This window comes from Homo sapiens, chromosome 7 (assembly GCF_000001405.40).
Source record: "Homo sapiens chromosome 7, GRCh38.p14 Primary Assembly".
Taxonomy (NCBI): domain Eukaryota; kingdom Metazoa; phylum Chordata; class Mammalia; order Primates; family Hominidae; genus Homo; species Homo sapiens.
Window position 1 is genome coordinate 75,074,776 of NC_000007.14, and position 247,298 is coordinate 75,322,073.

Sequence of the window (247,298 nt, forward strand, 5' to 3'; positions counted from 1 at the left end):
TCTGAAAAAAAAAAAAATTAAATTAAATGTAAATATAAAAGTAAAAATAAATGTGTCTATGGACCCGCCTGGTAGTAAGTTCCCTGCCACCATTTGGGATAGATAAACTTAGCCATTCACATCGGTCCCCTTACCCTGTCTCGACCCAGCCAGTATTCAATCAGAACACACACTGTTTGCCACATGGAATTGTAGATGCTAGTGCCACCTTCAAAGATGTAAAAGATTCAGAGGGGTGGTGATTCCTATCCAATGGGTAGCTCCCCATTGAGTTCACCTGTTTGGCTCCTAAAAAAACTGATGGATTGGCCAGGCATAGTGGCTCACACCTGTAATCCCAGCATTTTGGGAGGGCAAGGCAGGCACATCACGAGGTCAAGAGATGGAGACCATCCTGGCCAACATAGTAAAACCCCATTTCTACTGAAAATACAAAAATTAGCTGGGCGTGGTGGAACGCACTGTAGTCTCAGCTACTTGGGAGGCTGAGGCAGGAGAATAGCTTGAACCCGGGAGGCGGAGGTTGCAGTGAGCCGAGATCGCACCACTGCACTCCAGCCTGGCGACAGAGCGAGGCTCCGTCTCAAAAAATAAAAAAAGATGGACTGTGGTAGGGGACAGGGGACCACCATACATTTAGGCAAGTGCATGGTCCAACTCATAGCTGCTGTGTCAAGCGTGCCGTCTGTTTTTTTGTTCGTTTGTTTGTTTTTTGAGACAGAGTCTCAGTCTATCACCCAGGCTTGAGTACGGTGACATGATCTCGACTCACTGCAACCTCCGCCTCCTGGGTTCAAGCAATTCTCCTGCCTCAGCCTCCCAAGTAGTTGGGATTACAGGCGTGCACAACCACACCCGGTTAATTTTTTGTATTTTTAGTAGAGACGGAATTTCACCATGGTGGCCATGACTGGTCCCCAACTCCTGACCTCAGGTGATCTGCCCGCCTCCACCTCCCAAAGTGCTGAGATTACAGGCCTGAGCCACCGCGCCCAGCCATGGCATCTGTTTTACCAGAAGAGATCAACACACCCTCTGAAACATGATACAGGACACTGATCTGGTGAGTGGGTTCTTTTCAATCCCTAACAGAAAAGAGGACCAAAAACAGTTTGCCTCTGCGTGAAGGAAAGCATTACTCATGAACTCTCCCACTGTCTCACTCCCGACACCACCCACATTAAGTATCTGTTACAAGACCTTGTCTCCAGCCGGGCGCGGTGGCTCATGCCTGTAATCCCAGCACTTTGGAAGGCTGAGGTGGGCGGATCACGAGGTCAGAAGTTTGAGACCAGTCTGGCCAACATAGTGAAACCCTGTCTCTACTAGAAATATGCAAAAAATTAGCTGGGTGTGGTGGTGTGTGCCTGTAATCCCAGCTACTCAGGAGGCTGAGGCAGGAAAATCATGTGAAACCGGGAGGCGGAGGTTGCAGTGAGCCGAGATCGTGCCCCTGCACTCCAGCCTGGGCGACAGAACGAGACTCCATCTCAAAACAAAAAAACAAAAAAAACTTATCTCCGTCTCTATTCCTTTATTCCTTATCTCTGTCTTTATTCCTTTATTTTTTATTTTTTTGAGACGGAGTTTCACTTTTGTTGCCCAGGCTGGAGTACAGTGGCGTGACCTCAGCTCACTGCATCCTCCACCTCCTGGCTCAAGCGATTCTCCTGCCTCAGCCTCCTGAGTAGCTGGAATTACAGGCGCCCACCACCACGCCCGGCTAATTTTGTTTTGTATTTTTAGTAGAGACGGGGCTCCACCCTATTGGCCAGGCTGGTCTCGAACTCCTGAACTCAGGTGATCCACCCGCCTCGGCCTCCCAAAGTGCTGGGATTACAGGCATGAGCCACCGTGCCCGGCCTATTTATTCATTTATTTACTCATTTTTTAGAGACAGAATTTGGCTGCACTTGAGTTGATAAATCTGAGACATATATTGATAAAGGACAATTATGTAAATATTATAAATATAGTTAATATTAATAGTTAATATAGGGAATATTTATATATTTACGAAATGCATACACAGTTCAGCTGGGTGGAGTGGCTCATGCCTATAATCCCAGCACTTTGGGAGGCTAAGGCAGGAGGACTGCTTGAGCCCAGGAGTTCGAGACCAGCCTGGGCAACATAACAAGACCTTGTCTGTATACAAAATTTAAGAATTAGCCTGGCATGTTGGAGCCCACCTGTGGTCCCAGCTACTTGGGAGACTGAGGTGGGAGGATTCTTGAGCCTGGGAGGTCGAGGCTGTAGTGAGCTGCATTTGCACCACTGCACTCCGGCCTGGGTGACAGAACAAACCCTGTCTCAAAAAAAAAAAAAAAAAGAAAGAAAGAAAAGAAAAATTTTGAACTGAACTTTCATAAGCAGGACTGTCCTTTTATCTGAGTTTGTGTCCTTTCTAGTTTTTTGGTTTTCAACATCTGATTTTTTTGTTTTTTCAAAGTCTGGCTTTTTCATCAAGGCTGGAGTGCAGTGGCACAGTCTCGGCTCACTACAACCTCCGCCTCCTGGGTTCTAAGTGATTCTCCTACCTCAGCCTCCCAAATAGCTAGGATTACAGGCACCCACCACAATGCCTGGCTAATTTTTGTATTTTTAGTAGAGACGGGGTTTCACTATATTGGCCCGGCTGGTCTCGAACTCCTGACCTCAGGTGATCCACCTCCTGACCTCAGGTGATCCACCTCCTGACCTCAGGTGATCCACCTGCCTTGGCCTCTGTAAGTGCTGGAATTACAGGCGTGAGCCATCCCACCTGGCTCAACGTCTGGTCTTTTACAAACTCATAATGACAATAGGATAGTAGGTTTTAAAATTTTTTTTACTTGTCAATATTTTAATAACCCTATGTGAGTTTCTCAAATTTCTAAAACATTTTACTATTAGGGGATATCCAAAGGACACAAGCCTTGGTTTAGTATTTTGAAGATAAAAGGACAAACTGCAATGTGAACCGCAGCCACGGGGTGGCAATACTTACCCACCAATTCTGTCTCCTATGAAAGGCTAAAACATCCTAAACGTCTATTTGGCCAATAAAGAGCTGGATTTGTAGCCACAACTGGGCTTTTCTATTTTGCTATCAAAACTTGGTTGGTTTTGTAGACTGCTTCTGTGCTAGAAAATACTTACTTTTCTGGCTTGGCGTGGTGGCTCACGCCTGTAATCCCAGCACTTTGGGAGGTCGAGGCAGGTAGATCACCTGAGGTCAGGAGTTCAAGACAAGCCTGGCCAACATGGTGAAATGCTATCTCTACTAAAAATACAAAAAAAAAATTAGCCGGTCGTGGTGGCAGGTGCCTTTAATCCTAGGTACACAGGAGGCTGAGGCATGAGAAATGCTTGAACCCAGGAGACAGAGGTTGCAGTGAGCCCAGATTGCGCCACTGCTCTCCAGCCTGGGCGACAGAGAGAGACTCTGGCTCAAAAACAAACAAACAAACAAACAAACATGAAAAAAACTTGGCTGGTTTTGTAGACTGGTTCTATGCTAGAAAATACTTACATTTCTGTCCAAATTTTTGCTTGGAAAAGATGGTACTACTGTCAAACTATCAGCTATCTCAGAGTATCCAAATGTCTGCTAACGTTAGCCAAGCTAATTTCTTCACCACCTATGATGACATTTTCCTGTACACATTCTAATTATTTTGACGTTTGATGTAGCTGAAATTCTCTAGTCTGGGAAAGAGTGAACTTAACTAACCTTACATTTGTTTGTTTGTCTGTTTTTGAGACAGAGTCTCACTCTGTTGCCAGGCTGGAGTGCGGTGGCAGGATCTTGGCTTACTGCAACTTCCTCCTCCCGGATTCAAGCAATTCTCCTGCCTCAGCCTCCCGAGTAGCTAGGATTACAGTGACCTGCCACCACGACCGGCTAATTTTTGTATTTTTAGTAGAGTCGGGGTTTCACCATGTTGGCCAGGGTAGTCTTGAACTCTTGACCTCAAGTGATCTACCCGCCTTGGCCTCCCAAAGTGCTGGGATAACAGGCATGAGCCACGGTGCCCAGACTAAACTTACATGTTTTTATTTGTATTATTATTAACTTTAATTATACAATTAATGTATCATGCAGTTCCTTGTTAAAAAATAATAATAAATCGGCCGGGAGCAGTGGCTTATGTCTGTAATCCCAACACTCTGGGAGGCTGAGGCGGGCAGATCACCCTACATCAGGAGTTCGAGACCCGCCTGGCCAACATGGTGAAACCCAGTCTCTAATAAAAATACAATAATTAGCTGGGCGTGGCGGTGGGCGCCTATAATCTCAGCTACTTGGGAGGCTGAGGCAGGAGAGTCACTTGAACCTGGGAGGTGGAGGTTGCAGTGAGCCAAGATTGTGCCACTGCACTCCAGCCTGGGTGACAGAGCAAGACTCCATCTCAAAAAATAATAATAATAAATTTAAAAATATTATATATGGGTATGGCTAAAGGCTCCTTTAACTACAGTCTCACATATACATCTTGCCATATAAAAAACATTATTTTGGCCAGGTGTCATGGCTCACATCTGTAATCCCAACACTTTGGGAGGTCAAGGCCGGAGGATTGCTTGAGGCCAGGAGTTTGAAACCAACCTGGGCAATAGTGAAACTCTGTCCCTAAAAAATTTTTTTAAAAATCAGCCGAGTGTGATGGTGTGTGCCAGTAGCTACTTGGGAAGCCCAGGCAGGAGGATTGCTTGAGCCTAGGAGTTCAAGACCAGCTTGGGCAACATAGCAAGACACCCATCTCAAAAAATAAAGTAAAATAAATAAAAAATTTTAAAAAATAATAATAAATAAACATGTTAATATACATATTCTAAGAGATGACCAAAAAATAAAAATAATTTTTAAAATGTTAATAGATGTTTTCCATTTGTTTTTCATAAGTTGTGCTTCAATATTATGAGTGGGATTTGCTTTTACGTATCCCCCTGCTACACGACTTGGTTTTTTTTTTCCCAGACAAGGTCTCACTCTATCAACCAGGCTGGAGTACAGTGGTGCCATCGTAGCTCACTGCAGCCTCTGCAGATTCAATCTTGCCAGCTCTCGTGATACTCCTACCTCAGCCTCCCAAGTAGCTAGGACTACAGGCACACCTCACCACACCTGGACATTTTTAAAATTTTTTGCAGAGACGGGGGTCTCTCTATGTTGCTCAGGCTGGACTCCAGCTCCTGGGCTCAAGCAATCCTCCTGCCTCAGCTTCCCCAAGTGCTGGGATTATAGGCATAAGCCACTGTGCCCCGCCCACGTTTTTTAAATGTTTGCCAATCTGCTACTTGAAACATATCTCATTTTTTATTTACTTTATATTTCTGTAATCTCTGGAAAAGTTGAACATCTTACAGTTTCACGTCTCCTCTACTGAGAATTGCAAATCTACTCATATCCTTGGTGACGTTTCTATTGGGTTGTCTCTTTTTTTTTTTTTTTTGAGACAGAGTCTCACTCTGTGGCCCAGCGCCCAGGCTGAAGTGCAGTGGTCCGATCTCGGCTCACCACAACCTCTGCCTGATGGGTTCAAGTGATTCTCATGTCCCAGTCTCCCAAGTACCTGAGACTGCAGGCGTGCACCACCATGCCTGGCTAATTTTAGTATTTTTAGCAGAGACGGGGTTTCACCATGTTGGCCAGGCTGGTCTCGAACTCCTGACCTCAGGTGATCCGCCCGTCTCAGCCTCCCAAAGTGCTGGGATTACAGGTGTGAGCCACCACCGCACCCATACTGGATTGTTTGTCTCTTATTACTTTGTAGGAGTACTTGATATATTTGCATAAAACCCTTCGTTACCTGTCTAAATATTTTCTCTTGTCTTTTTTTTTTTTTTTTTGAGACTGAGTTTTGCTCTTGTCCAGGCTGGAGTGCAATGGCGCGATCTTGGCCCACTGCAACCTCCACCTCCCAGATTGAAGCAATTCTCCTGCCTCAGCCTCCCGAGTAGCTGGGACCACAGGTATGCACCACCACGCCTAGCTAATTTTTTTTTTTTTTTTTTTTTTGTATTTTCAGTAGAGACGGGGTTTCTCCATGTTGAGGCTGGTCTTGAACTCCTGATCCCAGGTGATCCGCCCACCTTGGCCTCCCAAAGTGCTGGGACCACAGGCATGAGCCACTGCACCTGGCCTCTTGTCTTTTTTCTTAATTTTTTTTTTTTTTTTTGAGATGGAGTCTCACTCTGTTGCCCAGACTAGAGTGCAGTGGCTCAACCTCGGCTCACTGCAACCTCCGCCTTCCAGGTTCAAGTGATTCTCCTGCTTCAGCCTTCCAAGTAGCTGGGTTCACAGGCGCCTGCCACCACACCTGGCTAATTTTTTTGGTATTTTTAGTAGAGATGGGGTTTCACCATGTTGGCCAGGCTGGTTTTGAACTCCTGACCTCAAGTGATCTGCCCACCTTGGCCTCCCAAAGTGCTGGGATTACAGATGTAAGCCACTACGCCCAGCCCCTTTTACTTAATTCATGGTGTCTCTTGTCATAGAAAATTTTATCTTGATGTAGTCAGCGTTATTAATCCTATTCATTAGCGTTTTGGTTTTCTGTATCATGTTAACGAAGAATGTCTATTACCCAAGGTATAAAGATAATTTTTGTATTTTTTGTAGAGACAGGGTTTTGTCATGTTGTTCAGTCTGGTCTCAAACTCCTGGGCTCAAGCAATCCTCCCATCTTGGCCACCCAAAGTGTACAGGCCTGAGCCACTGTGGCTGACCTACTTTCATTTTTTATATTCAGGGTTTCATTTGTTTGTTTATTTTGAGACAGAGTCTCGCTTTGTCACCCAGGCTAGAGCACAATGGCGCGATCTTGGCTCACTGCAACCTCCGACGCCTGGGTTCAAGTGATTCTCATGCCTTAGCCTCCCGAGTAGCTGGAACTACAGGCGCCCACCACCACACCCAGCTAATTTTTGTAGTTTTAGTAGAGAAGGGGTTTCACCATGTTGGCCAGGCTGGTCTCGAACTCCTGACCTTGTGATCTGCCCGCGTCGGCTTCCCAAAGTGCTGGGATTACAGGCGTGAGCCACTGCACCCGGCTATATTCAGGTTTAGAGTTGACTTTTATGAATGGCATGATGCCAGGCAGCATACTTATTAATATTTTTTCCAAAGGCATGTCTGATTGTCCAAAATAATTTATTGGCTAGTAAGGGCTTTATCTGAAGATTCAAGATGCCATTTATAACATATGGTTAATTTCCAAAAATACATAGGTCAATTTTATGGAAACTATTTATTTCTACTGCTTTATTCTTATATTAATGTGACGAGGTTTCAATGGCTGCAACTTTATAATATGTTCTGGTTTTTATTTAGTCAAATGTCTTCTTTGTTCTTGTCTATTCTTTTACAAAAATGCCTTTGCTATTCATAACATTTACTTTCATATAAATTTTAAAATCATCTTGACAAGCTACATTAAAAATCCCACTAGGATTTTGGTTGAAATTACATTAAATTCCCAGGCTCATTGCGATAAATTAACTAGGAGATATCTCATTTTACAATCTTCAGTCTTCCTGTTCAGAAATGTGGTATCTACTGGCCCAGCGTGGTGGCTCTGCCTGTAATCCCAGCACTTTGGGAGGCCGAGGTGGGTGGACAACTTGAGATCAGGAGTTCGAGACCAGCCTGGCCAACATGGTGAAACCCTGTTTCTACTAAAAATACAAAAAAATTAGCCAGGCGTGGTGGGGCGCACCTGTAATCACAGCCACTCGGCAGGCTGAGGCAGGAGAATCACTTGAACCCGGAAGGAGGAGATTGCATGAGCCAAGATTGCGCCACTGCACTACAGCCTGGGTGACAGAGAGAGACTCTGACTCAAAAAAAAAAAAAAAAAAGAAAAGAAAAAAGAAACGTAACGTGGTACTACTCATGTTACGATTGGCTTCAGTCATCTACTTCAGTGGATTCAACTCTCTGCTTGTAGATAAATTACTTCCATTTCCTGAGAACATAATCTGCCTATTTTTTAGGCCAGTGGTCTCCAAATTATTTTGATTACACATTCCTGGCCAGGCGTGGTGGCTCACACTTGTAATCCCAGCACTTTGGGAGGCCAAGGCAGGTGGATACCTTGAACCCTGGAGTTTGAGGCTAGCCTGGGCAGCATAGCAAAATCCTGTCTCTACAGAAAAATACAAAAATTAGCCTATAATCCCAGGTACTCGGAAGGCTGAGGTGGGAGGATCGCTTGAGCCCAGGATGTGGAGGTTGCAGTGAGCCAAGATTGTGCCACTGCACTCCAGCCTGAGCAACAGAATGAGACCCTGTCTCAAAAAAAAAAAAAAAAAAAAAAGGAGCTTAAATTGATTTTTTTTTTCTTGAGATGGCGTCTCACTCTGTCACCCAGGCTGGAGTGCAGTGGTGCGATCTCCGCTCACTGCCACCTCTGCCTCCTGGGTTCAAGCAATTCTCCTGCCTCAACCTCCCAAGTAGCTGGGATTACAGGCACCTGCCACCACACCCAGCTAATTTTTTGTATTTGTAGTGGAGACAGCGTTTCACTATGTTGGCCAGGCTGGTCTTGAACTCCTGACCTTGTGATCCGCCTACCTCGGCCTCCCAAAGTGTTAGGATTACAGGCGTGAACCACTGTGCCTGGCCAAATTGATTCTTATGAGTAAAATTTGTGAGCATGAAAAAATACATATAAATTATTTACATATACTATTATACTAATATATACTTTATAAAATATACAAAGGAATATTTTAAATAAGATAAAGATTAAATAAATAATAGTTTTATTTTTTCTTTTAAAAGTATTTTTATTTTAAATGTTTATAGGAAACAACAGTTTTAAAGCAAATATTTTATTTTCATTTTTAATCCATTTGCTCTCATTAAGAACAGTAGCGGTGGCCGGGCATGGTGGCTCACGCCTGTAATCCCAGCACTTTGGAAGGCCAAGGCAGGTGGATCACCTGAGGTCAGGAGTTTGAGACCAGCCTGGCCAACATGGTGAAACCCTGTCTCTACTGAAAATATAGAACTATCTGAGTGTGGTGGCACATGCCTGTGGTCCCAGCTACTCAGGAGACTGAGACAGGAGAATGGCTTGAACCCAGGATGCAAAGGCTGCAGTGAGCCGAGTTCACGCCACTGCCCTCCAGCCTGAGCAAGACAGAGTGAGACTCCATCTCAGAAAAAAAGAAAAGAAAAGAAAACAATAGTTATAAAGCAAATATTTTCTTGTGGTTTTTAATCCATTTGCTCTCATTAAAAACAGTAGTGGTGGCCAGGTGCAGTGGCTCACACCTGTAATCTCAGCACTTTGGGAGGCTGAGGTGAGTGGATCTCTCGAGCCCAGGAGTTCGAGACCAGTTGGGGAAAAAAACCAAGCTAAAACTTTACTCCTAATAGAAACTCTGTATTCATTGAGCAACAATTCCCTTTCTCCTCTTCTACCCAGCTTTTGGTAACCTCTAATCTACTTTTTGTCTCTATGAATTTGCCTATTCTAAGTACTTCATATAAGTAAAATAACACTTTTTTTCTTTTTTTTTTTAAGAGGCAGGGTCTTGCTCTGTTGCTCAGGCAGTACAGTGGCACGATCATAGCTCACTGCAGTCTCAAATTCCTGGTCTCAAGGGATCCTCCCACCTCAGCCTCTCAAGTAGCTAGGACTATAGGCACACACCACTACACCCAGTTAACTTTAAAACTAAATTTTTTTGACTGGGCACAGTGGCTCACATCTGTAATCCCAGCACTTTGGGAGGCCAAGGAGAGCAGATCACCTGAGGTCAGGAGTTTGAGACTAGCCTGGCTGACATGGTGAAACCCCACGTCTACTAAAAATACAAACAATTATCCAGGCATGGTGGCGGGTGCCTGTAATCCCAGCTACTCGGGAGGCTGAGGCAGGAGAATTGCTTGAACCTGGGAAGTGGAGGCCTCAGTGAGCTGAAATCATGTTATTGCACTCCAGCCTGGGTAATAAAAGCGAAACTCCATCTCAAAAATATAAATAAATAGGGGCCGGGCGCAGTGGCTCATGCCTGTAATCCCAGCACTTTGGGAGGCCAAGGCAGGCAGATCACAAGGTCAGGAGATCGAGACCACTCTGGCTAACACGGTGAAACCCCATCTCTACTAAAAATACAAAAAATTAGCCGGGCGTGGTGGTGGGCGCCTGTAGTCCCAACTACTCGGGAGGCTGAGGCAGGAGAATGGTGTGAACCCAGGAGGCAGAGCTTGCAGTGAGCTGAGATCGCGCCACTGCACTCTAGCCTGGGTGACAGAGTGAGATTCTGCCTCAAAAAAAAAAAAAAAAGATAGATAGATAGATAGATAGAGATATATATGTAAATAAATAAACAAATACATAAATTTTGAGGGGAGTAAAGATGTTATCTCGCTATGTTGCCCACACTGATCTCAAACTCCTGGCCTCAAGCAATCCTCCCATCTCAGCCTCCCAAAGCAACATTTGTCCTTTTGTGTCTGTATTATTTCATGTGGCATAATGCTGTCAAGGCCCTTTCATGTTGTAAGATGTAGCAGAACTTCATTCCTTTTTTTTTTTTTAATTTCAGCTCACTGCAACTTCTGCCTCCCGGTCTCCTGCCACCACTCCCGGCCATCCTCCCACCTCAGCCTCCTGAGTAGCTGGGACTACAGGCACGCACCCCCATGCTAGGCTAATTTTGTATTTTTAAATAGAAACAGGATTTTGCCATGTTGCCCAGGCTGGTCTCGAATTCCTGAGCTCAGGTGATTCACCTGCCTCAAACTCCTGGGCTCAAGTGGTCTGCTCACCTCAGCTTCCCAAAGTGTGGGGATTACAGGAGTGAACCACCATGCCTGGCCCTTTGCCTATTTTATTTTATTTTATTTGAGACGGAATCTCGCTCTGTCATCCAGGCTGGAATGCAGTGGTGCAATTTCAGCTCGCTGCAACTTCCAACTTCCGCCTCCTGGGTTCAAGCGATTCTCCAGCCTCAGCCTCCCGAGTAGCTGGGATTACAGATGTGAGCCACCACACCAGGCTAATTTTTGTATTTTTAGTAGAGATGGGGTTTCACCATGTTGGCCAGGCTGGCCTTGAATTCCTGACCTCAGGTGACCCTCCTGCCTTGTCCTCCCAAAGTGTTGGGATTACAGGCATGAGCCACCGTGCCCAGCCCCTTTTCCCATTTTAGAATTGGGTCTTGTGGGGTATTGTTGTTTCTGCTATTGTTGTTGAGTTATAGGAGTTCTTTATATATACTAGATATTAATCCCTTATCAGATATATAATTGGCAGGTATTTTCTCACATCCTGTGGGACTCTGTTGATGGTGTCCTTTGATGCCTAAAAATTTTCCATTTTAATGAAGTTCAATATACCTGTACCAAATCTAATGTCATAAAATTTTCCCCCATTTGCTTTTAAGAGTTTTATAGTCTGGGCACGGTGGCTCAAGCTTGTAATTCCAGCACTTTGGGAGGCCAAGGTGGGCAGATCACTTGAGCCCAGGAGTTCAAGACCAATGTGGGCAACATGGTGAGATGCCATCTCTACAAAAAACAAAAACAAAAGTTAGCTGGGCATGGTGGCACACATCTATAGTCTCAGCTACTCAGGAGGCTGAGGTGGAAGGATTACTTGAACCTGGGAAATTGAGGCTGCAGTGAGCCATGATGGTGCCACTGTATTCCAGCCTGGGTGACAGAACAATACTTTGTCTCAAAAAAAAAAAAAAGAAAGAAAGAAAGAAAGAGGAAAAAAAGAATTTTGTAATTTTGGCTAATACATTTAGCTCTTTCATTCAGTTTGATTAATTTTTGTATATCATGCAAGGTAAGGTAAGGATGCCACTTCATTTTTTTGCATATGGCTATCCAGTTTTCCCAGCACCATTTATTGAAAAGACTGTCCTTTCCCTGTCGAATGGTCTTGGTACCCTTGTCAAAAATCATCTGACCATATGTGTGAGGGTTTATATCTGGGATTTCTATTCTATTCCATATGTCTGTCTTTATGCCAGTACCAAACTGTTTTGATTACAGTAACTTTGTAATAAGTTTTGAAATCAGGAACTGTGAATCATCCAATTTTGTTTTTCCTTTTAGAAATTATTTTGGCTATTCATCATCCCTTGAGATTCCATACACATTTTTTTATGAGACAGAGTCTCGCTCTTTCGCCCAGGCTGAAGTGCAGTGGCATGATCTTGGCTAACTGCAACCTCCGCCTTTTGGGTTCAAGCAATTCTTGTGCCTCAGCCTCCTGAGTAGCTGGGATTACAGGCAGCTGCCATGATGCCCGGCTAATTTTTGTTTTTGTGTTTTGTAGAGATGGGGGTCTCACCACATTGGCCAGTTTGGCCTCAAACTCCTGGCCTCAAGTGATCTGCCCAGCTTGGCCTCCCAAAAGTGCTGGGATTACAGGCATGAACCACGGCGCCTGACCTGTAGAAAGGTTTTAAACTATAATTTCAATGTCTTTAATAGTTATAGGGCTATTCAAGTTATCCTTTTCTTCTTGAGTGAGCTTTGGTAATTGGTGTCTTTCAAGAAATATGTCCGTTTCATCTAAGTTGTTGAATTTAGTGCCATAATCTTGCTTATAGTTTTCCCTTATTATCCTTTTAATGTCTGTAAAATCTGTATTGATTTCATCTCTTTAATTCCTAATATTGTTAAGTTGTGTCTTCATTTTTTTTCTGTCCAGTCTAGCTAGAAGTTTGTCAATTTCATACACCATCCCACAAAAGCAGCTTTGGGCTCACTGATTTTCTCTATTGTTTTTCTGTTTTCTGTTTCATTGATTTCAGATTTTACCCTTATTAGTCCTTCTCCTCTCTTCTGCTTAATTTGTATTTAATTTTCTCTTAATTTTCTTGTTTCTTAAGTAGTTGAATTTATTAATTCAAGGCATTTTCTTTTTCCTAATATAGGTGTTCTGTGCGGCATCTCACCAATTCTGATGTGGGTGTGTGTTTTTATTTTCATTTAGTTCAAAAGACTAATATCCCTTTTCATTTCTCCTTTATTCCATAGCTTATTTAGAAGTGTGTTATTTGGTCTCCAAATATTTGGGGATTTGTCAAGCATCTTTCTGTTATTAATGTCTTTTCTTTTCTTCTTTTTTTTTTGAGACAGGGTCTCACTCTGTTCCCCAGGCTGGAGTACAGTGGCGTGATCTTGGCTCATTGCAACCTCCACCTCCTGGGTTTCACAGCGATTCTCCCACCTCAGTCTCCCAAGTAGCTGGCACTATAGGCGCACGCCACCATGCCTGGTTTATTTTTTGTATTTTTAGTAGAGATGGGGTTTCACCATGTTGGCCAGGCTCGTCTCCAACTCCTGATCTCAAGTGATCTGCCTGCCTCGGCCCCCCAAGGTGCTGGGATTACAGGCGTGAGTCACTGCACCCGGCCTGGTTTATAGTTTTTATTTGTTCGGACAATTGTCTTTCCTCTCCTTTACAGATTTCAATTATTTGTATATTAGATTACTTGAAGTTGTCCCAAAGCTCATTAATGTTTCTTTTTCTAATTCTTTTTTCTCTGTGTGTTTTTCTCGTTGTGGTAGTTACTATTGCTGTGCCTTCAAATTCACTAACCTTTTCTTCTGCAATGTCTAATTTGTCATTAATCCCATCCAGTGTACTTTTTAGAAAAAAATCTCATTGTAGGCTGGGTGCAGTGGCTCACGCCTATTAATTCCAACACTTTGGGAGGCTGAGGTGGGAGGATCACTTGAGGTCAGGAGTTCGAAACCAGTCTAGCCAACATGGTGACATCCCATCTCTACTAAAAATACAAAAATTAGTTGGGCGTGGTGGCGTGACCTGTAATCCCAGCTACTTGGGAGGCTGAGGCAGGAGAATCACTTGAGCCTGGGAGACAGAGGATGCAGTGAGCCGAGACTGCATCACTGCACTCCACCCTGGGCAACAGAGCGAGACTCTGTTGCAAAAAAAAAACCTCATGTAGGTTTTATCTATAGAAGTTCAATTTGGAGGCCGGGCGCGGGTGGCTCACACCTGTAATCCCAATACTTTGGGAGGCCGAGGCAGGTGGATCATGAGGTCAGGAGATCGAGACCATCCTGGCTAACATGGTGAAACCCTGTCTCTACTAAAAAATACAAAAAAATTAACCGGGCATGGTGGCGGGCACCTGTAGTCCCAACTACTCGGGAGGCTGAGGCAGGAGAATGGCGTGAACCCAGGAGGCAGAGCTTGCAGTGAGCGGAGATCACGCCACTACACTCCAGCCTGGGTGACAGAGCGAGACTCCATCTCAAAAAAAAAAAAAAGAAGTTCAATTTGGGTCTTCTTAATATTTCCCACATCTCTAGTTAACGTCTGAGCATTTGAAATAGTTATAATAACTGTTTTAATGTCCTTTTCTGCTAATACTAATATCTGGGTGAGTTCTGGGTTGATTTACATTGTTTACTCTCCTCATTACCGGTCACATGTTCCTGTTTCTTTGTATGTCAGTAATCCTTGCTTGGACACCATACACTGTGAATTTTACCTTTCTTGAAGCTGGATATATTTGTATTACCAGAACTCTTCTTGAGCTGTGTTCTGGAATACAGTTAAGTTACTTGGAAACCACGCCGAGCACAGTGGCTCACGCCTGTAATCCCAGCACTTTGGGAGGCCAAGGCAGAAGGATCATTTGAGGTCAGGAGTTTGAGACCAGCCTGGCCAACATGGTGAAACCTCGTCTCTACTAAAAATACAAAAAAGTTAGCTGGCTTTGGGAGGCTAAGGCGGGCAGATCATGAGGTCAGGAGTTCGAGACCAGTCTGGCCAACATAGTGAAACCCCGTCTCTACTAAAAATACAAAAAATTAGCCGGGTGTGGTGGTGTGAGCCTGTAATCCCAGCTACTAGGGAGGCTGAGGCAGGAGAATCGCGTGAACCCAGGAGGCGGAGGTTGCAGTGAGCTGAGATTGAGCCACTGCACTCCAGCCCAGGCAACAGTGTAAGACTCTGTCTCCAAAAAAAAAATTAGCTGGGTATGGTGGTGCACACCTGTAATCCCAGCTACTAGGGAGGCTGAGGCAGGAGAATCATTTGAACCTGGGAAACAATGGTTGCAGTGAGCCGAGATTGTGCCACTGCACTCCAGCCCGGGAGACAGAGTGAGATTCCATCTCAAAAAAATAAAAAAAAAAAAAGCTACTTGGGAACCATTTGATGCATTCAAGTCTTGCTGTTATGCCCTGTTAGGTGGGTATTAGGCAGTGTGCAATCTAAGGCTAATTTTCCCCTCTAATGAGGCAAGACCTTGCTTAGTCCTCTACCCAATGACCTGTGAATTCTGAACAGGCATTGTTCTTGGCCCTGTCTGAGTGTCAAGCACTATTCCAATGCATTCAGATGGTTCTTTCCCTAGAAGCAAGTGATTATGTCACACGTGTATGCTGATGTACTCTGCTACATACTCCAGGGGTTCCTCTGCAGATCTCCGGGGTTCTCTCTCTGTGCAAAACTCTCTCTCTGGTACCCTTCCTTATAAGCTGCAGTTACCTTGTTCTTTCTGGACTTAGCTCTGTTACAACCAAGGAAGTCAGCTGGTCTCTTGTCTTAGTTCTCCTTCCCTGTGTGATGACCTGATAAACTCTCAAGTCTGTAAGCTAAGCAATTGCAGGGCTCACCTCACGTTTACCATCTCTCGAACACTATCTTTTGTCACCTGATGTCTAGTGTCTTGAAAAAAACATTGTTTCATGCATTTTTTTGTTTATTGTTGCAGCTGGGAGGGTATATCTGGTCTTTGTCACTTCGTCGTGGACAGAAGCGTAAATTAGGACCTTTACTCTGAAATGGACATTTTTGAGAAGAGTGAAATGAGTTACACTTTACAAGATTCTTTTTGTTGCTGTGTTAAGAATGGAAGAGGGTTAAGGGCAGAATTAGGGAGACAAATTAGGAGTCTACAGCAAGAGACAGTGTTGGCTTGGTAGTAGTGGGGGCCATTAGAAATTGGTAGAGGCCAGGCTCGGCTCGTGCCTGTATCCCAACAGTTTGGGAGGCTGAGGAAGGAGGCAGGAGGATCCCTTGAGAACAGCAATTTGAGACCAGCCTGGGCAACACAGGGAGACCTTGTCTCTACAAATAATTTTTTTTTTTTTTTTTTTTTTGGAGAGAGAGAGTCTTGCTCTGTCGTGCAGGCTGGAGTACAGTGGTGCGATATCGGCTCACTGCAACCTCCGCCTCCTGGGTTCAAGCAATTCTCCCGCCTTAGCCTCCCAAGTACCTGGGAATACAGGCGCGTGCCACCACTAATTTCTTTTGTATTTTAGTAGAGACGGGGTTTCACCGTGTTGCCCAGGCTGGTCTCGAACTCCTTAGCTCAGGCAATCCGACCGCCTTGGCCTCCCAAAGTTCTAGGAATATAGGCGTGAGCCACCGCACCCAGCCTCTACAAATAATTTTTTTTTTTTTTTTTGAGATGGAGTCTCGCTCTATCGCCCAGGCTGGAGTGCAGTGGCGTGATCTCGGCTCACTGCAACCTTCGCCTCCCAGGTTCCAGAGATTCTCCTGTCTCAGGCTCCCAAGTAGCTGGGATTACAGGAGTCCGCCACCACGCCCAGCTAATTTTTGTATTTTTAGTAGAGATGGGGTTTCATCATGTTGGCCAAGCTGGTCTTGAACTCCTGACCTTGTGATCTGCCCACCTTGGCCTCTCAAAGTGCTGGGATTACAAGCGTGAGCCACTGCGCCTGGCCAAATAATTTTTAAAATTTGCCGGGTGAGGTGATGTGCGCCTGTGATCCCACCTACTCGGGAGGCTGACGTGGGAGGCTTGCTTGAGTGCAGGAGGTTGAGGCTGCAGTGAGCTATGACTGTACCACTGCACTCCAACCTGGGTGACAGAGCAAGTCCATCTCCCCTCAACACACATAGCAAAAAAAAAAAAAAAAAAAAAAAAGAGAGAGAGAAAGTGGTAGAATCTGGGCAAAGTTAGAGCTGCCGGAGGAATCTGAAGGAATGGTGTGGAGCGTGGGAGGAATAAGATGCTTCCAAGGCTTCTGGCTTGAGTAAGTGGAGGAATGGAGTTTCATTCATTGAGCTGGAGAAGACTGCAGGAGAAGTGTGGGGAGCATGAGACATGTTCTTCTTGGGATGCCTATTCATTCTCCAAGATAAAAATTTTTTTTCTTAAGTCGCTGTACAAGTGGAGATTTCAAAGCAGGCAGTTGGCTATATAGATGTGGAGTTTAGGGGAATGGTCTGGGCTGGAGATGAATATTTGGGAGTCATAACCATATGAAAATGTAACCTGGCCGGCCGCGGTGGCTCACACCTGTAATCCCAGCACTTTGGGAGGCCGAGGCGGGCGGATCACGAGGTCAGGAGATCGAGACCATCCTGGCCAACACGGTGAAACCCCATCTCTACTAAAAAAAAAAATACAAAAAATTAGCCAGGCATGGTGGCGGGCGCCTGTAGTCCCAGCTACTCCGGAGGCTGAGGCAGGAGAATCGCTTGAACCTGGGAGGCTGAGGTTGCAGTGAGCCAAGATCGCGCCATTGCACTCCAGCCTCGACAACAAGAGCCAAACTCCGTCTCAAAAAAAAAAATTAAATAACAGCAAGCAACTGCATGCACGTCTGGGGGCGGTGTCCGGGGTGAGAAAGGCCCCGCCAGCAATCCATCCCACAATCAGCGATGGCTGAGGGGGTCTGGACCTCGCGGGACGGGGCTGCACGCCCCCAAGCAAATGCACAGCGCGGCTAAATTGGATTCGACAGCACCGGAAACGGCGACTCCCACTTGGGGCGCTGCGGACACACGAGTCGAGGCTGCCTTCCAGGAAGCAAACAAAAAAAGGGGGGAAAAGGGGGGGAAAGAAAGAAAGAGAAAAAGGAGGGCGAGTGGCGAGCAGGGGCCTCGGCCGCCACCCACACGCCCCGAAGCGTGCTCGTCCCCCGCGCGGGGCTCCCGGCCGCCGCCCTCGGCCATCGGCTGCTCCCCGGTGGCCCAGGCCTCGGACTCCGCGGCCGGCCCGGCGCGGCCCAGCGCCCTCAGGTGCGTACCCCGCCCCCGCCGCCGACGCCGCCGACGCCGCCATTAAGGGCGGGTTGCCTTTCGGAACGTCCTCCTCCTGAGGGCCTGGGGAAGGGAGGCCGCCCGGCCGCAGCGGGAGGTGGCCCCCCGGGACACCCCGGCGCCCCGAGGCGAGGCACCCCCGAACCCCGATCCCTGCTGGCAGGACCAGAGGTGTGAGGGTGGGGGCGGGGAAGCCTTGCCGCGGGGGCAATGGTCGTACGCACGGAGCGCACATCCCTCTCCTTCCTGATTGGCCGAGCGGGGGTGTGCGTGATGCCACGCTCCGCCCGTCGTACGTGGGGCGCTCGCGCTGCGTGCAGACGCGCTTGATTGGTTAGATAAGGGGGCGGGGGCCGCCGCTGTTACCAGGCAACTGCGCCCCGGATCCGCCCCCTGACGTCACGCGTTGCCTAGAGGCCCAGGTTGTGGGTTTTGTCCGTGGGTATGGTCCTCGCGACGGCCTCCGGGGATCTGTTTGTTGGCGGAAAACCAATCCAGACTCCCAAGGAAAAAGGCCGAGGCCCGGGAATTTCCCGTTGCAATTCTGGTTTCGAGTTCTAGGGGGAAAAAGGCTCGCAAGGCTGTATTCTCCATCCCTCAAGCCCAAGCTTTCTTGTTTCTTAATAACAGCTTCGTTGAGATCCATTGTAAAATTCACGTTTTAAGAGTGAATAATTCAGTGCACAGAGCTGTGCAACCTTTGCCACTAATTGCAGAACGCTTTCAGCACCCGAGGAGAAGAAACCCCAACCCCATTAGGCCGTCATTCCCCGGTCCCCACCCCGTCCCTATCCCCAGCCCCTGGCAATCACTTTTGTCTCCGTGGATTTGCCTATTCTGGACATTTCGTGTGGATAGAATCATCCCAAGAAGTTTTTTGTGTGTCTGGCTTCTTTCCTTCTTTATGGCTGAATAAAAATCCATGATATGAATACACAGCATTTTGATTTTCCATCCATTGATGGCTATTTGGGTAATTTCCACCTTTTGGCTGTTATGAATAATACTGCTATGAACATTGGTGTACACGTTTTTGTGCGGACATTTGTTTTCAATTCTCATAGGTGTATACCAAGGACTGGAATTGATGGGCCAAGCTTTGTGTTTTAAGGAAAAAAAAATCATGTTTTAGTTTCGTGCTGGTAATTTGAAGTAAGCAGATGTCTAGATATAAGCTTGGAAACTGGCCAGTTGGAGATTGCTCACGGCTGCAATTGAAGACTCCAGCAGCCTCTTCTCCTCTTTGCTTCCATTTGGAGAGGAAGGCGTCATAGGCTGTGTGACTTCCGTGGACGCGGGGCTTGGCACCGGCTTGCAGTTGGGATCAATCTTCAGTGGCGGTTTGGAGTGGGTCACGGTTCTTCCTGCTTGCCTTCCAGTTTAGTCCCTGACGTCTGCTCCCCAGGGCCCTGGCTCTTCCCCCACGCCTTCAGCCTGCACAGTCCCTTCTCTCATTCTCAGGCTGCAGAACCTGGAAGTACAGTTGTCCCCCCTTACCCGCTGTTTCAGTTACCTGAGGTCAACCGTGGTCTGAAAATACTACATGGAAAATTCCGGAAATAAACAATTCGTAAGTTTTAAATTGCACGCTGTGATGAAATCTCGCGCTGTGCAGCCTGGGCAGTGAATCGTCCCCTTTGTTCAGCGTCCCCACGCTGTGGACGCTCCACACCCATAGTCACTTAGTAGCTGGCTCGGTTATCAGATCGACCGTCACAGTGTCCCAGTGTATGTGTTCAAGTCACCCTTATTTTCCGTCATAATGGCCCCAAAGCACAAGAGTAGTGATGCTGGGAATTTGGATAGGCCAAAGAGAAGCCGTAAAGTGCTTCCTCTAAGTGAAAAGGTGAAAGTTCTCGACTTAATCAGGAAAGACAAAAAATCCTATGCTGAGGTTGCTAAGATCTACGGGAAGAATGAATCTTCCATCCGTGAAATTGTGAAGAAGGAAAAAGAAATTCGTGCTAGTTTTGCTGTCTCACCTCCAACTGCTAAAGTGACGGCCACAGTGCGTGATAAGTGCTTAGTTAAGATGGAACAGGCACTGCATTTGTGGGTGGAAGAGATGAACAGAAAACGTGTTCCCATTGACAGCAACATGTTGCGCCAGAAAGCTTTGAGCCTATACCAAGACTTCTGCAAGGGATGCTCTGAAACTGACACCAAGCCATTTACTGCGAGTAAGGGATGGTTACACAGATTCAGGCATAGATTCTCACATCATTACAAGAAGAAGAAGAAGGGTAAGTACGTTACAACAAGTTATACTGAGAGAGAGAGAGATCACATTCACATAACATTACAGTACTTGATATTCTATTTTATTATTGTTGTTGTTAATTTCTTACTGTGCCTAATTTATAAATTAAAATTCATCGTAGGTATGTATGTACAGGTTGAACATCTCTAATCCAAAAATCCAAAATTTGAACCGTTCCAAAATCCAAAACTTATTGAATGCCGCTGACCTGATGCAAGTTGAAAATTCCATACCTGTCACCTTTGCCTTTATTTTTTTTTTAAGACAGTCTCGCCCTGTCGCCCAGGCTGGAGTGCAGTGTTGCGATCTCGGCTCACTGTAAGCTCCATCTCCCGGATTCAAGCCATGCTTCTGCCTCAGCCTGCAGAGTAGCTGGGATGACAGGCGTGTACCACCACGCCCGGCTAATTTTTACGTTTTTAGTAGAGACGGGGTTTCACCATGTTGGCCAGGCTGGTCTCGAAATCTTGACGTCAGTTGATTCACCCATCTCAGCCTCCCAAAGTGCTGTGATTACAGGCATGAGTCACCACGCCCGGCAGGCCTTCTTTGTTTTTCTCTTGAGACAGAGTCCTACCCAGGGCCTCGCCCTGTTGAAATGGTGGGATCACAGCTCACTGCAGCCTTGACCTCCTGGGCTCAAGCAATCCTCCCATCTCAGCCTCCTGAGTAGCTGGGACCACAGGCATACACCCCCACACCTGGCTAATTTTTAATTTTTTTGTAGAGGTGAAGTCCCATTATGTTGCCAGGCTGGTCCCACTATGTTGCCCGGACTGGCCAACATGGCGAAACCCTGTCTCTACTAAAAATACAAAAATTAGCCAGACATGGTAGTGCACACCTGTAACCCCCAGCTACTTGGGAGGCTGAGGCAGGAAAATCACTTGAACCTGGGAGGCGGAGGTTGCAGTGAGCCAAGATCGCGTCACTGCACTCCAGCCTGGGCGACAGAGCGAGACTCCATCTCAAAAAAGAAAAAGAACATAATAGATTTAGGGTTTGGCACTATCTGCAGTTCCAGGCATCCGCTGAGGGTCTTGGAATGAGTCTGCTGAAGATAAGGGGGAGAATCCTGGCCCTTCATTTCTCTTGTCCTCCCAGTGGATTCATCTGCGTTCCTACATGCCCTGAGGCCATTTCATGGGTGTCTGGCTCCTTTTACTGTATTGCTTGTGATTCCCCTCCACTCCTTGCCATCAGTATACGTTTTTTTTTGGGGGGAAGGATACAGAGTCTTGCTCTGTCACCTAGGCTGAAGTGCAGTGGCACAATCACGTCCTGCTGCAACCTCCGCCTCCTGAGTTCAAGAGATTCTCCTGCCTCAGCCTCCTGAGTAGTTGGGATTACAGGTGCGTGCCACCATGCCCAGCTAATTTTTTTTTTTTTTTTTGAGATGGAGTTTCGTTCTTGTTGCCCAGGCTGGAGTGCAATGGCATGATCTTGGCTCACTGCAACCTCCGCCTCCCGGGTTCAAGCAATTCTCCCCGCCTCAGCCTCCCGAGTAGCTGGGATTACAGGCACCCACCACCACGCCTGTCCTTTTTTTTTGGATTTTTAGTAGAGACAGGGTTTCACCATGTTGGCCAGGCTGATATGGAACTCCTGACCTCAGGTGATCCACCTGCCTCAGCCTCCCAGAGTGCTGGGATTACAGGTGTGAGCCACCTCGCCTGGCTACTAGTATACATTTTTACATCGCAGGTGATCATTACATTTTTGTTGAATGGTGAAACATGTACTCTTGTGTTTGTACTTGTAGGCTGAGCTGTGAAGAAGGTAGAATTTATTAATTAAAACCAAGCCCTGCGGCTCAGTGTGGTGGCTCACGCCTATAATCCCAGCACTTTGGGAGGCTGAGGTGGGAGGATTGCTTGAGTCTAGGAGTTCAAGACTGGCCTGGGCAACATGGCAAAACTCTGTCTCTACAAAACAAACAAAAAACAACAACAAAAAATTAGCTGGGTACAGTGGTGTGCGCCTGTGCTCCCAGCTACTTGGGAGGCTAAGGTGGGAGGATCACTTAAGCTTGGGAGTCCCAGGCTGCAGGGAGCTATGATCATGCCACTACACTCCAGTCTGGGTGATAGAGCAAGACCCTATCTCAAAAGAAAAAAAGCAAAACAAAACAGAAAACAAGTCCCAGGTCTGGGCACAGTGTCTCATTCCTATAATTCCAGTATTTTGAGAGACTGAGGCAGGAGAATCGCTTGAGCCTAGGAGTTCAAGATCAGCCTGGGCAACATAGTGAAACTTTGTCTCTACAAAAAAAAAAAAAAAAAAAAAAGTCAAAATTAGCCAGGCGCATGGTAAGCTGTGATGATACCACTGCACTTCAATCTGGAGGACAGAGCAGACTCTGTCTCAAAACCAAACCAAAACAAAAAAACTAAGCCCTTTAAAACCTGAAAAATTAATCTTTGGAAGGGAAAATCTAGAAACAGTTTTTAAAAATAAACCAGTCCTCTATTTCAAGATTTCAGAGTTTTCATAAAGGAAGTGGATGACATTCCAAATGATGAAAGGTTGTAAGGGATAGATACAGATTCTAGATCAGTGATGGGCAAACTTTGTTTGTAAGGATAGTAAATATTTTTGGCTTTGGGGACATGGGGTCTTTGTCACATGCATGCAAACCTTCCTTTGCAGGAAAGCAGCTGTAGACAAGATGTCAACAAGTGAATGTGACTGTGTTCTGACAAAGCTTAATTTACAAAACTAGGCTGCGGTCTGGATTTGACCTGTAGGCTGGAGATTGTTCTAGGTATTTGCTTTTCGTTAGTAAAATATTACACTAGAAGGACAGAAACGCCTCCAGCATTGCTGGGAAGACAAAATGAGATTTGGAAGTTTTTGGAGTTTACATCTACAGTTTTAAAAGAGCAAAAAGGGCCAGGCACGGTGGCTCATGCCTGTAATCCCAGCACTTTGGGAGGCTGAGCGGGGCGGATCACCTTAGGTCAGGAGTTCGAGACCAGCCTGGCCAACATGGTGAAACCCAGTCTCTACTAAAAATACAAAAATTAGCCAGATGTGGTGGCACGCACCTGTAATTTCAACTACTCGGGAGGCAGAGTTTGCAGTGAGCTGAGATTGCACCACTGCGCTCCAGCCTGAGCCACAGAGCAAGACTCCATCTCAAAATAAAAGAGTAAAAAGTTAAGTACTATGTAAAAATCTGTGATCTCAGTAAATGGTGCTGGCACTTCAGATGTGAGTAAAAAAAGGGTTAATAACTATATCGGCTTTGGGAGATTTTATTCTGTGGTACAAGTTCTTATGGTGAAGGATTTTTGAGCTTTATTAGAGTGCAGTGAAATTTTCTCAGGAAAATGTACTTGGGACAGGAAACACAGTGTTGGCTTATAGTCACGTTTCATTATTTTCAATTTTCTATTAATGCATGCTGTGTTCCAAATCATAAAATATAAAAGACAACATTCCTGCCTCCATTTGTTGTTATGTACAAAATGCAAAGAAAGCACAATAATTATGAGACACTCAGCCCAGCGCGGTGGCTCACACCTGTAATCCCAGCACTTTGGGAGGATGAGGCAGGCAGATCACTTAAGCCCAGGAGTTCGAGACCAGCCTGGGCAACATGGCGAAACCCCCTCTCTACAAAAAATACAAAAATTAGCTGAACATGGTGGCGCATGCCTGGTATTCCAGCTACTCAGGAGGCTGAGGTGGGAAGATCATCCGAGCCCAGGGAGGCAGAGGCTGCAGTGAGCTGTGATTGCACCACTGCATTCCAGCCTGGGTGACGGAGTGAGACCCTGCCTCAAAAAAATGATAATAATTATTATGAAACACTTGTGTTTTAAATGATTACTGGTAGCATAGTTGACGCCAACTGATAGTATCTTTTTTTGAATTCCACGTGGTATCATCCTGCCTATTATTTTATTCTTCGGTTTTTTCAATTTTTTTATTTCTATTTTTGTTTGTGTTTTTATTTTTATTTTCTTTTTTGTAAAAAAGCAGACTTTTGACATCAGAGCTTGTTTAGGGATTATTGTGGTATAATATTCTGGGGATGACAGAACTGTTTTATACCTTAATTTTACCTATGTAACTTTATATATGTCAGAATTCACAGGGGCCAGGCAGGTGACTGACACCTGTAATCCCAACACTTTGGGAGGCCAAGGTGGCAGATCACCTGAGGTCAGGAGTTTGAGACCAGCCTGGGCAACATGGTGAAACCTCCTATTAAAAAAAAAAAAAATGCAGAAAATGAGCTGGGCATGATGGCACGTGCCTGTGGTCCCAGCTACTCAGGAGGCTGAGGCACGAGGATTGCTTGAGCCCGGGATGGGGAAGTTGCAGTGAGCTGAGAGTGCACCACTGCACTCCAGCCTGGGTGACAGAGTGAGACCTTGTCTCAAAAAAGAAAAAAAAAAAAATCGGCCAGGCACGGTGGCTAACGCCTGTGATCCCAGCACTTTGGGAGGCTGAGGCGGGTGGATCAGGAGGTCAAGAGATCGAGACCAGCCTGGCCAACATGGCAAAATCCCATCTCTACTAAAAATACAAAAATTAGTTGGGCGTGGTGGCGGGCGCCTGTAGTCCCAACTACTCAGGAGGCTGAGGCAGGATAGTCGCTTGACCAGGGAGGTGGAGATTGTAGTGAGCTGAGATCACGCCATTGCACTCCAGCCTGGGCAACAGAGCGAGACTCCGTCTCAAAATAAATAAATAAATAAATAAATAAATAAATAAATAAATAAATAAAACATAATCCTCATCTAGTCTAGTTTACATCAGGTAAAAGAATTTTCGGCCAGGCGTGGTAGATCATGCCTGTAATCCCAGCACTTTGGGAGGCTGAGGCAGGTGGATCACCTGAGGTCAGGGGTTCAAGACCAGCCTGACCAATATGGGGAAACCTCGTCTCTACTAAAAGTACAAAAATTCGCTGGGCATGCCAGGAGTGGTGGCTCACGCCTGTAATCCCAGCACTTTGGGTGACCAAGGCGGGTGGATCACAAGGTCAGGATATTAAGACCATCCTGGCTAACACGGTGAAACCCTGTCTCTACTAAAAATACAAAGAATTAGCTGGGCATGGTGGCACGGGCCTGTAGTCCCAGCTACTCAGGAGGCTGAGGCAGCAGAATCGCTTGAACCCGGGAGGCAGAGGTTGCAGTGAGCCAAGATCAAGCCACTGCACTCCAGCCTGGGCAGCAAGAGCAAAACTCTGTCTCAAAAAAAAAAAAAGAAGAATTTTTATTTAAAACTTTTTTTTTTATTTCACAGGAAATGGATTGCATGATTGTTTTGACCATTTTTCTTCATGCTAAATAAAGTATGCAGACTTAAGCATTGAGTTAAGAGATCGGTGTTTTGATTGCCTTTTGGTCGGCGTCAGGGAGAGACCTCTCTGAGTTTGGAGGTTGTTTTAAGGACGCGGGGTGCCATGATTCTAGTAATTTTGTGTGTGCATTTCACACACAACAACCCATACATAAATATCTTATAATTCATCTTCCAGGCACTTGAGAATGAAGGGAGCATTGTTAATAATTTCACTGGCAGGGTGGGTGTGGACTAGGACTGTCCCACCTGGGACATGTGGGTCACCCATCTTATTTTCCCCTCATGGGGCCTTTCTTCTGTTTGCCTTTCTGCTCCTCCACTGCGGTTGCAGCCTCTGCCATTCCTTAAACCATCTGCACACCCACCAGCAGGCTCCCATGCTCTCTGTGTCCTTTCACGGAAAATAATATTTCCCTTGGAGGGTGTGTAGGTTTTAAATTGGGTGATCGTAAAAGCATCGGCGCATAGAGTGTAGTTCAGTACATGTTAATTTTCTTTTTTTCCATCCAACCTCTCTTTGATTTTATTTGATTTTTAAAAATCTCTTTAGCTGGGCGCGGTGGCTCACGCCTGTCACCCACCACTTTGGGAGGCCAAGGAGGCCAGATCACTTGAGGTCAGGAGTTTGAGACTGGCCTGGCCAACGTGATGAAACCCTGTGTCTACTAAAAATACAAAAATTAGCCAGGCATGTTGACCCAAGCCTGTAATCTCAGCTACTTGGGAGGCTGAGGCAGGAGAATTGCTTGAACCCGGGAGGCGGAGGTTGCAGTGAGCTGAGATCGTGCCACTGCATTCCAGCCTGGGCCACAGAGTGAGACTCCGTCTCAAAAACAAATAAATAAATATGATAAAAACTGTTTTATTGAGATACAATTCATATACTTATACAGTTCACCCATTTGAAGTGTACAGTTCAGGCTGTACACGGAGGCTCATGCCTGTAATCCCAACACTCTGGGAGGCTGAGGTGGAAGGATTGTTTGAGCCCAGGAGTTTGAGACCAGCGTGGGCAACATAGTGAGACCTCTCTACAAAAATAGAAAATTAGCTGAGTGTCGTGGCACATGCCTGTCATCTTAGCTACTCTGGAGGCTGAGGCAGGAGCATTGCTTGAGCCCAGGAGGTCAAGGCTACAGTGATTGCACCACTGCACTCCAACTATGATCATGGCACTGCACTTCAGCCTGGGTGACAGAATGAGACCCTGTCAGAAAAAATAAATAAAAATTTAAAAAATAGGGGTGGGCATAGTGCCTCACACCTATAATCCCAGCACTTTGGGAGGCCAAGGAGGGTGGATCACCTGAGGTCAGGAGTTCAAGACCAGCCTGGGCAACATGGCAAAACCCCATCTCTACTACAAATACAAAAAATTAGCTGGGCATGGTGGTGCACGCCTGTAATCCTAGCTACTCAGGAGGCTGAGGCAGGAGAATCGCTTGAGCCCAGAAGGCAGAGGTTGCAGTGAACTGTGATTGTGCCACTGCACTCCAGCCTGGGAGACAGAGCAAGACCCCATCTCAAAAAAAAAAAAAAAAAAAAGAAAATTAAAAAAAATAAAGTGTACTGTTCAGTGGTTTCTTGAAATATATTCACAGAGTTGTACAACTATCATCACAGTCAATTTTTGTTTTGTTTTGTTTTTTTGTGAGACGGAGTCTCACTCTGTTGCCCAGGCTGGAGTGCAGTGGTGGGATCTCGGCTCACTGCAACCTCCGCCTCCCGGGTTCAAGAGATTCTCCTGCCTCAGCCTCCCGAGTAGCTGGGACTACAGGCGTGCGCCACCATGCCCGGCTAATTTTTGTATTTTTAGTAGAGACAAAGTTTCACCAAGTTGGCCAGGATGGTCTCGATCTCTTGACCTTGTGATCCGTCCGCCTCGGCCTCCCAAAGTGCTGGGATTACAGGCGTGAGCCACTGTGCCCGGCCATCACAGTCAATTTTTGAACATTTTCATCACTCTGAAACCTTTTACCCTTTAGCTATCAACCTGAAATAACCACTAATCTATTCTCAGTTCCTATAGATTTCCCTATTCTAGAAATTTAATATGAATGGAATTACATAATATGTGACTCCTTTGGATTTTAAGTTGAGGGGATTCATAAAAGGTCAGAAGTGAAACATTCATAGGAAGTAGTTGATTGAGCCAGGTGTAGTGGCTCGCAGCTGTAATCCCAGTGTGGATGAGGGGGAAGGATGGCTTGAGTCCAGGAGTTGGAGGCTGCAGGGAGCCATGATCGAGCCACTGCACTCCAGCCTGGGTGACATTGTGAGACTCTGACTCTTAGAAATAAAAAAGCTGACCAGGCTCAGTGGCTCATGGCTGTAATCACAGGGCTTCGGGAGGCCAAGGCAGGTAGATCACTTGAGGTCGGGAGTTCGAGACCAGCCTGGCCAACATGATGAAACCCCATCTCTACTAAAAACACAAAAAATTAGCCGGCCATGGTGGGAGCTGCCTGTAATCCCAGCTACTTGGGAGGCTGAGGCAGAAGAACTGCTTGAACCCCAGAGGCAGGGGTTGCAGTGAGCCAAGATCATGCCATTTCACTCCAGCCTGGGCAACAGAGTGAGACTCCATGTCAAAAAAAAAAAACAATACATACATATATATAAAATAAGGCTGGGCATGGTGGCTCACGCCTGTAGTCCCAGCACTCTGGGAGGCTGAGGCGTGTGGATCAACTGAGGTTAGGAGTTCAAGACCGGCCTGGCCAACATGGTGAAACCCCGTCTCTACTAAAAAAGAGAAAACTTAGCTGGGCCCGGTGGCGGGTGCCTATAATCCCGGCTACTCGGGAGGCTGAGGCAGGAGAATTGCTTGAACCTGGGAGGTAGAGGTTGCAGTGAGCCGAGATCGCACCACTGCACTCCAGCCTGGGTGACAGAGTAAGACCTTGTCTCAAAAAATACATATAAAAATAAATAAATAAGCAGTTGATTTAGTATCTTCTTCAATAGACAAGATGCCTGAGTACAGCCCGTGGTTCTCCTGGCATGTGGTCCCGTGGGGACCAGTGCATCAGGTGCTTCCTAAGCTGGCGTCACCTGCCTGGCCCGATGCCTCCTCTGGTGTTCATTGTTAATTAATGCCACCTCCTGATGGCAGTTTCTTTCTGGGAAGAGGAGAGAAGAGAGGGAGCCGTCCCCAAGTGAAGGGTGCAGGGAAGGCTCCATGAATAGTCTCAACTAAGGACTGTCCCAGGAAGGAACCTCGGGACAAGCAAAGAACAGTGAACTTCTGATGTGACCCGGATGCACCCATTTCCAGAGAGCAGGAAGCACAGAGAAGGCCCGTGGGTCGCCGTCCCCAGGGTGCCTTCCATCCTGCAAGGCTTGCTGCATGCCCTGAAAGTTATGATAAAGACATAGGACCGGCCGGGTGCGGTGGCTCACGCCTGTAATCCCAGCACTTTGGGAGGCCGAGGTGGGCAGATCACGAGGTCAGGAGATCGAGACCATCCTGGCTAACATGGTGAAACCCCGTCTCTACTAAAAATACAAAAAATTAGCTGGGCATGGTGGCACACGCGTATAGTCCCAGCTACTCGGGAGGCTGAGGCAGGAGAATGGCGTGAACCTGGGAGGCAGAGCTTGCAGTGCGCAGAGATCATGCCACTGGGTGCAGTGCGCAGAGATCATGCACTCCAGTCTGGGCGACAGAGCGAGACTCCGTCTCAAAAAAAAAAAAAAAAAAAGACATAGGACCTTCATCACCAGGGGTGCCCCTTGGGCTGTTGCTGTGGCATCTCCCTTTTTTTGTTTTTAGATGGAATCTTACTCTGTTGCCCCACCTGGAGGGCAGTGGCACAATCTTGGCTCACTGCAACCTCCGCCTCCTGGGTTCAAGCAATTCTCCTGCCTCAGCCTCCGGAGTAGCTGGGATTACAGGTGTCTGCCACCATGCCCAGCTAATTTTTAGTAGAGAAGGGGGGGGTCTCACCATGTTGGCCAGGCTGGTCTCGAACTCCTGACCTCAAGTGATCCGCTCGCCTCAGCCTCCAAAAGTGTTGGGATTATAGGCGTGAGCCACCACGCCGGCCCCATTTCTTAATACACATTGAGTGTGATGACATCATAGATCAATGGCAATTGGAGGTGTGAAGAAGTGGAAATAGCACTAGGCAAAAATTGTCCTGGTGTATGTTCTAGCTTTGCTTGGACAACTTGCTAAGTTGTAAAATGAGAATACTTCTACGCCCTTTTCTCTCCCGGGGATGCTAAAGACAAAATAAAGATTACGAATGGAAATTCTCTGAGCTTCCAAAAGAATCAGGATGGAGCATGATCTAAGGGAGTGTTCTGGTGAATGGGAACTTAACACGTCTTTGCCGTTACATATTCTTTGATGTGCATTTGCTTGGTGAGTGGAATCTAGAATGCTCAAGAAAAGACTTTCTAGGACCTACGCGTCTCATGGCTGGATGCCGCTTTTGCTACTCTTCATCTTAGCCAAAAAGCGGAGAGGCAATTGAGGCTGCTTTTTCTGACTCCAGCTCTGTTGCCAGAACAGAGTCTTTGCTATGAAAAACAATACCGGCTGGGCGCGGTGGCTCACACCTGTAATCCCAGCACTGGTGTGGGAGGCAGAAGCAGGAAGATCGCTTGAGCCCAGGAGTTGGAGACCAGTCTGGGCAACATAGTGAAACCCCGTCTCTACTAAAATGCAAAAGTTAGCCAGGTGTGGTGGCATGCACCTGTAGTCCCAGCCACCCGGGGGCTGAAATGGGAGGATCAACTGAGCCCAGAAGGTCGAGGCTACACTGAACTGTGGTAACACTCCAACCTGGGTGACAGAGCAAGATGCTGTCTCAAAACAAAAAACAAAAAACAAAAAAAAAACAACAGACCAGGCATGGTGGCTCTCACCTGTAATCCCAGCACTTTAGGAGGCCGAGGCGGGCGGATCACTTGAGGTCAAGGGTTCGAGACCAGCCTGGCCAACATGGTGTAACCCCGTCTCCACCAAAAATACAAAAATTAGCTGGGTGTGGTGGCTCACGCCTGCAATCCCAACTACTCGGGGGGTTGAGGCAGGAGAATCGCTCGAACCCAGGAGGCAGAGTTTGCAATGAGCTGAGATCGTGCCACTGCACTCTAGCCTGGGTGACAGAGTGATATTCCACCTCAAAAAACAAACAAACAGACAACCAAATCTTTCCCTATCCCTCCCTTCCCCCTACCATTCTGTTTAATAATAATAGAGATATAGAGATTTATAAAAATTTTTAACGATAACAATTTGCATCCTACTGGTTCAGCATAGCTAATGTTCTCAGAAAGATGATAACTCTAAGGGATCCTCGAGTGTCTTCAAAGAATTTTGGTAGATAGTTGCATTTTTAGAATTTCTTTTCAACCTTCTGTAACTGTCCAGACTGGCTAGGGTGTGCTGGGTTGCAAACGACACCAGACTTTGGAGGATTAAAGGAGCAAAGACTTATTTCTTGGTTGCACTAAAAGTCTGTTATGCGTTGGCTGTGAGTCTGTTTCACGTTGTCTGCGATCTGGAACCCAGGCTGCTGTGGTGGTTCCATATGGAAAGTTCCCGGTGACCACCGAGGAGGAAGAGAGTGTGGCAAAATGAAGTTACTTCCCTGACGTCCTCAGTCCACGAAAGTCATGTGGCCACACCACATTCAAGTGGGCAAGAAATCAAACCACATGATCTGAAAGAGACCTTTGTGAATATTTCCAAATAACCGCATGTGACCTCCACACTTAGCTCCCTTACATCTTCAGTTTTGGTCGGGCTCAGTGGCTCACGCCTGTAATCCCAGCACTTTGGGAGGCTGAGGCGGGCAGATCACCTGAGGTCAGGAGTTTGAGACCAGCCTGACCAATATGATGAAACCCCTTCTCTACTAAAAATACAAAAATTAGCCGAGCATGGTGGCGCCTGCCTGTAATCCCAGCTACTTGGGAGGCTGAGGCAGGAGAATCGCTTGAACCCGGGAGGCAGAGGTTGCAGTGAGCAGAGATCACACCACTTCACTCCAGCCTGGGTGACAAGAGTGAAACTCAATAGAAAAATCTTCTGTCTTCCTTCCGCATGCACACTCATGTTGATCTGTGTATCTTTTGCTTACAAATAGAATTAAGCCAAATATTGGAGGGATATGATGGTAGCTGACAGGTACTTAATTTGCATGTTCCATTTCAAAAAGTTGTTTTTAAGATTTCAGAGAATTTTTTTCAAAGAAATTTCTTAAAGCTAACTTCATTTAGAGCTTGGCAAAATGTATCAGCCAGGCACAGTAGCTCATGCCTGTCATCCCGGCACTTAAGGAGGCCGACACAGGAGGATGGCTTAAGCCCAGGAATTTGAGATCAGCCTTGGCGATAGAGCAAGACCCCATCTTTACAAAAAAATGTTTAAAAATTAGCTGAGCCTGGTAATACATGCCTGCAGTCCCATATGCAAAACATAGCTGGGGCTACACGGGAGGGTGAGGCAGGAAGATCACTTGAGCCTGAGAGTTGGAGGATGCAGTGAGCCATGATTGTGCCACTGCACTCCAGACTGGGTGACAGAGTGAGATCCTGTCTCTAAAAACAAAACAAACAAAAAGCTAAAAAAAAAAAAAAATCTTGGCAAAATTTAGAGTGAGCTTTTAGGAGACAGAAGTCCGAAGGGAAGTGGGAAAGAAGGAATTTTCTCTTCCTATCTTTAGCACACAAACCCATTATATCCTTTCTATGTGTAAGTGAAATAGTGTGGTAGCTGTCACAACCATGCTGAAATCTGACTAAACATCATTGGATCAATAAGGTACAAATCCTCCTCTCCTCATCTGGGAAACAGCATGCTCCTCTCACATAATACCTGAGTTTGTTTTACGGGGAGGCCATGTGTAGGTTTAGTGGAAAATATATTCTATAAAGTTAGCATAAAAATAAATGTAAAAGGCTGGGTGCGGGCCGGGCGCGGTGGCTCACGCCTGTAATCCCAGCACTTTGGGAGGCTGAGGTGGGCGGATCACGAGGTCAGGAGATCGAGACCATCCTGGCTAACATGGTGAAACCCCGTCTCTATTAAAAATACAAAAAATTAGCCAGGCGTGGTGGCAGGCGCCTGTAGTCCCAGCTACTCGGGAGGCTGAGGCAGGAGAATGGCGTGAACCTGGGAGGTGGAGCTTGCCGTGAGCGGAGATCGTGCCACTGCACTCCAGCCTGGGCGACAGAATGAGACTCTGTCTTAAAAAAAAAAAAGACTGGGTGCAGTGGCTCACGCCTGTAATCACAGCATTTTGGGAGGCCTAGGCAAGTGGATCACTTGAGGTCAGCAATTCGAGACTGGCCTGGTCCAACATGGTGAAACCCCATCTCTACTAAAAATACAAAAAGTAACCAGGCGTGGTGGTGGGAGCCTATAATCCCAGCTACTTGGGAGGCTGAGGCAGGAGAATCGCTTGAACCTGGGAGGCAGAGGTTGCAGTGAGCCAAGATCGCACCATTGCACTCCAGCCTGGGCGACAGAGCAAGACTCTGTTCCAGAAAAAAAGGCTGGGCATGGTGGCTCATGCCTATAATCCCAGCACTTTGGGAAGCCGAGGCAGGTGGATCACGTGAGACCAGGAGTTCAAGACCAGTATGGGCAACATGGCAAAACCCTGTTTCTACAAAATAAATAAATAAATAAATAAATCCAGGTTTGCTGGAGTGTGCTTGTAGTCCCAGCTGCTTCGGACCCTACAGTGAGTTGAGATTGCCCCACTGCACTCCAGCCTGAGTGACAGAGCAAGACCCTGTGTCTAAATAAATAAATAGTTTTTAAAAAAGAAAGTTGACTGGGCACGGTGGCTTACGCCTGTAATCCCAGCACTTTGGGAGGCCAAGGCGGACGGATCGCCTCAGGTCAGGAGTTCGAGACCAGCCTGGCCAACATGGCAAAACCTCATCTCCACTAAAAATACAAAAATTTGCTGGGTGTGGTGGCAGACACCTGTAATCCCAGCTACTCGGGAGACTGAGGCAGGAGAATCACTTGAACCCAGGAGGTGGTGGTTGCAGTGAGCTGAGATCGTGCCATTGCACCAGCCTGGGTAACAAGAGTGAAACTCAGTCTCAAAAAAAAAAGAAAGAAAGAAAGAGAGTTAGCAGGGTTGGGTGTGGTGGCTCACACCTATAATCCCAGCACTCTGGGAGGCCAAGGAAGGCAGATTGCTTGAGCTCAGGAGTTTGAGACCAGCCTAGGTAACGTGGCGAAACCCCGTCTTTACAAAAAATACAAAAATCAGCCAGGCGTGATGGCGCTCACTTGTAGTCCCAGCTGCTGGGGAGGCTGAGATGGGAGGACTGATTGAATCCAGGGGGCAGAGGTTACAGTAAGCTGTGATTGCGCCACTGCACTCCAGCCTGGGTGACAGAGCAAGATCCTGTCTCAAAATAAAACAAAATAAAATAAAATAAGTTAGCATTACTATTCAGGAGCTCATGGGCAAGTCACTAAATGCCTTTAAATTTCAGTTTCTTCATCTCAAGAGGAAAGTTTGAACTAGATCTTTGGTGAGCACCCTCACATCTCTAAATGTGGGTTTCAGACTCTGAATTTTTGCCACTTTCTTATTGCTTCTCTTGCACAGGGATCATGGCCCAGGTAGCAGTGTCCACCCTGCCTGTTGAAGAAGAGTCCTCCTCAGAGACCAGGATGGTGGTGACATTCCTCGTGTCTGCCCTCGAATCCATGGTGAGACAGCCGGACACTTGTCTGACATTCCATAGATGGATCATTGTCGAAATGACAGAATCATGAAACACTTCAGTATGCCTTTTGTTTTTTTTCTTTTCTTTTTTTTAAGACAGAGTCTCACTCTGTCGCCCAGGCTGGAGTGCAGTGGCACAATCTCAGCTCACGGCAACCTCTGCCTCCTGGGTTCAAGCAATTCTCCTGCGTTCAAGCAATTCTCCTGCCTCAGCCTCCTGGGTAGCTGGGATTATAGGCACCAGCCACCACATCCAGCTAATTTTTGTTTTTTTTTTGAGACAGAGTCTTGCTCTGCTGCCCAGGCTGGAGTGCAGTGGCATGATGTCGGCTCACTGCAACCTCCGCCTCCCGGGTTCAAGCAATTCTCCTGCCTCAGCCTCCCAAGTAGCTGGGATTACAGGCGCCGGCCACTACGCCCGGCTTATTTTTTGTATTTTTAATAGAGACGGGGTTTCACCACGTTGGCCAGGCTGGTCTCGAACTCCTTACTCTCAGGTGATCTGCCCACCTCGGCCTCCCAAAGTGGTGGGATTACAGGCGTGAGCCACCGTGTCTGGCTGCTTCAGTATCACTTTTGATGTTTGCCTGCTGCCTGACATCTATATAAGGGTATCCTTTATAGAGGGTAATGGGCTTGTCAGATTATTTATGTATTTGTATATTACATTATGGATGCAATTATATAAACTTAAGCTTCCCAGATCTGAAATGTAATGAATGGTAACCTTTGTTACCATGTTTGAGAATATTTTAAAAATCTAATTTCAAAAGTAAATAGGCCAGGTGCAGTGGCTCACGCCTGTAATCCCAGCACTTTGGGAGGCCAAGGTGTGTGGATGACTTGAGGTCAGGAGTTGGAGACCAGCCTGGCCAACATGGTGAAACCCCATTTCTACTAAAAATAGAAACATTAGCTGGACGTGGTGGCGGGCATCTGTATTCCCAGCTACTCAGGAGGCTGAGACACGAGAATCACTTGAACCCGGGAGGCGGAGGTTGTAGTGAGCTGAGATTGTGCCATTGCACTCCAGCCTGTGCAACAGAGCGAGACTCTGTCTCAAGAAAAAAAAAGTAAACAGCCTATTTATATATATCTATTTACATCCAAAAGGTAAACTTTACCTGGTGGGTGAAAATTTGATGAGAAATTTACATAACTCCAAAGTACCTGATCAGAAGATATTTATTGATTAAAAATGGAAAATCAGTAACTTTACAGTGCAGAAACCTGACAGACACCACCTCATTCAAGTGATCAAAATTAGCATAGTCAGACTGTAATCCCAGCGGTTTGGGAGTCGAGGTGGGAGGATGGCTTGAGGCCAGGAGTTGGAGACCAGCCTGGGCAGCATAGTGAGACCTTGTCTCTACAAGACTATTTTTAAAAAATTAGCTGGAGGGGATGGTGCTATAGTTCCAGCTAGTTGGGGTGCTGAGATGGAAAGATTGCTTGAGCCCAGGAGTTCAAGTCTGCAGTAAGCTATCATGAGCTATCATGACACTGCACTCCAGCCTGCACAGCACAAGACCCTGACTCTTAAAAAAAAAAAAAAAATAAGTTGGAATTAATTTTAGAAGAAAGCATTAGGGGTAGGCAGGGTGGCTCACGCCCGTAATCCCACCACTTCATGAGGCCAAGGCCAGAGGATCACTTGAGCTCAGGAGTTTTGAGACCAGCCTGGGTAACATAGCAAGACCTTCTGTCTACTAAAAACAATTTTTAGGCCGGGCGCGGTGGCTCACACCTGTAATCCCAGCACTTTGGGAGTTTGGGAGGCCGAGGCAGGCAGATCACAAGGTCAGGAGTTCGAGACCAGCCTGGCTAACATGGTGAAACCTCGTCTCTATTAAAGATACAAAAAATTAGCCAGGAGTGGTGACACATGCCTGTAATCCCAGCTACTTGGGAGGCTGAAGCAGGAGAATCGCTTGAACCTGGGAGGCAGAGGTTGCACTGAGTCGAGGTCACGCCATTGCACTCCAGCCTGGGCAACAGGGCAAGGCTCCGTCTCAAAAAAAAAAAAAAAGGAAAAATAAAAAATTTTAAAAATTAGCCAGGCGTGGTGACACATGCCTATAGTCCCAGCTACTAGAGAAGCTGAGGCAAGAGGATTGCTCCAGCCTAGGAGATCAAGGCTGCAGTGAGCTAGGATTGCACCACTGTACTTCAGCCTGGGTAACAGAACAAGACCCTCTCTCAAATAATAATAATAATAAAGCATTAGGATCTGTTTGAAGAAAACTCGAAATATCTTCCCCAGGGACATTGTTTAAGAACTGATCACATTCCTTTCATTTGACAAATATCCATGAAGCACTTCCTAAGCCAAGGCCCTCTTCTAGGAACTGGAGTCACAAGACCTGAGAAGGTCCGCCTTACAGAGATCTTATATCCTACTCGGGAGATAAACAATAAACAAATTCGGCTGGGCATGGGGACTCAACGCCTGTAATCCCAGCACTTTGGGAGGCCGAGGAGGGTGGATCACCTGAGGTCAGGAGTTGAAACCAGCCTGGTCAACTTGGTGAAACCCCGTCTTTACTAAAAATACAAATATATTAGCTGGGTGTGGTGGCAGGCACCTTTAATCCCAGCTAACATGGGAGGCTGAGGCGGAGGTTGTAATGAGGCGAAATCGCACCACTGCCCTCCAGTCTGGGTGACAGAGCAAGACTCCATCTCAAAAAAAAAGGTATATATGAAGAGGTAACCAGAAAGTCTGCAGCCAAAAATGTAGGGAAAAGGCATATTGGAAGATCCATGTCAGGCAGTCAATAAAAATATGTTCTTTGGGTTTTATGATGTTTATGGTGTTTGCTTGATAAATTTCTTTTGATTTCCTTTCTCAGTGATTTTTCTCATTCTAAATAAATATTCCTGGCCGGGCGCAGTGGCTCACACCTGTAATCCCAGCACTTTGGGAGGCCAAGGTGGGCGGATCACAAGGTCAGGAGATCGAGACCATCCTGGCTAACACGGTGAAACCCCGTCTCTACTAAAAATACACACACACACACACACACACACACACACACAAATTAGCCAGGCGTGGTTGCAGGCGCCTGTAGTCCCAGCTACTCAGGAGGCTGAGGCCGGAGAATGACATGAACCCGGGAGGCGGAGCTTGCAGTGAGCCGAGATTGCGCCACTGCACTCCAGCCTGGGTGACAGAGCGAGACTCCGTCTCAAAAATAAATAAATAAATAAATATTCCTTTTGCTACCTAATTTTGTATTCTTAAATCAGGCCTCCCAGGCCCCACAAACTTGGATCTGCCCTTGTAGATAATACATCGCTTTTTGTTTCTGTTTCAGTGTAAAGAACTGGCCAAGTCCAAGGCAGAAGTGGCCTGCATCGCAGTGTACGAAACAGACGTGTTTGTCGTCGGAACCGAGAGAGGATGCGCTTTTGTTAATGCCAGGACGGATTTTCAGAAAGATTTTGCAAAATACTGTAGGTGTTTTAATTTTATCCTTTGTATTCCCAATCTCAAAAGGATCGCAGGCAAGACTTCCACAGTATTTTCTTCTAAGCTATCATAAGCATTCTCCTAGAAACGATCCTAACACATCTTCTTGGATTCAGCTTACCAAATAAATACTGCCTAACACTGCAGAGTCCAAGACAAATGGTCATTTTATTTTATACTAGGTCCTCAGCGGTACTCTGGTTTATTAGAATAAATTTCAAGGACATAGAACAAATTATCTTTAATTCCTAAAATAAACACCATTTTACAAAATACTCTTTAGTCCTTTCCAAAGGAAGGGGGAAAAACTTTTTCAGAGCTTGTTGTGTATTACTGCCTATTAATAGCCATTATACAATTACTCCTTTTTTCTTTTTTTCTTTATTTTTTTGAGACAGAGTCTCACTGTGTCACCCAGGCTGGAGTGCAGTGGTGCGATCTTGGCTCACCGCAACCTCCGCCTCCCAGGTTTAAGCGATTCTCCTGCCTCAGCCTCCCGAGTAGCTGGGATTACAGGCACCTTCCACCATGCCCAGCTAATTTTTATATTTTTGGTAGAGAAAGGGTTTCACCCTGTTGGCCAGGCTGGTCTCAAACTCCTGACCACAAGTGATCTGCCCACCTCTGCCTCCCAAAGTACTGGAAAACTGCACCTGGCCGTTTTTTCCTTTTCTTAGTATGGCAATTTCAGAGCCTTCAATATGCCACGGTGTGCTGCAAGCATCCAGTGTGAGTGAGTATATGTGGCCATATGTCAAGGAACTACTCTACAGTGTTAAAAACTACACCTTCTGCCGGGCTCGGTGGCTCACTCCTGTAATCCCAAAATTTTGGGAGGCCAAGGCAGATGGATCACTTGAGCTCAGGAGTTTGAGGCCAAGCTGGGCAACATGGCAAGACTCCATCTCTACTAAAAAATACAAAAAAAAATTAGATGGGCGTGGTGGCACTCGCCTGTTGTCTTAGCTACTCAGGAGGCTCAGGTGAGAGGATCTCTTGAGCCCGGGAGGTCAAGGCTGCAGTGAGCCGTGATCACACCACTGCACTCCAGTCTGGACCATAGAGCGAGACCCGGTCTCAAGACAAAACAAAACTAGACAAAAAACTACACCTTTTATGGTGGTAATCTCTAACACTGTAGGTTATTTACCAAGTATTGATATAGCAATTTAATATTCCTTGTAACCATGAAAGGATAAAAATCAGAAAGGTTCGTCAGAGGGTATAAGGGTGTGTGTGTGTGTGTGTGTGTGTGTGTGTGTGTGTATGTACAGAGAGAGGGGTCTCTATGGATTGGCAGAGGGTATATAAAGTGTGTGTGTGTGTGTGTGTCTGTGTGTGTATAAGTAGATTAGATAGGTAGATAGATAAGAGAGAGGAATTATATACATATGTATATAGACAGATTAGATAAATGGATAGATGATAGATAAGAGAGAGGAATTATATATATATATGTATGTAGATAGCTTAGATGGATGGATAGATAAGGGAGACAGGAATTATATATATATATGTATATAGATAGATTAGATGAATGGATAGAGAGAGAGAGAGAGAGAGAGATGAGAGAGGGGAGAATTGAGTGATAGATTGATTCAAATTTACTTCCGAGATCCCAAATTAAGGTCTCCACTATCAAGAAGACAGATTAAAAAATGAAGCCATCTTTAAATAATACAGTATGTAACTGATACACAAGAAGGGTATTCTCAATTCATTAATGTCAGATGCCAGTTGAATTTCTAATCACTGGAATTTACTTGTAGATTTTTTTAAGATTCATAGTTGCATGTTAATTTTGTTGTCGCAAATATTTTCTCTAGTATTCATCTTGTAATGAAACTGTTCTGAAATTGGTGTGATAATCTTTTTATATTTTCTTTTCTTTTAATAATGTCAACTTTTAGTTTAGATTCGGGGGGCACACGTGTAGATTTGTTACATGGGTATATCGTGTGATGCTGTGGTTTGGGGTACAGTAGTGAGCATAGTACCCCGTAGTTCATTTTGCAACCCTTGCCCCCACTTCCCTCTTTCCTCTAGGAGCCACCAGTGTCTATTGTTCCCATCCCCATCTTTATGTCCATGTGTATCCAAGGTTTGGCTCCCACTTACAAGTGAGAACATGTGGTATTCAGTTTTCTGTCCCTGCATTAATTTACATAGGATAATGGCCTCCAGCTGCCTCCACATTGCTGCAAAGGATATGATTTCTTTCTTTTTTATGGCCGCAGGTTTTTCGTTTTTGTTTTTGTTTTTTGAGACAGAGTTTTGCCCTTTCGGACAGGCTGGAGTGCAATGGCATGATCTTGGCTCACTGAAACCTCCACCTTCTGAGTTCAAGCCATTCTCCTGCCTCAGCCTCCCAAATAGCTGAGATTACAGGCATCTGCTACCACAGCCGGCTAATTTTTGTATTTTTTAGTAGAGACAGGGTTTCCCCATGCTGTCCAGCCTGGTCTTAGACTCCTGACCTCAGGTGATCCGCCTGCCTCTGGCTCCCAAAGTGCTGGGATTACAGGCGTGAGTCATCGTGCCCAGCTTTTTTTTTTTTTTTTTTTTTTTTGAGACAGGGTTTTACTATATTACCCAGTCTGGTCATAAATTCCTGGGCTCAAGTGATCCTCCTGTCTTGGCCTCCCAAGTAGCTGAGATCTGCACCTGGCATGCATGCTAAATATTTGGTCAAGTGTTTATTTCTGGACTCCCTACTCTATTCCGTAGATCTATTTGTCTTTATGCCAGTATCATGCTGTTTTGATTACTTTATAATATGTTTTGAAATCAGGAAGTATGAGACCTCCAAATTTGCTCTTCTTCAAGATTATTTCTGTTATTCAGAGTCCCTTGGTGTTCCATATGAATTTTTTTTTATTTTTTTTTTTTTGAGACAGAATCTCGCTCTATCGCCCAGGCTGGAGTGCAGTGGAGAGATCTTGGCTGACCACAACCTCTGCCTCCTCGGTTCAAGCCATTCTCCTGCCTCAGCATCCCAAGTAGCTGGGATTACAGGCACATGCCACCATGCCCAGCTAATTTTTTTTTTTTTTTTTTTTTGTATTTTGAGATAGGGTTTCACCATGTTGGCCAGGATGGTCTTGAATTCCTGACCTCGTGATCCACCCTCCTCAGCCTCCCAAAAGTTCTGGGATTACAGGGTGAGCCACCGCGCCCAGCCCCATGTGAATTTTAGAGTGGATTTCTTAATTTGTACGAGAAATGCCCTTGAGATTTTGATGGGGATTGCAATAATTCTGTAGATGGCTTTTGGTAGTACAGATATCTTAGCAATATTAAGCCTGCCAATCCATGAACATGAGATGTCTTTCCATTTGTTTGTGTCTTCTTTAATTTCTTTTCTTTCTTTTTTTTTTTTTTTTTGAGAGACAGAGTCTTGCTCTGTTGCCCAGGCTGGAGTGCAGTGGCTTGATCTCGGATCACTGCAACCTCTGCCTCCCAGGTTCAAGCGATTCTACTGCCTCAGCTTCCCAAGTAGCTGGGACTACAGGCATGCACCACCACACCCAGCTAATTTTTGTATTTTTAGTAGAGACAGGGCTTCGCCATGTTGCCCAGGCTGATCTTGAACACCTAACCTCAAGTGATCTGCCTGCCTTGGCCTCCCAAAGTGCTGGGATTATAGGATTATAGGCGTGAGCCACCACGCCCAGCCTGTCTTCTTTAATTTTTTTCAGCAGTGTTTTATTGTTTTAGTATACAGATTTTTCCCTTCCTTGATTAGGTCTATCCCTAAGGATTTTATTCTTTTTGATGCTATTGTAAATGGAATTGTTTTATTTCCTTTGCAGATTGTTCATTGTTACTGTATAGAAATGCAGTTGATTTGGTGTGTTGATGTAGTATCCTGCAACTTTGCTGAATATGTTGGAGTTCGAATAGATTTTTGTGTGGAATTTTTAGGATTTTCTACATACAAAATCATGTATCATCTATGAACAGAGATAATTTTACTTCTTTCTTTCAAATTTGGAGGCCTTTTTTTTTCTTACCTAGTTTAATTGCTCGGCTAGGACTTCCAAAACTGTGTTGAACAGAAGTGGGGAGAGAGGGCATCTTTGCCATTTCTTTTTTTTTTTTTTTTCTTTGAGATGGAGTCTTGCTCTGTTGCCCAGGCTGGAGTGCACTGGCTTGATCTCTGCTCACTGCAACCTCCGGATCCCAGGTTCAAGTGATTCTCGTGCCTCAGCCTCCTGAGTAACTGGGATTACAGGTGCGTGCCACCACACCTGGCTAATTTTTGTATTTTTTTAGTAGAGGTGGGGTTTCACCACATTGGCCAGCATAGTCTCAAACTCCTGACCTCAAGTGATCTGCCTGCCTCCGCCTCCCAAAGTGCTGGGATTACAGGGGTGAGCCACTGCACCTGGCCCATCTTTGCTATTTCTGATCTTAGCTATCAGTCTTTCATTGTTGAGTGATATTAGCCATGGACTTTTTATAAATGGCCTTTATTACATTGGTCATTTCCTACCACTTCTAGTTGGTAGAGTGCTTTTATCATGAAAGGATGTTCAATCTTGTCAAATGCTTTTTCTGTGGCAATTGAGATGATCATGTGGCTTTTGTCCTTTATTCTGTCAATGTGGTATGTTACATTGATTGATTTAAATATGTTGAACCATCCTTGTATTTGAGGAATAAATTCCACTTGGGGCCAGGCACGCCTGTAATCCCAGCATTTTGGGAGGCCAAGGCGGGCAGATCACTTGAGGTTGGGAGTTCGAGACCAGCCTGGTCAACATGGGAAAACCCCGTCTCTACTAAAAATACAAAAATTTTAGTGGTGGCAGGAGCCTGTAATCCCAGCTACTCGGGAGGGAGAGGCAGGAGAATCGCTTGAACCCGGGAGGCGGAGGTTGCAGTGAGCTCTCACCTGCCTGTGATGACCAACAGCATTTGGGATACCCAGTGTGGCACTCATTCCAGTGAGTTTTAGTGACACCCCCACCACACACAGCTTCCCAGTCACTTCCACTAATACTCCAGCTGGCTTCCCAGCAAGTCTTATCGAAGTCCCAGAAAATTCCAGAAGGGGCCAGGTGCAGTGGCTCACATATGTAATCCCAGCACTTTGGGAGGCTGAGGTGGGAGGATCGCTGGAGCCCAGGCGTTTGAGACCTGCCTGGGCAACATGGCAAGACCCTGTCTCTACAAAATACATATATATATACATTTTTACATTGGCCTTTTTTCTTTTTTATTATTATTTTAAAAATATATATATCAGCTGGGTGTGGTGGCTCACACCTGTAATTCCAGCACTCTGGTAGGCTGAGGCTGGCGGATCACCTGAGGCCAGGAGTTTGAAACCAGCCTGGCCAACATGGCGAAACCCCATCTGTACTAAAAATACAAAAATTAGCTGGGTGTGGTGGCATGCACCTGTAATCCCAGCTACTCGGGAGGCTGAGGCAGGAGAATCACTTGAACCCAGGAGGTGGAGGTTGCAGTGAGCCAAGATCGTGCCATTGCACTCCAGCCTGGGTGACAGAGCAAGACAAAAAAAAAAAAAAAAAAGGGAAAGGAAAAAGGAAGAAAGAAAATTGCAGAAGGAGGTTTCGCAGTGAATTTCAGTGGCACCATACCCACAGGCAGTTTCCTAGGGAGTTCCACCAGTTCCCCAGAGCATGGCTTCCCAGCAAATTCTCTTGGCATCACCCTCCAGGTAGCTTCCAGAGAGTTCCACTAGCACACTAGAGGCCATCTTCCTTATAACGCCCAGAAAGTGTTGCAGGCACCCACAGGGTAACTGTCTAGTGATTTCCACCAGCACCCCCAGAAAGCAGGCCCCTGCTTGCCAGCCACCACATGGACAACCCCACAGGCTTCCCCACTATCCAGTGGGCCGTGACCAAATCCTGTTTAATGAGGTCTGGATCTCGGCCCTGGGGAGCCACCCCATTCCTGGATTTGCTCCCTCCTGGGTCCCCTGCCTTAGCCCAGCAGTTACAGATGCTCTTGCAATTTGCTGCTTATGTTCTCTTTAGAGTCCTCAGTCCCTCTAGCAGCTAATCCCATGTTACCAGTTGACGACTCTTCTAGGAAACTTCACCTGTTGGTGTAAATTAGTACAAGCTCTATGGAAAACAGTATGGAGATTTCTCAAAGAACTAAACATAAACCCCCATTCAATCCAGCAAGCCCACTACTTGGCATCTACCCAAAGGAAAATAAATCATTCTATCAAAAAGACACCTGCCTTGAACGTTTATCACAGCACTATTCACAATAGCAAAGATGTGCAAATCAAGCTAAGCATCCATCACCAGATGATGGGACAAAGAAAATGTGGTACGTACACTATGGGATACTATTCAGCCATAAAAAAGAATGAAATGGCCGGGCATGGTAGTGCATGCCTATAATCCAAGCACTTTGGGAGGCTGAGGCGATGGATCACTTGAGATCAGTAGTTCTAGACCAGCCTGGCCAACATGACGAAACCTCGTCTCTACTAAAATTATAAAAGTTAGCCGGGGGCGGTGGTGCATGCCTGTAATCCCAGCTACTCAGGTGGCTGAGGCACAAGAATTGCTTGAACCCGGGAGGCAGAGGTTGCAGTGAGCCGAGATCATGCCATTGCACTCCAGCTTAGGCGACAGAGTAAGACTCTCTCAAAAAAAAAAAAAAAAAAAAAAAAAAAAAAAAAAAAAAAAGAATGAAATGATGTCTTTTGCAGCAACATGGATGGGATTGGGGGCTATTGTCTTTATCATTTGACGTAAAAAGGCAAATGCGGCATGTCCTAACTTACAAGAGGGGCTAAATAATAGGTACACATGGACATAGAATGTGAGGCTAGGTGCAGTGGCTCACTCCTATAATCCCAGCACTTTGGAAGGCCGAGGTGGGCAGATCACTTGAGGCCAGGAGTTCGAGACCAGCCTGGCCAACATGGTGAAACCCTGTCTCTACTAAAAATACAAAAATGAGCCTGGTGTAGTGGCGGGTGCCTGTAATCCCAGTTACTAGGGAGGCTGAGGCACGAAAATCTCCTGAACCCAGGAGGCAGAGATTACTGTGAGCTGAGATTGCGCCACTGCACTCCAGCCTAGGTGACAGAGTGAGACTCTGTCTCAAAACAAACAAACAAAAACATGGTCATAGAGTGTGAAATAACAGACACTGGAGACTCAGGGGTGGGAGGCAGGAGGTGGGTAAGGGATGATAAATTACTTCATGGGTACAATGTACATTATTTGGGTGATGAGTACACTAAAACCCCAGACTTCACCAACAACACCGTATATCCATGCAAGAAAACTATACTTGGCGGGGTGTGGTGGCTCAGGCCTGTAATCCCAGCACTTTGGGAGGCCGAGGCAGGCGGATCACGAGGTCAGGAGATCGAGACCATTCTGGCTAACGTGGTGAAACCCCATCTCTACTAAAAAATACAAAAACTTAGCCGGGCGTGGTGGCAGGCACCTGTAGTCCCAGCTACTCAGGAGGCTGAGGCAGGAGAATGGCGTGAACCCGGGAGGCAGAACTTGCAGTGAGTGGAGAACATGCCACTGCACTCCAGCCTGGGTGTCACAGCGAGACTCTGTCTCAAAAAAAAAAAAGAAGAAAGAAAGAAAACTATACTTGTGCCCCTTACATTGATACAAAAAAAAAAAACAAAAACCTTTCTGTGTTCAAATTACTATGTGGTTTCTCTCTTCTGACTAGACTGATGAAAACAATCAGTTTTAAAACTTTTGGAGGAGCAATTGATTCTGGGGCTGGTCTTGAATGGGTTCAGGGGTATAGTCTTCCTATACAATTATTGCCACGTTTCAACTGTATAGCAAATCAAATTTCTGTTATAAAGATAATTTCTGGATGGGTGCAGTGCCTCACACCTGTAATCCCAACACTTTGGGAGGCTAAGATGGGAGGATCACTTGAGGCCAGGAGTTAGAGGCCAGCCTGGGCAACATAGTGAGATCCCATCTCTAAAAAAAATTTAAAAGTTAGCCAGGTGTGATGGGGCACTCCTGGAGGCTGAGGTGGGAGGACCGCTTAAGCCCAGAAATTTGAGGCTGCCGGGAACTTCGATCATCCCACTGCACTCCAGCCTGGGCAGCAGAGTGAAACCCTGTCTCTAAAAATAATAATTTCCTTAAACTACTACTATTTCTTTATATGTTGATTTTTTTATAGTTCATTAACCTGTTTATCATAAATACAATTTTTTCTTGTTTTTCTTTAAAAGATCTTGTTTTATATTTATTCACTTTTTTCCCTTTTTTCTTTCAATACCAGAAACAAAGTACGGAAGTGTACAGCACAAATGCTTAGAAACTGACCTAATGCCAATCATCCATTTGCAGGCGTTGCAGAGGGACTGTGTGAGGTGAAACCTCCCTGCCCTGTGAACGGGATGCAGGTCCACTCGGGCGAAACGGAAATACTCAGGAAGGCAGTGGAGGACTATTTCTGCTTTTGTTATGGTAACGTTCACTTTAAGCATTAATTCTATTTTTTTTTTTTTTTTGAGATGGAGTCTTGCTCTGCCACCCAGGCTAGAGTGCAGTGGTGCGATCTCGGCTCACTGCAACCTCCGCCTCCTGGGTTCAAGCAATTCTCCTGCCTTAGCCTCCCAAGTAGCTGGGATTACAGGCGCCCACCACCACACCCAGCTAATTTTTGTATTTTTAGTAGAGATGGGGTTTCACCATGTTGGCCAGGCTGGTCTCAAACTCCTCACCTTGTGATCCGCCTGCCTTGGCCTCCCAAAATGCTGGGATTATAGGCGTGAACCACCGCGCCCAGCCAAGCATGAATTCTCTAAGTGGTTCACCCAGGAGTAGGACAGTGTCACAGACAGTCTTATTGCCATGACTACTTAGAATGTTTGAACATTTCAAAACCCATATGCTTATCAAGCGAGGAGCTAGTTCTTTTTTTTTTTTTTTCTGAGAGGAGTCTTGCTCTGACACCCAGGCTGAAGTGCATTGGCACAATCTCAGCTCACTGTAAACTCTGCCTCCTGGGTTCAAGCGATTCTCCCACCCCAGCCTCCTAAGTAGCTGGGATTACAGGTGCCCACCACCTTGCCCAGCTAATTTTTGTATGTTTAGTAGAGATGGGGTTTTGCCATGTTGGCCAGGTTGGTCTCGAACTCCTGACCTCAGGTGATCCTCCTGCCTTGGCCTCCCAAAATGCTGAGATTACAGGTGTGAGCCGCCGTGCCTGGCCACCAGTTCTTTTTTTTTTTTGAGGCAGAGTCTCGCTCTGTTGCCCGGGCTGGAGTGCAGTGGCTCAATCTCGGCTCACTGCAAGCTCCGCCTCTCGGGTTCCTGCCATTTTCCTGCCTCAGTCTCCTGAGTAGCTGGGACTACAGGCACCCGCCACCGTGCCCGGCTAACTTTTTTTGTATTTTTTGGTAGAGACGGGGTTTCATTGTGTTAGCCAGAATGGTCTCGATCTCCTGACCTCGTGATCCGCCCACCTTGGCCTCCCAAAGTGCTGGGATTACAGGCGTGAGCCACCGCGCCCGGCCCACCAGTTCTTAATTACCAGATTAAGTGTTCTTATAGAAGATGATGTGGATCTTGGATCTTCTGCTCTGTGGAAACTTCTGTATTGATCACTCTTTCTTCCTTGATCCCATTTTAGAGAGCCCCGCATCAAGGCCAGTGTATTGCTAAAGACAGTCAATGTTGGCTCAGTCACCTCCCTCACCCCTCAGTTGTCACTCCACCTACCCATGTCTTTCCATAGGCATGAAGATGGGAATTTAAAAAAAAAATACGCTGGGCATGGTGGCTTGAGCCTGTAATCCCAGCTACTTGGGAGGCTAAGGTGGGAGGATCATTTGAGCCCAGGAGTTTGAGACCAGACTGAGCAACATAGTAAGACCCTGTCTCTACAAAATAAAATAAAAATAATTTTCAAAAATCCTTTGCAGTGTTTTAAAAAGCTAGATAACAGGCTGGGCACGGTGACTCACACCAGCTACTTGGGAGGCTGAGGTGGGTGGATCACCTGAGATCAAGAGTTCGAGACCAGCCTGGCCAACATAGTGAAACTCCGTCTCTACTAAAACTACAAAAATTAGTCGGGCATGGTGGCAGGCGGCTGTAATGCCAGCTACTCAGGAGGCAGAGGCAGGAGAATTGCTTGAACCCAGGAGGCAGAGGTTGCAGTGAGCCCAGTCGAGACCCTGTCTCTTAATTAAAAACAAAAACAAAAACAAAAAAAACTAGGCTGGGCTCAGTGGCTCGCCTGTTATCCTAGCACTTTGGCAGGCTAAGGTGGGTAGATCGCCTGAGCTCAGCCGTTCGAGACCAGTCTGGACAACATGGTGAAACCTCATCTCTACTAAAATACAAAAGAAATTAGCTGGGCATGGTGGTGTGTGCCTGTAGTCCCAGCTACTCGGGAGGCTGAGGCAGGAGAATTGTTTGAACCCAGGAGGTGGAGGTTGCAGCGAGCCGAGATCTTGCCATTGCACTCCAGCCGGGGTGGCAGAGCGAGACTCTGTTTCTACAAAACAAAAAACAAAAAACAAAAAAAAAAAACTGGTAGAACGTTAGGTTCACACCATCCAAAGACGTTTGCGTCTTCTTGTAGGTAAAGCCTTAGGGACAACAGTGATGGTGCCTGTTCCCTATGAGAAGATGCTGCGAGACCAGTCGGCTGTGGTAGTGCAGGGGCTTCCGGAAGGCGTTGCCTTTCAACACCCTGAGAATTACGACCTTGCAACCCTGAAATGGATTTTGGAGAACAAAGCAGGGATTTCATTCATCATAAATAGGTGACACACTCTGCACCCCCGCCCCTTCAGTTCATTTAAAGATGAAACCAATAGCCTAATTTTAATTCACTCGTGCATCCCGCCTGCTGCGTTTCAGAGCTGACTGTTCAGATGTGTCATGCTTTTTTCATTGGTCCGTGCTGGGTAATGGTGTTGCTTTTCTTGCAGACCCTTCCTAGGACCAGAGAGTCAGCTGGGTAAGTGACAGCTTCTCAGGTTTGGTGGCTCTTCTGAGCTGCTGAACCACTTCTTCTTCATTAAAACTTGAATTGGGGGCCGGGCGTGATGGCTCACACCTGTAATCCCAGCACTTTGGGAGGCTGAGGCAGGTGGATCACAAGGTCAGGAGATCGCGACCATCCTGGCTAACACGGTGAAGCCCAGTCTGTACTAAAAATACGAAAAAAAATTAGCCGGGCGTGGTGGCGGGCGCCTGTAGTCCCAGCTACTCGGGAGTCTGAGGCAGGAGAATGGCGTGAACCCGGGAGGTGGAGCTTGCAGTGAGCGGAGATCGCGCCACTGCACTCCAGCCTGGGCGACTGAGCAAGACTCCGTCTCAAAAAAAAAAACAAAACTTGAATTTGGGTGAGGGGAGGGAACTTAGAGGACGGGCCAATAGGTGCAGCAAGCCATCGTGGCACACATGTGCCTAGGAAACAAACCTGCACATTCTGCAGATGTATCCCCCCCCCTTTTTTTTTTAGAAGAAATAAAGAATATTTTTTAAAAAAAGAAAAATACATTTGTAGCTATTAAAAAAAAAATTGGCCGGACGCAGTGGCTCACACCTGTAATCCCAGCACTTTGGGAGGCAGAGGTGGGCAGATCACTTGAGGTCAGGAGTTCGAGACCAGCCTAGTCAACATGGTGAAACCCCATCCCTACTAAAAATACCAAAGTTAGCCAGGCATGGTGGCGGGTGCGTGTAATCCCAGTTACTCAGGAGGCTGAGGCAGGAGAATCACTTGAACCCGAGATGTAGAGTTTGCAGTGAGCCAAGATTGTGCCACCGCACTCCAGCCTGGGTGACAAAATGAGACTGTGCCTCAAAAATAAATAAATAAAGAAGAATAAAAGAAGATGTCTTGCTGAGACTGCCTAAGTGGAGTAAGGAGACGGCAGGGGTGGGGGGTGGCACAGTTCACAAGGCACCTGCTGGGTGTATGACATGCTTCAGTTCTTCTTAGCCGGGGACTAAACACAGTGGAAAGTCTGTTTCGGGAGGGATGGTGAGTTCCTGTCATCCTCTAACTCACATTAAAGGACAAATGAGAGGGGCAGGGTGGCAGGTGGCCATGGATTGTTGTCCCAACTGACTTGTATCATCATCATAGAAAAACAATAATACAGTGGTCCCCCCTTATCCTCGGGGAATATGCTCCAAGACCCCCAGTAGATGCCTGGACCCATGGGTAGTACAGAACCCTTCATATACTATGTTTTTCCCTAGCCATACCTACCTAAGAGAAAGTTTAATTTATAAATCAAGCACAGGCCAGGTGTGGTGGCTCACGCCTGTAATCCCAACACTTTGGGAGGCCGAGGCGGGTGGATCATCTGAGGTTAGGAGTTTGAGACCAGCCTGGCCAACATGGTGAAACCCTGTCTCTACTGAAAATACAAAAATTAGCCGGGCGTGGTGGTGCGTGCCTGTAGTCCCAGCTACTCGGGAGGCTGAGGCGGGAGAATTGCTTAAACCCGGGAGGCAGACGTTGCAGTGAGCCGAGATCGTGCCACTGCACTCCAGCCCAGGCAACAGAGCAAGATCCATCTCAGTAAATAAATCAATAAATCAAGCAAAGTAGGAGATTAACAGCAATAACTAAAGATAAAATAAAATGATTATAACAATATGCCTTCATTACTACTCTTGCACTTTGGGGCTATTATGAAGTCAAATAAAGGTGACTTGAGCACAAGCACCCTGGCCTTCCCAGGACTGTCAGTCTGATAACAGAGCCAGCTACTCAGTGACTAGTGGGAGAGTAGTGTAGACAGCGTGGATTGCAGGACAAAGGGATGAGTCACGTCCCAGGCGGGACGGCACGACACTTCATCACGCTGCTCAGAACAACGTGTGATTTCAAACTTCTGAATTATTTCTGGAATTTTCCGTTTACTCTTTGCAGACTTTGGTTGACCTTGGGGAGCAAACCGAGGACCGCGAAACCACAGATCAAGGGGGAGCTCGTGTCATAGCAGCTCTAACTTAGTGCTTACAACATGCAGGCACTGTTCTAGTCATTTTGCGTATATTCATGAATCCTCCCACAACCACCGTGTTCACGAGGAAGCGGAGGCAGAGGGAGGTTTAGTGAGTTGCTGGAGGCAGCCCAGCTGGTGAGCTGAGGCTCAGCCGCACGACCGTGCTCTGGCCCCAAAACACTCCTCGGTAACCCCCATCCTGCCCACACAAATGGCCCCGGAACACAGCGGCTGCTTTGAGTCAGTTTCTCTCTCGATGACTTTTCCACGTTGGCTTCGATCTGGGAGTTCCGTTTTCTGTGTATTTGCTGTCAATTTCTATGCCTTTGGATGTTAGTCATTTTCCGAGGTGCTAAAAGGGGCTGGTGTGTGTTTTTTCATTCCTCTACAGGTGGCCCTGGGATGGTAACAGATGCGGAGAGATCCATAGTATCACCAAGTGAAAGGTAAAAGATAAATCACAGCAACCAAAATCCACAACTATGCACAGTGTTCGTTTTTGGATGACAGAAAGGCCTCCTTACAGCATTTAAGTGGAGTGTAAAGGGTTAATGTGCTTCTTCCCTTCCTTATTTTCTATCCTATTCTTTGTCCAAAAGGACCTTTGGAATTAGAAGACTATTTTCGGTAGACACGTTTAATTTGGGAACAACTTATTAAGACATTAATGTTAAAATGGAGGCATTGTTGCATTTGATTGAGGGGAGGAGGGGGATTTGGTGCTGCGGAGATCCAGGGCATTTGAGCTCATCGTGTCCAGGCGGCTGTGCCTGGTCCTCACCCTGCCCATCTGACCAGGGTTCCCTTCTCCTTGCAGCTGCGGCCCCATCAATGTGAAAACTGAACCCATGGAAGATTCTGGTGGGTACCAAGATGCTTTTAGAATCAAGTATCGGCCAAGCGTGGTAGCTCACGCCTGTAATCCCAGCAATTTGGGAGGCCGAGGCAGGCGGATCACTTGAGGTCAGGAGTTCAAGACCAGCCTGGCCAACATGGTGAAACCCTGTCTCTCCTAAAAATACAAAAATTAGCCAGGCGTGGCTGTGCGTGCCTGTAATCCCAGCTACCAGGGAGGCTGAGGCAGGAGAATTGCTTGGACCTGGGAGGCTGAGGCTGCAGTGAGCTGAGATGGCGCCACTGCACTCCAGCCTGGGTGACAGAGCAAGACCCTGTCTCAAAAAAACAAACAAGGCTGCGCACGGTGGATCACGCCTGTAATCCCAGCACTTTGGGAGGCTGAGGCGGACAGATCGCCTGAGCTCAGGAGTTCAAGACCATCCTGGCCAACGTAGTAAAACCCTGTCTCTACTAAAATACAAAAAATTAGCTGGGCATGGTCGTGTGCGCCTGTAGTCCCAGCTACTTGGGAGGCTGAGGCATAAGAATTGCTTGAGCCCGGGAGGTGGAGGTTGCAGTGAGCCAAGATCACACCACTGCACTCCACCTTGGGCTACAGAGTGAGATTCTGTGTCAAAAAAAAACAAAAACAAAAACAAAAACAAAAAAAACAAAAAAAAGAACCAAGTATCTAGCAGGTTATCATTTGACACCTTTCTTTTGTTTTATCAAATAAATAAATAAATAAATAAAGACCAGGGCGTGAATTAACCTCAGTGGAGCCTCATTTGCAGAAGAACCATTATTTTACTCAAATATCTAGAAAACAAGCCTTGGCAGGGTGTGGGGGCTCACGACTGTAACTCCAACACCTTGGGAGGCCGAGGCAGGCAAATTGCTTGAACCCCGGAGTTCAAGACCAGCCTGGGCAACATGGCGAGACTTCATCTCTGCAAAACATATAAAAAATGGTGGTGCATGCCTGTGATCCTAGCTACTCAGGAGGCTGAGGTGGGAGGATCGCTTAAGCCCAGGAGGTTGAGGCTGCAGTGAGCTGTAATGGTACCACTGCACTCCGGCCTGGGTGACAGAGAGAGACGTTGTCTCAAAAAAAAAAAAAAAAAAAAAAAAGAGAGAGAGAGAGAGAGAGGGAGCCTTCTAATTCAGTACATAATGGGGACTAAGATGTTATTAAATACACATACTTTTGGACAGAATATTATTTTATTTATAGTTGAATGAGAACCTGAATTTGAAATGAGTAAAACATTTTGAATATAAATTTGGAATTATTACTTGACTCACAAATAGAGCAGTGTTTTCATTTTTGGACATATACTACTGCTTTTTTGGACTTTTCTGTCATTTCTAAATGTTTTACAATATAGGTACATTACTATGACAGTGTATACTGGAAAAAAAATCCCTCTTCAATGGGGTTGACCCCATTCTTGCTTCTCCTCACTCCTCAATAAAAGAAAACCAGCATTAATTAGAGGAAAAATGTTAACAGGTTAAGATTAAAAAAAAAAAAGCTTAGGCCGGGTGTAGTGGCTCACACCTGTAATCCCAGCAATTTGGGAGGCCAAGGTGGGCGGATCACTTGAGGTCAGGAGTTTGAGACCAGCCTGGCCAACATGGTGAAACACTGTCTCTACTAAAAATACAAAAAATTAGTTGGGCATCATGGCAGGCGCCTGTAATCCCAGCTACTCAGGAGGCTGAGGCACAAGAATCGCTTGAACGCAGGAGGCAGAGGTTGCAGTGAGCCGAGATCACACCCCTGCATTCTAGCCTGGGTGACAGAGCAAGACTCTGTCTCAAAAAGAAACAACAACAACAAAAATAATTTAAAACCCAAATGTTCAATCAAGGGATGGGAAAATACTGAAAGCATTAAAAGTTGAAAGGTTCACGCCTGTAATCTCAGCACTTTGGGAGGCTGAAGCAGGAGGATCGCCTGAGTCCAGGAATTTGAGACCAGCCTGGGCAACAAAGCGAGACCCTGTCTCTACAAAAAATATTTATAAATAAAAAATTAGCCAGACATCGTAGCACGCACTTATAATCCCAGCTACTTGGGAGGCTGAGGTTGGAGGATCACTTGGGCCCAGGAGATAAAGGCTGGAGTGAGCCATGATTGCACCACTGCACTCCGGCCTGGGTGACAGAGCGAGACCCTGGCTTCAAAGAATAATAATCATAATCCAAAAGAAAAACAATATTCTGTGTTAAGAAACAAAGACCTGGCTGGGTCTAGTGGCTCACGCCTGTAATCCCAGCACTTTGGGAAGCGGAGGCAGGCAGATCACCTGAGGTCAGGAGTTTGAGACCAGTCTAGCCAACATGGTGAAACCCTGTCTTTACTAAAAATACAAAAATTAGGCGCCACCACGCACGCCTGTAATCCCAGCTACTTGGGAGGCTGAGACAGGAGAATCGCTTGAACCCAGGAGGCAGAGTTTGCTGTGAGCCGAGACTGCGCCATTGCACTCCAGCCTGGGTGACAGAGTGAAACTCCGTCTCAGAAAAAAGGAAAGAAAGAAAGTTCTAGAGAAAAGAAAAATAGAGCCTTTAGCATGAGTAAAATGAAGGAAGGACAGCAGCGTCTCTAAGACAGTGAAGATGTGGTTTATGCTTCGCAGTTCCTGGGATTCCTTGGGAGGGTCCAGGGACACAGTGGATGGGTCTCCTTGGCCCGCCTCCTCCTTTGTCACACCCAAGGATCTTTTCGCCACAACTGTGGGTGCACATGTCCCCTTCCACTCCCATGCAAACAAGTGCTTAGCAGAAGCTTCAGCTTCAGATGAGAGTCTGAACAAAAAATGGTGCTTCTCCTGTGCAGTGTGGTTCTAGGTCAAACCAAGACAAGTTGAATGGAAAGAAACGGGCGCAGTATTTCAGCTCAGCACAATTCAGCTGTGAGCACAGGTCAGCTGTGGAATCTTGGTCTCGTTTCTGACGTGACAGGCCTCAAACTCTTGCCCACTCAATATTAGCCTTGGATGTTTTCAGAGCTCAGATATCTTCTGCCTGTGTCTTACCTGGTCACAGAGAATTAAAAGAATACCCCAAGCCACAGGCTCCACATACAAACTGGGAAGATGAGGCCAGGCACGGTGGCTCACGCCCATAATCCCAGCAATTTGGGAGGCCAAGGTGGGCGGATCACCTGAAGTCAGGAGTTCGAGACCAGCCTGGCCAACATGGTGAAACCCCATGTCTACTGAAAATACAAAAATGAGCTGGGCGTGGTGGTGCATGCCTGTAATCCCAGCTACTCAGGAGGCTGAGGCAGGACAGTTGCTTGAACCCAGGAGGCGGAGGTTGCAGTGAGCCAAGATGGCACCACTGCACTCCAGCCTGGGTGACAGAGCAAGACTGTCTCAAAAAGAAAAGAAAAAAAGAAAAAAGAAAGAACCTGGGAAGATGAAGGGGGTGAGAGTGAGAAGTGATCAGTGTCCCCAGGGGCCGAGTTTCCTTCCTCACCAGCTGTTGGGCTAGATCTGTGGTTCTCACGTGCCTTTGTTGGAGATGTGGTTTCATTTGAACAAAAATATGCTTCCTTATTCACAAAACTTCCTACTGTAGACTTTATAAAGCGATATGGATTGCTACCAGCTGCCAGCAGGCTCCTGAGAGCTGGTCCTCAATTGGTCCTTATTTCTTGTGATATGTGTGTAGCATTTGCTACAAAAACAAACCATCTCCCTGGTTTTAATTTATTTTCTCTTTCTTTCTTTCTTTCTTTCTTTCTTTCTTTCTTTCTTTCTTTCTTTCTTTCTTTCCTTCTTTCTTTCTTTCCTTCTTTCTTTCTTTCTCTCCTTCCTTCCTTCCTTTCTTTCTTTCTTGTCTTGCCAGGCTGGAGTGCAGTGGCACGACCTCAGCTCACTGCAACCTCTGCCTCCCAGGTTCAAGTGATTCTCCTGTCTCAGCCTCCTGAGTAGCTGGAATCATAGGTGCACGCCGTCACACCTGGCTAATTTTTTTGTATTTTAGTAGAGGCAGGGTTTCACCGTGTTGCCCAGGCTGGTCTCAAACTCCTGAACTCAGGTAATCCACCCTCCTCGGCCTCCCAAAGTGCTAGGATTACAGACATGAGCCACCGCACCAGGCCAATTTTTTTTTCTTTTCTTGAGACAGAGTCTCGCTGTCGCCCAGACTGGAGTACAGTGGTGTGATCTCAGCTCACTGCAACTTCCGCCCCCCGGGTTCAAGTGATTCTCCTGCTTCAGCCTTCTGAGTAGCTGGGATTACAGGTGCCCACCACCACACCTGGCTGGTTTTTGTATTTTTAATAGAGACGGGGTTTCACCCTGTTGTTCAGGCTAGTCTCGAACTCCTGACCTTAAATGATCTGCCTACCTTAGCCTCCCAAAGTGCTGGGATTACAGGTCTGAGCCACTGTCCCCAGCTGAAAATCAGATTTTTAAATGTTTAGCTTCACTGTCCTTATACCAACAGAGCTGTTAAAGGTTTTCAGACGACCCCTCAGAACTTATAAATTATGTTAAACAATGAACCCCAAGCTATGCCACAGTTTTTTTGTTTTGCTATTACAAACATTCATGGTTAAATTACATGTACATTTTAGTATCAGTCATCTATTGCTGTATTTAAAAGTACCCCTGAAATGAGGCTGGGTGTGGTGGCTCACGCCTGCAATCCCAGCACTTTGGGAGGCCAAGGCAGGCGGATCACCTGAGGTCAGGAGTTGGAGACCAGCCTGGCCAACGTGGTGAAACCTTGTCTCCACTAAACATACAAAAATTAGCCAGGCGTAGTGGTGCGCATCTGTAGTCCCAGCTACTTGGGAGGCTGAGGCAGGAGAATCACTTGAACCTGGGAGGTGGAGGCTGCAGTGAGCCAAGATCATGCCATTGCACTCCAGCCTGGGCTGGAAAGAGAAGGGGAAGGGCTCCAATGGAATGGAATGGAATATTTAGTCTTTCCTACATTTCTGTGTGTTGGCTGGACTGGCTCAGCAAGGGCCGGATGGCTGTGTGTCTGAGGCCCCGGCTGGGACATCAGGGTCTCTCTCCTTGTGGCCTCATACCCTTTGGAGGCACCCTAGGCTGGCTCCCATGGTGATGAGGTTCTAGAAGCAGCAGGCACAGATGATCAAGCTCTTCTCAAGCCTCTCTTTGCATCCCATCGGCTGATGTCCCATTGACCAAAGCAAGTCACACAGCCAGGGCCAGATTTAAAGGGCAGAGAATGGCCTGGCGCCGTGGTTTACAGCTGTAATCCCAACATTTTGGGAGGCCAAGGCAGGCAAATTGCTTGAGTCCAGGAGTTCGAGACCAGCCTGAGTAACATGGTGAAACCTCATGTCTACAAAAAATACAAAAATTAGGCAGGCGTGGTGATGCATGCCTATAGTCAGCTACTCAGGAGGCTGAGACAGGAGGATCGCTTGAGCCCAGGAGACAGAGGTTGCAGTGAGCCATGATCATGCCACTGCACTCCACTGGGCAACAGAGCAAGACTCTGTCTCAAAAAATAATAACAAAATGGCAGAGAAACAGACTTTACTTCTAGAAAAGAAGCATGGGATAGTCACATTGCAAAGGGATGTACATCCTGGGATGGGAGAGGTCTTGAGCTAATTTTTGCAGCCAACCGCACCCTTCTCTGATAAAGGCGTTAGGTTGTACTGATATAGCTTCTCCAGGTTTTGAAATCCATTCCATTATAGTGAGTAAGTTAAGATTATAAGTGCCTAGCCGGGCACGGTGGCTTATGCCTGTAATCCCAGCACTTTGAGAGACCAAGGTGGGTGGGTGGATCACCTGAGGTCAGGAGTTTGAGACCAGCCCGGCCTACATGGTGAAACCCCGTCTTTACTGAAAATACAAAAATTAGCCAGGCATGGTGGCGTGGGCCACTTGGGAGGCTGAGGCAGGAGGGTCACTTGAACCTGGGAGGTGGATGTTGCAGTGAGCCGAGATCATGCCACTGCACTCCAGCCTGGGCAACAGAGTGAGACTCTGTCTCAAAAAAAAAAAAAAATGGTTATATATGTCAGTTCAGGCTTCATGACAGAAGAATCTTCACAGCATTTCATGTAAATGCACGTGGATATTCAGCCACCCTGAAGGGGAAAATCTCCCAAAACTAGGACTAGAATCAGAACTAAGCTCTCCCGCCTTCACGATGCCTTCCTTCATCCTCCTCTCCTTCCTTCTTTTTTTTTTTTTTTTTTTTTTTTTGAGATGGAGTCTCGCTTTGTCAACCAGCTGGAGTGCAGTGGCTCGATCTCAGCTCACTGCAACCTCCACCTCCTGGGTTCAAGCAATTCTCCTGCCTCAGCCTCCCATGTGGCTGGCTACAGGCGTCCGCCACCACTCCCAGCTAATTTTTGTAGTTTTAGTAGAGACAGGGTTTCACCATGTTAGCCAGGTTGGTCTCAAACTCCTGACCTCAAGTGATCTGCCCGCCTCAGCCTTCCAAAGTACTGGTATTGGAGGCATGAGTCACCGTGCCCGGTCCCCTCCTTCCTTCTTTCCTTTTCTATTGATTTTACAATTGATATTATTTTTATATAAACATACATAAATACACAAATGTATGTTTTCTATATGTATATTATTTTAATTTATAGTATTTCTATTTTTGTATCAAGAGGTCAAATTTGTTCATAGTGAGTGAGCTACAAGTTCTTTTGCTGATTGTAACATTGCTGTATTAATCAACTTATATTAGCTAGTCGTATTTCTTTGTTGGCAAACTTAACCTAACATACAATTTTATCATTTCCATTACATTCCAAGGCATTTCACTGAAAGCAGAAGCTGTCTCAGTCAAGAAAGAATCAGAAGATCCTAATTACTATCAATATAATATGCAAGGTAATACTGTTTGATAATAATTTTCTTCCCCAAAAGTTATTTGGGATGGAAGATTTTAATTACTACCTGTCTGAAAAACTGGCGAGCACCCATGTGTGTTTACCTAGGATCAAGCATGCTGCCATTTAGAGTAAATAATCCTACAGTTATAAAATAGATTCTATTTAGCCTAAATCCATGTACTCTTTTGTTTGTTTTTTTACAGAGATGAGGTCTCACCTTGTTGCCCAAGCTGTTCTCTAACTCCTGGGCTTAAGTAGTCCTCCAGCCTTGGCCTCCAGAAGTGCTGAGATTATAGGCGTGAGCCACCATGCCTGGGCTAAATCCACATACTCTTTTTTTTTTTTTGAGACAGAATCTCACTCTGTTGCCCAAGCTGGAGTTCAGTGGCACTATTTCCACTTACTGCAAACTCTGCCTCCTGGGTTCAAATGATTCTTGTGCCTCAGCCTCCCAAGGAGGTGGGATTACAGGCGTGTGCCACCACGCCTGGCTAATTTTTTGTATTATTAGTAGAGACGGGGTTTCGCCATGTTGGCCAGGCTGGTCTCGAACTCCTGACCTCAGGTGATCCACTCACCTTGGCCTCCCAAAATGCTGGGATTACAGGCATGAGCCGCCACACCTGACCCATAAGGCTTTTAAAAAGAAGTCATAAATTGTCACGACTGTCATGATTTTGCACCACCTAATGAAGCAGTGCATCTTGGCAATAATTGTCAGTGGTCATTAAAACCATTTTATAAAAGTCTGATGGGGACTTTATCATGGGCAGACCTGACTGACAGTTCCTGAACTGACTGGTCACTGGTCTCCTGACGGTATCCAGTAGGAAGTACACCACACCACCTTTGTCAAGGATTCTTCCAAAAAAAAAAAAAAAAATCAAACCTGGCCAGGTGTAGTGTCTCATACCTGTAATCCCAGCACTTTGGGAGGCCAAGGCAGGTGTATGACTTGAGCCCAGGAGTTCAAAACCAGCCTGGGCAACATGGTGAGACGCCGTCTCTACAAAAAATACAAAAAGTAGCCGGGCATGGTGGCACACACCTGTAGCCCCAGCTACTTGGGAGGCTGAGGTGGGAAGATCGCTTGAGTCTGGGAGGTCAAGGCTGCAGCGAGCTGTGATCACACCACTGCACTCCAGCCTGGGTGCTGGAGTGAAACTCTCTCTCAAAACAACAACAAAACAAAACAAAACAATCAGACCTAAGTCTGATCCAGCCTTTAGATCTAACCAGCAGTTTTTAGGAGATGCATGGAATACAGGCACATATGAAAACATCACCACAAGGATGTAGTCAATAAAATCCAGAATGTGAGAAACTCAGAGAAATTAATTGGTTTATGTTTTTTTTGTTTGTTTTTTTTTAGACAGAGTCTCGCTCTGTCGCCCAGGCTGGAATGCAGTGGCGTGATCATGGCTCACTGCAACCTTCACCTCCCAGGTTCAAGTGATTCTCCTGGCTCGGCCTCAAGAATAGCTGAGATTACAGGCATGTGCCACCACACTCGGTTGATTTTTGTATTTTTTTGTAGAGAAGGGGTCTCACCATGTTGGCCAGGCTGGTCTCGAACTCCTGACCTCAGGTGATCTGCCCGCCTCCACCTCCCAGAGTGCTGAGATTACAGGCGTGAGTTACCGCGCGCAGCCAGTTTTATTTCAAGGGGTAGAAGTATTTCAGGTGTATTCCTGCGTGGGTATTGACTTGTTTGCATTGTATTCAGTGATTTCTTTTTACATTTTTGTATTTCTCCTTTGTTATATATTATTTATTTTTCTTTCAGGAAGCCACCCTTCTTCCACAAGCAATGAAGTAATAGAAATGGAATTACCAATGGAAGGTTAGAAAAATGCAGCATTTTTTCTCTCTCTTTTAAGAAAAGTTTATAGAAGTTTATAGTATTTTACAAAGAACATACTTTTTTTTTCTTTTTTGAGACAGAGTCTCGCTCTGTCACCCAGGCTGGAGTGCAGTGGCGCAATCTCGGCTCACTACAACCTCTGCCTCCTGGGTTCAAGCGATTCATGTGCCTCAGCCTCCTGAGTAGCTGCGATTACAGGCGCGTACCACCACGCCCGGCTAATTTTTGTATTTTTAGTAGAGACGGGATTTCACCATGTTGTCCAGGCTGGTCTCGAACTCCTGACCTCAAGTGATCCGTCCACCTCTGCCTCCCATAGTGCTGGGATTACAGGCGTAAGCCACCATGCCCAGCTGAAAGTTTATAGTATTTTACAGAGAACATACTCTTTTATACATGTAAGTTGGAAAATAAGGAAGGTGACTTTCTGGCATGCCTGTCTTCTCAGAAAACTATGAATAGTTGAGCTCTTGCCCTAAGATATAACATGAAGGGCTCTATCACTTCTTGTGCTTCTGATCTGTGAGTGATTCTACTTAAAGCACCCGAATATGGAAGTTAACTTTGCAGTGGTGCTGTTTCTTGCTTTGTCTTTTGGATGGCATGACATAATTCTTTTGGACAGAGTCGAATAGTATTTTAGGAAATCCTTGCATTAGAAGTAAAATTTGATAATACTTCCCTCCATTCATATATAAATCTTGAGCATCATATGAATAAAGCCTAAATTCCTACGGTGGTTTGTGTATGTCCAAGATAAAATTAATAATTTTAAAAAAGGGCCAGGCATGGTGGCTTATGCCTGTAATCTCAGCACTTTGGGAGGCTGAGGTGGGCAGATCACCTGAGGTCAGGAGTTCAAGACCAGCCCGGCCAACATGGTGATACCCTGTCTCTACTAAAAATACAAAAATTAGCCAGGCGTGGTGGCAGGCACCTGTAATCCCAGCTACTCGGGAGGCTGAGGCACGAGGATTGCTTGAAACTAGGAGGCGGAGGCTGCAGTGAGCCGAAATCGCACCATTCCACTCCAGCCTGGGTGACAGAGTGAGACTGTCTCAATAATGATAATAATAATAATAATAATAATAATAAAGATTTCCTTTCCAAACCTAGAGGCGTGGGACATCTTTGCCATTTACAGGCAATGTGATCTTACTTTTAGTTGTATATATCTGCCTTAGAGAGATAGTGACACATGGACTACCAAAATGATTCTGTTTTTTTTTTTTTTTTTTGAGACAGAATCTCACCCTGTCACCCAGGCTGGAGTGCAGTGTGTCACGACCTTGGCTCACTGCAGCCTCCACCTCCCGGGCTGAAGCAATTCTCCCTCCTCAGCCTCCTGAGTAGCTGGGATTACAGGCGTGCGCCACCACGCCTGGATAATTTTTGTATTTTTAATAGAGTTGGGGTTTCACCATGTTGCCCAGGCTGGTCTTCAACTCCTGACCTCAAGTGATGCGCCCACCTCGGCCTCCCAAAAGTGCTGGGATTACAGGTGCGAGCCACCGTGCCCGGCCCAGTTACTGTTTATTATCCTATTATTATTGCTTATAAAATTAAAATTATGTTTATATTATTTATATATGAAATATATTTAAAATGCCAGGATAAGCTACTTTTTTGGTATAGGAGCATTAATGTGTTGGAATATGAGGAGAATACTTAATAATGAATGTCATTTTAGACATTTTTTTTTCAAGATTCCACTCCGCTGGTCCCTTCAGAAGAACCAAATGAGGACCCTGAAGCCGAGGTGAAAATCGAAGGTTAGTTGCCCAAAGCCCCATTGCCAAGTATGGTTTTCATTCTTTCTAACAGGATTAATTGCAGGGAGGATGGCAGAGCTCAGTGGCTCAAGCCTGTAATCCCAGCACCTTGGGAGGCCAAGGCAGGTGTATTGCTTGAGCCCAGGAGTTTGAGACCAGCCTGGGAAACATGGCGAAACCCTGTCTCTACTAAAAATACAAAATTAGCCAGGCGTGGTGGTGCATGTCTGTATTTCCAGCTACCTGGGAGGCTGAGACAGGAGGATCGCTTGAACCTGAGAGGCGGAGGTTGCAGTGAGCTGAGATCTCACCACTGTACTGCAGCCTGGGTGACAGAGCGAGATTCCATCTAAAAAAAAAAAAAAAAAAATTGTGGGGAAGAGATTGAAATCTCTAATGTAGTATAATGTGTATATATAATAGAGCAGCCATTCCCATTAGGGCCCAATGCTTTGAGGTGTTGTAGACAACATAATTAGCTGTGCAAAAAAAAATTAGAAAGAAAAGAAAAATAATAACTAGGCATGATGGTGCATGCTTGTATTCCCAGCACTTTGTGAGGCCAAGGCAAGAAGATCATTTGAACCCTGGAGTTCTAGATCAGACTGGGCAACATAGTGAGACTATCTCTGCAAAAAGTAAACATTAAGAAAAAGTTAGGCAAGGCACAGTGGTTCACGCCTGTAATCCCAGCATTTTGGGAGGCTGAGGTGGGCAGATCACTTGATCCCAGGTGTTTGAGACCAAATTGGGCATAGTGAAACCCTGTCTCTACTAAAAATACAAAAAGTTAGCAGGGCATGGTGGCACACACCTGTAGTCCCAGCTATTCGGGAGACTGAGGTGGGCCAATCACCTGAGCCCAGGGAAGTCGAGGCTGCAGTGAGCCGTAATTGTGCCACAATACTCCAGCCTGGGTGATGGGAGTGAGCTCCTGCCTCGAAACAAACTAACAAAAATATCAGCCATGCATGGTGGCATGCATCTGTAGTCTCAGCTACTTGGGAGGCTGAGGTGGGAGGATCGCTTGAGCCCAGGATTTTGAGGCTGCAGTGAGCTGTGATTATGCCCCTGCATTCCAGCATGGTCAACAGAGCAAGACTCCATCTCTAAAAATAAAAATTAAAAAAAAATTTTTTTTTAAGTCTTGCACGTTAGCACTGACCCACAACTGGGCCTCAACTGTGCTGTGTTCACGTGAGGAAAGAATGAAGGGTTGAGGGTACATGAGGGGGGAGAATGGAAAGAAAAGGACGATTCACTCAGACATAGCCCCTTTGCTACTGGAGTGGACAGATAAATATCAAAGGTAACTCCGCAGGCCTGCAGCCGGTGAACTCAGTTGAAGTGCAAGTATCTAAAGGAAGTGAAGTTGAAAGTGTGATTTAAGGCTGGCGTGGTGGGTGGCTCACACCTGTAATCCCAGCACTTTGGGAGACCCAGGTGGGTGAATCCCTTGAGGCCAGGAGTTCAAGACCAGCCTGGCCAACATGGCGAAACTCTGTCTCTACTAAAAATACAAAAATTAGAGCCGGGCGTGGTGGCTCACGCCTGTAATCCCAGCACTTTGGGAGGCCCAGGTAGGTGAATCACTTGAGGTCAGGAGTTCTCAACCAGCATGACCAACATGGTGAAACTCCGTCTCTACTAAAAAAAAAATACAATTATTAACTGGGCATGGTGGTGGGTGTCTGTAATCCCAGCTACTCAGGAGGCTGAGGCACGAGAATCACTTGAACCTGGGAGGCAAAGGTTGCAGTGAGCCGAGATCGCACCACTGCACTCCAGCCTGGGTGATAGACTCAGTCTCAAAAAAAAAAAAAAAATTAGCCAAGCATGATGGTGCATGTCTGTGGTCCCAGCTACTCACAAGGCTGAGGTGGGAGGATCACTTGACCGTGGGAGGTCGAGGATGCAGTGAGCTAGGATCACACCACTGCACTCCAGCCTGAATGACAGAGTAAGAACCTGTCTCAAAAAAAAAAAAAAAAAGAAAAAAAAATTCAGTCTGGGCTTCTGATCAAAGCAGCACTTAGACATATTTAAAGGAGAATTGGTCTTATTCTTGGTAAATTCTAAACTTCAACTTCTGTTTTAAGGAAACACAAATTCATCCAGTGTTACAAATTCTGCAGCAGGTGTTGAAGATCTTAACATCGTTCAAGTGACTGTTCCAGGTATGGACTAATGTTACATTTTTCCTTTTGTCTTAATTATTTTTTGACATAGGCTGGTCTCTTGGACCTGTCATTTTTCACTTAGTTCACCCTGATAGCTAAGAAATGACATTTCGGGAATATAAAATATTCTGCAAGTTGCTACACAACGAGCATCTTGCTCACATCAGACATTATTAATCGGATATTTTGCTTCTCCTGGACAAGCCCGGGCATTACCTGGAAAATGCATCTCAGAGCAGGCAGCACGGAGCACCAGCTATGGTTGAATTGGAATTGGCCACAGAGGTGAAATGTTTTGTTGCTCATCATTAACAATCTTCTGGCCGGGCACGGTGGCTTACGCCTGTAATCCCAGCACTTTGGGAGGCTAAGACGGGCAGATCACGAGGTCAGGAGATCAAGACCATCCTGGATAACACGGTGAAACCCTGTCTCTACTAAAAATACAAAAAAATTAGCCGGGTGTGGTGGCGAGCACCTGTAGTCCCAGCTACTCGGGAGGCTGAGGCTGAAGAATGGCGTGAACCTGGGAGGTGGAGCTTGCAGTGAGCGGAGATCACACCACTGCACTCCAGCCTGGGCGACAGAGTGAGACTCTGTCTCAAAAAAATAAATAATAATAATAATAATAATCTTCTTTTCTGAATATGTGTATGTAAAATATATCTGGAAAGATACAAGAGAATCTAATTACATAGTTCCTCCAGGGAAGGAAACTGACCGCTGAGATAGGGATAGGAGAGAGACGTTTGAGATGTTTCTGTATATTACTCCTCTTGAATGTTGAGCCATGTGATTGCTTTAGTTATTCAAAAGTAAATAAAGTTTTAAAGTGTTGAAAAATATCTAAAAAATAAAAGCAAAAAAAAAAAGGACCAGGCATGGTGGCATGTGCCTGTAATCTCAGCACTTTGGGAAGCTGAGGCAGGAGGATCACTTGAGCCCAGGAGTTTGAGACCAGCCTGCACAGCACAGTGAGACTCTGTCTCTAAAAAACAAAAAGAAAAGAAAAACAGACCGGGTGCGGTGGCTCACACCTGTAATCCCAGCACTTTGGGAGGCTGAGGCAGGTGGATCACCTGAGGTCAGGAGTTCGAGACCAGCCTGGCCAACATGGTGAAACCCCATCTTTACTAAAAATACAAAAATCAGCTGGTGTGGTGGTGGGTGCCTGTAATCCCAGCTACTTGGGAGGCTGAGGCAGGAGAATTGCTTGAACCCAGGAGGGGTGCAGTGAATTGCTTGAACCCAGGAGTTTGCAGTGAGCCAAGATTGTACCATTGTACTCCAGCCTGGGTGACAAGAGCAAAACTCAGCCTCAAAACAAAACAAAACAAAACAAACAAACAAAAAAAGAGAGGAAAAAAAGGAAAGAAAATAAAAATATACCTTACCTTCTAATCCTAGTACCTCTTATTCCTTTTACTTGTCATATTTCATTGGCTAAGATTTCTATTTTAAGGCCGAAAAGTGGTGGTGAAAGTAAACATCCTTGTCTTTTTTTTTTTTTTTTTTTTTTTGAGACGGAGTCTTGCTCTGTCACCCAGGCTGGAGTGCAGTGGCGCGATCTCGGCTCACTGCAAGCTCCGCCTCCTGGGTTCACGCCATTCTCCTGCCTCAGCCTCCCGAGTAGCTGGGACTACAGGCGCCTGCCACCATGCCCGGCTAAATTTTTGTATTTTTAGTAGAAACGGGGTTTCACCGTGTTAGCCAGGATGGTCTCAATCTCCTGACCTCGTGATCCACCTGCCTCGGCCTCCCAAAGTGCTGGGATTACAGGCGTGAGCCACCGCGCCTGGCCCTAAACATCCTTGTCTTGTATGATATTGAAAATATTCCTTAAAAGTAGTATGTAGTATGTTTATATAGGGTTATAATTTGGAAAATTCTCTATTGTCTGTAATGGCTTCCATTTCCAAATTTCCAAGATGCTTAATTATTGCTAAAAGTAGACTGAATAACAATCCAGGTAAAGCACTTTCTCGGGTGCTAACAGGCATTTCTCCCAACAGCTTTCTTGGGAGAAAATACATTAATAACCTTGGTTTGTTTATTTGTTTAATTATTTTTAGATAATGAGAAGGAAAGATTATCAAGCATTGAAAAGATTAAACAGCTAAGAGAACAAGTTAATGACCTCTTTAGCCGAAAATTTGGTAAGTTTTTATATCTTTTTATATCCAGAATTCATATACCTAAAATACTTCTTTTTAAAAGAATACTTGGCCAGGTGCATTGGCTCATACCTGTAATCCTAGCACTTTAGGAGGCTAAGGCTAGAGAATCACTTGAGCCCAGGAGTTTGAGACCAGCCTGGGCAGCAAAGTGACACCCCAGGTCTACAAAAGGAAAAAAACAAAACTTTATCTTATAAGAATTTGATCTTGGCTGGGCGCAGTGGTTCACACTTTTAATCCCAGCACTTTGGGAGGCCAAGGTGTGTGGATCACTTGAGGCCAGGAGTTCAAGTCCAGCCTGGCCAACATGGCAAAATCCCATCTCTACTAAAAATACAAAAAAATTAGCCGGGTGTGGTGGCGCACACCTGTAATCCCAGCTACTCAGGAGGCTGAGGCACGAGAATCGGTTGTAACTGGGAGGCAGAGGTTGCAGTGAGCTTAGATCGCGCTATTGCACTCCAGCCTGGGCGACAGAGTGAGACCCTGTCTCAAAAAAAAAAAAAAAAAAAGAAATTGATCTTTTTGTGAAAGAGCTATGATAAAAATTAGTCAATATGTCTTTTTACAGAAGAGCTTTTGCATGGTATCATTGACTAATTACAATAATAATAATAATAGCTATCTTTGTTTTACTGAGTGCTTACCTTGTATATTATTTTTTGTGCTCAACATGTGTTTGATCATTTAATCCTCACATAAAACCTTTCAGGTAGGCGCCATGATAACCCTGTGTAATGGATGGAGGAACTGAGTTTGCCTACTACCCATGCTAATTCCAAACTTTTAAAATTATATTCACACATCATAGTAGCACTGGAAAATAAAATGACTGATCATAAGTATTGTCATTTGATGCTTCTAAATCCTGACATTAAAGATAAATCCTGGTTTAGGAAACGTAAGGAACAAACTCAGCTAGTTTTATTTGTGTTGTTGTTTTTTTAATTTGTTGTTTTGTTTTGTGTTTTGTTTTGAGGCAGGGTCTCGCTCTGTCTCTCAGGCTGGAGTGCAGTGGGGCGATCTCGGCTCACTGCAACTTCTGCCTCCTGGGTCCCTCCCATGTGGCTGGGATTACAGGCATGCGCCACCACGCCCAGCTAATTTTTGTATTTTTAGTAGAGACAGGGTTTCACCATGTTAGCCAGGCTGGTCTCGAACTCCTGGCCTCAAGTGATTCACCCGCCTCAGTCTCCCAGAGGGCTGGGATTACAGGTGTGAGCCACCGTGCCCAGCCAAACTCAGCTGGTTTTATGCTGCTCATCCCGTCACAGGTGAAGCAATTGGCGTGGATTTCCCTGTGAAAGTTCCCTACAGGAAGATCACATTCAACCCTGGCTGTGTGGTGATTGATGGCATGCCCCCGGGGGTGGTATTCAAGGCCCCCGGCTATCTGGAAATCAGTTCCATGAGGAGGATCTTGGAGGCAGCTGAGTTTATCAAATTCACAGTCATCAGGTAAGTGAGTCAAGAGAAGGAATCTGGAGACTCTGACTTGCCCGAGGTGGGCATGTGGCTGCCCAGGAATGTCTGTCCCATGACTTGGGCTGGGGGTTTGTTCCCGCAGCTGACCGCTGGGCCATGCTGCCTCTCACACTGACTTCATCATCTTCTGCTTCCTTGAGATGTGTCCATGTCCCTGTTCCTCGGTGATCATGGGCAGCCCGTCCCAGTTTTAGCTCACACAGCACCTAGCGTAGAGTTAATACTCTGCAAAAATTTGTCCAATAAAACTAAGTGGGGCCAGGCACGGTGGCTCACGCCTGTAATCCCAGCACTTTGGGAGGCTGAGGCGGGCCAGATCGCCTGAGGTCAGGAGTATGAGGCAAGCCTGGCCAACATGGTGAAACCCCGTTGCTACTGAAAATACAAACATTAGTCGGGTGTGGTGGCGTGCGCCTCTAATACCAGCTACTCAGGAGGCTGAGGCGTGAGAATCACTTAACCTGGGAGGTGGAGGTTGCAGTGACCTGAGATGGCACCACTGCACTCCAGCCTGGGCAGCAGAATGAGCCTCCATCTCAAAACATAAATAAATAGGCCGGGCATGGTGGCTCAGGCCTGTAATCCCAGCATTTTAGGAGGCTGAGGCAGGTGGATCATTTGAGGTCAGGAGTTTGAGACCAGCCTGGCCAACATGGTGAAACTCCATCTCTACTAAAAATAAACATTAGCTGGGTGTAGTGGTACGTGCCTGTAATCCCAGCTACTCAGGAGAATCACTTGAACCTGGAATGTGGAGGTTGCAGTGAGCCCAGATGACACCACTGCACTCCAGCCTGGGTGATGGAGTGAGACTCCGTCTCAAAAAAAACAAAAACAAAAGGCTCAACGCAGTGGCTCATGCCTGTAATCCCAGCACTTTGGGAGGCCAAGGTAGGTAGATCTCCTGATGTCAGGAGTTCAAGAGTAGCCTGGCCAACATGGTGAAACTAAAAATACAAAAAATTAGCTGGGCGTGGTGGCGGGCACCTGTAATCCCAGCTACTCAGGCGGCTGAGGCAGGAGAATGGCTTGAACCCAGGAGGCGGAGGTTGCACTAAGCCGAGATCGCGCCACTGCACTCCAGCCTGGGTGACGCGGCGAGACTCTTGTCTCAAAAAAAACAAAAACAAAACAAACAAATAAATAAATATTCTTCTGTAAAAAAATAAATAAGTAAAAATTAAAAAAAAATAAAACTAAGTGGGCAAAAGAGGAAATGTGAGCTTGTCACATTTATCAATGTGTCTTTCTCTTCAGGCCGCTTCCAGGGCTTGAGCTCAGTAATGGTGAGTATTCTACAGGTGAGAAGAACGTTCCGGCAATGTTGGGCCATGGGAAGTGTCTTGGTGGGCGCTCACCACGGGGTTTTTGCTTCCGTGAGCCTGGGACCCAAGTATGCAGCCTTCGATGCATGCTTTATTTTTCCTGCATGTGATAAAGTTAGATAACTCTGTTACTTGAGTTTGATTAACCAGTCTGAAGGAGAGTGATCTATATCACACCATGAGTGTGACGTGTGATGTGGCGCACTCTTTTTTTTTTTTTTGGAGACGGAGTCTCGCTCTGTCACCCAGGCTAGAGTGCAATGGCACAATCTCGGCTCACCACACAACCTCCGCCTCCCGGGTTCAAGTGATTCTCCTGCCTCAGCCTCCCGAGTAGCTGGGACTATAGGCGTGTGCCACCACGCCTGGCTAATTTTTGTATTTTTAGTAGAGATGGGGTTTTGCCATGTTGGCCAGGCTGGTCTTGAACTTCTGACCTCAAGGGATCTGCCCGCCTCCACCTTCCAAAGTGCTGGGATTACGGGCATGAGCCACCACGCATGGCTGATGTGGCACACTATTCAAGTGTGCTTTGTGGTGGGGGCTCCCCTGAGGCCACCCGCACAGCTGCACTCAGGATCACAGTACCGATCTCCTCTGTGTTAGTTGGTAAATAGTGCCTGCCTGGCCATGCAGTCCCACCCTAGTACCCTCCGACCGTGGCTTGACCTCCCTACAGTGCTGAAGCAAAAGGGGTTCCACCTGGCACAGCAGAGGCCCCTAGAACCCTTCCAGTGCTGAGACTAGCATCTGTTCTTTTTTTTTTCTTTTTTTTTTTTTTTGAGACAGAGTCTCGCTCTCTCACCCAGGCTGGAGTGCAGTGGCAAGATCTCGGCTCACTGCAACCTCCGCCTCCCGGGTTCAAGCGATTCTCTGCCTCAGCCTTCCGATTAGCTGGGATTACAGGTGCGTGCCGCCACATCCAGCTACTTTTTGTATTTTTTAGTAGAGACAGGGTTTAGCCATGTTGGCCAGGCTGGTCTCAAACTCGTGACCTCAAGTGATCCACCCGCCTTGGTCTCCCAAACTGCTGGGATTACAGATGTAAGCCACTGCACCTGGCTCAGCATCTGTTCTGATTGAGCAATGCCCAGGCACTCTGCTTCTGAAATATTCTCTTTTTTTTCCCCTTCAACTTTTATTTTAAGTTCCAGGGTCCATGTGCAGGATGTGCAGGTTTGTTACACAGGTAAACGTGTGCCATGGTGGTTTGCTGCACCTATCAACCCATCACCTAGGTATTAAGCCCAGCATGCATTAGCTATTCTTCCTGATGCTCTCCCTCCCCCCGCCCCCACCCTGTTAAATATTCTTAATGTCTTCCCCGGAGCCCTTGCAAGTGAGTCAGTATCCTGTCAAGTAGAATACGGAGAGGTGTTCTCACGAGCATGAGTCACCAGGGAACCTCCTAATGTAACATTTGAAAACCAAAGTAGGCTGGGCGCGGTGACTCACACCTGTAATCCCAGCACTTTGGGAGGCCGAGGCGGGCGGATCATGAGGTCAGGAGATGGAGACCCTTCTGTACAACGTGGTGAAACTCCGTCTCTACTAGAAATACAAAAATTAGCCGGGCATGGTGGCGCGTGCCTATAATCCCAGCTACTCGGGAGGCTGAGGCAGGAAAATCACTTGAACCAGGGAGTCGGGGGTTGCAGTGAGCTGAGATCGTGCCACTGCACTCCAGTTTGGTGACAGAGCAAGACTCTGTCTCAAAAAAAAAAAAAAAAAGAAAAGAAAACCAAAGTATCCTATTAAAATGCTCCATTTTTATTCCCAAACGCATCTGATTGCTAAATGATTTTTTGATCTTTTATAATATCTTTATTTATTTATTGTATTATTATTGGGGTTTTTTAGAGACAAGGTCTCACTCTGTCACCCAGGCTGGAGTGCAGTGGCATGATCATAGCTCACTGCAGCCTGGAACTCCTGCCCTCAGGTGATTCTCCCACCTTCACCTCCCGAGTAACTGGGACAGCACTGCCATGCCCAGATAATTTTTTTTTTTTTTTTTTTTTTGTAGAGACAGGGTCTCACTATGTTTCCCAGGCTGGCCTTGAGCTTCTGGCTTCAAGCGATCCTCCTGCCTCAGCCTCCCAAAGTGCTGGGATTATAGGCATGAGCCGCTGTACATGGCCTACATTTTCTTAAGGTGCACTTTTATGTGTGTGTACTCTGGAAATACCTTGATTACCTGCAGGGTGGCCAGGTTCTTTAAATCTAAAACACTAGTCCCTGTACACTCGAACACACTTATACGAATGAGTTTTGTGTGGTTCTGTGGCCGTCACCCTTGTCATTTGAGACTCACAGTAGGTAAAAATCATATGCCTTTCTGTGCTCATTCCCATCTCTGTTATTACAAAGTTTTCTTGGGAATCAAATGAGAAAATATATTAAAATGCTCACACCTATAATCCCAGGACTTTTGGAGGCCAAGGCAAGAGGATTGCTTGAGGCCAGGAGTTTGAGACCAGCCTGGGCAACATAGCAAGACCCCATCTCTACAAAAAATTTAAAAATTAGCTGGAAACAGTGGCTCACACCTGTAGCCCCAGCTACTTGGCAGGCTAAAGCAGGAGGATCACTTAAACTCAGGAGTTTGAGACAGCAGAGAACCATAATTGCAATACTACACTCCAGCCTGGGTGACAGAACAAGACCCTGTCTCTAAAAAGAAAATGCAAACATATTATCAAATAATTCCTGTTTAAACTGGACATAACAAGCACAGCTACATGCTGAACCTCATCAAAGGTGTCTTTTGTTTGGCTCATGTACTTTTGAAAATAAGGATGAGGCCTGGCACGGTGGCTCCTGTAATCCCAGCACTTTGGGAGGCCAAGGCGGGTGGATCGCTTGAGCCTGGGGTTTCAGACCAGCCTGGGCAACAAGGTAAGACTCCAGCTCTACAAAAAAAAGAAAAAGAAAAAGAAAAAAAGAAAAGAAAGAAAGAAAGAAAAGATAGCTCGGTGTGGTGCATGCCTGTAGTCCCAGCAACTGGGAGCTGAAGTGGGAGGATCACCTGAGCCCAGGGAGTTCCAGGCTGCAATGAGCCATTATCACCACAAACCAGGCACTCTTTCATAAAGGTCAATCTTCAGGTTTTCTTTAGAAAACCTGAAGATCTGGCTGGGTGCAGTGGCTCATGCCTGTAATCCCAGCACTTTGGGAGGCTGAGGTGGGCGGATCACCTGAGGTCAGGAGTTCGAGACCAGCCTGGACAACATGGTGAAATCTCATCTCTACTAAAAATACAAAAATTAGCTGGGCGTGGTGGCAGGCACCTGTCATAACAGCTACTCAGGAGGCTGAGGCAGAAGAATCGCTTGAACCCAGGAGGCAGAAGTTGCAGTGAGCCGAGATTGCGCCACTGCACTGCAGCCTGGGCGACAGAGCAAAACTCCGTCTCAAAAACAACGACAACAAAAATTCAGTCTTCAGGTTTTCTTTAGAAAACTTGAAGATCTGGCCACAGCTGGCGTCCTGGCAGCGGTTTGCTGGAGTTGAGGGTCAGCCGTCCCTCTGCAGGGTGGGTCACCCTCCTGTTAACCACGCCCTGCCCCGCCCCGCTTCCTCCCTCTCGTGCGTCATCAAGCATTTGCTGTTGTTTTCCTCATAGTAGTGATAAGAGAAAAGTGAAATATCTTTGTCTCCCTGTCTCTGTCAAAAGTGGGAAAACGCAAGATAGACCAGGAGGGCCGTGTGTTTCAAGAAAAGTGGGAGAGAGCGTATTTCTTCGTGGAAGTACAGAATATTCCAACATGTCTCATATGCAAACAAAGCATGTCTGTGTCCAAAGAATATAACCTAAGACGCCACTATCAAACCAATCACAGCAAGCATTATGACCAGTATACGGAAAGAATGCGTGACGAGAAGCTTCACGAGCTGAAAAAAGGGCTCAGGAAGTATCTCTTAGGCTCGTCAGACACCGAGTGTCCCGAGCAAAAACAAGTGTTTGCAAACCCAAGTCCAACCCAGAAATCCCCCGTGCAGCCTGTAGAGGACCTAGCTGGGAACTTATGGGAGAAGTTACGTGAAAAAATCAGGTCTTTTGTGGCATATTCTATCGCAATCGATGAGATCACGGATATAAATAATACCACCCAGTTGGCCATATTCATCCGTGGTGTCGATGAGAATTTCGATGTGTCCGAAGAACTTCTGGACACGGTGCCCATGACGGGTACAAAATCTGGCAACGAGATCTTTTTGCGTGTTGAGAAGAGCCTGAAAAAGTTCTGTATCAACTGGTCGAGATTAGTAAGCGTGGCCTCCACTGGCACCCCAGCGATGGTGGATGCCAATAACGGGCTTGTCACAAAACTGAAGTCCAGGGTGGCGACGTTCTGCAAGGGTGCGGAACTGAAGTCCATCTGTTGTATAATTCATCCGGAATCACTCTGTGCTCAGAAGTTGAAGATGGACCACGTCATGGACGTGGTAGTGAAGTCCGTGAACTGGATATGCTCCCGGGGACTGAACCACAGCGAGTTCACAACCTTGCTCTATGAGCTGGACAGCCAGTATGGTAGCCTCCTGTACTACACGGAGATTAAGTGGCTCAGTCGCGGGCTCGTGCTAAAGAGATTTTTCGAATCCTTGGAAGAAATCGACTCCTTCATGTCATCCAGAGGGAAACCCCTGCCTCAACTGAGCTCCATAGATTGGATCCGAGACCTGGCCTTCTTGGTTGACATGACGATGCATCTGAACGCTTTGAACATCTCTCTCCAAGGACACTCCCAAATCGTCACGCAGATGTATGACCTGATCCGGGCGTTCCTAGCAAAACTGTGCCTCTGGGAGACTCATTTGACGAGGAATAATCTGGCCCACTTTCCCACCCTGAAATTGGTTTCCAGAAATGAAAGCGATGGCCTGAACTACATTCCCAAAATCGCGGAACTCAAGACCGAATTCCAGAAAAGGCTGTCTGATTTCAAACTCTACGAAAGCGAACTGACTCTGTTCAGCTCCCCGTTCTCCACGAAGATCGACAGTGTGCACGAGGAGCTCCAGATGGAGGTTATCGACCTGCAATGCAACACGGTCCTGAAGACGAAATACGACAAGGTGGGAATACCAGAATTCTACAAGTACCTCTGGGGTAGCTACCCGAAATACAAGCACCATTGCGCAAAGATTCTTTCCATGTTCGGGAGCACCTACATCTGCGAACAGCTGTTCTCCATTATGAAACTGAGCAAAACAAAATACTGCTCCCAGTTAAAGGATTCCCAGTGGGATTCTGTACTCCACATCGCAACGTGATGGAGAGAAAACTCCTGGCAGGGCCCTATGGTGGGAAAGGCTGGAGTCTTCTAGTCCCAAGGGATTGGGAGATGACAAAATGAATTTTTTTTTTCTTTTTTGAGATGGAGTCTTGCTCTGTCGCCCAGGTTGGAGTGCAGTGGCGTGATCTCGGCTTACTGCAACTTCCAGCTCCTGGGTTCGAACGATTCTCCTGCCTCAGCCTCCCGAGCAGCTGGGACTACAGGCATGCGCCACCATGCCCGGCTAATTTTTGTATTAGTAGAGATGAGGTTTCACCATGTTGGCCAGGCTGGTCTCCAACTCCTGACCTCAGGTGATCCACCTGCCTCGACCTCACAAAGTGCTGGGATTACAGGCATGAACCACTGTGCCCAGCTGACAAAATGAGTTCTTAAACTTTTTTTTTTTTTCAGTTTTTTTTCCACTTTGAATCAGAAATATAATCTGCAGTATCATACTTGTTTATATTACATTGTATGCCTCACTATTCATTAAAAATCAAGAAAGTTTTATTGTATTATTGGTAGTTGACTTTTCTTATGCCTGGCTTGTTTCATTCATTCACATTACCTGCCTGCCACCCTGATAGGCACTGTAGTTGGCATCTTGAAGTTTAAATCAATCAACAGAGAAATAGGGAGAGAGACGTGTATATTTGCTTTTTGGTTTTGGGGGTTCTTTTTTTGAGACGGAGTCTCACTCTGTTACCCAGGCTGGAGTGCAATGGGGCGATCTGGGCTCACTGCAGCCTCTGCCTCCCGGGTTCAAGTGATTCCCCTGCCTCAGCCTCCCGAGTAGCCGGGGTTACAGGTGCCCACCACCACGCCCGGCTCATTTTTGTATTTTTAGTAAAGATAGGGTTTCACCATGTTGGCCAGGCTGGTCACAAACTCCTGACCTCAAGTGATCTGCCGGCCTTGGCCTCCCAAAGTGCTGGAATTACAGGCGTGAGCCACTGCGCCCAGCCTGAGACATGTATATTTGTGGAGGAGTATATATGAACACACATTTATCCCCCGTTCCCGTCCGCGTGGTATCCCACATGGTCTAATATGTTTCCAAGTTTCAGGAGAAATAGTTGAAAACATACTGACATACAATAATCCTATGTTATCTGTCTCTGCCTTCACCTGGAACCAGAAAGGTCAGGTTTAAAATGGAAAAACCCAGAGCCAGAAAGGTCAGGTTTAAAATGGAAAACCCCAGAGCAAATAACGTAGACTTTGTCTATAAAAGTTAGACAAAGTAAGTTAAGGTTTAGAGGGGTTTTTTTGTTTGCTTTTTACTATGAATAGTTACCGAAAAGTTGTGGCCAAGCATGTGGCTCACACCTGTAATCCCAGCACTTTGGGAGGCCAAGGTGGGTGGATCACTTGAGGTCAGGAATTCGAGACCAGCCTGGGTAACATGGTGAAACCCTGTCTCTACTAAAAACACAAAAATTTGCCGGGTATGGTGGCACGTGCCTGTAATCCCAGCTACTCAGGAGGCTGAGGCAGGAGAATCACTTGAACCCAGGAGACAGAGGTTGCAGTGAGCCGAGATTGTGCCATTGCACTCCAGCCTGGGCGACAGAGTGAGACTTTGTCTCAAAAAAAAAAAAAGAAAAGTTGCAAAAATAAAAATAGTATGGAAAATACTCACATGCCCTTTAGCCAGACTCTCAATTGTTAACATTTCACCCTTGTTTCATTATTGGATCACTTTGTCTCCCTACCCCCTTCCCTCCTTCTCCCTCTCACTCATATGTGTGTATGTGTATCTATAATCAGTACCTATGGTAAGTGTGTATAAGCAAATGTCTATGAGTATCTATGATATGTGTATAAATGGATGTGCATTTTTTTCCTGGACCGTTCAAGGGAAAGTTACGTATATCATTTACCCCTAAATACTTCAGTGAGTATTTTCAGAGAACAGGGATATTCTCTTACACAATAACGTTTCCTTTACCAACTTCAGTAAACTGAACGTTGTTGCAATTATTTTATCCAGTTTACTGTTCATACTCTAGTTTTCTCTGTTGACCCAATAATATCTTTCCCTTTTTTATTTTTGGAAACAAGGAAATCGGCTCGCTCTGTCACCCAGGCTGGAGTGCAGTGGTGCGACCTTGGCTTACTGCAACCTCTGCTTCCTGGGTTCAAGTGATCCTCCCACCTCAGCCTTCCAAGTAGCTGGGACTACAGGTGCATGCTACCATGCCCAGCTAATTTTTGTGGAGTTTTTTTTTTTTTTTTTTTGTAGAGACAGGGTCTCCCTTTGTTGCCCAGGCTGGTCTCAAACTTCCAGGCTCAAGCGATCTACTCGCCTCAGCTTCCCAAAGTGATATCTTTCCCTTTATAGCATTTTTCTCCTGGCAGGTTGTCATTTGAAGGTGTGTGTGTGTGTAATCTCTATTAGTCACTGGAATTAGTGACACAAAATTGTGAATACTTTCCAGATTGGGGGAATTCACGCGACCAGCGTGGAGGAAGGCTGTGGATCTCCACCTAATGACCCACTCAGGAAGCAATGGAGAAAAGGACTTTGATAAAAATGACAGGGGGTGCAGGAGGGAGAGAGCAACCCCCAGGCCAGGAGCCCAGTTGGAGCCCAGGTGCCTATCCTTAGACACAGGGAAATGACCCCACTCCAGGCAGTTCCTGTCGTTGACTTCAGGTACAGCTGGCTCTGGCAAGCTCAGCGCTCTTTTGGAGAAGGAATCCCAGATAGGCTGGTTTATAATGGGAGTTGGAGGGGAGTCCAGGTCTTGGTGGAAGTGAGCACTCGTTCACACCACATATCAGAGGTGTGGCCGAGCAGCAGGACCAGAGCAGCCCCCTTTCATAGACGGGAAGCTGAAGCTCAGAGTGGCTAAGTGGCTCGCTCCAGGTCACGCAGCCATTATAGGAGTTGTCAGGATTCAAACCAGGGTCCATGTGACTCCAAAGTCCATGTGCTTCACTTTTTGTTTTTGAGATGGAGTGTCGCTCTGTCGCCCAGGCTGGAGTGCAGTGGTGTGATCTTGGCCCAGTGCAACCTCCGCCTCTCGGGTTCTAGTGATTCTCATGCCTCAGCCTCCCGAGTAGCTGGGACTACAGGCATGCGCCACCACAACCGAATAATTTTTGTATTTTTTAGTAGAGACGGGGTTTCACCATGTTGGCCAGGCTGATCTTGAACCCCTGACCTCAAGTGATCCACCCGCCTTGGCCTCCCAAAGTGCTGGGATCACAGGTGTGAGCCACGACACCTGGCCCATGTGCTTCATTCCTAAGCAGCCACTGTGCCTGACATGGAGACCCAGCAGGTATCTGTCATGCAGCCTCTGCCCTCATCATCTGTCATGTGTGTGGCTCCCTGGTGGTCCACCAATCAGATGATAGGGAGGGGACAGTAGGGCTCAGCCTAAGCTGCCTCCTGTTGGCCGGACCATTCATGAAGCTGTTCTGCTTTGAATCAATTCCCAAGGCCCCAGGAATGTGTGTTGGGACCAGGATGGCTTGAGATATGATGGCCACTGACATGCACTGTCACTCATAGGACTGAGTTGAGACTGTGGGAATGACTGAATGGCTGGGAAAGGTTTTTCGTTTGTTTTTTTGAGACGGAGTCTTGCTTGGTTGCCCAGGCTGGAGCGCAGTGGCACGATCTCAGCTCACTGTAACCTCTGCCTCCCGAGTTCAAGCAATTCTCCTACCTCAGCCTCCCGAGAAGCTGGGATTACAGGCGCCCCCCACCACACCCAGCTAATTTTTGTATTTTTAGTAGAGACGGGGTTTCACCATGTTGGCCAGGCTGATCTGGAACTCCTGACCTCAGGTGATCCACCCAACTCAGCCTCCCAAAGTGCTAGGATTACAGGCGTGAGCCACCAAGCCTGGCCAGGAGAGGTTTTTAGTAGGGCAATGGGGTGTCTGCAAACGAGAGCCCTTGAGAGTGGTGTGGTCCAGGGAGATGGGCAGGGGCCCAGCCTAGGAGTAGGGGCTAGATTTGGTGGGTCTTTGTCAATTTTCAGGGGCAGGGATTGCACTGCATCTATCCCAAGTCCCCGACTTCTCATCCCAGGATGGGCAGAGGAAAGAGCCAATCTCTCCTCCAACACAGGCCCTGGGACTAGGGGTCTGCAGAGGGCCCTGGAAGCCAGACCCCCTCACACTTGGCCTGGCACGTGCCTGTGTGCCGTATTCCCTCCTCTGAGCCACAGGCCTGAACCACAGATCCTGAGCTCTGCAGGGTCAGGATAAAGTACTGGATCTGGAAGGCCTTAGAATCAAAAAGAAAAGCCTGGGCCAGCCGCAGTGGCTCATGCCTGTAATCCCACCACTTTGGAAGGCCAAGGCAGGCGGATTACCTGAGGTCAGGAGTTCAAGACCAGCCTGGCCAACATGGTGAAACCTCATCTCTACTAAAAATACAAAAAATTAGCCGGGCAGGGTGGCGGGCACCTGTAATCCCAGCTACTCGGGAGGCTGAGGCAGGAGAATCACTTGAACCCGGGAGGCAGAGGTTGCAGTGAGCTGAGGTCGCTCCATTGTACTCCACCTGGGTGACAAGAGCGAAACTCCATCAAAAAAAAAAAGAAGAAAAGAAAAACCCAGTTCCACCTCCCAGCACTGTTGCTTTCTTGCATTATTTCATAAGCAAACCACTTAATTAATTTTATGAGCTTTGGTTTCCTCATCCATAAAACACCTACCAGACAGTGTTGGTCTCAGAACTGGAGATGATGGAATGAGCCCAGCACTATGACTGGCCTCAAGAAAATTGTTGGCTAAACAGAGGTGCAGCCCTTAGAGCAGGCAACTTTAGTTTTTTTCTCCCTTCCCTGTGGGCGTGGCTTCCCAATCACCCACCCACCGAGAGGCCTCCTCCCCAGCACGCTGCAAGGGCCACTTTAAGGGGATCAGAAATATACAAAAACCACGGGGAAACATTTGGTCAGGACCTCAGCTTGGAAAAAAATGAAACAATCATGAAAATAAGTATTTTCTCTTCTTTTTTATATGTATGTATTTTTTTATTTTTATTTATTTATTTATTTATTTTTGAGACAGAGTCATGCTCTGTCACCCAGGCTGGAGTGTGGTGGCATGATCTCGGCTCACTGTAACCTCTGCCTCCCGGGTTCAAGTGATTCTTCCGCCTCAGCCTCCTGAGTACCTGGGATTACAGACGTGTACCACCACACCCGGCTAATTTTGTTGTTGTTGTTGTATTTTTAGCAGAGACAAGCTTTCACCATGTTGGCCAAGCTGGTCTCGAACTCCTGGCCTCAAGTCATCCGCCTGCCTCAGCCTCCCAAAGTGCTGGGATTACAGGCGTGAAACATTGTGGCTGGCCTTAATTTGTTTTTTTTTTAGAGACAGGGTCTTGCTCTGTCACCCAGGCTGAAGTACAGTGGCACGATCACAGCTTACTGCAGCCTCAAACTCCTGGGCTCAAGCGATCCTCCCACCCAGCCTGGGACTACAGGTGCACACCACCACACCTGTCTAATTTTTTAAAATGTTTGTCTAGACGGGTCTCACCGTGTGGCCCAGGCTGGTCTTGAACTCCCTGCCCCAAGCAATCCTTCCACCTTGGCCTCCCAGAGCACTCGGATTAGAGGCGTGGTATTTTATACTGTATTTAATAACTTGTTGTTAATAACAGTTGTTATAACTGCAACTGAACAAGCAGAAGGGGTGAGGTTGGTGATTCAATTTCCCACAGCTTTGTATGATAGCCTTTGGTGCTGGGCTTTTCCAGCAAACCAGGTTCGGCAAAAATGCAGAACTAGTTTAGAGCTGCAGTGGTTTTCTTTTTTTTTCTTTTTTCTTTTTTTTTGAAGGAGTCTTGCACTGTCACCCAGGCTGGAGTGCAGTGGAACAATCTCGACTCACTGCAGCCTCTGACTCCTGGGTTCAAGCCATTCGCCTGCCTCAGCCTCCCGAGTAGCTGGGATTCTAGGCTTGTGCCACCACGCCTGGCTAATTTTTATATTTTCTGTAGAGATGGGGTTTCACCATGTTGGCCAGGCTGGTCTGGAACTCCTGACCTCAAGTGATTCACCCGCGTCAGCCTCCCAAAGTGCTGGGATTACAGGCCTAAGCCACTGTGCCCAGCCGTCCAGTGGTTTTCTGAAAGCTTCTGCCAGTCCTTCGATGGTCAGCCTATTCTCTTGACAACCATCTGCTCCCCTTATGATTTTCTCTGATATCTCCCCTTATGATTGTCTCTTATCTCTAAGGGACCCACCTCCCCCGTCCTCACATAGCCACTTCCGCAAATGTGGGACAGCTCTCCCTGCCACTCGTGGCCTTCGTGACAAGTTACATCTTTTGCAAGACTGGCAGCTTCACTTTGCACCTTCGTGTCTGCATTTTGGGGAAAGACCTGCCCTCAAAGCAAAGGCTTTCAGGCTACAGGCTGGCTTCAATGCTAGGGTGAGCGGTGAATAGTGTGCATAGTGAATACTTGCTTTCTGGTACAACCTCATAACCGGGGCACGGTCTCAGTGAATAACAGAGGACACCCTGCACCTAAGTTACTTTTTTTTTTTTTTTTTTTTTTTGAGATAGAGTCTCGCTCTGTAGTCCAGGCTGGAGTGCAGTGGCGCCGTCTCGGCTCACTGCAACATCTGCCTCCCCGGTTCAAGCGATTCTCATGCCTCAGCCTCCCCAGTAGCTGGGATTGTGGATGCATGCCACCACGCCCAGCTAATTTTTATATTTTTGGTACAGATGGGGTTTCACCATGTTGTCCAGGCTGGAGTCCAGTGGCGCCGTCTCGGCTCACTGCAACATCTGCCTCCCCGGTTCAAGCGATTCTCATGCCTCAGCCTCCCCAGTAGCTGGGATTATGGATGCATGCCACCACGCCCAGCTAATTTTTATATTTTTGGTAGAGATGGGGTTTCACCATGTTGGCCAGGCTGGTCTCGAACTCCTGAGCTCAACGGATCCTCCCACCTCGGTCTCCCAAAGTGCTGGGTTACAGGCGTGAGCCACCGCGCCCGAACCTAAGTTATAATATATTTTTTATCCCAGCTATGAGGTCACTCCTACACCCTGGACGGCAGCCTGTCTCCTGTCATGAGACAGGGCTGCCCTGCTGCACTGTGTGCACCCATCTTCAGCACTCTTCCGCCAGAGTCCAAGCAGGTGGTTTCTGACCAAACGGTCAGCAGGAATCCGGAAGTTCCTCTTGAACTTGGCCTTGTGCAAACCTGTTCTTGGCCAAGACCAGGGCAACATGCAACCAGACCTCGGCTCTTGCAACTTCCCCCCAGCAGAACTCACAACCTCCTGTCCTCAACTTAGAAATAACCCTGGGGCGGAGCCCGGCCCTCCCTGCATTCCTGCAGAGCCTCGGTCCACTCCAAGCAACATTTATTGAGGGTGGCGGGAGCCGCGCTGGACAGGGGTCGGGGCTGCCCTCGGCGTCCAGACGCCAGGCTCTATAGAACACGTATGTACAGGCACGGGGCGGCAAGGGCCGAGACGCTAGCTGGGGACTGCGCTCCAGCCTCAGACGGCAGACGCCAGCTTCCGCTTGGTGCTCTCGCTGCAGCGGTTCAGGATGAGGTCGGCGCTCGGCCGCGGGGGCACCGCCGGCTGCGGTTTAGAGCGCTGCGTCTGCCGCTCCTCCTCTGCGGGCAGAGAGCGGGGCCGAGTCAGACGCCCCGCCCCGCACACTGGCCCCGCCCACAGCGCTCTCTGGCCTCGCCCCGCCGCGTTCTCCAACTCCTGCTCCGCGCTCTGGCCTCGCCTCCCGCTTGTGCCTCTCCCTCTGACTCCGCCTCTTAGGGATCGCTCCGCCCCCTAGCGCTGGCTCCTCCTCTGCCCCCGCCTCCAGTCCCCGCCTCTCCCTCTGATTCCGCCCTCTGGTCCCGCCCCGCTACTCTGGCCCTGCCTCTGGCCCCGCCTCTCCCGCTGACTCCGCCCCTAGGGCTTGCCCTTCCTGCCCTCTCCCGCTGCACTCACCGAGCGGGCTCCCGGGGCTCTGCGGTCCCGGCCGCGCCTGGCGGCGTCGCTGCTGCAGAAAACGGACGCTGTTGCGGCGATAGGCGTCCTGGCTGAGGCGCTTCCGCGACCGCTGATGGATGCTGTGCGCGTTGCGGATGGACGACCTGGCCCAGCGGGACGGGGCGTCGTCAAAGCCCGAGGGCGCCCCTGCCCCCAGGGACTCAGATGGGCACCCCTGGTCCGAGGAAGTGGGGGGCAGTAGGGGGCCGGTAGTCTGCACGACCCCGGCGGGACAAGAGGCGGCTGCCCCCGTCACGACAAGGACCCTTGCCCTGCAGCAGAGCCTGGGCGGTTTTCCACGCCCCTCACCAGCCTTCGGTCTGTCGTCCCCCTCTCCGGGGAGCCCCCCTGGACTGCCCATCCCCAAAGCCCCCGGGCATCGCCGCTTTCCTTCCGCCCCCGTGCCAGCCCCACACCGCGGCCAGGCGCGTCCAGCCCCTTTCCCCCGTAAGGGTCCTGCCTCTCCTGCCAGGCTGAGAGCCCCCGCCCCGGCACTGCCAAGCTATGGCCTAGACAGAGCGAACCCGTGGTGCGCCCCGCTCGACCCCGCCCAGCCCCGGGGACCCCCGCTTACCTGCGGGGCGGCGCCCCCCGCTTGATCTGGCGTTGGGCCTGGGACACGTCTTGCCCCGACTTTTGCAGGTACATGGACGGAAAGTAGCCTGTGACGTCGTCTTTCCTGCAACAGAGGCAGCCCTTGAGGCTGGGGCAGTCACCTGGGGGCGCCCAGAGGAGAGGGTTTCAGGGCTCTCTCTGAACAATTGGGGTTAGCACAGGCTGAGAGGTTGCAAACAACCGGACACCTGCCTCTGTGGGCCTCAGTTTCCTGGTCTGTGCAACTGAGACCCTTCCAGCAATCCTTCCACAGTCTAGGCAGGGGTGGAGGTTAGCAGATCCAGGTCACCGCAGGGGACAGGTATTTGCTATAAGACATTGGCAAGAATGGGCAGGGCACGGTCGCTCACGCCTGTAATCCCAGTACTTTGAGGGATCTAGGTGGGAGGATCGCTTGAGGCCAGGAGTTGGAGATCAGCCTGGGTAACATAGCAAGACCCCTATCTCTACCTCCCGAAAAAATTAAAGAAAAAAGAAGACACTGGCAGATTATATTTGCCAATTTTTCTTTTATGTTAACTGCCTTCTGTCTCCTACGAACCTTTGCCTACCTCCAAGCCACCAAATTCTATGCTTTCTTCCAAATGCTTTTCCCCCACCCAACCCCAAGACAGAGTTTTGCTCTTGTTGCCTAGGCTGGAGTGCAATGGCATGATGTCGACTCATTGCAACCTCTGCTTCCCAAGTTCAAGCAATTCTCCTGCCTCAGCTTCCCAAGTAGCTGGGATTACAGGCATGCACCACCACACTTGGTTAATTTTGTATTTTTTTAGTAGAGACAGGATTTCACCATGTTGGTCATGGCTGGTCTCAAACTCCTGACCTCAAGTGATCCACCTGCCTCAGCCTCCCAAAGTGCTGAGATTACAGGCGTGAGCTCCCTGTCCAGCCCCAAATGGTTTTTAGTTTCAGGTTTTACTCTGGGATAAACCTGTGATCCATCTGAAGTAAACATATGTGTACAGTGTGAGGAAGGGGTCTAGGTTTGTTTTTTGCTCTTTTTTTTTTTTTCCAGTATGGAAATCCATCTGTTCCAGCACCATTTGTTGAAAAGACTTTCTTTCTATTCTCAATATTATATTTGGGAGTGAAAAAAAAAAACAAAAGAAAACTTTGCATAATACAAGGTTCACATAAAACCCAATTCTTGGCTGGTGGGAGGATCACAAGAAGATTATCAGAGACACAGGATGGGGGTTAACAGAGTGTGTGTCTAAAAGGCTGAGAAATGCTGCCTCAAAGCCCTCTGGCCCCGGGCCCGGCTGCAGGTATGCATGTTGTGGTCCCAGCTTTAAGATAAGCTTGCGGCAGGGCGCCAGGCTGGCCCTGTGACCTAGGGCTCTGAAGACGCCAGCAAAGGCCCAGCATGGAGGCTCATTCCTGTAATCCCAGTGCTTTGGGAGGCCAAGGCAGGAGGAACTCTTGAGGCCAGGAGTTTAAGACTAGTCTTGGCACCATAGTGAGACCCCACCCCTACAAAAAAATTAAAAAACATTAGCCAGATGTGGTGGTGCTCACCTGTAGTCCCAGCTACGTGGGAGCCTGAGGTGGGAGGATCGCTTGAGTGAGCGATGATTGTGCTCCAGCCTGGGAGTCAGAGCAAGATCCTGTCTCAAAAAATGAAAAAATTCGTAAAAAATGAAGACACAGGAAAGGACCTGGGAGGCCCCATGGCTCCAGGGAAATGGCTCCACAAGCCGCTAGAATTCTGTGTTCCCCAGAACCAGAAAAAAGATAATTAGTATTTCTGCATTCATTTGGAGGATAAACAGATGGGAATTGCAATGGAAGCTTTTTTTTTTTTTTTTTTTTTTTTGAGACAGGGTCTTGCTCCATTACCCAGGCTGGGGTGCAGTGGTGCAGTCATAGCTCACTGCAGCCTCCAACTCCTGGGGTCAAGTGATCCTTTCACCTCAGCCTCCTGAGTAGCTGGGGCTACAGGTGTGTGCTACCACATCCAGCTATTTTTAAATTTTTTTTGTAGAGACAGAGGTCTCCCTACATTGCCCAGGTTGGTCTTGAACTTGTAGCCTTGAGTGATCCTCCCACCTCAGCTTCCCAAAGTGTTGGGATTACAGGCATGAGACACTGCACCTGACTGCAAGAAAGCTTTAAAAGATAAAGGAATGATAAAAAGAAAGTAATCTTTTTTTTTTTTTTTTTTTTTTGAGACGGAGTTTCGCTCTCGTTGCCCAGGCTGGAGTGCAATGGCGCGATCTTGGCTCACTGTAACCTCCGCCTCCCGGGTTGAAGCGATTCTCTTGTCTCAGACTCCCGAGTAGCTGGGATTACAGGCTCCCACCACAACACCCGGCTCATGTTTGTGTTTTTAGTAGAGATAGGGTTTTGCCATGTTGGCCAGGGTGGTCTCGAACTCCTGACCTCACGTGATCGTCCTGTCCTGGGCTCCCAAAGTGCTGGGATTACAGGCCTGGGCCATTGCGCCTAGCTAGGAATGTAATTATTTATACAACAGTTCACCATGTTGCCAGAGAAGGAATAATAATAGATGGTTGGGAAGAGACCCTAAATCACAAAGGAGAAATGCACCCACTTGGACAAGGACATTGGATCCCCACAAGACAGGCAAGGGTGGGCTCATCCCTCCCTGCTACTGAGATGGAAACTAAGCCCAGAGAGGGGCAGTGGCTTACCCAGAGTCCCAGGGACAAGTCACCCCAGATCCCTAAACACCCCGTCCTGGCTGGGGCTGACTCAGATGGGTGCTCTGGATGGAGAGGGGCCCTCCTACCTGATGACCCACCAGCCGTCCAGGAGCTTGTGAATGACCTCAACAGCTTCACCCTCGAGCAGGGACACCTCGTCCCCCTCCACAGCAGTGTAGGCCTTGATGGCGACGTATGGCTCACCTGGTCCACGGCAGGGGCACAGAGCACAGTGTGAGGTCGGCCCAGCCTGGGGCTCGCCACCCATCCCATCTTCTCCTCTCTGCGCCTGGGCTTCCTCCAGGCACTCCAGACCCACCCAGGGCCCACAGTTCCCCCTCTTCTGGGTCTCCTCCCTCCACCCTCCTGCTCCATCCCAGATCCCTCGGCAAGCTCCTGCTGGCACCCACTCTGGGGGTACACTCTGGACTTCGGCCCTCTGCCCCCTACACCCAGGTGAGCTTGTCCACTCCCATTCATTGCCACCCACTCTGGGGACCAGAGATCCCATAACGATGAAGGTCTGTCCAGACACTTCACTATGACAAGAGATCAGCCATGAGTAGGTGGGTGGAGCATCCGTCTACCTGGCACTGGGAACTGCTCAGCTGCAGCTAACTGTCGGCCTGGGGGCTGCAGGCCTTCCCAGTGTTTAAACGATAGCCACAGGCTGGGCAAGGTGGTTCCCACCTGTAATCCTAGCACTTTGGGAGGCCAAGGCGGGCGGATCACCTGAGGTCAGGAGTTCGAGACCAGCCTGGCCAACATGGCGAAACCCCATCTCTACTAAAAATACAAAAAATTAGCCTGGCGTGGTGGTGCATGCCTGTAATCCCAGCTACTCAGGTGGCTGAGGCAGGAGAATTGCTTGAACCCAGGAGGCTAAGGTTGCAGTGAGCTGAGATTGCATTACTGCACTCCAGCCTGGGTGACAGAGCCAGACTTTGTCTCAAAAAAAAAAAAAAAAGCTGTAAATCCACATAAAAGGGTGAAATCACTCCATTTTAAAATGTGGGTAACCAGGCCAGGGACAGTGGCTCACATCTGTAATTCCAGCACTTTGGGAGGCCAAGGCAGGCAGATCACCTGAGGTCAGAAGTTCGAGACCAGTCTGGCCAACCTGGTGAAACCCCGTCTCAACTAAAAATACAAAAATTATCCAGGCATGGTGGTGCATGCTTGTAATCCCAGCTACCTGGGGAGGCTGAGGCTGGAGAATCACTTGATCCTGGGAGGCAGAGGTTGCAGTGAGCTGAGATAGCACCACCGCACTCCAGCCTTAGCAAGGGAGTGAGACTCTATCTCAAAAAAGTAAAATAAATAAATAAATAATAAAATAAAATGGTAACCAATTCTATTATAGTTTTTTTCAAGCTCAATGCAGGCCCCATCCAGCCCTGGCACTGCCAGTTTTCCCTTTCTGGTCAGTGATGATGCCCCCACTTCCAGGCAGCCCTCCTTCCTGAGCCTAAGGTCTGCTCATCCTTCAGCTTCCCACTGAACCTGGCCACATATCCACAGACACCACTGGCCTCCCACTCTCCCGAGTCGTCTGCTCCTCCTCCTGGTTCCCTGTCCAGACCAAGGGCATCACAACCTGCCAGGGCCCCCAAGCCAGAGCCGATGAGATCTTAGCCCTGACTTTTCTGCCAAGCCAGCAACCAGCCCAGACTCCAAAGCAGTCACTCAATATCCCTGAGCCCTGCCTGCCCCTTTCTCCCACACCCCTACAGCCTCGGAGGGCAGGGGGCACCTGCATAGTTGGGCTCAGGGTCTTCCGTCTCGTCAGGACTGTCCAGGGGCTCGAGGAAGGATGCTGGGATCCAGCCTCGCTTTGCTTTCATCTGACAGAACCACCAACCTGTGCCAGAGGTGCGGGAATGTGACTGAGGGGCAGGGCCCAGCGGCTCCCTGCAGCCATCAGGGATGGTGAGGACACAGGGACACAGACACACTGATGTCCAATGCTCAGATTTGGAAATGTCACCTTCACCACACTGGACAATGAGGTCACATGCATGCATGCACACATGCTCACAGAATCACAGCTCTGAGCCCACTTCATAATGAACAGACGGTCCCATACCCATCCAGACAGAACACGCAGACATGCCCCGCCCCGGCCTGCCATGCACAGATGCCCACAGCCACCACAGGGTGCACACTAAGAGAGAAGGCGACCCACAGTGTGGGGAGGACATTTAGGGCCCCTAACAGAGCTGGAGTCCTCCCAGGGGCCAGGCTGCCTGAGCCTTGGCAGGGGGCTTGTGGCTGTGGGTTCCTGAGCACCAGGGGAAGGAGCCCCGTAAGGTGGGAGGTCTGACCGCTCTCGCTCTTCTCCACGACCTCCACCACGTCCCCCGTGGACAGAGCCATCTCGGAGCCCGAGGTCTTCTCGTAGTCGGCAATGGCGCGGTACGTCTGCAGGATGATGGGGCCGGTGATGTCTGGGGCAAGAGGGAGGGCAGGGTGAGTGGGCATTGCAGGGCCCATCTGGGCCTCCAGAACAGGCGCTGGCATCTTGAGTCTCTGCTGCCCTGCATTTCCTGGGCGCATAGCGTTCTCCAGGCTTCGGCCTCACACTTCAAACATGTCCTTGTTCTCATCTGATGAAGTTAGTGAGCCTTTCCCAACTTTATTTTCTTTTTTGGAGACAGAGTCTTGCTCTGTTGCCCAGGCTAGAGTACAGTGATGTGATCACAGCTCACTACAGCCCTAGACTCCTAGGCTCAAGCAATCTCCCTGCCTCAGCCTCCCGAATAGCTGGGACCACAGACGTATGCCACCACACCCGGCTAATTTTTTGTAAAGACAAGGTCTTGGGACAATGCCCAGGCTGGTCTCGAACTCCTGGGCTCAAAGGATTCTCCCACCTCAGCCTCTTAAAGTGTTGGGATTACAGGTGTGGAGCCACTGCACCTGGCCTTTTCCCAACTTTTTTTTTTTTTTTTTTTTTTTGAGATGGAGTCTCGCTCTGTCACTGGAGTGCAGTGGTGCAATCTTGGCTCATTGCAACCTCCACCTCCCAGGTTCAAGTAATTCACCTGCCTCAGCCTCCCAAGTAGCTGGGACTACAAGCACCCGCCACCACACCTGGCTAATTTTTGTATTTTTAGTAGAGATGGAGTTTCACGATATTGGTCAGGCTGGTCTCGAACTCCTGACCTCAGGTGATTCAACCGCCTCGGCCTCCCAAAGTGCTGGGATTACAGGCATGAGCCACAGTGCCTGACCTTTTCCTAACTTTAAGGTGCACCCGAATACCTGGGATTTTGCTAAAATGCCTATCCTGTTCAGTAGGTCCACTGTGGGACCTGAGTGTGCATTTCTGACCAGCCCTTCATCCAACCGTGGAGGTGCTGATGCTGTTTGGTATTGGCTGACATCTGCCTTCTCAAAATTCATATGTTGAAGTCCTAACCACCCAGTACCTTACAGCGTGGGTATATTAAGAGAAAGGTACTCTTAAGTACGTTTCAAGAGGTAATTAAGTTAAAATGAGGTCAGTAGAGTGGGCCCTAACCCAACAGGCCTCGTGTCCTTATAAGAAGAAGAAAAAGCCGGGCACAGTGGCTCATGTCTATAATCTCAGCACTTTGGGAGGCTGAGGCAGGAGGGTTGCTTGAGGCCAAGAGCTTAAGACCAGCCTGGGCAATGTAGTGAGACCCCATCTCTATCAGAAAATTAAAAATTAGCTGGACATGGTGGCACACACCTGTAATCCCAGCTACTTGGAAGGCTGAGGTGGGAGGATCGCTTCAGCCCAGGAGGTCGAGGCTGTAGTGAGCTATGATCACACCACTTCACTCTGGCCTGGGCAACAGAGCGAGACCCTGTCACTGAAAACAACAAAAACAAAATAGTGGCTGGCACAGAGTAAGCACTCCATTAATGTTAGGTATTATTATTATTATTGTTATTAGCAGCGACTGTGCAATAAGTATTAGAAACTGCCACAGCCCTGCATCGCCTCTGAAGGCCACGCTGCCCTCCAAAACCTGTTCATTCATTCAGCCGCAAACACTCCCCCGGCTGCCAGTAGCAAGGGTCTGCGCTGGTCTCTGCACTGCCACCTGCAAAGGGCTCCTTTCAGTCTCCAGGGACCTTCCAAAGACCCAATTCTTCTTTTTTTTTTTTTTTTTGAGATGGAGTCTGGCTCTGCTGCCCAGGCTGGAGTGCAGTGGCACGATCTCGGCTCACTGCAAACTCCGTCTTCCGGGTTCAAGCAATTCTCCTGCCTCAGCCTCCCAAGTGGCTGGGACTACAGGCACCTGTCACCACGCCTGGCTAATTTGGATTTTTAGTAGAGACAGGGTTTCTCCATGTTGGCCAGGCTGGTCTCAAACTCCTGACCTCAAGTGATCCACCTGCCTCGGCCTCCCAAACTGCTGGGATTACAGGCATGAGCAACCGCACCCGGCCCAAAGACCCAATTCTTCAGCAGGGTAGCTGTGAGCCCTCCCAGCCTGCTCCCAGCCCCTGCTCCATTCCCTGAACACTCTGGGTCTCCTCAGGGTGTCCCCCCCCGCCGGCTGCCCCCCGTCCTCTCACCTGTCGCGGTACTCTTGCCATCTTTGGGCATCAAGTATGTCTCTGGCTTTTTTGTCCTGAGGAGAGAACAGTCTGGGTGAGACCCTTGGCTTCCCATGGAGGAAGAAGAGGCACTGGGTAGACCTGCAGAAGAACTTCCCAAGAGAAGAGGGACCCGGGAAAGGGAAGGGGCACTGCGGAGAGAAGACAGCAACTGGACTGGCTGAGGAAGGGCTTCAGGAAGTGATGGGGGCGGGCGGATCTGCTCGGGCAGCCCAAGGGAGGGACATGAGGAGGACACTGCATAGCCTTCTGCAGACCCAAAGGATGCCCTAAGCCTGGAAAATGCTCTTGCGGGCTCCCAGGCCATCTTCTTTCTTCTTTTCTTTTTTTTTTCTTAGACAGAGTCTCGCTCTGTCACCCAGGCTGGAGTGCAGTGGCGCAGTCTCAGCTCACTGCAACCTCTGCCTCCCGGGTTCAAGCGATTCTCCTGCCTCGGCCTCCCAAGTAGCTGGGATTACAAGCGCACACCACCATGCCTGACTAAATTTTTATATTTTTGGTAGAGATGGGGTTTCACCATGTTGGCCAGGCTGGTCTCAAACTCCCAACCTCAGGTGATCTGCCCACCTCGACCTTCCAAAGTGCTGGGATTATAGGTGTGAGCCACTGTGCCCGGCCTCTTCCTCCTTCTGGAGCCCTGAGAGAGCAGGCAATGAGGAGCGGACCCCACTGCAGAGTCCATCCTTCCCCCGCCTCCCGGGCTGATGATAACTGCCCTTCCTTGGGCCAGGGGACACCTTCAAGCGTCAATAAGTGCTGGCCGGAGCAATGCTGCTTGTCTCTGTCTTGGCAGCCTGGGTGCCTTGACAAGGGGTAACGTCCTGTCCTCATGCTCCCCACTTCGAGCTTCAGTGACCAGAGAGGAGTGGAGAAGGGGACTTCCCCAGCCTGCCTGGAGCTCCCTCAGCCTCTCAGGTGCCTTCCACACAGGGTCCTGGGTACAGGAGACCCCAGACATGCTCAGCACTTAGCAGAGGCATCAACCCCACATCCTTCTGGGGGGCTCCGCAAGACACCCAATGCTTCATCTGATCCTCACTGCCCATTATAGAAATGGAGAACCTGCATTCAGAGAGCAGTGGTGACTGGCTCCAGGTCCCATGGCCAGGTGGCCATAATGTCAGGATGAGGACCCAGGACTTTGAACCTCCAGCCCCGAGTGCTTCCCCCAGTGCCCTGAGGTGTGAAAGATTAAGGTGGAGGCTTGGCGGGGTCACAGGGGCCGGAGGTGGAATTTGCCTCCTCTTTCTGGCTGTGTGGCTCTGGGAAGGTGGCTTTCCCTCTCTGAGCCTTGGTTTCCTCATCTGCAAAACACAGAAAGTCCCACCCCTCCTTCCCTCTCCCACCTGGCAGGGTGAAAAGTTCACTCACTGGTTGTCCGTGGGGAGCTTGAGGTCATCAGGGCGCACCTTGAAGAAGTCGAGGAGGTGGGGACAGCGGGAGATCTTGGTGGGCAGGCTCATGAGCGTGCTGCAGTACTCGGTAAGTGTGCCCTGGTGGTTCTCGGCGGCCCGCTGCCCGTCAAACCACTTGGGAGCTGGCACCAGAGAACATGAGGTCAAGCCCGAGAGGGGCTGGGAGGGCAGGTGAGCCCCCACCAATGACCCCCTGACAGGCGGCTCAGCCCCGTGCTCACCTGGGAGGTGGGGGATGATCCTGTTCTCTGGATTGATCGCCCCTGCCTCAATAGGGAACATTTCTTTTAAGGTTTTCTAAACATTAAAAAGACAAGAAGACGTGAAGGAATATTTGTAGTTTACAACACTTGGAAAAGCACGAGATTGGAAGTGACCTAAATACCTCTCAAAACCACCTAAAAGGCCGAGCATGGTGGCTCACGCCTGTAATCCCAGCACTTTGGGAGGCTGTCGTGGGTGGATCACTTGAGGTCAGGAGTTCAAGACCAGCCTGGCCAACGTGGTGAAACCCCGTCTCTACTAAAAATACAAAAATTAGCCGGGAGTGGTGGCACATGCCTGTAATCCCAGCTACTCAGGAGGCTGAGGTGGGAGAATCGTTTAAACCTGGGAGGCGGAGGTTACAGTGAGCCGAGATGGCGCCACTGCACTCCATCCTGGGTGACAGAGTGAGACACTACCTAAATATCTCGGGCCTAGAAATTTCGGTGGCAATCTGGATTCCTTGATTAACAGAGGCACTGACCTCTCTCCCTCCCATGTGCAAGTCACCAGCAAATCTTTTTGCTTCCAATCCCCAAATCTCTTTGGGATCTGACTGCTTCCCACCAACCCCACCCTCCTGGCCCTAGCCACTACCAGGCCTGGATAACGAAAATGGCCTCCTTGTGTCCCCCGTCCACTCTTGTCTGTCCTCAATCCAGTCGCCAAAGGGATCCTCTTAAAACTCAGGTTGACCAGGTGCAGGGGCTCAAACCTGTAATCCTAGCAATTTGGGAAGCTGAGGCGGGAGGATCACTTGAGTCCAGGAGTTAGAGACCAGCCTGGGCAACATAGCGAAATCCCATCTCTACAAAAAACAAATCAGGAAAAGGAGCCAGGTGTGGTGGTGCACACCTGTGATCTCAACATGGGAGGCTGAGATGGGAGAATCGCTTCAGCCCTGGAGGTTGAGGCTGCAGTGAGCCGTGATTGCACCACTGCACCCCAGCCTGGGTGACAGAGCAAGACCCCATCTCAAAAGAAAAGCAAATATAAAAAAACTGATAACTCATTCTTAAAAAGGTACAAATGTAAAATTTAGGAAAATAACTAACATAGGGACGAGAACCACAAGGAGAATGTTCACCAGCAGGTGCATTTATTTGGGATCTAGAACTTGGCTTTGTTTTTCAAAAGCGACAAGAATGGTTCCATTCTAGGAAGGTTCTGGGAGATCCTGTCTGTTTTACTTTAAAATGAGAATCTGGTGTTTCTGTGTTTTATTGTTTTCAGTAAGACTACTTAAATGTTTCAGGGGGAAAAATGTTTTTTTCTTTTAATGCCCCCTTAGCTTTGGGAGGCCAAGGCAGGAGGATCACTTGAGGTCTGGAGTTCAAGACCAGCCTGGGCAACATAGTGAGATCCCCATCTTTATAAAAAATACAAAAATTAGCCACACATGGTGATGCGCACCTATAGTCCCAGCTACTCAGGAGGCTGAGGCAGGAGGATCGCTTGAGCCCCAGAGGTTGAGGCTGCAGTGAGCTATGATTGCGCCCCTGCACTGCAAACCTAAATACCTCTCAAAACCACCTAAAAGGCCGACCGTGGGGGCTCATGCCTGTAATCAGAGAACATGAGGTGTTCAGAGTGGTGACAGAGCAAGACCCTGGGTGACAGAGCAAGACCCTGTCACAAAAATTTATATAAATAAATAAATCCCCTTTAACTGTGGTCTGGGAGGGGATTCTGGGTTCTGCAGTTTCCCCATCACCTGGGCTAAGGTCCTTCCCAAAGGGTGGAGCTGGAACGGTGGGTCCCTGTCCCTCCTCCGTCCCCACACTCACATGGAACTCGTAGATCTCGGTGAAGCGCCGGTAGACCACCTTCTCCGACAGGTCCTGCCATTTCACCAGGAACATGTACCTGGGGGAAAGCCAGAGTCGGGGGACCCCATTCAGCCTCCAAAGAGGCTTTGCTGTGTGCACCCAGGATCCCACTACCCACTGGAGGAAGCCCAGAGGATTGGGGTGAGGACCATCTTTGCAGTTGTCCTGGATTGCAGAAAGGGCACAAACGTGGACCCAAGTGCTGCCACGCCCCAGCCTTGAGACCCAGGGCAAGAGGGTCAGCTTCTCTCAAATGGACTCATCTGTAAATTGGAGATAAAAGTAGGACCTAGGCTGGGCACGGTGGCTCACACCTGGAATCCCAGCACTTTTTAGTACCGAGGTGGGAAGATCGCTTGAGTCCAAGAGTTTGAGACCAGCCTGGGCAACATAGCGAGACCCCCATATCTACTAAAAACACAAAAATTGTCCGGGTGTGGTGCCGCACACCTGTGGCCCCAGGTGAGGCAGGAGAATTGCTTGAGACTTGGAGGTCAAGGCTTTAGTGAGCTATGATTGCACCACTGCACTCCAGCTTGGGTGGGGAGGGGAGGGGAAGGGAGGGGACAGGAGGAGAGGGGAGGGGACGGGAGGGGCAGGAAGGCTGGGCATGTTGGCTCCCGTCTGTAATCCCAGCACTTTGGGAGGCCAAGGCAGGTGGATCACCTGAGGTCAGGCGTTCAAGACCAGCCTGACCAATATGGTGAAACCCTGTCTCTACTAAAAACACAAAAATTACCCGGTAGTGGTGATGGGCACCTGTGATCCCAGCTACTTGGGAGGCTGGGACAGGAGAATTGCTTGAACCCGGGAGGCGGAGGCTGCAGTGAGCTGAGGTTGTGCCACTGCACTCCAGCCTGGGTGACAGAGCGAGACTCCCTCTCAAAAAAATTAAAAAGAAGACAGAATTGCATCTAAGATCCACTGCCCTGGATACACAAACTGAATCTAATGAAGATAAACCCAAACTAAGGGACATTCTACAAGGTAACTGGTCTGCTCTCTGCAAAACATCAAAGTTGCAAAAGACAAAGACTGATTAAGACCGATCCAGAATCCGCTGGCACGGTGGCTCACGCCTGTAATCCCAGCACTTTGGGAGGTCGAGGCGGGCAGATCACCTGACGTCAGGAGTTCGAGATCAGCCTGGCTAACATGGTGAAACCCTGTCTCTACTAAAAATACAAAAAGTAGCCGGGCATGGTGGCGCATGCCTGTAATCCCAGCTACTCGGGAGGCTGAGGCACGAGAATTGCTTGAACCTGGGAGGCGGAGGATGCAGTGAGTGGAGATTGTGCCATTGCACTCCAGCCTGGGTGACAGAGTAAGACTCCATCTCATAAAAAAAAAAAAAAAGACTGATCCAGAATCAATATGGCAAAACCCTGTCTCTACCAAAAACGAGCTGGGCGTGGTGGCGCGCACCTGTATTCCCAGCTACTCAGGAGGCTGAGGCAGGAGAATCTCTTGAACCCAGGAGGCAGAGGTTGCAATGAGCCGAGATTGCACCACTGCACTCCAGTCTGGCGACAGAGTGAGATTCCGTGTCCAAAAAAAGAAAAAGAAAAAGAAAAAAGACTGATCCAGATTAAAGAAGGTTAAAGGCTATGACATTGATCCTTGACTGGATCCTAGACCTGAAAAAAGTTTTCACTGCAGAGGACAAGCAGGATAATCGGGGAAACCTCAGTAAAGTCTGTGGGTGGATAATGGTGTTTTGTCCATGTTAATTTCCTGATTTTGACACGTGTGTTGTGATTATGTAAGAGAATGCCTTGATTTTAAGAAATGCCCAACAACTAGTATTTAGAGGTAAAGAAACACGTCTTCAACTCACTCTCAAATAATTCAGAAAATATCCCCAGAAAGAGAGGTGTGGATGAAGGTGAGTGAAAGACTATTGGAGTGACTGGTACCGTTTTGACACCCAGTAGCCTTTCTGTAAATTTGAAATTTCAAAACTGAAAGTTACAAAGAAAAGGAGAAAAGTGACTAGGCACGGTAGCTCACGCTTGTAATCCTAGCACTGTGGGAGGCTGAGACCAGAGGGTTGCTTAAGCCGAGGAGTTCAAGATTAGCCTGGACAACATAGTGAAACCTCATCTCCACAAAAATTTTAAAAACTAGCCAGGCATGGTGGTGTGCGCCTGTAGCCCCAGCTACTCAAGGGGCTGAGGCAGGAGGATCACTTGGGCCTGGGAGGTTGAGGCTGCAGTGAACTATGATCGCACCACTGCACTCCAGACCTCATTTCAAAAAAACAGGCCAGGCACGGTGGCTCATGCCTGTAATCCCAGCACTTTGGGAGGCCCAGGTGGGTGGATCACTTGAGGTCAGGAGTTTGAGACCAGTCTGGCCAACATGGTGAAACCCTGTCTCTACTAAAAATACAAAAATTAGCCAGGCGTGGTGGTGGGCACCTGTAATCCCAACTACTCTGGAGGCTGAGGCAGGAGAACCAGTTGAACCTGGAAGGCGGAGGTTGCAGTGAGCTGAGATCGTGCCACTGCACTCTGGCCTGGGCAACAGATCAAGACTCTGTCTCAAAAAACAAAAAAATAACAAAAAAGAGAAAGGTCTTGGCACATAGGACTAAATGTTCCATACAAGCTTCAATTTCCTAAATGTAGTTCCTCCCTGGCCTTCCTATGGGATTAGGGGACCCAGTGGACTTGTGTGTCTGAGCAGGCATTTGTCCAGCCTCCTTGGGGACAGATGGGAGGACTCTATTGGCCCCTGTCATGGTGTCACCCTACTGGAGAGGATAAGACTCTAACTGACACTACAGGCAGCTGGGGAGAGAGAGAGCTTTAGTTTCCAGGCCTCCCTCTTGGGAGGGCCACTCTCTGATAGCTGGGCTAGTCAGGGAAGGCTTCCTGGAGGAGTGGGCCTCGGACCTGAGAGAGCGCTGGGCTGCCTGGCCATGGCAGGGGAGCAGAAAGAGGACTCCTGGCTAAGGCTGAGGGCCTGGCTGGGGACACAGGCGGGGACAGTAAAGGGCTGGGGCCCAGGGCGGGTCCAAGGGAACTGTCTTCCCAGGGATCAGAGGGGTAGATCCAGGCTCAAAGACCAGGGACCAGGTGCCCAAGACCCTGCCCCGTTAGTCCTCACTGGAGCTGGTTGGCCCTGGGACTGCAAGGGTGGCCGTGCTGTCCCTCCCGTATTCCCCCCACGGGATGCCCTCCACCAGCTACTCACATAGTGCTGGCTGGGTACGAAGCGCTTCTCAAAGCCCAGCAGGGCGATGTGACGGATGAAGGTGTCCCCCATGACTGGGTGGCCTCCAGTGCTCCCTGGCACTTCCAGGCTGCGCCTTAAATGCACTGGAAAGAGGAAGTCGCTTTTGTCGCGGTCGGGACAGGGGGCAGGGAGGGTACAGAAAGGGCTTTGCTTCTTCTTTCAGTTTCTGGGGACTCTTCAGGCTTGCAGGGTGTAAACATGGGCAGACTCATGTTCACACACACCTGCAGGGACAAGGAAAAGGGTTTACACTTGTCCTTCCCGTCGCCTGCACGGGCCCCACGGGTTTTGGGGGTGAATCAAGCTGCTCCTGCCTCAGGGCCTTTGCATTTGCTGCGTCCCCTTGACCATCTTTCCCCCCTTGACCATATTCCTGGTCTTGACCATGTTCCCCCCATTCACCATCTTCCCTCCATAACTCTCCTCCATTTCTCTGCTCAAATGTCACCTCTTCCGAGAAGCCTTCCTTGATAACTTCACATTGCATAGCAAACCTCATACCTTTCTCAGCCTCTTCCTGCCTCCTTTTTCTGCAGAGCACTTATCACTGATGCATCGCAAATTGCATTTAATTTTTCTTTATTATTATTGCTATTGTTATTTGAGACAGGGTCTTGCTTTGTTATCCAGGCTTAAGCGCAGTGGTGGGATCACAGTTCACTGCAGCCTCCAACTCCTGGGCTCCAGCGATCCTCCTGCCTCAGCCTCTGGAGTAGCTGGGACTACGGGTGTGTGCCACCATGCCCGGTTAAATTTTTTTTAATTTTTTTGTACAGACAGGGTCCTGCTATGTTGCCCAGGATGGTCTCAAACTACTGGCCTCTAGTGATCCTCCTGCCTCTGCCTCCCACTTTTTTTTTTTTTGAGATGGAGTCTCGCTCTTGTTTCCCAGGCTGGAGTGCAATGGCGCGATCTCGGCTCACCGCAACCTCTGCCTCCTGGGTTCAAGCAATTCTCTTGCGTTAGTCTCCTGAGTAGCTGGGATTACAGGCATGTGCCACCACACCTGGCTAATTTTTTTTTTTTTTTAATTAGAGACTGGGTTTCTCCATGTTGGCCAGGCTGGTCTTGAACTCCTGACCTCAGGTAATTCACTCGCCTCGGCCTCCCAAAGTGCTGGGATTCAGGCATGAGCCACCGTGCCTGGCCTGACTTAATTTTTTTAGTCTCCCCTTACCACAATGTGTGTCCCAGGAAAGCTAGGGCATGACCGGGTTATCAGGGGCTCTAGCCCCAGCCCCTCCATCTAGTGCCTGGCACACAGAGGCCATAAATATTTGGATCGTGACTGCAACATTCACTGAGTGAATGAATGAGTGAGTGAATGAATGAATGAGTCAATGAATGAGTGAATGAATGAATGAATGAGTGAATGAACGCGGGCATGGGAGTGTGCATGCAAGCGTTAGATGCTCATCCTTGGGTGTGTGTGGATGAGGGCCAGTGACAGCTGGGACGAAAATGGCACAGACTTTGAGTGAGACTTGAGTTCCAATCCTCAAGTAAGCAAATGGTTCATTGAATTGTTCCTTAGGGCTGACTCAGTTTTCTCCAGAGTGATATTAAGACTGTCAGCTTTGCCAGGAAGGGGATTTGGGACAAAGAGGTGAGGAGGGGGCAGCATGCCCAGGGACAGGCTGAGGCCTCTCTCTCCCACTCCCCCTAGAGCCTGGGAGGCCCAGAGCTTTTGGAGCTCATTCAAGGTCATGAGTTCATGAGTGGTGGGCCTCAGCCCCAGGCAGCCTGCTGCAGCCTGTGCCTCCCAGCAGGCCAGGGCTGCACCAACTCACCCTTGCCTGAGTCCAGGGTCAGCTCGTGGTCCGGACCTGATCTCCTGGGGGTGAGGGTTGAGGTCTGGCAGATGAAAGCCAAGACATGCTGGGCGTTAATTTATTTGTTTGAAGCGAAGTTTCGCTCTTGTTGCCCAGGCTGGAGTGCAGTGGCACAATCTCGGCTCACTGCAACCTCTGCCTTCCAGGTTCAAGCGATTCTCCTGCCTCAGCTTCCCAAGTAGCTGGGATTACAGGTGTGCGCCACCACGCCTGGCTAATTTTGTATTTTTAGTAGAGAAGGGGTATCACCCTGTTGGCCAGGCTGGTCTTGAACTCCTGAGCTCAGGAGATCCACCCGCCTCAGCCTCCCAAAGTGTTGGGATTACAGGCATGAGCCACTGTGCCTGGCCCTTTTTTTTTTTTTTTTTTTTTTTTAAAGACAGGGTCTCTATCTGTCACCCAGGCTGGAGTGCAGTTGCCTGGTCATAACTCACTGCAGCCTCCAACTCCTGGGCTCAAGCAGTCCTCCTGCCTTGGCCTCCCCAGTAGGTTGGGACTACAGGCACATGCCACCACACCTGGCCTGTTCCTGCTTTTATTATCCAGTGCATTTATTATCCAAGAGGTGTAGGGTCCACTCCACCTGCTCTGAAAGATTTGCTTGGCAAGTGCTTCACTTCTTTTTTTCTTTTTTTTTTTTTTGAGACAGAGTCTCTTTCTGTCCCCCAGGCTGGTATGCAGTGGCATGATCTCGGCTCACTGCAACCTTCACCTTCCGGGTACAAGCAATTCTCCTGCCTCAGCCTCCCAAATAGCTGGGATTACAGGCGTGCACCACCACGTCCGGCTAATTTTTTGTATTTTTATAGTGATGGGGTTTCACCAAATTGCCCAGGCTGGTCTCGAACTCCTGACCTCAAGTGATCTGCCCGCCTCGACCTCCCAAAGCGCTGGGATTACAGGAGTGAGCCACTGCACCCGGCCTTCACTTCTCTATAGAGAAGAAAGCTCACATCACCCGCCGGCACCTGCTCCTTCTGGTCCTTACTGTCCCCCACCTCCACCCTGAGGTCCCCAGCCCTGGGTGTGAACGGCCTTGCCAGCCCTTCCTATGATGATTTCCATCTGTATATCTTGGATCTTTCCATGAAGAGAGATAGGCATTTGCAACAGGATCTACTCAGCAATGACAAGGACCTGTCCCACAGGGCGACACAGTGGAATCTTCCAGATACATCACTGACGGAAGGAAGGCAGGCACAGAGCACATGTTCTGGAGGATGTCATTTATACGAGGCTTGAAAACTGCCCAAGCCAGGCTGTGGTGTTGGAAGCCAGGGTGACCTCTGGAATGATGGTGGGGACAGTGGTGACAGGAGAGAGCGGGAGGTGGTGGGCGATGTTTGCCTCCTCTCCAGATAGATGCTAGTTCCACAAGTGGGGCCAGGTGCGGTGGCTCATGCCTGTAATCTCAGTACTTTGGGAGGCCGAGGCAGGTGGATCACCTGAGGTCAGGGGTTCGAGACCAGCGTGGCCAACATGGTGAAACCCCGTCTCTACTAAAAATACAAAATTAGCCAGGCGTGGTGGCACATGCCTGTAATCCCAGCTACTCAGGAGGCTGAGGCAGGAGAATTCGCTTGAACCTGGGAGGCAGAAGTTGCGGCGAGCTGAGATTGCACCATTGCACTCCAGCCTGGGCAACAAGGACAAAACTCCATCTCAAAATAAAATAAAATAAAATAAAATAAAATAAAATAAAATAAAATAAAATAAAATAAATAAAATAAAATAAAATAAAATAAAATAAAATAAAATAAAATAAAATAAAATAAAAAAAATAATTAGCTGGGCATGGTGGCATGTGCCAGTAGTCCCAGCTACTTGGGAGGAGGCTGAGGCAGAAGGACTCCTTGAGCTCAGGAGTTCAAGGCTGCAGTCAGATAAGTTCAAGGTCATTGGTAGGGTGGTCCCGCAGCTCAGGCACTGGGCTCACCCGCTGAAAGTTGTGTGCTCTCCTGTAATTTTTCTATCAACACCCCTTCCCTGACACTCAATTTGTCTCTCATCTTCCCTGTCAAATGCCTCCTCGAAAGGCCCAGCATGGTAGCCAGGCATGGTGGCTCATAGCTCTAATCCCAGAACTTTGGGAGGCTACGGTGGGCGGATCACCTGAGGTCAGGAGTTCAAGACCAGCTGGCCCAACATGGTGAAACCCAGTCTCCACTAAAAATACAAAAATTAGCTGGGCATGGTGGCACACACCTGTAATCCCAGCTACTCCGGAGGGTAAGACAGGAGAATCACTTGAACCAGGGAGGTGGAGGTTGCAGTGAGCCGAGATCCTGCCACTGCACTCCAGCCTGGGAAGCAGAGTGAGATTCTGTCTCAGGAAAAAAAAAAAAAAAAGGCTCAGCACAGAGGCCAGACCTGCAGCGATGCTCTCCTGGGCATGTCGAGGCAGGGCAGAGGAAGGTTCTAGTGGGGCTGGTTGTAAGCAGAGAATTTTGTGGGCTCTCGGCACTTCCTTCCCTTCCTCTAGCGGTCTTTCCACACTTGCGTAACTGCCTGGCCAAGGGTACTTGTCCTGTGGACACCCTGAGCCCCTGGCTGTGATCTTTCAACTCTCCTCCTGTGGCCTCCCAAGACCCTGTTATGTTCCCTCAAAGTGCTCTGCAGACAGGAGGTATCCAGCAAGTTTGTTGGATGAGCAGAGGCAGGAAGCGCTCCGAACTTGAGTTTGACCTTGTAATGACCTCTGTAAGCAGGCTTACAGCCTTTTTTCAGGATGACATAGGATTTTTTCCACTTTTTATTTATTATTATTATTATTATTATTTTTTTTTTTGTAGAGACGGGGTCTCGAGATGCTGCTCGGCCTGGTCTCAAGCTCCAGTATCAAGTGGTCCTCCCACCTCAGCCTCCCAAAATGCTGGGATTACAGGCATAAGCCACTGTGTCTGGCCAGGATTTAATTTAATGCATGGATGAAACAAGGTACCAAATAATTTTTTTAATTAAAAAAAAAAAGATAGGTGCAGTGGCTCATGCCTGTAATTCCAGCACTTTGGGAGGCCAAGGTGGGTGGGTCATCTGAGGTCAGGAGTTCGGGACCAGCTTGGCCAACACGGTGAAACCGGGTCTCTACTAAAAATAAAAAAATTAGCCAGGCATGGCATTGCAAGCCTATAATCCCAGCTACTTGGGAGGCTGAGGCAGAAGAATCGCTTGAACCTGGGAGGCAGAGGTTGCAGTGAGCCGAGATCACACCACTGCACTCCAGGCTGGGTAACAGAGTAGACTTGGTTTCAAAAAATAAATAAATAAAATAAAATAAAATAAAGTTAAGGAAGGAAGTAATAAAGAGATAAGAGAGTTTTTTCAGGGGAAGGAAATAGAATTTCTAAAAATGTTTGTATTGTGAAATATGTAGAAAACCACATCTCTTACCTAATTATTATAAAGGAGACAGCTGGTGAACCATCACTGGGTGTTAGAACAATACCAGGGCCCCAAGAATTCCCCCACGTCCCGAGTGCTAATAGGAAGGGCCCCCCGCACCCCGCCGCCCTGCCCTACGTCAGGCACTATTCTAGGTGCTTTCTATTTATGACCGTATCTTCTCCTCACAAGGAGGCTGTCAGGGAGTGGGTACAATTTTCCCCACTTCACAGATGGGAAAACAGAGAGGAAAACAGATTGCCACAGCTGGTATATGCAGAACTGGGATTTGTTTTGTTTTTGTTTTGAGACAGAGTCTTGCTGTGTCACCCAGGCTGGAGTGCAGTGGCGCAATCCTGCCTCACTGTAACCTCCGCCTCCCTGGTTCAAGAAATTCTGTGCCAGCCTCCCGAGTAGCTGGGATTACAGGCTCGTGCCACCACGCCCGGCTAATTTTTGTATTTTTTGTAGAGATGGGGTTTCACCATGTTGCCCAGGCTGGTCTCGAACTCCTGACCTCAAGTGATCTGCCTGCCTCGGCCTCCCAAAGTGCTGGGATTACAGGCATGAGCCATCGCGCCAGGCTAGAACCGCGATTGAACTTGGGCAGTCTGGACCCAGGCCCATGATTTAACTGTTGCACTCTCATGCCTTGCCCTTGAACAATGTGAATGAATGAATGAATGAATGAGTGGGGGTAGGGGGCTCATGAGGAAGGCTCTCACCTCAAGCCAGGCTGGCAGGGAGTGGGGGCTTCCAGGTCTGAGCTGCCAGTCCTGGCCTTTTTCCAAATGTCACCGTCTCCGCCCTCAGGCCACTTGGCTTTCCCCAGATGGGCTGAGCTCGCTATTTCTTTAACCAGGAAATCCCCAAGGCCAGGCCAGTGGGTACCATATCAGGAGAAAGGCGACTTGGCGTCAGGGCATGGGACCCACGCAGTGCCCTCTGGGACATTTTATCAGGAGAGGGAATCTAGCAGTTCCCAGGACTGGAGCAAATCAGCCTTTGGGTGGGACAGTTCTTTCCCAGATCTAACCTAAGCCTCTCCTGCTGCCTCTTCTTGAGCGAGTGACAGCCAGGATCCATCCCCTTGGACAGCCCTGGGTGACCGTCTCCTGGGCCAGCCCACAGGACCAGCTCTCCCTCCTGCCTAGGGCAGCAGGATGGGCCCCAAGGTACCTATGACGCTGGCTCTGTGTGACCGACCCTGTATTGGCAGGCAGGTGTCAATAGGCAGAAACGCTGGCCACTCCAGCCTTGGCCAACATGGTGAACCCCATCTCTACAAAAAATACAAAAATTAGCTGGGCATGGTGGCAGGTGCTTGTAATCCCAGCTACTCAGGAGGCCGAGGCAGGAGACTCTCTTGAACCCGGGAGGCGGAGGTTGCAGTGACCCGAGATCGTGCCACTGCATTCCAGCCTGGGAGACAGAGTGAGTGAGACTCCATCTCAAAAAAAAAAAGCAAAGAAGAAAGTGGGCCACTCGCTGCCTCCCCAGAGACCCATCTTCCTTTATCAGCCAAATCACCTGCGCTGGGCTCTGCTTGGCAGGGGTGGACCCTGAGGCCTCGGCAGAGGGGAATCAGGGACCTGCCCTTGGGAGACTGTCCCAGGACACACCTGAACCACACCCCTGGGAATTCCCTTCTCCCCTAGACCTGATCTCCAGCCCTTGGCCTAGGGACACAAGAGAATGGGCTCCAGGCCCCAGGCATTCAACTCAGGGGAGTCAGACGGAGACCCAGGCCCCGTGGGGAGACGTGCAGGCTGACGGCTGAGCTGTGCACGTGGCTGAAGCTCCCTGAGCCTCTGTCTTTTCATCTGTGAAATGGCACTGACCACTGTACCCACTTCATGGGCTGCCGTGAGGATTAAATAGGGTCAAGTACTAGGGTGGCAAACGTTGGCCATCACCAGATGCAAACTGCGCAGGGGCTGCCTCCAAGGTGCGGGGCAGGGAAATTGCCAGGTAGGAGGCAGGGAGGCTTCTTGCTGTTTAAATTGAGCTTTGAATGAAGAAAATGTCACATGAAGGACAGCAGGCACCCCAAGTTGCTGGGACCACCGGCCCGGGGCTCTGACAGTGGAGCAGTCTCATGATGTCCCTTGGAGAGCTTGTCTGGGTGTGGTGCAGCTGTGTGGGTGGCCTGGAAGCCTTCCCTGACACGGCCAGGCTGACAGTAACCAAGCCCATGGACAGGCTGGGTCTGTCCCCACTGCACTGCACTGTGGCTTCTGGCCCAGCTCCAGGCACGACATGGGCCCTCATCAAATATGCACCACAGGAATGGGGACCTTCCAAGCCAGCCCCACCCCCGCGGGAGCCCCACTTCTGTGCTCAGGGGCCCAGTTGCCCTCTGCCACCCAGGAAGGCTATAAACTCCGCAGTGCACCACCACCCCCAGGGGCTTTGGTGAAATTTTTTTTTTTTTTTTTTGAGGCAAAGTCTCACTCCGTTGCCCAGGCTGCAGTGCAATGGCGCAGTCTCGGCTCACTGCAACCTCCAACCTCCTGGGTTCAAGCAATTCTCCTGCCTCAGCCTCCTGAGTAGCTGGGATTACAGGTTTCCGCTACCACACCCGGCTAATTTTTGTATTTTTAGTACAGACAGGATTTCTCCATATTGGCCAGGCTGGTCTCGAACTCCTGACCTCAGGTGATCCGCCCGCCTCGGCCTCCCAAAGTGCTGGGATTATAGGCGTGAGCCACTGCACGTGGCCGATGGTGATTTCTGTACACTTGAAACAAATTTCAGTAATGAGGAAATCACATCCTAAGCACCAGCCAGTCACTGGGTCTGGAGTGGCCGTTTCCACATCTCCCCAGCTCCAAGCAGCACAGTGAAGTCAATGGTGGTGCGGTCCCTCTGGGACTCACTGAGGGCCAGGCCCCTGCGCCACTTCCCAGGAGAGATCTGGGACAGTCGCTAAGTCACACAGGCCTGGAGTTGGGGGCGGCACACCTGCAGACAGGTGGGACCTGTAGACGTGGCTTTCTCGGTGAGGGGTTACCCAGGCGCAGAGGCACCGCAGAGCCCCATCATGCAGGAGGACAACCTTGTCACCTCCATGGGACTGAAGCTCATCTTCGGCGGGCCAGAAAAAGAAACTTGGGGCTGTGGTGTCAACACTTGCCACAGCTTCCTGAACATGCACCCCAGGTTCCCTGTTCCGGCCTTGTCTTTTTGGAGACCTGCAGTGACTGCTGTTTATCCAGGGGTTTCCCCTGAAGGGTGTGGGCACCATACAGGAGGGGACAGTTTTAGTGTCAATCGGGACAGGAGTTCAACAGGTCCTTTGGATGCAGCTAGAGCTAGACCTTCTCAGCCTGTGGCATTTGGGGCTCTGGGAGGTGTGCCCTCTGCTCTGTCGCTGGCCCTACCTGTGTCCACCAAATCGCCCTCACACCTCTGGAGGGGTCCTCCTGGGTGGGTCCTTACTGCTTTATGTAGCCTGAGGAACGAGCAACCTTGAGCCCCCGCAGGAAGCGGATGCCACAGCAAGCCCTGCTATTGCTTCTGGGGAGGAAGTCAGGCAGGAAACACCTTCCCCAGCTGGGCTTGCCTCACAAGAGATGTCAGAGCCAGCTTTCCCAACACTTCCTCAAAATTAAGGTGCGGTGCCAGGCGCAGTGGCTCACGCACGCCTGTAATCCCAGAACTCTGGGAGGCCAAGGCAGGCGGATCACTTGAGGTCAGGAGTTCGAGACCAACCTGGCCAACATGGGGAAACCCGTCTCTACTAAAAATACAAAAATTAGCTGGGTGTGGTGGTGGACACCTGTAATCCCAGCTACTCGGGAGGCTGAGGCAGGAGAATAGCTTGAACCTGGTAGGCAGAGGTTGCAGGGGACAGAGATTGCACCACTGCACTCCAGCCTGGGCCACAGAGCGAGACTCCATCTTGGAAAAAAAAAAAAAGAGTTAAGATGGGGTAGGGGTGCAGGGGGCAGGTAAGGAGGGACCTCGAGGCGGCTGGGGGGACAAAAGCATGGGCCTCAGTCTGGGCTTGGTTTTTAGCCCAGTTCCCAGGATGAGAAGGCCCCTCTGGTGCAGCCACACCAGGTCCACCTGCCCTTTGTCACCGATGGGCCACTAGGCCCCTAGGGACCTGTGATTTCTTTTTTTTTGAGACGGAGTCTCGCTCTGTCACCCAGGCTAGAGTGCAGTGGTGCGATCTCGGCTCACTGCCAGCTTGGCCTCCCAGGTTCACGCCATTCTGCCTCAGCCTCCCGAGTAGCTGGGACTATAGGCGCCCAGCACCATGCCCGGCTAATTTTTTGTATTTTTAGTAGAGACGGGGTTTCACCGTGCTAGCCAGGATGGTCTCGATCTCCTGACCTCATGATCCGCCCGCCTCGGCCTCCCAAAGTGCTGGGATTACAGGCCTGAGTCACCGTTCCCGGCCAGGGACCTGTGATTTCTACAACTGGCTGAAAGCTGCATCCAGTCTGCCCTGTGAGCCAGGTGAGTGGGCAGCCGTGGGTGAAGTACAGAGAGCCAGAGCTCCCTTCCCACCGTGGATCCAGGCAGGATCTGAACTCCAGGCAGGGGAAGTGATGCTTTTGAGAGTAAAGAAAGGCCCCACAGCCCTGTTTGCGGTCATCCCCCTGGACTCGCAGGTCTAAGGACAGGGACAGCGGCCTCCAGGTCACCTCCATTCCTAAAATCCGTCCCCTTCCTCTTTCCCCATCATAGGGAAACTGAGGCACTTTGGGAGAACATCAGATCCTCAAAACACATCCAAGTCCAGAAACTGGGGCTTCCATTTAGGAAGATGAGCAGCGACCTTCCAGAAGATGGAAGTGGTTACTGGGCAGTGACTTTCCAAAAGATGCCCCTTTGGTGTGTAACAATTATCTGCCCCCGAATGGTCAAGCCCACCAGGTGCCTTGAATTTACTAAGACCAGCACTTAGAGTGTAATGTGGAAACTAGAAAGGCCTGGTCCCTCGATCTTCCTCTCTGGTGGAACTTTTGGTCTTTGGAGAAAAAACAAAAACAAAAACAAAAAAACAGAAATGGGAACCAGGAGGAGGCTCAGAAAAACCAAACTACAGCCAGGCACAGGGGCTCATGCCTGTTATCCCAGCACTTTGGGAGGCTGGGGCGGGCGGATTGCTTGAGGTCAGGAGTTCCAGACCAGCCTGACCAACATGGAGAAACCCCATCTCTACTAAAAATACAAAACTAGCCAGGTGTGGTGGCACATGCCTGTAATCCCAGCTACTCGGGAGGCTGAAGCAGGAGAATCGCTTGAACTGGGAGGTGGAGGTTGCGGTGAGCTGAGATCGTGCCATTGCACTCCAGCCTGGGCAACAAGAGCGAAACTCTGTCTCAAAAAATAAAAAGAGAGAGAGAGACCAACCTACTTCAAAATGGAACTGGCGGCTGGCTCTATATGAGTTTCAGGTCCTAGGGGACCACAGACCCAGGTCCAAGTTGCATCCTCAAGCTTCTGAATAAGACTGGGGCAACAACGTCCTCATCTATACAGTTCCAGAACAGTCTCCCAGACCTCACTTTACATGTCAGCTGACTTAAACCAATTAGAAGATTAAGGCATCATGTAATGTGCTAACTCTGATGTGCGCTGATGGCCTGGGAGGGACGGGGGTGGGGACAGGCAAAGGCGAAACCTTCTCACGAGCAGATGACAACTGCCAGCTCTAGCATTTGAGAGCGGATGCGTCCCTGGCCATTCCCGCAGGACCTCCCTCCAGGGACAAAGCTTTGGTTTCCTCCCCACTGAGGACCAGGGGCTTGGAATGGGAGTTGTCACTTGGCAATCAGCAGGCAGGGTTTAATTCATACAGTCCTGGGAGGGAGACATTTCCTTGCTTTTACTGTTTTTCTGATAAAAATGTCCCCTATATAATGGCTGTCCAGAAGTGGATTTGTTCTTAGTCACTCTACTGCCTTACCTGGGAAGTAATTATGTTTGTCCCTTGAATTATTATGAAATCAGGAGGCGGCCGGGTGTGGCGGCTCATGCCTGTAATCCCAACACTTTCGGAGGCCGAGGTGGGCAAATCACGAGGTCAGGAGATCGAGACCATCCAGGCTAACATGGTGAAACCCCATCTCTACTAAAAATACAAAAAATTAGCTGGGCGTGGTGGCAGGCACCTGTAGTTCCAGATACTCTGGAGGCTGAGGCAGGAGAATCGTTTGAATCCAGAAGGCAGAGGTTGCAGTGAGCCGAGATCGCACCATTGCGCTCCAGCCTGGGCGACAGAGCCAGACTCCATCTCAAAAAAAAAAAAAAAAAAAAAAAAAAAAAAAAAAATCAGGAGGTTTTTGTTTTTTTGAGACAGAGTTTCACTCTGTCACGCAGGCTGTAGTGCAGTGGTGTGATCTTGGCTCACTGCAGCCTCCGCCTCCCAGGTTCAAGCAATTCTCTCCTACCTCAGCCTCCCGAGTAGCTGGGATTACAGGTGTGCACTACCACAGTCGGCTAATTTTTGTATTTTCACTAGAGACGAGGTTTCACCATGTTGACCAGGCTGGTCTTGAGCTCCCGACCTCAAGTGATCTGCCCTCCTTGGCCTCCCAAAGTGCTGGAATTACAGGCGTGAGCCACCGCGCCCGGCCAAGGAATCAGTTGTTTCAGAAACAAGAGCTTATTAGATACACTGAAGAGACCTACTTGAACTATATTTTGCTTTTTCAATCCAGAATACCGGGCTAACGAAGATTTTACTGGACAAGTTTAACTTCCCCTTCACCCTCTGAACAATCACACTATCTGCCTTTTAGAAATGCACTGCCTGAGGCTGGGTTTGGTGGCTCACACCTGTCATCCCAGCACTTTGGGAGGCCGAGGCAGGTGGATCACTTGAGGTTGGGAGTTTGAGACCAGCTTGGCCGACATGGGGAAACCCCGTCTCTACTAAAAATACAAAAATTAGCCGGGCATGGTGGCAGGTGGCCATAATCACAGTTACTGGGGTGGCTGAGACAGGAGAATCTCGAACTCAGGAGGCGGAGGTTACAGTGAGCCAAGATTGCACCACTGCACTCCAGCCTGGGCAACAGAGTGAGACTCCGTCTTCAAAAAAAAAAAAAAAAAAAGAACAGAAATACACTGCCTGTTCATTAATTAATGCAGGCAGCTAAGGCCTCTTCTTTTTTCTTTTAAGAGACAGGGTCTCACTGTCACCCAGTCTGGAGTGCAGTGGTGTAATCACTGCAGTGGCTCAAGTGATCCTCCCACCTCAGCCTCCCTAGTAGCTGGGACTACAGTTGTACACCACAGCACCTGGCTTAAATCCTTTATGTGTGTGTGTGTGTGTGTGTGTGTGTGTGTGTGTAAAAATATGTGTATATACCTGAGGCCAGGATTTTGAGACCAGCCTGGCCAACATGCTGAAACCCCGTCTCTACTAAAAATACAAAAATTAGTCAGGTGTGTTGGTGGGTGCCTGCAATCCCAGCTACTCGGGAGGCTGAGGCAGGAGAATTGCTTGAACCTGTGAGGTGGAGGATGCAGTGAGCTGAGACTGCACCACTGTGCTCTAGCCTGGGCAACAGAGCAAGACTGTCTCAGGAAAAAAAAAAAAAAAAAGAAAGGAAAAAATGTGTTATGTACACACAGAATTGTTGTAATGGATTGAATCATGAATATCCTTGGCAAGTCTGTGACCTCACAAATGAGTGTGAAACCAGTAACTGAACGGAGATTCATGGCAGAGCTGGGCTTTTGCCAACGGCAGCCTTGCCATGGCCCTGATTCTCCAGGATGGGTGCTGGGAGGTGTGGCTGAGGGTGGCGCGGCAGGACACATTTTAAGAACATGTTAAAAGAACTGTGAGATGCTATCAGAGAAGCAGTCTCCTCCCAGGTTAGCAGGCAGGTGAATCGTGAGATCAGTTTCCCTTTCTGGCACACGCGGATAGGGCACGGCAGAGGCAGGGACCACGCTGAGAACAGAAGAGCCTCAGAGTCAGTGTGTGGGCTCAGGCAGGAGGGACTGCTGCATGAGCTCTCGATGGCAGGGGCTTTTGGCACCCAATGTCGTATGTGAGCGGCTCTCCATACACAGCTGGCATGGCCCAGATGGAAGGGTGGGGGCCCTGGCCCGCTCAGAGGAGATGGGCAGCAGCGGTCTGAGAAACACCGCAAGTGGCGCTGTCCCCGGGAGGCCCGGCGGGCTCTGCCCAGCGCCAGCCTCGGCCTTGGTCTGCGTCCCACCTACGCCGAGCCACCCCCAAGCTTCCCCAGACAGGACCATGAAAACAGCCGAGAGAGCAATGACTTAGTGTGTGAAAGGCATGGATGGATTTTATTGATTACCCTATATCTACAATTTGAGGTAAAATAGAAGCAACACATAAAAGGGCCTATTTCTGCTACCATGTCATATAATTCTCCATTGTGAATATTGTGATAAAGCTACTGAAAACTATGCCGTCACAGAGCCTAGCTTCTTGTAGAGCTGGTATTTTACAACTCGCATTGCTTGTGAAATCTCAACACATGTAAGACTCTCCTAGGAAGGCGCAGAACGTCAGAGGTTGCATCCTTAGCCCCCTGACCCCTCCTCACTCCCCGCGCTGGCACCTCAGGGTTACAAGAAGAACTAGGAAATAATGCCGGCCACGGCGACCCCTGGAGAGGGGGCCGGCTAGAACAGCGTTCCTAAGAATCCGCGCCACAGCAGGTCCCGCGATGTTGGGGCCTTAGTGTCATCGAGCTAGCCCCAATCCTCAACCCGATCTTCAACTTCTGGTACACCATGCATTTTATTTGGACGAAAAGTAAAAGTGGAAGAGGTTCTCTCTGTATTTCCTCTATAATTCACACGCTGAGATACTGACCTCTGACTGTTAGGTGATCCAGATGGTTTTGCTTTTAATTATGATAAAAAAACATAGGAACCATGAGAGATAGCTTAGGAAAAGGTTTAGTCAAATATACAGATAGGAACTGTTCACTCAGTCATTAAGGAGAGCCGTGAACAAAGGATCATTTAAATGATTTTTTTTTTTCAAATAGAAAAACTAAAGAACTGAACTATCACAGGAATTTTTCTTCACTGCAGAAGCTGAGATGTTCCAGTAGGAGAAGTAGGAGATATCTTCACTTGATTGGAAAATAAACACCGTAACTCAAGGCTCTGCTGAGTACATAAAAAATCTGGTGAGATTCATTCCTGTCATTTTCCCTGTCATTTCCCAGCATTGCTGTAAAATCCTGATAGTACATTCCCAAGTACACCAGCCATTCCAGACCCACAGTCACTCTGCTCTTTAATTCACAGAACTGCTGAAAAAGTAGACATTTCTATCTAAAAGTAGAAAAAAAGGTTTGTATAGAAGGTATTTCTGTTATACAAGTATATTACACAGCTTGGGGTAGTAACAGGTCCGAAAAGCTCTTCTCAACCACTGATACTTTAAGCTAAAATAGGAGAGAAAACAAACAAGCAAGCAAAGAGGTTAATCTAATTACAGGAATTTAACAGTCACGAATATCACAACTTAATTTGCAAATTCAGGTAACAATGACTTGGATTCAGAAGCACTCATAAAGCGGGATGAAACCTTAAGTCCATGAGCTGACAGGGTAAGGCAAATTCCAGTACAAGTCTCTGGATTAAAAAAAAAAATCCATTGTCAAAGTTTCCTGACTTCGGGTCTCAAGCTACTGCTCCTATTATAACTTGGCCAAATTTAAGAAATCTGGACTAACAGGATCAGACTTGTTAACTCTGCAAGATGAACAAAAGATCTGCAGCTCTGTGAGACTCTGCAAAATACTATTACTATGGAAAAAAAAAAGTCAGTCTAATGATTCTGACTCATAGTGAATTCCAATGAGGAGGACAACGTTGACTCTATTTAGAAACAGAACATTCTTTTTAAGGCAAAAGTGCTTTTACATCTTTGACTGAGAGACATATATTGATCCAAGGAGAATCTCCCTGTAGAATCTTCTAGCTTAAATATCCGGGAAGGCTCCCACCTGGCTCCCACATTCCCTGAAGGCAGGGCCACCATCTTATGTGAAAGTGGGGAGATCACATTAGCTACGCGTATGCAGGGGGTTCAGATGGACGCCACACAGCATCCCTGACACAGAAGCTGATTTACCCTAGGAGGGAAGAGGTCTACCACGTGGGGTCTGGTTCTTGCTTGATCTGAGAGCTTCCATCAGTCTCTTTTATTTCTATCAACAGAAACAAAACGGTACCGATTAATTATTTTGCAGACCTGCTCAGTGATAAATCCATTCGTACCAAACTATTTACTAAGATATGGTTTAATAAGAAGGACAAGACACCAAACATCAAAAGAGCTTCAGAGAGACATCTCTTTAGCAATACATTCAAAATTTTGTTACTTATGTTTTCAAAGTAACATACATCTTCTGGCTTACATGCATTTAAAGGACACACGTTAGGTTATCTAGGTTATGTAGCAGAGTCATTCACGGAGAATTTACCAAGTCATCTGGGGGAAATGGAGCAAAAGCAGCTATGCGTCATCACTCAACAGCATAACCTGCAAATCCAATTCACCCAGAAGAAAGAGAGCAAAACCACCACCCAGTTCTAGTGAAATAGTTTAAATGCACAATCCTTTGTCCTGATAAAAAAGTCTTGGCTGGGCAAGGTGGCTCGCGCCTGTAATCCGAGCACTTTGGAGGCCAAGGCTGGCGGATCACTTGAGGTCAGAAGTCTGAGACTAGCCTGGCCAACATGGTGAAACCCCGTTTCTACTAAAAATACAAAAATTAGCCAAGCATGGTGGTGCAGGCCTGTAATCCCAGCTACTCGGGAGGCTGAGGCAGGAGAACTGCTTGAGCCCGGGAGGCGGAGGTTGCAGAGATCGCACAACCTCACTCCACCCTGGGTGACAGAGCAAGTCTCTGTCTTTAAAAAAAAAAAAAAGAAGAAGAAGAAAGAAGAAGTCTTAAGGACTTGCAGGACCACCCCACCCTTTTACCTTCTGTGGCTGGAACTTCCAACTGGCTTGGTTCAGCTGATTCTAAAGAGAAACACAGAGACTGATTTCCACATTGTTCAACAGCTGCTTTATACTATGTAAAGAACCCAGGAGGAGGAAGAGGAGAAAAGCCCTCTAGACTCTGTACAAACACAGGTGCATGATGAAACAATGCTCACGGTCTTGAGATGGAGCACACGATTATCCAAGTGTACTTTCAAATTTCTGTTTTTCAAATGTGGTCCTAAGTTCACATATACAACTGAAGTTTGAAAGAGCAGAGTCTTAACATAGCTCTACCATGAAAACAAGCTCCTTAGTTATGCTTTCTCCCTTATCCTTCTGTTTACTCCCTTTAATAAAAGCTTTTCATTACTTTTTTTGTTTTTCTTCGTATGTTTGTTTTTTTGAGACAGAATCTCCTTTCTGTTGCCCAGGCTGGAGTGCAGTGGCACGATCTTGGCTCACTGCGACCTCCGCCTCCCAGGCTCAAGCGGTTCTCCTGCCTCAGCCTCCTGAGTAGCCGGCACACGCCACCACGTCTGGCTAGTTTTTGTATTCTTAGTAGAGACGGGGTTGCACCATGTTGGCCAGGCTGGTCTCGAACTCCTGATCTCAAGTGATCTACCCTTCTCAGCCTTCCAAAGTGCTGGGATAACAGGCGTGAGCCACCGCGCCCAGTCTCATTACTTTCAATGACTCACACAGCACCAGGCCATTCCACTTGTTTTTTAAGGAATTTTTTAAGAGCACAATCTGTACATTTCTACTGAAGAACATTTTGCTCACTGACTTATGGCAGACATTAGAAATGGATGGCAGAGTCAGGTTAAAGTGACGGCCCTCTTGCTCTGCCATTTCATCCTACCCATTAATCCTGGGGTTCCTGATGTTAGGCCTGAGCTGGGATAGGGGGTGCAAATGGTCTGCAGCCCCCAGTTCTCAATCAGGACCCACAGCTTGAATTTATGTTTTGATCAGCTGTCAAACCCAGGAGTGAAAACCACAGAGAAGCATGTGTGTGCTGTGTAACTGAGTCCCCTCAGGGCAGGTGACTGAGAGCCGAAGCCACACGCAGGCACGCCATGTGTGCCACTGTGCAGGCAGGAGTAGCTCCGGGCCCTCCCCTGCCTCGCTCACCTTGTATCACGGGGCCTTCTGACTCACTCTGATCAACCAGCTCTGAAAATGAAGCAGATTGGTTTAAATAATGTAAGGATGTGTTGTTCCCTTGGAAAAGCATTTTAACATACATTTGCTGTTTCCCTCAAGATGAGAAGGAAACAAACCTCAGAGTTCTGATATGTCCCTCAGAATCACTAATTCACAGTAATTACCATAAAACTCTATACCACACTACCGCACAAGAACAGGAACAAAAGAGAACATTTTATTTATTTATTTATTGGGACAGAGTTTTGCTCTTGTTGCCCAGGCTGGAGTGCAATGGCACGATCTCAGCTCACTGCAACCTCCACCTCTAGGATTCAAGCAACTCTCCTGCCTCAGCCTCCTGAGTAGCTGGGATTACAGGCACGCGCCACCACACCCAGCTGATTTTTGTATTTTTAGTAGAGACAGGCTTTCACCATGTTGGACGGGCTGGTCTCCAACTCCCAACCTCAACTGATCCGCCTGCCTCAGCCTCCCAAACTGCTGGGATTACAGGCGTGAGCCACCACGCCTGGCCTCACTTTTATACATTTTTAATAATAAAGTTAAGAAAACAAAACACACTCGCAAAATTAAGTTTGGCTCAAAATACTATTGAAAATGACATCAACGTTAAGGAATTGAAAGGACATTTGTTCACTCGCTCAGCAATATTTGAGAGCCCCATGTGTGCCAGGCACTGTGCTGAAATACTAACAGAAGCAGGCACATTGTGACTTACTTTGTAACGAAATCCAAGCACAGTAATTATAACAGTCATAAAAGCAGTAATAAATATAGATTGTATTCGCTGAGCACATACTGTAGGCTAAACACATACTAGAGGCTAGACACTGTTCTAGGTTAGGGGGATGCAAACTCTTTTCTTGCAGAGCCAATTAGTAAATATTTTAGGTTTTGCAGGCACACACTTGCTGCTGCCATCTCTCAGTTCTGCCATAAACAAATGGACACGATGGTGGTTTCAATAAAACTTTATGCATACACGTCGGCAGGAGCTTGCTGACACCTGTTCCAGATGCTTTCCATCTACTGGAACGACTCCCCCAAAATCGGTGCTATTATTACCATTTTATGATTAAGTGCATCGAGGATAGGAAGTTAAGAAGCTTGAATAATTTTACAACTAGGAAGTGCCTGGTGTTTTTACTGAGGGCTAAAACAAGTATTTGGCCTGGTTACTGACATAGGTGAAGTAACGTGATATACGTTAAGCATGTATACACACTCACACGCACACACGTCAGACCCCAGGAAAAAACAAAAACAAAACACTTCACAAAATACTCACGGTTATTAATCACAAGTCCTGGAAATGGTCTAAAGAGAGAAACAAATTGTAAAGTATAACAATTTATTTTCACTCTGTAAGAATTTACAGGTATAACTGTTTATTCAACTCATATCTAGCCCACGTCATTTACGTACTACAATGAGAAGTATTATCCGTGACCTTATAAGCTTATGGAAGAGATAGATACGTATCAATAATAAGAACACTGTTAGAAAGTGTTAAGCTACTAGTAAATGGAGGAAAAACAAAAAATAGAAACGCAGAGCAGGGAACAGAGTGATTCTAAGTTTAACATACGGAAGAACGGAAGGGGCTTTTTGCCTAACTCCTGGGAGTGATATGGAGAATGACGGTGGGTGAAGTGGAACCAAAATATGAGATTTTGAGGGAAAGAAGATTGGAAGAAGACGAGTGTATGAGAAGCCTCAAGAGGATTTATTATGAGATTTCTGAGTGCCAGTCCCAAGAGACCTGAACTAGAGACAGTGGCAATCTGATGATGAAATGATTGGGTAGGTTGAGTCGTAGCTGTTTCTGGGGGGCTGGAAGACAAAGGGGAAGATAACCTGGGGTTGGTGCTCAGGTGGGCATCTCTTACAGTGACAAGGACGTGGGAAGGAATGTGGCACTCACAATGGTGTCAGAGGTGAGTACAATCATCATGCCTGCTCTACGGGAAGGAGCTGACACTCTCAGTGGGAACAACGATCAATCTCATTTACAGACAAAGAACAGAGTGACCTGGCTAACAAATGGCTGATGCAAGGTTGAATCCGTCTGACCCGAAGCCTGTGACAAGGCGCCCTAAGACAGAGGTTGACAAAGTTCTTTTTTTCTTGTGATGGAGTCTCACTCTGTCGTCCAGGCTGGAGTGCAGTGGCATGATCTTGGCTCATTGCAACCTCCACCTCCTGGGTTCAAGCGACTATCCTGCCTCAGCCTCCCGAGTAGCTGGGATTACAGGCACCCGCCATCATGCCCAGCTAACTGTTTTATTTTTGTAGAGATGGGATTTCACCATGTTGGCCAGGCTGGTCTGGAACTCCTGACCTCAGGTGATCTGCCTGCCTTGGCCTCCCAAAATGCTGGGATTACAGGCGTTAGCCACTGTGCCTAGCTAAGGTTTTTCTACAAAGTGCTAGAGAGTAAATATTTTAGACTTTGGAGGCCATGCCTTCTCAGTCCCAGCTACTTACTCACTGTGACAGGAAAGCAGCCATGGATAATACGGGTGTAGCTGTGTTTCAGGAAGACTCTAAAAATAGGAGGCAGGCTGAATTTGGCAAACAGTCCTAGTTTGCCAACCCTTTGCCAAAGAATTAAAAGAGTCAGCTTAGTTCGTAGAAGCACATCTGACATTCTAATGATGACACAAGTTATTTTGATTTGTTGATTGCACAGCATAGGAAGCCGGATTCGATGACTACCTGTGGCTGCATTTTAGAAGAGTCAGCCTCATGAGCTCCAGATTCGCTCCTGTGACTAAGCAGGAAACTCTCACTTACCTAATGACCGTGAATTTGATAAACTCGGCAGAGTCTAAGATCCTTCTCATGGAGCTGATTTCCAGGTAGCTGGGGGCTTTGAAGGACACCCCCGGGGGCATGCCATCAACCACCACACAGCCAGGGTTAATTGTGATTTTCCTGTAGGGAACTTTCACAGGAAAACCCATACCAATAGCTTCACCTACAGGGACAGTGAGACAAACAGCACAACAGCACAGATTAACCCACCGCCTTAAACAGCCTGTCAAAAGCACAAGATCAACATTTATTTTAAAGACTGTCTCTGCTGTTAACTAAGGTCTTTGTACACTTCAAACAAATTTAAATATGAACCTTAAATTTTTTTTTTTTTTGAGACAGAGTCTTGCTCTGTCACCCAGGTTGGAGTGTGGTGGCTTGATCTCAGCTCACTGCAATCTCTGCCTCCCAGGTTCAAGCAATTCTCGTGCCACAGCCTCCTGAGTAGCTGGGATTACAGGTGTGCACCACCATACCCGGCTAATTTTTTGAATTTTTTAGTAGAGACAGGGTTTCACTATGTTGGCCAGGCTGGTCTCGAACTCCTGGCCTCAACTGATCCACCTGCCTCGGGCTCCCAAAATGCTGGGATTACAAGTGTGAGCCACACTGCCAGATGGTGAACCTTAAATTCATTAACTTTCATACTGACAATCAATAGTGTAACACTAATGGTATCTTATTAAATAAATTTAGCACAAACAACTCACTTTTAAATTTTAACTCCTTTTATATAGGATTACAACCATCTAACCATCATCTGCTGAAAAGATCTTATTAAAACAAATCTCTTTGCTTATAGCAACTGTACTTTGCAAATGCAAAACTTACCAAATTTCCGACTAAAGAGGTCATTCACTTGTTCTCTTAGCGACAGCTTTTTCAACTTTCGAGAGTCTTTCATTATCATCATCTGAAACAGTTCAGAGAAAACCCAAAACTTAAATACTGCTTTTTTTTTTTTTATGGTAAAGAGATGGTATCTCACGATGTTGCCCAGACTGGCCTTGAACTCTTGGGCTCAAGCGATCCTCCTGCCTAAGCCTCCCAAGTAGCCGAGACTACAGGTACAAGCCGCTGCTCAATGATGCACTTTTAATCCCAATTTTTAGGAGCTCTGTGTAATGTTTTCAAGCATTTTCCATTTTTTAATGATTTAAGTATTTGAGCACTTTGAGCTAATTAAATTTGAAATTGTTTAAAATAATGCCTAACTAAAAATGCTACAAATTTATTCTTGTTATAAAGACCTTTACCTGCTGTTTTATATAGATTTTTTTTTTTTCCCAGATGGAGTATGGCTCTGTCACCAAGGCTGGAGTGCACTGGCCCCATCTCGGCTCACTGCGACCTCCACCTCCCGGGTTCAAGCACTTCTCCTGCCTCAGCCTCCCAAGTAGCTGGGATTACAGCCACACACAACCAGGCCTGGCTAATTTTTCTTGTATGTTTAGTAGAGTCAGGGTTTCACCACGTTGGCTAGGCTGGTTTTGAATTCCTGACCTCAAGCGATCCTCCTGCCTCAGCCTCCCAAAGTGCTGGGATTACAGGCGTGAGCCACCGTGCCCGGTCTCATATAGACTTTTTTTAAGGAACAGACTAGACATTTGGGTGGTTAACAGGATTTAGCTCATGCCAAGTGCCAAAACTTGCCGTTGCTGTTTGGAGAGCAACTGTATTTGGAAGGCAACTGCTATAGGAGTCTGGGAGGAGCACCAGGCAACGTGTAATGTATCCGAGTCCCCGGATGAGCTGAGCAAACCTCTCTAGTTGGGAAAGTCCAAGAGGCCCTGAAGAGACCCCCAAAAACTCTGATGGAAGCAGAGAAATCATACCTGGAATTGTCACCTGAATGATGTTAAGGTCTTCAACACCTGATGCAGTAGTATTAACATTGGGTGATGAATTTATTTTTCCTGAAAATATACATTTAAAATCAGAATTTGTAGAAAACACGGTCAACATCTCTAATAATCATGCTGTCTGAGACTGTTTTATCTCAGTCCTGTTCAAGGTTCTTTCTTTCCATGGTAGATCATTTCAAGAAGACATGATGCCCCCTGAAGGGCTGCCTTTCACTGTTTTTCTCTTCCTGGGGGTACTTAGGAGATCATCACACACTCACAGAGCCACCCAATTATTAAATAACTAAAAATTGTGAAATAGCCTGAACTACAACTTTGAATGGGTTTTCTTTTTTCTTTTTGAGATGAGTCTTGCTCTGTTGTCCAGGCTGGAGTGCAGTGGTGCGATCTCGGCTCACTGCAACTTCCGCCTCCCGGGTTCAAGTGATTCTGCTGTCTCAGCCTCCTGAGTAGCTGGGATTATAGGCGCCTGCCACCACGCCTGGCTAATTTTTTATATTTTTAGTAGAGACAGGGTTTTGCCGTGTTGGCCAGGCTGGTCTCAAACTCCTGACCTCAGGTGATCCACCCACCTCAGCCTCCCAAAGTGCTGGGATTACAGGCGTGAACCACCATGCCTGGCCTCAATGGCTATTCTTTAAACAATGTTTGTAAACCACAGCTGCACAATGCATGCCTAAGAGCGTGTGTTCTATAGCAATGAAAATACAGAAAATACACTCACTGGGAGGGCTCTTAGAGGAGGTGCTCTCCTTAATCGCCGTCTCAAACATTTCGGGCCTATAGACAAAAGAGAAAAAAAATGTGCTGATCAAACAGTAAAACTCTAACATTAAAATTTAAACAACTCAAAGATTTACAAACCAGTAACTCTGTAAAGTCTAAATTCAATTCTTAGTCATGAAGAACAGAAATCACATGCTTATCTAAAGAACCACAGCCAAAAAGACAAACCACAATTGTAAATTTAACATCCATTGCTGCCTCTCATTGGCTGCCCTTCCCCTACACTGGTTTTATTGGCATCTTCTTTCCAAGGTTAGAATGTATCCTGAAAAGAATCAGCGCCAGAATTGAGGATGCAAAGAGAAAACGCCCCACAAACGCAGCATGGAAACACAAGATGGGCTGTGAAAACAGGAGCACTTGAGGCTCTCACTCCGGAAGCAGAAGCAGAGGGCTTAGAGGCTGCCAAACCTCTGCAGACCTGGCCAAAAGCATAAAAGGTGGCCATTGGCCGGGCGCGGTGGCTCACGCCTGTAATCCCAGCACTTTGGGAGGCCGAGGCAGGCGGATCATGAGGTCAGGGGTTTGAGACTAGCCTGACCAACATGGTGAAACCCCTTCTCTACTAAAAATACAAAAATTAGCTGGGCATGGTGGCACATGCCTGTAATCCCAGCTACTTTGGAGGCTGAGGCAGGAGAATCGCTTGAACCCAGGAGGCGGAATTTGCAGTAAGCCGATATCACACACCACTGCACTCCAGTCTTGGGTACAGAGCGAGATTCTGTCTCACAAAAAAAAAAAAAAAAAAAAGTGGCCAGCTTTGCTTGAGAGCATCCCTGGGTGACTCAAAATTAAGCCTGACACCAAGCAAATGAAACCTAAAATTCATTTCAATTGATTTCAAATAATTCATGTGCATTAGCATGTACTATAAAATTCCAATTATTCTTATTTCTTTTTTTAATTTTTTTTGAGACAGAGTCTTACTCTGTCATCCAGGCTGGAGTGCAATGGCACGATCTCCTCCGCCTCCTGGGTTCAAGTGATTCTCCTGTCTCAGCCTCCCTGAGTAGCTGAGATTATAGGTGCCAGCTACCACCCCTGGCTATTTTTTTTTTTTTTTTTTTGTATTTTAAGTAGAGATGGGGCTTCACCATGTTGGCCAGGCTGGTCTCGAACTCCTGACCTCAAGTGATCTGCCTGCCTTAGCCTCCCACAGTGCTGGGATTTATGGCCGCACCCGGCCCATTCCTATCTATTTCAATTATGTTAGCCTAATCCACAGATGTTCAAGCAAACAGGAGAAATTGAAAATATTCTATTAAGTTGGAGAAATAAAAGGACTTGAAAAACTAAACAGCTGCTCAGATTCCAGCAGCATCAAATAGTAACAACATAGCTGTGTAGATTTAGCAACCAAAAGTCGTTATCTCTCTAGTATGGTGGAGTCCTCCTTCCCTTCTACCAGCAGCATAAGGAAAATTTCTTCTTCTTTTTTTTTTTTTTTTGTTTTTGAGATGGAGTTTTGCTCTTGCTGCCCAGGCTGGAGTGCAGTGGCACGATCTTGGCTCATTGCAACCTCTGCCTGCTGGGTTCAAGTGATTCTCCTGCCTCAGTCTCCCAAGTAGCTGGGATTACAGGCACGTGCCACCACGCCCAGCTAATTTTTGTACTTTTAGTAGAGATGGGTTTCATCATGTTGGCCAGGTTGGTCCTGAACTTCTGACCTCAGGTAATCCACCTGCTTTGGCCTCCCAAAGTGCTGGGATTACAGGTGTGAGCCATCGCACCTGGCCAGAAGTTTTAAACATATACAAGAGTGCAGCTTAAAAAGCAGTTTTTCTGACTCCAGAGCTAATTCAGCCCTGCCACAAACACAAACCCACATACCCATCTCCCAGTGTCAAACACAATCAACTCATGCTAATCCCACTTCATCCAGTTTCCTTACTTTTTAATGATGAACTTAATTTTGGCTTTGTTTCTGAGTATCTTCTCCAGCCTCGGAATGCCAAAAGTCGATGGTCTTCGGAATGGCACACCCTCAGGTAAGCCTTCCACATAAAAGTCTTCCGGGAAAGACTCAAATAACGCGAACGGCACCTTCACAGCTTGTTTAAGGCCAAGAGCTTCCCCTGCAAAACAGCCGCGTACACGAAACAGAACATGGGCGAAATGACGCCATTCAATCCCGAAAAACCCACACGTTGCCAATGACAGGGATACTCCAACGCTCAGTATCCCACTCTGCTCCCTCCTACTCCCATGAAGGCACCCTGCGTGGCAGTAAGAAAGTTTCAAAATAGACTTACCACATTTCTCATTGAAGAGATTTTCAACTTTCTGTTTTAGGTCCGTGATTTTGGCATTCCAGGCCTCTGCATATAAAACATAAGAGAGTTAAATTGCAATACTTATCACAGTACTTATCAATACACATTCACAGGCAGGAGTGTTTCATCTTATTTGTGCATCTTATTTTTTTTTTGTTGAGACAGAGTTTCGCTCTTGTTACCCAGGCTGGAGGGCAATGGTGCGATCTCTGCTCACTGCAACCTCCACCTCCTGAGTTCAAGCAGTTCTCCTGCCTCAGCCTCCTGAGTAGCTGGGATTACAGGCATGTGCCACCATGCCTGGCTAATTTTGTATTTTTGGTAGACACGGGGTTTCTCCATGTTGGTCAGGCTGGTCTCGAACTCCCAACCTCAGGTGATCCGCCCACCTCGGCCTCCCAAAGTGTTGGGATTACAGGCGTGAGCCACTGCGCCTGGCCTTATTTGTGCATCTTTAAGAAGAAATAAAAAATGCATAATCTTTTACCATGATATGACTTGACAACTACTCCCATCCTGATACATAAGCAAACTGTTTTAGTACATTGTTTTTATGTTGACTACAAATAAGTGAACAAATGCTAAAATAAAGAAAAAACAAATGAAAACCCCCAAAATGCCCCCACAAATTATAGTCTCTACTACATGCGAGGTATGGTTCTAAGTACTTTAAATGACAGTATTTATAATCCTCACCATAACCTCATGAGAAAGAAAGTAATGTTATTACCATTTTGCACAAAGGGAAACTGAGGCAGGGTGTATTCGCCTGCCCAAGTGGCATCGGATTTGAACTCAGATCTGAACTCAGGCAGCCTGGCTCTACGGGCTATTCCTTTAACCTTTGATATATACTGACTCACCAATAGGAACAATTCACCTGGTAAAATGAAACATAATGAACGTATTCTATTTAAAACTATGAAAGAAAGAAAAATAAAACGCTTACTTACCAAAGGAAAACTCTCTCCCTCGTGGCTTGAAGGGAACGTTAGAACCGTTAGTCTGGGTCGGGGTTCGAACAGCTGAGGTTTGAGGATTGTTGTTATTAGGGCCTAAAAGACAGAAAAAATAATGATAATCAACACACATTTAATGACGTAAGTGTCTCTAGGTTACAATCTTCAAGTCCAGCCTGTGCCAGAAAACAAAGCTAGGTTCAAATTGAAATGGGTATTCTTGTCATTCCGGCGAGTTCCACAGAAACCATTTTTCTATTTCTACAGAAACCCATTTTTCTTCTCTTCTTCTTCTTCTTCTTCTTCTTTTTTTTTTTTTTTTGAGACAAAGTTTCGCTCTTGTTGCCCAGGCTGGAGTGCAATGGCGCAATCTCGGCTCACCACAACCTCTGCCTCCTGGTTTCAAGCGATTGTCTTGCCTCAGCCTCCTGAGTAGCTGGGATTACAGGCATGCGCCACCAGGCCCAGATAATTTTGTATTTTCAGTAGAGATGGGGTTTCTCCATGTTGGTCAGGCTGGTCTCGATCTCCCAACCTCAGGTGATCCGCCTGCCTCGGCCTCCCAAAGTGCTGGGATTACAGGCGTGAGCCTCCACGCCTGGCCCTAATTTTGTATTCTTAAAGCAGGCCTCCCAGGCCCCGTGAACTTGGCTCTGCCCTTTAGGAAAGGCTGGCATCTTGTATATAAGAGAGATCTTCCTCTGATCTCTTCCGGAAGGAGGAAAGTCAAGGGTTCAATATATTTTTAATTCTTGGCATTTTTGAACAGAAATAATTAATCAGGTGTAAGTTGTCCATGGATGCCTGTTGGCTATCTTATGAGAAAGCAGGCTCTCTGAAAGTGTGCCACATGACTAAATAGGGACTTCTGCGCCACTCAACACCAGTACGGCAAACTCTTATTTAAAAACTTGACACCTGGGATGTAGAGAATGATCCTAATGCAGTGATTTCCTTCTGCATTTATGAAGAGATGGAAGAAATATCCATACTTGACAGTTGGTTGGAGATTGTCTTTAGTATTGTATGCAGTATTTTAACACTGTGAGCCTGAAAAGACAAGAACCAGCTGGGCGTGGTGGCTCACTTGAGGTCAGGGGTTCGAGACCAGCCTGGCCAACGTGGTAAAACCCCGTCTCTACTAAAGATATAAAAATTAGCTGGAGTTGGTGGTGGACGCCTGTAATCCCAGCTACCTGGGAGGCTGAGGCAGGAGAATCACTTGACCCGGGAGGCGGAGGCTGCAGTGAGCCGAGATTGTGCCACTGCACTCCACCCTGGGCAAGAGAGCCAGACTCTGTCTCAAAAAAGAAAAAGAAAATAATTCAAGGCACTGCTGTTTAAACCACCCTAAACTTTCTTTCCTTAAAAGAATAGAAAAAAATGAAGAGGAAAAAAAAGATAAAACATTCCACATGACTCTGCACCCTTATTTGTTATGATAAAGGAAAAGCATTTTAGGACTTTTCTTGGGGGAAGTTTATGATGTGATCCATGTTATCTGTTTTCTATTAAGGATTTAAAAATTTTCAATTAGAAGCATTCAGAAATTTAGCTTTATCACAGGCAGCTGTTCACAGTTAAAAGCTAGTTTGGTTAACGTCATCTGTATAAACCTGTATAAACACATAGCTAGTGAACTGACATAATTAGTAAACTAGAGAATGAACAGAAACATACCGAGGACTGGCCCTTACCTTCCACGGTGACCTCAATTTCAGGAACCTTTGAATTACTCCCAGGACTTCGTGGTCTTTTGGGGGACTGCAAAGCTGTAAAATAAGCAGAGTTCCTTTTGTATATTGTAGGGAAAAAAAAATACAGAAGGAGATGCTTTATAAGAGCAGAGTATTAAAATTCATACAGTTTGGTTCTTTTCAAAGAAACCTGCAGAATTAAACTTGTAGTGTAATCCTCCACAGGGGCTCAACAAAGCTGTGAAAACATGAATGAACTGGGATTGCAAATGTGACATTTCCAATGAAATGTTTTGTTTTTTTAAAAAAAAAAAAGAAAAATAGTTCCATTAAATAAAATACCTTAGAAAGCAAAGTAAACAACTCCAAGCCCCACAGAGATATTGGCCGATTCCGTATGATTTAAGGAATGCGGATAAAGAGTGTCTTAATGCGCTCAAATAGGATACGGAGTACACGTCGTCTCTTACCTTTAGTGTTTATTTTACTAGCCATCCCAGGAGGCAAGTAGGAAATAACTAGTTCAGGTCTAGAAAGAAAACCAAGAAGTGTTACAGTAGCCAGTACAGTGGTGGCCTCACAGCTAGTAAAACGGTCGTGATGTGATCAGGGTTTTTTTTCTAAAGGCATTCACAGAATCATCCTGTAACACAATAATTCCTAGTGTTGTGGACAAAAGACCCTGACTTTTCCTTCCCATGACTGGTAAGCCATTTTATGAAGAGTAAATAAGTGACTATTTTCATTAAAAAAGAAAAAAAAAACACTAGTGTACTTTCTTTAGCCACTAAAATTCTGCAGAAATGTAGATAAGAAAATCAATCATTAGGCCGTGCACGGTGGCTCATGCCTGTAATCCCAGCATTCTGGGAGGCTGAGGCGGGTGGATCACCTGAGGTCAGGAATTCCAGACCAGCCTAGCCAACACGGTGAAGCTCCATCTATTCTAAAAATACAAAAATTAGCCAGGCGTGGCGGTGCAAGTCTGTAATCCCAGCTACTCGGGAGGCTGAGGCACGAGAATTGCTCGAACCCAGGAGGCGGAGGTTGCAGTGAGCTCAGATTGCGCCACCGCACTCAAGCCTGGGCGACAGAGCAAGAGTCCGTCTCAAAAAAAAGAAAGAAACTCAATCATCAATATTTAGTCGCTCTCAAGATTGACCAGGAATAACAGAGCAGATAAAAACCAGCAAATTAAACTTCCATTCAAGTACTCAGGCATACTGCGAGTCACCACGGGGCCTCACGGTGACTCCGCGGAGGCGATTGTCACTATTTTCCTTGCACGGATGAAGATGATTGAGTATGGGCAGGGGCAATGGACAGTACCCGGACTGCAGCTCACAGCCAGGCTTTGCCATCAAGGACTTACAGCCACGCCTGTCACCTCTAGCTTGAAAAACATCTTAACAGAAATGTCATTTTATTGTTTTGATTCCAGAAACGACTACAGTGGCAAAAAGAACTTACTTTTTAACAACGAACTTGATTTTATTACTCCCGCGGACGATCCTTTCAAGTCGTGGAATTCCAAACCAGGTAGGGCTTCGGAAGGGAATCCCCTCTGGCAAGCCTTCCACATACAAGAACTCCGGGTTTGATTCAAACACAGGATATGGTACTTTTACTGCCTCGGTGAGTCCAAGAGCTTGAGCTGAAAGTGCAAGAGAACGTTAAGTTGCGGAGGATAACATTTGACACAGACATTCTTTCTTTGTGTCTACATTCTCGAGTACAGTATGGACAAGCTCCCTACGGTCAAGCAATATCCACTTCATATTGAAGGCATTTTGCTTAGGATATGGGGCAAATCTGAAGAACGAGCCTAAAAAATAAGTGCTTTTAGGAGGAACATTTTAACACTTTCAATCAAAAGGAGAGTTATGTTATTAGTGAAAATGACCTCTATGCTCTGGGCAGAAATGACCGAAGGCCATTCCACACAGCAGTGGACCCTGCTGGCCTTTGTGTTATCATCAAGAAGCAGGGTGTCTGTTCACAAACAGGCGGTGTCTACGATACAGCTAAGCAGCACTCAGTTCGAGTGGTCAGAGGCAGGGTAGTCAGGACTCCTGATCTGAGACAGGAAATGTCAACCCCAGGTATTGAGATAATGGACAGAAGTGCCCCGGGAATTTTGCTAGCACTGCCCACTCCTTACTTCCTTCTCCATGACAGACACACCCAATCAACTGAAACACTCTTTCTTGCTGAGCCTCCTCAGAATCGTTCTCAAGACAGCACTCCAGGAAACCGCTGTCAACAAATCTAAGCTGAAACAAATGATGAAACCTATTTGCCACATGGGTGTTAGCCAGACGAGAAGTACAAACAGTGGAACTGAAACTTATCCCAACACCTCCCTTCCTCTCCCATTCTGACACGTGAGAAAGTGGAATCCAAGAGAAATGAAGTCATCTGCTTGGTTTCAGTAGCAAGTGTAGTGGTAGAAAGAAACAGAAACCCAGTTTCTGGGACCTTCCTTCTTTAGGTCCTGAACTTTTTTTCCTTCTTTTTTTTTTTTTTTTGAGACAGAGTCTCACTCTGTCGCCCAGGCTGGAGTGCAGTGGTGCGATTTTGGCTCACTGCAAGCTCCGCCTCTGGGGTTCAAGCCATTCCCCTGCCTCAGCCTCCCGAGTAGCTGGGACTACAGGCGCCCGCCACCACGCCCGGCTAATTTTCCTGTATTTTTAGTAGAGACGGGGTTTCATCGTGTTCGCCAGGATGGTCTCGATCTCCTGACCTCCCGATCCGCCCGCCTTGGCCTCCCAAAGTGCTGCGATTACAGGCGTGAGCCACTGCACCCGGCTGGTCCCGAACTTCTATACTTCATTCAGACATGGCCCTTTGTTGATATGTTATTAAAGACATAAATACTGGCTTTTACTTACCAAATTTCAAATTAAAAATCTCTTCCACTTGCTTCCGTAGCTTGGTAATTCTGACATTCCAATCTTCTTTGACTGGAAAACAAAAAGAAACCCAATAACCATGTTATTTATCAGTGCTGTTGCAAATCAGAATGGATTTTGCTAGAAAGTACTCTTGTTTGCAGTGATTCTTTTTTGTTTGTTTTGTTTTATTTTTTTGAGACAGAGTCTTGCTCTGTCGCCCAGGCTGGAGCGCAGTGGCGCGATCTCGGCTCACTGCAAGCTTCGCCTCCCAGGTTCACGCCATTCTCCTGCCTCAGCCTCCTGAGTAGCTGGGACTACAGGCACCCGCCACCATGCCCAGCTAATTTCTTTTTGTATTTTTAGTAGAGATGGGGTTTCACGGTGTTAGCCAGGAAGGTCTTGATCTCCTGACCTCGTGATCTGCCCGCCTCGGCCTCCCAAAGTGCTGGGATTACAGGCGTGAGCCACCACGCCCGGCCTGCAGTGATTCTCTTAATTCAGTTTTGTTAAAAGCAAACATTTGGGGTCTTTTTTTTTAAATTAATTAATTTATTTATTTTTTATCATACTTTAAGTTCTAGGGTACATGTGCACAACGTGCAGGTTTGTTACATATGTATACATGTGCCATGTTGGTGTGAAAATTTGGGGTCTTAAGGAAAATAATAATTTCCAGTACTTGCCAAATATCAGAAAAACTGCAGAAAGACAGAATTAATTTATTTATTTAGAGAAAGAGTCTTGCTATGACGCCCAGGCTGGAGTGCAGTGGCGTGATCTCAGCTCACAGCAACCTCCGCCTCCTGGGTTCAAGCGATTCTCCTGCCTCAGCCTCCCGAGTAGCTGGGATTACAGGTAGCCGCCACCACGCCCGGCTAATTTTTATATTTTTAGTAGAGACAGGGTTTCACCATGTTGGCCAAGCTGGTCTTGAATGCCTGACCTCAAGTGATCTGCCCGCCTCGGCCTCCCAAAGTGTTGGGATTACAGGCGTGAGCCACCGTGCCCAGCCTAGAAAGACAGAATTTAAATTTAAGTTTACATTGTAAATAAAGTGAAATTTGTCCACATGAAAGAGTGCTCAAAATCAGTGCTTCTCACACATTCCTCCTTGGAGAAGTCCCTCAGGGAACTCGGTCAGAGCAGGGAGGCCAGCTGCATGAGGTTCAAGGGCTCCCACACCAGTTTCAACAAGAGGGACTTTGCTTTTATTTGCTTTCTCTACAGGCAATCCTCGTTTTATCTAACAGATGTGTGCCTAAAAATCTACATAAAGCAACACTTCACTAATCAAAGTGACTTTTCGCATCAGAAATCAATGATAAAGGGACGGAATTCATGTGGGGGGTTGGAGTGGACGCAGGCGTGAGTGGGTCCAGCAGATGGAAACACAGCTGCCAAGTCTGCCCTGTCCTTAGCTTCTGCAGGAGGTGTGGGGAACTCTGCCTTCTACAATGTGATGCTGCACAGAGAGCTGTCTGTCATCTTCGACCAATTCCATGGCATTCAGGACACTGTGATAGGGGAAGGAACGCACTTTCTCATCCCATGGGAAAAGAAACCAATTATTTTTGACTGCTGCTCTTGACCACATTATGCACCAATCATCACTGTGAGCAAAGATTGTCACCATCACACTGGGCGTCCTCTTCCCACCTTGTTGCTGGCCAGGTCCTTGCATCTTCCAATTACTGGAGAAGCCAATGAAGAATGTGCTGCCATCCATCACTGCGGAGCTCCTCAAGCTGGGGGCGGCTCAGGCTGACGCTGGAGAACTGATCACGCAGGGAGAGCTGGGCTCCAGACAGGTGAGCAATTAACTTCGGAGCAAGCAGCAACCTTTGGGCTCCTCCTGGATGCTGTGACCTTGGATCTGACCTTCGGGAAGGAATTTGCAGAAGCAGTGGAACCAAAGAGGTGGCTCAGCAGGAAGAAGAGAGGGCCAGATCTGTGGTGGCAAGGGCTGAGCAGCAGAAGACGGCGGCCATCATCTCTGCCGAGGGCGACTCCAAGGCCACGGAGTTCATCGCCAGCTCAGTGGCCACCGCAGGTGACGGCCTGATCAAGCCCACAAGCTGGAACCATGGAGGACACTGTACCGGCCCTCCAGCTCTCAGAACTCATCCACCTGCCCGTGGGGACATCTGTGCTCCTCCAGCTGCCCCAGCGCAGGCCGCCCTGCCCTGCACCTCCTCCAGCCAACTGGGCCACAGCACCAATGACTTTTACTACCGCCTTCCTTCTGTCCCCACTCCAGAAATCACTGTGCAATTTCACGAATGGCTTAAAGCAATGGACATAAAAGGAAAAATCACTTCAGAAAAAAAAGAAAGCAATGGTAAAAGACCTAGAGACGTTATTCAGCTTCACTCACAGTGACAGTGGGGTGTGTTTTCCTATCCCTAAGACAACCATTGCCTTTTAAGCATCAAAATTTAAAAAACAAACAAACAAACAAACAAAAAAGCTATTATAAAGACATGTAGAATATCACTGATGTGGACAGAGTATTCAGGTGTGGACGAGGTGCGGATGAGGATGGAGGTCAACTTGGAGACAATGCAGGATGACTGAAGTGTTTCTGGATGAGCAAAGGAGGGAAAGAGAGAAAGAGGAAACGGGTCGGGGGGTGGAGGGTTCGCCTCGGTGTGGAGGTCATCTCTGATTGCTGACAAATGCAGTGGAAAATGTTGGAGAAGGTCTGACAATATCGCTAAAGGTTGGTGGTTTCAGAAAATCTTATAACATTTCCTTTACTTTAAAAGAAAACTTAGCATCTCAAGGGTTGAATGTGAGTTGTTTTTTCCCTGTGGATTTCAGAGTAGGCCATTCAGCCACAGAAAATAACTCTGGATGAACCACATTTGAATACTACCAATAAAGACCTCGGACTCTCCTCCTCTAAGGTCGAGCGCCTCTATTAACTGCTCAGCCTCCTCTTCTGCCCCACCCCCACCCCCTCCTCCCCCACCTTGCTCCTCCCATGCAGGACTTCACAGCCTCCTCACAGAGCCAGGTGCCACCTCCCACTCCATCACATGCCTGGCTCCGCTGCCTTCTCGCGTGTGACATCTCCCTTTCACCAAGCTGAGGACACTGTGCACCCGTGGTGTGTTTAAGCAGACAATTCTGATGGCCACAAAATTCTTTTCTCTTGTGGTCTGTGACTCGAGTTGTCCTGTCCAAAGACTAACGCATGTTCCACGGGCAGGCCAAGTAAGGTGTTGTTGGAATGAGGAACCACCAAGCACCTTTAATTCCTTCCAAGATCTTTTATGAATGGGACAAAGTCAAGTGCTGTTAGTGACGACAAGAGTGGAGATTCTCCTTCTGGTGAATCTGCTGCACTCTGGTGACGATGGCAGGTCCGGCACTGCTCCAGCACCCAATCCTTGCAGTGACTTCTATGGCACTTGCACATTCTTTTTACAATAGAGGCTTCGCATTCTCAGTTTTTGCAGTCACTCACTGTCACAACTGCCCCTAACAAAAGTGGTGACTGCATTCCTCACAACCTTGAATTTGAGCTTTGTCTTGAGAAATGAAGGTTTCTACAGGTTTCATCATGTTCAGACTAATCCAAACTGAAGATCTACCTCCAGGAAGATTTTTCTTTCTCCATTACTTCCCTGAGCAAAAAATGTGTCACTTCCAATCTTCAATTCTTCACCAGTACTTTGATTGCTTGACCAAATCAAAAGCATGCTGAGGTTAACCTATGAGTTAAGCATTGACTTTTATCTTCTCCACTACAGGACTCCTGGACCAAGATAATTTTGTTACCCTGCTACAGAATTTCTCAGCCACTTTCCATGCCATAATCCACACAAAATCTATTTGGCACACTGACTGACCTTCACTCATGTCCACAAGGTGCTGTGAGAGCTGAAGGAGAAGTATTTTAGGGCACACCCAGGAACCCAACTTGAAACATTTGTTCACCTTAGTAGTCGTGAGCATGATTAACTGCACCAATCTGTATACACCTAGTACACACACAAATTTCATACTTGATTCCTAACACTTATTTCTAACAACAGAAAACTTCACACTACAGGGTATGGGCATTTACACACTACAGGGTATGGGCATTTATTGGTTCTTGGCAACAGAAGTTCCTAAGGTGGCTGATGATCTACAGAGTGTGGTCACTTCCTCTGACATTACACAACGGCAAACAAAAAGAAAGAGGTCAGGTGCAGTGGCTCATGCCTATAATCCCAACACTTTGGGAGGCCAGGGCAGGTGGATCACCTGAGGTCAGGAGTTCAAGACCAGCCAGACTGACATGGTGAAACCCCATCTCTACTAAAAATACAAAAATTAGCCCAGGTGTGGTGGCGTGCAGCTGTAGTCCCATCTACTCGGGAGGCTGAGGCGGGAGAGCTGCTTGAACCCGGGAGGCGGAGGCCCCAGTGAGCCGAGATTGCACCACTGCACTCCAGCCTGGATGACAGAGTGAGGCTCCGTCTCAAAAAAAAAAAAAAAAAAAGATAGGAAAGAAATAAAGGCACACTTAGAGCTCTAATAAAGAAAATAACATCATTCATTGAACAGAGACTTCTTAGATCTTCCCTATTAGGCTGTGATATTTGTGTGCAGGTCAGAGTTACAGTCTGCCATTTTAGGAACACGATACATATGAATAAACATTAAGGTCTAAATGCATATAGCAGGTACTATCCCCGAGCAGTTGAAATGTTTGAAATGTGGCTACTTGGAACTGAAATATGCTGTGAGTATGAAAGACGCGCCAACTGTCAAATAAAGAACATGGGATAAAGACCGTGAAATACTTCCCTGTGTATTTCTTTATAATGATTACAGGCTGAACTAGAACGTGGACGATTACACATGTGGCTTGCATTTGTGGGGCACACTGCCTTTCTCATGGATAGCAGTGGTCTACGGTCAAAGCTTGAGTTATCTGTGCACTGCAGGTGTTCACATTGATAAATCAAGGAGTGGCTGGATTGAGCTTCTGCAAATGATTTTTTGGGGAGGCAGGGGAAGGGGGACTTCCATAATTTTAAAAGATTAACTTTTAAAAGCTTAAAAAGTATTGATCTGTGCTTTTTTTTTTTTTTTTTTCTGAGAGAGTCTTGCTCTGCTGCCCAGGCTGGAGTACAATGGCGTGATCTCGGCTCACTGCAAGCTCCGCCTCCTGGGTTCATGCCATTCTCCTGCCTCAGCCTCCCGAGTAGCTGGGACTACAGGTGCCCGCCACCAGGCCCGGCTAATTTTTTTGTATTTTAGTAGACATGGGGTTTCACCATGTTAGCCAGGATGGTCTTGATCTCCTGACCTTGTGATCTGCCCGCCTCAGCCTCCTAAAGTGCTGGGATTACAGGTGTGAGCCACCGAGCCTGGCTGATCTGTGTTTTTAAAAAAGGATTTCACAACTAGTTTACCTGGTGTATTCGTTCTTGGCTGAGTAACTTCAGTGGTACTGTGAGTCAGAAGTTCTGGTCTGTAGAAACAGAGTTGATATTAGTAATAAAGCATTTAGAAGCAACTCACAGGCCTTTCTCACACAGCTGTTCATTGCCAATTAGTTATAAATATGGTTCATCCTGCCTTCATTTTATAGTGAAAAAAAAATCATTTTGGTGACGAGTTTATTTTGAAAATGGCAATTTTCAGATATTCGGGTGAGACCTTCAAAATCATCCTATATTTAAGATAAACAGGCGAAAGTCACTTTTCCCCCAAACCAGCTCAATTCTGTTTCTGAATCTTAGATGAACTGTCCCACAGCACAGCCAGAAGCAGCTCGCTGTAGCATCTTAAACGTTTCCTATCCCTTATAACTCAGTCCCAACAAACACACAGAGGCATGACCCCAATCAGTAAGGAAGGTTTACCCTTCCACATCCCGTCAATGAGTGGAGAGAGGCCTTCTGTTCCTAACCCCGCACCCAAACTAACCATTGTGTTATCCTTCAAAATCAAGCCAGAATTACCTTTCTAAAGGGCGGATCCACATTATTTTCAGAGGCATCTGCCTCGAGACCACTTCGTGACTGCCTGTGTTCGTAGGATCTCAGGCCTTCCTCCACTTGCCCACCCAAGTCGATCCATGCAACCCCACCACGCCCACGTGGCAGTCCTCACTCCACACACGGTGGGTGAGTTCTGTGGATACGCAGGCATATTTGCCACCTCCTCCCCCTACTCATATGATTTCCTTCACTTGAAACACCTTCCATCTCTTCTGGATGCACAAGTGACCGAGCTAGGTGTGCCATCCTTGCCTTCTCCCTTAAAAACGCTCAATAACACTTCGTTGCATTTTTCTATTTTTTTTTTTTTTAATTATTTTGAGATGGAGTCTCGCTCTGTTGCCCAGGCTGGAGTGCAGTGGCACGATCTCGGCTCACTGCAACCTCCGCCTCTAGGGTTCAAGTGATTCTCCAACCTCAGCCTCCCGAGTAGCTGGGACTACAGGCTCGCACCACCGCTTCCAGCTAATTTTTGTATTTTTACTAGAGATGGGGCTTCATCATGTTGGCCAGGCTAGTCTTGAACTCCTGACCTCAAGTGATCCACCTGCCTTGGCCTCCCAAAGTGCTGCGATTACAGGCGTGAGCTGCCGCGCCCGGCCTTCAGTGCATTTTTCTTTGTATGAAGGCCCCAAGGACAGTGTTCTTGTTAGACCCAATTTTGCACATCTGATGCTTATACTAATATTTGTTCACTAAGTGAATCTAAATATTAATGCCTTCATTGTCAATAGAAATAAGTCATAAGGTAAACAAAAGGCCCTTCTTCATCAAATTAACCTCTTCTCAGGGAAGACACTGAAACTATTTCTACAGATTATCATCTTACCTTTTAATAACAAATTTAATTCGATTGCCCACTTGAATGATTTTTTCCAGCCTTGGGATTCCATACCATGAGGGACTTCGGAAAGGAATGTTTTCTGGCAGTCCTTCCACGTACAGATCATTCGGGTGTGCCTCAAATTTTTGGTACGGTACAGCCTTGGCTTCAGTGCTCCCCAAGGCTTCCGCTGGACAAAAATCAAAGCAATTCGGGAGACTACATTTGTATTGAAATCAGATTTTAGTACAATCCAAAGAAAGGCACAGGTCAATTTTGTTTTACTTGAAAAAAACTCTTTCTAGAAACATATTTATTAACTATTGAATAGACTTAATACAGCAAAGACAAGTAGAGATGACCGATCATCAACAGCCAGATTTGGGCAGATTTAAGTGTCCTGGTCCTAAGACAATCTTAATAGCTCTGAGATCTTTAAAAGATTAAAGTTTGTTTTTCAATATCCTTAGGAAGAAAAGAGAGAAAGAAAATCATCATGGACAATAGAGGACACAACCTAAATACTATCTGGAAGCAGCCTTTTGCTACTAACTGTTCAGGACCGTAATTACCCTCCTCCATCGGCTATGGCAAACTGGTAACACATTTCCGACTACACTTTCATCTGCGTGGCAACCAGATCAATGTTCTTTACCCCTTCAACCTCACGAGCATGCCATTTTAAAGGAAATAACTTTCCACAGATAATTCATAGAATGGGGGCCGGGCGCGGTGGCTCACGCCTATAATCCCAGCACTTTAGGAGGCTGAGGCGGGTGGATCACCTGAATTCAGGAGTTTGAGACCAGCCTGGCCAACATGGCGAAACCCCATCTCTACTAAAAATACAAAAGTTAGCCAGGCGTGGTGGCGGGCACCTGTAATCCCAGCTACTTGGGACGCTGAGGCAGGAGAATTGCTTGAACCCGGGAGGAGGAGGTTGCAGTGAGCTGAGATCGTACCACTGCACTCCAGCCTGGGCAACAGAGCAAGACTCCTTCTCAAGAAAAAAAAAAAAAAACCCAAAAAAAAAACCAGGGAAAACTAAAGCTGAGTCCTATTCACTGTATTTACTTTCCTAAAATAAAACAACATTTAAAAAAATGTTACTCAGTAATACATTTTAGTTGAAGGGGTAATTAAAAAAAACAGACTTACCAAATTTTTTGCAGAAAAGCTGATCCACCATCTTTCTTAATTTAGTGATTCTGGCATACCATTCTTCCTTTACTGTCAAAATAACAGTAATACAAGTGTTCTCAATTTAATGGGTTTAATAACTTGATTATTAAACATTATTACTATAAAATAAGAGGTATAACTTTTCCTTTTCCTATGGCCAAAATTATTTCTAAGATTCGTGGCCAGGTGCAATGGCTCACACCTGTAATCCCAACACTTTGGGAAGCCGAGGCAGGCGGGTCACTTGAGGTCAGGAGTTTGAGACCAGCCTGGCCAACATGGTGAAACCCCATCTCTACTAAAAATACAAAAATTAGCCAGGCGTGATGGCGCACGCCTGTAGTCCCAGCTACTCATGAGGCTGAGGCAGGAGAATCGCTTGAACCCAGGAGGCAGCGGTTGCAGTGAGCTGAGATTGCGCCATTGCACTCCAGCCTGGGCAACAGAATGAGATTCCGTCTCAAAAAAAAAAAAAGACAATAATAAAATTATTCCTAAGATTCTAGAATGTATTTATTTCTAAAACAATGCTGACACTGTACAAAAAGAGGAAGAACGAAACATTCATTAGAGCTAGGAAAAAGCAAAACTCAGTGTATTCAGGAACAGCTAGCAGGTAACACTTGCTACAGGAAGATTAGGGCTATGATCTTGCTGCAGTCCTTCTATCTTAGTAAATATCAACAGGGTGATTCCATTCTGTTTTATCCTCACTCCACTCCACTCCAGAGCAAAAGCAAGCAAGAAAATCAATTATATTTCTATTTATTTTAAAACACATCTAACAGGCTGGGCGCGGTGGCTCATGCCTGTAATCCTAGCACTCTGGGAGGCCGAGGTGGGCAGATCACCTGAGGTCAGCAGTTTGAGATCAGCCTGGCCAACATAGTGAAACCCTGTCTCTACGAAAAATACAAAAATTAGCTGGGCATGGTGGCAGGCACCTGTAATCCCAGCTACAGGGAGGCTGAGGCAGGAGAATTGCTTGAACCCAGGAGGCGGGAGGTTGCAGTGAGCGGAGATCGCACCACTGCACTCCAGCCTGGGCAACAGAGCAAGACTCCCTCTCAAAAAACAAAACAAAACAAAACAAAATACATCTAACAATTAAGAGATGATATAAATGGCTCCATGCTCTAAAAGGAAACCTTCTTATGTCCTGCATATCATGGACATTCAATGAATGCTTGTTCCATTGACTCGTGTAGACTTCAATAATAAACTGTTCAATGCATTATGCCAGATAAATCTTGCATCAAAAGTAGAACAAATATTGTTCTTTTACTTCTGTCTACCCATAAATGCAATATTTATAAGTATTTACAATGGGTTAATAAAAAGAAGATGCGTTTATTCTTCTAGAAATTATTAGAATTTTGACAACATGAATTCTCCTGTAATGGCACATAATTAATAGTTAGAGACATATTATTTCATGTGGAAGGTAACATAAAGAAGAAATCAATGTTAAGCGTGAAATAATTATTGCACATAATCTTCTGATCTGCCTCGAGATTGAAGACCTACCTCCTGAAGCTGGCTTATCAAGCTGTAAATCTTCACGTGTTGAACTCAGAAGCTCATGTCTGAAAGGTGAGAATAAATACTCAATAATCACTAGGTAATATTCAGCAAACTAATAACGACTAGTACATATTTAACATTTAGTCAGTAAGGCTGGTTTTGAAAAGAAAAGATAATCTGGATGCTTGAGCACAACTAAATCTTTTTTTTTTTTTTTTTTTTTCCTGAGACGGAGTTTTGCTCTTGTTCCCAGGCTGGAGTGCAATGGCGCAGTCTCGACTCACTGCAACCTCCACCTCCCGGGTTCAAGCAATCCTCCTGCCTCAGCCTCCCAAGTAGCTGGGATTCCAGGCGCCCACCACCACACCTGGTCAATTTTTGTATTTTTAGTAGAGACAGTGTTTCACCATTGTTGGCCTGGCTTGTCTCGAACTCCTGACCTCGGGTGATCCAGCCGCCTTGGCCTCCCAAAGTGCTGGGATTACAGGTGTGAGCCACTACACCCAGCCCACAACTAAATCTTAATTTGAGGTTTCTACAGAGTAAAAAGCAAACTAATAATTGCAAGTTGTCTCATAAGGTGCTTCATGGAGCATGTATCCTCACAAGTAAAGAGGTAACTTTGCAACCCACAGGTCTTTGAAGCATATTACAAAAATCTTAAATGGGATCCTTTAATGTCATATTGCATTCAAGACTATCTTCCTCTGCACATCTATAAAAACAATCATATATTCCCACGCATGCTTTAAAAATCTCAGGCCTATGAGGGCGAGGTTGGCAGATCATCTGAGGTCAGGAGTTCAAGACCAGCCTGGCCAACATGGTGAATCACCGTCTCTACTAAAAATACAAAAATTAGCCAGGCATGGTGGCGCACGCCTGTAATCTCAGCTACTCGGGAGTCTGAGGCATGAGAATCGCTTGAACCTGGAAGGCAGAGGTTGCAGTGAGCTGAGATTGCGACACTGCACTCAAGCCTGGGTTCCAGTGTGAGACTCCATCTCGAAAAAATATATATATATATATATCAGGCCTAAAAACAAGGCGTGGATTCTATGTTCTTTAGCAAAAGTAGCAGAAAATTGTGAAAGAAAATGTGAGTTGCATGCCAATCCAGTGCGGGCACTGTTCATGCTTCGAATGCCAACACTGCATGACTGATGCAATGCTGGACCCAGATAAATTAAAAAGTGCAAGATAAAAATACATAAAATAACTCAAACTTCATCACATAGAACCCTAGTGGTGAATGAATATTGGTCAACAATAAAAAAGACGTATTACTCAGAAAAGAGACAAGAGTTCAACAGGAATCCAAGAGTCTTACTTCTTAATCACAAAACGAATCCTTTCCTTTGCAAGTAATATCCTCTCCAGGCGAGGAATTCCGTAAGTAGATGGCCTTCTAAAAGGAATTCCTTCAGGAAGTCCTTCTACATAAAGATCTTCAACATGAGACTAGAAAAGAGGGTACGGGATCGTCACCGGACCTTTGGCTTTTATGGCTTGAGCTATAAGGACAAAAAGAGAAAGAGATATCATTTAAACACAATTTGTAGAAAAGAATAATAAATCATTGAATCTGTAGTGCTCTTTAACTTTTTTTTTATTTTTTTGAGATGGAGTCTTGCTGTGTCTCCCAGGCTGCAGTGCAGTGGCGTGATCTCGGTTCACTGCAAGCTCTGCCTCCCGGGCTCACGCCATTCTCCTGCCTCAGCCTCCCGAGTAGCTGGGACTACAGGTGCCCGCCACCACGCCCAGCTAATTCTTTGTATTTTTAGTAGAGACGGGGGTTTCACTGTGTTATATATATATGTATATGTGTTTATGTATATATATATATATGTATATGTGTATATGTACATATACATATATATGTATATGTGTGTATATATATACACACAGGAAGCATTTATTACATGTATGCCAGGTATTACGTGAAGCACTTTACTATCTTATCAATCTCCAGGATAGATCTTCAGTTCTCATGACCACAAAAGAGGATACTAAGACTCAGACAGGAGAAGAGACGTGGCAAGGCACTGTGTCCCCAGAGCCTATGATCTTACCACTAGGTCACAGTGCTTCCAGGTAGCACATGCTATGAAGTTTTTGCTTCATAATGAACCAATAGAAAACATGAGGCCGGGCGCAGCGGCTCACGCCTGTAATCCCAGCACTCTGGGAGGCCGAGGTGGGTGGATCACCTGAGGTTAGGAGTTCAAGACCAGCCTGGCCAACATGGTGAAACCTTGTCTCTACTAAAAATACAAAAATTAGCTGGGCATGGTGGCGGGCACCTGTAATCTTAACTACTCAGGAGGCTCAGACAGGAGAATTGCTTGAACCTGGGAGGCAGAGGTTGCAGTGAGCCGAGATCGTGCCACTCCAGACTAGGCAACAAGAGCAAAACTCTATCTCAAAAAAAAAAAAAAAAAAAAAACAAAAAACAAAAAACAAAAAACCACGGGCAAAAAAGGTGTAAGCTATTAAAAACTGGGAGAAACACTAAGAGAACCTTAAGTAAACCACTAAAAATATGGAAAAGTTACTGAATTCACTAGCAAATTTACTCTAATTGTAGATTTTCATTGAGGGGTAGGTTATATTACTCATGATGAAGAAAAAATGCTCATTTTAAGTTTGTTAACACAAATACCATCAATATGGTTTATTGCATTTAAATTTTCACTTATAGCAATTCAGTTAAAACTGCATATCATACAATTTTACCGCTTGCTAGTTAATGGCAAAGTAAATAGTCATCCAAATAAAAATGATAACAGATGATAATAAATATGATAAAAATAAAATGATTTTTATTTTAAATCATTTTAAATATTTTATAAAAAATAAAAATGATAAATTGTGAATTTCTTTGATCATTATATAAAGGTGGCTATAGGACAGAATAGTAAAAGGACAAAGAAGGAATTGAAATCTAGCATCAACTCAGTTATACATCAAGATAAAAGCAGTGGCCGGGAAGGGTGGCTCACGCCTGTAATGCCAGCACTTTGGGAGGCCAAGGCGGGAGGATCACTTGAGGTCAGGAGTTTGAGACAAGCCTGGCCAACATGGTGAAACCCTGTCTCTACTAAAAATACAAAAATTAGCAGGGCATGGTGGCGGGCACCTGTAGTCCCAGCTGCTTGGGAGACTGAGCCAGGAGAATTGCTTGAACCCGGGAGGCGGAGGTTGCAATGAGCCGAGATCGTACTACTGCAATGCAGAGACTCCGTCTCAAAAAAAAAAAAAGATAAAAGTAGAGACAATAGGGGGATCTCAGCAAATACTGGATTTAACAAAGTAGATTAACAGAAACTATCAGTTAAAAAAATAATTTTTAATGAAACCCCCAAGATCCAGAGCTTTGTAATAAATATGTAAATAAATTCCCAAATATCCATGCTGGAAGTTTAAAAGAAATGTTAGCTGATAACTACAGAAATACAACTTTTCCTTAGCTTTACTGTAATCTAGAAACAAAGACTGTTTCTAATATTTAGACAGACACTACTAAGGACCTTACAATGAGAGACGTGTAAGAAAGTGTGGCACGGTTCACTGGCAGCCCTGGGCTGGGCTTGTCCACATCACCCCCATGATGAACAGTAACGCCATTGTGTAAATGCTCATGAACAAAGTATTACAGGAATTTTCCTATTTAGACATACCATATTTCCTTTCAAACAATTCTTCAACTTGTTTACGTAGATCAGTGATGCGAGCATTCCATTTCTCTGAAAATTGAGCAAAAGTTAATTCTCATTAAGAAGTCCCTACCATCGGGGCAGCACTAGGGTCTTGGGATGACTGAACATACAATGACATATTTTCTACATTTTTACATCCCAACTGTCCATATCATTTTACTGCTTTCCAAGAACTTTCCCCTTTTTGGTGGTTCTTAGAATTAGTAGGTTGGTGCAAAAGTAACTGTGGCTTTTGCCATTACTTTTAATAGTCTCATGGGAGACTACACGAGAAGTTTTAACATTTAGCACCTCTTTTTAGCCTTTTAATTTCTGAAAAGCAGGAGGGCAGAAAAGATCAAGCAAATGAAACACGACAAAAGGGAGACCACGATAAAGGTCTCCAGGGGTCTTTTAGCAAACTTCCTAAAACATGTGTTAGTTGTGTGGAAATAAGACTTTACGGATATATAGTTGCAACTTAAAATGCTAAAGAACAGGCCAAGTGCAGTGGCTCATGCCTGTAATCCCAGCACTTTGGGAGGCTGAGGCATGCGGATCACCTGAGGTCAGGAGTTCGATTCCAGCCTGGCCAACATGGTGAAATCCCATCTCTACTAAAAATACAACAATTAGCTGGGCATGGTGGTGGGCGCCTGTAATCCCAGCTACTCAGGAGGCTGAGGCAGAAGAATCACTTGAACCCGGGAGGCGGAGGTTGCTGTGAGCTGAGATCGTGCCTCTGCACTCCAACCTGGGTGACAGAGCAAGACTCTGTCTCAAAAAAATAATAATAAAAATTAAAAATAAAGAACAAAAACATATTTAAAAAGTACAAAAATTCAATTCATATCCAATCATTGTGACTATGACACAGTAGAATATTAAAGTACTATTTTCAAGATGTATACAAGCTCAATATTCCATTTATTCAAAATATGAATCATCAACATAATTTGCCGCTAATATCTCATTCAGTCCCTTGCTAGGATACATCATCCATTGAGAGCTCACAGATTAGCAGCTGCAGTAACACAGAGCAAAAAAAAAAAAAAAGAAAACCAAGAGGTGAAATAGTTCTGAAATAAAGATTTTAAAGCTAAGAGAAATAACTAAATTACTAAGTCTTTAGCACTAATCTTGAGCTGACTAATTAACATCAGACAAGACAATGTCCTATGCTTTGGTAAATCCAAACTATGTTTAAACAATGTCTGTAATGTAATTTTCAAAATGCTCCTGGCTTTCCAAAGATGAGATTATGATGCAGTAATAGACGCTAAAGCATTTTCCCCCTGCAGAGCATGTTGCAACATTTATCAGTCACACTGAGAATCCAGAAGATGAAGGAAAAGGTCACGTCGTTCGCTGAGAACTTACCGAAGTTGAACTCCCTCACTTTCCGCTTCCCAGCATTGGCGGGTTCCGGGACTGGTGGCTGCGGTAGCTCATTGGCCTTTGGTCTCTTAGACGGTGGAGAATAATCATCATCTTGAAAAAGAAAATGGTCATTACTGGAAGAACCATCTTACAGTTACAGTCACCTCCTGGTCAATTCCCAACATTCAAAAGGTGAGCAGGGCTTTAAAGCTATTTTGAGTATCAATAGTTATTTCTGTATTGTGAGCTTTAGCAGGCTTTTTCCTTGTTACATTTGAAATTTTATTTGTTTGGGATGTGTTCAAGTGAATACTGCTTTTTCCTCTGTCTTTCTTCATTATTTTTTAGTTTGCTTCATTTGAATTGTCATTATAAATTTCCCCTTCTCAAATAACTTTCAAATTGCCAAGAACTATATTGTTTTAAGACTTTCAAGAAAAAACTTTTAATAAAGACAGCCACCTAAAGTTATAAAAGGGGATAGAGTACAGCTTAGATGGAAAAGATATTTAAGCTTATACAAAATTTAAGCATGCATAAGCAAGGGAAATTGGGTAAATAGTTTTTTTTTGTTTTTTTGTTTTTGTTTTTGTTTTTGAGACAGAGAATTGTTCTGTTGCCCAGGCTGGAGTTCAGTGATGCAATCTTGGCTCACTGCAACCTCTACCTCCTAGGCTCAAGCAATCCTCCCACCTCAGCCTCCTGAGTAGTTGGGATCACAGGCAGGTGCCCAGGCAACTCTCCCAGGCAACCATGGTTGGCAGGTCCCAATTTCTACTGAGATCACCCCACGTAGGTCACATGGCGAGGGTCCCACACCCCAGCCTCACCACTTCCAACGAGCCAAACGCTTCCCATTTCCAGCCCGACGATGGTACTAACTTCCCTGCCCCTCCTTGGAGATCCCCAACCCCAAATAACCTCTCCTGATCTCCAGGGTCTCTTGGTGACAATACCTGCCTGCCTGCCTTAGCTAAGGGGGTCAGTTGCTTCTATCAGTCTCAATGCCCCAGAAACTGAGCGAAAACCCAAGTATTCATGGCCTACTGAACGCAAAGTCTGAGTCTGACCCTGGTATTCTATTCCTTGGTTTTTAGAATGCCCCCAGACAAAGATGAGGGCTGAAGGCTCAGAAAGGCCGGGTCAGGCCAGGTGAGGTGGCTCACGTCTGAAATCACAGCACTTTTGGAGGCCGAGGCAGGAGGATCGTTTGAGGCCAGGAGTTTGAGGCCAGCCTGGGCAACAAAGTGAAACCCTGTCTCTACAAAATATTGTAAAAATTAGCCAGGTGTGGTGGCACACACCTGCGGCCCCAGCTATTCAGGAGGCTGAGGCGGGAGGATCCCTTGAGTCCAGGAGCTGCAGTGAGCTATGATTTTGCCACTGAACTCTGGCCTGGGTGACCGAGCGAGACCCTGTCTTCAAAAGAAAACAAGAAAGGTAGGGTGACCTGCCTGGGAATATGTGGTAGGAACAGCAGAGTGGAGAGAGAGCGCTTGATAAGGTGTCTTGTTGGGAGACATTCCCCACACCATGGTGCCATGGGAATCACATAAGCAGGTCAAGTGTGCCTCACTCAAGCACTCAGGAACCAAGCTTGCAGAGGGGGTCAGGGCAGGAAATGCACACGACTCACAGCCAACCCCACACTCTGGACCTGGGGCACCTGCTAAGCACTTTCTCTGTAAGATCTCACTTCAACCTCCCGTGAACAGCCCTATAACGTGGGTGCTATCACCTTCTTCATTCTTCTACAGAAACTGACAAACGCAGTTAAACCAGGCTAATTTGGACTGACGGGCTGGGTGGGGACGTCATCAGAGAGAAGCTGCAGGAGGGAAATTGTAGACTAGAACAAAGTCTGAAGAGGGTGGAGAAAAGCACAGATTAAAAAAAAAAAAAGAAGAAAGAAAGAAATGTGGCCGGGCATAGTGGCTCACGCCTGTAATCCCAGCACTTTGGGAGGCTGAGGCAGGTTGATCACCCAAGGTCAGGAGTTTGAGACCAGCCTGGCCAACATGGCGAAACCCTGTCTCTACTAAAAACGCCAAAATTAGCTGAGTGTGGTGGTGCACACCTGTAATCCCAGCTACTCGGGAGGCTGAGGCAGGAGAATCGCTCAAACCCAGGAGTCAAGAGTTTGCAGTGAGCTGAGATTGCGCCACTGCACTCCAGCCTGGGCGGCAGGGTGAGACTCTGTCCCCGCCACCAAAAAAAAAAAAAAAAAATGCATTTTACTGCCTGCAAGCTCGAGTTCTCCCTCCAGCACCCTACCCACCAGGGCTCCTCAGAGGCCTGGCTTGAGGAATGGATACGGTAGCCTTGTCATCTGCAGGTGACACCAGGCCTGCAGCTTGTTCTCTGAGGTGTCACCCCCTTATTCTTTTTTTTTTTGAGACAGAGTCTCACTCTGTTGCCCAGGCTGGAGTGCAGTGGTGTGATCTCTGCTCACTGCAACCTCCGCTTCCCGGGTTCAAGCAATTCTCCTGCCTCAGCCTCCCGAGTAGCTGGGACTACAGGCATGCACCACCACACCCGGCTAATTTTGTATTTTTAGTAGAGACAGGGTTTTACCATATTAGCCAGGCTGGTCTTGAACTCCTGACTTTGTGATCCGCCTGCCTCAGCCTCCCAAAGTGCTGGGATTACAGGCGTGAGCCACCACGCCCAGCCCATACACCCCCTCATTCTTGACTGTGCTGCTCTAGTGGACGAAACAGCCCCAAAGCATTGCTCAGTTGGGAGGGGGTGGAGGGAGTCCAGCCTGGGTGTGTGCAAAGGAGTCACCCAGGAAATTCGCCGCGGGATCTGCCCTTACAGATGCACTCGCCTGGGGCCAAGCCCTCGGTGGCTGGGGCAGGTTACCCAGAGGCCCAGGGGCCAAATGCAGGAGCAAGTTCCCATCAGGAAAGGGGAAGAGTGAAGCAGAGATCCAGCTCCTGCATGCAGGGGAGTGGGCACGGGCAACCCCTTACCCCAGGGTCGTTCCCCAGCCTCACCTCTAAGGCAATGAAGGAGGGTAGAGTCTGAGGGCGCCCCTGACACCTCCACCTGTCCCCATCCCCTATCAGCGTTCCACATTCCAGTGCAGGCCCAAAATTCTAACCCCAAAGAAGAAGTGTGGTGGGGTATGCTTCTTCCCACTTTTTTTTTTTTTTCTTGAGACTGGGTCTCACTTTGTCAACCAGGCTGGAGTGCAATGGTGTGAGCATAGCTCACTGCAGCCTCCAACTCCTGGGCTCCAGTGATCCTCCTGTCTCAGCCTCCAGAGTAGCTGGGGCTACAGGTGTGCACTACCACGTCTGGCTAATTTTTAAAATTTCTTGTAGAGACGGGGTCTGGCTATGTTGCCCCAAATGGTCTTGAATTCCTGGCCTCAAGCGATCCTCTTGCCTCCACCTCCCAAAGTGCTGGGATTATAGGCGTGAGCCACCGCACCGGGCCTTGATTTCACATTTGAACTCTCCCACATTAAAAAAAAAATTATTAAAAAAAAAATAGGCCCGGCATGGTAGCTCATACTTGTAATCCCAGCACCTTAGGAGGCCAAGGTAGGAGAATTGTCTGAGCCCAGGAGTTCAAGACCAGCCTGGGGAACATGGTAAAACCCCAACAGGATGGATTTGATTCCTATACAAATTGAAGCTGCCCTGCCAAGGAGGGCCTGCCTGGAGGGGATGAGACCTTCGTCCTGAGGCCTCAGGGTCAGGGGATCAGGAGTCGGGGAGCTAGAATAGAAGCACACAGCCTGGGCACGGTGGCTCACGCCTGTAATCCCAGCACTTTGGGAGGCCGAGGCGGGTGGATCACCTGAGGTTAGGAGTTCGAGACCAGCCTGGCCAACATGGTGAAACCCTGACTCTACTGAAAATATAAAAATTAGCCAGGCATGGTGGTGTACCCCTGTAGTCCCAGGGAGGACTGAGGCAGGAGAATCACTTGAACACGGGAGGCGGAGGTTGCAGTGAGCCAAGATTGCGCCATTGCACTCCAGCAGCCGGGATGACAGAGCAAGACTCTGTCTCAAAAAAAAAGAAAAAGAGGACAAGACATGGCGGTCAGCGTGCAGAGGAGGTGCGACTGGAGAAAGACTGGGGGTCACGTGGGCAGGACCTGGGTGGGCTGGGTGGGAGGGGGGCTGGATGTGGTGCTGTGCACCAGGGAGGGGACACAGAAGCAGGGGGCAGTCTGGGAGGAAGACTTGCAAGCACCATATGGGGACACAGTAGACACCCAGAGTGTCCAGGCACCCTGCAGGCAGAGCTGGTGTGCAGGGCAGAGAAGGGTGCCCAAGACATTGCTGGGAGCAGAGAAGTCACACCTTCCTCAAGGCCGGCTGGAGGACGCAACGGCTCTTTGTGTTCCAAGAAGCAGCTCTTACCAGGGGGCTGCCTGCCTGGCCCCCAGAGTTTCTCCAGTCTCCTTACTATAGACCCCTCCCCTCCTGCCAGCCTCCCGCATCCCCACAGCTCAGCCAATCTGAAACAAATAAACAGCTTCCCTTCCTCCAATAAAAACCAGCCATCCTGCAATTGTCAGATGTGCCCTTCCAGTGCTTCCAAAGCAGAACAGACCATCCGTGCCATGGGGACAGAGGCCACCACTGCCACCTCGCCGAGGCTTGCATCAAGTAGAGGGCACCTCAAAACATCCATTGAATTTCTGTGAATAATAGGTTCACTATGTAATCAACACCTCACTAAGTCCCTAACATAAAATTCCCCATTTAATTCTCACAACCACCCAAGATGTTGATAGTGTTATCTCCAGTTATTTTTTGGTAGAGATGGGGTCTCACTATGCTGTCCAGGCTGATCTCAAACTCCTGAGCTCAGGCAATCCTCCCGCTTCGACCTGCCAAAGTGATGGGATTACAAGTGTGAGCCACCATGCTTCACCTTATCCCTATTTTAAAGATGAAACCAGGCCACGGTGTGGTGGCTTACGCCTATAATTCTACCACGTTGGAAGGTCAAGGCAGGAGAATTGTCTGAGCTCAAGAGTTTGAGACTGGCCTGGGCAACATAGTAAGACCCTGTTGCTACTAAAAATCTTTTTTAAAAATTAGCTGGGCATGACGGTGCACACCTGTAGTCCCAGCTACTTGGAAGGCTGAGGCAGGAGGATTGCTTATGCCTGGAAGGTTGAGGCTGCAGTGAGCTATGCTCATGCCACTGCACTCTAGCATAGATAACAGAGCCAGCCCCTCCTTGGAGGTTCTAAGTTGCCCAAGATCACATGGCTGGTGGGTTGTGGGAATTTGGATAAAAACACATTTTCCTGTTATGTGCATATCCTGAGAAATGACCCTTGGCATAAGCTTTTCCATCTTGGGTTAACAGTGGAAAGGAGTGGAGGGCATAGGCGGCGAGGAGTTCGGAGTGGGGGGGCCAAGGCTGACCCCCAAACTGCTGTTGTCCACTGTGTGACTTGGGGGCAGACAGCTCCTTCCTGTAGAGCTGCTATGAGGGTGAATGATGGGAACTCCCAGCGGAGGCCTCATGCATAGTGGGTGTTCAAGAAGGATCTGCCATGGCCGGGAGCAGCGGCTCACGCGTATGATCTCAGCCCTTTGGGAGGCCGAGGCAGGCGAATCACCTGAGGTCAGGAGTTTGAGACCAGCCTGGCCTACATGGTGAAACCCCATCTCTACTAAAAAATACAAAAATTAGCTGGGTGTGGTGGCACATGCCTGTAGTCCCAGCTACTCGGGAGGCTGAGGCAGGAGGATCACTTGAACCCAGGTGGCAGAGGCTGTACTGAGCCGAGATTGCACTGCACTCCAGCCTGGGCAATAGAGTAAGACTCCGTCTCAAAAAAAAAAAAAATATGGGAACATCAGACACTGGGGATTCCAATAGAGGGGAGGTTGGGAAGGGGAGGAAGGTTAAAAAAATTACTTATCGGGTACAATGTTCACTATTTGGGTAATGGGCGTACTAGAGGCCCAGTCCCTACCAGTATGCCATATATCCATGTAACAAACATCCACATGTACCTCTTAAATCTAAAATAAAATAAAATCTTAAACATTAATTTTTATTTTTATTTTTTTGAGACAAGGTCTGGCTCTACTGCCTGGCTGGAGTACAGTGGCACAATCTCGGCTCACTGCAGCCTCTACCTCCCGGGGTCAAGCGATCCTTCCACCTCAGCCTCCTGAGTAGCTAAGACCACAGGTGCACGCCACTAAGCCCAGCTACATTTTGTATATTTTGTAGAGATGAGGTTTCACCATGTTGCCCAGGCTGGTCTCCGACTTGTGAGCTCAACCAATCTACTCACCTCAGCCTCCCAAAGTGCTGGGATTACAGGCATGAGCCACCACACCTGGCCTCAAATTTTATTAATTGTGGTAAAATACACACAACAAAACCTACCATCTTAACTATCTTTAAGTGTGCAATTCAATCGTGTTAAGCACATTTTCAATACGGACAGCAATTGCCACCATCCATCTCTAGAACTCTTCATCTTACCCAACAGGAACTCCATACCCACTAAACACCAACTCCCCAGCTCTTGGCAACCACCATTCTTTCTGTCTCTATGACTCCGGCTACACCAGGTATTTCATACAAGTGGGATCTCATGCAGTATTTGTTCTTTTGTGACTAGTTTATTTCACTCAGCATGATGTCTTCAAGGTTCATTCATGTTGTAGCATGTGTCAGAATTTCCTTCCTTTTCCCCCCTGAATAATATTCCTTTGTGTGAATACATCCCACTTTGTTGATCTGTTCATCCATCAGTAGACACCTGGGTCACTTCCATCTTTAGGCCTTAGTGAATAAGGTTGCTGTAAATGTGGGTGCATGGCCAGGCGCGGTGGCTCATGCCTGTTATCCCAGCACTCTGGGAGGCCGAGGCTGGTGGATCACTTGAGGTCAGGAGTTCAAGACCAGCCTGGGCAACATGATGAAACCCCGTCTCTACTAAAAATGCAAAAATTAGCCAGGCGTGGTGGCGTGCACCTGTAATCCCAGCTACTCGGGAGGCTGAGGGACCAGAATTGCTTGAACCCAGGAGATGGAAGTTGCAATGAGCCAAGATCGCACCATTGCACTCCAGCCTGGGTGACAGCAAGACCCTGTCTCCAAAAAAAAAAAAAAAATTGGGGTGTGCAAGCAAAACCTCAGGCTTTTAAGCAGAGATGCAGAGATCTAGCTCAGAGGTTGGAGTATGTTCAATGTGTTATGGTGAGGGCAAGCCTGAGAATATGGCACCTAGACACCAGTTTTCCATTTAGGCCAGGCGCTGTAGCTCACACCTGTAATCCCAGCACTTTGGAAGGCTGAGGCAGGAGGATTACTTGGGCCCGGGAGTTCGAGACCAGCCTGGGCAACATAGCGAGACCCCATCTCTACAAAAAAAACAAAAATTATCTGGGTGTAGTGGCGAGTGCTTGCAGTCCCAGCTACTCAGTGGGGCTGAGGCAGGGAGGATTGCTGGAGCCTGAGAAATCGAGGCTGGAGTGAGCTGAGATTGCATCACTGCACTCCAGCTTGGGTGACACAGTGAGACCCTGTCTCAAGAATTTTTTTCAGGCCAGGTGCGGTGGCTCATGCCTGTAATCCTAGCACTTCGGGAAGCTGAGGCGGGTAGATCACAAGGTCAGGAGATCGAGACCATCCTGGCTCACACAGTGAAACTCTGTCTCTACTAAAAATACAAAAAAATTAGCCAGGCGTGGTGGCAGGTGCCTGTAGTCCCAGCTACTCGGGAGGCTGAGGCAGGAGAATGGCGTGAACCCGGGAGGCAGAGTTTGCAGTGAGCCAAGATCTCACCACTCCACTCCAGCCTGGGTGACAGAGCCAGACTCCATCTCAAAAAAAAAATGCTTTTCAAAAAGTTTCAATTTAGCACCGTAGATGGCCCACAGGGACCTTGGACACCCAGAATCCCACTGGCCCAGAACGGATGCAACTGGGCTGGTTTTTCATACTGCAGATCTGTTATAAGAGAAAACCTTTCCAGCCGTGTGCAGGCTCAGAAGAGAGACCAATTAAACCTTTTACAAGGTGTTTTTTTGTTTTTTTTTTTGAGATGGAGTTTCACTCTTGTCACCCAGGCTGGAGTGTAGTGGCACGATTTCGGCTCACTGCAACCTCTGCCTTCCAGGTTCAAGCGATTCTCCTGCCTCAGCCTCCCCAGTAGCTGGGATTACAGGCGCCCACCACCACATCGGCTAATTTTTGTATTTTTGGTAGAGTCAGGGCTTCACCTTGTTGGCCGGGCTGGTCTCGAACTACTGACCTCAGGCGATGTACCCGCTTGGCCCTCCCACAGGTGCTGGGATTACAGGCGTGAGCCACTGCGCCCAGCTACAACTGACTTTTTTGATCCCTGGGAGATGAGTCAACACCAAGGGACGACCAGTCCTAAGCCCTGGACATGGACCTGGGGGTGAGGACAGAAGGGGATCAGGACCAGCCCTCTCATCCTGCACACTGAGGCATGGGTGATCCCAGGAAGCCACTCACCAGGCACCAGGGTGGCTTCCTGGAGGAGAGGATGCTGAAGCCGACCTCAAGAAGTGTCTGTGTTAGGTTTAAGGACTCACAAGACTTCTCTGGCTGGACTAAAGGTAGGGTGATCACATGGTCAGGTTTGCCCTATTGTCTGCAGGTTGTTGTTGTTATTATTGTGATGATGGTGATGAGGAGGAGGAGGAGGAGGAGGAGGAGGAGGAGGAGACAGGGTCTCATTATGTTGTCCAGGCTGGAGTACAGTGGTGCAATCTCGGCTCACTGCAACCTCTACCTCCTAGGCTCAAGCAATCCTCCCACCTCAGCCTCCTGAGTAGTTGGGATCACAGGCAGGCGCCATCATGCCTAGCTAATTTTTCTGTATTTTTTGCAGAGTCGGGGTCCCACCATGTTGCCTCCGCTGGTCTCCAATTCCTGAGCTCAAGCGATCAGCCTGAAGTGCTGGGATTACAGGCGTGCTGGGATTACAGGCGTGAGCCACTGTGCTTGGCCAATCTAGTAATTATTTAAAGTACTTCCTGCTATTCTAAAAAAAGTTTATTCCCATCTCAATGATAAATGGCAGGGTCATTTCATTCCTTATCTGTTGCTACATAACAAATTACCCCAGATCTTAGTGGCTTGAAACAACAACAAACTTTTATTATCTCTCACAGTTCCTATGGGTTAGGAATTTAGGTGTGGCTGAACTTGGCAGTTCAAGGCATTGGCTGGGGCTGCAATCCATTGGAAGGCTTGCCTGGGGCGGAAGGATCTGTTTTCAAAGCCCCGAGCTGCCGGTTGGGGGTGGGATGCCTCAGTTCCTCTCCATATGGGCCTCTCCATGGGGCTGCTTGGGTGTCTTCAGGCCTTGGGGGTTGGTTTCCTACAGAGCAAGGGATCTGGGAGAGAGGGAGCACCACGCAGAAGCCATCCTTTCGTGCCCTAGCCTCGGAAGTCTCATGGTATTGCTTTTACCATCTCCTAGTGACTTAGAAGAAAGTAGCCAAGACAGACATTTAAAGGAGACGGGGGTGGAGGGATCCCAGGTTTTTTTTTTTTTTTTTTGACATGGAGTCTGGCTCTGTCGCCCAGGCTGGAATGCAGTGGCGCGATCTCGGCTTCACGCCATTCTCCTGCCTCAGCCTCCTGAGTAGCTGGGAATACAGGCGCCCGCCACCACGCCTGGCTAATTTTTCTATTTTTAGTAGAGACGGGGTTTCACCGTGTTAGCCAGGATGGTCTCGATCTCCTGACCTTGTGATCCGCCCGCCTCGGTCTCCCAAAGTGCTGGGATTACAGGCGTGAGCCACTGCGCCCAGCCAATCCTAGCTTTTAAAACCACCAGCAGCTGGGAGCAGTGGCTCATGCCTGTAATCCCAGCACTTTGGGAAACCAAGACGGGAGGATCACTTAAGGTCAGGAGTTTGAGACCGGCATGGACAACAGAGTGAGACCCCCTCTGTACAAAAAATCTAAAAACTACCACGGTTGGCCAGGCGCAGTGCTCATGCCTGTAATCCCAGCACGTTGGGAGGCCAAGGCGCGCAGATCACTTGAGGTCAGGAGTTCAAGACCAGCCTGTCCAACCTGGGAAAACCCATCTAAATTAAAAATACAAAAAATTAGCTGAGCATGGTGGTGGTACCTGTAACCCCAGCTACTCAGGAGGCTGAGGCAGGAGCATCACTTCAACCCAGGAGGCAGAGGTTGCAGTGAGCCGAGATCGTGCCACTGCACTCCATCCTGGGCAACAGAGTGTAACTCCATCTCCAAAAACAAAAGCAAAACAAAACAAAACAAAACTACCATGGTTACCTAAAACAGGGCATGTGTTGGGAAGGGAGTAGACAGAGCCAGAGTGGATAGACAGAAGACATCTGATCAAGAAAGATTCAGGCCGGGAGTGGTGGCTCACGCCTGTAATCCCAGCACTTTGGAAGGCCAAGGTGGGTGGATCACCTGAGGTCAGGAGTTCGAGACCACCCTGGCCAACAAGGCAAAACCCCGTCTCTATTAAAATACACAAAATTAGCCAGGCATGGTGGTGCACGCCTGTAATCCCAGCTACTCAGGAGGCTGAGGCACAAGAGTCACTTGAACCCAGGAAGCAGAGGTTGCAGTGAGCTGAGATCACGCCATTGCATTCCCGCTTGGGTGACAGAGTGAGACCCTGTCTCAAAAAACAAACAAAACCAACAAGGCAGAGATGTGGCCAGGGCTTCTGAAGGAATGCATGAAGTCCACCCAGCACCCACTCCAGTTGTGTCCCTCCATCCTCCCAGACTACCCCCTGCCCCTGCACTCCCAGCCATGCCCCCTGTGTGGGCCTCTGGTCCTCTCACCCTCTACCTTTGCTGGAGAACATACAGGACTCACGTCTTTTCCTCCCATGGGACAGAAACTCCTTTCGCGCTTCCTATCAGGCCCTGCCTACCGCAGGTATACACTGCGGGGTTTCTCAGTGAACAGAGCATACCAATTTGCACCCGCCACAGGACAGTGGCTTGTTCCCTGCAGACAACTTACTCTTTCAGCCTCCAGGCGTTTGCTCCTCCAGCCCAGAGGGATGGGGCAGCAATGAGCATTTGAGCCGCCCTAGAAGCAGGAGGCAGGAGGCAGGAAGATATCTGGATAGTTCAGGAAAGAGATGAGGAAAAAGGAAAAAGGCATAGGAAAAAGATTTGGGAGCTAGGGTTGAGCCAGCCCCTTTCTCTGGGCAGCAGCAGACTATGGCTGTCCTGAGTGGGCACACGCAAGGCTCTGGGGCTCACCCCGTACCCTCTTCACCTATACCCCTCCCCTGATCCATCTGTAGCCACCCACTCCTGTTCCCTGCTTGCTCATCTTGCTTTAACCCCAGCACCTCCTGACATTTTCTCATGCCAGCCATCACCCCATTCTTGGCTCAGATGGTGCTGCCTCCTCTAGGAAGCCTTACTGGCTTGCAGCTCTGTGGTCCTAGAGCATTTTGGCTGCCCCTGCCAGAGGCCTGACACCTAAATGACAGGTGAGGTCCTTGGCTTAATTCTGCGAGAGCAGTGACAGCATCTCCACTTTCCAGAATCAGGATGCGATTATGTGTGTGTGTAGTCTTCTAAGCCTGGGCTTTTCTGGCTCTGCCCTCACAAACTGGTGCTGGCCAGTGGACCCAGGGCCTTCCCAGTTAATGCTTAATGGCTGGGTACAGTGGCTCACACTTGTAATCCAGCACTTTTGGAGTTCCAGGTGTCTTTATTAAAAATACAAAAATTAGCCAGGCATGGTGGTAGAGACCTGTAATCCCAGCTACTTGGGAGACTAAAGCAGGAGAATCGCTTGAACCTGGGAGACAGAGGTTGCAGTGAGCTGAGATCATGCCACTGCACTCCAGCCGGGGCAACAGAGCAAGACTCTGTCTCAAAAAAAAAAAAAAAAAAAAAAGCTTACTGGAGCTTCTAGTGGACCAGATACTCTTGAGAGTGCTTGACGTGGTTTATCTCATCAAGCCCTCACAACCACTTACGTTACAGGCATGATCATCATCTCTGTTTTACAGGTAAGAAACATAGCACAGAGAGGTCAAGCAACTTGCCCAAGGTCACACAGCCAGGATGAGCAGTGCTGGGATTCCAGCCCAGGTGTCCCAGGGCTCTAACTCCCTTGGGATAGCCTGTCTTTCCCTAAACTGCAATTAGACAGTGGCCTCAGCCCAATGTGTTGCGAGGAATGAGGGCTCTGCATGGACTTTTTGCAATTTTAAGCTTTTCTCTCATAAATACCTCGTAAGACGTTAGTGTTCACTGGCCGGGCATGGTGGCTCACGCCTCCCAGCACTTTGGGAGGCCCAGACGGGCAGATCACAAGGTCAGGAGTTCGAGACCAGCCTGACCAACATGGTGAAACCCCGTCTCTACTAAAAATACAAAAATTAGCTGGGTGTGGTGGCATGCGCCTGTAATCCCAGCTACTCGGAAGGCTGAGGCAGGAGAATTGCTTGAACCTGGGAGGGGAAGGTTGCAGTGAGCCGAGATTGCGCCATTGCACTCCAGGCTGGGCGACAGAGCAAGACTCTGTCTCAAAAACAAACAAACAAAAAAAAAAAAACAAAAGACTTTAGTGTTCACCATGGCTCGTTTGCAAGATTTCCTGCATGTAGGAACACGAATGACCCAGTGCAGGCCAAAACAAACCAGAGACCTGCATTCAGCAGATCCGGCCCAGGAAGGCAGCAGGAAGTTTCCATGGGCCCATGCTTACTGCATACTTGCCTGTGTAGTTTTTGCCAATCCAATGGACTTTCTAGAATGGAATTTAAAGATAACAGCATTTCATGGGCAAAAAGGAGAGTGCTGCTTGGCTGAGCATGGTGGCTCACACCTGTAATCTCAGCACTTTGGGGAGGCCAAGGCAGGTGGAGCGTCTGAGGTCAGGAGTTCGAGACCAGCCTGGCCAACATGTTGAAACCCCATCTCTACTAAAAATACAAAAATTAGCCAGGCATGGTAGCTCACACCTGTAATCCTAGCACTTTGGGAGGCCGAGGTGAGAGGATTGCTTGAGGCCAGGAGTTCAAGACCAGTCTGGACAACACAGTGAGACCTTGTCTCTACTAAAAACAGAGTAAAATAAATTAACCAGGTGTGGTGCTGCATGCCTGTAGTCCCAGCTATTCGGGCGGCTGAGGCAGGAGGATACCTTGAGCCCAGGAATTTGAGGCTGCAGTGAGCTATGATGGTGCCACTGCACTCCAGCCTGGGCAATAGAGCTTGTCTCCAAAATAAATAAATAAAGAGATGTCTCCATAATAATATTAATAAAAAAACAGAGGGGACTCTGGGAGTAGGTTCAGGTTCCAGAGGGGTTGGGGTAAGCCAGGCAGATGGGGCACACCGGGATCCCACCTAGATCTGGGGTCACACAGCGGTCTGTGCACAGTAATCTCTCTGCCCCTCACACCTAAGTCAGCCTCCAGGCCTGTCCCAGGTAGGTCAGCTACGGGACTGAGTGCCTCAGTCCTACTGTGCACATGGCCATTGCCCACAGCTTCTGGGTCCCCCACCTCCCTGTGGCGGAGAGCATCCATCCGGATGGCAGGCCCCACCTTGAGTGGTGAATCCTGATTGGTCCATGATGGTCTCATTCCCTGTGCCTGTGATAGGCTGAGGCATGTTCATGTGACCCAGTTCTGACCAATGAGATGAGGAAGTCTGTGCTGGGATAGGGGTACCCCCAGAAAGGTTAGCTCCTTCCTTCATGGAGTTTCCTCCTGACTGCCCAGGATGCCCGGAGCCACCCCAGCCATCACAGTGGGGCTATGCTTCTGTGCCATGGGTAGCCAAGCATAAATTGATGACCTCATCAAGCCTTTAAGTTATCCAAGCCTGGGGCAGCCCAACCCATAAACTCTGATCACACAAAGTTCAAACTTCTTATTGGTTATGTCCTGGCTTTCTGTTGTTTGTAGCTCAAAGCATCCTTGCTGGCTGGGCGCAGTGGTTCACGCCTGTTATCTCAGCACTCTCGGAGGCCAAGGAGGGAGGATTACCTGAGGTCAGGAGTTCGAGACCAGCCTGAGTAACACGGCTAAACCCCGTCTCTACTAAAAATACAAAATTAGCCGGGCATGGTGGTGGGTGCCTGTAATCCTAGCTACTCCAGAGGCTGAGGCAGGAGAATTGCTTGAACCAGGGAGGCGGAGGTTGCAGTGAGCCGAGATTGTACCACTATACTCCAGCCTGGGCGACCAAGTGAGACTCCATCTCAAACAAACAAACAAAAACCACAAAGCATCCTTGTTGATAGCCCCTGGTTACATTTCTTCTTCTTTTTTTATTATTTTTCAGAGACAGGGTCTCTGTCGCTCAGGCTGGAGTGCAGTGGCACCATCATAGCTCACTGCAGCCTCAAATTCCCGGGCTCAAGTGATCCTCCCACCCAAACCTCCTGAGACAGGTGTGCACCGCCATGCCTGGCTATTTTTTAAAAAGTTATTTTAAAAAATTTTTTTTTGTGGAGATGGGGTCTTGCTTTGTTGCCCAGGCTGGTCTCAACCTCCTAGCTTCAAGGGATCCTCCAACCTCAGCCTCCCAAAATGCTGGGATTATAGGCAGGAGCCACTGGGTCTGGCCTTATCGTTTTGAGTTAAGCCCGTCCTACCAGAAGAAGAGTGAGCCCAACGTGCCCTCAGGGAAGCTGAAATGGAATCTAGAAGGATGCACGGGGAAGAAAGGGGTAAGGCAAGAAGTAATACTCTGGGCAGAAAGAACAAAGGCCTGAAGGCTGGAGGCACGCTAGGGTGTGGCTGGAAGCTTCGAGGTGAGGCTGGAGAGACAAGGTGAGGTGGGCCACAGAGGGCCCTCAGCTAGGTCACAGAGCCTCAGGGTTACCACAGAGGACAAGGGAAGCTCATCGGACAGACCTACCCAGGGTCTTGCCTTCTGGCTTTATGCTGAGAATAAGTAAGCACATTCCTCGCCTAGTCCAGCCACACCCAGATGCTCCTCCAAAGGTCCTGGGCAGAGGCCTGGTTCAGCAGACCCGGGACAGGGTCGCTGGGCTCTGCTTCTAGCAGGTGTGATCCTGCCTTCTACAACGACATATCTTCCAGCCCCAGGGCACTCCTATGAGACTCTGGCAAATACTTGGGTTGAAATCTGGGTCACTCTGATGGTCAGAAATCCATCAAACAGACGTTTACTAAGTGCCTACAAAGCAGGGTGCTACACGCAGCGGAGACGGGACCTAGTTCAAATCCCAATTCTGTTTCTTTCCAGCTGTGCGACCTTGCCATTGTACTTCTCCAAAGCTAGTGTCTTCACCGCTCTGCAAAATATGGCAAAGTCAACGGTAGCTCTCATCACCACTGGTAGGTACTGTGGTGATGTGGTGGGAAGGGGTGGATCAAATCATGCACAAAAAACTTGAAGGTTGATAATCTAGGTAAGAGAAAAAGACAAGCCAATAACATGTTGTTATCGGCAAAAGTTGAGAAATACGCAAGGTGCCCGGAAGAAAGTATCTGAGATAGGCTCTAAGGCTCTAACGAAGTAGAATGTCTAAGCAGGTCGCGGTGGCTCTCGCCTGTAATCCCAGCATTTTGGGAGGCCGAGGTGGGTGGATCACTTGAGGTCAGGAGTTCGACACCAGCCTGGCAAACATGGCGAAACCCAGTCTTTACTAAACATACAAAAATTTACCGGGCGTGGTGGCGCACGCCTGTGATCCCAGCTTCTTGGGGTGGAGGTTGCAGGGAGCTGAGAACACACCACTGCACTCCAGCCTGGGTGACAGAGCAAGACTCCGTTTCAAAAAAAAAAGGAAGTAACCGTCTAGATGGGAGTGATAAGGACCAAGTATCCCTGGGAGAAGAAAACAGCTCTGGTAGCAGATCACTCAAGCCCGGGAGGTGTAGGCTGCAGTGAGCCGTGATCACGCCACTGCACTCCGGCCTGGGTGACAGAAGAAGACCCTATCTCCAAAAAAAAAAAAAAAAAAAGAAAAGGCCCACCAAAGCCAAATAGGCAGGAATACAGAAAGGCCAGCATTTCAGTTCTGTGCTCCTAAGCCTTTCAGAACACTGTGCTGTAGACAGAAGGGCTGGACATAACCATTCAATGGGGGCATCTCTTGCAACCTGCAATAGCAAAATCTCAGAGCTTGTGCCAGAAAGGTGCAGATTGGCACATTTAAATCCCGGATCTATCACTTCTTGCCTGACCTTGAGCAAGTCACTTAATCTTTGAACCCCAGCTTCCTGGTTTGCAAAGCAGGTTTAATACCTAATACACAGAACGTACCTGGGGGTCCTGGGGTCTAGATCCTCTCTTCCAACTAGTTAACTCCAAATGTGAGCCACTGGCTTTCCTACTTCAAAAGCCCTAAGGGCCAATGGCTCATGCCTGTAAGCTCATGCCTGTAACAGTTTAAATGTTATGTCCGCACGCACCTCTGACAGGCTGAGGTGGGAGGATCATGTGAGGCCAGGAGTTCAAGGCCAGCCCGGGCAACACAGTGAGACCCCCATCGCTACAAGAAATTTAAAAATTAGCTGAGTGTGGTGGTGCGCACCCGCAGTCCCAGGTGCTTGGGAGGCCGAGGTGAGAGGATTGCTTGAGCCTAGGAGTTCGAGGCTGCAGTGAGCTATGATGGTGCCACTGTACTTCAGCCTGGGCAACAGAGACCCCATCTCTTAAAAACAAACAAAAAAAAGCTCTAAGATCTAGTGCCACCTCCTACAGGTAGGCACCCGGCGTTCTAGGTACCCTGCTAGACCAGCCCTTCCCTGACTCCACCCTGCTGTAGAATGATGGCCTCTTTCTTTCTCTTCCACCAGGCTCTAGGGCTTGGCAGAGGAAGGGGCAAGGTATCTCTGCATCCCTTGGACCCAGCCACACCCCAACACAGAGTGAATGTTTCCTAATGCCATTCCCTTTCCACAACTCCACTCCACGAGAGAGAAGTGACTTAAGCCTGCTAAGGAGCGGAGGGAAAAGTTCAGGAAGGTTTCAGCATGCTATCATTAGCGCTATCATTAGCTCTTGAGGACTGAATAGGAATTTACTAGGGGTGGGTGGGGGAGAATATTCCAGGCAAATGGAAGAGAGGTAGATACAAAGGCACAGAGGTATGTAGGGAACAATAAGGGAAATTGTGTATTTGCTGGGGGAGGGCTAAAGATGAGGATTCAAGGCCAGGAGCAGTAATCCCAGGACTTTGGGAGGTCGAGGTGGGAGGATTGCTTGAGCCCAGGAGTTGGAGGCTGTATTGATCTATGATGGCGCCACTGTACTCCAGCCTGTACGACAGAGCAAGACTCTGTCTCTAAAAGAGAAAAATAAAAAATAAAAAAAATAAAGATGAGGATTCAGGATCTAGATCCCAAAGGGCCTCGAATGCCATGTCAATGATTTGATGCTATAGAGTGACTGACAAAACTGTAAACGGGCCGGGCGCGGTGGCTCACGCCTGTAATCCCAGCACTTTGGGAGGTCGAGGCCAGTGGATCACCTGAGGTCGGGAGTTCAAGACCAGCCTGACCAACATGGAGAAGCCCCGTCTCCACACCAAATTAGCCAGGTGTGGTGGCGCATGCCTGTAATCCCAGCTACTCGGGAGGCTGAGGCAGGAGAATCACTTGAACCCAGGAGGTGGAGGCTGCAGTGAGCCGAGATGGCGCCATTGCACTCCAGCCCGGACAAGAGCAAAACTCAGTCTCAAAAAAAAAAAAAAAAAAAAAAGTAAACAGGTGGCACAGGGACCCTCAGGGCATGCTGTGCTAGTCTGGGCTAAACTTAGGTTTTGGAGAGGGAGGTGACAGAGCTATGGGTCACCACCTAGGGGCAGGTATTGCAGGAACAATCTAAGGGGTTCTACCTGGATGGCTGATTATTGAAAACAGTTTAAATGCTATGTCGGCAGGCTGCGACCCATTAACACTTGCTAAAAAGCCATTTCCCACAATCGTCCCACACCATCCACACAGCAGTTCTGTGTCCATGAGGGGGCCAAATAGTGCTATCTCTATTTTACAGACGGACGAAGTGTGAGCCAGAGGAGACAGACTTCGCCTCAGCCAGGCAGGCAGGGGGCTGTGGTCACACATGACCTGAAGCCATGATCTGGGCTCAGAGTGCATGGGGTGGCAGGTCCTCAGGCATTTGACGAATGTTCCGCACCTTCTGAGGCCGGACCATGGAAACACAGCGATGGCCTTTGGCCTCTGAGTCATCTTGAAACTGGACTAGTCAGCTGGGTCACCTGGGCCTGGGACAGGACAGGCTGCTTTCTGCAGGAGGGAGGAAGGGGGACCCACTGAGGGACAGGTCTTCTTGTGTTCCCAGAGGCCAGCAGGGGGGCTTGACCCCAGAGACACGCCTATCCATGAGTACCCAAAGGGGATCCTGAGTTGGGGGCTGGAAGAAGGCCAGTCTCTCCACCAAGGGAAAGGGGCTGAGGGACCCTGCCCTTTGCTGCCTTTCTAAGAAGCCCCCAAATGCCCCCCGCTTCCAGCACCCAGGCCCTGTGCACAGCCGCAGCCTGAGTCATCATTCTCATTTGAATGGTGGCCGAGAAATCAGCCAGGGGGCTGCCCAGGGCTGAGGGCCAAGGCTAGGAAAAACAAGGCTGTTCTGTTACCTCCAAGCTTTGGAACGTCAAGCCCGGCTAGGGAGTGGGGGGCAGAGGGCAGGCAGAAGCAGGATCTGAAGGTGTCAACAGCCAGAGGGGGCTTTGTGTGAGGGGTGGGGGCGCGGTTCAGAATCCGAGCTGTTGGCTTTTGTTTTCAAATGACCTGTTTAATCATTACCCTTTGCAATCAACGGGGAGCACAGGCTCCGTGGCAGAGGCTTGGCGACTATTTCAAATCTCCATCCCCTACTGAGCAGCCGGAGAAGAAAGTAAACAAGATGCCACCGGCAGGTCTGGCTCCATCTCGCAAACAATAGCCGGACTGAGCACCCGGCTCAGACACACACATCAAAGTGAGATTTCCAAGCAAGAACTTTTCACAGGCAGATAACAGGCTGGAATTATTTCCCTGTGTCCCTAGAGCTCAGTGCCAAAGGGGGCAGCCTAAGGGGGCTGTCATTTTCACGCTAACCTTGACCCGAAAAGTATTCATTCATTTTGCAGTGAGGGAGAGCCACCACCGCCCCAAACCGCGAAAAACCAACCAGTAACAACTTTATCATTCCTTTTTAACAGTCACAATGGTGGGCAAATGAGACTTAAGTTACAGCAGCTAGCTGGCACTCACACTCCCCTCGGCTCAGGCTCCTTAAACAACAACAACAAAACCCTAATGCAAGCACCCACCGGGGCTCACAATGTCAAACCCTTACCTGGCATAGGGAAAATCCAAGTGAGAGAGAGAGAGAGAGAGAGAGAGAGAGAGAGAGAGAGAGTGTGTGTGTGTGTGTGTGTGTGTGTGTGTGTGTGTGATTCCCTCTTTTACCTTCCAAGGCCTTCAACTATTTTTCCCCCTGCAGCATCCAAGCCCAGCCTCAAGGCAGATGCATAAACATGCCTGCTCCTCCCCTTCTACGGTTGGGCAAAACACCCCCCCACCCCCTTTCCAGGACCCCAAGGAGAAAGAATCACGTCCTCTGCAGCCCCTCCCTGGCCCTCGCCCACCCCCCGTTTCCCCCCCGCAATTCCAGGCCGTCCGCAGCAAGCCTCGTAGGCACCTTGAGATAAACACCCACTAATGATTTTATGATTTTCTGCTCTGGGTAACCGCGCTCAGCGGAATCCCTCCCCCCGCCGTGGCGACGGGGCCGGCCCAACCGAGGGATGGGGGGATGGGGGCGTTTGTTTTTTCCACGGCCTCGTCCCCACACCTGTTTTTCATTCATTCATTCGTTCGTTCCTTCATCCATTCACGGATCCGTCACTGCAGCCGCCCCAGCCCCCCGGATTTCGGGGAGGGGGCTGCGATGGGGGAGGGGGTGGGAGATGGGGGGGACGACAGAGGTGGGGGGTGGCGCACCGGGGGGTGGAAGGTTGCGAGGGGTCCGGGAGCCAGGACCCTGCGGCTCCGGCTTTGTCAGACGCGAGCGAAGCGGCGGCGGGGGCGGGGCGGGGGCGCTCCCGGGGCCCGAAGTTGTTTTCCGAGGCGCGGCGGCGAGGACAGCGGCCCGGGGTGCGCCCCCTTTGTCTGTCCCCGGCCGGCGCCGCGTCCCCGCGCGCTTACCTGGTCTTGGAGGACAGGAAGGCAAGTTTGATCAGGCCGTAGGTGAACAGCGGGATACTCTCCTTGGCGACGCTGGCAACTTGCAGCCGGTGCTCCAGGATGTGGAGTTCCATCGTCCGCCCGCGCCCCGTCCGCGGCGGCTCATCCGCGGGGGGACGAGCCGCGGCCCCCGCCCCCTCCGCGCCCTGCCGGCACCGACAGCCGGCCCGGAGACCCGGGAGCTCGGCGCCGGGCGCGGGGGGCGGCGGCGGCCGGGCCGGGCCGGACAAAAGGGAGGAGGCCCGCCAAGTTGCAAGGGGGAGCCGCGGGGCGAGGGAGGCAGCGCCGGCGGAGCAGCAGCCGAGGGGCCGAGCGGCGGAGCAGCGGCGCGCGGCGCCCGGCGCGGGGAGCAGCTGGTGTTCGCTGTAACAAACAACTTGCCACTCAAACGCCGGTCCCCGCTGCGCATGCGCGGCCCGCGCGCGGCCTGCCGGGACTTGTAGTCCGCCTGGGGGGGCTCCCCCGGTGCTGCTGCTGCTGTTGCTGCTGTTGCTGCCGCGGGGGCTGGGCGGCCGGAGCTACCGGCAGCCCGGTGCACGGGAAATGCAGGAGCGCGGGCACCCTCAGGACTAAGGGGAAGGCCGAGGGGAGGCACGGGGCGGGTGGAGCCAGCCTGAGCCTAGGCGCGCCCTCTGGCACCCAGTCAGGCTCGGTACTAGGTGCTTGGAGTGTAAAGCGAGCAAACCAGACGACTCCGGTGCTGGAGAAGGCCCGAGTCTGGGAGCGCCAAGATGTAGGGCAATCGGTCATGAGAGTGCGGAGAAGCCAAACCGAAAAGCTTGCTGGGGACCCGGAGGGAGGGGATTGACAGGTCAAAGGGGGTGACCCGGGGGAGGGGACACTCAGGCTGGGTTTTGAAGGATGAATGGGAGTTCGTAGCAAGAGAGTGAGGGCGCGCGGATGGAGGACAGAGGCCTTCCAAGCTGCAGGAACAGCGTGTCCTAGGGCACAGAAGCGTGAAAGCCCCCACGGTGCTGTGTTTGGCTTTGTTGCAGCGGAAAATGTGAGGGAGGAGAGAAAAGAGATAAGGCAGGCATAGTCACCAGGAGTCAGGTCGGGAGGGTCATGTGTGCAGAGCTAATGAGGTGGCCATTTATCCCACTGGAGAGGGGGTGATGGGGACTGCGAAGGGTGAATTCGGGGAAAATGTAAAGTGCGTCTGAGGCACTTCCAACCCCAGGGCCCACGCGCCCGGACCACAGAGGTTCCTCCTTCATGGCTGTCTGGTTTTGAAATGTTCTGGGTTAAAGTGATTGGTGCTTCCACCTTTGGCAGAGTAATCTGGGGACGCGATGGGTGAGATCTATCTGCCAGGGCAGGCTGAGAACTCTCTTTCAGGGGAAAATTGCAGTTGTGCTCCCTCACCTTCCCTCAGCCCTCCTCTGTTAGGTAGGAACATACTAGGTTTTGTCATTTCCACAAAAGGGTGAAAAGCCTGTAATCTGTGGTAGATAGATCTTAGAGCATGCATATCCCCCTCCCACTTTATTTTCTTTTACTCTTTTTCTTTTATTTATTTATTTTTTAGAGACAGGGTCTTGCTCTGTTGGCCAGGATGGAGTGCAGGGGCGCAATCATAGCTCACTACAGCCTCGAACTCCTGGGCTTAAAAGATCCTCCCACCCCAGCTTCCCCAGCAGTTGGGACTACAGTTATGCCTGGCTAATTTTTTTTTTTTTTTAACTTTCTTTTTTCCCCCCCGAGATGGAGTCTTGCTCTGTCGCCCAGGCTAGAGTGCCATGGCGCGATCTTGGCTTACTGCAACCTCCTCCCCCTTGGTTCAGCGATTCTCGTGCCTTGGCCTCCCAGCTAGCTGGGATTACAGGTGCTGGCCACCACGGCTGGCTAATATTTGTATTTTTCGCAATGTTGCCTAGGCTGGTCTTGAACTCCTGACCTCAGGTGATCCACCCACTTCGGCCTCCCAAACTGCTGGGATTACAGGCATAAGCCACCATGCCTGGCCTTTTTTTTTTTTTTTTTTTTTTTGAGTCGGAATCTTGCTCCATCACCCAGGCTGAAGTGCAGTGGCACGATCTCGGCTCACTGCAACCTCCCCCTCCGAGGTTCACGCCATTCTCCTGCCTCAGCCTCTCGAGTAGCTGGGACTACAGGTGCCCGCCACCACACCCGGCTAATTTTTTTGTATTTTTAATAGAGACAGGGTTTCACTGTGTTAGCCAGGATGGTCTCGATCTCCTGACCTCATGATCCGCCCGCCTCGGCCTCCCAAATTGCTGGGATTACAGGCGTGAGCCACCACACCCGGCCTTTTTTTTTACTTTTTGTAGAGAGGGGTGTCTCACTATGTTGTTCAGGCTAGTCTCGAACTCCCAGCCTCAAGTGATCCTCCAGCCTCAGCATTTTTTTTTTAAAGCTTATCTGTCTCTCCCCTACACAATCTCAACTCCACAAAGGCAGTGATTTTTGTCTGTTCTCCGCTGTGTTCCCATTGTCAGCAATAGTGACTGGCCTATGAGAGACACTCATTCAATATTTGTGGAATGCATCAATGCACCTATCTATGCCTTTAGAATCTAGAGATCCAGAAATCCCAAACAGAAATGCATTCAGGGGCCAGACAGATTACACAGATGTGTGAAGCAGTTGGCTATCAGATAGTTGGAAATGTGGCTGGGCGCGGTGACTCACGCCTGTAATCCCAGCACTTTGGGAGGCCAAGGAGGGTAGATCATTTGAGGTCAGGAGTTTGAGACCAGCCTGACAAACATGGTGAAACCTCGTCTCTACTAAAAACACAAAAAAATTAGCTGGGCATGGTGGTGCCTTCTCCTGAGGCAGGAGAATCGCTTGAACCCAGGAGGTGGAGGCTGCAGTAAGCTGAGATCGCGCCACTGCACTCCAGCCTGGGTGATAGAGTGAGCCTCCATCTCAAAAAAAAAAAAATGTTGGAAATGGTACAGGTGAAGGGAAGTCTGCCTGAAGGCATAAAATTCAGTTTCTTAAGAAAAAAAAAAACAACTGGCAGGGTGCAGTGGCTCACAACTATAATCCCAGCATTTTGGGAAGCCAAAGCAGGCAGATCACAAGGACAGGAGTTCAAGACCAGCCTGGCCAGCATGGTGAAACCCCGTCTCCACTGAAAATACAAAAATTAGCCAGGCATGGTGGTGTGCATCTGTAATCCCAGCTACCTGGGAGGCTGAGGTAGGAGAATCACTTGAACCTGGGAGGCAGAGGTTGCAGTGAGCCAAGATTGCACTACTGCACTCCAGCCTGGGCGACAGAATGAGATTCTGCCTCAAAAAAAAAAAAACACAAAAAACAAAACAACAACAATAAAAAAAAAAAAGCAGGTGAAACAAAACAAGGCTAAAGGCAAGATTTGGCTAGTTTTCTGACTTCTGCTCTGGATGGCCTAAGGTAGCATTTTTCAATCTGCAGACTGTGTATGACCCATGTAGTGGATGGTGAAATCAATTTAGCAGGGCATGGCAATTATTTAAAAAAATAATTAAACAGGCTGGGTACAGTGGCTGATGCCTGTAATCTCAGCATTTTGGGAGGCCAAGGCAAGAGGATCTCTTGAGGCCGGGAGTTTGAGACCAGCCTGGGCAACATAGCAAGACTGCTCATCTCTACAAAAATAAAAATATAAGAAACTAGCTAGATGTGGTGGCGTGCACCTGTAGTCCTAGTTACTCAGGAGGCTGAGGTGGGAGGATCCCTTGGGCCCAGGAGTTCGGAGCTGCAGTGAACTATTATTGTTTTTTTTTTTCTTTCTTTCTTTTTTTTTTTTTTTTTTTTGAGATGGAGTCTCACGCTGTTCCCCGGGCTGGAGTGCAGTGGCACAATCTCGGCTCACTGCAACCTCTGCCTCCCAGGTTCAAGCATTTCTCCTGCCTCAGCCTCCCAAGTAGGTGGGATTACAGGTGCCTGCCACCATGCCCAGCTAATTATTTTTATTTTTATTTTAGTAGAGACGGGGTTTCACTATGTTGGCCAGGCTGGTCTTGAACGCCTGACCTCTTGATCCACCTGCCTCGGCCTCCCAAAGTGCTGGGATTATAGGCGTGAACCACTGTGCCCGGCCGCTGTGAACTATTATTGTACCACTGGACTCTAGCCTGAGTAACAGAGTGACATCGTCTCTTCAACAAAATGGAAAAATTCCCGGCAAAAAAAAACACAAAAAAAATTTTAAATAGACTAGAAAATGACACAGTGTTGCATATAAAATGGGTAGGTTACTATCATCTTTTCTATACCCCAGGGCACTTTAATCTTGTCCATGTGTGTAAGGGGTGCGTGCCTGTGTGTGTCTGCCTATGTGCACTAGAACTTGATATAAAGGTATGTTTTACTGTGGGTCTTGGTAAAAAAAAAAAATATATATATATATATTTTTTTTTTTTTTTTTGAGACAGGGTCTTGCTCTGTCACCCAGGGTAGAGTGCAATGGCATGATCTCAGCTCACTGCAACTTCTGCCTCTTGGGTTTAAGCAATTCTCCTGCCTCAGCCTCTCGAGTAGCTGGGATTACAGGCGCGCGCCACCACCCACGGCTAATTTTTGTATTTTTTTGTTTGTTTTTGAGACAGAGTCTCACTCTGTAGCCAGACTGGAGTGCAGCATCATGATCTCAGCTCACTGCAACCTCCTCCTACCAGGGTCAAGTGATTCTTCTGCCTCAGCCTCCCGAGGAGTTGGGACTAGAGGCATGTGCCACCATGCCAGCTGATTTTTGTATTTTTAGTAGAGGCAAGGTTTCACCATGTTGGCCAGGATGGTCTTGATCTCTTGACCTCGTGATCCACCCACCTTGGCCTCTCAAAGTGCTGGGATTACAGGTGTGAGCCACCACGCCCAGCCAATTTTTGTATTTTTAGTAGAGACGGGGTTTTACCATGTTGGCAAGGCTGGTCTCAAACTCCTGGCCTCAGGTGATCTGCCCGCCTCAGCCTCCCAAAATGCTGGGATTACAGGCGTGAGCCACTGTGCCTGGCCAAAACTGTTTAAAAGCATTGTGGGCTTTATATTTCATCAAGCCAGACTGCCATAAAGTTTGCAAATTTAGACCACCTTGTTTTTGACTTGCAGAATTGCTTTCGCTCAGTTGTATTTGGTGCTTAAGATTTCTGTGAAACTAACTTCCGAAATTCATGTTGGGGTGTTAAGGAAATTGACCTCTGAGTTGCCAAGTCCTGAGGATTCAGGCTGGAATTGGGGTGAAGCAAGTTGAGGCACTTTGGGCCCTGAATTTAAGGAGGTACTGGCTCCCAAGGTAACACAAGTGTTGGATGGGCACCGTCCTGGTAGAATTCCCTCCTCTTTGGGTTCCTTAGCACTGCCCTTTTCTGGTCTTTCACTGATTGACTCTAGGTCTGGCTATGTGATTTTCACGGCTTTGGCCAATGGGGTATTGGCAAATCTGCTCCCTAAGTCCTGTGCATTGGGACTTGCCCTCTCGGAAAGAATGCTGCCCTGAGACCATCACGCTGTAAAGAAGCTTGCAAGAAAGATCACATGAAGAGGTCCAGGTGTTCCAGCTGTGTCAGGCCTCTGCCAACAGCTAGCACCAACTACTAGAGCATGCTAAGATGTGAACGAGACCATCTTGGACTTTGCATCTGACTGTCTAACTGAGTGCAGCCACACACATGAGCCCAGGTGAAACCAGAACTATCCAGCCAACCAATAGAAACACGATGAATAAAAAATAGCTGTTGGCTGGGCACAATGGCTCACGCCTGTAATCCCAGCACTTTGGGAGGCCAAGGCAGGTGAATCACAAGGTTAGGAGATTGAGACCATCCTGGCTAACATGGTGAAACCCCGTCTCTACTGAAAATACAAAAAATTAGCCGGGCATGGTGACGGGCACCTGTAGTCCCAGCTACTTGGGAGGCTGAGGCAGGAGAATGGCATGAACCCAGGAGGTGGAGCTTGCAGTGAGCTGAGATTGCGCCACTGCACTCCAGCCTGGGTGACAGAGCGAGACTCTGTCCCCCGCCCCCCCAAAAAAAATAGCTGTTGTCTGGGCACAGTGGCTCACACCTGTAATCCCAGCACTTTGGGAGGCCAAGGCGGGTGGAGCCCTTGAGGTCAGGACTTCAAGACCAGGCGGGGCAACATGGCAAAACCCCTTCTCTACAAAAAAATACAAAAATTACCTGGGCATGGTGACGCACGCCTGTAGTTCCAGCTACTTCGGAGGCTGACGTGGGAGGATCACTTGAGCCCAGGAGGTTGAGACTGCAGTGAGCCGTGTTTGCACCATTGCATTCCAGCCTGGGTGACAGAGTGAGAACCTGCCTCTGACAAAAAAAAAAAAAAAGTTATTTTTCGTCATTAAGACTTGGAATGGTTTGTTGGGTAGCAATGGATATAGCTGACACATCCCCGCAGCCCTCACCTTCTCTCACTATGTGGGTGTACCCAGTCTCTGGCTTCTAATGTCAAGGGCCTCCAACTTGACACTTCCAGCTCAGAGTATGTTCTTAAGGCCCTCCCTCACTTATAGAACTTCCTAGTGGTTAGCTATGATGCATGGCAAACACATCTGGCAACAGTAACATCAGCATACCTTGAAAATGACCCCATGGTCTAAGAAGAGTATGTGTTGAAAGTTCTAAGCTAAGGAATCCAGGAGTGGCCAACCCGGAGATTCATTTCTTATCTATGAGGAACATCTGAACCCCTGGACCATCTAGGGGATGGTGGCCTTTGTTTGGGGTTAAATGAAGGTTGCCAGAGGGAGGGTGCTAGGGGGAGGGTGCTAAGTGGAAATGCTCTATAAACTGCATGCTTTTTTTTTGTGTGTGAGATGGAGTCTTGCTTTGTCACCCAGGCTGGAGTGCAGTGGCGCCATCTCGGCTCACTGCAAGCTCCGCCTCCCAGGTTCATGCCATTCTCCTGCCTCAGCCTCCTGAGTAGCTGGGACTACAGGTGCCCGCCACCACGCCCAGCTAATTTTTTGTATTTTTAGTAGAGACGGGGTTTCACTGTGTTAGCCGGGATGATCTCGATCTCCTGACCTTGTGATCCACCCGCCTTGGCCTCCCAGAGTGCTGGGATTACAGGCATGAGCCACCGTGCTGGGCCCAACTGCATGCTTTTTATAAGCAGGTGTGGTTCTCCTGTTCCACCTGCCATGTCTGGACTACCCTGTAAGTCCCCTCAATAAACCCTATGTCTTGCTTGCTGGCCAGGCATGATGGCTCATGCCTGTAATCCCAGCACTTTGGGAGGCCAAGACAGGCAGATCACTTGAGGTCAGGAGTTTGAGACCAGCTAGGCCAACATGGTGAAAACCCCATCTCTACTAAAAATACAAAAAAAAAATTAGTTGGGTATGGTGGCATGCACCTGTAATCCCAGCTACTTGAGGGGCTGAGGCAGGAGAATCGCTTGAACCGGGGAAGCGGAGGTGGCAGTGAGCCAAGATCACGCCATTGCACTCCAGCCTGGGCAACTAGACTCTGTCTCAAAAAACAAACAAACAAACAAACAAAAAACAGGCCAGGTATGGTGGCTTATGCCTGTAATCCCAGCACTTCGGGAGGCTGAGGCAGGTGGATCGCCTGATGTCAGAAATTTGAGACCAGCCTGGTCCATGTGGTGAAACCCTGCCTCTACTAAAAATACAAAAGTTAGCAGGGCATGGTGGTGAGTGACTGTAATCTCAGCTACTCGGGAGGCTGAGGCAGGAGAATCGCTTGAACCTGGGAGGCGGAGGTTACAGTGAGCTGAGATTGCACCACTGACTCCAGCCTGGGCAATAGAGTGAGATTCCATCTCAAAAAAACAAAACAAACACAGTACAAACCAAAAAACAAAACCCAGCTGGGTGCAGTGGCTCACGCCTGTCATCCCAGCATGTTGAGGGGCTTGAGTTGGGCAGATCACTTGAGGTCAAGAGTTCGAGACTAACCTGGTCAATATGGTGAGATCCCGTCTCTACTAAAATTACAAAAAAATTAGCTGGGAATGGTCGCATGTGCCTGTAATCCCAGCTACTAGGGAGGCTGAGGCAGGAGAATCACCTCAACCTGAGAGATGGCGGTTGCAGTGAGCCAAGATGGCGCCACTGCACTCCAGCCTGGGTGACAGAGTGAGTGAGACTATGTCTCAAAGAAAAAAAAAAAAAAAAAAAGAAAAATCTCCAAGTATGTTTGGAAGAGGTTGACCAACTGCCCTGATTTTCCTGGGACCAAGGAGAATTTCAAGATGTAAGACTTTCATTTTTGAAACCAGGACATTCTCCAGGAAGACAAATTGGTCACAGGACTTTGAAACAATTTACTTATGTAAATCTATGAACTCTAAATACAGATCGAGTATTGTGAATGAAAATTAAGCATCCAAACTGAGATGTGCTATCATGTGTAAAATGAACCCTGGATTGCAAAGATTATTATGAAAAAACTTCAAAGTATTTTATTAATAATTTAAAAATATTGATTATATGTTGAAACACTTTTTTTTTTTTTTCTGAGATGGAGTCTCACTCTGTCACCCAGGCTGGAGTACAGTGGTGCAATCTTGGCTCACTGCCACCTCTGCCTCCTGTGTTCAAGTGATTCTCCTGCCTCAGCCTCCTGAGTAGCTGAGATTACAGGCATGCACTACCACGCCCAGCTAATTTTTTTTTACAGCAGAGACAGGGTTTCACTGTGTTGGCCAGGCTAGTCTGGAACCCCTGACCTCAAGTGATCTGCCCGCCTCGGCCTCCAAAGTGCTGGGATTACAGGCGTGAGCCCCCGCACCAACTTTTTTTTTTTTTTTTTTTGAGATGGAGTCTTGCTCCCTCGCCCAGGCTGGAGTGCAGCAGCACCATCTTGGCTCATTGCAACCTCTGCCTCCCGGGTTCAAGCGATTCTCCTGCCTCAGGCTCCTGAGTAGCTGGAGCTACAGGCGCGCGTCATCATGCCCAGCTAATTTTTGTATTTTTGGTAGAGACGGGGTTTCACCATGTTGACCAGGCTTGTCTCGAACTCCTGACCTCAGGTGATCTGCCTGCCTCAGCCTCACAAAGTGCTGGGATTACAGATGTGAACCACTGTGCCTGGTCAAAATGCTAATATTTTGGCAGCACTTTGGGAGGTCGAGGCAGGCGGATCACTTGAGTTCAGGAGTTTGAGACCAGCCTGGCCAACATGGTGAAACCAAACCCCATCTCCACTAAAAATACAAAAAAATTAACTTGGTGTTGTGGCGGGCGCCTATAATCCCAGCTACTCAGGAGGCTGAGCCAGGAGAATTGCTGAAACCTGGGAGGCAGAGGTTGCAGTGAGCCGAGATCATGCCACTGCACTCCAGCCTGGGCGACAGAGTGAGACTCTGTCTCAAAAAAAAAAAAAAAAAAAAAAATAGCAGAGTGAAGTCAGCACCCAATTCAACATGGCAGGTTCTAGAGAGGTTCAAATCATGATGGGGCTGGGTGCGATGAGGGGAGGTCTCTTCTGTTACAGGCTACCGTTAGTCCACACTTGGTCTGACCTAGTGGCCTTCTGTGCATGGCGGCCGCCCGGCATAGATTTTGATGATTTCCCATGTCACAAGCCTTGTCTTCACAAGGTGAGCTTCTGCAGCCTCCCTGTGGCTAAGATGCAGGCACATCAGACCTGTGTATGGCTCAGGTTCAGAAGTGAGCACAAGGTTCATGGATGGGATTTCAGAGAAGGCAGCAGGGATTTGTCTGGTAACAATTACTGTATACTACATAGCTCACACTTAGTGGAGAAAAATGACAAAATAGCCCGGTGCAGTGGCTTATGCCTCTAAGCACGGTGGCTCATGCCTGTAATCCCAACAACTTGGGAGGCTGAGATGGGAGGATTGCTTGAGACCAGGAGTTTGAGACTAGCAAGATCCTGTCTTAAAACATTTTTTAAAAAAAATAGCTGGGGATGGTGGCACACGTCTGTTGTCCCAACTACTTGGGAGGCCGAGGCAGGAGAATCACTGGAACTGAGGAGTTCAAGGCTGCAGTGAGCTGTGATTGCACCACTGCACTGTTGTCTGGGCAGCCAGGCAAGACCCTGTCAAAAAGAAAGAATGAAAGAAAAGAAAGACAAAAGAAAGAAATGAAAGGCCAAAGAAAGAAAAGAAAGACGAAAGAAAGAAAAGATGAAAGAGAGAGAGAAAGAGAAAGAAAGAAAGAAAGAAAAAGAGAAAGAAAGAAAGAAAAGAAAGAAAGAAAGAAAGAAAGAGGAAAGAAAGAAAGAAAGAAGAAAGAAAAAGCAGGAAGGAAGGAAAATAGGACATGACATTATATTAACTCATTAATTCTTCTTTTTTTTTTTTTTTTTGAGACGAAGCCTCACTCCATCACCCAGGCTGGAGTGCCGTAGCACAATCTCAGTCACTGCAACCTCTGCCTCAAGCAATTCTCATGCCTCAGCCTCCCGAGTAGCTGGGATTACAGGTGCACACCACAATGCCCAGTTAATTTTTTTTTTGTATTTTTAGTAGAGACGGGGTTTCACCATGTTGGCCAGGCTGGTCTGGAAGTCCTGATCTCAGGTGATCCTCCCGCCTCGGCCTCCCAAAGTGCTGGGAGAATTCTTTTTTTTTTTTGAGACAGGGTCTCACTCTTACCCAGGCTGGAGTGCAGTGGCGTCATCACGGTTCCCTGCAGCCTCAAACGATCCTCCCACCTCAGCCTCACAAGTAGCTGGGTCTACAGGCACACACCACCACACCTGGCTAATATTTGTATTTTTTGGTAGAGATGGAGTTTCATCATGTTGCCCAGACTGGTCTCAAACTCCTGATCTCAAGTGATTCTCCCACGTCTGCCTCCCAAAGTGTTAGAATTACAGGTGTGGGCCACCGTGCCTGGCCTGAACTCACAAATTCTATAGGTTGCTAATTCAGACAGGGCCTGTGAGAACAGTTTGTCTTTGCTCTGTGGTATCTGGCCTTTACTTGGAAAGACCTGAATGCTGGCGGTGATTTGGATGCCTGGGGGCTGGGGTCGCCTGGAAGCTTCTTTACTCTGTGTCTGAAGCCTGGTTGACGGGTGCCTCTCTCCATGGGGCTAGGGCTTCTCACAGCTTGGCAGCTGGATTCCCAGAGAGGATATCGCAGGGAGAGTCTGGAGAGCAAATGTGCCAAGAAAGTCAGCTGGAAGCCACATGGCCTTTTATGACCTAACCTCAGAAATCAAGCTGGGTGCGGTGGCTGCTGGACGCGGTGGCTCAAGCCTGTAATCCCACCACTTTGAGAGGCTGAGGTGGGTGGATCATTTGAGACCAGGAGTTTGACACCAGCCTGGCCAACATGGTGAAACTCCGTCTCTACTAAAAATACAAAAATTAGCTGGGTGTGGTGGTGCGTGCCTATAATCCCAGCACTTTGCGAGGCTGAGGTGGGCAGATCACTTGAGGCCAGGAGTTTGACACCAGCCTGGTCAAGATGGTGAAACTCTGTCTCTACTGAAAATACAAAAATTAGCCAGGCGTGGTGGTGCATGTCTACAGTCTCAGCTACTCGGGAGCTGAAGCATGAGAATTGCTTGAACCCAGGAGGCAGAGGTTGCAGTGAGCCGAGGTTGCGCCCCTGCACTCCAGCCTGGGCAACGGAGCAAGACTCCATCTCAAAACAACACACAAAAAAAGAAATCATAGGGATGTCACCTGCATGGTATTCTCTGGGTTGAAACAGGTACAACCCCAGCTTGAGTTAGGGGAGGGGGCTGATATAGTCTGAATATTTGTCCCCTCTAAATCTCGTGTTGAAATGTGATCCCCAGTATTGGAGATGAGGCCAAGTGGGAGGTGTTTGGGTCATGGGGGCAGATGCCTCATGAATGGCTTGGTGCCCTCCCTGTGGTAATGAGTGAATTCTTGCTCTATTCACTCATTCTTTCAAAGAGCTGGATCTTTGAAAGAACCTGGCATGTCTGTTGCTCACCACGTGATCTTGTCGGCCCCCCTTCATCTTCCACTATGATAGGAAGCTTCCTGCGGTCCTCACTAGCAGCAGATGCTGGCACCATGCTTCTTGTACAGCCTGCAGAACCACGAGCCAAATACACCTCTTTCCTTTATAAATCACCCAGCCTCAGGTATTCCTTTATAGCAACAAAAACAGACTAAGACAGGGTCATAGACCCTGCTTCTTGATGGAGGAGGACAAAGTTACTTTGCAGAAGAGCATGTTGGATGAAGTTACTTTTGTAGCCATTTTGGGAAAATACAACTTGACATTTAGAAAGGTGAAGTCCTGGAGAAGGTGTGGCTGTGGAAGCTGCCACAGCTTCATTTTCTTCCTTCCTTCTTTCCTTCCTTCCTTCCTTCCTTCCTTCCTTCCTTCCTTCCTTCCTTCCTTCCTTCCTTCCTCCCTCCCTCCCTCCCTCTCTCCTTCCCTCCCTCCCTCTCTCTCTTTTTTTTTGAGACAGAGTCTTGCTCTGTTGCCCAGGCTGGAGTTCAGTGGTGTGATCTCAGCTCACTGCAATCTCCGCCTCCTAGATTCAAGTGATTTTCATGCCTTAGACTCCCAAGTAGCTGGGACTACAGGCGCCCACCACCACACCCGGCTAATTTTTGTATAGCGGAGATGGGGGTTCACCATGTTGGCTAGGCTGGTCTCGAACTCCTGACCTTAAGTGATCCACCCACCTCAGCCTCCCAAAGTGCTGGGATTACAGGCATCAGCCACTGTGCCTGGCCCACAGCTTCATTTTCTTATCAGGACAGTTCTGCCCCATGGTGCTGGGTAAGGGTCCTATAACTTTAAGCCTAGACTTTATTTCTGCAGCTTTCCAAAAGATCCTGTTCTCTGTTCAATGTTTTAAAATTAAGCTTTTTGGCCGGGTACTATATAGCTCATGTCTGTAATCTCCGCACTTTGGGAGGCCAAGGTGGGAGGATCGCTCGAGGCCAGGAGTTTGAGACAAGTTTGGCCAATACAGTGAAAGCCTGTCTCTATAAAATAAATAAATAAAATTAGGCTTGTTATCTTAAGATAATTGTAGATTCACTTGCAATTGTAAGACATTAATACCCAGAGAGCCCTCGTGCCCTTCATGCAATTTCCCCCAATGGTAACAGCTTGCAAAACTGTAGTACAATCTCACAACCAGGAAATTGCCTTTGATACCATCCACTGAACTTATCCAGGTTCTACCAGTTTTACATGTAATTGTGCGTGTGTGTTTAGTTCCATACAATTTACTCAGTACTCTAAAAATAGACTCTTCATCTTACAATGGTTTTAAATTTACAGAAAAATTGTTAAGACAGTAGGATTCGCATATATCCTGTACCATTTCCCCCTTTTATTAACATCTTGCACTGGTATAGTATATTTGTTACCGTTAATGAACTGAAATTAATACATTGTAATTAACTTAAGTCCATACTTTAGTTAGATCTCCTTAATTTTTACCAATTTCCTTTTTCTTTTCTTTTTTTTTTCTTTCTTTCTTTTTTTTTTTTGAGACGGAGTTTCACTCTTGTTGCCCAGGCTGGAGTGCAATGGCGCGATCTTGGCTCACCGCAACTTCCGTCTCCCGGGTTCAAGTGATTCTCCTGCCTCAGCCTCCCGAGCAGCTGGGATTACAGGCATGCGCCACCACCCTGGCCAATTTTGTATTTTTAGTAGAGACGGGGTTTTCTCCATGTTGGTCAGGCTGGTCTTGAACTCCCGACCTCAGGTGATCCACCCACCTCAGCCTCCCAAAGTGATGGGATTATAGGCGTGAGCCACCGCGCCTGGCCCAATTTCCTTTTTCTGTCTGAAGATCCCATCCGTGACACCATGTGACAGTTAGTAGTAATGTCTTCTTGGGCTCTTCTTGGCTGTGATAGTGTACAAAAAAAAATTAATTTTCTTTGAGACAGTCTCACTCTGTCACTCAGGCTGGAGAGTAGTGGTGTGATCATAGCTCACTGCAGCCTCAATCTCCTGGGCTCAAGTGATCCTCCCTCCTCAGCCTCCCATATTTTTAATACAGACAGGGTTTCACCATGTTGGCTAGGCTGGTCTTGAACTCCTGACCGCAGGTGATCTGACCTCAGGTGATCTGCCCGCCTCAGACTCCCAAAGTGCTGGGATTACTGGTAGGAGCCATCACACTTGGCCAGTTTACTTGATGTTTTAAAAATAAATTCTCTGCTATGTAAACTGACCAGAATGGATTCTGTTGATTGCAACTAAGACCCATAACTGATGCAGTTGGCATTCAAGCCTCACGCCGGCTAATTTTGTCTGTGTGTGTGTGTGTGTGTGTGTGTGTGTGTGGTAGAAATGGAGTCTTGCTATGTTGCCCAGGCTGGTCTCAAACTCCTGGCCTCAAGTGATCCTCCTGCCTTGGCTTCCCAAAGAGCTGGGATGACGGTTGTGAGCCACCACACCTGGTCAGTTTACTTGACATATTAAAAATAAATTTCTGGCCAGGTGAGGTGGCTCACACCTGTAATCCCAGCACTTTGGGAGGCCAAGGGGGGGTGGATCACTTGAGGTCAGGAGTTCGAGACCAGCCTGGCCAATATGGTGAAACCCCATCTCTACTAAAAATACAAAAATTAGCTGGATATGGTGGCACATGCCTGTAATTTCAGCTACTCGGGAGGCTGAGGCGGGAGAATGGCTTGTACCCTGGAGGCAGAGGTTGCGGTGAGCCAAGATCGTGCCACTGCACTCCAGCCTGGGCGATAGAGCAAGAATTCATCTCAATAAATAAATAAATTCATTCATTCATTTCTTTGCTATGTAGACTGACCAGAATGGATTCTGTTGCTTGCAGCTAAGACCCATAACTGATGTACTTGGCATTCAAGGCTCACTGTGGTGTGGTCTTTGCTTATATCTCTGGTCCCATCTGCCACCATTCCCAGCCTAGTACTTTACCCTCCAGTGAAAGATCTCTCTCCCTCTTCCATACTCTCTCATGGCCTCTGACCCTTGTACAGGCTGACAGATCCATATTTATTTCACCTCTGTCATCACCTCCTCCGGGAAGCTTTCTGTGATTTTTCCCAGCAGTGTGGGGTACCTGCCTCTCATCTGTATGTCCACAGTTCTTTGGGGCAGGGCCATATGCTCGTTAAGATCATGGTCTCTGGCCAGGTATGGTGGCTCATGCCTGTAATCTCAGCACTTTGGGAGGCCAAGCTGGCGGATCACTTTGAAGCCAGGAGTTCAAGACCAGACTGGCCAATATGGCAAAACCCCTCTACTAAAAATACAAAAATTAGCTGGGTGTGGTGGTGTATGCTTGTAATCCCAGCTACTTGGGAGGCTGAGGCAGGAAAATCACTTGATCACTTGAACCTAGGTGGCGGAGGTTGCAGTGAGTGGAGATTGTACCACTACACTACAGCCTGGGCGACAGAGACTGTCTCAAAAAAAAAAAAGGCCGGGCGCTGTAGCTCACGCCTGTAATCCCAGCACTTTGGGAGGCCTAGGCGAGCAGATCACAAGGTCAGGAGATCGAGACCATCCTGGCTAACACGGTGAAACCCCGTCTCTACTAAAAAATACAAAAAATTAGCTGGGCATGGTGGTGGGTGCCTGTAGTTCCAGCTACTCTGGAGGCTGAGGCAGGAGAATGGCGTGAACCCAGGAGATGGAGCTTGCAGTGAGCCGAGATCGCGCCACTGCACTCCAGCCTGGGCAACAGAGGGAGACTCCACCTCAAAAGAAAAAAAAAACCACAAAAAACAAACAAACAAACAAAAACAAAAAAAGGCCGGGGGGCGTGGTGGCTCATGCCTGTAATCTCAGCACTTTGGGAGGCTGAGGTGGACAGATCATGAGGTCAGGAGTTCGAGACCAGCCTGGCCAACATGGTGAAACCTTGTCTCTACTAAAAATACAAAAATTAGCCAGGTGTGGTGGCGGGCGCCTGTAATCCCAGCTACTTGGGAGGCTGAGGCAGGAGAATTGCTTGAACCTGGGAGGCGCAGGTTGCAGTGAGCTGAGATCGTCCCATTACACTCCAGCCTGGGTGACAAGAGCAAGACTCCATTTCAAAAAAAAAAAAAAAATCGTGGTCTCTGATGTCAGACATAGCTGAGTTCTGACACTGCCTTCTTCTAGCTGCGTGGTTTTAGGCATGTTGTTTATTTTTTATTTATATTTTTATCTTATTTTATGATTATTTTTATTATTATTTTTTGACAGAGTCTCGCTCTGTCACCCAGGCTGGAGTGCAGTGGCGTGATCTCAGCTCACTGCAACCTCTGCCTCCCAGGTTCAAGCAATTCTCCTGCCTCAGCCTCCTGAGTAGCTGGGACTACAGGCGCATGCCACCACACCCAGCTAATTTTTGTATTTATAGTAGAGACGGGGTTTCACCATGTTGGCCAGGCTGATCTTGAACTCCTGACCTCAAGTGATCTGCCTGCCTTGGCCTCCTAAAGTATTTTATTATTTATTTTTTTACAAAAGAGATGGAGGTTTTACTAAGTTGCCCAGGCTGGTCTTGAATTCCTGGACTCAAGCAATCCTCCCGCTTTGGCCTCCCAAAGTGCTGGGATTACGGTCATGGATGTGATTACCACCACACCCGGCCTGAACACACTGTTTAATCTCTGTGAATGCTCTTTTCCTCCTAGGTAAAATAGCATAATAAGAGTTCCTGACTCATAGGTTGCAACAAAAACTGAAGAAAATGCTAAAAAGCACACAGCATGGCTGGGCGCAGTGGCTCAGGCCTGTAATCTCAGCACTTTGGGAGGGTGAGGTGGGTGGATCACGAGGTCAAGAGATTGAGACCATCCTGGCCAACATGGTGAAACCCCGTCTCTACTAAAAATACAAAAATTAGCTGGGCGTGGTGGTGCGCGCCTGTAATCCCAGCTACTCGGGAGGCTGAGGCAGGAGAATCGCTTGAACCTGGGAGGCGGAGGTTGCAGTGAGCTGAGATTGCACCACTGCACTCCATCCAGCCTGGTGACTTGAGTGAGACTCTGTCTCAAAAAAAAAAAAGCAAACAGCACACAAATTAGGCCCATGGTCAATGTTAGCTGTGGTCATTCCTATGGTCATGCCCAGAAGCCCTGACCTGTCATTCATCGCATGAAGTTGAAATGGTCCGATTCCATGGGGGCTGTCACTTCCCTTATACCAGTTGCTTAGCTCCAGGATGGCAGAGGCCACTCCTTTTTCATCTTTCTATTCTCAGAGTTGACCTAAAAATAGGTGTTTGTCAAGTGGCCTAAATGGATTACCCACCCCAGCTCCTGTAGTTCCTGCCACATGAGACACCATGAGAATCTTCTTTTCTAGCTCTGTGCCAGGAAAGCTTTTGCTGCCTCCGAAGACCTGGGAAGTTTTCTCCTTGGGGACAATTAGGCAACATGGCTCAAGGGCTGCTGCTGGTATCTGGAGTCTGTTAGCCTGGGTCCCTTCCCTTCCCCTTCCCTTCCCCTTCCCTTCCCCTCCCCTTCCCCTCCCCTTCCCCTCCCCTTCCCCTCTCCTTCCCCTCCCCTTCCCCTCTCCTTCCCCTCCCCTTCTCCTCTCCTTCCCCTCCCCTTCTCCTCTCCTTCCCCTCCCCTTCCCCTCTCCTTCCCCTCCCCTTCTCCTCTCCTTCCCCTCCCCTTCTCCTCTCCTTCCCCTCCCCTTCTCCTCTCCTTCCCCTCCCCTTCTCCTCTCCTTCCCCTCCCCTTCCCCTCTCCTTCCCCTCCCCTTCCCCTCTCCTTCCCCTCCCCTTTCCCTCGCCCTCCACTCCCCCTTCCCCTCTCCCTCCCCTCCCCCTTCCCCTCCCCCTCCCTTTCCCTTCCCCTCTCCCTCCCCTCCCCTCCTCTTTCTTTCTTTCTCTTTTCTTTCTTTCTCCTTTCTTTCTTTCTTTCTTTCATCTCTTCTTTCTTTCTCTTTCTTTCTTTCTTTCTTTCTTTCATCTCTTCTTTCTTTCTCTTTCTTTCTCTCTCTCTTTCTTTCCTTTTTTTTTTGGAGTCTCACTCTGTTGCCCAGGCTGGAGTGCAGCAGCACGATCTTGGCTTACTGCAACCTCTGCCTTCCAGGTTCAAGCGATTCTCCTGCCTCAGCCTCCCAAGTAGCTTGGAGCTTGGACTACAGGCGCCTGCCACCTCGCCCGGCTAATTTTTTGTATTTTTAGTAGAGACGGGGTTTCACCGTGTTAGCCAGGATGGTCTCAATCTCCTGACCTCGTGATCCACCCGCCTCGGCCTCCCAAAATGCTGGGATTACAGGCGTGAGACACCACACCCAGCTAATTTTTGTATTTTTAGTAGAGATGGAGTTTTACCGTGTTGGTCAGGCTGGTCTTGAACTCCTGACTTTAGATGATCCATCCACCTTGGCCTCCCAAAGTACTGGGATTACAGGCATGAGCCAGTGCACCCAGTCTAACCTGGGTTTCAATCCCAGCTGTGTGGCTTGCATCCTGTGTGAACCTTGGTGGAGTTATTTCCCTCTCTGTGCCTCATTTCCTTATCTGCTAGTTTGGCCTGACACACAGGACCGGCTACATAATTTGCAGGGCCCGTTCCAAAATGAAACTTGAGGGCTCTTGTTGAAAAATTATTAAGGATTTCAAAATGGCCACCGTACAGCATGAAACCGAGTGTGTAATTGCATGGCTCATGCCCCCTGAGACCGGCTCTGCTGACACTCACCCAGAGTGCATGCTGGTTTTTTCCTATCTTGCTCAGTGCTCTGTCCACAGTCCCTAGAACAGTAGGTACAGACTGAATACATGTTTATTGAATAGGCCGGGTGCAGTGGCTCATGCCTGTAATCCCAGCACTTTGGGAGGCCGAGGTGGGAGGATCACTTGAAACCAGTAGTTCAGGACCAGCCTGGGCAACAAAGCAAGACCCCATCTCTACAAAATGTAATAATAAAAAAAGAAATCAGCTGGTTGTGATGACAGGTGCCTCAACAACTCAAGAGGCTGAGGCAGGAGGATTGCTTAAGCATAGGAATTTGAGGTTGCAGCGAGCTATGCTCCTGCCACTGCACTGGAGCGTGAGTGAAACAGCCAGACTCTATCTCTAAAAGAAAATATTAAAATTTAAAAAAAATTAGTTGGGTGTGGCAGCACACACCTGCATCCCAGCTACTCAGGAGGCTAAGGCAGGAGGATCACTTGAGGCCAGGAATTGGAGGTTGCAGTGAGCTGTGATCACACCACTGCACTCCACCCTGGGTGACAGAATGAGACCCTATCTCTAAAAAAAAAAACCAATACAACAAAAACAAACAGATGTCAAAGGAGGGGCTCAAACAAATATAAATTAAAAACAGAAAGAAAGAAAGAAAGACATAGGCCAGGCACAGTGGCTCACTCCTGTAATCCTAGCACTTTGGGAGGCCAAGACAGGTGGATCACATGAGGTCAGGAGTTCAAGACCAGCCTGGCCAACATGGTAAAACCCCATCTCTACTAAAAATACAAAAATTAGCTGGGTGTGGTGGCGCATGCCTATAATCCCAGCTACTTGGGAGGCTGAGTCAGAATTGCTTGAACCCGGGAGGTGGAGGTTGAAGTGAGCCGAGATCACGCCATTGCATTCCAGCCTGGGCAACAAGAACAAAACTCTATCTCAAAGAAAAAAAAAAAAAAAAAAAAAGACCGGGTGCGGTGGTGGCTCATGCCTGTAATCTCAGCACTTTGGGAGGCCGAGGTGGGGGGATCACGAAGTCAGGAGATTGAGTCCATGCTTGCTAATTTGGTGAAAACCCGTCTCTACTAAAAATACAAAAAATTAGCCCGGCATGGTGGCAGGTGCCTGTAGTCCCAGCTACAAAAATTAGCCAAGCATGGCAATGCATGCCTGTAATCCTAGCTACTCGAGTGGTGGGGCACAAGAATCTCTTGAACCCAGGAAGCGGAGGTTGCAGTGAGTCAAGATTGCACCGCTGCACTCCAGTCTGGCCAACAGAGTGGGATTCTGTCTCAAAAAAAAAAAAAAGAAAAGAAAGAAAAGAGAATGCCTTTAGGAAAGGAAAGCCTCAATGCTCTTCCTGGCACACAGTAGATGCTCAGGAAGTATCTGTTGAATGAATGAATGAATGAATGAATGAATGAATGCATGGACAAAGCAATTCTTTGGCAGTCTTGCTTAAGGGCAGGCTCCCTTTGTGGCTTGTATTCTGTACTCTTTCCTGACTTATGAAGGAGGAAAGGAAGGAAACGGGTGTGTGTCCAGGGCTTCTCCTTGGTGCCCGTGGGTACATTGTTGCGTCTGATCCTCTGGAGAGGTAGGGATTCATGTGCCCTTTCTACAGATGGGGAGACTGAGGCTAGAGGAGGTTAGGAGGAAAGGTGCACGTGGACCCAGCTTTCCTTGGGTCTCCCCAGGGCTGCCCCAGGGCTGAGCAGGCAGAGGTGGTGAAGGAACACCTATGAGTCAGATCAGTGAGGGAACACTAGGCACCATGGTGAGGATGACAGCTCCAGGCTGTCCATAGGAAAGGCTGCAGCAGGACAAGAGGCCACTCAGTCTTTCCCTCCTATCTCTCTCTGCACCTGGGCTCACTTCCATCTGCCTCTTCTCCTCTCCTCCCCACTCCTCAGCTTGTGCCCTTTCAGCATTTTTTTTTCTTTCTTTTTGGTCTTAATCCATGGCTGAGGACTTGCCTGTGCGGTTTCTGTTGCCCAGGCTGCAGTGCAGTGGCATGATCCTGGCTCCCTGCAACCTCCGCCTCCTGGGTTCAAGCAATTCTCCTGCCTCAGCCTCTCAACTAGCTGGAAATACAGGTGCATGCCACCAAGCCTGGGTAATTCTTGTATTTTTAGTAGAGACGGGGTTTCGCCATGTCAGCCAGGCTGGTCTTGAACTCCTGACCTCAAGTGAGCTGCCCGCCTCAGCCTCCCAAAATTCTGGGATTACAGGTATGAGCCATTATGCCTGTCCTGCCTGCACAGTTTCTTTCTTTCTTTCTTTTTTATTATACTTTAAGTTGTAGGGTACATGTGCACAATGTGAAGATTTGTTACATATGTATACATGTGCCATGCTGGTGTGCTACACCCATTAACTCATCATTTACATTGGGTATATCTCCTAATGCTATCCCTCCCCACTCCCTCCACCGCACAACAGGCCCTGGTGTGTGATGTTCCCCACCCTGTGTCCAAGTGTTTTCATTGTTCAATTCCCACCTATGAGTGAGAACATGCGGTGTTTGGTTTTCTGTCCTTGCGATAGTTTGCTCAGAATGATGGTTTCCAGCTTCATCCATGTCCCTACAAAGGACATGAACTCATCCTTTTTTATGGCTGCATAATCCATAAATGGATTTCTTAATCCAGTCTATTATTGATGGACATTTGGGTTGGTTCCAAGTCTTTGCTATTGTGAATAGTGCCGCAATAAACATACGTGCCTGCCTGCACAGTTTCTAAGAACCAAAAGGTTGACCTGGTGGAAGATAGAGGTTGCAGGCCCTCCACACCCCTGCTACTCATACCTCCATGCTTCGACTTTTCCATCTATAAATTGGGGTTGTTATAAGGATTCTGGGTGATGTGTGTTGGTTCTGAGTACAGTTCTGGCCAATGGGAAGTGCCCAACAGAGGAAAATTGTTGTTGTTATTATTTTGCCTGTTCCTAAGCCTAACCCAACAGAAGCTCTTTAATATTCTGGAAACTGGGATGGCACAGTGGCTCATACCTATAACCCCAGCATTTTGGGAGGCCAAGGTGGGAGGCTCACTTCAGCCCAGGAGTTTGAGACCAGCCTGGGCAACCTAGCAAGACCTTCTCCCTATGAAAAAATAAAAAAGTAGCCAGGCACAGTGGTGAGCACCTGTCGTCCCCCAGTGGCTTGGGAGGCTGAAGTGGGAGGATCACCTGAGCCTGGAAGTTTGAGGCTGCTGTGAGCTATGATGGCACCACTGCACTCCAGCCTGGGTGACAGAGCAAGAAATTATTATTATTATTATTTTTAAGTGGCCAGGCATGGTGGCTCATGCTTGTAATCTCAGCACTTTGGAAGGCTGAGATGGGAGGATTGCTTGAGCCCAGCAGTTCAAGAACAGCCTGGGCAACATAGTGAGACCCCTTCTCTAAAAATAAAATTAAATGTTTAAAAATCTGGAAACTAATTCTGGAGAGGACTGGAGTCTGAGATTCTGAAGGTTTATTTTGGATACATTGTACCTCAATTTTATGATCACGAAAATGCAAGTCTCTGCATGTCTGACCCCCAGGAAGGTGTTGAGATGTTGGTCATTTGAGTCAGTGGACAGGAAAACCAGGGGTGAATCCTGTAGAATTTACACAGGGCCAAGTTTGGATGGTAAGCCCAGGGAGGGCAGGGCTGAGACGAAGCATGGCCTTCCCCAACATGATGTTCATTTAAGGTTTGTGGAGTGACTCACGATGCATAGGTGGTGACTGACCACTGGTGAGTATACTGGAGCTAGAGAATGACCCCATGTCCTAAGCAGCCCCAAAATTTCTTGGCAGGTCACAGCAGAGGGAGCTGTGCCCAGGGAATCTTTTTGGACATTGCAAAGATGATTTTTCTCTCTTGGGAACGAGTCTGATCTCTTTAACTCCTTTGTGAAGATGCCAAAAACATCTGCAGTGGACACTGCTGGAATTGCTCATGAGATGTAAGCCACGTTTCAGAGAAAAGAGCAATCTATCAGAGGATATTCCTTCCAGCAACTGAGAACCTTTCAGAGCTTGATTGCTGTGAATGCTCCAGCCTTTCCAGTGTTTTACGCCACTCTCAAATGAGATAACGAAGCACTTTAATTTACTGTTCAACTCCCAAACAGAGTGAGTGGGTAAGGCGTCATCCGCACCCCAGGCCTAAGGAGATAGAAGGCTGGAACCAGGCTCAGGAGGCCACACTGAACCCAGCATGTTGTCAATGGTCCTCAGATCTATTTTTTTTTTTTTTTTTTTGAGACAGGGTCTTGCCCTGTCACCCAGGCTAGAGTGCAGTGATGTGATCATAGTTCACTGCAGCCTCAAAATCCTGGATTCAAGGGACCCTGCTGCCTCAGCCTCCCGAGTAGCTGGGACTACAGGCACATACCACCATGCCTGGCTAGTTTTTTTCATTTTCTTTAGAGATGGAGTCTTGCTATGTTGCCCAGGCTAATCTTGAATTCCTGATCTTAAGCAATCCACCCACCCTGGCCTCTCAAAGTGCTGGGATTGCAGGTGTGAGCCACTGTGCCCAGCCTCTTCCTAGCTCTTGGGTCCCTCTTGCAAACTGACCCATGGGAACAACTTTGCTGGGCCTCTGAATTTGACTAAATGTCCTTAAATTCTGTGGACAGGATCAGAGTTTAGATTAAAGTGAGGACATCTCCTTCCCTTCCTTTTTTATCCTCCACTACAATCACAATCTCTGTCATTTTATGAGAGGGAAACTGAGGCTCAGAGGAGTTGAGTCACTCCCTTCGGAGTGCAGAGTTAGGTCACAAAAGATTAAAATTAGATCCAGGTCTGCCTGGCCTTCCACTACTCTAGAGGCTGCTCCAGAGGGGTTCCCTTTTGTCTCACGAAGGCCTGGAGCCACTTGGTCACCCTCTCTAGAACTTCCCTCCAAGAATATGAAAAGGCATTCTTCCTCATTCATGGCAGATGCAGATGAAAACACAAAGCGTAAGGCTAGGTGTGGTGGCTCGTGACTGTAATCCCAGCACTTTGGGAAGCTGAGGTGGGGGGATCACTTGAGGTCAGGAGTTTGAGACCAGCCTGACCAACATGATGAAACCTCGTCTCTACTAAAAATACAAAAATTAGCTAGATGTGGTGGTGCACACCTGTAGTCCCAGCTACTGGGGAGGCTGAGGCAGGAGAATCACTTGAACCTGGGAGGTGGAGGTTGCAGTGAGCCGAGATCGCACCATTGCACTCCAGCCTGGGTGACGAGTGAGATTCTGTCTCAAAAAGGAAAAAGAAAAATAAAAAGAAAGCACAAAGTACAGCCCTACTGTGGCAGAGTGCAGAGGCACATGGTTCACACCACCTTCCATGAAGGGTTTGTGGCCCCTCTGTGAATGCTGTCCACAGGAACTGTCTCAACTACAGGGAACTCCTTCTCCCAATATCCCATGGCTGTGGAAGGGTGGAGGTCCAACCACCTTGGCCAAGCCTGGACAAGTGTGAATGGCTGTTTCAGCTCCTGTTCTCCTGGGCTCAGTGGAAGCTTACCTTCTCACCATTTCTCCATTGCTTGCTCCTGCTTCCTTCTGGCCTCTTGCTCTCAAGAACACCTTTTTTTTTTTTTTTTTTTTTTTTAAAGAGACAGTGTCTTGCTCTGTCACCCAGGTTGGAGGTGCGGTGGTGCAATCATGGCTCACTGCAGCCTCTTAACTCCTGGGTTCAAGTGATCCTCCTGCCTCATCCTCCTGAGTAGCTAGGACTACAGGTATGCACCATCATGCCCAGCTTTTTTATTTTTTGTGGAGGTGGGGGTCTTGCTATGTTGCCCAGGCTGGTCTTGAATTCCAATTCCTGGGCTCAAGCAATCCTCAGCTTCCCAAAGTGCTGGGATTACAGCCATAAACCACTGTGCCTGGCCTTCAAGGGCACTGCTTAATAAATATCCTGCTTGCTCAATCCATCTCAGAGCGTTTCATGGGGAACGTCATCTGTGAGGTTGCACATACAACCTGTGCATATGTATCAAAACATCCCTAGGTACCCCATAAATATGTGCAATTCTTATTTGCAATTGAAACAAAACAGGCTGGGTGCAGTGGCTTATGCCTGTAATCCCAGCACTTTGGAAGGCTGAGGCAGGCAGATCACTTGAGGTCAGGAGTTTGAGACCAGACTGGCCAATGTAGTGAAACCTTGTCTCTACTAAAAATACAAAAATTATCCAGGTGTGGTGGCACATGCCTGTAATCCCAGCTACTCAGGAGGCTGAGGCAGAACTGCCTGAACTCAGGAGATGGAGGTTGCAATGAGCCAAGATTGTGCCACTGCATTCCACCCTGAGCAGCAGAGTGAGACTCCATCTCAAAAACTAAACTAAACTAACTAAATAAATAAAACAAACAAAATCTTGAAAAAATTAAAGAATTTTATCTATCTAAATTCCCCTTTCCTTCTCCCTAACACAAAAAGCTCTATCCTGTTAACCATGTTTTGAAACTCCATAAACCAACACATACATGGTTAGTTGATTTTTTTTTTTTTTTTTAATAATAGAGATAGGGTTTCAACATGTTGCCCAGGCTGGTCTTGAACTCTTGGGCTCAAGCAATCTGCCCACCTCAGGGTCAGCTGGTTTTTACAAAATGGCAAAGACAATCAAATGGATAAATGGTAGTCATGTCAACAAATGGTGTTGCAGCTGGGCATGGCTGCTCACGCCTGTAATCCCAACACTTTGGGAGGCTGAGGCAGGAGGATGGCTTGAGGCCAGGAGTTCATGACCAGCCTGGACAACATAGCAAGACCCTGTCACTAAAAAAAAAGAAGCAGCAGCTGTGTGTGGTGCTATGTGCCTGTAGTCCCAGCTACTTGGGAGCCTGAGGTGGGAGGATTGCTTGAGTTTGAGGCTGCAGTGACCTGTGATTGTACCACTGCACTCTATTCAGCCTGGTTGACGGAGGAAGACTCTGTCTCAACAACAAACAAACAAACAACAAATGATATTGGAATAACTAGTCGTGCATATGTTTTTTTAAAAAAGAGAGAACCTTGACCACCTCTACCTTACAACTTAACAAAAGTTATTTCAAAATGGATCATAGACCTAAATCCAACCTCAAAATTAAAATACTTCCCGAAGGAAACATAGCAGAAAATCTTTGTGAGCTTAGATTAGGAAAAAAGTTTCTTAGATATAGCTTCTATATCCATGAAGCATAAACAAAAACATATGCTAAACTAGATTTCATAAAAATTAAAAACATCTGATTTTCAAAAGACACTCTTATGAAAATGGAAAAACAAACCACAAACCGGGAAAAAATGTTTGCAAGGCACATAAATGATAAAGGACTTTTATTGAGAATGTAAAGAATCCTCAAAAGTCAGTAGTAAGAAAATAACTAAATTTAAAATGACCAAAAAGTCCAACACAGTGGCTTATGGCTGTAATCCCAGCACTTTGGGAGGCCAAAGCAGGAGGATCGCGTGAGTCCAGAAGTTCAAGACCAGCCCGGGCAACACAGTAAGACCTTGTCTCTACAAAATATATATAGCTGGGTATGGTGGTGTGTTCCTGTGGTCCCAGCTACTCAGGAGGCTGAAGTAGGAGGATCACTTGAGCCTGTGAGGTTGAGGCTGCAGCAAACTGTGATTGTGCCACTGCACTCTAGCCTCAGCAAAAAATAAATAAATAAAAATAATTTTAAATTAAAAAGAAGAAGAAAAAAATTTAAAGTGAACATACAGCCGGGCATGGTGGCCCACGCCTGTAATCCCAGCACTTTGGGTGGCTTAGGCAGGTGGATCACCTGAGGTCAGGAGTTTGAGACCAGCCTGGCCAACATGGTGAAACCCCATCTCTACTAAAAATACAAAAATTAGCCCGGCATGGTGGCTGGTGTCTGTAATCCCACCTACTTGGGAGGCTGAGGCAGAAGAATCACTTGAACCTGGGAGGCAGAAGCTATAGTGAGCCGAGAAGGTGCCACTGCACTCCAGCCTGGGCGACAGAGTGAGACTTGGTCTCAATAAATAAATAAATAAATAAATGTAACATACACTTACCACATGACCCAGCAATCCCATTTTTAGGTGTTTAACCAGGAGAAATGAAAATTTGTATTCAAACAAAAGTCGGTTCACAAATATTTATGGTCAGTTTATTTATAATTGCCCCAAAGTACAAACAAGTCAAATGCACTTCAACTATAGAATGGATAAATTGGTACATCCATACAGTAGACTACTATTCAGCAGTTAAAAAAAAAGCCGTTGAGATACTCAACAACATGAATGAATCTCAAAGGCATTATGCTAAGTGGAAGAAGACAGACTCAAAATGCTATGTGCTCCATGATTACAGGAGATGTGAGGTGGGGGTAAGACTTGACTACAATAGGGCAGTGTGCAATTTTGGGGAATGATGGAACCCTTTTATATCTTGATTGTGATGATGTCTACCTAAAGGTATGCATTCTGCCAGACTCACAAAACTGTACACAAAGACTAGTCAATTTCACTGTATGCAAATTGTAGCTCAATAAACCAGACTGGAAAAGTTGAACCATAAACATTGTATATAACTGGTATCATATTGTATGTATCCTTCTGCAACCTGCTTTTTTTGCTCACTACTAATGACTTTTGAGGTTTATCCAAGTTGATACTACGTAGACTATAATGATATATGTAGCTTTTCTTTATTTTAACTGCTACAACATATTCCATTATACATTATACTTTGTTTATCCAGTCTCCTGTTGGTGAACATTTACTTTGTTTCTGTTTTTTTCTCTTGTTTTAAACAATGTTGCAATAAACATTCCTGTAAATGTATTCTATAGCACTAGTGCTGGAATCTCTCTGCAAGATATTTACGTAGAATAGTATGTGGAATGGTTGGGATAAGAGGGTGGTGAATATCTCTGTTTTGCTCTCCAAGGGCTTATACCAACTGACACTCTACCAGCATGTGTCAGAATCTCCTTTTTCTACACACCCATCAATAATTGGGATTATCAGACTTTAGCTTTTGCTTAGCTGATAAATGTAAAATGATATATTGTTGCTGCTTTATTTTTACAATTTCTCTGATTGTCATTGTGGTTGAACATCTATTCATGTTTGTGGGTCATTTGGGTTTTCCTTCTGTGAATTGCCTGTTCATATTCTTTGCCTGTTTTTTTTTTTTTTTTAATTGTCTTCCCTTCCATTCCCTTCCCCTTCCCCTTCCTCTCCCCCTTCCCCTCCCCTCCCCTTCCCTTCTCTTCTCTTTTTTCCTTCTTCACAGATTGTTGCCCAGGCTGGTGAGCAGTGGCGTGATCTTGGCTCACTGCAACCTTGGCCTCCAAGGTTCAAGTGATTATCCTGCCTCAGCCTCCCAAGCAGCTGGGATTACAAGCGCACACCACCATGCCTGGCTAATTTTTTTTTTTTTTTCATTTTTAGTAGAGGCAGGGTTTCATGATGTTGGTCAGGATAATCTCAAACTCCTGACCTCTGCTGATCTGCCCACATCGGCCTCCCAAAGTGCTGGGATTATAGGCATGAGCCACCACACCTGGCCTAGTAACTTTTAAGATTTCCATCCTGAGGTTGGGCGCAGTAGCTCAGGCCTGTAGTCCCAGCACTCCAGGAGGCCGAGGCAGGCTGATCACTTCACTTCGGGAGTTTGAGACCAGCCTGACCAACATGGAGAAACCCTGTCTCTACTAAAAAAATACAAAAAAAAAAAAAAAAAAAAAAAAAAAAAAAGCCAGGCGTGGTGGTGCATGCCTGTAATCCCAACTACTCGGGAGGCTGAGGCAGGAGAACTACTTGAACCCGGGAGGTGGAGGTTGTAGTGAGCTGAGATGGCGCCATTGCACTCCAGCCTGGGCAACAAGAGTGAAACTCCATCTCCAAAAAAAAAAAAAAAAAAAAAAAAACCACCAACAACAATAAAGATTTCCATCCTGGGCAACATAGCAAGATCCCATCTCTAAAAACATACAAATATTAGCTAGGCATGGTGGTGCCTGCTTGCAGGCTTGTAGTCCCAGTTACTTGGGAGAATTGCTTGAGCCCAGGAGTTTGAGGCTACAGTGAGCTATGATTGCACCACTGCACTCCAGCCTGGGTGACAGAGTGAGACCCTATCTCAAAAAAAGAAAAAAAAAGAAAAAAAATTCCTCTTTATCCTTGATTTTAAGTGGTTTAATAATGATAGAACCCTATATAGACATATTAATTTATGCTGTTTGTTCTTAGAGTATGTTTTTGATTTGAGGACTTGTATGACTCTTTAGTTCTTTTTTCTTTCTTTTCCTTTTTTTTTTTTTTTTTTTTTTTTTGAGATGGAGTCTTGCTCTGTCATCCAGTCTGGAGTGCAGTGGCACAATATTGGCTCACTGTAACCTCTGCCTCCCGGGTTCAAGTGATTCTCCTGCCTTAGCCTCCTGAGTAGGTGGGACTACAGGTGCACGCCACCACGCCAGGCTAATTTTTGTATTTTTAGTAGAGACGAGGTTTCACCATATTGGCCAGGCTGGTCTGGAACTCCTGACCTCAGTTGATCCACTTGCTTCAGCCTCCCAAAGTGCTGGGTTTATAGGCATGAGCCAAAACGCCCAGCCTAGTTTTTGAAAATTCTCATTGATTGTCCATCATATATTGCTTCTCTGTGATTTTCTGCTGTTTTTCTAAAACTTCCATTAGCCCTATGTTGCAGTCCCTCCATCTTTCTCCCATTTCTCATAATTGCTCTTTTGTGAATTTCATCTTTGGCTCCTAGTGCTCTTGTGTTGGTCTGGACCCTTCTAGTAACAGAACGGCCATATGAATGGAGGTCCATGCAGGGTTTCTCTCTCTCTCTTTTTAGAGACAAGGTCTTTTCTTTTTTTTCTTGCTTCATTGTCTATGCTGGAGTGCAGTGGTGCAATCTTGGCTCACTGCAACCTCTGCCTCCCAGGTTCAAGCAATTCTCCCGCCTCAGCCTCCCAAGTAGCTGGGATTACAGGTGCATGCCACCACACCCGGCTAATTTTTGTATTTTTAGTAAAGATGGAGTTTCACAATGTTGGCCAGGCTGGTCTCGAACTTCTGACCTCAGGTGATCTGTCTGCCTTAGCCTCCCAAAGTGCTGGGATTACAGGTGTGAGCCACTGCACCTGGCCTAGAGACAGGGTCTTGCTCTGTTGTCCAGGTTGGAGTGCAGTGGTGCAATCCTAGCTCACTGCAACCCCCAACTCCTGACTTCAAGAGATCATTTCTCCTCAGTCTTCAGAGTAGCTGGGACCACAGGTGTGTGCTACCATGCCTGGCTAAGGTTTCTGTCAAAAGTGACATTGAGATCTGAAGGGTGGTGAAATGTCATTTAGGAACAGGGGAAGTTAGGGCTGGGGGAGTCCTCCAGGCAATAGAAACAGGATTTATGAAGATGAGATGGTGCCTGACACAAAGGGCTTGGATGGGTGCAGATTGGAAGCCACCAGAAGGCTCTAGCCCAAGAGAAGACTGGATACATTGGCAGATTCTTCTGGCTGCCTTGTGGAGTAGAGGACAGGAGGTCAAGGGCAGGGGTGGGGAATCCAGCCTGGAAGTGACTGCAGCCTAGCTGAGAGAGCCGTGGTGGCCAGGACCAGTGAGGCAGCAGCGTGGATGGAGAGAGAGGAGGGATGCAGAGATGTTTAGGACATGAGCTGGCCGGTGATGGATAGCATGGGGTAGGCTGGTGGTGGTGAGGGGGTCCAGGGTCCAGCTGCCACTAGGAGGGTGGGTAGGTTTGGGGACAACCCCTTGTCTTTCTGATCCTTGTTCAGGTGAGATCCCCCTGCACAAATTTCACCTGCTGTTTTTTTTTTCCTGAGCCATTTCAGACTGCCTCCTGGGGATGAGGTCTGCATGATTTTATTTATTTATTTATTTATTTATTTAGACAGAGTCTTGCTCTGTTACCCAGGCTGCAGTGCAGTGGTGTGATCTCGGCTCACTGCAACCTCCGCCTCCTGGGTTCAAGCGATCCTCCTGATTCAGCCTCCTGAGTAGCTGGGATTACAGGCATGCGCCACCACATCTGGTTAATTTTTGTATTTTTAGTAGAGACAGGGTTTCACCATGTTGGCCAGGCTGGTCTTGAACTCCTGGCCTCAAGTGATCCACCTGCCTTGGCCTCCTAAAGTGCTGGGATTATAGGCATGAGCCTCTGTCTACGGAATCTTGTAGCCTACAAAATCTTCTGGCCTCTGTCTGCAGAATCTTGTCTGTACCCCGTGCTAGCCTCTCCTCTGACCCACTGGGAGTGTTAAGTCCATTCTTCTGGACTTTTGCTCCAGCTGTGATGAACACTATGCTTCTACCTCAGTCCTGAGCCTGGACCCAGCTGTGCAAGCCTGGCCAGACCCCTCTCCCAGGGCTGAACACCAATTTCAAGTCTTCAGGTCCTACTGCAATCTAAACAGGCTATCCAGAAGAGAATCCTGCACCAGTCCAAGTGTGAGCAGGCCTGGAGACTCTGCTGCTGAACTGCACCCCCTGATGGCCAGCCTGGATGTCACTTCTATCCTGCTTGAGCCAGGCTCCCCGGATCCCTGGACCACCTCCACTCCAGACCAGACAATGGGGAAGCTGCTGGTCCCACACCATTTCTGAGTTTTCTCCTCTATCCTTCTGCTTAAAGTTCCCTCCAAGGACTTAAGTGCAAGTCATCCCAGAAACCCAGGTAGGGGAGTAGAGAGGCCAGATATGGACAGGAAGGCTGCCAAGAAAGGGGTGTTAGGCACAATGGCTCAGGTCTGTAAGCCCAGAACTTTGGGAGGCTGAGGCCGGAAGATTGCTTGAACCTAGGAGGACTGCTTGAGACCAGCCTGGGCAACACGGCGAAACCCTATCTCTACAAAAAAACAAAAAAACAAAAAAACCCCACAAAAATTAGCTGGACGTGGTGGTGTGCACCTGTAGTCCCAGCAGAGGGACTCTTGAGGCAGAGGTTGTAGTAAGCCCAGATCGCACCATTGCACTCCAGCCAGAGAGAGAGAGAGAGAGAGAGAGAGAGAGAGAGAGAGAGAGAGAGAGAAAGGAAATGGCCAGGCGCAGTGGCTTATGCCTGTAATCCCAGCACTTTGGGAAGCTGAGGTGGGCAGATCACTTGAGGTCAGGAGTTCAAAACCAGCCTGGCCAACATGGGGAAACTCCCTCTCTACTAAAAACATAAAATTAGCCAGGTGTGGTGGCACATGCCTGTAATCCCAGGAGGGTGAGGCAGGAGAATTGCTTGAATCTGGGAGGCGGAGGTTGCAGTGAGCTGAGATCGCACCACTGCACTCCAGCTTGGGCGACAAGAGCAAAACTCCATCTAAAAAAACACCAAAAGAATGAAAAAAGAAATGAGTGGTATCAAGGAAGTTACCAGTTACCAGTGTGGGCAATTGAGCTTAAACCTGGTGGGGACCTCTGGGAGGCAGTACAGAATGTGGAAACCCATGGTTGTCCCACCTGTGTGGGGTCATGTGGCTAAGCTGTTTACACACCCATTTTCATCAGTCACTGGCTAAGAGCAGCCCCTGGGGGAGGGGCCTTCATGCATTTGCTTCTGCTCTGCCCTGGCAGGCTCAGAGGCTCAGGCAAGAGCTACAGATGCTCATGACCGAATGTCTCACCTGGGCCCGGAATGGCAGCAGCAAGCACCCTCTCAGCCTAGCCCAGAAGCCAGAGTTCCTATTTCATCAGTTGCAAAGCAGAGACAATGCCATCTGCCCGATAGCAGAGCAAAAGGCAGGTGGGAGCAGGGTCCTCTGAGAGCTGGGGAGGGGCTGGAGTGGCCCTCAGTGCTGTGCACATGTGCCCTAGATACATGGGAATTGGACCTGGATACCCCCTTCCCCCAAGCTCTGGCCACCGGCTCCTCCTGATGTGATGTTCTTGTTCTAAAAACAGATATGTCACACCTCAAGCAGATTTGCAGTCCCTTGACAGCAGCCTCATCTGGCACATAAAGGACCTCTGCCTCTCTGCATGGCTTCCCAGGGCCCCGGAGAACAGTGAGGCTGCCTTGGCCTCCACCTGCTGCTCCAGAGGGCAGCACAGCCCCGGACTCCATCTCCCCAGCCCCTGTGGGAAGGGGGACGTTCCTGGAGTGGGAGCCCATTTGGTCTTAGAGCTCTGCTAACAGACGGTTGGTACCTCCAAAGGCTGAACTGGGGAACCATTTTATTTTGCTGTCCAGCCTCTTTCTTTTTTTTTTCTTTTTCTTTTTTTTCAGATGGAGTCTCACTCTGTTGCCCGGGCTGGAGTGCAGTGGCGCTATCTCAGCTCACTGCAACCTGTGCCTCCCAGGTTCAAGCGATTCTCCTGCCTCAGCCTCCCGAGTAGCTGGGATTACAGGTGCCTGCCACCACCGCACCCAGCTAATTTTTGTATTTTTAGTAGAGACGGGGTTTCACCATATTAGCCAGGATGGTCTCAATCTCTTGACCTCGTGATCTGCCTGTCTTGGCCTCCCAAAGTGTTGAGGTTACAGGCATGAGCCACTGCACTGGGCTACCACCCAGCCACTTGGTTCCTCTGGGTGACAAGATTCAACATGTCCCTGAGGCTAGGGAATTTCTGTCCAGAGCAGGGTGGCCCCATCAGAGCCTCCTACTTCAGGAATCCTGAGGCCCATGGAGCCTGGATACCCTCTCTACTCTTCTCCCAGAAGGTATTTGCCCCAGGCACTTTGCAGACCAACCAGGAAGCATGGCAGAAGGCCAGGAATGGCTGGGGGCTGGTGGGAAGGATCAGGCCCGGCCCAGGCATTGCTGCTCTAGGGTCTCAAGGGTTCCCTGTCACTTTGGCCATTCTTCTGTTGCTAGTGTTCCTGGGCCCCTGGCAGCTGGGATCATTGAGGCCTCCCCACTGGGGGTGCTGGGGCCAGTCCTAGCCAGGGCAGAGAGTGGGTCAGCCGTCTCAGCTCCTTGAGTGGTTGGTGCTGGTACTGGTCTCATGGTTTTAGACCTGGCACCCAGTGGGTATGGGGAGCCCTGGGCACCTGTGGGCCTACTTATGGAAGTCATCCTCTTCCCTTATCAGGTACCGCCAACCCTGTGGTGCAGCTGCTGCCCCAGTTTCCCCTTGTGCTCCAGGTCCCCACTGTGGCAGTTGCTCTTCTCTGAGATCCAGCCAGTGTAGCTGAGTCCCTGGTGTCTTGCTAACTTCCTGCCAGCCCCTGAACCCAGAACTCTCTCTTTCCCTTGGCCACTGGCTAGGAGCCTCTACCACTGAAAAAACTCAGTTTCCTAGCCAGGTGCAGTGGCTCACGCCTGTAACCTCAGCACTTTGGGAGGCTGAGGCAGGAGGATCGCTTGAGAACAGGAGTTTGAGACCAGCCTGGGCAACATAGTGAGACTCCACCTCTAAAAAAAAAAAAAAAAAAAAAAAGCCAGGCATGGTGGTGCATGCCTGTAGTCCCAGCTACTTTGGGGGATTACTTGAGCCTGGGAGGTTGAGGCTGCAGTGAGCTATGAGGCTTGCCACTGTACTCCAGCCTGGGAGACAGAGTATGACCCTGTCTCAGTAACCAAAACCAAAACCAACCAACCAAACAAAAAAGGAAAAAACCCTCATTTTCCTTCTCTGTTAATATGGGTGATAATGCCCACCCTATAGAGTTGTTGGAAGGCATACTGATAGCATTTTTACACATTTGACACTCCCTGGTAGATAGCAGGTGCTCAGTAAAAAGTGACAATGGGCTGGACACCGTGACTCACGCCTGTAATCCCAGCACTTTGGGAGGCTGAGGCGGGTGGATCACCTGAGGTCAGGAGTTCGAGACCAGCCTGGCCAACATGGTGAAACCCCGTCTCTACTAAAAATACAAAAATTAGCTGGGTGTGGTTGTGGGCACCTGTAGCTACACAGGAAGCTGAGGCAGGAGAACAACTTGAACCCAGGAGGTGGAGGTTGCAGTGGGCCATTGCACTCCAGCCTGGGCAACAACAGTGAAACTCTGTCTCAAAAAAAAGTGACAATGATCATTCCTGGTGTTAATAACAGACTTCCTTTTTTTTTTTTTTTTTTTTTTTTTTTTGAGACAGAATCTCCCTCTGTTGCCCAGGCTGGAGTGCAGAGACACGATCTTGGCTCACTGCAAGCTCCGCCTCCTGGGTTCACGCCATTCTCCTGCCTCAGCCTCCTGAATAGCTGGGACTACAGGTGCCTGCCACCACGTCCAGCTAATTTTTTGTATTTTTAGTAGAGACAGGGTTTCACCATGTTAGCCAGGATGGTCTCGATCTCCTGACCTTGTGATCTGCCCGCCTCGGCCTCCCAGAGTGCTGGGATTATAGGTGTGAACCACCGCACCCAGCCAATAACAGACTTACCTTTTTGCCTCTCACCTGACTCTGAGAGACTTTTGCTGCCATGATCTCTACATCTGAACTCCTCCCGAGAGCAGAGCTGCCCAGAAGGACCATCTGTGGTGATGGAAATGTTCTATGAATGCACCATCCAATATGCTGGCCACTTGAACACATGTGGTCCTGGCCCTTGTAGGCACTGGAATTGTGAGCAGCGTGACTGAGTATCTTAGTCTACTTGGGCTTCCGTTACAGAAAACCATAGGCTGGGTGGCTTAAACAACATACATTTCTCTCTCACAATTCCAAGATTGAGGAACCAGCAGATTGGTGTCTGGTGAGGGCCCACTTCCTGGTTTGTGGATGGCTGTCTTCTCCCTGTATCCTCACATGATGGGGAGTGATATAGTTTGGCTCTGTGTCCCCTGCTTAAATCTCATGCCGAGACCAGGCACAGTGGCTCACACCTGTAATCCCAGCACTTTGAGAGGCCAAGGCGGGCGGATCACCTGAGGCCAGGAGTTCAAGATTAGCCTGGACCACATGGTGAAACCCTGTCTCCACTAAAAATACAAAATTAGCTGGGTGTGGTGGTGGGCGCCTGTAATCCCAGTTACTCGGGAGGCTGAAGCAGGAGAATCATTTGAACCTGGGAGGCAGAAGTTGCAGTGAGCCCAGATGGCACCACTGCACTCCAGCCTGGGCGACAGAGTGAAACTGTGTCTCAAAAAAAAAAAAACAAAAAAAGAAAAAAAAAGAGGTTTCATGTCAAATTGTAATCCCCAGTGTTGGAGGTGGGGCCTGGTAGGAGGTGATTAAATCACGGGGCGGATTTCTCATGAATGGGCTGGCACCATCCCCTCCGTGCTGTTTTCATGGTAGAAGGTTATCATGAGCTCTGCTTGTTTAAAAGTGAGTAGCACCTCCCCACCTCTCTCTCATCCTCTTGCTCTGACCATGTGAGATGTGCGTGCTTCCCCTTCACCTTCTGCCATGATTGTAAGTTTCCTAAGACCTCCCCAGAAGCTGAGCAGATGTCAGAATCATGCGTCCTGTACAGCCCATGGAATGTAAGCCAATTAAAACTCTTTTCTTGGCTGGGTGTGGTGGCTCGCACCTGTAATCCCAGCACTTTGGGAGGCCAAGGTGGGTGGATAACCTGAGGTCATGAGTTCGAGACCAGCCTGGGCAACATGGTGAAACCCCGTCTCCACTAAAAATACAAAAATTTGCTGGGCGTGGTGGCAGACGCCTGTAATCCAGCTACTCAGGAGGCTGAGGCAGGAGAATGGCTTGAACCCAGGAGATGGAGGTGGCAGTGAGCCAAGATCGTGCCATTGCACTCTTGCCTGGGTGATGACAGCGAAACTCCATCTCCAAAAACAAAACAAAACAAAACACCCCTCTTTTCTTTATAAATTACCCAGTCTCAGGTTTTTCTTTATAGCAGTGCCAGAATGGACCAAGACAGGGAGAGAGGAAGCAAGCTCTCTGATGACTCTTCTCGAAAGGCTGCTAATCCCATCAAGTGAATTCCACCCTTATAACCTCATCTCAACGTGATCACCTCCCAAACTTCTTGCCTCCAAATACCAACACATTGGGAGTTAGGAGTTTGACATATGAATTTTGGAGAGTCCACAAACATTCTGCCTGTAACACTAGAAAAGAAATTTTGATTTCATTTTATCTATTTGTTTGAGACAGAGTCTTGCTCTGTTGCCCAGGCTGCAGTGCAGTGGCGTGATCTCGGCTCACTGCAACCTCCACCTCCCAGGTTCAAATGATTCTCCTGACTCAGCCTCCTGAATAGTTGGGACTATGGGCACCCACCACCATGCCTGGCTAATGTTTTTTGTATTTTTAGTAGAGACAAGGTTTCACCATGTTGGCCAGGCTGGTCTCGAACTCCTGACCTCAAGTGATCCTCCCACCTCGGCCTCCCAAAGTGCTGGGATTACAGGGTGAGCCAGCGAACTTGGCCTTCCTTTAATTTTAATCAATTTAAATGTAAAGAGCTGCATGTAGCTAGGAGCTACTGAATTGGACAGCACAGCCTTAAGGAGAGTGGAAATCAGCTGAATCCAGTTGAAACAGGAGTTAAACCAGTTGGAGCCAGCCAACATTGGATGACTTTGGCTGAAACCACCTGAAACTGGTTGAAAGGAGCCACAAACTGTTCACAACCAGCTGAAGCTGAATTAACCTGGCTGAAACTGGATGAAGTCATTTGAAACCAGCTGAAACTGGATCAAACCAGCTGGCAGTGGTTGAAACCAGATGAAATCATTTAAGTAGGGTTTGTCATATTATTTTGCTTCTTGATGAACTAGTCCTGGCTTTTTTTTTTTTTTTTTTTTTTTTGACAGAGAGTCTTGCTGTGTCGCCCAGGCTGGAGTGCAGTGGTGCGATTTCAGCTCACTGCAACCTTCTCCTCCCGGGTTAAAGTGATCTTCCTGCCTCAGCCTCCTGAGCAGCTGGGATTACAGGAGTGCACCACCACTCCCGACTAATTTTTGTATTTTCAGTACAGACAGGGGTTTCACCATGCTGGCCAGGTTGGTCTCGAACTCCTGACCTCAGGTGATCCACCTGTCTTGGCCTCCCAAAGTGCTGGTATTACAGGCATGAGCCCTGGTGCCCAGCAGCATACACATTTAGTTTTATTCTAACAAGGTAGCTTGTACATTTTAAGATATAAAACTGAACATCTTTTTTCCTCTCTGGAGAAACATAAGGAAAACCAAGGAACTTTTTACAACAAACATTTTTAAACATTTACAAAAGTAGACAGAAGACCCCGTCCGGGAGGTGAGGGGCGCCTCTGCCCGGCCGCCCCTACTGGGAAGTGAGGAGCCCCTCTGCCCAGCCAGCCGCCCCGTCCGGGAGGGAGGTGGGGGGGTCAGCCCCCCGCCCGGCCAGCCGCCCCCTCCGGGAGGGAGGTGGGGGGGTCAGCCCCCCTGCCCGGCCAGCCGCCCCGTCCGGGAGGTGAGGGGCGCCTCTGCCCGGCCGCCCCTACTGGGAAGTGAGGAGCCCCTCTGCCTGGCCACCACCCCGTCTGGGAGGTGTGCCCAACAGCTCATTGAGAACGGGCCAGGATGACAATGGCGGCTTTGTGGAATAGAAAGGCGGGAAAGGTGGGGAAAAGATTGAGAAATCGGATGGTTGCCGTGTCTGTGTAGAAAGAAGTAGACATGGGAGACTTTTCATTTTGTTCTGCACTAAGAAAAATTCCTCTGCCTTGGGAATCCTGTTGATCTGTGACCTTACCCCCAACCCTGTGCTCCCTGAAACATGTGCTGTGTCCACTCAGGGTTAAATGGATTAAGGGCGGTGCAAGATGTGCTTTGTTAAACAGATGCTTGAAGGCAGCATGCTCGTTAAGAGTCATCACCACTCCCTAATCTCAAGTACCCAGGGACACAAACACTGCGGAAGGCCGCAGGGTCCTCTGCCTAGGAAAACCAGAGACCTTTGTTCACTTGTTTATCTGCTGACCTTCCCTCCACTATTGTCCCATGACCCTGCCAAATCCCCCTCTGTGAGAAACACCCAAGAATTATCAATAAAAAAATAAATTAAAAAAAAAAAAAAAAAAAAAAAAGTAGACAGAAGAGTACAGTGAACCCCCATGGACCCACTGCCCAGCTTAAATAGCAATCAGGATTTTGCCAATGTGCTCCAAACTGTCCTCCCCTTCCCCTCTTTTTCTTGGCTGGGATGTTTTAAAGCAAATCCTAGATATGTCATAAAAAGAAAATGTAAAAATAAAACAGAACAAAAATTACAATGCAGAATACCATTTCCAAATAAGATCTGGCCAGGCATGGTGGCTCATGCCTGTAATCCCAGCACTTTGGGAGGCTAAGCAGGGGCAGATCACATGAGGTCAGGAGTTCAAGACCAGCCTGGCCAACATGGTGAAACCCTGTCTCTATTAAAAATACAAAAATTAGGCCGGGCGCAGTGGCTCACACCTGTAATCCCAGCACTTTGGGAGGCCGAGGCGGGTGGATCAAGAGGTCAGGAGATTGAGACCATCCTGGCTAACATGGTGAAACCCCGTCTCTACTAAAAATACAAAAAATTAGCCGGGCGTGGTGGCGGGCGCCTGTAGTCCCAGCTACTCGGGAGGCTGAGGCAGGAGAATGGCATGAACCCGGGAGGCGGAGCTTGCAGTGAGCTGAGATCGTGCCACTGCACTCCAGCCTGGGCGACAGAGCAAGACTCAATCTTAAAAAACAACAACAACAAAAAAAAAAACCCAAAAATTAGTCGAGAATGGTGGCATGCCCTGTACTCTCAGCTACTTGGGAGGCTGAGGCACAAGAATCACTTGAACCTGGGAGGTGGAGGTTATAGTGAGACGAGATTGCACCACTGCACTCCAGCCTGGGCAACACAGCGAGACTCTGTCTCAAAAAAAAAAAAAAAAAAACAAATCTGTTAGGCTGAGGCTGGGTGCAGTGGCTCATGCCTGTAATTGCAGCACTTTGGGAGGCTGAAGCGGGAGGAATGCTTGAGCCCAGGAGCTTGAGATCAGCCTGGGCAACGTAGCAAGATCCCCCAACTCTACAAAAATATAGAAGCCAGGCGTGGTGGTACATGCCTGTGGTCCCAGCTACTTGGAAGGCTGAAGCAGGAGGATCATGTGAGCCCAGAAGCTTGAAACCAGCCTGGGCAGTATCAGAGACCCCATCTCTACAAAAAAATTTTAAAATTTAGCCTGGCATGGTGATGTGCACCTATGGTTCCAGCTACTTGGGAGGCTGAGACTGGAGGATCATTTGAGCCCAGGAGTTTAAGGCTGCAGTGAGCTATGATGGCACCACTCAACTCCAGCCTGGCTGAGCAACAGAGGAGACTCTGTCTCTAAGAAATAAATAAATAACAAAAACTAGGTGTAGTGTGTAGTGGGTCATGCCTATAATTCCAGCACTTTGGGAGGCTGAGGTGGGAGGCTAGATTGAGCCTAGGAGTTTAAGACTAGCCTGGGCAACATGGCAAAACTCGTCCCTAAAAAAAATAACAAAATTTAGCCAGGCATGGCAGTGCACACCTATGATCCCAGCTACTTGGGAGGCTGAGGCAGGAGGATCATCTGAGCCCAGGAGTTCGAGGCTGCAGTGAGCTGTGATTGTGCCACCACACTCCAGCCTGGGTGAAAGGGCAAAACCCTGCCTCAAAACAAACAAATATACAACAACAACACAACAACACAAACCCTCAAACAAGATCCTTTACGTTCTTCAGTTTCTCCATCAAGCAGCAGGGCCCCAGGTAGCATTAGAAGTGGATTTTCTTTCTTTTTTCTTTTTTTTTTTTTGAGACAGAGTCTCGCTCTGTCGCCCAGGCTGAAGTGCAGTGGCATGACCTTGGCTCACTGCAAGCTCCGCCTCCTGGGTTCATGCCATTCTTCTGCCTCAGCCTCCCCAGTAGCGGGGACTTCAGGTGCCCACCACTATGCCTGGCTAATTTTTTTTAATTATTATTTTAGTAGAGATGGGGTTTCACCGTGTTAGCCAGGATGGTCTCGATCTGCTGATCTTGATCTCGTGATCTGCCTACCTCAGCCTCCCAGAGTGCTGGGATTACAGGCGTCAGCCACCGCACCTGACCAGGAGTGGATTTTATATCTAAAGCTACAGTTTAAACCACAAGGGCATCTGCTAAATACCACCCAAGGAGAAGCTAAGTTGTCAAAATGCCCACTCAACCCTCCCAAACATCGCAAACCCACCCTTTTCTGATCTCTACTCCAACGTCTTTTGTTTTTGTTCTGTCTTACACCAGGAGAAGAGAGAGATTCGTGTTGACAAGTCCTTGTTGTCCAGACTCACACGGATACAGCTGTGGGGAAGGAAGGAAGGCTGCAATGCTGCTGTTTCCATGAACATGCCTGGCACCCTCCAGGTGTCAGCAGGGCCAGGGGAGTGGAGAACTGGTCTCCCTCTCCGCTCCTCTATAGAACACAGTAGCGTGAGGATTCTGTACAGGTTTTGTTGGGAAAGAAAGGAGTAAAAAGGGACTTGGGACGGAAAATGTTTCCTCCTTTTCAAATAAATTGTGCATCAGGATGTAGAGAGAGTGGAAGAGGGAGTTCAGAGGTACCAGGTGACCAAACGTAAGAGAAAAGAACAGTCCAGGTGTGGTGGCTCACACCTGTAATCCCAGCACTTTAGGAGGCTGAGGCGGGTGGTTCATCTGAGGTCAGGAGTTCAAGACCAGCTTGGTCAACATGGTGAAACCCCATCTCTACAAAAATACAGAAATTAGTCATACGTGGTGGTGGGTGCCTGTAATCCCAGCTACTCGGGAGGCTGAGGTGGGGGAATCGCTTGAACCTGGGAGGCGGAGGTTGCAGTGAGCCCAGTGCACTCCAGCCTGGATGACAGAGCGAGACTCCGTCTCAAAAAAAAAAAAAAAAAAAAAAATCAGATGACCCGCTGTGGAGCTGACTCTGTTCCCAAACCAGGATTTTCATCAAGCTAAAAATCTAGGCTGGGCTGGGTGGCTCCAACCTGTAACCCCAGCACTTTGGGAGGCCGAGGTGGGCAGACTGTTTGAGCTTGGGAGTTCAAGACCATCCTGGACGACAGGGTGAAACATCGTCTCTACCAAAAATACAAAAAATTAGACACCCGTGGTGGCGTGCGCCAATAGTCCCAGATACTTGGGAGGCTGAGATCAGAGAATCGCTCGAACCCGGGAGGCGGAGGTTGCAGTGAGCCGAGATCATGCCACTGTACTCTAGCCTGGGTGACAGAGTGAGACTCTGTTTCCAAAAAAAAAAAAAAAAAATAGGGCTTAAATCGGGAGAGTGACATGATCTGATTTACACTTGCAAAAAGATCAGTGTCATGAATACTCAGTGTTGGCAGAGATTTGAAACAAAGTATTCTCTCATATGTGCTGGTGGGAATGCAAGGTGTACAAACACCAAGGAAACCCCAGCACCAGCAATGGACTCAGCCACACCCCATGACCCAGCAGCTCCGCTCCTGGTGACTGTTCTAGAGAGGTGTGTGTGCAGGAACGTTCATCACAATGTTCACAGTGGTGCTGGAAGGACCCAAGTGTCCACCAGCAGGAGAAATGAACAAATGCACTGCGGCATATTCTTTTTTTTTCTTTTTCTTTCTTTTGAGACAGAGTCTCACTCTGTCACCCAGGCTGGAGTGCGATGGCGCGATCTCGGCTCACTGCAACCTCCGCCTCCTGGATTCAAGCGATTCTCTCACCTCAGCCTCCCGAGTAGCTGAGACTACAGGTGCGTGCCACCACACCCAGCTATTTTTTTTTTTTTTTGAGACGGAGTCTCACTCTTGTAGCCCAGGCTACAGTGCAAATGGTATGATCTTGGCTCACTGCAAGTGCCGCCTCCTGGATTCACGCCATTCTCCTGCCTCAGCCTCCTGAGTAGCTGGGAATACAGGTGCCCGCAACCATGCCTGGCTACTTTTTGTATTTTTAGCAGAGATGGGGTGTTAGCCAGGATGGTCTCGATCTCCTGATCTCGTGATCCACCCTCCTTGGCCTCCCAAAGTGCTGGGATTACAGGCATGAGCCATGGCACCTGGCCCCGTCTAATTTTTTGTATTTTTACTAGAGATGGGGTTTCACCATGTTGGCCAGGCTGCTCTTAAACTCCTGACCTCAAGCGATCCACCTGCTATGGCCTCCCAAAGCGCTGGGATTACAGGCGTGAGCCACTGTGCCTGGCCGGAACCCACAGGTTCTTTGGATGGTCTCTGAATGTCATGAAACTCTTTTATATTTAATTAAAAAATTTTTTTTGACACAAGGTCTTGCTGTGTTGCCCAGACTGGAGTGCGGTGTCACGATCACAGCTCACTGCAGCCCCTAACTCCTAGGCTCAAGCAATCCTCCTGCCACCTCAGTCTCTCAAGTTGTTGGAACACAGGTGCCAGCCACGACACCTGGCTAATTTTGTTTTGTTTTGTTTTGTTTTGTTTTAGAGATGGGCTCTTGCTATGTTGCCTATACTGGTCTTGAACTGCTGGCCTCAGGCAGTCTTCCTCCCTTGGCCACCCAAAGAGATGGGATTACAAGCATGAGCCACTGTGCACAGCTGAGATTTTTCGACTTAGTCTTTTTGTACACCCAGTATCTTATAGAATATCCGTAATATAGATTCATAAATAAACCATTTCCTTCAATGGTATAAATAAATAAACCACTGCTATAAATGGTGGAATTTTCTGAGTTAAGAGCAATACATATGATACAAAACTTGATATATAGAGTTTCTTAGCCAAACTGGAGGGGCTGGCTTTAGGTGATCCGTGGACTCCCTGAAATTGGGGACACCATTGGAAATATGTGTGAACTCATGGGCAGTTTCCTATGATTTCCAGTCCTCAAAGTATCTCTTGGACTCAAAGATGCCTTAGGGCAGAGGACGCGTGTACCCCCAGTACAGAATCTCGGACAGTGAATGTCAGTAGACATTCGGCAGAAAACCTCTGCCAAATTGAGTGCTCTGATGTGACTTTTTCATCAAGTCAATGTTCCTGGGATCTCTTGTACATGATAATCTCACTCTTGTAAGGTTTCATCGTTTCTGCTTACCCTACTTTTCTTTCCCATCCTGATCCCTCTCCCACCAGACTGGACTCTGAAACGGGCATGTACAGAGAAGAGGAGACCCCAACACGCTTCAAGCTTTGAGTGGAGAGGACACAGCCTCTGCTGGGACAGGGAACAGAGGGATGCGGAGACCCTGAAGATGCTTTTGGACAGTGGTCTGAGGTTGGGACAGTGGCAGGAGATACCATTCACCCAGGATCTCCAGGACAAGAGATCAGCCTGGCAGTTACATGTGTTTTTTTTCAAACTGGTTGCCAGGTTGGCATGAGCGATGACATCAGAGATTCCGACCTTCCTGATTGGAGGGACCGGACTCTGTCGGCATCTGGGAGTTCAGTTGGACAACAGTAACTTCTCAGAGCTGTTCTCCACTCCTGACTTCTCCCAGCCTCGAGAATTGATAACACACTCTTCTGGATCCCAGCAGTGTCCAGAAGAAGACCAAGGACAGAACAGAGACTAGGTTTGGTGAGATGGGACAGATTTTGGGAAAGATCATGATGAGCCATCAACCGCAGCCCCAGGAAGAGCGGAGCCCCCAGCGGAGCACCTCAGGGTACCCCCTCCAGGAGGTGGTGGATGATGAAGTGTTGGGACCATCAGGTGAGGGGACTGGAGAAAGAAGAGGTGGCATAGGATTGACTAAGATGAAGGAAGGGGGCCAGGCGTGGTGGCTCACCCCTGTAACCCCAACACTTTGGGAGGCTGAGGCGGGCAGATCACCTGAGGTCAGGAGTTCAAGACCAGCCTGGCCAACATGGTGAAACCCCATCTCTACTAAAAGTACAAAAATTAGCCAGGCGGTAGTGGTGTGTGCCTATAATCCCAGCTACTTGGGAGGCTAAGACAGGAGAATCACTTGAGCCTGGGAGGAAGAGGTTGCAGTGAGCCGAGATCGTGCTACTGCACTCCAGTCTGGGTGACAGAGTGAGATGCTATCTCAAAAAAAAAAAAGAAGAAAAAAAAAAAAAGAAGAAAAAAAAGAAGGGTCAGAGGTCAGGAAGGAGAACCTGGGGAGGGTGTGTGGGAAGAATGGAGAAATTCAGGCTGGGTGCAGTGGCTCACACTTGTAATCCCAGCACTTTGGGAAGCCAAGGCAGGCGGATCACTTGAGGCCAGGAGTTTGAGACCAGCCTGGCCAACATGGTGAAACCCTGTCTCTATTAAAAGTACAAAATGGAGCTGGGCATTATGGCAGGCACCTGTAATCCCAGCTACCTGAGAGGCTGAGGCAGGAGAATAACTGGAATCCGGGAGATGCATGTTGCAGTGAGCTGAGATTGCACCACTACACTCCAGCCTGGGTGACAAAGCAAGATTCTGTCTCGAAACAAAAAAAAAAAAAAAAAAAGAGGGACTCAGAGAGCCAGGGACCAGGGAAGGATATGAGGCAGTGTTCTGAGGACAGAGAGAGGGAAGAATGGGGAGGGGAAGGAGTGGCACATGGGGTTGAGCAGAGGAGAAAGTCAGAAAGGTGGCTTGGAGAAGCCAGCAGTCTGCGAGGCTGGGGAGGATGGAGAGTGGTTTGGGGTTTGGGGTCGGGGTCTAACGTGATCAGTTGCAGAAGCATTACACGGTGGCCTGGTTTCTTTACTCAGCCCCTGGGGTAGATCCCAGCCCCCCACGTAGGTCCCTTGGCTGGAAAAGGAAGAGGGAATGTTTGGATGAATCTGATGATGAGCCAGAGAAGGAGCTCGCCCCTGAGCCTGAGGAGACCTGGGTGGCGGAGACGCTGTGTGGCCTCAAGATGAAGGCGAAGCGACGGCGAGTGTCGCTCGTGCTCCCTGAGTACTACGAGGCCTTCAACAGGCTGCTTGGTAGGAGGACACCCCAGAGAGCACCTCCAATCCTGTTCTTTCTAAAGAGGAAACTTCCAATAACCACACTTTTCCAATGGGAAAAATATGCCCCAGTGGGTGAGCTCTCCATGCGGGAGGACTCTGAAGTGATCACTCATGAGGGACACTTAGGAGACAACAGAGGATTAGGTAGACTTGATAAAGGTCGGTGCTTGGGATAAGAAAGCTTGGTTTTGGGCCAGGCGCTGTGGCTCCCGCCTGAGATCCCAGCACGTTGGGAGGCTGAGGCAAGAGGATTGCTTGAACTCAGGACTTTGAGGCTGCAGTGAGCTATGACTGCACCACTGCACTCCAGCCTGGGTGACAGAGCAAAACTCTGCGTCAAAAGAAAAACCAAGGCTGGGCACAGTAGCTCATCCCTGTAGTTCCAGCTACTCGGGAGGCTGAGACAGGAGAACTGCTTAAACCCAGGAGGCAGAGGTTGCAGTGAGCCAAGATCAGGCCAATGCATTCCAGCCTGGCCCACAGAGCAAGACTCTGTCTCAAAATAAATTAATAAATAAATAAAAATAAAAATCAAATAAAGAAAAACAAAATCAAAAATCAAAAAAGTGGTTTCAGCTGTGCCCTCTGAAACTTAATGTTTCTTACTGACTTTTCTAAACCTAAGTGTTTCCATCCATAGTGAGGGATACCAAGGCCATGGTCACACCCTGATGTGTGACTGTCTCATGAGGAAATGATGGGAATTCCTTTATGACTCTGCAGTGGTCCCTCCGTGTCTGCTGGAGGGGGTCCTGGCTGATTCCCAGCTCTACATCCTGTAGATTCTCACACCCAGGGCCTCCTTCGGCCTCTTCTCAGGGGAGTCTCAGAGCAGGAGCCTCTCTCCCTTGCCCAGTGAAAGTCATTCTCCCCTCTCTCATCCACCTCACCCGCGGCCACAATCCTGAGACTTTCCCCCGGGAGGCACACTTCTCCTCGCTGCCCTGCTGCTCTCACGGAAACCCTGTCCTGCTTCTCACACTGACATCTGCTCTCTAATCACAGAGGATCCTGTCATTAAAAGACTCCTGGCCTGGGACAAAGATCTGAGGGTGTCGGACAAGGTAAGGTTGTTCTCTATGTAACTGTGTTCCTGTTCTAACGCACGGCCAGGGGGAGGGCGCAGCTTCCAAACCCACAGTTCTCCGTCCACCACCTCCCACCAGATGCTCCTACAGTTTTTTTTTGTTTTTGTTTTTGTTTTTTTTTGTGAGACACAGTCTTGCTCTGCTGCCCAGGCTGGAGGGCAGTGTCTCGATCTTGACTCACTGCAGCTGATGCCTCCTGGGTTCAAGCGATTCTCCCACCTCAGCCTCCAAGCAGCTGGGATTACAAACATGAACCACCACGCCTGGCTAATTTTTGTGTTTTTAGTAGAGACGGGGTTTTGCCATGTTGGCCAGATTGGTCCCGAACACCTGACCTCAGGTGATCCACCCGCCTTGGCCTCCCAAAGTGCTGAGATTACAGACGTCAGCACTGTGTCTGACCAGCTCCCATGGTCTTGAGTCTTGGCACCCACACATTTTTTTTTCTGAGACAGAATCCAGCTCTGCTCCCCAGGATGGAGTACAGTGGCATGATCATAGCTCACTCTAATTCCTGGGCTCAAGCAATCCTCTTTCCTTAGCCTCCTGAGGAGCTGGGACTAGGCACATGCTACCATGCTCAACTAATTTTTGAAATCTTCTTAGAAACAGGGTCTCGCTGTGTTGCCCAGGTTGTTCTCCAACTGTTGGGCTCACATGATCCTCCTGTCTCCACCTCTCAAAAAGTACTGGGATCACAGGCTTGAGCTGCCACTCCCGGCTATTCTTTGTCTTTTTATGATTTGTCAGCATCTCCGTCAGGATTCTGCTGGTCTCTTGCAGAGTGAATGAGTGGCCCCTGCCTCTCCTATGGGTCCTTTGGGATCTGAGCCCTGGGCCACAGTCTGGCTGCAGCCCTGAAGCTCCTGGGCCCTCTACTCTCAGCTCCTTGGGACAGTTCTCTGCCTGGCACACAAAAGACCCTCCTGACACCAGCCGACCTAGACACACCCCCTCCAAAGATCCCATCGGAGCCCACCATCCTGGGAGCATCACCAAAAACCCTTCCTCCGGCTTCTCGGATTTGCATCCGACCTTCGAATACCCCTCCACCCCGCAATTTCCACATGAGCACAGTCACCCCAACACTGAGGTCCCTTCTCTGATGGGCAACCCCTCCCCAGACCCCCATTCCACTATATCCACAATCTTCCTCTCCCAAGATGTGACCTCTCCCTCTCTGTGTTCCTTTCTCTCCATCAGTATCTCCTGGCTATGGTCATAGCGTATTTCAGCCGGGCCGGCCTCCCCTCCTGGCAATACCAACGCATTCATTTCTTCCTGGCTCTGTGAGTGGTTTGCTGCCTCCTATCCGTCAATATCCAATGCCCTGGGACAGCGGGGGAAGTGGGATTCCAGCCTTTCATTTATTCTTTCACCTATTTGTCCTCTTTACTCTGTGTACAAAAAAGACAGGATTATAGTCTCAAAAAAAAAAAAAAAAAAAGAACAAAAAACAAAAGGAACCATGAACCGCTCCTAAGGGGAGAAGAAAAGGAGCGGAGGAGCGGACATGACACTTCCCCCAGCAAGCAGACGTTTCCGGTTGTTCTCTCTCCTTCCCACATCAACCGCAAAAGCCATCAGCCTCCTCCGGGTTCCCGTGACAGAGGTCACAGTCCAGGTCCCCCTTGCATCACTCGAATCCACTGTCAAATGCTCCCTGCTGGGGTTTCCTGGAGTCTCTCCCCAAGCCAGGGGGCTTCCTAGTGCAGCCTGAACATCTTTCCAAAGCACGACAACCTCACTGCCCACCTGAACAACTTCCTTAGCTGATGTCTTTCTCTATCGAGGCCAGGGTCCACAGTGCCAATTCCACCCTCTCTACAATCTCTACAACCACACTGGCTCGCCATCTTGGTGTTTCCTGGCTTGGCTTCACTGCTCCTTCCAAATGCCCTCCACTTGACTTTGCATTTGTGTTTTCTGTCTGGGTGTCCCGCACACATGTGGTTCTGAAGGGAAGGACCCATTCCTTGAAGTCGGTTCACCCCACAGCCTCTGTGATGCCTTCCCTCGTCTTCCAACTTCTGCATGCCCGTAGCTCTCCAGTTACATCCTATTATAATGTGACATTGGGATTAGGTCATCTCCCCTGATTACTCCCAGTCCCATTAGACTAGATGCCTGTAGAAGGCAGGGTCCTGGCAAAATATCAGTGTATTCAATTGCTTTTTTTTTTTTTTGAGACAGACTTGCCCTGTCCCCTAAGCTGGAGTGCAGTGGTGAGATCATAGCTCACCGCAGCCTCCATATCCTGGGCTCAAGCGATCCTCCCACCTCAGCCTCTTGATTAGCTCCGACTACAGGGCTGTACCACCACACCTGGACAGTTATTTATTTATTTATTTATTTATCAAGACAAGAGTGTTGCTGTGTCTCTCAGGCTGGAATGGAGGGGCCCAATCTTGGCTCACTGCAACCTCCGCCTCCTGGGTTCACACAATTCTTATGCTTCAGCCTCCTGAGTAGCTAGGACTAATGGGTGTGCCACCGCACCAGGCTGATTTTTGTATTTTTAGTATAGATGGGGTTTCTCTGTGTTGACCAGGCTGGTCTCAAACTCCTGGTCTCAAGCAATCCACCTGCTTCAGCCTTCCAAAGCGCTGGGATTACAGGCATGAGCCACCACGTCTGGCGTATTTTTTATATTTTTAATAGAGACGAGGGTCTTGCTATGTTGCCCAGGCCTGTCTCAAACTCCTGGCCTCAAGTGATCCTCCTGCTTCGGCCTCCCAGTGTGCTGGGATTCCAGGCATAAGCCACCACTCTTGGTCACCAGTTGGGTTTTTGTCTCCATCCTGAAGGAGTGGGAGACGCCCTTGATCAGGTCTCTGTCCAGCAGAGCCCTCCTGAGGAAGGCGTGGCTCTCTGCAGGGTGGGTGCCAGTCCTGAGCTAGGGACGGTCCCTTACCTTCCTCTCTGAGAAGCTGACCTCAGCCGGAGGTCTCTCCTGGTGGTGCCCCTGAGCAGCAACCTGATTTCTGTCCTCAGCTATCTGGCCAATGACATGGAGGAGGACGACGAGGCCCCCAAACAAAACATCTTCTACTTCCTGTACGAGGAGACCCGCTCTCATATACCCTTGCTCAGTGAGCTTTGGTTCCAGTTATGCCGTTACATGAACCCGAGGGCCAGGAAGAACTGCTCTCAGATAGCCTTGTTCCGGAAGTATCGGTTCCACTTCTTTTGTTCCATGCGCTGCAGGGCTTGGGTTTCCCTGGAGGAGTTGGAAGAGGTGGGTGGGGCCTGGGGACGTGGAGGATGTGGAGAGGAATCGGGTGGGCTGGAGGCTGGACGAGGGGAGAGAGGGGTATCCTGGGGAGTCCCCGTCTTCTCAAAGCGCGTTTGTTTTTCCAGATCCAGGCTTATGACCCAGAGCACTGGGTGTGGGCGCGAGATCGCGCCCACCTTTCCTAGAGCTCCAGGGACCGTGGAGGCCTGAGGTCATCGGCCTGAGAGAAGGTACATCTGCATCCTCCGGGGTAAAGGCAGAATATTGGGGTCTATTTCGGAAATCCAAGGAACCCAATTGCTTGATCTGGCTTCAAGCCTGGGCAACGTGGCGAGATCCCCTCTCCACAAAAATACAAAAATTAGCCAGGCGATGTGGGAGGCATCTCTACTCCCAACTACTCAGGAGGCTGAGGCGGGAGGATCGCTGGAGCCTGGGAGGTCGGGGCTGCAGGGAGCCCTGATCCTGCCACTGCACTCCAGCCCGGGCGACAGAGTGAGACCCTGCCTCAAAAATAATCATAAATACTGAGTTCGGGGAGGTTCATTATGATTGATGCACTTGAGTTACCGATTTGGGTCGAGGGTTCAGTGAAGCTTTGGTTTACATCTTGTGCAGCTAACCATGTTGAGCACAGAGCATGAGACTTCGTCATGAGGAGGGAGGATTATGGATTAGGCTTCTGGACTCGTGGTTCGTGATGTTGTCACGTTAGAAACAGATCTAGCACGGTTACAAGTTTAGATCTGAAGTGACACAAAAGGCCCCAGCTGTGATGAAGTCCAAAGCCACATTCTCTGAGGGTGCCCTACTCCCTGGGAAGACCCACCCAAAGTCCTGGCTATGAAGCAGATCACTGGGGCTGACCTTGGGTGTATTAAGTTTTGGAGTCAGGGTCACCAAAGTGTGAGTTTCACAGTTGAACACGATGGTTCAGAAGCAGGGTATAGAATGAAAGGCAGGAGATAAAATTGCACTTCTCAATTGCTCTGAACTCTAGCTAGACTTGACATGGGACGTGAATAACCTTCCTGTCTAGAGAGCTGCCTCCTTCAAGTGTGACATTGTCTCTCTCACTTCCAGAACACCGGACCCAGGGGAGATGTGGATTTTCAGCAGGAACTTTATTCCAATGCTAATGGCAGACATCAGGAAGGAGGAGAGGAACCATTTGTGCAGATCATCTAGAAGAACCTGGACCATTCTTGACAGAGCTGAATACAGTGATCACGTTGTCCTCCAAGGAGCAGGGGTGGGGTGGGGTACTTCTAGGAGTCCTTGGAGAAAAGTAAGAAACCAGGAGTGTTTCCAGTTCCACCCTTTCCTGCGGCACCACCTCCCTTTTTATATTGCTGAATGCCAACCTCCCTGGGGCGGAACCTGGAGGTCCTGTTTCTTATGGACTTGGTTGCCACAGTCCAGGAGCATTTGAAGGCACAGTGCAGGGGCTCAGATTGGCACAGAATTCTTTGTGAAATATGAGTGCCACAGACTGTAACAGATAGCTTCATGCACACTATGCATTTTATTGGTTTGTTTGGAAAATGTTGGCCATTGAATTATTAATAGGTTTATTTCAAATAGTTTGGAAATTGTTGTACTTTTGAAAACATGCTGTTCCTGTAGAGTTTTTTGATGAGAGTTATAGTTGTTATATATACCTAAAGATAATTTTCTTTTCATTTTTAAGTGAGAATTCTTTTTATCCTAAATCTTTTATTATCTTTAATTTTTTTTCTGTATTATTATATGTGCTCCTGAAGCGAGCACTCTTTTTATCTATGATACTTCCATAATAATCTCTTCTATTTATAGCTATTGGTAGTTCCCCACCAGAAAAAAACATAATTCTGGTGATAGAAATTTTTATTTGCTGTTTAGGTTTGTGACTGACTTGTGAGAATTCAGTTGTGATTTTTAACATGTCTCAGATATATATACTAACACGTCTAATATATACTATCTATTTTATTGGTTTATTTTGAAAAACATGGGTATAGAATTATTTAAATATTATTTTATTTACTGAAATATTTATTAAATATATTTATTTATTTAAATATTATTATTACTTTAAATATTATTTTAAATATTTTGGAAATACTGGTATTTTTGAATAGATGCTGTTTCTATAAAGCTGTGTGATGGGTATTATAACTGTTGTATACACATACATATAATTTTGTTTTCCTTTTTAAGAGAGGATTCTTTTCATCCTAAATCTTTTACCTTTCAATCTTTGTATCTATTATTACACGTGCTGCTGAAGGGAGCATGGTTTTTATCTATGATACTTAGTTAACATATATATTACATTTATAGCTATGTGGTAGTTCCCCTAAATTCTTGTAAAAATAAATTTTTATTTGATATTTAGTGTATGTTTGAAATGTGAGAATTCAGATGGAATTTTTTATCTTGTTTTGGCATGTTTGTATGTTACTTTAAAGAGGATGTGTGTTCTAAAGGAGGACATGAGCTGTGTGTTTTCAAGAGAACAGTGCAGTGCATCTCTTGGGGAAACATAATAAAGATGAACTTTTCTCACCTTCACAGTGAGTGTGATCATATTGTGGTCTGGATTGATTATTTGCTGTCAAGTGACATTTTTCCTTAATGGGGTTGTGGTTATTTGAACATATTTATTAGCTTTGGAAGATAATCCTGTGCTGTTTTTTATGTAGAAAAAAACATACGGCTGGGTGCAGTGCTCACACCTACAATCCCAGCAGTTTTGGAGGTCATGGCGGGAGGATCACTTGAAGCCTATTTTTAATTTTTATTTTTTAAAGAAAAACAACAGAAGAGAAGGCTGATCCCAAGCTACAGGGTTTTTTTGTTTGTTTGTTTGTTTGTTTGTTTTGGAGACAGTCTCGCTCTGTCTCCCAGGCTGGAGTGCAGTGGCACAACCTCGGCTCCCTGCAACTTTCACCTCCGCGTTCAAGCAAATTCTCCTGCCTCAGCCTCCCAAGTAGCTGGGACTACAGGCATCCGCCTGTACGTCTGACTAACTTTTGTAAAAATAGTAGAGACAAGGTTTCACCATGTTGGCCAGGCTGGTCTCAAACTCCTGACCTCAAGTGATCCACCCGCCTCAGTCTCCCAAAGTGCTGGGATTATAGGCATGAGCTACTGTGCCCAGACCCCAAGCTAGAGTTTTAAAGCAGGAAATGAGAGAAAGATATTGAGAGAGGAAAACCAGGTGGTAAGAAAACTCTAAAGGTGGCTGGGCGTGGTGGCTCACGCCTGTGATCCCAGCAGGAGTTCGAGACCAGGCAGGAGAATCACTAGCAGAGAATATGTCTCCCCAACCCCTCTCAAAAAAAAAAAAAAAGTCCAGGCGCGGTGGCTCAGGACTGTAATCCCAGCACTTTGGGAGGCTGAGGTGGGTGGATCATGAGGTCAGGAGATCAAGACCATCCTGGCTAATACGGTGAAACCCCATCTCTGCTAAAAATACAAAAAATTAGCTGGGCGCGGTGGCAGGCGCCTGTAGTCCCAGCTACTCCGGAGGCTGAGGCAGGAGAATGGTGTGAACCCAGGAGGCGGAGCCTGCAGTGAGCAGAGATCGCGCCACTGCACTCCAGCCTGGGTGAAAGCGCGAGACTCCATCACAAAAGAAAAAAAAAAAAAGAAAGTTCCTGCAACAGTTCAAGCTGTGAAAGACAGGCACTCTGCCATGCAATTCTTTGTGATTTTTCTTTTTTATTTTTGGAGTCGGGGTCTTGTGCTGTCACCCAGACTGGGGTGCAGTGGTGCGGTCATAGCTCACTGTGGGCTCAGACTCAAGCTCAAGCAATCTTCTTATCTTGCCTTTCTAATTGCTGGGATTATAAGCATGAGCCACTGCACCTGGCCTGTGTGACGTAATTCTGATGTCAACTCCCTGATGTTACATCAAATGCCACAGGTTAAGGCCACCAGCCCCCGCTAGGCTGCCCTCGCTTCAGATGCAGCTGCAAGCTTGGGTGTCCACAGACCGCATGTACTTCTCACCAACTGGCTGCAAATTTGGAGGTTCCCACCACGTCCTCAGGTTTGATAATTCACCATAACAACCCACAGAACTCTGAAAAGCATGATACTTTCTCTTTCTTTATTTGAGACAGAGTCTTGCTCTGTCACCCAGGCTGGAGTGCAGTGGCCACCATGCTTGGCTAATTTTAGTATTTGTATTAGAGACAGGGTTTCGCCATGTGGGCCAGGCTGGTCTTGAACTCCTGACCTCAGGTGATCCACCCACCTTGGCCTCCCAAAGTGCTGGGATTACAGGCATAGCCACTGTGCCTGGCTGACTTCTAGAGTTTCAATAACAGAGATGTGGTTCAAGAAGAAAAGGGAGACATGTTTTGTAGACAGCAGGAGCTTCATGAAAAGAAGCCAATGAAGGGCAGGATGTGTAGCTGTCTACCTACAGGAAACCAGCCAGGAGCCTCCCCACAGGGACTTCAGCACAGATGGCCGGGAAAATCTGCATTCACCTGAGCTCTGGACCTAAGAGAGGACAAGGCCTTGACTGTTTCTACAGACTCACAAGATGCAATCTCTGCGGTCCATGCCCGTGGTGTGATCTGGGAAACAGGGGGCCTTCTAAATGCCAACAACAAGGAAATCAAATGTGCAACAGACAGAAATATCGGCATTGACACGGGCCATGGAGAGGCCTAAACAGATGACTGCAGTCCACTGCCAAGGTCATCAAAGGGGTGACTCTGAAATAAGAAATTTCAGACGCCACGGCCCAAATAGCTGCACGAGGTGGGGAAGTCCTCCACATGCCTCTGCTTCCTTCAGTACCTCTTCATGAAATAAGCCGAGGTACTTCCCTGGGGAATTTCCTTTCTCTTTCTTTCTTTCGAGACGGAGTCTTGCTCTGTCGCCCAGGCTAGAGTGCAGTGGCGCGATCTCGGCTCACTGCAACCTCTCCCTCCCGGGTTTTGGCAATTCTTCTGTCTCAGACTTCTGAGTAGCTGAGATTACAGGTGTGTGCCACCATGCCCAGCTAATATTTGTATTTTTACTCGAGACAGGGTTTCACCATCTAGGCCAGGCTGGTCTTGAACTCCTGACCTCATGATCCACCCATCTTGGCCTCCCAAAGTCCTGGGATTACAGGCACGAGCCACCACACCCAGACTTCTTTTTTTATTTTTTGAGATGAAGTTTCGCTCTTGTTGCCCAGGCTGGAGTGCAATGGCGAGATCTCAGCTCACTGCCACCTCCTCCTCCTCCCAGGTTCAAGTGATTATCCTGCCTCAGCCTCCCGAGTAGCTGGGATTACAGGCACCCAACACCAAACCCCGCTGACTTTTTGTATTTTTAGTAGAGATGGAATGTCACCATGTTGGCCAGGATGGTCTTGAACCCCTGACCTCTAATGATCTACCCGAATTGGTCTCCCAAAATGCTGGGATTACAGGCGTGAGCCACTGTGCCCAGCCCCTCCCATACCTCTTTTGGCCAAGGCAGTACAATTCAGAGAATCTTGCCAGGGAAGACTGGTAAATGGACATCAACATGATGCCTATGGCTCCTGGTGGATTTAGATACCTCCTGGTGCTTACTGATACCTTTACCAGTTACATGGGGGCTTTTCCATGCCAGACTGAAAATGCTGGAGATCACTGATCAACCTTCAACTATTTACTAGCAGAACACTGAGGGGACTCTGCAGTCACCAATATCTCCTATTGCACTTGGATAAACACCTCCCGGGAAATAGAGATGAATAGAAAGGAAATACTTAAACAAGCAGAATGGCTACATTCCTTCAACCAGAAGGGTCCATTAGTCTGTTTTCACACTGCTATAAAGAACTACTGGAAACTGGGGAATTTATGAAGAAAAGAGGTTTAATTGACTCACAGTTTTGCAGGCTGTACAGGAAGCATGGCTGGGGAGCCCTCAAGAAACTGACAATCACGGCAGAAGGCGAAGGGGAAGCAGGCACGTTTCTGGCCATGGTGGAGCAGGAGAGACAGAGAGAGTGAAGCAGGAGGTGCTGCATGCTTCTAAACAACCAGATCCCATGAGCGCTCACTCACTATCACGAGACCAGCAAGGGGGACGTCAGCCGCCATGAGCCAATCATCTCCCACCAGGTCCCTCCCTCAACACTGGGAATTGCAATTGGACATGAGATTTGGTTGGGGATACAGAGCTGAACCATATCAAGGGTAGTTCAACCACTGAGATTGATTGATTGACTGAGATGGGGTCCTGCTCTGTTACCTAGGCTGGAGTGCAGTGGCACAATCTCGGCTCACTGCAACCTCCGCCTCCCAGGTTCAAGCAATTCTCCTGCCTCAGCCTCCCTAGTAGCTGGGACTACAGCACACGCCACCACACCTGGCTAATTTTTGTATTTTCAGTAGAGACGGGGTTTCACCATGTTTGCCCGGCTGGTCTTGAACTCCTGACCTCGTGATCACCCTGCCTCGGCTCTTCTTTTGCTGGAATTACAGGCGTGAGCCACCGCACCCGGACAACCACTGAGATTTAGAAGGCAGTCGAGTCCACTATACCACACCTCACCTGGTTTCTTCCTCTGTTGGGGCCCCTCGTGGCCACTGTTCTGTTACTTTTTGGTCCTATTTATTTAAATGGATGGTGAGCTGTTTGTCCTCCAGGATCCAACACTTCCACCTTCAGCTTGTATTACAACAATACCAGCCTTTCAAGCTACTCCGGGTGACCCCAGAACTCATCTGAACTCAGAAGCCCAAGAGTTTCATTCCTCTCACTTTAGGGGACTAAGTGCCCCTGGTCAGCATGAAGTCGATACAGAAGCATGACCTCCATCCCTAATCCCTCAAGAATGAGGAGTGGAAGGTGTTGGCAGGAGGGTGGGACGCGGTTTGTAAATCTGTAACTGCATCAGACCAAATCTAGTTCAACTTTTTTTTTTTTTGATGGAGTTTCACTCTTGTCACCCAGGCTGGAGTGCAATGGCACGATCTCAGCTCACTGCAACCTCCACGTCCTAGGTTCAAGCATTCTGCTGCCTCAGCCTCTGGGGTAGCTGGGATTACAAGGGTGCGCCACCACGCCTGGCTAATATTTATATTTTTAGTAGAGACGGGGTTTCACCATTTTGGCCAGGCTGGTCTTGAACTCCTCGACCTCAGGTGATCCACCTGCCTTGGCCTCCCAAAGTGCTGGGATTACAGGCGTGAGTCACCGCACCCGAATCAGTTCAACTTTTATGTAATGAAGTTGTCAGTTGTTTTCCAATTGCCATCGACCTGCAGGTTGAAGGTCATGTACCCTGTGCATGCCCAGGTTAACCACGCGTGCCACCGTGGAGTGGAACCTAAGAGCTCAGCCTGAAGAGCCCGGACCGATTTAAGAACCAGACACCCCCAGGCAGGAGCCAGGATCCAATCAGATTGAGTTTTGGTGTCACCCCATGGCAGGATCCAGTCAGATCACACCTCCCAGCATTACTTTATTGCAAGATCCAATCAAATCACACCTCATTACCCTATGCTTATAAAACCTGACACAGCCCCCAGCTGTGTAAGGGAGATTTGAGTACTTCCTCCTGTGTTCTTGCTGGCTGACTTACAAAAAAGCTTTAAAAAAAAAAGCCAGGCGTGGTGGCTCACGCCTGTAATCCCAGCACTTTGGGAGGCTGAGGTGGGCAGATCACTTGAGGTCAGGGGTGCAAGACCAGCCTGGCCAACATGGTGAAACCCCATCTCTACTAAAAATACAAAAATTAGCTGGGTGTGGTGACACACACCTATAATCCCAGCTACTTGGGAGGCTGAGGTAGGAGAATCACTTGAACCCAGGAGGCGGAGGTTGCAGTGAGCCAAGATCACACCACTGCACTCCAGCCTGGGCGACAGAGTGAGAAGACTCCGTCTAAAAAAAAAAGTTAAAATTAGCACCAAACGCTTTACAAGTAAAAAAAGTTTTTAGCTGCATATGTTTAAGTAACTTTTTAGATTATAAGAAATACGCATGCAAAATGGAAAGGCACAAAGAAGAGAGCAAAAAGTGCATGAGATCTCACATCCAAGGATAACCGCTGAGAACATGGAAGTGCTGACTCTTCAGTCTTTATACTATACACATTTAGGCCTGTTTTGTTTTTATAAAACTGTAATCATATAATACAGACAGTTTTATAATCTGCTTTTTAAACACAACAATTATATAACATTTAGCTGTTTCATTTGCATTCAAATTCATAAGGGTTCCAGTAACTCATTTATCAGAAAACCAAGAGAAATATTCTCATAAAAATATAAGTACATAAGGTCAGGCATGGTGGCTCACGCCTGTAATCCCAGCACTTTGAGAGGCCGAGGTGGGCGGATCACCTGAGGGCAGGAATTCGAGACCAGCCTGGCCAGCCTGGACAACATGGTGGAACCCCGTCTCCACTGAAAATACAAAAATTAGCCGGGCGTGGTGGCGCGCGCCTGTAATGGTAGCTACTCAGAAGGCTGAAGCAGGAGAATCGCTTGAACTTGGCAGGTGGAGGTTGCAGTGAACTGAGATCGCGCCACTGCACTGCAGCCAGGGCGCCAAAGTGAGACTCCATCTCAAAAAAAGATAAAAATAAAAAATAAAAAAAATGTATATATATGTATATATATTTTTCCAGACAGGGTCTTACTCTGTCTCACAGTCTGAAGTGTAGTGACGCAATCGTAGCTCACTGCAGTCTCAAGTTCCTGGGCTCAGGTGATCCTCCCACTTCAGCCTCCCAAGTAGCTGGAACTACAGGTGCATGCCACCATGCCCAGTCAATTTTTTTTTTAATTTTTCATAGAGACAGACTCTCACTATGTTTCCCAGTCCTAATAAACATTATGTGATAAAAAGAAAAAAGTAAATCATCCTGAAGTTAAGTCTTTAATGAGAAATGCAAATAAAGCATTTCTCAATAAATTATGGGAAGAGAATCAACTGAAGAATAAACATCTTTAGTAAATCTTTTGCTCATGTGCATTAACCAATACTCTTGAAAACCAGGATTAATTTACTGTACCTTCTTAATATTCCTTTGAAATTCCTTATGGCGCACAGGTAGCGTAGAAAATAACTGCTTCACGCTGACTGTGGTCCCTCTGGGGTGGGGGTAGGGGGTTTTCTGGATGATTTTCCCATCGTGATCAAAAACACCAGTCGAGTCCCAACCTTCGCCGATACGTGGCAGGTAGAAATGGTGACATCACTGTGAGAGAATACCAGGCATGGTGTGTTCAGTGAGAGATCCATGATGTTGGGCACTGACTACTCTTTTCTTCACTTGCTTTTCTCTCAAAATTTTCTTAAAAAGCTGATGATCCCTCTGAGATAACCGAGATCTAAACGGTTGAGGAGTCATCACAAAATCTAAGGTCTGGCATCTAAAAGACAGTGAGACAGAGAGCACTAAACATGCTTTGTTTTGATAAAAGCTTTGACTTCATTTTTCAGGTTGAATTGCAAAACCATAAATGATCTCAAGATTTATTGATTCTCAAATAGAGATTTGTTTTGTTATTACTCTTCAAACAAAATTTTTTAAAAGAATTTTTTTAAAGAATTTTTTAAAATTTTTAAAATTTTTTTTAAAGAATCCAAAAGATATTATAATTAAAATGTATATGTAGGGCAGGGTACGGTGGCTCATGCCTGTAATTCCAGCACTTTGGGAGGCCAAGGAGGGCAGATCACTTGAGGCCTGGAGTTCCAGACCAGCCTGGGTAACATGGCAAAACCCCATCTCTACTAAAAATACAAAAATTAGCCAGGAGTGGTGGTGCACGCTATAGTCCCAGCTCTTCAGGAGGCTGAGTCACGAAAGTCACTTGAACCTGGGAGGCAGAGACTGCAGTGAGCTGAGACTGTGCCACTGCACTCCAGCCTGGGTGACAGAGTGCGACTCTGTCTAAAAAAAAAAAAAAATATATATATATATATATATATATATATGTATATATATGTATATATATATGTATATATATGTATATATGTATATATGTATATATATGTATATATGTATATATATGTATATATATATGTATATATGTATATATGTATATATATATGTATATATGTATATATATGTATATATATGTGTGTGTGCATGTAATTATTTATAAAAATTTAGTATCTGTGCTGTAATTAAATAGTGCTTTGGTGAAATGTTTCCCTAAAAATTGATAATGAAAACCAATGGTAACTATCATTTATTATCTATATGTTATGTTCAAATTGAGAAGTTACTGTTTTAATAAGGGTAACCAATTTTTTAAACAATACTATTTGCTTCATTTCATTCATTTATTGCTCACATTTCAGAAGTACTAGGACTTAGATTGGCAGTGAGACAAAACAGAATTCAGAAGCTAGAAGCTGAGATATTGAGATAGAAAATTGTAAATAATAATGATTCCAATTAATTTTCAGAGAGGTTTTTCTAAGGGGTCAAGTGAATGGATAAAAATATTTTATCACCTCAGTGCACAAAGTGAGCTCAGAGCTTTCCCCCGAAAGCCAAAAGTTTCAACCCGAGTTAGGTCGGCAAACTCTTGAATCTTAGATGTGTGATGTTTCAGAGCTGAAAGAGACTGTAAAGTAAGGACTAAGATATCTCAAGTGCTATAACAACAAATATACATGATATCTAGTAACTGGCTTTAAAAAACTGTTTTTGTGTTTCCCAAGACAGTGTTACTCAAAATTCTAAGACATGTGGCCCAATTATTTTGTAATAGGATTAGAAAGTTAACTTACTTAAGCCTTCGAAGTTTTCTTCTTCTACCCCACATCCATTGCCTGAAACTTCAATGAGATCCATTCCATAGTCCTTAAGCTTTAGATCTAGAAAGTTTAAAATATTTATATATTTATTAAAAATGGACCCACGCTATCAGTTTTTATATTGATATTATTTATAACGTGCAAATTTAAGTGTCGTAACTATACCTTTAGTTAAACATACTAGTGTCATTTTGTATATTTCATTTTTATAAAGTTCTTTCTGGCCATTTACTAGCCCAGATTAAATAGTTTAGCATTTTCTTTCTTTCCTCTTTTTTTTTTTTTTTTCCTTACACTAGTCAAGTGAAGCAGTTGGAGTGGAGAAGGAACAAAAAAATCTGTAACTGGTTGTGATCAATTAGTTGTAAAGACCGTTGCACTTTGACCAGCCTTTTCCTTTGAAAGAAATAATTTTAACATACCCAGTAAGGAGAACGGGGGCCGGGCGCAGTGGTTCATGCCTGTAATCCCAGCACTTTGGGAGACCAAAGCGAGCGGATCACCTGAGGTCAGTAGTTCGAGACCAGCCTGACCAACGTAGAGAAACTCTATCTCTACTAAAAATACAAAATTAGCCAGGCGTGGTGGTGCATGCCTGTAATCCCAGCTACTTGTGAGGCTGAGGCAGGAGAATCGCTTGAACCTGGGAGGTGGAGGTTGCAGTGAGTTGAGATCGTGCCATTGCACCGCAGCCTCGGCAACAAGAGCAAAACTCTATCTCAAAAAAAAAAAAAAAGAAAAAAAAAACAGAACTGGTTCTGGAATCAGACTTCCTAGATTCTATTTTATTAGCTTTATAATCTCAAAAAAAGGAAATTTACTGTCCCTTAATTTCCTCAACTGTAAAATGGAGGTAATAAGTTCTATCTCATAAAGTTATTTGGCAGATTAATAATTTTTTTTTAATTTTGTCATTTTCTTTTTTTTCTTTCCTTTTTTTTTTTTTTTTTTTAATTTTTTGAGATGGACTTTTGCTCTTGTCACCCAGGCTGGAATGCAGTGGCACAATCGATCTTGGCTCACTGCAACCTCCACCTCCCAGGTTTAAGCAATTCTCCTCCCTCAGCCTTCTGAGGAGCTGAGATTACAGCCATGCACCATCACATCTGGCTAATTTTTGTATTTTTAGTAGAGACAGGGTTTTACCACGTTGGTTAGGCTGGTCTTGAACTCCTGACCTCAAAGCATCAGCCCCCCTCAGCCTCCCAAAGTGCTGGGATTACAGATGTGAGCCACTACTCCAGGATTTATTTTATTTTATTTTATTTTATTTTTTTGAGACAGAGTCTTGCTCTGTCCCCAGGCTGGCGTGCAGTGGCACAATCTCGGTTCACTGCAACCTCCACCTCCCAAATTTAAACAATTCTCATTCCTGAGCCTCCCCAGTAGCTGGGATTACAGGCTTCTGCCACCAGGTCTGGCTAATTTTTGTATTTTTAGTAGAGACAGAGTTTCACCATTTTGGACAGGCTGGTCTCGAATTCCTGACCTCAGGTATCCACCCGCCTTGGCCTCCCAAAGTGCTGGGATTACAGGCGTGAGCCACCACACCCGGCCTGCTTTATTTTTTAATAGAGACGAGGTCTCCCCATGTTGGCCAGGTTGGTCTTGAACTCTTGGCTTCAAGCAATCCCCCCACCTCAGCCTCTCAAAGGGCTAGGATTACAGGCGTCAGACACCACGCCCAGCTATTCTGCAAATTAAATGAGATATTTCTGTGCAATTCTTAGCATAACACCTGCCTGGCACACCATAAGAACACAAGAAAAGCTGTCGTTATTATTATTACTACCTAGCTAAGTACTAGGCACATAATAGGTGCTAACTTTAACTTAAAAATAATAGTTTATTACTACATCAACACTTGATAGTCTTATTTCAATAACAAATGTTTCTTGACTACAACAACATTCACTGATCATTTCTTGTGGCTTAAAACTCTCCCAAACTTACCAATATTAGTGGCACCAGCATCCAGACTGTTTCCTACTATCTTCTTCACCGCAGTGCTTAGACTCAGTACCACCGGCCCAGAGCAAATCTGATGGACTGACTTCCGATCAATAGGTTTGATGGCCTTAGCAGGTTCTGTACTAAAGAAATCAGTTACAAGAAACAAAGCAAGTATTCAGCTATATATTTTCATCCTGATTTTAACTGTGGGAAATGACTCAACACTGCAAATAGTTTATGGGTCTAATCTATTCATTTATTATATTAACAAATACATTTATTATATCCAGAAATGGAAACATTGTTTTACAATCCTTAAACAAGTACCCAAAATACTTCTGGATAGACACTTCAAATTCAACACATCCTTACTATCTAGTATCCACATGGAGAAAACATACATTGTATCTCTCAAATTACCAAAATCTTTGGCAATAATGGTGTCTTCTTTCTTGAAAACTGAAAGCATGGCCGGTGCGGTGGCTCATGCCTGTAATCCCAGCAATTTGGGACACAGAGGCAGGTGGATCACTTGAGATCAGGAGTTTGAGACCAGCCTGGCCAACGTCGTGAAACCCTGTCTCTACCAAAAATACAAAAAATTAGCCAGGCATGGTGGTGGGCGCCTGTAATCCCAGCTACTTGGGAGGCTGAGGCAGAAGAATCACTTAAACCTGGGAGGCGGAGGTTGCAGTGAGCTGAGATTGCAGCATTGCACCCTAGGCTGGGCAATGAGCAAAAAAAAAAAGTAAAAGCAACATAATTTCCCACATAATTAGAAAAACCAACAGTATGCTGGGAAATACACAATGTTTAAGTCAAAATCATCTCAGAAATTGGATACCAGTTATATAACTATTCCTTATACACAGTTGCCTTTGATACCCTACTCCAAATTGAAGCTGCCAGCTGCTGTCTTAGCAAAGACCCTCAAAGTTCTTGCTGTACTTGTTTTAAGAGGTTTTTTTTTTTTTTTTTTTTTGAGACGGATTCTTGCTCTGTCGCCCTGTCGCCCAGGCTGGAGTGCAGTGGCACGATCTTAGCTCACTGCAAGCTCTGCCTCCCGGGTTCACACCATTCTCCTGCCTCAGCCTCCTGAGTGGCTGGGACTACAGGCGCCCACCACCATGCCCAGCTAATTTTTTGTATTTTTAGTAGAGACAGGGTTCCACCGTTTTAGCCAGGATGGTCTCGATCTCCTGACTTCGTGATCCGCCCGCCTCAGCCTCCCAAAGTGCTGGGATTACAGGCGTGAGCCACCATGCCCAGCCCACTTTAAGAGTTTTATAACGGTTTCATTTCCCCTTATTCCCTGCTCCAACCCATCCTCCACTCTATCACCAGAGCTATTTTTGAAATCACGAATCTGGTCAAATAATTTTTCTGCTTGAAAAATTACTAGTGCCCCACTTCCTACTATATGAAACTTAAAATCTAGTCATCACTGGGCCCCAAACTACCTTCTTTTCAGAATCTCTCTGATCCTTTCCCTTCATCAAGTCCCCTACATTATTATTATTATTATTATTATTATTATTATTATTATTATTATTATTATTTGAGACAGAGTCTCACCCTGTCACCTGGGCTAGAGTGCAATGGCATGATCTCGGCTCACTGCAACCTCCACCTCCCAAGTTCAAGTGATTCTCCTGTCTCAGCCTCCCAAGTTGCTGGGATTATAGGCATCCACCATTACACTCAGCTAATTTTTGTGTTTTTAGTAGAGATGGGGTTTCACCATGTTGGCCAGGCTGGTTTCTAACTCCTGACCTCAGGTGATCTGCCCGCCTTGGCCTTCCAAAGCACTAGGATTACAGGTGTGAGCCACCGCAACTGGCCGTCCCCTATATTGCAGCACAGTGAACAACTGTTTCCTGAACATCACAAGCTCTCTTAGACACTACAGTGTATAAGCAGGTCTCTGTCTAAACTGCTCTCCTCTTGCCCCTCTGCCCAACCAATGTCTGCTCATCCAAAGAATGTATCCCGTGTGTTCATTAACTTAGCAAGTTCCCAGTAAACAGTTTAATTGATCACTCGTTAAGAGAAGGCGGGAAACCTCCATGAAAAGAGAAATCAGTGGGTATTTCCTACAGCATTTAACACATCGTAGGCCTTCAATAAACCCTTGTGAAATAAACAAACCTCTTTACTCTTCATTCTATGTTGCTAAGAATCTCACCTAAGTCTGTCTACCATGTGAAACTGCAGATGACCTCACAGAAAATGGAAAGAAGTATCTCTAAAAATAAGTTTATTTGGCAACACACTACAGGCTACAGGTTCACTTCTGATTTTTTTTCTTTTTTTTTTTGAGATGGAGTCTTGCTGTGTTTACCCAAGACATGTTTTAGACTGTAAATTGGAGGCTGAAAAACATCATAACATCACTTTTGCCCTACTCAATGACTATCCTGTTACTAAGGTTGGGCCAAAATTAAAGGGGGGGTCATAGGCCCCCACCTCTTTTTTTATTTTCAGACAGGGTCTCCCTCCGCTGTCCAGGCTGGAGTGCAGGGGCGCAATCATAGCTCACTGCAGCCTTGACCTCCCAGGCTCAAGCAATCCTCCTGCTTCAGCCTCCCAAGTAGCTGGGACATGGGCATGCATCATCACAGCTGGCTAATTAAAAACATTTTTTTTGTTGAGACGGAGTCTCGCTCTGTTGTCCAGGCTGGAGTGGAGTGGTGCGCTCTCGGCTCACTGCAACCTCTGCCTCCTGGGTTCAAGCAATTCTCCTGCCTCAGCCTCCTGAGTACCTGGGATTACAGGTGCCCAACACCACACCTGGCTAATTTTTTGTATTTTAGTAGAGACAGGATTTCACCATGTTGCCCAGGCTGGTCTCAAACTCCTCAGCTCAGGCAACCCGCCTGCCTTGGCCTCCCAAAGTGCTAGGATTACAGGCATGAGTGACCATGCCCAGCCTAAAAACTTTTTTTTAAGGGATGGGATCTTGCTAGGCTGCCCAGGCTGGTCTTGAAGTCCTGGCCTCAAGCAATCCTCCCACCTTGGCCTCCCAAAGTTCTAGGATTACAGGCGTGAGCCACCATGCCTGGCTGATCCTCACCTATTTTTTTGTTGTTGTTTGAGACAGGGTCTATCTCCATCTCCTCGGCTGGAGTGCAGTGGCTTGATCATGGCTCACTCCAGCCTCAACCTCCTGGGCTCAAGCAATGCTACCACTTCAGCCTCCCGAGTGGCTGCGACTACAGGTGTGCACCACCACACCCTGCTAATTTGTGTATTTTTTGTAGAGATGAGGTCTTGCTATGTTGCCCAGGCTAGTTTCAAACTCCTGGCCTCAGTCAATCCTCCCACCTTGGCCTCCCAAAGTGCTGGGATTATAGGTGTGAGCCACCACCTCTGGCCAGCTCCCACCTGTTGATCAAAGGAGCATCAAAGAATTTGCAGCCTCCAGAAGGAGGTCATTTCCTGCCTCTGAGTCTCAGTTTCCACATCTATGAAATAAAGTTAATGATCCTTCACTCCAGGGTTGTCGTGAAGGCTAAATTAAGTTGTATTTGGAAAAATATGTGGGGCACAGTAGGTGTGTTTCTCACACCCAGAGTCAGAGTGTTTAGCAGAGGGTTAGTAGTTGCCTCCAGGGCATGAAGGGCTCTTCCTGACCCTAAGTGTGAGGAACGCTTTGGGTTAAAAGATTGTACTTTTCTGCGTTCAGCTGAAAGGTGGAGGGCTCAGTGAGGTGGCTCACACCTGTAATTCCAATGCTTTGGGAGGCCAAGGTGGGAGGATCACTTGAGCCCAGGAGTTTGAGAGCAGCTTAAACAACACAGTAAGACCTTGTTTCTACACACACACACACACACACACACACACACACACACACACAATTAGCCAGGCGTGGTGGCATGCGCCTGTAGTTCCAGCTACTTGGGAGGCTGAGGTGGGTGGATTGCTTGAGGCAAGGAGTTTGAGACAAGCCTGGTCAACATAGTGACACCCCATCATCCCCCAAAATCATTTTTCTTTGTTTTAAGGCAGAGCCTCACTCTATTGCCCAGGCTGGAGTGCAGTGGTGTGATCTCACCTCCTTGCAACCTCTGCCTCCCGGGTTCAAGCGATTCTTGTGTCTCAGCCTCCTGAGTAGCTAGGATTACAGGTGTGCACCACCATGCCTGGATAATTTTTGTATTTTTAGCGGAGATGGGGTTTCGCCGTGTTGGTCAGGCTGGTCTTCAACTCCTGGCCTCAAGTGATCCGTCTGCCTTGGCCTCCCAAAGTGCTGGGATTACAGGTGTGAGCCACTGTGCCCAGCCACAATAAATCATTTTTTAAAGGTTAAATTTAACCTCATTTAAGTAATACATATAAGTCTCATCGAATAATTGAAGCCAGTTTGTGAGGTAAAGTCTATTATTATGTGCATTTTAATTCTTAGCGTTTAACTAAAGCCTCATAAGTACAAATAAAAACAGGACTTGCTATAACAGGTTGCCACCTATTTTCTTTAAAGATGACGAGCAGCATCTTATTTGCGTTAACACAAGTCATCCACATAACAAATATAGATAAGAAAAGTGGCCAGGTGTGGTGGCTCATGCCTCTAATCCTAGTACTTTGGGAGGCCGAGGCAGACAGATCACTTGAGGTCAGGAGTTCGAGACCAGCCTGGGCAATATGGTGAAACCCCATCTCTATCAAAAATACAAATATTAGCCCGGCATGGTGGTGGGCGCCTGTAATCCCAGCTACTTGGGAGGCTGAGGCAGGAGAATTGCTTGAACCTGGAAGGCGAAGTTTGCAGTGAGCCAAGATCATGCCACTGCACTCCAGCCTGGGTGACAGAGCGAGACTCTGTCTCGAAAAAAGAAAAAAGAAAAGAAAAGAAAAGTAAGGCACTTAGAGGGTAAGTGGCTTCACTCGGTACTAAGTAGGGGAGTGTGGATTTGAGCCAAGCTGTGGGTTCAAACCACATCAACACCTGCTATGCCTGACTGCGTCTCCACGCTGCTGGGAAGGTTGACTGAATCTGCCACTACCTCCCTGGGGTGCATGTGCTTACCAAACCATTGCATTATGTAAAAGGCGGTACTGTAGGTTTTTAGTTTTTTAATTTTTATTTTTTTGAGATAGAGTCTCACTCTGTCACCCAGGCTGGAGTGTAGTGGCATGATCTTGGCTGACTGCAATCTCTGCCTTCCGGGTTCAAGCGATTCTCTTGCCTCAGCCTCCTGAGTAGCTGGGACTACAGGCCCACACCACCACGCCTGGCTAATTTTTGTATTTTTAGTAGAGACAGGGTTTCACCATGTTGGACATCATGGTCTCGGTCTCTTGGGCTCATTATCTGCCTGCCTCGGCCTCCCGAAGTGCTGGGATTACAGGTGTGAGCCACCGTGCCTGGCCTCTAGTGACCTCATTTTAACTTGATCACCTCTGTAAAGACTCTGGTTCCAATAAGGTCACCTCTAAGGTCTGGAGGGTCATGGCTTCAATACATGAATTAGGGGTGGGGGGCACACCATGCAGCCCATAATACTAGCGTATCTGGTTATGTTAAACTTGCTATAGCCACAGTCTCGCTGACTTGGATTATGGTGCCATGGGAAGGGCCCTTAAAGATCATCTTATCTGGTTGGGCTCAATGGCTCACGCGTGTAATTCCAGCACTTTGAGAGGCCAAGGCAAGAGGATCGCTTGTGACCAAGAGTTCAAGACCAGTCTGGGCAACAGAGCAAGATGCTATATCTACTACAGGCATGCACCTGTAGTCTCAGCTACTTGGGAGGCTGAGAGAAGAGGATTGCTTGAGCCCAGGAGGCAACAGAGAGCTGATTGTACCACTGCACCCCAGCCAAGGCAACAGAGACCTTGTCTCTAAAAAACAAAAACAGGCCGGGTGCAGTGTCTTATGCCTGTATTCCCAGCACTTTGAGAGGCAGAGGCGGGTGGATCATTTGAAGTCAGGTGTTCAAGACCAGCCTGGCAAACATGACGAAACCCTAAAATACAAAAATTAGCCGGGAGTGGTGGTGGGTGCCTGTAATCTCAGCTACTCGGGAGGCTGAGGCAGGAGAATCGCTTGAACCTGGGAGGCAGAGGTTGCAGTGAGCCGAGATGGAGCCACTGCACTGCAGCCTGGGTGACAAGAGCGAAACTCTGTCTCAAAATATTAGGAAAAAAAAAGAGAGAGAGCCTCTTTTCCATCTCCCCGCCACAGAGTTGTCTTCAGTAATTTCATTCCCTTTTTTCCTGAGGATTCACTGGGTTTCTGGGTCCCAGAGGGGAAGTTCTCTTCAAGGTACAGAAACCACGACTCCGCAGAGAACCGCAGAGAACCGCAGAGATGGCAGCATGACCAGACCACGGACAGGTGTGTAGAAGCTGCTGGGCTGAAACTTGGGCTGAACTTCCGCTGCAGGTTGACTTATTCCCATCAGCACCAAAGCCGCTGGAGGGGGTCATCCACTAGCAAATGAAGTGGGGGCACGGATTGGAGGCTGTTTCAGAAGGTCCCACTGAGCCACGGACTCAAGGCCTGGCCACAGCCCTCCCAAGCGAGGCCCAGATCATATTTCACCACGCTCAGAAAACCTTGCCAGCTCATTTCAGTCCACAGTGACTTTGCTTTCTTTAGGATCTCTCTTGCACTGCCCAACTCAGAGAATTTCAAATCTGAATGGATTCCAATGATGGAGCTAAATCAGGCCTCACCTCAGTTTTTTAATTACAATCAATAGGGCTGGGTCCCAGCATCTGTGTCTTAATGTTCCTCCATGTGATCCTCATGCTGAAAGGCTGGTATTTGAAAATCCCTTTTTTTGGGGAGTGAAGGGTTTTTTTAGAGACAGGCCTCACTCTGATGCCCAGCCTGGAATGCAGTGGTGGATCACAGCTCACTGCAGCCTCGAACTCCTGGCCGCAAGAAATCCTCCCACCTTAGCCAACCAAAGTGTTGGGATTGCAGGAGTGACCACTGTGTCCAGCCAGGAAAGCCCTTCTGTTTCACTTGAATGATATTTCTGCCGCAGACCTACAGCCATTGTTGTATTAAACGGCATCATTGCAGGAAAAGAAAAGGTGAGAGGTGACTGTTTTGCTTTTTTCTGAACATATCAGACCAAACCTGGGCTGTCTGGCACTTTTTTTTTTTTTTTTTTTTTGAGTCGGAGTCTCACTCTGTCGCCCAGGCTGGAGTGTAGTGTCGTGATCTCGGCTCACTGGAACCTCCACCTTCCCGGTTCAAGTGATTCTCCTGCCTCAGCCCCACAAGTAGCTGGGATTACAGAAGTGCACTCCCACGCCCAGCTCATTGTTTCTGTATTTTTACAGAAAAACAGACAGGTTTCACCATGTTGGCCAGGCTGATCTCAACCTCCTCACCTCTGGTTATCTGTCGGCATCAGCTTCCAAAAGTGCTGGGATTACAAGTGTGAGCCGCCGCACCTGGTTTGCCCATTTTTTGACAATGTATCAACATCATCTAAGATGGGCACTGCCTCAGTGTAGTGTGTCTAGACAAGGTGGCCGGAACAGAGAGGAATATGCATACCAGGCTTAAAGACGGGTTAAATCAGAGCTTTTCATTCCACAAAAGAGCAATTTTAATGAGGTCAGAACATGGATGTTCTAATATTTGAAAGCCTGTTAACTAGGAGAGAGAGTAAAGTGATTTGTTGTAGGAGGACACACCCAGCTCTGACGGTTTAAAGCGTCATGAATGCAAATTTGAACTCCAGAAAAGCAGAGCTTCCTAACAATGGGACTTCCACAGCAATGGGATTTCCTTCCGCATTCAGTTTGTGCCTTTCCCATGAGCGAGAGACTCCTAGGAGAGCCGCAGCCCGTTAGGAAGCCATGTGGGAACTCATCCACAGGTTCTTTTTGTTTGTTTGTTTGTTTTTTTTGAGATGTAGTTTTGCTCTTGTTGCCCAGGCTGGAGTGCAATGGTGTGACCTTGGCTCACTGCAACCTCCGCCTCCCAAGTTTAAGCCATTCTGCTGTCCCCGCCTCCTGAGTGGCTGGGATTACAGGCACCCACCACCATGCCTGACTAATTTTTTGTATTTTTAGAAGAGATGGGGTTTCACCATGTTGGCCAGGCTGCTCTTAAACTCCTGACCTCAAGCGATCCACCTGCTATGGCCTCCCAAAGCGCTGGGATTACAGGCGTGAGCCACTGTGCCTGGCCGGAACCCACAGGTTCTTTGGATGGTCTCTGAATGTCATGAAACTCTTTTATATTTAATTAAAAAATTTTTTTTGACACAAGGTCTTGCTGTGTTGCCCAGACTGGAGTGCGGTGTCACGATCACAGCTCACTGCAGCCCCTAACTCCTAGGCTCAAGCAATCCTCCTGCCACCTCAGTCTCTCAAGTTGTTGGAACACAGGTGCCAGCCACGACACCTGGCTAATTTTGTTTTGTTTTGTTTTGTTTTGTTTTAGAGATGGGCTCTTGCTATGTTGCCTATACTGGTCTTGAACTGCTGGCCTCAGGCAGTCTTCCTCCCTTGGCCACCCAAAGAGATGGGATTACAAGCATGAGCCACTGTGCACAGCTGAGATTTTTCGACTTAGTCTTTTTGTACACCCAGTATCTTATAGAATATCCGTAATATAGATTCATAAATAAACCATTTCCTTCAATGGTATAAATAAATAAACCACTGCTATAAATGGTGGAATTTTCTGAGTTAAGAGCAATACATATGATACAAAACTTGATATATAGAGTTTCTTAGCCAAACTGGAGGGGCTGGCTTTAGGTGATCCGTGGACTCCCTGAAATTGGGGACACCATTGGAAATATGTGTGAACTCATGGGCAGTTTCCTATGATTTCCAGTCCTCAAAGTATCTCTTGGACTCAAAGATGCCTTAGGGCAGAGGACGCGTGTACCCCCAGTACAGAATCTCGGACAGTGAATGTCAGTAGACATTCGGCAGAAAACCTCTGCCAAATTGAGTGCTCTGATGTGACTTTTTCATCAAGTCAATGTTCCTGGGATCTCTTGTACATGATAATCTCACTCTTGTAAGGTTTCATCGTTTCTGCTTACCCTACTTTTCTTTCCCATCCTGATCCCTCTCCCACCAGACTGGACTCTGAAACGGGCATGTACAGAGAAGAGGAGACCCCAACACGCTTCAAGCTTTGAGTGGAGAGGACACAGCCTCTGCTGGGACAGGGAACAGAGGGATGCGGAGACCCTGAAGATGCTTTTGGACAGTGGTCTGAGGTTGGGACAGTGGCAGGAGATACCATTCACCCAGGATCTCCAGGACAAGAGATCAGCCTGGCAGTTACATGTGTTTTTTTTCAAACTGGTTGCCAGGTTGGCATGAGCGATGACATCAGAGATTCCGACCTTCCTGATTGGAGGGACCGGACTCTGTCGGCACCTGGGAGTTCAGTTGGACAACAGTAACTTCTCAGAGCTGTTCTCCACTCCTGACTTCTCCCAGCCTCGAGAATTGATAACACACTCTTCTGGATCCCAGCAGTGTCCAGAAGAAGACCAAGGACAGAACAGAGACTAGGTTTGGTGAGATGGGACAGATTTTGGGAAAGATCATGATGAGCCATCAACCGCAGCCCCAGGAAGAGCGGAGCCCCCAGCGGAGCACCTCAGGGTACCCCCTCCAGGAGGTGGTGGATGATGAAGTGTTGGGACCATCAGGTGAGGGGACTGGAGAAAGAAGAGGTGGCATAGGATTGACTAAGATGAAGGAAGGGGGCCAGGCGTGGTGGCTCACCCCTGTAACCCCAACACTTTGGGAGGCTGAGGCGGGCAGATCACCTGAGGTCAGGAGTTCAAGACCAGCCTGGCCAACATGGTGAAACCCCATCTCTACTAAAAGTACAAAAATTAGCCAGGCGGTAGTGGTGTGTGCCTATAATCCCAGCTACTTGGGAGGCTAAGACAGGAGAATCACTTGAGCCTGGGAGGAAGAGGTTGCAGTGAGCCGAGATCGTGCTACTGCACTCCAGTCTGGGTGACAGAGTGAGATGCTATCTCAAAAAAAAAAAAGAAGAAAAAAAAAAAAAGAAGAAAAAAAAGAAGGGTCAGAGGTCAGGAAGGAGAACCTGGGGAGGGTGTGTGGGAAGAATGGAGAAATTCAGGCTGGGTGCAGTGGCTCACACTTGTAATCCCAGCACTTTGGGAAGCCAAGGCAGGCGGATCACTTGAGGCCAGGAGTTTGAGACCAGCCTGGCCAACATGGTGAAACCCTGTCTCTATTAAAAGTACAAAATGGAGCTGGGCATTATGGCAGGCACCTGTAATCCCAGCTACCTGAGAGGCTGAGGCAGGAGAATAACTGGAATCCGGGAGATGCATGTTGCAGTGAGCTGAGATTGCACCACTACACTCCAGCCTGGGTGACAAAGCAAGATTCTGTCTCGAAACAAAAAAAAAAAAAAAAAAAGAGGGACTCAGAGAGCCAGGGACCAGGGAAGGATATGAGGCAGTGTTCTGAGGACAGAGAGAGGGAAGAATGGGGAGGGGAAGGAGTGGCACATGGGGTTGAGCAGAGGAGAAAGTCAGAAAGGTGGCTTGGAGAAGCCAGCAGTCTGCGAGGCTGGGGAGGATGGAGAGTGGTTTGGGGTTTGGGGTCGGGGTCTAACGTGATCAGTTGCAGAAGCATTACACGGTGGCCTGGTTTCTTTACTCAGCCCCTGGGGTAGATCCCAGCCCCCCACGTAGGTCCCTTGGCTGGAAAAGGAAGAGGGAATGTTTGGATGAATCTGATGATGAGCCAGAGAAGGAGCTCGCCCCTGAGCCTGAGGAGACCTGGGTGGCGGAGACGCTGTGTGGCCTCAAGATGAAGGCGAAGCGACGGCGAGTGTCGCTCGTGCTCCCTGAGTACTACGAGGCCTTCAACAGGCTGCTTGGTAGGAGGACACCCCAGAGAGCACCTCCAATCCTGTTCTTTCTAAAGAGGAAACTTCCAATAACCACACTTTTCCAATGGGAAAAATATGCCCCAGTGGGTGAGCTCTCCATGCGGGAGGACTCTGAAGTGATCACTCATGAGGGACACTTAGGAGACAACAGAGGATTAGGTAGACTTGATAAAGGTCGGTGCTTGGGATAAGAAAGCTTGGTTTTGGGCCAGGCGCTGTGGCTCCCGCCTGAGATCCCAGCACGTTGGGAGGCTGAGGCAAGAGGATTGCTTGAACTCAGGACTTTGAGGCTGCAGTGAGCTATGACTGCACCACTGCACTCCAGCCTGGGTGACAGAGCAAAACTCTGCGTCAAAAGAAAAACCAAGGCTGGGCACAGTAGCTCATCCCTGTAGTTCCAGCTACTCGGGAGGCTGAGACAGGAGAACTGCTTAAACCCAGGAGGCAGAGGTTGCAGTGAGCCAAGATCAGGCCAATGCATTCCAGCCTGGCCCACAGAGCAAGACTCTGTCTCAAAATAAATTAATAAATAAATAAAAATAAAAATCAAATAAAGAAAAACAAAATCAAAAATCAAAAAAGTGGTTTCAGCTGTGCCCTCTGAAACTTAATGTTTCTTACTGACTTTTCTAAACCTAAGTGTTTCCATCCATAGTGAGGGATACCAAGGCCATGGTCACACCCTGATGTGTGACTGTCTCATGAGGAAATGATGGGAATTCCTTTATGACTCTGCAGTGGTCCCTCCGTGTCTGCTGGAGGGGGTCCTGGCTGATTCCCAGCTCTACATCCTGTAGATTCTCACACCCAGGGCCTCCTTCGGCCTCTTCTCAGGGGAGTCTCAGAGCAGGAGCCTCTCTCCCTTGCCCAGTGAAAGTCATTCTCCCCTCTCTCATCCACCTCACCCGCGGCCACAATCCTGAGACTTTCCCCCGGGAGGCACACTTCTCCTCGCTGCCCTGCTGCTCTCACGGAAACCCTGTCCTGCTTCTCACACTGACATCTGCTCTCTAATCACAGAGGATCCTGTCATTAAAAGACTCCTGGCCTGGGACAAAGATCTGAGGGTGTCGGACAAGGTAAGGTTGTTCTCTATGTAACTGTGTTCCTGTTCTAACGCACGGCCAGGGGGAGGGCGCAGCTTCCAAACCCACAGTTCTCCGTCCACCACCTCCCACCAGATGCTCCTACAGTTTTTTTTTGTTTTTGTTTTTGTTTTTTTTTGTGAGACACAGTCTTGCTCTGCTGCCCAGGCTGGAGGGCAGTGTCTCGATCTTGACTCACTGCAGCTGATGCCTCCTGGGTTCAAGCGATTCTCCCACCTCAGCCTCCAAGCAGCTGGGATTACAAACATGAACCACCACGCCTGGCTAATTTTTGTGTTTTTAGTAGAGACGGGGTTTTGCCATGTTGGCCAGATTGGTCCCGAACACCTGACCTCAGGTGATCCACCCGCCTTGGCCTCCCAAAGTGCTGAGATTACAGACGTCAGCACTGTGTCTGACCAGCTCCCATGGTCTTGAGTCTTGGCACCCACACATTTTTTTTTCTGAGACAGAATCCAGCTCTGCTCCCCAGGATGGAGTACAGTGGCATGATCATAGCTCACTCTAATTCCTGGGCTCAAGCAATCCTCTTTCCTTAGCCTCCTGAGGAGCTGGGACTAGGCACATGCTACCATGCTCAACTAATTTTTGAAATCTTCTTAGAAACAGGGTCTCGCTGTGTTGCCCAGGTTGTTCTCCAACTGTTGGGCTCACATGATCCTCCTGTCTCCACCTCTCAAAAAGTACTGGGATCACAGGCTTGAGCTGCCACTCCCGGCTATTCTTTGTCTTTTTATGATTTGTCAGCATCTCCGTCAGGATTCTGCTGGTCTCTTGCAGAGTGAATGAGTGGCCCCTGCCTCTCCTATGGGTCCTTTGGGATCTGAGCCCTGGGCCACAGTCTGGCTGCAGCCCTGAAGCTCCTGGGCCCTCTACTCTCAGCTCCTTGGGACAGTTCTCTGCCTGGCACACAAAAGACCCTCCTGACACCAGCCGACCTAGACACACCCCCTCCAAAGATCCCATCGGAGCCCACCATCCTGGGAGCATCACCAAAAACCCTTCCTCCGGCTTCTCGGATTTGCATCCGACCTTCGAATACCCCTCCACCCCGCAATTTCCACATGAGCACAGTCACCCCAACACTGAGGTCCCTTCTCTGATGGGCAACCCCTCCCCAGACCCCCATTCCACTATATCCACAATCTTCCTCTCCCAAGATGTGACCTCTCCCTCTCTGTGTTCCTTTCTCTCCATCAGTATCTCCTGGCTATGGTCATAGCGTATTTCAGCCGGGCCGGCCTCCCCTCCTGGCAATACCAACGCATTCATTTCTTCCTGGCTCTGTGAGTGGTTTGCTGCCTCCTATCCGTCAATATCCAATGCCCTGGGACAGCGGGGGAAGTGGGATTCCAGCCTTTCATTTATTCTTTCACCTATTTGTCCTCTTTACTCTGTGTACAAAAAAGACAGGATTATAGTCTCAAAAAAAAAAAAAAAAAAAGAACAAAAAACAAAAGGAACCATGAACCGCTCCTAAGGGGAGAAGAAAAGGAGCGGAGGAGCGGACATGACACTTCCCCCAGCAAGCAGACGTTTCCGGTTGTTCTCTCTCCTTCCCACATCAACCGCAAAAGCCATCAGCCTCCTCCGGGTTCCCGTGACAGAGGTCACAGTCCAGGTCCCCCTTGCATCACTCGAATCCACTGTCAAATGCTCCCTGCTGGGGTTTCCTGGAGTCTCTCCCCAAGCCAGGGGGCTTCCTAGTGCAGCCTGAACATCTTTCCAAAGCACGACAACCTCACTGCCCACCTGAACAACTTCCTTAGCTGATGTCTTTCTCTATCGAGGCCAGGGTCCACAGTGCCAATTCCACCCTCTCTACAATCTCTACAACCACACTGGCTCGCCATCTTGGTGTTTCCTGGCTTGGCTTCACTGCTCCTTCCAAATGCCCTCCACTTGACTTTGCATTTGTGTTTTCTGTCTGGGTGTCCCGCACACATGTGGTTCTGAAGGGAAGGACCCATTCCTTGAAGTCGGTTCACCCCACAGCCTCTGTGATGCCTTCCCTCGTCTTCCAACTTCTGCATGCCCGTAGCTCTCCAGTTACATCCTATTATAATGTGACATTGGGATTAGGTCATCTCCCCTGATTACTCCCAGTCCCATTAGACTAGATGCCTGTAGAAGGCAGGGTCCTGGCAAAATATCAGTGTATTCAATTGCTTTTTTTTTTTTTTGAGACAGACTTGCCCTGTCCCCTAAGCTGGAGTGCAGTGGTGAGATCATAGCTCACCGCAGCCTCCATATCCTGGGCTCAAGCGATCCTCCCACCTCAGCCTCTTGATTAGCTCCGACTACAGGGCTGTACCACCACACCTGGACAGTTATTTATTTATTTATTTATTTATCAAGACAAGAGTGTTGCTGTGTCTCTCAGGCTGGAATGGAGGGGCCCAATCTTGGCTCACTGCAACCTCCGCCTCCTGGGTTCACACAATTCTTATGCTTCAGCCTCCTGAGTAGCTAGGACTAATGGGTGTGCCACCGCACCAGGCTGATTTTTGTATTTTTAGTATAGATGGGGTTTCTCTGTGTTGACCAGGCTGGTCTCAAACTCCTGGTCTCAAGCAATCCACCTGCTTCAGCCTTCCAAAGCGCTGGGATTACAGGCATGAGCCACCACGTCTGGCGTATTTTTTATATTTTTAATAGAGACGAGGGTCTTGCTATGTTGCCCAGGCCTGTCTCAAACTCCTGGCCTCAAGTGATCCTCCTGCTTCGGCCTCCCAGTGTGCTGGGATTCCAGGCATAAGCCACCACTCTTGGTCACCAGTTGGGTTTTTGTCTCCATCCTGAAGGAGTGGGAGACGCCCTTGATCAGGTCTCTGTCCAGCAGAGCCCTCCTGAGGAAGGCGTGGCTCTCTGCAGGGTGGGTGCCAGTCCTGAGCTAGGGACGGTCCCTTACCTTCCTCTCTGAGAAGCTGACCTCAGCCGGAGGTCTCTCCTGGTGGTGCCCCTGAGCAGCAACCTGATTTCTGTCCTCAGCTATCTGGCCAATGACATGGAGGAGGACGACGAGGCCCCCAAACAAAACATCTTCTACTTCCTGTACGAGGAGACCCGCTCTCATATACCCTTGCTCAGTGAGCTTTGGTTCCAGTTATGCCGTTACATGAACCCGAGGGCCAGGAAGAACTGCTCTCAGATAGCCTTGTTCCGGAAGTATCGGTTCCACTTCTTTTGTTCCATGCGCTGCAGGGCTTGGGTTTCCCTGGAGGAGTTGGAAGAGGTGGGTGGGGCCTGGGGACGTGGAGGATGTGGGGAGGAATCGGGTGGGCTGGAGGCTGGACGAGGGGAGAGAGGGGTATCCTGGGGAGTCCCCGTCTTCTCAAAGCGCGTTTGTTTTTCCAGATCCAGGCTTATGACCCAGAGCACTGGGTGTGGGCGCGAGATCGCGCCCACCTTTCCTAGAGCTCCAGGGACCGTGGAGGCCTGAGGTCATCGGCCTGAGAGAAGGTACATCTGCATCCTCCGGGGTAAAGGCAGAATATTGGGGTCTATTTCGGAAATCCAAGGAACCCAATTGCTTGATCTGGCTTCAAGCCTGGGCAACGTGGCGAGATCCCCTCTCCACAAAAATACAAAAATTAGCCAGGCGATGTGGGAGGCATCTCTACTCCCAACTACTCAGGAGGCTGAGGCGGGAGGATCGCTGGAGCCTGGGAGGTCGGGGCTGCAGGGAGCCCTGATCCTGCCACTGCACTCCAGCCCGGGCGACAGAGTGAGACCCTGCCTCAAAAATAATCATAAATACTGAGTTCGGGGAGGTTCATTATGATTGATGCACTTGAGTTACCGATTTGGGTCGAGGGTTCAGTGAAGCTTTGGTTTACATCTTGTGCAGCTAACCATGTTGAGCACAGAGCATGAGACTTCGTCATGAGGAGGGAGGATTATGGATTAGGCTTCTGGACTCGTGGTTCGTGATGTTGTCACGTTAGAAACAGATCTAGCACGGTTACAAGTTTAGATCTGAAGTGACACAAAAGGCCCCAGCTGTGATGAAGTCCAAAGCCACATTCTCTGAGGGTGCCCTACTCCCTGGGAAGACCCACCCAAAGTCCTGGCTATGAAGCAGATCACTGGGGCTGACCTTGGGTGTATTAAGTTTTGGAGTCAGGGTCACCAAAGTGTGAGTTTCACAGTTGAACACGATGGTTCAGAAGCAGGGTATAGAATGAAAGGCAGGAGATAAAATTGCACTTCTCAATTGCTCTGAACTCTAGCTAGACTTGACATGGGACGTGAATAACCTTCCTGTCTAGAGAGCTGCCTCCTTCAAGTGTGACATTGTCTCTCTCACTTCCAGAACACCGGACCCAGGGGAGATGTGGATTTTCAGCAGGAACTTTATTCCAATGCTAATGGCAGACATCAGGAAGGAGGAGAGGAACCATTTGTGCAGATCATCTAGAAGAACCTGGACCATTCTTGACAGAGCTGAATACAGTGATCACGTTGTCCTCCAAGGAGCAGGGGTGGGGTGGGGTACTTCTAGGAGTCCTTGGAGAAAAGTAAGAAACCAGGAGTGTTTCCAGTTCCACCCTTTCCTGCGGCACCACCTCCCTTTTTATATTGCTGAATGCCAACCTCCCTGGGGCGGAACCTGGAGGTCCTGTTTCTTATGGACTTGGTTGCCACAGTCCAGGAGCATTTGAAGGCACAGTGCAGGGGCTCAGATTGGCACAGAATTCTTTGTGAAATATGAGTGCCACAGACTGTAACAGATAGCTTCATGCACACTATGCATTTTATTGGTTTGTTTGGAAAATGTTGGCCATTGAATTATTAATAGGTTTATTTCAAATAGTTTGGAAATTGTTGTACTTTTGAAAACATGCTGTTCCTGTAGAGTTTTTTGATGAGAGTTATAGTTGTTATATATACCTAAAGATAATTTTCTTTTCATTTTTAAGTGAGAATTCTTTTTATCCTAAATCTTTTATTATCTTTAATTTTTTTTCTGTATTATTATATGTGCTCCTGAAGCGAGCACTCTTTTTATCTATGATACTTCCATAATAATCTCTTCTATTTATAGCTATTGGTAGTTCCCCACCAGAAAAAAACATAATTCTGGTGATAGAAATTTTTATTTGCTGTTTAGGTTTGTGACTGACTTGTGAGAATTCAGTTGTGATTTTTAACATGTCTCAGATATATATACTAACACGTCTAATATATACTATCTATTTTATTGGTTTATTTTGAAAAACATGGGTATAGAATTATTTAAATATTATTTTATTTACTGAAATATTTATTAAATATATTTATTTATTTAAATATTATTATTACTTTAAATATTATTTTAAATATTTTGGAAATACTGGTATTTTTGAATAGATGCTGTTTCTATAAAGCTGTGTGATGGGTATTATAACTGTTGTATACACATACATATAATTTTGTTTTCCTTTTTAAGAGAGGATTCTTTTCATCCTAAATCTTTTACCTTTCAATCTTTGTATCTATTATTACACGTGCTGCTGAAGGGAGCATGGTTTTTATCTATGATACTTAGTTAACATATATATTACATTTATAGCTATGTGGTAGTTCCCCTAAATTCTTGTAAAAATAAATTTTTATTTGATATTTAGTGTATGTTTGAAATGTGAGAATTCAGATGGAATTTTTTATCTTGTTTTGGCATGTTTGTATGTTACTTTAAAGAGGATGTGTGTTCTAAAGGAGGACATGAGCTGTGTGTTTTCAAGAGAACAGTGCAGTGCATCTCTTGGGGAAACATAATAAAGATGAACTTTTCTCACCTTCACAGTGAGTGTGATCATATTGTGGTCTGGATTGATTATTTGCTGTCAAGTGACATTTTTCCTTAATGGGGTTGTGGTTATTTGAACATATTTATTAGCTTTGGAAGATAATCCTGTGCTGTTTTTTATGTAGAAAAAAACATACGGCTGGGTGCAGTGCTCACACCTACAATCCCAGCAGTTTTGGAGGTCATGGCGGGAGGATCACTTGAAGCCTATTTTTAATTTTTATTTTTTAAAGAAAAACAACAGAAGAGAAGGCTGATCCCAAGCTACAGGGTTTTTTTGTTTGTTTGTTTGTTTGTTTGTTTTGGAGACAGTCTCGCTCTGTCTCCCAGGCTGGAGTGCAGTGGCACAACCTCGGCTCCCTGCAACTTTCACCTCCGCGTTCAAGCAAATTCTCCTGCCTCAGCCTCCCAAGTAGCTGGGACTACAGGCATCCGCCTGTACGTCTGACTAACTTTTGTAAAAATAGTAGAGACAAGGTTTCACCATGTTGGCCAGGCTGGTCTCAAACTCCTGACCTCAAGTGATCCACCCGCCTCAGTCTCCCAAAGTGCTGGGATTATAGGCATGAGCTACTGTGCCCAGACCCCAAGCTAGAGTTTTAAAGCAGGAAATGAGAGAAAGATATTGAGAGAGGAAAACCAGGTGGTAAGAAAACTCTAAAGGTGGCTGGGCGTGGTGGCTCACGCCTGTGATCCCAGCAGGAGTTCGAGACCAGGCAGGAGAATCACTAGCAGAGAATATGTCTCCCCAACCCCTCTCAAAAAAAAAAAAAAAGTCCAGGCGCGGTGGCTCAGGACTGTAATCCCAGCACTTTGGGAGGCTGAGGTGGGTGGATCATGAGGTCAGGAGATCAAGACCATCCTGGCTAATACGGTGAAACCCCATCTCTGCTAAAAATACAAAAAATTAGCTGGGCGCGGTGGCAGGCGCCTGTAGTCCCAGCTACTCCGGAGGCTGAGGCAGGAGAATGGTGTGAACCCAGGAGGCGGAGCCTGCAGTGAGCAGAGATCGCGCCACTGCACTCCAGCCTGGGTGAAAGCGCGAGACTCCATCACAAAAGAAAAAAAAAAAAAGAAAGTTCCTGCAACAGTTCAAGCTGTGAAAGACAGGCACTCTGCCATGCAATTCTTTGTGATTTTTCTTTTTTATTTTTGGAGTCGGGGTCTTGTGCTGTCACCCAGACTGGGGTGCAGTGGTGCGGTCATAGCTCACTGTGGGCTCAGACTCAAGCTCAAGCAATCTTCTTATCTTGCCTTTCTAATTGCTGGGATTATAAGCATGAGCCACTGCACCTGGCCTGTGTGACGTAATTCTGATGTCAACTCCCTGATGTTACATCAAATGCCACAGGTTAAGGCCACCAGCCCCCGCTAGGCTGCCCTCGCTTCAGATGCAGCTGCAAGCTTGGGTGTCCACAGACCGCATGTACTTCTCACCAACTGGCTGCAAATTTGGAGGTTCCCACCACGTCCTCAGGTTTGATAATTCACCATAACAACCCACAGAACTCTGAAAAGCATGATACTTTCTCTTTCTTTATTTGAGACAGAGTCTTGCTCTGTCACCCAGGCTGGAGTGCAGTGGCCACCATGCTTGGCTAATTTTAGTATTTGTATTAGAGACAGGGTTTCGCCATGTGGGCCAGGCTGGTCTTGAACTCCTGACCTCAGGTGATCCACCCACCTTGGCCTCCCAAAGTGCTGGGATTACAGGCATAGCCACTGTGCCTGGCTGACTTCTAGAGTTTCAATAACAGAGATGTGGTTCAAGAAGAAAAGGGAGACATGTTTTGTAGACAGCAGGAGCTTCATGAAAAGAAGCCAATGAAGGGCAGGATGTGTAGCTGTCTACCTACAGGAAACCAGCCAGGAGCCTCCCCACAGGGACTTCAGCACAGATGGCCGGGAAAATCTGCATTCACCTGAGCTCTGGACCTAAGAGAGGACAAGGCCTTGACTGTTTCTACAGACTCACAAGATGCAATCTCTGCGGTCCATGCCCGTGGTGTGATCTGGGAAACAGGGGGCCTTCTAAATGCCAACAACAAGGAAATCAAATGTGCAACAGACAGAAATATCGGCATTGACACGGGCCATGGAGAGGCCTAAACAGATGACTGCAGTCCACTGCCAAGGTCATCAAAGGGGTGACTCTGAAATAAGAAATTTCAGACGCCACGGCCCAAATAGCTGCACGAGGTGGGGAAGTCCTCCACATGCCTCTGCTTCCTTCAGTACCTCTTCATGAAATAAGCCGAGGTACTTCCCTGGGGAATTTCCTTTCTCTTTCTTTCTTTCGAGACGGAGTCTTGCTCTGTCGCCCAGGCTAGAGTGCAGTGGCGCGATCTCGGCTCACTGCAACCTCTCCCTCCCGGGTTTTGGCAATTCTTCTGTCTCAGACTTCTGAGTAGCTGAGATTACAGGTGTGTGCCACCATGCCCAGCTAATATTTGTATTTTTACTCGAGACAGGGTTTCACCATCTAGGCCAGGCTGGTCTTGAACTCCTGACCTCATGATCCACCCATCTTGGCCTCCCAAAGTCCTGGGATTACAGGCACGAGCCACCACACCCAGACTTCTTTTTTTATTTTTTGAGATGAAGTTTCGCTCTTGTTGCCCAGGCTGGAGTGCAATGGCGAGATCTCAGCTCACTGCCACCTCCTCCTCCTCCCAGGTTCAAGTGATTATCCTGCCTCAGCCTCCCGAGTAGCTGGGATTACAGGCACCCAACACCAAACCCCGCTGACTTTTTGTATTTTTAGTAGAGATGGAATGTCACCATGTTGGCCAGGATGGTCTTGAACCCCTGACCTCTAATGATCTACCCGAATTGGTCTCCCAAAATGCTGGGATTACAGGCGTGAGCCACTGTGCCCAGCCCCTCCCATACCTCTTTTGGCCAAGGCAGTACAATTCAGAGAATCTTGCCAGGGAAGACTGGTAAATGGACATCAACATGATGCCTATGGCTCCTGGTGGATTTAGATACCTCCTGGTGCTTACTGATACCTTTACCAGTTACATGGGGGCTTTTCCATGCCAGACTGAAAATGCTGGAGATCACTGATCAACCTTCAACTATTTACTAGCAGAACACTGAGGGGACTCTGCAGTCACCAATATCTCCTATTGCACTTGGATAAACACCTCCCGGGAAATAGAGATGAATAGAAAGGAAATACTTAAACAAGCAGAATGGCTACATTCCTTCAACCAGAAGGGTCCATTAGTCTGTTTTCACACTGCTATAAAGAACTACTGGAAACTGGGGAATTTATGAAGAAAAGAGGTTTAATTGACTCACAGTTTTGCAGGCTGTACAGGAAGCATGGCTGGGGAGCCCTCAAGAAACTGACAATCACGGCAGAAGGCGAAGGGGAAGCAGGCACGTTTCTGGCCATGGTGGAGCAGGAGAGACAGAGAGAGTGAAGCAGGAGGTGCTGCATGCTTCTAAACAACCAGATCCCATGAGCGCTCACTCACTATCACGAGACCAGCAAGGGGGACGTCAGCCGCCATGAGCCAATCATCTCCCACCAGGTCCCTCCCTCAACACTGGGAATTGCAATTGGACATGAGATTTGGTTGGGGATACAGAGCTGAACCATATCAAGGGTAGTTCAACCACTGAGATTGATTGATTGACTGAGATGGGGTCCTGCTCTGTTACCTAGGCTGGAGTGCAGTGGCACAATCTCGGCTCACTGCAACCTCCGCCTCCCAGGTTCAAGCAATTCTCCTGCCTCAGCCTCCCTAGTAGCTGGGACTACAGCACACGCCACCACACCTGGCTAATTTTTGTATTTTCAGTAGAGACGGGGTTTCACCATGTTTGCCCGGCTGGTCTTGAACTCCTGACCTCGTGATCACCCTGCCTCGGCTCTTCTTTTGCTGGAATTACAGGCGTGAGCCACCGCACCCGGACAACCACTGAGATTTAGAAGGCAGTCGAGTCCACTATACCACACCTCACCTGGTTTCTTCCTCTGTTGGGGCCCCTCGTGGCCACTGTTCTGTTACTTTTTGGTCCTATTTATTTAAATGGATGGTGAGCTGTTTGTCCTCCAGGATCCAACACTTCCACCTTCAGCTTGTATTACAACAATACCAGCCTTTCAAGCTACTCCGGGTGACCCCAGAACTCATCTGAACTCAGAAGCCCAAGAGTTTCATTCCTCTCACTTTAGGGGACTAAGTGCCCCTGGTCAGCATGAAGTCGATACAGAAGCATGACCTCCATCCCTAATCCCTCAAGAATGAGGAGTGGAAGGTGTTGGCAGGAGGGTGGGACGCGGTTTGTAAATCTGTAACTGCATCAGACCAAATCTAGTTCAACTTTTTTTTTTTTTGATGGAGTTTCACTCTTGTCACCCAGGCTGGAGTGCAATGGCACGATCTCAGCTCACTGCAACCTCCACGTCCTAGGTTCAAGCATTCTGCTGCCTCAGCCTCTGGGGTAGCTGGGATTACAAGGGTGCGCCACCACGCCTGGCTAATATTTATATTTTTAGTAGAGACGGGGTTTCACCATTTTGGCCAGGCTGGTCTTGAACTCCTCGACCTCAGGTGATCCACCTGCCTTGGCCTCCCAAAGTGCTGGGATTACAGGCGTGAGTCACCGCACCCGAATCAGTTCAACTTTTATGTA

At 47.8% G+C, this 247,298-nt stretch overlaps 3 protein-coding genes, 1 long non-coding RNA gene and 4 pseudogenes across 13 annotated transcripts, besides 8 other annotated features; 5 read left to right on the plus strand and 3 right to left on the minus strand.

Moving 5' to 3' along the window:
• Positions 91 to 37,912: a non allelic homologous recombination region, noted in NCBI's record as "sub-region SSN11'-SSN13', recombines with sub-region SSN11-SSN13 within the WBS medial block B recombination region". NCBI's record gives the evidence for it as "EXISTENCE:restriction fragment detection evidence [ECO:0001124][PMID:12796854]".
• Positions 17,781 to 75,042, plus strand: GTF2IRD2B (GTF2I repeat domain containing 2B). Of its 3 annotated transcripts, none has more exons than NM_001003795.3 (16): positions 17,815 to 17,990; positions 34,185 to 34,288; positions 37,622 to 37,760; positions 46,116 to 46,235; positions 48,361 to 48,544; positions 48,713 to 48,741; positions 51,141 to 51,195; positions 51,567 to 51,610; positions 58,360 to 58,437; positions 60,226 to 60,282; positions 62,010 to 62,075; positions 64,175 to 64,252; positions 66,328 to 66,411; positions 67,707 to 67,890; positions 69,175 to 69,203; positions 72,919 to 75,042. In NM_001003795.3, exons 2-16 carry the CDS (start codon positions 34,190 to 34,192, stop codon positions 74,520 to 74,522), a joined length of 2,850 nt encoding a protein of 949 aa, NP_001003795.1. In that variant the 5' UTR covers positions 17,815 to 17,990; positions 34,185 to 34,189; the 3' UTR covers positions 74,523 to 75,042. The 3 variants fall into 3 exon arrangements, with proteins under 3 accessions (NP_001355230.1, NP_001003795.1, NP_001355231.1); NM_001368302.1 differs by lacking the exon at positions 17,815 to 17,990 and adding an exon at positions 19,257 to 20,254; NM_001368301.1 differs by lacking the exons at positions 46,116 to 46,235; positions 48,361 to 48,544; positions 48,713 to 48,741; ... (8 more) ...; positions 69,175 to 69,203; positions 72,919 to 75,042 and having other exon boundaries at positions 17,781 to 17,990; positions 37,622 to 37,924.
• Positions 17,909 to 18,672: an enhancer, noted in NCBI's record as "NANOG-H3K27ac-H3K4me1 hESC enhancer chr7:74267014-74267744 (GRCh37/hg19 assembly coordinates)". NCBI's record gives its function as "activates a minimal SCP1, AML or CMV promoter by ChIP-STARR-seq in naive H9 embryonic stem cells {active_cell/tissue: H9 hESC(naive)}" and the evidence as "EXISTENCE:reporter gene assay evidence [ECO:0000049][PMID:30033119]".
• Positions 17,926 to 18,135: a silencer, noted in NCBI's record as "silent region_18291". NCBI's record gives its function as "represses an Ori minimal core promoter by ATAC-STARR-seq in GM12878 lymphoblastoid cells {active_cell/tissue: GM12878}" and the evidence as "EXISTENCE:reporter gene assay evidence [ECO:0000049][PMID:35858748]".
• Positions 18,176 to 18,355: a silencer, noted in NCBI's record as "silent region_18292". NCBI's record gives its function as "represses an Ori minimal core promoter by ATAC-STARR-seq in GM12878 lymphoblastoid cells {active_cell/tissue: GM12878}" and the evidence as "EXISTENCE:reporter gene assay evidence [ECO:0000049][PMID:35858748]".
• Positions 29,695 to 31,216: a meiotic recombination region, noted in NCBI's record as "meiotic double-strand break mapped by DNA meiotic recombinase 1 chromatin immunoprecipitation followed by single-stranded DNA enrichment and sequencing in the germ cells of some male individuals with PRDM9 AA and PRDM9 AC genotypes". NCBI's record gives the evidence for it as "EXISTENCE:chromatin immunoprecipitation-seq evidence [ECO:0000229][PMID:25395542]".
• A 6,760-nt stretch (positions 75,043 to 81,802) lies between the features above and the next one.
• NCF1C (neutrophil cytosolic factor 1C (pseudogene)) lies at positions 81,803 to 97,223 on the minus strand (annotated as a pseudogene). Its single transcript, NR_003187.3, has 11 exons — positions 97,097 to 97,223; positions 93,857 to 93,935; positions 92,027 to 92,102; positions 91,762 to 91,927; positions 90,349 to 90,404; positions 88,122 to 88,244; positions 87,551 to 87,658; positions 85,884 to 86,001; positions 83,091 to 83,195; positions 82,475 to 82,620; positions 81,803 to 82,140 (listed from the first exon to the last, which is right to left on the minus strand). The product of NR_003187.3 is annotated as a neutrophil cytosolic factor 1C (pseudogene) (transcript).
• Positions 82,182 to 82,291: an enhancer, noted in NCBI's record as "active region_26176". NCBI's record gives its function as "activates an Ori minimal core promoter by ATAC-STARR-seq in GM12878 lymphoblastoid cells {active_cell/tissue: GM12878}" and the evidence as "EXISTENCE:reporter gene assay evidence [ECO:0000049][PMID:35858748]".
• Positions 88,027 to 88,527: an enhancer, noted in NCBI's record as "H3K4me1 hESC enhancer chr7:74578607-74579107 (GRCh37/hg19 assembly coordinates)". NCBI's record gives its function as "activates a minimal SCP1, AML or CMV promoter by ChIP-STARR-seq in primed H9 embryonic stem cells {active_cell/tissue: H9 hESC(primed)}" and the evidence as "EXISTENCE:reporter gene assay evidence [ECO:0000049][PMID:30033119]".
• A 13,384-nt stretch (positions 97,224 to 110,607) lies between the features above and the next one.
• On the minus strand, positions 110,608 to 162,930 carry GTF2IP1 (general transcription factor IIi pseudogene 1; annotated as a pseudogene). The gene is made up of 24 exons (NR_002206.3): positions 162,518 to 162,930; positions 142,379 to 142,489; positions 140,981 to 141,046; positions 138,631 to 138,814; positions 137,304 to 137,362; positions 135,753 to 135,824; positions 134,601 to 134,784; positions 133,181 to 133,239; positions 127,767 to 127,838; positions 126,346 to 126,529; positions 125,346 to 125,404; positions 124,876 to 124,950; positions 123,173 to 123,274; positions 122,199 to 122,264; positions 121,838 to 122,021; positions 119,882 to 119,937; positions 119,128 to 119,208; positions 118,124 to 118,205; positions 117,272 to 117,455; positions 115,764 to 115,792; positions 114,440 to 114,481; positions 113,300 to 113,341; positions 112,445 to 112,520; positions 110,608 to 111,752 (listed from the first exon to the last, which is right to left on the minus strand). The product of NR_002206.3 is annotated as a general transcription factor IIi pseudogene 1 (transcript).
• On the plus strand, positions 129,151 to 129,936 carry PHB1P6 (PHB1 pseudogene 6; annotated as a pseudogene).
• Positions 142,395 to 159,710, plus strand: LOC107986710 (uncharacterized). 2 transcript variants are annotated; one of them, XR_001744948.3, is made up of 3 exons: positions 142,395 to 142,570; positions 150,668 to 150,965; positions 157,602 to 159,710. It is a non-coding gene; the product is annotated as an uncharacterized LOC107986710 (long non-coding RNA). The 2 variants fall into 2 exon arrangements; XR_001744949.2 differs by lacking the exon at positions 157,602 to 159,710 and adding an exon at positions 151,241 to 151,284.
• SPDYE14 (speedy/RINGO cell cycle regulator family member E14) lies at positions 162,430 to 242,654 on the plus strand. Of its 4 annotated transcripts, none has more exons than NM_001382494.2 (9): positions 162,430 to 162,538; positions 183,234 to 183,329; positions 233,943 to 234,525; positions 235,521 to 235,739; positions 236,772 to 236,830; positions 238,058 to 238,143; positions 239,849 to 240,092; positions 240,215 to 240,319; positions 241,173 to 242,641. In NM_001382494.2, exons 3-8 carry the CDS (start codon positions 234,396 to 234,398, stop codon positions 240,272 to 240,274), a joined length of 798 nt encoding a protein of 265 aa, NP_001369423.1. In that variant the 5' UTR covers positions 162,430 to 162,538; positions 183,234 to 183,329; positions 233,943 to 234,395; the 3' UTR covers positions 240,275 to 240,319; positions 241,173 to 242,641. The 4 variants fall into 4 exon arrangements, with proteins under 4 accessions (NP_001369423.1, NP_001369424.1, NP_001381869.1 ...); NM_001382495.2 differs by lacking the exon at positions 183,234 to 183,329 and adding an exon at positions 203,178 to 203,297; NM_001394940.1 differs by lacking the exons at positions 162,430 to 162,538; positions 183,234 to 183,329 and adding an exon at positions 232,601 to 232,722 and having other exon boundaries at positions 241,173 to 242,654.
• Positions 162,826 to 163,005: a silencer, noted in NCBI's record as "silent region_18293". NCBI's record gives its function as "represses an Ori minimal core promoter by ATAC-STARR-seq in GM12878 lymphoblastoid cells {active_cell/tissue: GM12878}" and the evidence as "EXISTENCE:reporter gene assay evidence [ECO:0000049][PMID:35858748]".
• SPDYE13 (speedy/RINGO cell cycle regulator family member E13) lies at positions 206,015 to 217,031 on the plus strand. 2 transcript variants are annotated; one of them, NM_001382563.2, is made up of 7 exons: positions 206,015 to 206,597; positions 207,593 to 207,811; positions 208,844 to 208,902; positions 210,130 to 210,215; positions 211,921 to 212,164; positions 212,287 to 212,391; positions 213,245 to 214,726. In NM_001382563.2, the coding sequence occupies exons 1-6, from the start codon at positions 206,468 to 206,470 to the stop codon at positions 212,344 to 212,346; spliced, it is 798 nt and encodes a 265-aa protein (NP_001369492.1). In that variant the 5' UTR covers positions 206,015 to 206,467; the 3' UTR covers positions 212,347 to 212,391; positions 213,245 to 214,726. The 2 variants fall into 2 exon arrangements, with proteins under 2 accessions (NP_001369492.1, XP_047275733.1); XM_047419777.1 differs by having other exon boundaries at positions 212,287 to 217,031.
• On the minus strand, positions 221,778 to 225,031 carry PMS2P13 (PMS1 homolog 2, mismatch repair system component pseudogene 13; annotated as a pseudogene).
• Positions 242,655 to 247,298: the final 4,644 nt, after the last annotated feature.

Coding starts and splice junctions, on each gene's coding strand:
- SPDYE14 (NM_001382494.2), top strand. CDS start 234,396: ATGGGACAGATTTTGGGAAAGATCATGATGAGCCATCAACCGCAGCCC. Junction 236,831..238,057: donor ATCTGAGGGTGTCGGACAAG/GTAAGGTTGTTC, acceptor TCTCTCCATCAG/TATCTCCTGGCTATGGTCAT. Junction 238,144..239,848: donor ATTCATTTCTTCCTGGCTCT/GTGAGTGGTTTG, acceptor TTCTGTCCTCAG/CTATCTGGCCAATGACATGG.
- GTF2IRD2B (NM_001368302.1), top strand. CDS start 19,774: ATGGCCCCAAAGCACAAGAGTAGTGATGCTGGGAATTTGGATAGGCCA. Junction 34,289..37,621: donor TGTCTGCCCTCGAATCCATG/GTGAGACAGCCG, acceptor TTTCTGTTTCAG/TGTAAAGAACTGGCCAAGTC. Junction 37,761..46,115: donor GAAAGATTTTGCAAAATACT/GTAGGTGTTTTA, acceptor ATCCATTTGCAG/GCGTTGCAGAGGGACTGTGT.
- SPDYE13 (XM_047419777.1), top strand. CDS start 206,468: ATGGGACAGATTTTGGGAAAGATCATGATGAGCCATCAACCGCAGCCC. Junction 206,598..207,592: donor TGAAGTGTTGGGACCATCAG/GTGAGGGGACTG, acceptor TTCTTTACTCAG/CCCCTGGGGTAGATCCCAGC. Junction 212,165..212,286: donor CCCTGGAGGAGTTGGAAGAG/GTGGGTGGGGCC, acceptor TTGTTTTTCCAG/ATCCAGGCTTATGACCCAGA.